Source organism: Pholcus phalangioides, unplaced genomic scaffold (genome assembly GCF_987345545.1).
Source record: "Pholcus phalangioides strain wild (caught in Gottingen) unplaced genomic scaffold, Ppha-v1.0 ptg000014l_1, whole genome shotgun sequence".
Classification (NCBI taxonomy): Eukaryota; Metazoa; Arthropoda; class Arachnida; order Araneae; family Pholcidae; genus Pholcus; species Pholcus phalangioides.
In genome coordinates this window covers 857,030-1,145,387 of record NW_028301607.1, presented here as the reverse complement: position 1 = coordinate 1,145,387, position 288,358 = coordinate 857,030, and the positions used below count along the sequence as shown (strand labels likewise).

At 39.2% G+C, this 288,358-nt stretch overlaps 4 protein-coding genes and 1 non-coding gene across 8 annotated transcripts; 2 read left to right on the top strand and 3 right to left on the bottom strand.

Moving 5' to 3' along the window:
* Nucleotides 1–16,977: 16,977 nt before the first annotated feature.
* LOC149077891 (alkaline phosphatase, tissue-nonspecific isozyme-like) lies at nucleotides 16,978–56,234 on the bottom strand. Its single transcript, XM_089241495.1, has 8 exons — nucleotides 55,709–56,234; nucleotides 38,963–39,186; nucleotides 38,677–38,851; nucleotides 24,960–25,138; nucleotides 24,654–24,861; nucleotides 22,846–23,187; nucleotides 22,198–22,317; nucleotides 16,978–17,370 (listed from the first exon to the last, which is right to left on the bottom strand). The coding sequence occupies exons 1-8, from the start codon at nucleotides 55,776–55,778 to the stop codon at nucleotides 17,087–17,089; spliced, it is 1,602 nt and encodes a 533-aa protein (XP_089097621.1). The 5' UTR covers nucleotides 55,779–56,234; the 3' UTR covers nucleotides 16,978–17,086.
* A 27,782-nt stretch (nucleotides 56,235–84,016) lies between these two features.
* Nucleotides 84,017–94,274, bottom strand: LOC149077890 (transcription initiation factor TFIID subunit 10-like). The gene is made up of 5 exons (XM_089241494.1): nucleotides 94,145–94,274; nucleotides 91,381–91,577; nucleotides 89,596–89,660; nucleotides 87,632–87,740; nucleotides 84,017–84,287 (listed from the first exon to the last, which is right to left on the bottom strand). The coding sequence occupies exons 1-5, from the start codon at nucleotides 94,158–94,160 to the stop codon at nucleotides 84,198–84,200; spliced, it is 477 nt and encodes a 158-aa protein (XP_089097620.1). The 5' UTR covers nucleotides 94,161–94,274; the 3' UTR covers nucleotides 84,017–84,197.
* Nucleotides 94,275–100,551: 6,277 nt separating this feature from the next.
* LOC149077889 (uncharacterized) lies at nucleotides 100,552–168,080 on the top strand. Of its 4 annotated transcripts, none has more exons than XM_089241492.1 (4): nucleotides 100,552–100,766; nucleotides 114,207–114,261; nucleotides 116,844–116,968; nucleotides 122,979–123,408. In XM_089241492.1, the coding sequence occupies exons 2-4, from the start codon at nucleotides 114,212–114,214 to the stop codon at nucleotides 123,251–123,253; spliced, it is 450 nt and encodes a 149-aa protein (XP_089097618.1). In that variant the 5' UTR covers nucleotides 100,552–100,766; nucleotides 114,207–114,211; the 3' UTR covers nucleotides 123,254–123,408. The 4 variants fall into 4 exon arrangements, with proteins under 4 accessions (XP_089097618.1, XP_089097616.1, XP_089097617.1 ...); XM_089241490.1 differs by lacking the exon at nucleotides 100,552–100,766 and adding an exon at nucleotides 106,030–106,271; XM_089241491.1 differs by lacking the exons at nucleotides 100,552–100,766; nucleotides 122,979–123,408 and adding exons at nucleotides 106,055–106,271; nucleotides 167,671–168,080.
* Nucleotides 168,081–177,312: 9,232 nt separating this feature from the next.
* LOC149077887 (uncharacterized) lies at nucleotides 177,313–262,499 on the top strand. The gene is made up of 7 exons (XM_089241489.1): nucleotides 177,313–177,679; nucleotides 247,982–248,500; nucleotides 251,333–251,443; nucleotides 253,539–253,687; nucleotides 259,110–259,236; nucleotides 259,341–259,537; nucleotides 260,291–262,499. Exons 2-7 carry the CDS (start codon nucleotides 248,254–248,256, stop codon nucleotides 262,388–262,390), a joined length of 2,931 nt encoding a protein of 976 aa, XP_089097615.1. The 5' UTR covers nucleotides 177,313–177,679; nucleotides 247,982–248,253; the 3' UTR covers nucleotides 262,391–262,499.
* Nucleotides 193,219–193,292, bottom strand: TRNAS-GGA (transfer RNA serine (anticodon GGA)). The gene has a single exon. It is a non-coding gene; the product is annotated as a tRNA-Ser (tRNA).
* Nucleotides 262,500–288,358: the final 25,859 nt, after the last annotated feature.

The following is a 288,358-nucleotide window of genomic DNA, read 5'->3' as shown; positions in this document are numbered from 1 at the left end:
ATACATGAGGAAAAATACCCGCGAAATTTAATTTTTAAAAACTACATTGCTGTATAACTTAAGCCTAAAATTACTGTTGTTTCAATCGTAAGTGTTCATGTGCCATTCCTTTCAATTTAACAGGAAGAACGTAATTTTAAACATATTTAAGACGGTCTTGACGTCATTTGGTTTGCTGATTGGTTTCTATAAGCAATCCAAGCAGATAATGTATTATGACTTCCTCTAAGATTGACACCACATCCATAAAGTTTTTTTAATCGATACTCTAATGCTCCTCCTATTAACTGGTCTACTAATTAAGCCCTGCTGCTGGCCTGCAACATCCCAAATAATTTCAATGCAATTTTCCTATCCTGCAAGAGCAATGTTGTGGACATTATAAAAAAAATTCTAAAAGGGCGTATGACCACATTTAAAGCAATTCAAATCCCTTCATTTGAGGCTCACTGCGTCTGCTGATTTCTCAGAAAAGTGCAATAAATTCTCAAGCAAGTCTTCATTTTGAAATGTCCACAACCGGCTCAATGCGTCTTTTTGTATCTGTCAACCTAAAATTTATGGTTTTTAGTGTTGATAATACACATGCAAAACCAATTCAGCGACGGGTTTTCACAATCTGCAAAGACTGCGTGGATTTGATAGTTGAAAATGATGTCTAAATGCCAAAGATTTAGAGTTCGAGTCAAAATGAAGATGTCAAATAACTGAAATTGTGCTTCGTATAAATGAAATATTTTAATATTGGAAGATAAAAGTAAAAAAGGACTGTTTTAAGATCAAATTGCCGAAGTTCAATTACGTTAGTGCAAAAATGTTAAATTTTTTTTTGGGGGGGGGGGGGAAAACAGTCAAACCCCATTATAATGAACTCCAAGAGACCGGAGAAATCACTTCGTAATAACGAATTTCGTTATAAAGGAATTACAGATTCTTATATCGTTCCTATGTAAACTTATCCGAGGGATTAGAAAAGTTTTTGTTAAAACAATATTTTTTCCCGTTATGACGACTGTATTTCGTCTCAAACTATTTTTTTATGTGTATATGCAGGCTGCATATGGGTAACAGGGCGTATGACACTTTTCCGGCTAGCAGTTAGTCTTTTAGAGACATACCCAACTAGAAAAAGTATCCAAATCACGTGTCCAACTCAGATATGTCATTCATGTTGTAAGGGGTTGCATAGCTATAAAATAAAATAAAAAAAACAACTCTTTATACCGTCCCCATGTGCCAAAGAACCCAATTAAGAAGTTGTTGCTCTGTCTTTTCCGATGCCAACTAAAATAATTTCACGTTTCCAAGTGCAATATTCACCGAGATATGCGAATTCGAAAAATTGAGGAAATTTGGGAAAAAACAGCATTCATTGCGGGTAAAATTGTTTCCCCACATTTAATGCTGTTTTTTTCTCAACTTTCTTTGAATATCTCACTTGGAAACGTTGATTTGTTTTTGTTGGAGACAGGGAAACAACTTTCCGATTGGGTTTTGGGGCACAGGGTGTCCGTATAAAAAGTTAACTTTTGTATTTTGATAATTATACTACCCCTGGCAACATGAATCAAATATCTGAGGTACTACACATTATTCGGGTGCTTTTTCCAACTGGAAGTATGCCTCTAGGACCAACGGTTCACCAGTAAAATGCCATATGCCCCGTTACCTTTGCGCCCTGTATATTAAATATAGTGCGGACTGTTATGTGAAATATTGTGCTGTGTTTAAACAACAAACATTGTGTTGCGTGCCAACTCGCACGTTGCTGCGTTCGCTTGCGGCCACATTATGAAACAAAAAGCCACTTGAAGGCATCTTGTCACATCCACCGAAATATCAGATTTTCACCGTATCAAAATTGAAGTCAACAAACTGATAATTTTTTTATTTGAAAATCTGATTATTTATATTTTCCTATGGGCTTGAAATCCTGATAATGAATCATTATATGTTCACATGCATAGGAGTACGCAGAATTTACTCGAGATGGGGGTTCAAGTTTTTCCTTCTGAGCAGGTTTTTTGTTTTTTTCCTGCAAAATAACACTATAATCTTGGCTCAATCCCCTTGGCACCCCCTTTACGTACGCCAATGTTCACATGAACAGTTTTGTCACTGCGTACATGATATCTCTGAAATGAATGGTTCAAACAAATATTTAAAAATTTTTCTCACATATTTTAGTTAATTTTTTTAAAATTCATATTAGGGCTACAACATGAACCTATATCCTTGATACGTGTATTATTGTTAAAAATGATGTGAAAGTTTCAACTTTTCAACTGTGATTCGTTTGTGTTACTACTTTTATCCGCATGAAGAGAAGAAAATTAACAAAACTGCTTGCTACCAGTTTTTGCTGTTTTATCATTCCAAGAATGCGTATTTTAGAAGTTACAACTGACATTTCTCAATGAAACCATAATCTTTTACACAAAAAAAAACTAATTTGGAAATAATACAAATTTCATCCAATACAGTAACTTGATGACGTTGTGCCGTCTTCAAGCAGAGTTTACATTGATTGAAAATAATGTATTCTATTTTTTACTGTATTCTATTATGTTTATTTTGTGCTTTTGTTATTTTCATAAATTAAAAGTTAATCGAATTAAATTCAAACATATTTATATACTTCAGACAATTTTTTAATAACTATCTTCTAATGGGAGGAGGGAGTAGAAAATTAGTCATGTTCGCAAGGGGGGCCACAGAAATGAGAAATGGTTGAAAGGGGGCCATGGCCAAAAAAAAGGTTGAGAACCTCTGGTCTAAAGCAGTGATTCCCAACGTGGGCGTTAACACCCCCTGGGGGACGGTAGAAACTAAGGGTATAGCATAGGATCCTATGGGTTGGATTGCGCTAGAAGAAAAAAAAACCCAAAGAAGGGGCGATGGGACAAAAAAAGTTGGGAAACTATGAAAGGTGTCTAGAACATATAAAATATAATTTAGTGGTTAATTTTATCTAAGCTACTGATTACTCGTGTTCAATATACTAAGTGGAATAGAGCTGCTTATTCAAAATATGTATTATAGGGGCATCATAGAGTGAGGTTTTAAACTTCAGAAACTATAAATCAGTAAAAAAACTTATTGCCAATGTTGTCAAACAGTTTTTTTTAACCTGATAGATAAGAAAATTAAAAAAATACTTACTTTTATGTAGATTAAAGGATTTTACATTCGGAATTATAATTACTGAGAATCTATTTTGATATTTTAAATTTTCTGACCTGCCCAAAATTTTATTTCCATGTAAAAATTCTTACATAGAATCTGTTAATGCACTAATTAAACTCATTTATTTTCATCTAAAAATTTCTTAGAGCTCAGGGCGTATAAACTCACAGTTTTGAAAAGTACTTTCAACCAAAACAGAGCCGACAGGACTTGGTACCCAAAGCATTTGTTTTGCACATTTAAAATTAAATACAGCTTCGATTGGAAAACCATTGCATTATAAATGCTAGTAAATATACCATATCATAATGCAGAAGTAAGAATAACTAAGTTTGATTAAGGATGAGGTTACAGGAGTTTCTTAAGCATCAAATACAAGCATTGCCAAATTAAATGACATTTTCGTTCTAGTTTAGTATTTTGATCGCTAGATATATTTCAATGTTATGCACAATAAGAGTATCTCAGTGATTATCTAGATAATTTAATAATAATAGAAATCAACATTACATAATATACGATGTAATAAACTTTTTTAAGCACTTCTGTCGTAAAAAGAGTACAGCAGATGGTTTATATCAATGCATGCATATCAGGGTTGGCAGTTTAAACTGGCACGTCAAAACCCTCTCTGTCAAAAACCTTGGTCAAAAACTTCAAATATTGCTTTTTGATATAAAAATTCCCATTGGAAATGCACACGTTAATTGCATGTAATGTTTAAAGTGACTATGTTATACAAAGAATAAATAGTTAATATGATTCTAAAATAATTTTCTACTCTCAACAGAATTATTTTGGACAATATATATGGTTTTTTTTTCCTTATAAAATTTGAATAAAGCATAACATGAACATTGAAGGGAAAACTGTGGAACGATTTGACATTCTTTGATTCAAGATGATTCTTGACCTTCCAAAATTTCTTCAACTGCTTATATATGTGTTTGCATTGATATAAACTATCTGCTGCACTCTTTTTACAACAGATAAGTGTTTAAAAAAGTTTATTACATCATGTATGTAATGTTGATTTCTGTTATTATTAAATTATCTAGATAACCACTCATACTTAAAACGATACTCTTATTGCGCATGGCATCGAAATATATCTAGCGATCAAAATACTAAATTGTAGGACTAAAATGTCATTTAATTTGGCAATGCTAGCTTGTATATGTCAAACTTAGTTATTCTTACTTTTGCACTATGATATGGTACATTTACTAGCATTTATAATGCAATGGTTTTCCAATTGAAGCTGTATTCAAACATGCAAAACAAATGCTTTGGGTATCAAGTCTTGTCAGCTCTGCTTTGGTTGAAAATACTCTTTAAAACTCTGTGAATTTATACACACTGATCTAAGAAATTTTTAGGGGAAAATAAATGAGTTTAATTAGTGCATTAATCGATGCTGCATGAAAATTTTAAATATGGTGTAAAATTTTGGGCAGATCAGAAAATTTAAAATATCGAAATAGATATTTTTCCTCAGTAATTATAATTCTGAATATTATTACTGAGTACACTTACTTTTATGTATAAAATCTACATAAAAGTAAGTGTTTTGTTATTTAACATACCTATCAAGTTAACAAAAACTATTTGACATCATTGACAGTAAGATTTTGATAGTTTTAATACCGAGTTAGTTTCTGGGGTCAAAAACCTAACCCTGTGATACCCTATCATACATATTTTGAATAAGCAGCTCTATTCCACTTAGCAAATTGAACACAGGTAATGAGTAGCTTAGATAAATAAACCATAAAATTATATTTTATATGTTCTAGGCTCTTATGTTGAAGAATTCAAAATTGCGAATTTTAATTAATATTTTGTTTTAATTATTGTAATAAATTAATGTTTAAAAATAAAACATTGTAATATGCAAAAAAGTAAGTTTTTCATCATGTTGTATACCTATTGTGTTCAAAACATTATCAAAAGGCATTCATTTAGATTTTTGACAATTTAAACAAGTTTTTGACGCTTGTCATGTCAAAAACCCAACCCTGACGCATATATAAGCAGTTGAAGAAATTTTGGGAGGTCAAGAATAATCTTGAATCAGACAATGTCAAATCATTCCATAGTTTTCCCTTCAGCGTTTATGCTATGCTTTATTCAAATTGTATATTTTATACGGACAAAAACCATATATATTTTGTCTAAAATAATTCAGCAGAGAGTAGAAAATTATTTTACAATCATATTAAACATTTATTATTTGCATAACATAGTCACTTTAAACATTACATGCAATTAATGTATTTCCAATGGGAATTTTTATATTGAAAAGCAATATTTGAGGTTTTTGACTTGGCAGTCAAAACAAAAGGCAGACAAACCATCAAAAACTTACCACAACCCTGAGTGTAACAAAGTGAGAAATCTAAATTTTTTACACGGTCCTCCTGTCCTCCAACTTCCGATTAGGAAGATGTTGCCCTGCCTCTCACGAGGCAATAAAAAACAATTCCAAGTGTTTGAGCACAGTATTTGGAGAGATATTTGAATTCACAAAAGTACCGAAAAGAGTTTGGGAAAAGAGTGTTGTCCGTTACCTTTTTTGAAGTTTTTTCATAACTTTTCTCCAATTTTTTTTTAATTCAAATATCTCAGTCAATATTGAAGTTGAAAACATGGAATTTTTTTTTGTTGGGCGCAGAAAAAAAATAGGACAATAATTGCCTAGTTGGAGGTTAAGAGGACGGGGAACTATGAAAATGTATTTTTTCATTTTGTGAAACACTACATTTTCATACGAAGGATTTTAACAGCCGGCTGATTCGAAGATGTATTTAAGAAAGAGATAGAAAATTCAACAGCCTCCCTGAGGAGAATCAAATCCACGTCCTTCCACTCTCCGGGTGAATGCTGTAGGCCATTAGACTACAAAGGCAACGAATATCTTAGTGGGTTTGATTCCCTGCAAAAGCAGTTGAATTTCTCTCCTTCCTAAATATATCTACGCATCATTCAGCTGTTAAAAACTTTTGTATGGATAGCAGAGAGTGACATCATCCTTGGACTGCATTTTCACTCTCAAAACTGGCGCAGGATAATTTTTGAATGAATTTTGACTATTTTTAAAGTGGAATCATACCTCTATGACAGACGATTGATGAGAGCATGGGCCTCCACATCCTGGAGTGGGCCCCTGGACAGACTTTTATGGGCCCCTTCTGTAGTTAATTTATAGCGTGAAAAAAACAAAAAATTATGAGAACTGTCCCGGCCCTGTCAGCCCCTCCTTTGTGGGGCCCATGGATGAGGGAATTGCCAAAACAATTCTTAAATATACAGTACAGTCAAACCTCGTTAGTGCGTCACCTAGTTAACACGTCACTCTGCTTAACGGGTCACTTTTTGGAAGTCCCAATTGTCCTCAGACAGGAATTGGCACAGCTATGGCTTACTCCGTTTTACGAGTCACTCAATTTATTAAATCATATTTTTTCTCTCCCAATAGTGACTTATTAACGAGGTTTGACTGTATATAGTGAAACCTGTCTCAGACAGACAGTATGAGACGAAAACCTGTTTTCAACAGAATCAAAATGTAGTCTGTTCAATGAATAGTGATTTTATTTGCACTTTTATAAAAAACCAGAATAATATTTTGATCTACTGTTTCGTTTCGTACAAGTTTCACTGCAACAGGCTTTTAGAGATCATAAAATAAATTAGGCGCCAGCTCAGGAGTAAAGAAATTTTTTTTTGAAAGAAAAAAGTCCAAAAATATTTATATTTTTGTACATTTTTCGGGACTTGGAAAGGGTCTCCACTTGACAGGCATGCTGATATAAATAACGAGAATCTCGCATTCTCTTCAGACTTCTATTCAATACCACACATTGGAAATTTATGCGACAATCCCAATTTGTGAGTCGCTACAGTGACCTAGCGATTGTCAAGCCTTGGCTTACAGGGGTTGGACAAAATAATATGAACACCTGTGAAAAAAAAACCACTTGAGGGAACCTGTCGTATACTCAAGCCCTCTAGTATGGAAGAGTGCCACCTAGCGGGCCAGAATGTGCCACATTAGTCTAGTCGTAGCAGTTATAGCATTCGGATGCGAAATAGTACATTGGGGGCGTTAAAACTTTGTTATGGCTTACCTTACAGATTTCGAAAGAGGCATAATTGGTGGAGCCCGTCTCGTCGGGGACCACAGTAACAAAAACGGCCATCCTTGTTGGTTCAGGAGAAGTACCGTGACGACGGTAATGACAGCCTATAGCAAACAGAGGAAGACATCATCCGCCAAGCATAAGAGTGGCTGAAAGTCAAAGATCACTGATAGTGACAGAAGGGTTTTGAAGCGGATTGTGGCTAGACAGCACAAGACACAACAGCATCCCAGATAACATCTGAGATGAACACACATCTACAGAAAGGTGTATCGACAAAAACTATCCGCCATGAACTGCATGCAGCAAACACACAAGGTAGAGCGACTATTCCAAAACCATTGGTGACACCATGAAATGCCTTGAAACGACGAACATGGTATCATAAACATAAGAGAATTGGACACAACAACAATGGGAGAATAGCATCTGGTCAGACAAATTGTAGTTCACATTATTCCAGGCTAACGGACGTGTTTACGTTTGAAGAATGCCCAGCACAAGCCTAATATGATACTGTCTTCTCCCTACTGTTAAGCAAGGGTGGGTTCAGCGATGCAGTTGCTGTGGGGCATGATGTCTCACCGTGGTCTTGGCCCACTTGTTGTCCTTTCTGGATGGGCGGGTTAAAGCATCGGTTTATGTCAGTATTCTGGCCGACCATCTTCATTCAATGGTGCAATATTAGTTCTCTTATTCTCAACCTGTGTTCCAAGATAATAATTTGCTCATTAACACTGCTGGAATTGTCAGAGACTGGCTTGATGAAGACAATGATGAACTGCAACGCCTAGTGTGGCCCGCTCAGTCCCCTCATCTTAATATAACTGAACCTTTGTGGGGTATTTTGGAGGCCAAACTCAGCAGTAGGTTTCCACCTCCAAAGACACACTCTGAATTAGTGACCTTTTTGCACCTGTGACTGTTGTGCATGACTTGTATTTGTCCATCCCACGACGGATAAAAGCTGTAATTAATGCAAAAGGAGGGCCAACAGCCTATTAATAAAGATTTTGTTTAATTTCACAGGTGTTCATATTATTTTTTCCAACCATTGTAATTTCCAATATAGCGTTTTGGAATAAAATGTGTAAAACTAAAAAAAAGTTGAAGAAAATTTTAAATGTGAAAGCTAGATTCATTACAAGCCAAGAATATAGACAGTGAATCCCGCTTATAACGTTTTTCAAAAAAACCATCATAAAAGTTGAAATACACTTTAAACAGAAAACATCAATGAGAATTAGTTATAATTTGGACTACAGAAATGTGTTGTACCAAGTGAGAATGTTATAAGCGAGATAATCTGTCCAGCCATTACTTGGTTAACTCTTTTTGTATTAATATAAATATGCTGATATATCTTCCAAAAACATACAGAGAAAAATTGCGGGGTATAAAATTGTAATTATTTATTGCCATGGCAACCCAACCAGGGTAGCTATATTAACGACTAAATAGGAAAAATAAGCAAATGAGCATGTTATGGTAAATGTGATAAACCCAGTTATTACGCACAATTGCCAAACATTTGAGTAAGTTTTGACACATTTCCCTAAATTAACTGCTTCAAACTGTCAATGAAATCTTGCATGATCCACTCCCTGGTGACACATTTTTTTTCGCTCACATGCATAAATATGCCCGAGGCAGTTAACGCATAGATTCTGTAAGGCATATAATATATATATGCCCATGGCAATCAAGGGGGGTGGGGGGTTAATCACTTACCAGCGATTAAGCACAGTATCCAAGCATTGATTGCATATTTGATAAATTTCCCAAAATTAATCATTTTTACTGGCGACTATGCATAGTACCAAAGCGACCCATTGTTGGTAAACATGATAAATCATACTATATGATATACTATGCTATGATAATTCATACATTTCTTGCATCATTACATCTGGGTTTGATTGTAAAATTTGTTATATCAGGGGTTCGACAATATTGATCACATACTGAACACTCTTAGATTTTTTTCATATTCATCAACTTTGCCAATTACACAAGGATATTATGCATCTTTGAGGCAGAACAGCCAGCTATGTTCTGGTTAAGAGGAGGGTGTTATGCATAATCACAAATAAAGGCAATAAATTTCAACTGCAGTCGAATCCCGTTATAACGAACTCCAAGAGACCGGAGAAATCGCTTCGCTATAACGAAATTTCGTTATACAAGAATTCCAGGTTTATGCATTATCTCTATGTAAGCTTATCTGGGGGATTAGAAAAGCGTTCGTTAAAACGAGATTTTTCACTATATTGGTATTCATTAAAACGGGATTCGACTGTATTTATCAAATTTACCAACACACTTGGTTACTATGCATAAGAACTGGTAAAAGTAATAACTTCAGTACTTATCAAATTTGCCAATGACGCTTCAGTACTATGCATAATCTCTGGAAGTAATAAATTTATTGAACTTACCAAGATGATTGGTAAGTATGCATAATAACTGGTTACTGTTTATCACATTTATCAAAACATATAAACTCATTGAAAAATTTACAAATTATTCCTTTCCAAAGATAACGAGACTATTAACACAGATCTGAAGTCAGTCAGCGAATTTTTCTAATCTCAACAAAGATGCATTATTCGGATTGCGCACCGCAACACCACATCGCAACAGGAACTCAATGTGAGGTCCCCACATGCACGCATCGATTTCTATGTAATTGTTGCTCGCTGGATCCAAATATGCATTTACAAGATCTTGAACGAGAGACGCCAGTGACCGCATTTGTTGTCCAGACGCATTCTCAGAGAACACATCCTCGCTGCTACTGTCAGCTTCATTATCAAACGAATCCGGAATGGGAAAATGCTCAGTTAGAAATCTACCTAACTGTTCTGTTCTTACCCTGTTCAACTTCTTCAGCTTCCTATACTTGTCTTCCAATGCTCTCGTTTCTTGGTCTTCGATGGTTCCCAATTCGTCTCCTCCAACCATCTCAGACAGCCCGTCACCAGGTTGCTCACCACTCGGACCAGGATCACTGCTCGCACCGGCGCTAGGACAGTCGATGCCCTCCCTGCGACACTGCTCACGGACGATCTTCGAGATACGTCTCTCTTCTTCGAGAGTCGCGTCCAGAGACTTGCTCCTCTCCTCTTCTTTCTTCAACTCCTCGAGCAACGAGTCCAAGACCTCCGAAGAACTCGAGACTTCATTGTGGAAGTTCTCTTGGGTCAGTTTGAATATCAGCTTCTCATCCGTGACAAGCGCGACCGTGGAAGATTTTTCCATGGCTTCCAGTTGGGCAGCTAGGCGGTATTTCTCGTGTTGGCGGATAATTTGGCGACATTCATCCCTGCTGTTACTATTATAAGGCGGCAGGACGGACACCGTGGAGACTCGTTGCAGTTCGGCCATCACCGTTCGCAGCTTGTACAACTCGCGCTCCATCCCACGGTTCAAATGGTCCATGAGGGAATTGTTATCCGCACTATTGGGGCGCTGTTCGTTGTCGTTGATCGCCATGGTTACGATAACATCAACAAAAAAAAACCCACTATACAAACAACTATATCCCTGAAGTATACTAGAACAACTATTCACACAATTTTGGTTCAAAATTGAACTGATCAATTCACAACATTGGGTCTGATTTTGGCGGGAAACAAGATTGTTTTTGGTTAGGTTCAAGTTCACGATGTCATCCACCTTATTTTCAAACTTTAAAAAAGACGGCGCTGCTATCAGATCGATGACGACGTCACATTAGATTGATCGGCCATCTTATGTCTATCTTGATTGTAATTCGCTCTGAATGGATACTTCGACCATATTTCACCCAGAAAAATGTAGATCGTAAGATCCTAAAAAGTGAATTTTTTCACACTCCACTTTATAGTAATGTGCTGCCATCTAATGTCAAATTTAAAAACGACTTATTTGGTGATCATGAAGTATAAAGTAAAAACTATATTCCTTATTCCGTTCAGTTCCTTATAAACAAAGCTTATAAACTGAACTGAAAATTCAAACTAAAAGTTCGGTTATTTCATTTGAGCATAAGGAGACATCCGAAACAAAGACCCTCTTGATGAGCAGACGACAGACAAGAAGTCGGTTTGTTCAGTTCCCTACAAACTAAGCTCACAAACAGAACTGGAAGTTCGAACTGTCAGTTCAGTAATGTTTTCAGAACACAAGGAGACGTCCAAAACAAATAGCGTGGAGAGAAGCAGACGACAGAGATTGTGAGGCTTGCATCGAGCTTATATTACTGGAGCATCCAGCCGCCGCGACGGCAGCGACATCAAATGCAAGGAAATCACGTGACTCGGTCAAAACAAAGTTCCCGCCCGGCAATTTGTCCATAGAAATGTACGGTTCGGTCTTTAAATATTGCGTTTTAAAGATTAAAAAAAGGATAGACAACTCATCTAATGATGAAAAAAGATGAAATTATTTATTTCATTAATAATGGAATCATTTTTTTCATTAATGCTGGAATAATTTCTTTCTCCAAGGTTGCTGAAAAATTTCTTTCATGAATGCTTGAATTTTCCAGCATTAATTCTGGATTATCCTTCATTAATTTTCTTTCATTAACTCTTGAATTTTCTTTCATTAATTCTCGAATTATTTGCTTTATTGATTATTATTTCTTTCATTATTTCTGGAATAATTGCTTTATTGATTATTATTTCTTTCATTATTTCTGGAATAATTGCTTTCATCAATTCTGGATTTCTTTCATTGATTCTGAAATTATTTCTTTCATCGATTCTGAAATTATTTCTTTCATTGATTCTGAAATTATATTTCATTAATTCTGGAATTATCTCTTTCATTAATTTTGGAATTATCTCTTTTCCTCAATTCTGGAAATATCTCTTTAATTCTAGAATTTTTCTTTCATTAATTTTTGAATTATCTCTTGCCTTCATTCTGGAATTATCTTTTATTAATTTTATCATTTTCTCTTTCATTAATTTTGGCATTATCACTTTTTTATCAACACTGAAATTATCTCTTACATTTATTCTAGAATATTTTCTTTCATTAATTCTAGAATATTTTCTTTCATTAATTCTAGAATATTTTCTTTCATTAATTCTAGAATATTTTCTTTCATTAATTCTAGAATATTTTCTTCCATTAATTCTGGAATTATCTCTTTCATTAGTTCTGGAACTATCTCTTCGATGTTGAAATTTCTTTCATTTATTGTTTTAAATTGTTGTGGATGTCATAAGAAAATAACGGGGGATTGTGTGTGTCTTCACTGAGTCACGTGATCTTCAGTCGAAAGATGTTGGGGAACACCGTTCTCAGCACTGCCAAGCCAGAGACTGCTGACGTCATATTCTCTCCAGTAATATAAGCTCGATGATCCTAATAGATAGATACATCTAATACAGAGGTCTTCAACCTTTTTCTAGTCGCGAGCACTGCCTGTATCCATCAGAAAAGAAGAGCACCCTCTTCGGCAAGTTCGACATACGAATGCATGCAATCAGGATGATTTCAATCCTAGAATGCAATTTGTCTAGGTTTTCAATTGGAACGTTGATCAAGTGCTCGCGAGCGCGAAATTGTACTCGAGCATCGAGCACTCAAGAAGCTTCAGGGAGCACCGTGGTGCTCGCGAGCAACGGGTTGAAGATGCCTGATCTAATAGATAGATATCCTAATAGAATCCTAGAAGATCCTTATAAAAAATTAATAGCAATTATAGATAATACTTACTACTTATAACACTTAAGCTGACCATATTTGCTCGAGAAAGATACGGAAAATTGATCTTCGAAATACGGCAAAATACGGGACATCACCAACTGGCGCCAAATTGAGGTGAAATTGCCAATTCTGGCATGAAACTAATAAAAGTTTTCTACAATATCACAAGTAGCTATTTTCAGTCTCCGAGTTTGACAAGATTTTCAGAATGAGTTCGTTTGACATGATTTCGACATAGAGAAATCTGGATAATTTCAGGAGTACTTCGAAAGAGGAGAATATATTCTCCTTCGAAACGAAATGCTGTAAAAATGAGAGTAAAACTATTTTAGAGAAAAAAAAGAAAGTATTTCGGAGTTTATTGAGAGAGTTTATCAAACACATAAAAATTCCCGACCTCTTTCCGACGTTCAGTACTCATCGACGTTCCGACCGGTATCAGTCCGATATCCTAACGATATCGTTGTGCTGCTGGGGATGTTTGAATTTGTGCTCTGAATGTATTTTCTCTGTAAAATATGTAATTAAAGAAAAGAAATTTTTAATGAAATTCACAAGCGATGTTCACGTTTTATTAAAAAAAAAATAAGTCAATGTTTCTGTTCACACGTAAGATGTTGAATAAAAAAATCCATTTACAGTATTAAATGAATTATCTTGTTCACAGCTACCTGTCAAATGTAAAAAAAGCAATGGGCTTCTGACGAAAAAAAAAAGAAAAGAAATGTTATTAAGCATATTACTCTGTATGGTTTATTTAAATCCAGAAGGATCGTGGTTCACCGTTTGTACAGCGTTTGACGAAATGCCTCTACCGATCACGATATTTTGACAGTACTCACCGGGTGTTATTTTGTAGAGACTTCCAAAAAGTATTGATTATACACATTTCTTCCTTTTGTTCAGTTTAGCTGATGCCAGTTATTTACTCGTTTTCTTTAATTTATTTTTTATCTTTGAAAAGTTATAACGTATTTGCGTTATTTGTAATTTAAAAAAAAAAAGAACAAAAAATACTTTAAAATTAATTTTTTTTTTGTTTAATGCACATCAAAGCTGTTTCAATGAGCTTTTTAATACAGCTTTGATGCACATGTGAAAGAATCTATTGCATCTTCTTCTATTGTTGACTGATTTCACAGATCCTCTGATCTTCGGTAAAAAACACATGATATGGATTCAATTATAATAATTTATGTACTGTGTTTATAAATTTCATATGAACATTAACTCATTAAAAAGTTTTACATTTCCATTCACACAAAATTGCAATAAAAGCACTTTCATTTTTCTTGTGACATTCAGTAACATAAAGACTAACGATTTTGAAACACTCTCAAGGTTCATCATAGCAAACATTTTTGATAATTTTTTATATCTTCATCCGTAACAGAACTTTCCAGTTCGAAAGAAATTCGTGATTTTCATGACGCAAAATCATTTGCACCAATTATTATCACATCATTTCATTAGGGTCATCAAGTATCTCTTTATTTCCTGACATTTATTGTTCATGGCCATTAAATGACTTTGAAATGACGTGATTCTTTTTGACTGACGTCATTTAAAGAAAATGATCAAACTTTCACGTCATATTTGACGTCAGGCGACTACTTGGGAATCTTGGCTTGAAGGGGAGGGGGTGTTTTAAGCCCTCCCATTCCTTTTTGCTTACGCCAATGGCTTCACTGAATATTTCAAAATCCTTCAATTCACTTTTAGCAACTCAAGTGTTGTCAATACGTTATTACATGTACTAATATTGACTACTACTACTAAACCAGACATGCACCTCGTCCATATTCCTCTGCGGAACTTCTAACGAATTGGTACATGTTGGAATATGTGTGTGCATATAGTGAACCTTCTGTGAAATTTGTATCTGTGTAATACTTGTTATATGTGTAGTGCTGCCATCTGCAATCAATTTTCTTAAACTATGGGGTTTTTTTCAACTCACACTGAGTGAAGTGTAATGAATGAATAATTCAATACTAATATTGACTGTTGTTACTAATATTGAGTTGTTTACTAATATGTAATATTGACATTATTTCTAGTGATATACAGGGTGAACGTGACATGTTCAGTCAAACGAGGGGGGGGGAGGGGTGTAATAGACGAGTCCAAGTGGAACCTGAAACACCTCACCATTTTCTTCCTGTCCTTTCTCGAATCGCTTTCGTGTTATGAGGATGTGGATAATCAATCATGGAAAAATAAGCTTCAAGTCGGGAGAAAAAACCAGAATTCGTAAAGTTCGAAAACATACACGCAAAAATAAACACATATTTGGAAAAAACAGGAAAAATCCTATAAAGTGACACCAATTTCATCGATATATTTGGATTTAATGGCGAGCTAAAAGCGATGAAAACCCACCATAACTCGGAAACGGTTCGAAATAGGACAGGGTTGCAAGGGTGTTTCATGTTCCACTTGGGCGCTTCTATAACCCCCTTTCGTTTGGCAGAACATCTCACGTTCACCCTGTATATCACTGGAAATAATGTTAACTCGTCAACTCATAGCTATGAAAACTGTGGCAGTTATGTTAACTATGTTATCTGTGGCAACATTTCTGATGAAAATAACAAAATCAAGTATTCACTGTGTTTTAAAAACGGGAAAAACCAGGACGCTTCCGGGAAATACGGGACGTTTGGTCATCCTACTAATACTGCTAAAAAATTCAGTTGTCATCAAAAAACGATGCGTTTTGCCAAAAGGCGAGCAAAGTTACTAATTATTACTCAGCCATATCGTTGGGCGTTTTGCCTGTGGTGGCGTTGTTTTTGTATTTGTATAAAATCGTTGAAAAATTACTGATGGTTGAAAATGGAACGCCATTGAAAATCGATTCTCGTTACTATGACTTGATCGTGCATGCCCCTAGTACGTATTCTTGATTTTAAATAATTCATTTACATTAATTCCCTTCCTCATTGCGGGGGGAGCGATGTATAAAGTACAAATTATACTAATTTCCGAAAAAACCTCTGGATCGCAAAGGGAAGGCCCCTGGATGCCAGCCACTGTTTTTTGTTTGTATATAGCTCATGAGAGAGAGTTCTGCTAAGAAGCCCAATTCATGGGGAGGGGGGGGCCTTCCTGCGATAACTGTTGTAAGGGGTCATTCAGGTATTACGTCAGCATCGATGGGGGGAGGGGTTTCCGATTTGCTGACTTTTGATGACAAGAGGGGGGGGGGAGGGGGTTTATAAATTCCTAGAGGAATGTACACGAGGTGCATGTCAAATGTATAGTCACAAGGGAAGTTAGATTTTATATGAAGCTGCTAGAATATATATAAATTTTTTTTTATTCCATTAATATAAATTGTGCAGCAGTATATATTGCAGTTTTGATTACAGTTTCTATCTGAAAAAAGACGGCTGTTTCCCCAAATTTTTACTTCCAACTAACATGCATTTACAAGGATGACGTCACTCTAGCTATAGTATTAATACCGACGTCACACTTCCACTCAAAGATGGCGGATGAGTCAGCTGGTGGGGGGGGGGGGGGGGGTTCAAGTAGCTCTGTGAATGGCTAAAGCGATAAGACTGACATCGCAGTTTCGTAGAAAGGTGACGGACGAGTCATCTGAAAATTTAAAAGAATTCTACGACTGGCTGGCTATATTGATAATACCGACGTCACACTTACACTACAAAATGGCAGATGAGGCATACTTCCACTCAAAGATACAGATATAAGTCAAATTTTCGAACAAATATGGCAGATGTGTTACACTTTTGCTCAACGATAACAAATGTGTCTGCCTGGGGGGGGGGGGGGGTTTGAAGGAGCTCTATGACTGGCTGTAGCGATAATACAGGCGTCACACTTCCACTCAAAGATGGCGTATGAATCAACCTGGGTTTCCAGTTCTCTCCACTCCCTCCCATCAACTGGAGGATTCAGGGAAGTAATATTCACAGAATGGAAGTTAAAAACCAATTTTATTACAATAAAAATAAACATAGAAAAAGTACTGTACAAAAAGACTGAATAAAACACATTTTACATTCCTATAGTCAAAATGCACGTTATCATCTGAACAAAGTAATAGACACAACCGCTAAACACCATGAAGTCACTAGAACTTTAACAGGATGGACCTGCGACGACGCCGAGACGCGTAATTCACTTTCGCAGTGTTCCCTATTGCTGCCGATGCACCCTGCATACGCCATCGCGTGAGCTATGTAGTGCTGGTCGTAGACGCCGTTGAAGATGTGCGCCATTGGGCCAGTTGCGTACACGGCTACGTCTTCTCCACCGTGGGTGACGGTGGATCTTGGCACAGCGGCTTGTTGGAGGTAATCCTTGTGAGCTGGAAGTGGAATAACAAAAAAAATAATTATCTTAATGATCCTCGGAAGGCAATTCAATAATTTACTGAAATTATTTTTGATTATTTGACAATATGAATGTCCATTTTTTTAATTTCAGAAACACAAGCCGCGATTTTCCTCAAGACCGTAAAAAGTGGAGTAATGGATCACGGGGTTCAGGCTGATCGGTTTCAACTAAACGCCATCGTACCCGAGTGATCAGTCTCGAGTGCCATGGGGCCGTTCAAGTATTACGTAAGCAAATTTTTAAACATTTTTCACCCCCTTCCCCCTTGTCAGCAGAAGTCAGCAAAACTCTGACAAAATTTCGTCATCAGCTCTGCCCCTCTGAATCCTAACGCATATTGGTGGCCCATGGCTAAAGCTCCGTCCCGTCCCGGGACGCCGGAGCCAAGAAAAGGGCCAAGGTCGATTGTCCCAACCCCCTGCTTTTTTTGTTTCCTCAATAAGGCATTTGTTTATGTGGCTTTTTCTATCACCTACACAGAAAGTCCATTCTAATATGTAAGTTCAGTTCCTTTTCATCCGCCATTTTTTTTTTTTTTTTAAATTTCTGCCACTTGATTGCAATTTTCTTTTCTGAATTTCTACTTCCTGTCCTTTTCTAAATTTCTGCACCACTCCCTTCCTTTTTCCTTTGAAATTTCTGCCTTTCTCACTTTTTTTTTCTGAATTTATGCTCCTTCTGCTGAACTTCTGCCCCCCCCCCTTGATTTTTCTTTTAAATTTAAATTTCTGCCTCTTTCACCTTTTTTCTAAATTTCTGCATCTTGCTTTTTTTTTAATTGTTGTTCTCTACTCTTTTTAAAATTTCTACCTTTCTCACGTTTTTTTTTCTAAATTTCTGCCCCTGATTTTTTTTTAGAAAATTTCTGCCCCTTTATTTTCTTTGAAATGTATGTGCCTCTCACACTTTTTTTTTCTAATCACTGTGCTCTCTACCTTTTTGAAATTTCTACCTTTCTAACCTTTTCCTGAATTTCTACATGTCACACTTTTTTCTGAATTTCTACTTTTCTCACTTTTTCTGAATTTCTACTTTTCTCACTTTTTTTCTGAATTTCTACTTTTCTCACCTTTTTTTTGAATTTCTACTTTTCTCACTTTTTTTCGAATTTCTACTTTTCTCACTTTTTCTGAATTTCTACTTTTCTCACCTTTTTTCTGAATTTCTTCTACTTTTCTCACCTTTTTTCTGAATTTCTACTTTTCTCACCTTTTTTCTGAATTTCTACTTTTCTCACTTTTTCTGTATTTCTACTTTTCTCACCTTTTATCTGAATTTCTACTTTTCTCACTTTTTTTTGAATTTCTGCTTTTCTCACCTTTTCTCTGAATTTCTACTTTTCTCACCTTTTTTCTGAATTTCTACTTTTCTCACCTTTTTTCTGAATTTCTACTTTTCTCACCTTTTTTCTGAATTTCTACTTTTCTCACCTTTTTTCTGAATTTCTACTTTTCTCACTTTTTCTGAATTTCTACTTTTCTCACTTTTTTTCGAATTTCTACTTTTCTCACTTTTTCTGAATTTCTACTTTTCTCACCTTTTTTCTGAATTTCTTCTACTTTTCTCACCTTTTTTCTGAATTTCTACTTTTCTCACCTTTTTTCTGAATTTCTACTTTTCTCACTTTTTCTGTATTTCTATTTCTCTCACCTTTTTTCTGAATTTCTACTTTTCTCACTTTTTTTTGAATTTCTACTTTTCTCACCTTTTCTCTGAATTTCTACTTTTCTCACCTTTTTTCTGAATTTCTTCTACTTTTCTCACCTTTTTTCTGAATTTCTACTTTTCTCACTTTTTTCAGAATTTCTACTTTTCTCACTTTTTCTGTATTTCTACTTTTCTCACCTTTTTTCTGTATTTCTACTTTTCTCACCTTTTTTCTGAATTCCTACTTTTCTCACTTTTTCTGAATTTCTACTTTTCTCACTTTTTTCTGAATTTCTACTTTTCTCACCTTTTTTCTGAATATCTGTCACCCCTTCCTTTTTATTTTCAAATTTCTGCCTCTTAAGCTTTTTAAAATTTCTTCCTTTCTGCCTCTTAAGCTTTTTAAAATTTCTTCCTTTCTGCCTCTTAAGCTTTTTAAAATTTCTTCCTTTCTGCCTTTTTTCCCCGAATTTCTGGCCCTGTTGTTTTCAGAATTTCTTCTTCCCTCAGCTTTTTTTACAGATTTCTGCTCCATGCACTTTTGCAATTTTTTAAAATTTCTACGTTTCTACATTTTATTCTTCTTCTTAATTTCTGTCCCTGAATGACAGGGCGAATGATATCTCTTTTTTAAAAAGTTTTCGCTTCCCTCACCTTCTTCTGAATTTCTGCTCTTTCCTTGCCCAGTGCCGTCTTTGCTTATGGGCTCATCCGCGCACGTCTCGGTTTCCTCAAATCACATCTGGTCAGACATTTTCAAGAGCAAGCACGCGAATTGGTAAGGGGTCGTTCAGGTATTACGTCAGCATCGATGGGGGGGGGGGGGAGGGGAATGGGGAGTTTCTAATGTGCTGACTTTTGATGACAAGGGGGGGGGTTTGGGTAATGCTTACGTCATCAACCACCCTTTATGAAAATATGAAATATTTTTAATGGATCTTACTCGGTGCGCCAAAAACGAGAAAAACCTTTCGATAGTTCGTGGGCACATGAAGTAACATCCCCCCCCCTCCCCCATTAATAAGTGCCCTACAGAGCCAATTTAGTGATCTCAAAAATGTTCGCGGATCCAAGTGATCTGGAAATGTGACCGAGCCGCTTAAGTGCTCTGGAACTGTGCTGCGGATCACTTGAATAATCTGAGAATGTTCCGCGGGTAACTTGACTTGATTTAGAACCATACTTGGGGACCACTTAACTGCTCTAAAACTACGCCACATGTCACTCAAGGGATCTCTAAATGTGTCACGGATCGCTTAAGTGTTCTGGAATTGTACAACGGGACACTTAAACGATCTGTAAATGTGGCGCTTAGTTCATTTTTACAAAATTAAGTTTGAGGAGGGCAGGCCACATAAGATAACCCCCAGGGCCATATTTAGTCCGCGGGTCAAGAGTCTTTATGCGATTTATCATTATATGGCTTAGAGGGTGGGTCGCAATGAATTTATTAAAGATAAATTTTGAGTTCATAGCCTTCAAATAACATTGAAATTAACAGAAATTGATTTATAATAACATATAAAAGGTAATTTCTTTGAAAATTTCAATTGCAAAAAATACTTTCATTAAAAAAATAGATTTTTGATTGTCGAACGAGACCCTCTATGCCCCCCCCCCCCAATGTAAGTCTCTGATCCCACCAATATGTGTTAGGATTCAGAAGTACAGAGCTGATGACCAAATTTTGCTGACGGGGGGGGGGGGGGGGAGAGGGAGCAGCGTTTTTCTGGCTTTTGCTGAGGGGGGGGGGGGTCAAAAATGGCAAAAAATTTGCTTACGTAATACTTGAACGGCCCCATAATGTATTTCAAGGGTGCTCAACCTTCACGAGAGTGTGGGCCACATCATTGGCTTGAAAACTCATCGTTTCAAGCGTATCAACTCATGAGTAAATTTGCCGCAGGCCACTGAAGCTCTGTAGTAATGCTGCGGGTCACATAAGTAATCTATAAATGCTCCGCGGGCCACGTGAGTGACGTGGACCTGTGCCACGGATCAATAAGTTATCTGTAAATGTACCGTGGGCCACGGAAGTGTTCTACAACTATGTCGTAGGTCACTAGAGATATCTTTAAATACACCGTGGGCCATTTAAATGATGACGAACTGCACCACGGGTCACTTTAGTGATATCGAACTGCAATATGGGTCACTTTAGTGATATCGAACTGCAATATGGGTCACTTAAGTGATCTGTAAATGCTCCGCGGACCACTCAAGTAATCTTTAAATCCACGGGTTACTTGAGTGATTTACCACTATACCACATACCAACTCCGATCATATATCGCCATACGGAAATTTCCAAGTAGCAGAGTTGGGTGGCTCGATAGGTTAAGAACTTGATTCGGATGTTCTGTGGTTGAATTCGAACCTTGACGGTAGCCTTCACAGTTGAAGACGAGCATCTTACCACTGCACCACTCGGGCACGACTTGAGTGACCTGGAAATGTGCCACGGGCCGCTTGACAAATGTGAAAATGTACCATGGGCTACTTGAGAGACCAGGAACTGTGCCGAGAGTAACTTGAGTGATGTGAAACTGCACTGCGCCCCCCCCCCCCTTTCAAGTGTTCTAGAACTATGTCAAGCGGTCTTTTAACACAACGGGAGCCACTTAAATTATATCGAACTGCACCGCGTGTCACTCGAATGATCTGAAAATATGCAGCGGGTCCTTTAAGTTATCTCAAAATTTGCCGCTTAAATCATTTTCGAAAATTAGGTTTTTCGAAATTAGGGTTGCCGGGCATATCACGACTCCGAGGGCCACATTTTTTTTTTATTGTATATAATAGAGCTTGTATATACAGAGCTGGGGGCAAGCAAGACGTAAACAAAACCAAAAAAAAACCCAAAAAACAACAGATGCAGTGTCACAGTTACGGAGGGGCATTCAGAGGGTGGGGGCGTGTTCCGCCCAAGGCGGAAAATCTAAGTAATGCGGTCAAAAAACACTGAATTATAAGTTGTTGGTATCCCAAGTATTACGGGAGAAGGATGGCAAAATCTGAATAACCTGCAAATCCGCCTCTGAGCAGATGAGCATGTATACAAACGGGTGTGGGAAGGTGGAAATCACCCACATTTGACCCACGGACCATGGGTTGAGTATGTGTATGGTGCATTTGTATCTAATATACCAACCCGTGTCGGTTCCTGTAATATTCTTTCTCCCAGTCTTTGGATCGAAGCTGTAACCAGGACCAGTAGAGTACAGGAGCGTGGTGTACGGCATGCCATCGACGTTGGATACTTCAGCAATACCTTGAAATCAGAAAGCGTCATGAAAATATGTGTATATTAAACATTTCTATTGAAGTGGAAGTAAATTTCCATCTATACCAAAATTGAAATACAATCCACTGATCCCTCAATATTTTAAAATAACTTACAACATCAAGATGCATGCATTCAACGTACAGCGTACGGTACCAACACTCTTGGTACCGTAGAACCAACCATAAACAAGAATGTAGGCCAACTCTTTCACATGAGGCCATTGCACGATTTGGTTCCCCCCCCCCCCCAATCCGTATCCCATTTTTAATATGATACGAACGGGAGGGGATGGAGTGAATGAAATTGAACTTTATCACCAGAGGATGAAACGGCATCATCTCAGGAAGAGGATGAAATAGGAGAGGATGAATCGGGACATCACCGGCTGCAGATCCCCTGGGTGAGATTGAGATAGAGGTCCCTGTGTTGATCGTTCTACATCTAAATCGGCCCACCTGGAGCACCCTATCGTTTCAAAATACCATCAAAGTTCAAAATAAAAACACATTTTACCGAAGATATCCTCCCCGACTGAAGCGTATCCCGTGAATATGAGTCCTTGCGAGTGGTCCGACGTCACCAGGATCAGCGTGTCGTTCTCCGACGTCGAGTTCAGGGCGACGTTGATTGCTTCTTCCATGTCCAAAGCTTCGGAAATCGCCCTGACAGCCCGTCCGCTGTGGTGACGCTTGTCGATGAGCCCGCTCTCCACCAGTAGGAAATATCCGTCTGGGTTGTTGGACAGCACCTGGATAGCCTTTTGTGTCATCTCCGCCAGAGATGGTTCGTCGAAATCGCTGAGTTCCGTCCGCCCTCGATCTGTGACGTCGTACATATTTCCAGGTTCGAACAGACCTACGAGAAGTTTCGATGATAAAGAAATAAGTCAACAGCTACGGATTCAACACCGCAAATATTTATCAACAAAAAATTACTTAAGAAACTACTTATAGCCCATGGTTCTTAATCTTATTTAGCGGCGACCAAAATTCAACAAAACGATGCGACCCATGCTGTAATTTAAACATTACTGATCCAAAATTAGAGACTTTGAACTCAGTGAAACTAGTGCTATCGTAAGGGGATTTATGCAACTTTATATGACTAGGGTTACCAGAATTCCTCCTTTAGGATCGCACGTCCACATTTTTTATGTGATTTCAAGGGTCCTCCTACGTATTACATAATTCACCCCTTTGTCCTCCTTTGCAGGTTTCCAGCAATATTTATGTTTTTTTCCTTTCGAATTTTGAAGCAGACTCTTTAAATACCGCAATTTGACTAGTTGATCTTTGGGCTTCATAGAATTTTTTTTTTACCCGCGATGTCTGAAAGGTCTAAGACCCCTGCCGCAAAAGAATACCCTCTGTCATGATGAACACCCAATTTTAGGACACCGTGAAGCCGGCTCCACATCAGCAGCGCTACGCCACTGCTAAACCACACATGCACCTCGTCCATTTTCCTGTGCGGAACGTCTAACGCATAGTTTTCCAGACTTTTTTGTTCCATCGCCCCCTTCTTCAGAAATTTGTTTTTCTCTCTCTCACCCCCCCCCAAATCAATCAAACCCCATAGGATCCTATGTTATACCAGTAGCTTCTATCACTCCCTGGAACATTCCATCGCCCACAAGGGGACGATATTGCCCAATTCGGGAGAAACACTGTTCTAACAAATTGGTGAAGGAATGTGCGTGTACGTGTTGTGAATCCAAAGTGAAGGTTGTTTCTGTGCAATGCTTGTTATGGGTGATGCTTTTTTTTTTTTCAAACCGAGCACAACTGAGGTCTATCGCCAGAGGCAATTTACTACCTAGTGAGTTGTGCCGGAAGTATGGGTGATGCTGCCATCTGCCATCAATTTTTCTAAATATGAGTGAAGTGTAATGATTTATTAATTGCATCCTTGGATAAGCCTGTAGCTGTCTGTGGCGAGACTCTCTCACGGAGAGAATCGGCTCACATTCGAGCCTCAAAGTTGGGAACCACAGAAAAACAGCTTCAACCGACCACCACTGCGGCGACGGCGGGGTTCGAACCCGGGTGCGCGCGATGCGAGTGTGTCACTATGACCACCACATCGGCAGCGCTACGCAACTGCGAGCCACTGAAAAAACAGAAAAGGTTTTTGAAGTCAAAATCACCTTAGAGACGTCTCAAAACCGGTGTTTGAGAGCAGCAGGCGTAGTGTTGCGGGTGTGGATCGGGCATTAAACAAATGCTGTGTTTCACGGGATTCGAAGTCAGCGCGACCAGTTATACCGTACAACACCTCAACATCACCAGACACTTGGGGATTTATAGTGAGCATTTAATCACCTAAAAGGAATTCCACTTTCGAAGTGTCGACCTTATCGAAGCCTTTCTTATCCCACACGTAGGCGTGACGTAACTTGTGGTAACGCTTGTGGTTGATCCAGTAGTCGATGAGCAGCTGTCGATCCGATCTCTTGCCTCGCCTCTCGGGATATTCCGAATCAAACGTAGTGTTGGGCATGAAAGCCTCCCTTCCGCCTCCTAATATAACCTGTTGACACAAGCAAACCCCAGAATATCAATTGGTTATTGTGATTCGAAATTACGAAACACGAATCCAAAATATAAATTCATCCAATTAAGTAAGACCTGGAAGTTCCTTCCTGGATAGTCTTCTATCAGCTGCTTGGCGATGTCTTTGCACAGGACTCGGTCTTTCATTGGCATGTTCGAGTCATATTCCCACCAACGATCCGGGGCATGAGCGTATAGAGGCGACACAGTCGCATGCGTCACACGCATGTTGGTCACGAATCCGACTGATTTCTCTGAAAAAAAAAAGCGTGAATGCTCTGTGTTAATTTATCATGAAATTGAATTGGTGAAATATTTTAAACATAACATGCTCAGCAGTGCTTAAAGCATGGGTCCAGCCGGGTGCGGTTCGGGGGGGGGGGGCTTAAGACCTTCATAACATTCGGATTTAAATCAGATTTAGAGAATAATTTATGGAAATTAAAAAGGAGGAATTTCTATTATATGTCGTTAGGTGGCTTCGGAAAAATCACTTGACTCGGGGGACCTATGATGCTCTTGAGACGGCCCTGGTGCACAGTTATTCCAAAAGTCACGTTTTTCAAAATGTGCCTCAGACAATGAAGGTGCCTTGATGAATATCAGGTGATTGCGTTTGACCAATAGGAGGAGTTTCCACCGACTTGGTCACTTGGTGTGAACACACACGAAGCTTTTCGGCAGAGAGTGATGGGGCGTAAGTCACGTGGTAAAATGGGAACGAACTCGCTCTCTCATCTTCGGGTAAATAAAGATGGTCCCCGACGAAGCCTATATACCAGCGTTTCGAATGATCGTCCAGGGCTGCGTAACTGGAAATGGGTGAGTGATCAACACAGGGCCGTCATTTCAACTTTTTCCAGGGTGGGGGGGGGGGCAAAGAGCATGTACTAAAGGTACACATGTATATATATATATATATATATATATAAATGTATATATATACCATTTGTAGTGTATTTTCAAAAGCCAATCTGGTAATTTAAAAAATGAAAGTGAAGTATCTTTATTATTTTCGCAATTGGGATTATTTATTTGCTGTGTGCCAGTCGGTGTAATGGTTGAAGTACAGGGTTAGTGTGTCGAAGTTTGTGGGTTCGAATTAAACTGTAAACCCACTCGAATTCTTTTAACCGCTGTGGTGGTCGAGTGGTTATAGTGCGGACTCGTGATGCGAGGATCCGGGTTCGAACCCCACAGTGGTGGTCGGCTGAAGTTGGTTTTCTGTGGTTCCCAACTTCAAGGCGCAAATGCGAGCCGATCTCCCCGTTAAAAAGTCTCGCCACAGAGAGCAACAGTCCTACAACGGTAAATCATTCAACCATAACACTTCACTCATAGTTAGAAAAACTGGGGACAGCACTACACATAACAAGCATTACACAGAAACAAAAAAAAAAAAAACTTTACGTCAGGTTGCACTACACGTACAAGCACATTCCCGCATGTACCGATTCGTTGGGGGGTTCCGCGGGGGAGGGGGTGCATTTGGGGTGTAGCAGTAGTAGGTAGGGCCTCCAAAAAATGGCTCGGGGATCCATGATGTTCTTAAGTCAGCCACCTCGTTGGGCAATTTGCCTGTTGTGGCGTCGTATTTGTATATTTGTATATAATTATACGACAAGAAACGTATAACACAGGGTCTGAAAGCGAGTTAATTGTAAATTACTTTTTGGAAGTGAGTTACTCAAAAATTATTGATTACTGCACGACACAAATCTTTACGCCTCGCCTGGGCCCGACAACACCGACATTGGACTGTTGAGGACTGGAAACACGTTGCATGGTCTGACGAGTCTCGGTTCCAATTGCTTCGAGCTGATGGACGTGTACGGGTATGGAGACAACCTCATGAATCCATGGACCCTACATGTCAACAGGGGACTGTTCAAGCTGGTGGAGGCTCTGTGATGGTATGGGGCGTGTGCAGTTGGCGTGATATGGGACCCCTGATACGTCTAGATACGACTCTGACAGGTACGTAAGCATCCTGTCTTATCACCTGCTCCCATTCATGACCATTGTGCATTCCGACGGACTTGGACAATTTCAGCAGGACAATGCGACACCCCACACGTCCAGAATTGCTACAAAGTGGCTCCAGGAACACTCTTCTGACTTTAGACACTTCCGCTGGCCACCTAAATCCCCAGACATGAACATATCTGGGATGCCTTGCAACGTGCTGTTCAGAAGAGATCTCCACCCCCTCTTACTTCTACGGATTTATGGACAGCCCTGCAGGATTCATGGTGTCAATTACCTCCAGCACTACTTCAGACATTAGTCGAGTCCATGCCACGTCGTGTTGCGGCACTTCGGCGTGCTCGCGGGGGCCCTACACGATATTAGGCAGGCGCACAGTTTTTTTTTTGCTCTTCAGTGTATATTGATGATAATTCATGCATTGTACGTGACAATTTGGTGTTATAGGCTGTATTCACCGACATGGTTCAAAGTTTGCACTATAGGAATTGGACCTAGGGACTGAAGCCATTTGAGAGCCTTCCCTCCTAATAAATTTTGTGGGGGGGGGGGTGTCGGATCCCGATAATTTCTGAAAAAAAACACAATGTAATGCATCTTTTCTTTCCTGTATATGCGCTTGAGTCCAGTAATATATACGGGACGACAAGCAAGTTTCAGCCCTCCCCATTGTTTTCTTCATGGTGGTGCCTCTGGTTTAAACTGCAGCCACAATTTTTGGATAGAAGATCGACATGGATTAGTTAAATTCAGGTTTTTAACCAATCTGTGTCGATCTCCTATCCGAAAATTGTGACTATAATTGACCCTGTCTGTGAATACCGACTTATATGAAGAAATGATGACGAAGTTACCATATGATGAGTAAGATGCTGAAGATGCATTGCGATTAATGCTGTATGATTACGATAATGAAGATATGTAAAAAAAATGGTCAATATTAAGATGAGTTAACTTTAACTTCAGATAAATAGGTATTATAGTCAATTCCCGTTTCAACGAATAACCATTATAGCGAAAATCTCGTTTTAACGAAAACTTTTCTAATGAACCAGATAAATTTACATAGGAACAATGCAAAAGTCTGGAATTCCTATACAACGAAATTTCGTTATATAGGAGGGAAGTGATAACGGGATCAACTTTAAAGGCCAATATGTGCAGTCATGAAGCGAGTATTTACAACTACATATGCATTATATCTGTTACGGTAAATGAGACATATGTGGTTATTATATGCATAGGCTACTTACCAAGCATTTTAGTAAGTTAAATAAATTTCCCTGAATTTAATCACTTTTACCGGCGTTTATGCGTAAAACTACAAGCGTCGTTGGTAAACATGATAAATCGAACTAACTTTATCCCTTTTGCCGGTTATACATAATCTCCATTGGTGAATATGATAATTTTCACTCAAATTATCTTGATATCATGCTACTATTTTATCATACGTTCTAGCTGGTTTTTAATGAATTTTTTTTTTGAAAATTTTTCAAAAATTGACTAGCACAGGTATGTAAAACTTGCTACTGCCATAGTGTAGCGCATGTAATCAGAAATATTTCTGATTATTATAGCATCTTCAGCATCTTACTCATCATATGATAACTTCGTCATCATTTCTGCATATAGGTCGGTATTCACAGACAGGGTCAATTATAGTCACAATTTTCGGATAGGAGATCGACACAGATTGGTTAAAAACCTGAATTTAACTAATCCATGTCGATCTTCTATCCAAAAATTGTGGCTGCAGTTTAAACCAGAGGCACCAACATGAAGAAAACATTACGGAGGGCTGAAAATTGCTTGTCGTCCCGTATATATTACTGGACTCAAGCGCGTATACAGGAAAGAGAAGATGCATTACATTGTGTTTTTTTTCAGAAATTATCGGGTGCCGACCCCCCCCCCCCCACAAAATTTATTAGGAGGGAAGGCTCTCAAATGGCTTCAGCCCCTAGGTAAAATTCCTATAGTTCAAACTTTGAACCATGTCGGTGAATACAGCTTATAATACCAAATTGTCACGTACAATGCATGAATTATCATCAATATACACTGAAGAGCAAAATTATATATATATATATATAGTATTTTTTTTCAATGATATTTCTATTAAAGCATATTTTTTCACAATGTTAAAAAGTATGAGTCTGTTTAACCCAGTTCACTTTGAATCCGTATTCATTACAGAAAAATCACAAAACAAGTCTGCAGTAGATTGGAATATGTCACCAACAGAAAAAAAATTGCATATAGTGTAAATTTCTCACATTATTGCAAAAAACAATTTTTATCAAAGGATGCACCGTGGCCAGCTGGGGTGCCATAGCAGTAAGGATTGGGGGGGGGGGTGGTCGCGTTATTCCATATTATACATAAGATTTTAACGGGGGAGGGGGGGGTTACGCTCAGAATAACGTCACTACAAACGAAACAAGATGTATCTGTTTATGAGTTTGGGGCGTCATCTAGGTTGGCGTTCAACTAAAATCTTCTTCTACTATACCATGCAAAGTTCTTAAAATATAGATTATATTGTCACATTCAAATATAAATTGAAAAATTCCCAGCAGTTTTAATAATGTAACTGTCAAAAAAACGATAGTTTCTTTATCTATTCATTTTTATTTTATGTAATATATTATGTTCAAAATTTTTAACTTACAATAATATTAATGAGGATAAATGCGATTATATGCGTTTATGTGAGTAAATATGATTAAATGTATTTACACACCTTCATCAACGTACAAGAAAACCAGGAACATCTATTCTAGGAAAGCCAAGTCACACGGATCAGGTTTTTTTTTTGGGACAAAAGGAGTCTCAACAGGGCCAATGGTGAGGAACTCACCAATAATAATAACATATATATATATATAGGCACTGGCATGCAGCATCATCTCGACCTCAAGAGGTTTGTGCCATCATTTTCAGTCTTTTTAACAGTTCATAAACACGGCAGAGCAGGTCTGGGCATATGCAGAAAGTTCTTTGGTCTTTTTAACCTTGCTCTTTGTCTGCTATCATAAGGGGAGATTGCCGAAATTCCGAGTCAGCTAACTTTTTTCTAACTCTTTCTTTGTTGCAATGTAGCATAAACCTAAGGTGTTCGGGTCAAAAATGACCCATGGTGTAATTTTCAATGTTATTGAATTACGGTCGCATTTTATCAATGTTGTCGACGTAACTGTTTATTTAGCTATCATTTATGTGCCTTTTTCTGTATTTGTATATCATTTAACGTTGTCTTACAGGTAAGTTTTCGTAACCATAAGGAAGTATGTATATGCATTTAGTGAACCATTTCTGTGTATTTGTGAAAATCACACTGTAAACTTTCAAATACAATACAATGCAAGATGTGTATTTTCCTTATATTTATTATATATATTTCCATTCAATGGATAGAACAATATTATCAAAAGAAAAATTACGAAATAGTGACAAAATATTTCTTACGTTTGGGTGTTTGACAGTCAATGAAAGGAAGTAATAGAAAATTTGTTCATTCTTTAGAGGCCTTTCACACGGAGCGGATGCGGACGCGGGTCCGGAAGAAGTTTTAACAATTGGAATATACTGAGCCTTTCAGACGAGCCGAAATTTCCCCGCACCTAGGAAATATTCATGCAGGTCCGGACGTCGTCCGCATGTGTCAAAACCTATCCGCACTTAGGTTAAAAAGTCTCGCCACAGACAGCAACAGGCCTACAAGGATACAATTAATAAATCATTACACTTCACTCATATTTATAAAAATTGATGGCAGCATCACCCATAACAAGCATTGCACAGAAACAACCTTGACGTTGGATTCACAACACGGTACACGCGCATTCCAGCATTCACAAATTCGTTAGAACAGTGTTTCCCGAAGTGGGCAATATCGTCCCCTTGTGAACGAATTCGTCCGCATCTTTGGCTACTTTTGAAAGATGATTTTGCACGGAATTTTTTTTAATTATTTGCCATAAATACCCTTAAAAACACCATATGAAGGTCCCTGTTCATCAAATATAATGTACCTACATACGTCTATCCCTTCGTTTCCTTCTGAGATGGAGATATGGCAACTTTAACTGCCTTCTGTCCATACTTTACAATTTTATACAATAAAACCTGCCAACAACGGCCACTGACGGGACCAAAATGATAAGCCGTTCTGTAATTCATTACGAATATTTAATTGACTAAATACTTTAATAACTTTTAAATTTAATTTAAAAATTTTAATTTTTTTCTTTTAAAATTTTTATTATTTAAAAAAATAAATATTTGAAATATTATTTTAAATTATAATTTTTTTTAATTTTTAATATTTTAATTTTTTTTAATTTTTAATATTTTAATTTTTTTAATATTTTAATTTTTTTTAATTTTTAATATTTCAATTTTTCTAAACTTAACATTGTTTAATAAAAGTATTTGTTTTTTATCACTCAGTTGTTGTTCACTCAGGGCCGGATTAAGACGTTTGAAGGCCCTAAGCACTTGAATATTTTTGGTGGTTCCCCGATACCTACAAGTATATTTTACTCAATATTCAGTCTATAAACTGAAAAAAAAATGAAATTTTATATTTCAGAAGTGATTAAACTAAGGATGGGATTTTACTTTAAAAGGTTTATGAAAGTTATTTTATAAAACTTGAAAAAAGCAATCAATAAATTTATCGATTGCATTCGAGCAAATGCAACCGATCAGCTTATTGGTTGCATTTTTTAAATAATTATAATAAAAATTTTATAGTGTAATTTTGATTTACACTATAAAACTTTGATTAAAAATTCTTTTATAAACTTGAAAAATGTAACCAACAAACACTGTTACAATCGAGTGAACTTAACTGATCCGCCTATTGGTTGCATTTTTCAAGTTTTATAAACGAACTTTTATCGAACTTTTATAGTGTAATCCCGGCCTAAGACAGAATTGTGATGTGAATATTTCTAAGCACGGACATTTTGAAAGTCTCCACCCCTCCCCTTTTTTTGTACTTGCAAATTCTTTGATATTTCCTGAATTTTTTATTTTTTTTGGAACATCGAATGTTTTGGATGTTTTTGGATTGGATTTTTCGAACATTGGATGTTTTTGGAATTTTTCTTTCATATTTTTCCGAAAAGACAGATTTTTTTTTCAAAATATTTTGAAAATATTTGAAGACATTTTCTCTCATCGACTACTTGTGAGGATCGGAATGAAGACATCTTTTTTAGACCCATATTTTATGGGGCTCTAGACTAAACCACCAAAGAATGCCTCTAGGCTGCCTATGGGCACTGAATCAGGAGTGAAGGAGAAAAATAATTACAAAAATTGCGAAAAAATAGTTTTTATGCACGAATTTCAAGAACTTTAGTGCTCGTGTGAAAGGGTATGAAAAACCCTGGGTATCAGTAAACGTGTTTACCCATTTTATTGTATATTAAATGTCATTTCGAAGCGCACTACTGCAACAGGAATTGGCAGAGTCTTGATGAAGAGGGTTTGATGGGTTATCACTACCCGTTTTGGAACCCCGTATCACCAATTATGGTTTTCGGGTAATGGTATAAATAAAATTAAAAATTGGACATGGTACTGACGGACTCGCATCGCGAGCCCGTGTTCAAACCCCACATCCCGAGAGAAAGCAGACATCTTCAGCTGCGAAGGTTGCGGTCGAGGTAGACCCATCGTAGTGTCTATATTTTCACAGAAAGTACTGAACCAAAGGTACTTATAATGCTACCGAAGAAGTATGCAAATATTTAGTACACGTGCGTGAGGGCGGAACTGTGACCACGGAGGGGATAATAAGGACACGAGGTGTTTTCCACGCTCGTACTTCTCGGCGACATTCGCTGTGTTTCTCACATGAGTTTGGTCAATTTTATAAGTTATCAGGTAAAATGAGTAGCCACAAACGTATGAATGACGAAATGAGATGGAGAATCGTCGGTAGATTGGAGGCAGGGCAATCACATGTGCAGGTGGCTACAGAGCTCGATGTTACGCCCAGTGTCCACTGCAGTTTGTGGAAACAGTTTCAGGACACTGGATCCATATCAAGAAGACCGGGATAAGGTCGTCGAAGAGCCACGACGACCAGCGAGGATCGTTATTTGGCACTTTCAGTGCGGCGCCACAGGACTGCTACAGAATCACAGCTCTCACGTGAGCTGCATGCTGCCACTGGAACTCGAGTTTCACGTTTTTGCGGTTGCCCGAAAGCTTCGTGAGGGAGGGTTTTATGTCAGAAGACTGTTTGCGTCCCGCTAACTGCAGCACACAAAAGAGAACGTTTAGTAGGGTGCAGAAGACAACATCAGCCTTGGACCAGACTTCAGTGGAGCACCTTGCTCTTCACAGATGAGTCGAGATTCAGCCTGGACACTGGTTCTCAACGTATACGCATCTGGAGAGAGCCTGATACCTGGTACTATCCCTCCCACAATAAGGAAATGGACCACTATGGTGGTGGTGGAGGTGTCATGGTCTGGGCAGGCATAATGTTGGACGGCCGCACAGCCCTCCATGTGTTTGGCAGATGGTCCGTTACTGCTAGGTGGTATAGAGAGGAGATCTTAGAGCCCTATGTTTGACTTTTCAGATGGTCTTCGGTTCGTGTTCATGGACGACAACGCTCCTCCACATCAGGCTCACCTGGCCAACGATTATCTGGAAAGTGAGGATATCTGGTCTAAGGATTGGCCAGCCATATCTCCTGACCTAAACCCTATAGAGCATGTCTGACACGCTCTTGGGAGGGCAATTGCATCTCGGCCACCCCCTCCGAGAACCATCCCGGAACTGAAAACTGCGTTGCTGGAGGAGTGGGACCGATTGCCACAGGGACTCCTCAACTGCATCGTGTCCAGTATACCGTCGCGCTGTGTGACCTGTCTGACTGTGAGTAGGGACCATACCCCATATTAGACTCATTTTTGGTTCGATCTCTCAACGTGGATTTTGGACATTCCTGCAATGACGAGCTTTACTGACAATCATGTGTGCGTACCAAGACTTTTGTATGATACATCTCTTTCTCTGTTATAACTGTGTATTCATACCAAATTTCATTAAAATCTGTCCAATATTTTTTCAGAAATTCGACATATATAATCTGCTAATTCTCTTAAATTTGCTCGCGAGTTATCTAATGAAATAGAGGAAGACATCTTCAGCTGCGAATAGAGCAGAGACAGACATCTTTAGCAGCGAATGGCGCGGGGTGATGTGTCGGAGAAGTGACTTACTCTATAGGTGCAGCTGATCATCTCGTATATTACGGCACAAATTTTCTTCACATTATTCGGCTTTTGGGAAGGACGATAGCCCCTATCACTTCCCCCAGATCCACGCTTTAGTTGGAACAGCCGTAAAAATGTAAAACATGTGAAAATATCCCTTAAAATGTGGGTAATATGGTCACCTTACGTAAATACAATACTAAACATTATATGTGAATAAAATAAAACTTCGCTAACGTCTGTGATTCTTGGATCATTCTCTTTACGCTTTTGTGTTCGACCAGCCGCCGACGTGAGAAAATTCGACTCACTGATATTTGAGAAGCTGCATGACATCAAATAATAAACAAAAACAGTATGTGCCTGACCTTTGTTGCGACCTGAACAATTAAATACTCGTACATACGACCCCTCCTCCTATCGTGAGAGAACTTGATACATGCTATCAAATTTACGATTATATCATTCGTTTAAATATCTTCCCACGTTATTGTTAAGATGGGAATCCCACACTTATGCTATTAATTGTTGGATACTTGCGTGTGTAATCAATCATAAATCCGTTTCGGTATGTATTACATTTTGTGCCATGCAATCTCAGCATGGGAATTTCCTTTGGAAATTTGAGAAGTCAGAGAAATTGATCTGTTGCGAGTTCAGTACATCATGGGCCCCCCCCCCCTCATTTTCCACAAGTAGAGGGGTGCACCCAAGGCCCCCCGAGACAAATAGGGACACCACAAAAAATGTACACTTATTTTTGCATGATGTTAACCCTTTCTAGGGGGCAAATAAAGACTATCCCGTGGCCGAGAGAAGGCACGCTAAGGCACTGGGTGCGCCAAAGACTTTTAGCCTGGCTATTGCATTGATTTTCCAGAAAATTCATTGTGAAAAAATTGTAAAAGAAAATTTGGGTTGTGCATTCAGGGTTCCCATGGTGGAGACTTGTCAGCGTCTACGTAGTTGGGTATACTCAATATCTGTGAAACCTCATGACGTAATATCTCTATTACTGACGGCTAGGGCTCCTTGGCACCCCAGGCTGGCTTACATAGCATCTTTGTATGAATCGCGACGTATTATTGCTATAGGCCGATCTTTGTTCCTTATTCAATTTTTTTAACGATTACACGTCACTTTGAAAAAAAAATTGGTGTTTCCGCTCTAAAGCTATGAATCACTATAAAAGTTTGATAAAAGATCTTTTACAAAACTTGAAAAATGTAACCTAAATATTTCCAGGTTGAAATGAATCCTAAATATCCTGAATATGACATAATGGCCTGTGGGTTCCGACTGAAATTGTCAAACAGTGTATAACCCTGAGTCATTTCTTAGCCATCCTGGACTAGTAGTGCGATTTTCGCCATGGTTGTATATGTTATTATTTTTAAACTACTTAGAGTTTAACATTACCCATATTGGGTTATTAATCTAGGGGGAAAAGAAAGCTTAAGTAGGCTGGAGGGGAAATAAAAAGCAGAAAGTGTCACTCAACAGGGCAGTGACAGAATGTCACTTCATCAGCCTGTTAGGACGTCATTAAGTTATAATTAATGCTATTCTTTTAACACTAATCATTCATCATAATGCATATATTACCTACTCTCACTTTTATATTTAGCGTCAACCATATATCATATATAAATGCGATTATATGTTATTAAATGCAGTTAATTATGATTATTTGATTAAATATATATTATCTACAAAATTTGATATTTTGCAGTTGGTATAATTATTTACACTATATATAGTTGCTTATATACATTTTTCACAATCCCGGTACCTCCGGTCTTTTCATAACCAGAAAGTTTTTGGGTCGGGAAAAAGCTGATATCTGATCTTTTGGGTAAGTGGATATTTCCCTAAGATGTTGGTATTCTGACTCTTCAAGAGTTTGGAAGAGATTATTAGCCAGCTTTTGTGCAAATGCGTGTATGTGGGCATTGCAGTATCCTTTCTTATACTTCTATTTCTGATGAATCGATTGGCTCCCAGCATAGCTCTTACTGTTTTGTTTTGATATTGTTCTAATTTAACCATGTGTTGATTGCTCGAGTAGAGCCACACTGGTGCAGCATATAAAAGTATGGATCTGATAGCCATTTTGTATACATTTAATTTGTTCTTGATATTAAATGTTGATCTGCTTGCAAGTATGCGTTTTAAAGTGTGTTTTGCTACGTCTGCTCTTTGTATTACATAATTGCGTTGTTGCACAAATGTCAATCGTTTGTCAATTATTATTCCCAAGTATTTAGTACTTAAAACAGGTTCAATGAATTTCCCCTCAACCACTATTCCGGCATCTGGGGGTAGATCTAATTTTCCTGTGATCCACATAAATACTGTCTTGTCTGCATTAAGTTTAACTCTGCTGTTTTCGCACCATGTTTCGAATTGGTCAATTAATTCTTGTAAATTACTTAATGCCTTCTGTGGTTTTCTATCTGTACAAATTATCATTGAATCGTCTGCGTACAGCGCAGTAATACCCTTAATGGCCACTGGAAAATCATTCATGTGATAATTGTGGAGGCAAGGTCCTAAAACACTGCTCTGCACTATAGATGACTTAATTTGTCTAGTTGTAGATATTGTGTCATTGATTTTTACATAAAAAGTTCTTGCTGCTAGATAATGACGTACAATTTTAATTATGCTAAAGGGTAGGGCCATTCTAATCATTTTATAGAGCAACCCCTCATGCCACACTTTGTCAAATGACTTACTTAAATCCAACAGCGCAACTGCATCATGATAAATTCTAGCTTCTTGGAGTGTTTCTATAACTCTTAATAATTGTGTGTTGAAATGAATAAAACAGGGTCCATACTTTTGTATCACGGTACTCAGTTGTTCGGTTACCTGGTAAAGACAATTTTTGTATCGTTTCAAATTCGCATGAATTTTATTAACAAAGTAATTTATTTTTATAACATTTCAACAGATATGTGATCATCGGAATCTTATTGCGGGCTAAAAAAAAAAAAAAATTCCATGCAGCCTGATGGCTAACAGTTCACCATGAAACGGTATCTAATAGATTAACATATTCAGAGGCGCATTAAGGTCAGTTGAGGCCCCGGGCGCAGAAGAAAATATTGCCCCTCCCCCCCATAAATAAGTAAAAGTGTAATGAGCGTGTTAGGGTTTTATTTGGGATCCTTCAAAAGAAGTCGGGCGCCGTTGAATCCGACTCTTCACACAACGGGACCCAAGGCCCCGGTGATGATCAATTGCAAACAGGGAATCCCTATATTATTTGACAATTTTATTTATTCTGGATTACTTTTTTTCATCAAATATTAATTTTCATTAAGTCTGAAAAAATATTGCTTTCAATATTTCTGGAAATAGTTTGCATTAAATTGGGAATATTTCCATGAATTACGAAATAGTTTTTCCCACTAACTCTGCAATTATTTCTTTCAATAATCATAAAAAAAAAACCTTTTCCCTTATATTGCGGGTGTAGACACACGTTGGGGATTTTTCTCGATTCTCACTTTTACGACGGTGATGATCTCTCGCAACGGTTCCCAGCAGGGTTGCCAGGAACCCAGCAGGGGTCCATGGACTTCTTACTGAGGGTCCACGGCTCAAATTAACGCGCAAAAGCATCACTGCAACGTTGGCAGACTGCAGTAATATTATTGTTATGAGATTTAACAACAATTGTACTTGTTTGATGGAAATCGATCGATAGGAGCAAAATGATTGCAAATTTAATATATTTTTTTTACGCATGCAGATATGATTGCATTTGTAATTGGGTTGCTGTATTTTTGAAATACAGTATATGACATCCATATTTGTTATGTGAATCTTTTTCTCAGCCACCTCGTTGGGCATTTTGCCTGCTTTGGCTTTGTATATTTGCATTTTGTTTTAGTTCTTTTGCAGTTCAGTAGATTGCATTGCTATCGCATGAAATTTACTAGTACAGGATAGAATGTCTTCCATTGTTCGAAAACATTCTCGCTGCAAGATGGGTGTAGCTTCTGCTGCAATACATGGGGGGGGGGGGGGTCCATGGCAGACATCAAGATTTCCGTGGGCGGGGGGGTCTGCGAGAAAAAGTGTTTGGGTACCGCTGATCTATTGCAATAGTTCGAAGAGTTTTCGAACCAAGCTGGAACTATGGCTAGAATCATATGTTACAGCCGGGATATTCATCGCCATCTATAGCTAGATATTGCCAGGGCAGCAACTAATAACAAAACGTTACTGTCATCCGGCAAGTATTCATTTTGGTGCTCCAAACTTGTAATTTTGAACGAACAAAGTATAAAATTATTGCCCTTCCCGGTTCAGCGCCTGGGGTAACAAGACCCCTGGCTATAGCTAAGTAGATATGGAGGGGTTGTAGTTGAGGAAGCACAATCACAATGTTCTAACACTTTCTGTAAAAGATTTTCACGGGCCCTTCATGTACCATGGACTGTGCTGTGCTGACTCCGGTGTGCCATCTAGCGTGGAAAAAATGATAAATTATCAAAATGCACATCAATAAAACTGCAATTTCGATCATAATATTCAGACTTACATACTTTCAGCGAGTGCCCATTCTCCTATACACCTGAGCTCTTTGCCGATCATGCTGGCGCAGTCGGATCGCTTGACGCCATCGCTGACAGCCACACCTTCGTAGATGGTCTTCTCGCCGCACAGTATCGCTGTTGCTGTGGAAGCTGAGTCGGCCACATACTTGTCGGTTGCGTACGTCTGTTTGAGAGGTACAAAAAAAAAACTCATCAACCATTTAAAAAAAACTATCTTGAAAAAAATCAATCGATTCATGTTGTACTCATCAATATTTATCGAATCGAAACGTACCCTCGCCAAACCAACGTTGGGGAACCTCTCGTAGATCATTCCTTCGCCAACACCGCTGCGTCCAGCTTTCTGTCCTTTTAGTACCCTCGCCGCTGCAGTCGTGGCCAAGCTCATGCCATCGCCAACTATCAGGATGATGTTCTTCGCCACTCCTGTGTTTTGTTCTCTGGATAACGTTTCTCGTAATGTAGTTTGTGCGTCTTTCTTCCATCGCGAGCCGATGCCTGTCGATGAACGAATTATGTTAGATTGAAAATTATTCGAAAGATCAGGCAATTTTTGAAAACAAAAAAAAGTTCTTGTGTGGTTACAACCTCGCAATGAACGAAAAAAGAAACAGCAAACGGGTCGTACAGGGCCTAAGTGATTCACTGGATATGAGCAAAATTCGGTGGGTCCAAGCGGGCATGAATCACAGTGGTGAACTGGTGGGCCTAGTGGTGAAACAATGATGCATCTTGTGGTTATGGATAATCGTGTGAATGGTCTTTCTTGAGTTGTGGTTATGAATGGTCGTTAATTGTGGCTCATCATTGTTCTGAATAATCATGAATTGCGGTTATGGATAGTCGTGAGTTGGATTTTTCCACCGTGGCCCCACGTCTCCTGAGACGAATCAGCTTATATGTCGTGTAAACAGAGATTATAAAATGATATCTCTAGTTTTCTCAGCGGAGAGACATTTGAGAGACCGGCCCACACTCGCTGACAGGACCAGACACTTATTCATGTTCCCCCATATCTATATACTTGATATGCCATTTTATGGACAATAAATGGGAGAAATGTATGGGGGCTGGGGGGTATTGTGGGAGGGGTCCTTCTGCTGGTTGGCTCGTGTGGCCTGGTGCGAGTGATTTGCCGGTCTTAGATATCGTTGGATTTTTCCACCGTGGCCCCACGTCTCCTGAGACGCGAATCAGTTTATATCCCCCTAGGGACACAGAGCGGGGGTCACGGTTGTTCTGGTGGTGGCTGATAGGACTGTACCTAGTGTGTGTGTGTGGGGGGGAATTGATGGCCGATGCACAGCACTACAAATATCAAGCATTACACAGAAACAATATTCACGACAGGTTCACAATACACGCACATTCCAACACGTACCAAGTTCCGCAGAGGAATATGGACGACCTACATGTGTGGTTTAGTAGTAGTGGGCGGGGGGTAATGATGATTCTTGTAATTTTTTTCGCACTGTATATTCACATATTTACTATAGAGAGGGGCCGTGAAAAATCTGGCTAGATGCCCACCGAAGATCTCAGTCTAGGGATCCTACCGCAGGATGCAGCGGTCACGATCTTAGTGGTAATAAATCAAAGTGGTGGACCTATTGTTCATGAATTAAAGTGCCTATTGGTCATGAATGAGAGTGCGTATTGTTCATCAATGAAAGTGCCTATTGGTCATGAAGGAAAGTGCCTATTTGTCATGAATGAGAGTGCCTATTGTTCATAAATGAAAGTGCCTGAATAATCACATCATAGAACATTTTCCAGCTCACCCTCAACATTTTTCTCTCACCCTCGTGCAACCCCTGCTTAAGAACCATTGATTCAGATGCTACTAATGGGAATCGATCCACGATTCCCATTAGATGCCAGTAAGTGCTTCAGTCATCCAAAGCAGTGCCGTCGTAAGGCATGGGCCCACTCGGGCATGGCCCGGGGGCTTCAAGCGAAGAGGGGCCTCACAAAAATGAGATCTGGTTGAAATTTTCGAGAATTTGTTTGATAGGGTCTCCGAAAAATCAATTGGCCCGGGGGCCCATGATACTCTTAAGACAGCCCTGATCAAAGGTCCCGGATAAGTCGGATGAACAAACAAACCCTGTTTCTCACGGGAATCCAGTAAACCTTCAATGCGTCAAACAAATCTCCTCGCGTAGCGTGAATTGTAGAGCTTCTTAAAACCGTAAATCATAGGCCCACGAGCAAAAAGCAGGCCAATTAGCTCTTTCACCATGACTTCAATCTCGGTTAGTGGAACTTGCTGAAGAAATACGAGGGAGGCTCTCGCGAGAAGGTAAAATTTTGGAGAAAACAGCAAAAAATAGGTTAATATAAATATTTTCGTTTGGCTTTCCGGCCTTGTACGCGATGGATGGATCTAGGTTTTTTTCTAGCATTCACGTAACTTTCCAAAAAACAGGCACACAGAGAGGCCGTTCAAGGTAAAAAAAAAAGCCTGTAGGGCAATATCTTACTTAAAGAAGATGCGCTATTGCATATAAAAAGAGCAGTAATGTTCCGTTGCCTAATAGAAGAAAAAAAATTCTTGCCAAACACCGATAACGGTAATTGAAATTCACCTAAAATTTCGTTTTCTGTGCGTCGTATAGGCATGCATGGATGTTTATTTCAAGCTATGGTGGGGAAATTAGGATTACGCAGAAGGAATGGCACCTTGAACTATCCGATTAGTTAATTAGATGCCTCGAGGCGACTTGTTTTTGAATGAGGCGAAGAATTGCTGCATGTTAATATGGTCAACATTCTAACCGCCGGCTATTTGGAGGTTTGAATCCGGGATATGCTGCATTTCTGCGGCCCGCGGGACAGAAAATTGTGTACGTTACGGTAAATTACAATAATCGGTTGTGATTACTCATAAAAACCGGTTATTATGCATACTTTCCAATCGTCTTGGCAAGTTTGGTGAATTTATCGCTTTTACCGGCGAATATGCATAATACCCAAGCATCATTAATGCATTTGATAAATACTAAAAAATTGTCAATTTTACCGAAGATTATGCATAATAACCAACTACCGTTAGTAAATTTGATAAATACTTGAAATTTATCTCGTGATTATGCATAATACACCCCAGTGTAATTGGTGAATTCGATAAATATGGAAAATGATTCCAATTGAGTCTAGCATGTGTGATGCATATATGAACCGGATATAATGATAACAAATTTTACGATCGTTTCCCGATAAATGATAAAATACATGTATGAATTATCACGTATAGTAAGTTATCATCATCGTCATCATCATCAACAACAACCATTTTCAATCCACTGCTGGATGAAGGTCTCTGAAGTTTTTCATTTTGCTCTGTCTGATGCTTTAGCCATCCAGTTGTCACTCCAGCCACTTTTCTGATCTCGTCAATCCATCTTGTGTGGGGACGCCGTCTGGGATGTTTCACACCACGGGGTTACCAATCTCGAATACTTGTGGTCCATCTGTTGTTCCGTCTTCTTGCAATATGTCCAGCCCATTTTCATTTTAGAAGTTTAATTCTTTCCATGATATAATATACCTTTATGTGGTTCCTTATCCAAGTGATTGGTTTTCCGTCTCTCCTTGTGATGCCTAGCATACATCTTTCCATGCTCCTTTGTGGTGTCTGTAGCCTTTGTATCGTCTTGCTTGTGAGTATTCATGTTTAAGCTCCATGTGTGCTGGTAGCACACACTGGTTGAAAACTTTTCTTTTCAGGCATAATGGCACGTGACTCTTCAGAATTACGCAGTTTTTTGCAAAAAGTGCTCCATCTAATCCTGATTCTTCTGTTTATTTCATTAATGATTCCGTTGTCCGTGGTTATTTTTCTTGCCACAGGTATGCATAGCTTTCTTATACTTCTTCTATCTCTGTGTTGTTGAGCAAGATTGTCCTCTTCAGCGTTTTTGGTCTTTAGCAGATTCATTTCCTAGCCCACCTGAATACTTGCCTTCGCCAGTTTTTGTATCATTTGAACGAATTATCAGTTCAATTTCTAACTCCTTGTGCGCATGGTAAAAATAGCATGTCATAGTGTAATTGGACGAAAATTGATTCAAAATAAAGGAAACTGTCAAGTTTGTAAAATTATGATGGAAATTGAGGCTTTTCGTTAACTCAATCTTACATAAAATTGAATTTTAAACTTCAAAGTTTAAAAAAATTGTTATTTTAATTATTTAGTATAACTCAAGTATTTATTAATGGACCAGAGAAAGATTATCACGGCAAGGGTTTCGCATGTTTCCAGGTATTTTTCTATCGTTCCGGAAAACTGTTTTGGGGCCATTAAAGTATTACGGATGTCAAGTATTTGCTGACTTTCGATGACGGGGGGGGGGGGGGGTTGGGTAATGCTTACGTCATCAACCACCCTTTATGAAAATATGAAATATTTTTAATGGCATCTTACTCTCGGTGTGCCAAAAACGAGAAAAACCTTTCGATAGTTCGTAGTCACTTGAAGTAACATTCCCCGCCCCCCATTGATAAGTGCCCTACAGAACCATGGACCCAAGTTATCTGGATATGTGTACGGGCCGCTTAAGTGCTCTGGTACTGTGCCACGCATCACTCAAGTGATCCATAAGTATATGCGGCGGATCACTTAAATAATCTGAGAATGTGCCGCGGGTAACTTGAGTAATGAAGAACCGCACTGGGGGCCAGTTAAGTGCTCTAAAATTACATCACATGTCACTCAAGGGCATGGGCGGAGATACGGGGGGGGGAATGCCCCCCCCCCGCAGTGTCAAAGATGAAGTTGACTGATATAATGCATATACATATATGAATTGACATCATCATCGTGCACCCCCCCAGACTTCCAAGTCTATCTCCGCCTATACTCAAGGGATCTCTAAATGTGTCACGGATCGCTTAGGTGTTCTGGAACTGTGTCCCGGGTCATTTAAGTGTATGAAAATGTACCACGGGACACTTAAGCGACCTGTAAATGTGCTACTTAGTTCATTTTTACAAAATTAGGTTTGAAGAGGGCAGGCCGCATCAGATAACTCCCAGGGCGATATTTGGTCCACGGTCAAAAGGCCTTTATGCGATTTATCATTATGTGGCTTAGAGTGTGGGACGCAATAAATTTATTAAAGATAAGTTTTGTGAGTGCCCACGTTTCGAGCCCTCAAATAACATTGAAATTAACAGAAATTGATTATAATAACATATAAAGGTATTTTCTTCCGAAATTTTAATTAATAATATTTTTTTGGATTAAAAAATAAATTTTTGAACGTCGGGGAGGGGGGGGGAGGAGCACCTCTATGCCCCTCCCCCTGTGTACGTCTGTGATCCCACCAATATGCGTTAAGATTCGTTAAGAACGGCCCCTTTGGCCCCGAAGTCTTTCCATCAATTTTCTGGGAAAGATGACGAAGGGGCAGTTTATTGGTATGTGATAAGAATAGAGCTCGGATTATACGCACTTAAAAAGTGGCAAAATACGCACTTAAAATCACTGAAATATGCACTTAAAATCACTGAAATATGCACTTAAAATCACTGAAATATGCACTTAAAATCACTGAAATATGCACTTAAAATCACTGAAATATGCACTTAAAATCACTGAAATATGCACTTAAAATCACTGAAATATGCACTTAAAATCACTGAAATATGCACTAAAATACTCTGGATTTGCCTTGAATACTACCGATATACCATGAAATCAAAAATATGTGCGAAAATGGAAACAAATGCATCTAATATCATATGGCGAAGTAAAGAGGAAAAGTAAAGAGGCGAAATCTAAAGAGGAAAAGAAAATGCATTTAAAACTAAAAAGAAAATGCATTTAAAACTAAAAAGGAATACACGCAAAACACGAAGAACACCTGCATTTAGAAGGGCAAATGTAGGCATTTAAAAAGGCCTAAAAGCAAGCCCTAAAACGAACAACACCCATTAGCGATTAATAGAAAAAATGCTAAAAATATGCACTCATATTCTAAAAGTTTTTTGTAATATAATGCATTTATATGCACTAACTATAAAAAAGCGCTGAAATACGCAATTGCGTATGCACTTATTCATTTGCATATAATCCGGTCTCTAATATAAAGATGCAATCTTTGAACAACAAAGATTTCGACACACGTGTAACTTCGCCATTTTTCTTATCGATGTTGACACACGTTTCATCACACCCAACAGCAACCATTCAGTTTCAAAAGCGTAATCCCTTTCTGTGTAACGAAGTTGGCAATGCTCCGTGCATCCACATTAAACCCAGAGTTTGGAGTCGCGGGTCTTATATAAACAGAAAACCAGGCTCAGAGGACCCGGGTTCGAACCCCACCGTCGCCACAGTAGTTGTCGGCTGAAATTGGTTTTCTGCGGTTCGCAACTCCGAGCCGATCTCCCCGTTAAAAAGTCTCGCCACGGGCCTAAAACGGTACAATCATTACATTTCAGTCATATTTAAAAAAAAAAATGATGACAGCAAACGGCATAAATACACAGAACAAGCATAAAACTGAAACAAACTTCACAAGGACTCAGGTTCACAATACGTACAAGCACATTCTAACACCCACCAATTCGTCGGAAGTTCCGCAGAGGAATATGGTCGAGGTGCATGTGGGGTTTAGTAGCCGGTGCTCCCCCATTGAGAAATGCATTTTAAAAAGGACCTACAATTTATTGCCGATTCCGAACGGTAGGCTTGTTTTTTATACTCATCGAGAGGTTGGTGCGCTAACCCCCTCAATGGGGGGAAGGGCTCCTTGTGGTAGCAATTTTTTCTGCGGTCATGCCACCGTTTTTTTTTGTTGTACCCCCGTATCAGGAAAGTTTTCCGACAAGGACGAACCGGGCATCGAACTTGCGACACCTCTAAACATCCTTTGGTACTTCAGGTGAGTATCAAAAAAGTCCGTAAGTCGAACGTTCGCAAGTCGGGGAGCGGCTGTACTTGTTTCTCGAAAGTGATTGCGAATCATAGTTTGAGGTTTCTCTCAGCGTCCTAGTTCATAGCAATATTGACATCGATCGCGCCCCAGGCTGGTAGGGAAGTCTCGGTGTGTTTTTCTGCTCGTGGACCCCGTTAAGTTCCACGAGAGTTTATTTTTAAGCAAACATAAACACACTGTCAATTTCGAAGATTGATAGCGGAACTTCTTAAATAAACAGCAAACACGATACTAAAGCCGGGTTTTCCTAGAAATAGGTGTTTCGCGCCGCGTGAACCGAATAACTGTATAATTTCGCGTCGGCAGCAATGTGTTACATAATTACGCTACGCGTCTGTGTTTTCCTAGCGTGGCGCATCAGATCAGGGTGGCTGTGTTATAGTATATGGGCTTGGCATCAGCTACTCTGTCGTCTGGATGCTCCGGTTTGAAGGGAAGGGAAAAGAAAACACACAAGAGTGAAGAGAACGTCGGCAAAACGCGCGGCGCACGACGCATTTGACTCCTCCAGAAGCAGTCGGCAAATCGGGCCCAACGTAAAGCGCTTTCGACAGGCGTATTGCGCTCTGTTGGGAAAACAGTCATGCTGCTTTTCTTATTGGTGAGTGGACGGCGTGTCGCGCTGGGCGAATCACGTTGCGCGCGGCACAGGAAACCTGCTCCTAGGAAAACCCGGCTTAAGAGGACATCGACACGAAAGTTGCCATGTCTTACAGTAAATATTGGACTCGAGAAAGAAAGTATGAAAGGCGAGTGTCAGATTTTTAATTCACAGCTCTTTGAGGCCTCCTTAGGAACCCATGATCCTCATTGGAAATCCCAGGGTTAGAGGCATAGACGTAACGATTCCACAATTGGAAATCCCAGGGTTGGAGGCATAGACGTAACGATTCCACAATTGGAAATCATCAATTAACGTTGACTGGCTGGCTCTCATGAAGCCCGCTGCAATAGTTACTGTTCTGGGATATAGAGAATATTCATTCAATTACTAGAATGCCAATGAATATAAATTATTATAACTTATTTATACAGTTAAAATAATTGAAAAACTAGGTTATGTCCCTGTTCAATTAAATTGATAAAAATCAAAAGAGATAAACCATCAGTAATCATTTCTTTTAGTTCAATAAACTCACACTATAGCAGCAAAGTAAGAAATACTTTTATGGTCTTTGAAATGTAGGTGGCGCTCTTCCGTAACTTCGTTCAGGCGAAGTCGGATATACAGTACACGCCGCTTAATGAGATCACATCGGGACTCGGGGTTTCTGACAATAAAACCCGATTGGTAACTGCGTTAGGAAAAATCCCTGTTATAAGTACGATGACCATTTGTCCCGTTTGCCCCCCCCCCGTTTTCTTCCCGCATAACTGCGAGACCAGACATGGGCCCAGGCTCTGTCCTTTGGGGGGGGGGATATACCAGGCGCTGCACCCCGAGGGGCTGGGCCACGCTGGAGAGTTCCCACGCTGCACGTTTCAAATTTTTGTTTTTCGTGTATTTTTAAATTTGTTTTTGAGCTTAAGAAATCATGAGGAGTTAGAATGAAACTGTCTAATGTGCATCACGAATTATGATACTTTTTTTTATAACGCACAGTACGTTCCAGTGACCACAGGCGCATTTATGGTTCCTTGCCCGTGGGCTATACGGATTTTGTTGCCCTTCTCCCATTCTACTCTAATTTTTTTGACTACTCTTTACTCGAATTCACTATCCTGTACTATAACCCGCTTGCCCCCCATCCTCCCTTCTGTAAGTACGTCTTTGTCTTTAAGTCACTCTCATGCTAACGCACTCCCCAAGTCACTCGTACATACATACTCACATACGCTCTAGGTAACTCTTTCGTTCTATCAATGACATGGTTACTAGCTGTATGGGCCACTCTTTTGATCATTTACGCGTTTAAACATGCTTTAGGTCACTCTTTTGTTCATTCACACGTTTGATCACGCTCCAAATCCCTCTTTTGCCCACTCACAAGTTTGCAATTTTTCCCAGGTCACTCTTTTGGTCGCTCACTGACCGAACTTTGTGCACTTTTTAAGCAGCAGGGCCACCTTAAGAGCATCAAGGGCCCCCGGGCAATATTTTTGAGGCCCTACCTGGCTAGAAATGCTTGTCCGTACCAATATACACGCTTGTTCTCGAAAATTCTAACCGGATCTCATTTTTATGAGCCCCCCCCCCCCCACCCTGGTCTTACGCAGGTAGGGTCGCATGCGTTAAGACGACACTGCTCGGCAGAGGCGGATTTATTTAGGTTTATACAAATTTTGCAGCCCTTCTCCCATTCCACTAATTTCCTTGGTCACTCATTTCTCAAATTTACTCTCCCTGTGTATGTGTGTGTGTGTGGGTTATACCCCCCCCCCTCCCACCCCGTAAATACGCCACTTCCAGTGACTCCCTTGTGAAAGTCTTCCGGCCGAGAAACATTAAATGTGGCCCTTTGCATGTTTTCTAAAAAATATTTTACACATGCCTTCACTACAGGGCGGCGTGTACTACGCTATACACAAAAGCAGCGCTACGCGTACATGGAATCATAGCGTCTATATTATGACATAGCGATCTGAGTACAGAAATTTTTGTCATGGGGAGTGGGCACCCTCTGACTTCCTACTTATTCTCGCAGGTGATAACGGCAACATGTTGTAAAAAAAAAAACAACTAAAAATGATCTTATCTTCAAAATATGTAAAAATAAAACTTCCGACGAAGAAAACTGAAAACACAAACCGACGCCCTAATACAGTAGAACCTCTCGATAATGGACACTCACGGGACCAAAAATTTTGTCGCTAATGGGGGAAGAGGTAGATAAACAGTGAAATCTCGTTTTTACGACTTTCACACGACGTTTGATTTCGGTCGCAATTGGTTCCTATACATTTTAATGTTAAATTGTGTATGTTACTGTGTGTGTGTAATTGATACACACACACACACAGACACCTAAAGAAAGTCTCATTAAATTTCACATCACTTATCACTTTTACCGGCGATTATGCATAATTCCTGAATGAAGTTGGAAAGGTTGATGAATACGGAAAAATTCATAACGTTTGTTCTCTTCATTAAACCAATTATTATTATTAATTATTTTTACCCACACATGATACGCAAATTTGCATTAACAATTAAATTAAATTAAAATAAGTGTGAAGAAGCTAAAAAAACATTCATAACAACATCACCAGACTTGGTATTCACATGTTTCAACAAACAAAGCAACACTACGATTCGAATTCACCATCCTGGACCGTATTCATGTTCGGTTAATTAATTAATTAATTACTCAATCGATGATGCATCGCATTTACCAAAACGAGCTTGTGATTAAATATAATCTTAGTTGAATCTAATAAATTATCGGTATATGACCACAAATTGATAAATTAGATTTTGCTTTTGATTTTAGTCTCGAGGGTGTCCGCTAACGGGGCGTGAAATACATTAAATCCCTGTCCGACAGAACCGGACATCAAAAAAGTGTCTGCTAACGGGAGTTGTCCGTTAACGGAGAGTGCCCATTAGGGGAGGTTCCACTTTTACTGAAAATTAATTTTTCCCCCCATGCTATGATATTAGTGCTTTCCGTACTTAGTAAAAGTGATAACAGTACCCGAATAATAACAGTAATTACAATAAGCGGCGTCTATTGTATTAAGAAAAAAAAAATTTTTTTTTTCATCGTCGATCTCCGTTAGGTTTGAACCGGAAATTTTTGCTTTGCGAGAATTCGCTTTCATCTGGCAATTATAGGTACAGGGTGAGCAAAAAGTCCGTACAAACTTCAAAAATGAATAAAAACCGGAAAAATTACCGAAATAAAAATTTGTTTGCAGTGTTAGCATCGCTAGGTCACGGCAATTTTTTTAAGACAGGAAACCCCCTAAAAAAACAGCTGATAGGTGGCGCTGGTACGAGCGACTTCGGTGGAAATATGCAAATGAGATGGTTATAAGAACTTGCGCTCCTAATCCACAACCAATTCACCGTTGTAAACCGTGTATGTAGACCTGCTGCACTCACTCTGCCGTTGCTGGATTTGTGACGCGCCTGTGGTGGTGGTGGAACACATACTGCTGTAATAAGCGATTTAGAGGCCTTCTGTTCGTTATTTGCGTATCTTTTCTTTGACTTGTGTACGTCAGCGTCACCTGTCGGCTGTTTATTTCCTGTCTTAAAAGAATTCCCGGGACCTAGCGATGCTAACCCTGCAAACCGTTCTTTGTTTTGGTTATTTTTCCAGTTTTTATGAATTTTTATAGTTTCCACAGACTTTTTGCCCACCCTGTATTTAACCAACCGTAGGGGGGGGGGAGGGTTAAGGTATTTGACAATCATTCTCGGAACTTTTCTACAAAATGGTATTGAAGGTACTTTAATATAATTTTTTCATAGAAATTGCTCCAAAACGGTGAAAACAACAGCAAATTTTGGAGTACCTGTGACTTTTTTTTTGGGGGGGGGGGGGAAGGCACTTTTACATACATTAAATTTTGAGCCAAATCCATGTAATATTCGGAACATGATTGCAAAAATCATGAATGAATGTTTTCTTTTTCCACAGTAGATTTAGCTAAAGATAATGCAGGTTTGACACAATAATTTAAAGGATTGATAATATATTTTCCCTAACGAACTCGAGGCGACCGCCGATAGACAGCGCCTTCACTTCCAACCCATCTCACTAATGGCAGTGAATTGCAATATAGCAATATGGCCAGAGTTGGTGTTTGGTGAAGTAGTACACTGGCACTGCTCTGACCAATGTAATACCCGTCGTTATACTGACACTACCTCAGACCTATGTAGCGCCCGTTCTGGTGGATGGTTCAAACTTGGTATATATAAAAGTATGACGTCGCTCTCCCCTATACATATGAAGGTTTTTAATAACTGGCTGTTGCGAAGGTGAGTTTTGCAAAGAGAGAAAACTCAACTGCCTTTGCGGATAATCGAACCCTCGTCCATTCATTTTGCGGGTGAACGCCATAGACCACCAGACTGCAAAGGCAACGAATCTCTCAATCTTTCCTTGGAGCTCGTGTGCACTGAAAGGGACCGTACATGGACGGCCTGTATATAGGCTATACCGACCTACTTGGTATATATAGGCTACCATGGGGGGGGGGGGAAATAAAATACAATAAAAAGCGCCACCTGGTGATCAAAAATTGAACCATTTTTCATTGCATAAATCTCTCTCCCATGGTCTCATTAAGATATCCTACTACTATTACTAAACCAGACATGCACCTCGTCCATATTCCTCTGCGGAACTTCTAACGAATTGGTACATGTTATAATGTGTGTGTGTGTACGTATGGTGAACCTTGCATGAAGTTTGTTTCTGTGTAATGCTTGTTACGTGTAGTTCTGCCATCTGCAATCAACTTTTTAAACCATGAGTTTTTTCTCATGGCGTAACGAATGAATAATTGTAACATTGTGTAGGCCTGTTGCTCTCGGCGGCGAGGCTTTTTAACGGGGATAACAGCTCGCATTCGCGCCTCGATGTTGGGAACCACAGAAAACCAGTTTCAGCCGATCGCCACTGAGGCGGCGGTGGGGGTTCAAGCCCGGATCCTCGCGGCGAGAGTGCGCCATTCTGACCACTCGACCACCACAGCGGCACTTCATATGCACTGTCAAGCATTCAACACGGAAGCAGATAATCAGCAGACAATGAGCTGCACCTGTCCGATATAAGAACCCTCAGGGTGCCAAATGTCCAAGATACAGAGGAGTTCGAGATATAGAGCAGGGGTTCTTAACCTTTTTCCAGCCGTTAATAAGCATCAAGATTAGTTTCACGCGACGCATGGGACTGTTTGTTTTTCGAAACTAGTGAAACCAGTTGCGCAATAAGTGCATTTTGGATCAGTTCTAATTTGAATTGGTACATCTGCGAATCAAGATGGGATCGCGACCCATAGCTCAAGAATCACTGGCTATGGGTGGATTCGTACGAACAATCTCGAAAGCCCCTGTGAATGCTGTTTGGATCACGACCCATTGCTCAAGAATTCCTAGTTGTAAGTGGGTTCGTAATAATCCTTCAAGGAGGCCCCAGTGACCCAAATTCGGGTCGCCACAAGGCTAAGAACCCCTGATATAGAGTATTGCGGGCATGCTTTGATATAGGATTGTAGCCAGTTCCCATCGAAACTGTACAATATGAGGAGGTGTCCATGAAGTAGAGCGTTTTAAACGTTGTCGGATACCTTAATTAACGTGGGGAGGGGGGTTCTCAGTATGAATGGTGATAGAAAAACGCCGCTCTACGATGTCTAATTTATATTTTGTTCATGGACTAGATATACAGTAATGTAATGTACAGTAGCACATATACGGGGGGGGGGGGGGGAGGTTAGTGGGCTGTAGCACAGGGCGGAAAACTTGAAGAATGAGTGGCCAAGAAAGCAACCAAACTTTGTACAACCCTAAATAAATCCAGGTTAGTGAGTGAGTGAGCAAAAGAGTGAGCTAGAGCATGTGCAGTGCCGTCTTAACGCATGGGACCCACCCTAGCAGGTCCCGGGAGTCTCAAGAAAAGAGGGGGGGGGGGTTGCTCACAAAAATGAGAACCGGTTCAAATTTTCGAGAATTCGCCGAGTAGGCCCTCAGAAAAATCACTTGGCTTGAATGTCCACGATGCTCTTAAGACGGCCCTGAGCATGTGTAAACGTGTAAATGATCAAAAGAGTTATCTAGAGCGTGCGCAAGCTTGTGATTGATGAAAATATTGACGTGTAGCGCATGCAAGCATGTGATGGACTAAAAGAATGGCCTAGAGCAGCGATTCTCAACTTTTCTGACTCGCGAGCCCTTTTTCAGGGTGTAATTTCTATGGCGGAGCCCTGTTTAACTCGAGGAGCCCTTTTTAATATTTTGTTTATATGGCGGTACCCTTTAGGCCTTTCTTTTTTCTTTTTTGCTTATCAAATTTATTGATTTATTATATTATTCTCGAGTGGCCGCGGAGCCCTTGGGGCCCGCGGGAGCACCGGTTGAGAACTGCTGGCCTAGAGCATTAGCAAACGCGTAAATGATCAAAAGCACTCTCAAAGCACTCTTATCAAAGCAAGGAACCATGTCAGTAAGTGACCAAAAGAGTGACCTAGAGTGCAAGTATGTGAGTAGTACCAAAACTATATGCAAGCATGTGAATAACTAAAAGACCGACTTAGAGAGGGTGTGAGCATGGGAGTGACAAAAAGGATTGACTTAGAGATACAAATATACTTGCAGGAGTGGGGGGGGGGGAGGGGAAGCTGGTTGGCTATAGCACAAGAGATGGCGAATTCGAGAAAAGAGTACTGAGGGAAATTAAACTATAATGGGAAGAGGGCGGCAAAACATCCACAGGCGGGAAAACCATAAATGCGCCCCTGTGCGTGTAATCTGTTGTATGACCAAATGTTATAATTTCGGTGTATCCACCCACCAAGTCTGATCCTTTTGAAACACCCGGTGCATAGCCGAGTTCGCGGATAGGTTTAAAACTTAAAGCTCGAAGCAACTAGTCAATGAGGCACCGAGAAAGTTTTTTTGGGGTAGAGGAGTGGTAGTTAATTGATTTGATGCCATTTGATACACCGGGATTAGATTACTGTAAGGCGAGACCGGCCACCACTGAAAGATAAAAAGAGGCTGATGGCTACATAGAGAAACCCCGAATCGAGGTTTGGTCAACCAGCGGTTTCAGCGACCACTGTAATCGTATCGAAATAAATTCTGCTGTAATTAAGTTCGCTATGAGTAGGGTTGCCAGATTTCAATTAAATAAAACCGTTAATCTAACCGATTCTCGACCGATATCATTTGTTTGCCAATATCGCATGAATGACAAAGTTATATTGCATACATCCTGGACCACTTACAAATCATCTGATAACCACGGATCTGGATCCCGAATCCATTTTGACCTTCACCGACTTACGGCCGTATTCACCAACACAGTTTCAACTGCAATCGCGAGTGAAAGGATTGAAGATCAAAACGGATTGGTTAAATGAAGGATTTTAACCAATCCGTGTCGATCGCTGATCGTTTAACCTGCGATTGCAGTTGGAACTGTGTTGGTGAATACGGCCGTTAGAACGATGTAATCTGTTGATTAACTTTCGAAACGTTTCCCATAGTGGGTAAATACTCGTATAGCACCCCGGGTGTGTGGTAGGGACGATGGAATTATCCAAACGAAATGCTCTAGAAATGGGTGGCGGGCCACGTATGTGCTGTAGAAATGTGTCGCGGGCAGCTTAAGTATTCTGGATTTGTGCCGCGCGTCACTCAAGTGGTCCGTAATTATGCCCCGAATCACTAAGTAATCTGGGAAAGTGCCACGGGCAACTTGAGCCACTGCGAGCCGATTAAGTGCTCTAAAATTGTGACACATGCCATTTAAGGGGATCGCTTAATATGCCACATACCGCCCAAGTGTTCTGGAACTGTGTCGCGGGTAACTCAAGGGATCTGTAAATGTGTCCCGGGTCACTTTTGTGATCTGTGAATGTACCACGGGCCTACTTGAGTGATCTAAAAATGTACAACGGTTCGTTTAAATGCTCTGGAATTGTGCAGCGGGCCACTTAAGCGATTTATAAATGCGTCGCTCCATTTATTTTTACAAAATCAGGTTTGAGGTAGCAAGCACATCAGATAACATCGAGGGGCCACATCTGTCCCGCGATTTTTTGCATGGATTCAGCATATACTGCTTATAGGACGGGTTGCAATAAATTTCTTAAAAAGAAATTTTGAGTTCTTGGCCTTTTCAAATAGCATTGAAATTAACAGAAATATATATACATATAAAGAGATATTTTCTTCCGAAATTGCAATTTAAAAAAATATATATATATGTTTTTTGCATTTAAAAAGAACAAATTTTTGATCGTCTTTGAGGGGGGCGTAGGGGGCACGAGTCCCCTCCCCTCCTTCTCTGATTCTTATATGCTTTATGAGGGGAGGGCGGTAATGAAATTTTACTGACGGGGAGGGGAGTGGGGGGGGGGGTCAGAGTATTGCTGACTTTTGTTGACAAAGAGGAGGAGGGGGCGGTCAAAAATGGCTAAAAATGTTCTGACGTAACACTTGAATGACCCCCCACAAGACACACAGACACGTATGTTTATGAACGCTCATTACAGTTACAGGATAATATTCATTTCCAGCGGCCACAATGAATTAATTCATCATGAAGACGGCGAGTCCTTGGCAATGATATCAAAGATAACGGGACGAAATGATGGTGATTAAATATTCTAACATTACAGGGGGATCAAGTTCCAATTCTCATTAAAAATATCCTCATTGATAATTATCTACTTTGCTAAGCACAATTAATATACAGTTGTATATTATTTTTAAACAATGTTTCATTCATTCAAAATGAGAGATCATTTTCCTACAACATTGTATTCATTTGTATAACACAATCGACAATTATTCCATGTCATTCATCTCCAGAGTGTATTAGGAACTATTTTAGACTACATATTATAACAATTTCCGAAGTCGGATCATTTTGCGTTCTGTGACTAATTTTTGGAACCCTTGATGTTTATGAACACTGACAGGAATCATTTGAATTTAGATATAACTGAATTTAGTAAATTCGGAAATTTACAACCAGTAAATTCTTGCCTCACCTGTACTGATGTGGTACAGCGCAAACAATCCCAAGATGGTCTCTCTGGACGGTCAGCGGTCATGTCTGTCTGTTTGTACCAATGTGGAGTAATCCTTGTTGATTCACTTGGCTGGGATACAAAGTGTATTTCCGTTTTTATTCAGATGTTCTGGGAAAGAGTATTGTGCAAGATTCTAGGGGGGGCATTGATTGTACCCTTTCTGTAACTTTGCCACCTGAATGCTTAAAAGAATTCTTAGAAATGCAAATTTCCATCTCATTGGGTAGTGGGAGGAATTGTATCAACGCTTTTTGAGCATTTGAAATTATACCTCTACGACGGATTGATGAAAGATAAAGGCAGCATTAGCACTTACAGGAAACCCTGTATATATCAATCATACTATACAGATAACTTACTTAGATGCGGGCACGCAAACAGCAAAATCACAGCAACGCACCAGAGTTTTCTTCTCCCTCGACAATCCATTGGGGACACCAAATCCTCGAAAAACAGTTCCACGAAACCCAGGCCGGAAAAGAATCCTCGGACGCAAGTCCCGTTATATTATTTTCAAACTATCCCCACACAATATCGTCACCCATTCCAGACCGACGGAATTCCAATTGCTGATTACACCGCAGGATGTCCTTGTTAATAAATATTCCATTTCTCTCCAAAGAATACATCCAAAACTTTCTCAGTTTTCCATACAAAGAAATAGGAAAAAGAAACTTTTTAAAGAAGTTGTTTTGTGGTCTGGTTCTTGTTCTTCTTCACATGGACCATGTGCTAAGAGAGAGAGAGTCAGTCTCAGCTCGTGAAGGCAACGATCTTAAATCACATCCACTCTCTCTCCATTGCACAAACTGTGAACTTTCTGTTCTCGTTCTTTTTTTAAAAAAGCAAAAGCAACTCGTTTACTGAATTAACAAACGCTTCTCTGTTTGATTTAATGCGAGAGAAAAAAGAAAGAAAGAAAGATGTCTGACCACGTGATCCTCACCCTCCCTCGTTTTCTTTTTCCATGAAAGAAAATGGCTGTGACGTAATGGGCAATGATGTATCTGTCTCAAAACTGTATTTATGTGAGAGAGAGAGAGAGAGAGAGAGTTTGGGGATGAGGTTACACACCCTCGTCGCCATCTTTCAGCCTTAGATTATGTTGATAGATAGCTTTGGTATTCTATGTGTGTGAATTAGATCCACGGACAATTGCCCATAAATAATTTTCCGTGTCTTGATAATGGAGTCGTGTTTTTTTTTAATGTATTTTGGAATGGTTTATTTATCTTTATTATTTTGAGTGATTAATGTGAATCAGAGAAATCTCTTAGGGCAGGGGGGGGGGGGTGCTTCAACACATTACCCGCGGGCCAAATGCGGCCTTCCTAGCTTTATGCTTAGCCCTCCGACCATTTGCATTTGGCACATTAAAAGGACCGTCATAACGAACTCAAATTACCCGGAGCCAAAATAGTTTCTGAAGCCCATGATTTCATGTAGGTTGCATATTTCGAGAGGCCGAATTCGGCATCTGAAAGAATTTATAGAAATTATCAGAATTTATAGAAATTATCAGAATTTATAGACATTATCAAATTAGACAGAGATTATCAAATTAGACAGAGATTATCAGAAATATTATCAGAATTTATAGAAATGCTAAAAAACACCTTAATGAAAGGAATAATTTTAGAATCGAGGTGAGAAGACCTATAATTGATGAAAAAAAAAATAGTCACAGAACCACAAGAATAATTTCAGAATTATTGAGAGCAATTTTTAGAATTGTTAAGAATAATAATTCATGAAAAAAAAAATCAAGAATTTTGGATAAAATAAAAAGTTTTAATGAAAGAATAATTTCAGAATCATCGGGCGAATTTAAAATTTAATTAAAAAGAATTAATTAATGAAAAGAAGTTTGAAAATAATAGTTTGAAATAAATAAATATTTTAAAAATAGTTTGAAAATTAATAAAAAATCAAATTTAATGAAGAAATAGATTCGGAGTAAGTCATATGCTCAATAATTTGGAGAACCCTGTTTAATAATCGAGAATACCGCAGTATGACAAGGTGGCTGGAGGGCTTTCGTGGATAATTTAATTTGGCCCGTAATGTTAGAAACGTTTAAGACTGTTGCCTTAGGGCAGTGATTCTCAACCGGTGCTAACTCCCGGGGGCTCCGCGGCGACTCGAGAAAAATAAAAGGAATCAGTAAATTTGATAGATAAGTAAATAAGAGAGGCCTACAAGATTCTGCCATAAAAATTATGTACAAAAAAGGCCTCCTCGAGTCAAACAGGGCTCCGCCATATAAATTATATACTGAAAAGGGCTCCGCAAGTCAAAAAAGGTTGAGAACCGCTGCCTTAGGGCCATCTTAGGCCTCTGTCATGTGATCGTATTTCCCCTGTTCTTTGTGGATGCGCCGCACTTACGGTAATAGAAATAAAAGAAATATGTTTCAAGTAAACAAGAGGTGTCTGAGCTTCACTGATTAGAAATGTGAACCAAAAGGACTCAAAGCCCCGAATCAAACAGGAGGGTCCAAATTATTGAAGACTTTCACCAATTCTCAACCTCCTTCTGTCATTGATTCTAAATGTTCATCAATTATGGAATTATTTCTTTTATTAATTATGAATTTTCACCGATTTTGGAATTATTTCTCTTTTCTTTCTTTCTAACAAAAAAAATGTATTTCCCGAAAAAACGAAGTTCATCATGACTAATGTGGCCATATTTCACTAAAAAAAAACAACAAAAACTGGAAATTGAGATCCTAAATACGGCAAAACATGGGACCAAAAATTGGTAAAATCACAAATTGTTGCTAAAATTACTGAAAAATTACGATTAGGTGGGGAAATGAAAGGATGAACGTGAAAAATATGAGATGAGAATTTATAGATGAGTAATTATGGCTATAATTATCATAATATAATTCATAAGTTATGAAAATTATCTTCATTCATGATATATCATTTAAGATTGTAAACTCAAATAAGCTTCATTGAAAAAACTGGGCAATTAGAAAAGAAAGTCGGAACGGATAGATAATCCCACGATAATACGTCAATACATGAACATCCCGTAAAATACGGGACACTACAAATTGTTACCACAGTACTCATAATGTAAATTAGTAGTCCGTCGAATCGTTTCAGATATTTTGCCGATCCTTGGATACGGAAAGGCTGCTCTAAATGATTTTGATGCCATCGGTTATCGTTGGAGGAAGGCAGGGGTTAGAAATTTTGCGGCCCTCCATGATATCAGTTATACGAGCTTCCCACAAGAATGAGTCCAACAGGACAGGCCTCTACTTCTCATAGTTTTAGTTTTTTACTATCTCATAGCCACAGATGTGAAGCCTTTAGGTAAAATACTTCGGGGGAAAGTGCGACCACTTTCAGAATGCAGTTCATAGACCCATAACAAACTTTTTCCTAAGAGAAGCCTAAAGTTGACAGTCATCCCATATATACAGGAAAGGCGAATTTGCCCCGCCCCCCCCCCCACAGATCTTTGAGGCCTTTCAATCACCAGCCATGGCTTCACTTTTACTAGATTTTTACCCACGTGCTGCCTCTTAGGAAATATTAACGCTACGAGGTCATACCATCGAATCCCAGTTGTGAGCCGAATTGATCCGAGATTAAAGACCGATCCTTGACGAACCAGACATAGAATTTCATATTTTGGGACATCGAGAATCGAATAAATATCATGTTTAGAAACAACCGTAACTTTATAGCTTATTCATAAAGTTATTGTTATAAAAGAAATCTATAGTAAACCAAAATAACCAAGTTCTAAATAATTCAGATAAAAATTATTTAAAAATGATGAAGATTTTATCGAATTACTTTTTTTTCAGTCAGTATATTAGCAGCAAAGTAAGTAAATTCTTATACTTACAGTTTTTAAAAAGTAGAGATGGCGCTTATAATAAACTTTGCCAAAGCGTCAAGTATTGAAAAAAAAAGTTCATCATTGAGCTCTATTATGCTTCTTATTTATACAAGGCTTTATGAAACGAGGCTATTCCCCTGTATAAAATGAAAACACGAAAATAATACTAGGACATGAAACACGATGAAATCAACAAACAGCTTACGATCCTTGACCACATAGCTTGAAACAACAGCTTGGGATAATAGACAAATCAACATACAATAAACAACAGAAACGCATGCAAAAAATGGTACCAATTGACACAGCATGTAACAATATATCGAACAGCCCCTAACAATTAACAAACTAGCAAGTAAGAATAACAGAACATCATGCAACCCCGACGAAACAGCTTGAAATCATTTACATAACATCACGCCCCCAATAACAAAGTATCATGCAACTTATGACAAAACAGTATTAGCATGCTTGCACACTGTTTTGGTCACTCACATGCTTGCACGCTGTTTTTGTCACTCAAATGCTCGTTCACTGTTTTGGTCACGCAAATGCTTGCACACTGTTTAGTCACCCTCACACTTGCATACGGTCTAGGTCACTCACTGACTTTTGCTGTCTGGGCAGAGATGGATTTATTGGGGGTTATAAAAATTTCATCGACCTTCTCCTATTCTACTAATTTTCTTGTCCACTCGTTCCTCAAATTTACCGCACGGGGCAATAGCCCTCTAACCCCCCCCCCCCTCCTTTAAAAAAATACGCCACTGTCTACAGTCTCTAATTTCTTTTCGTTCATGCAATGTTCACTTCATGGCAAAATGCGATTGTTTCAGTGTATCCAACCATTAAGTTTGACCCTTTCGAAACACCTCATTCGTGAATCGGTTCCAAACTGTACTCTAGACTTAACTTGCAACAATCTAACGAACAATGTTTATAGTAGGGGAATGGTAGATAATTGATTTAATGCCATTTGGTACACCCAGATTAGATGACTGTGAAATGAGACCGGCCTTCTAAGATTCAGGTTAAGAGTGTCGATGTCTACAAGAAGAAGACATGTACCAAAGCTGGAATCGTTCTCGTCTACATATAGATACGCGTTTTGGAAGCAGGGTCACAACTATAGGTACTTCATCAGCTATGGCGAGCACAGCATTTTGCACCGCTGTTCAATGTTCAGAGTACGCTCTAGTAGCGGAATATCACGAAATACCCACAGACTTTGCAATCAAATGTGGCGCTCTCAAGAAACTTAACCCCCCACAAAAAATGTCCATGATTGAGTGAGGTAACCAAAAATATCATGTGAAAGAGAATCCTCTTCCATACCAGAACATGGTCTGTCTGAACGAAGAGATAGAAGCATGTGGTCAAAGACCTATGTCATGCTGGAAATAACAGAGAATCCGGGATAAATCCTATCATTAACTGATACACACCGGGAGCAAACGCATATTCGTTAATAAAAACCGGAACATGTTGAGAAAATTTTTCTAACAGTGTCGAATTGCAGGGTGATTGTGAAAATTGCCTGTTCGCAATTAGTACAGTCTAAATTCTGTTATAACGAACTCTAAGGGACTGAAGAAATCGCTTCACTGTTACTAAATTTCGTTATAAAGGAATTTCCGATTTTACGAATTTTAATTATTTGTTGCGTGGTGGAATTTTTGATTCAAATGGAAAAAGTACTTACACAGGTTCTAGATCAGTGTTTCACAACCTTTTTTCTGATATACTCCACCTAAGTATCTTGTAAAATCCCGATGCCCCCTTACAAAAGACACACACCTGCGGGGGGGGGGGGGGTTCGGCATTCGGCGCAAGATGATCGGAAATTGAAAAAAAAATTAAAAAACTTAAAATATTGAACAAAATTCTTTAAATGCTATTTTAATCTATTTCTGTGAATTTGAAACTTTTTTGGAAGGTTAAAAACTCAAAATTTCTTTGGAGAGATTCTTTGTATGCTCTTCTGAAACTTTAAATTAGCCCATGTGTTCCTCCCCCCTCGCCCCCAAAAAAGATAACGTGGAAGAGGCCGCAAACTTGGAAAGCCCCATAACTTGAACCTCAAAGCCCTTTGGAATGAGTTGTCGACCTATAAGACAATAAGGTAAAAAAAAAAATTTCCATGTGGCCCAATGGACAATAAAGTCATCCAGTGGTGTCATAAGTCTCGCAACATTGTCTTAACGGGTGAGTTCAACGGGGCTCAAGGCTTCGAGGCAAATGGGGGGCCCCATCAGTAGGTCATCAAGAGCATCATGGGCCCCCGTGCCAAGTGGTTTTTCTGAGGCCCAGAAAATTTTACCAGATCTCATTTTTGTGAGGCCCCCTTTTCTCTTGAGGACACGGACGGTGCCCGGGTGGGCCCATGCAACACTGCACAATAATGGAGAATTTTACTCATTTCATGAGCTTTTCATGCATACTAGCACGTTCTCACGGTTTTTGCCAAAAATGCTCCACCAAATTCTGATATTGGATTGGGTATCTGCACCCTGTATAGGACCCAAAGTATGCAGGAAAGGTGAGTTGTATTTTTATGTATCACAGCTTTTTTTTTTAGGCCTTTCAATCACCTGCTATAACCTCACTTTTACTCGATTTTCGCCAGTGGCCCCTCTCAGGAGATCTTAAGGTTACTAGGTGACCGCCAAATTCTTGTCGTGAGCACCACATTTGCCCTTCCAAAATATTTAAACTTCTGAAATCGCATAGGTAGAATATTTCTCATTTTAAACAGAGAAACACACTTTTTTCACATCATCTCTTACTTACCACTTTTTAATGCACATTATTAAAACTGATGCAATATGACTTTTGTGTACTGATGATGCCCAGACACACACACACTTCCACGCTTCAATTAACGTAGAAGTAACTCTTTCACTTTCTTTGCGTGTTTAAGGGTTCGCGTATAAGAAGTTCCTTAGGGTGCTCATAATTCTTGAACAAAGGGGCCCCTTTAAAATATCGAAAATGTAGTATACAGACTTAAACAGTGCCTCATGGCCGTAGAGGAGTCAGTGGAGATGAGCAGTACCTTGGTAAGTCCAATTTACTTTTGTGTGTGTGGCATCGCAACAGTTCATATACCGATAATATATTCTTTTACATTTGTGAAATGTTTTGTTAATTAATTGATTAAATTTAACCTCTGGTCAAACGCAATCGAATATCTGTTTGTTTCTTTAATTATGTTGATTAATGATATTCAATGCATTATGAGGTACCAAAAACTTGATTAAAAGTAAAATTATTGCGGCACACAACACGTCAAAATTTTCCTTTTAATATCAATATGCTCGCGACACACTCTTAGTACTACACAAAATTGAATCTTGAAGACAGGCCTCAAATGAGCCAATCTGATCAATTATTAATTTGGGACCAAGAAAATTCTAACGTATTTAAAAATTAGAAAATATATAAGTTTTAATATCTTTTTTATTAATATATTAATTAGTCATGCTTTTTTTAATAACTAAATTTTGGGTAAAAACATAAAAAAATTATAGAAAAATCTTAATATATTTTATGAGAATTTATTCCTGTCAGTTAGTAAAATATATTTCACCAGCAGGAATATAAGTAACATTCATTCTTAGCGTCTTTAAAAATGTAGATGGCGCTTATCAGAAACATTGCCGATTCGTTAATAAACATTAAACACACACACACAATTGAGCTCTCAATAGGCTGCCAATTATATTTTAAAGATTATATTTGACCGCTTTTTTTTTTTTGCTTTGCGAGACCGTTTTGATCGTGGCAATTACAGCAACTCAACCTACTGTTAGGATTAATTAACAAGGGGTCTTGGAATAAATGCTGATTGAAAAACGCCGTTGTGCAACATTTAATTTCTTTTTCATTTATGCACTCCATGGCTAAATGCATTCATTCAATCATTCATTCATTCAAACCGAGCACAACTCCAGTCTATCGCCATAGACAATTCAATTTACTACCGATCGAGTTGTGTCTGAAGTAAGAATGGTTATCCCCTCAAATCCTCCGGGCCACGAAATCGATTGTACAAAGTGTATACAATCGCTCAACTGCCTGATATTGGACCAGTAGCGATCTCTCTCTCTTTCCCCACCCCCAGAAATGTGAGAAAATGACCGGGAAAAAGATGGCCAAATCCATTGTTTTGTCACTTTGGTCCCCCCCCCCCCGAACGAAATTTCTGGCTGGGACCTGGTCCAAGCCTCTTGATCGTTGTTTTCTTCCTCACTCCATTCTTCTTCTCCCGGTCGTGCTGACGTCTTCTGGTCTTCTCACTTCTTCTCCTGGTTGCAGGTGGGCTCGTCGCTCGATCTGCCGCTCCCGTCTGCTTATTATGGAGACACACCATGTTCTTCTCCAAAAAGCCGACCAGTTCCTTGATGTTTCTGAGTGCTTTCTCATCCTTGACCATTGTTTAAAACCACTCGTTCACTTAGGCCCCCTTTCACACGGAGCGGATGCGGACGCGAGTCCGCATGCCCTTTCACACGAGCACTAAAGGTGTCGCCCGCATCTTTAGTTTGAAATTCGTGCATAAAAACTACTCTTTTTTTTCGCAATTTTTGTAAAAATTTTTCTCCTTTATCCCTGATTCAGTGCCCATAGGCAGCCTAGAGCCATGGGTATAAAGATGCCTTCAGTTCGATCCTCACAAGTAGTCAATGGGAGAAAATACCTTAAAATATTTTCAAGATTTTGAAAAGACAAATCTGTCTTTTGGAAAATATGAAAGAAAAATTCCAAAAACATCCAATGATGTTCCAAAAAAATAAATAAAAAATCAAGATATATCAAAGACTTTGCAAGTAGGAAAAAAGGGGAGGGGTGGAGACTTTCGAAATGTCTGTGCTTAGAAATATTCACATCACAATTCCGTCTTAGGCCGGGATTACACTATAAAAACTCTAGAAACTGCCATGAATATTGTACATTGAGCAACAAGAAGAAGCTACAGGAATCGACATAGTGATGTGGCAAAGATGGCGAGACTTGGCAGCGAAGAAACGGCAGTCGTCAGGAAAGCAGACAAACATAAAAAATTTCTTTAAAATCATCAAAAAACAGGACTGAGCTTTTTAGACACTGTATTTAACTTCAGAATATTCCGTAACTTAAGATAATTTTTTCAGTCGTAAAACATGATTATCAGGTTCGTAATGTGTAAAATTATAACATAGTCTGACGTTTTTAATAGGCTTTATCTTAACATCTCCCTATTATCCGACGTTCTGCCGGTCCGCTCATGTCGGATAAGCGTGATTCTAGTGCATAGCTGCCAACTTTTGGAAATGAAAATTAGGGAGATTTTCGCGCGGATCCGTAATTTATTCTAAAACCACTCCCTAATAAATACAAAAGGGATTTTTCCACACATAAAAGTTAAAACGTAGGGAATAAAATTACCATTCAAAAATTGAAGTCAAATAAAATAGGGATTTTACACACATGGAAGTTAAACCATAGGGAATAAAATCCCTTTGCAAAAAACAAGTGAAATTGTAGGCCAAACAATGGTGATCTAAAAAAATATATAGTGTTCAATCAGAAACGATGTGAACAAACATTCTGCGCGAATGACCCCAAAATCACCGGAAGATGAAGGGAGAAAAAAATCGTCAATTTTTGAAGAACACTGACTTTTTGTGACACTTGCTTTATGTTTTTGATTTCACATGGGTGATGATGTCAGTCTTTCCACCGTGACCGATGTTCATGTCCGTAACACAACTTGTACAAAAAGACAAAGTCGGCCCTTTTCTGTTACGTTTGATGAAAGAAAATTTATCGGGGAATAAGTATCTTTAAAACTGATTAAATATTTTTTTGCTTATCAACATTCATGTTTCCTTATCGCACGTACAAAACTTCAACAAAAGAGGAAGTTTTGACCACATGCGCGTCACTATAATCTTCAATTATTATCCAGGACTATTGGCTGCTAAGCTATTTCCCTGCAGATAAACAACTTTTCTTGTTACCATCAGAGGGTTTGTAAAACTTCCTTAATAAAAAAAGGAATTTCCCACTGTTCCTACCCATGGAGGAAATTCCATGGTTCCTACCATTTACGAGGTGAGACGTCATTTCAAAAGGGGAAAAAGAAACAGAGGCAAAAGACCTTTTTGCCCCATAAGAAATTCCTTAGGGGATTCTTTCCAATTGTGTAGGGAATTTTTGTGCTTTTTCGTAAAAATTCGGGAGATTTAAGAACTTTTCGGGAGGTCGAGAGATGAAGCTAAAATTCGGGAGACTTGGCAGCTACGTTTGTGTACTCCGCAATGACTCGACTATTGCTACAAGACCAGCCACAGAATCTTAGGCTTAGTTTTAATGGGAAATAAGACATCATTTCTAAAAATTGGTATTGCTTAATAATAATGTTTGTAAATAAACAACTTTTTTAAACTTAATCATTCATTAACTGATAAAAAAATTGGCAATTTCTATGCTCTATGATAATTAAATTTCAAATAACGTAAATAATGAATACTCAAAAATAATCAATGAATTTTTTATGAATAAAATAGTGTTTTTTTTCAATTGACAAACTGTAATTTTCCAAGTAATATATTTTGCAATGTAGATGACGCTGTTCAGAAACTGAAGCCTAGCTTTGTTTATTTATTTTCACGTTATCACAACTGAGTTGGTGGTTTTTCACTTCCGTCCACGCACGTATCGTGGAATTTTGGGTAATATTCTCCCCCCCACAGTCTCCGGTCAGCGTGCCTCATTCAGAAAATGAACACCCGTGCGGGCGTGACTGTTTACGATACGAAACTGGATGTGGCATTGCAACCACGCGCTTGAAGTTTTTTTTTTTTTTAATTCGCTCTGCTTGTAGAAAGATGTGATGATTGCATTATTGAACGTAACATTGTACGTAGCTCGGGGCTCAGGGGTGGCCAACCCGTGCCTCAAGTAGCACTCCGTGTTATCAGGAGTGGCACGCGAGTGCTTTTGAAAAATTAAATAAATTCTATTCCCTGCAACTTCTAAACAATCCTTTTCTTATGAGTGATGGTCTTGTAGGTTACCGAACTTATATATTTAGGATGGTGGGCACTCTTAAACTGATAATTATGGGATGACTTCCTATTCAATACGTTTCTGTTTGGTTTTTCATCTTTGGGCATAGTTGCTGGATGCCCCATTCGTATATGTATGAAATTCAGGATTGTCCGCATTGGGGGAGGGTGGAGAGCACACATTGTATAATACAATTACATCATATATTTATGAATTCTTGCTGGGGGAAAAGGGCTAAACTCTCTCACACAGTATATTTAGGGGGGCAAGCACCCCGAGTCCTCAGGTTCCATTTTCTATGCCCAACATGGTGTAGATAAGATGAATCTCTATCGATTGCACGTGCATACACAATCTGTATTGCGACAATAGAATTCATGATTAAAAAATAAAAACAATTTTGAACTCAAAAGAGTGGCAAACTGAATATTTTCTCAATAAGAGGACAGGCGAACAATGTTTTGCAGGGACGGAGAGAATGTTCGTGTCACGTAAGAACGGGGCGTTTGGTCTGAGCGTTGAAATCCGTAGTGTGGCACTCGCATCGAAAATAATTTTGATTGTGGACACCCCTGGTCTAGTTCATCCACGTGAGCCAACTATTGTCGAAGCGATTGTTTTTCTTGTTGAGGAGTTGAACTTGGATGTGCTTTGCACGCAGCACCAAGAGTTTATAGACTGTACCTCGTCTGAGGAAGAGAGAGCTTAAGAGAAGTCCCACAAATATTCAACTTATTTAAAAAATTTCTGCATTCAGACATTTTATAGTCTACGACTATAAGAGATAGAAAGCCTGGGAAATGATTTTTTGGTCATGCTGTATAGATGCTAATTTAATATTATAGCAGTCCATTAATTTTTGTCTCACCACCCACGCGTAAGGGTAAAAAATTTATAATTATAAACTTTATTAAGGGTAGATTTGTGATTTTTAAAAATAAGTTTTATAAATTTAGCAGGTAGGAAGGTAATCAAAAATTAACTTCAGCCAAACCGCACGAAATCGCATTCCCTACACTAGTCTGATTATTTATCGAACTTTTCCAAACTTCTATTCTTTTCTTCCCTTTTGAAAAGGAAAAAAGTCCAGGAATATATATTCGGGGGATTCTTCAGCGTAACGTGTGCGTGTGTGTGTCATCCTAGAAAAGAAAAAGAGTTATTCAATTAAATAAATGCTGAGTGACTATAAACTATAGCGAGCAAAATTTTGAGGAATCGAAACATAGACGAGAATGTGAAGGCTATAGTCGATGGAATTATCGATACTGCCCCAAAGATAGTGTCAAACTTGACCTTTACTAGTTCGAAGTTCAACAGAAGCTTCAATTATTATCTTATTTCTGAATTTGACGCATATCGCTCGTCGGAAGAAGTTCATAAAGATCCACACCCTGATAATTAATCACACACGTTATTTCTACGCTATTTCAGATGTGTCATAAAAAGAGCTGGTTGCGATTTCCAACTTGATCAAAAACTTATCTTCTCACTCGTTCTTTGATAAAAGTCAGTGAAGATGGACGTAAATATTATTTCGTAATATGAGCCATATTGATATTTGCAAAAAATGGTGGTTGCAAATTATGAGGAGGTTGGGCGGGTTCCATCTAATATAAAGTGAAGACTTTTATTCTTGAGTATTTTACTTTGAATTTAGGTAACTAGGGTGGGCGATCATATGAACTGCAGTGAAACCTCGCTACAACGATATTTTTACTCGAATCTTGTTTGGAATTGCGTACAGTCGATTGTTAAACTCCTCTCGATACAATGACGATTTATTTGATAAATTTTTAACATTTTACTTCGATAAATCCCTCTATAACGATTCTTTTTTGAGGATATTTGGAAACAATTATATCCTTTACATTTTACTTGAAACCACCTTCAATATATTTTGGCATTCTTAACCAGTGTTTGTTCTTTCGAGGGTTCTTAATGAAGAAAGTATTTTACGCAACGAGTTCTCTATCAGTGCTAACGAAATTGCCTTGAAGCTACTTTCTGTGTGGTATTCAAAAAAACGTTTTGTGCGATAAACCACTTTACAGTGTGGAACAACCAACTTAATTTTGTTAATCAACTAATGAATTAGATTTTTTTTTTTTTTTTGCTGCGAATAAACGCTTATAAATGCATTTTATAGTGGCACTAGAAACATGAATTCAAAACATGCCAACAACAGCATAAATTTGGTAGTGCAACTGATGATAATGTGTACTCCTTGATGAAAATTGGAATTGTCATTTGATATATTGATGAATGAATGAATGATGATAATGTGCTACTTCTCTAAATAAACACTACTACTACTAAACCAGACATGCACCTCATCCGTATTCCTCTGTGGAACTTCTAATGAACTGGTACGAATGTTGGAATGTGTGTGTATGTATAGTGAACCTTCCGTGAAGTTTATTTCCGTGTAGTGTTTGTTATGTGTAGTGCTGCCATCTGCAATAAATTTTTTAAGCTATGAGTTTTTTCTCAACTCACATAGTGAGTGAAGTGCAATGAATGAATAACCGTAACGTTGTAGGCCTGTTGCTCTCTGCGGCGAGACTTTTTATCGGGGAGATCGGCTCGCATTCGCGCCTCGAAGTTGGAAACCGCAAAAAACTCTAAATAAACACCAAAAATCATCGACCAATAAACACAATATGGAATACTCTAGAGTAGTGGTTCTCAACCAGTGCTCTGGGGCCATGTGGACCACTTGCGCTCCTAAGGGGGGCCACGGGAGCAACACAGATGAAAATGGGAGCCACGGTAAGTGAAGAGACCGCAGAGAGCCGTGAAGAAATAACTACTTTCAGAATCCAGCAGAGCTGTCCATAGAACGAAGGTCATCATAACTCATGCCGTGGAGCCTTTTATGATGAGATCTCGTGCTATGATTTTCGAAGGTAATCATGCAAATATGTAAGCTGTTACTTCTAGTTAAGTATGGGGCTTCCGGAAGAAAATATTAATTTAAGGCTTCCCAAAGCTGTTAGTCGTCCCGTATATACAGGACTCACGGCCGTATTTACCGACACTGTTTAAACTACAATCGTAAGGAGGTGAGATCGAAACGGATTGGTAAAATTCAGGATTTTAACCAATCCACGTCGATCTCTAATCCTAAAATCTATAATGCTCAGATCGCCGAAGTCGGCCGAGTAGGTTAATGCCCATAACCGCCTCAAGTCGGCCCAGCTAGGGGGTATGGGTATGTTTTGGTGGGCTTTTGTCACCAACGGGGAAGAAGATGAAAGCTCTTGTCAGAGGCGGGAACGGAAAAGACAACTGCAACGCCCTATCAATGGGATTTTAAAAGCTGATGTACTAGAATGTTCCTTGAGGATGGACTAAAGGCGCGTTTACACACACCGTTTTATCGTACGTTCTGGGGTGGACCAAACCGGTCTGAAAATCGTGTCATTTTTTGGGGGTGTCTACACGCAACGATTTTTCAACCGTTTTATCTTGCGATCCAGCTTGTGACTGTTGATGGATGTCCACAATGGAAGACGCGCTCTTGCTATTCACTCTTTACCAATTATATCAGTTGCAGAAGAGCAGGAAGAAAAATAAAAGAAATCGCAGGTCAGAGACATAATTTAATATATTAAAGAATCCATGAAGTGGGGGGAACATAATATAAAATCAAAATACAAAAAAAAAACCGAACTATTCACAAAAAATGAAAATTACCCAACGAAAAAATGTTGGCGCACTGCCATGGGTGGGGAGATACGCCTGGGGGGGGGGGGTCAAAATGAAGTCGACAGATATAATGTATATGCGTATATATGAATTGACATTATCATCATGCCCCTTCCCCCCCAGACTTCAAAGTCTATCTCCGCCTATGCGCAGGGCAAGAAAAATACGTACAACTGAGGTCGGTAAAAGGCAAAAAGTGCCCTGAAATATGTCTTCTGATACGTGGATTTTATAGACTCCTTTGAATGGACGCAGACCATTTCAACTTTCGGGGGTCGCCGAGAGATGTGCAAACAGTTTGACCGTTTTCTTCGTAATTGTTTACTTAATCCGAGGTGGCCTCGGTCCGATCCTCCTCGAATTATCGAGAGACTACCGTAACTCTCTACTTGAGTTAAAATACCACTTTCAGAAGTTTCTCGATAAGCAAAATGGATTATGGCGTGCAAAACATTTCGTACTGCCCTCAGCCCGAAATTCAGGGTTGAGGATCATCAAGCAATTTACAAAGAGATAATACTGTGAGGAAAGGGGTGTTTTCAGTATATATATATATATATAGAAAAGTTATCTCCCGAAAATCCATTGAAATTAACCTTCTAAACGGTGAAGACTCATATATGAGTTCGAAGACAACTACCGTCATTTCGGCCTGAACTCATATATGAGTCCGAAGACAACTACCGTCATTTCGGCTCGAACTCATAAATGCGTTCGCCAGGAACCAGTTCCTTCCCCCATCTCATTGTACGGTTAGTGACAGGTACACAGTGTCGTCAAACTGCCCCTTCCTGCAACAATGTAGTCCTCTCCTCCCCAAACTTATCAATGTTTGAAAAGAAGAATAGCTTATTGAGAAAAGAAGGATTACTTGGTTTGAAAAGGGCGCAAATACCCACGTTGTAGTTGAAAAAAAGAAAGAAAGAAAAGGAAAGTTTTTACCAGTAAATTAGAGATTGTTAATTGATCTGACAAAAATATTTATTATTCGTATCTATGATTATATATTCAAACCTATGAAATTTAACCACTGTTCTGAGGTTTATTCCGAATCCAATAATTCATTCATCATCCACGCAGAAAACTACAGTTAGTAGCTTGGTTAGGGCAGCGGTTCTCAACTGGTGCTCCGTATGCATTTTCCAGGGCTCTGCGACCGGTCGAGGAAAATGAAATGAATAAACAAACTATGATAAATCAATTAAAATGCAAGGCCCACGGGCTCGGTGAGTGAAAAAAAATTTAAAAACCGCTGGGTTACGGTGTGTTCGTGTATATTTTTTAACGAATGTTCTATATATCATTTGTTTTATGTACTATGATTCTTGGGCAATTTAATGTTCTACTGAAATTGTCACCAAATTATTGAAGCATCTCATGGAAAAAAAATCTCCAGCGTGGCTTCGTTAACCTCTTGAGCAGGACCGTCATTTGGGGGGGTCTGGGGGGGGGCGTTGCCCCTCCCGGCTTTTGAAAATACACTAAAAATGGTATATATATATATATATATATATACATACCATACATTGTATAATATACATAAATCACCGGTGCTCCCAACATACGGGGTCTTGGTACCTTGGTACATTGCACATGTGCCTTCATGGGGAAGTTAAAAGGTTTAATTTCCAGAGGCCCTTGATGGACCTCATTGTTTTCTTGCTGCTTTAAAACTGAAAAATTTCCGATAGCGGAAGCTGAAGATATTTCCAGTCCGGAATTCGGTCCGGAGTGATTGCGTGGGGCGCTGGATTTTATTCGTTGGTAAAATGAATACAAATGAATATTTTCCATGGCCCTCACAGGGGTATACCCGATAAGCTTCCGAGTCGGGGACCCCGTTTCATTTTGGGGGCCCAGGATGAATCTTATTATCTTCTGGGTCCGACGTATTTTGTTGGGGGCGATGGGTTTTATTCGTTGGTAAAATTAATAGAAATGAAAATTTGTCGTGGCACTCGCAGCTGTGGACGTCGGAAAAGCTTCGAGGTCGGTGACCAGGGCTGTCATTTCAACTTTTTCCAGGGGGGGGCAAAGGACATGTACTGAATATATATATATATATATAACCCCCCAATGACGAGCCTGTCGGGGGCCGATGTGGAAATTGATAGGTTTCATTTTGGGGGCCCTGGATGAATCTCATTGTTGTCTTTTGTTTAACATTGTGGAGCTTGCAACAGCTGAAGCTTGAGATAAATGTATTTTGTAAACGTATTTTGTTGGGAGCGATGGGTTTTATTCGTTGGTAAAATGAGTACAAATGAAAATATTTCATAGCACTCGCAGCGGGGGATGACCGACAAGCTTCCAGGTCGGGGGCCCCATGTGGAAATTGACAGGATTAATTTTGGGGGCCATGGATGAATATAATTATTTTCCGTGGAATTTTGCAACAGCGGAAGCCCGAGATGAATCCAGTCTGGGTCCCTCACTAAAATTCAGCGAATTGGAGTCTGGGGACCCTCGTGGAGAAGTTTTTCGGGGTTACTTGATGAATCACATTTGTTTTTTGTTGCTTTATTATCTTAAAATTCAGTAAGCTGATGCTTTCACGTGTCCCTTTCCATAGCACGCTGATGAAGTGGGACGACATAAACAAGATATGTTGGGAAGGGGGGGGGGAGGATTGGCCGCCAAAGCGGCAGGGGGGGGGCAGAGCCCCCCTAGTATTAAGATATTCTTATACAGGGTGCATGTCATTTTACTTGCGAACCAGTAAATCCAGACTCGTAAATACAGCAAAATAACAGGTGCTTGAGTTTTAAAAAAATCTCATCTCTGTTGTACTTTCAATTGTCTATTGTGTGCCAATACAACAGCTGTTTTATCGGACTTCTTAAAACTGGCTATTCTTCTAGTACCCACAGTAGGTACAACAGATAAGTGTGCACAAAATGACCATGGTGCAACAAAAATAAATCCAAAATGAAAGAGAGAGAGAGAGAGAACTAGTGAACGCTTTTTCTCAGAAAAGGAACTTGTATCAAATAAATGCCGAGCCAAGTTGGCAAACCCCTTTTTTTTTGTCAAAATGGTAGATGCAAAGATGAAATGTCCTGTTTTTTCTCCTTTGTGATGTTACTAATAGTTTTCTTTGTAAAGATTCGCGATCCCCAAAAAAAGTTGAGGAATGTAAACTTCCTGGAAAATGTGCAGAAATCTCTCTTGTGATAAGATTATCTGCCTTCGGCGGAGATAAACTTGGAAGTCTGGGGGGCGTGGTCAGTATTGCTGTGGGAGCAAGGTGATGATGATATCTATACACATATACATTAGACTAGTCGACTTAACTTTTGACGTTGCGGGGGGGGGGGGGGGCGCAGTGCACCCCATGCCACCTCCCCGTATCTCCGCCCATGTGATCTGCTATTTTTTAAATTCGAATTCAGTCATTTCCTTGGATTCCATGCCATTTTTCACAAAAATAAAAAATACTAAACTATTACTCGATTCTCGAGTAAAATAACTTCCCCTCATTCAGTTTTTCGCTCGATATAATCAGATAACTCTATTTCTTTTTAAATAAAGTATTTCACCATTGACTATTGTTCATTTTGAGGCATATTTCTGGAAATTTTTAAATACATATTTTTGCACTATAAATGCGTTTTCTTTTTTTAGCATATTTTTCATTTCTGACTTATTTCTGAATTCCGAAATGGACGATTTTTTCTTTTTTTTTCCTGGGTGTATTTTCTCTAAGGGAAATTTCCGCACTTTAAATACATATATAAATAAATAAATAAATATATTTTAATTATACGTATATTTTTCAATACCCCTCCCCCCCCCACATATTCTGAGCCTTTAGGGCAGGCATATTAACGCATTTTTAAGGCACATATTTTTATATTTTATGCATATTTCGGCATTATAATATGAGTGTTTTTGCTTCTTTTTTTGATTTGTTGGAACATTCCAATTCATTTTTTATCTCTTTCAAATGCATATATAATTTTTTTTTTCAATTTTGCGTGCATTTTTCATTTTTGATGCCATAATTCGGGATTATTCGACGATGGTTTCAATTTTTCGCATATATACATCCTTTCCAAAAAAATTAGAATACCCAGAAATTTACGAGTTTCCTTTTCTATCATGATCATATCATATGAGCTTTCGTATCTTGAGCATATCGGTGGCAAAAATTTTTCATAAAGTAGATTAAATGCGTCGTAAAATACCAAATTAATTTTTTCCTCTTTGTTTCAAAAAATTGGAACATTCCGAAAGCTGTTTGAGAAAATTAGAACATTTGGCTTAAAACCTATTACTGTATTACATGAATATTTTCATGCAAATTTACATCAACTCGATCGAATAAGTGTTTCATATCTTTCCTCATTATGTATGCAAACCTACAATCATTCAATGTTCGCAATACGGGTAGAAAAACGGGAAATTTCTGAAAAACGCATAATTACGCATGTATTTGCTAGGACTGTGTGGGGGGGGGGGGGACGCGTGCTGATATCGTACGAATACATTGTATTTGTACTGTGGCCATCTTTGGTCTTGGCCATGGATTTTATGCATCAAGACATTCAATTTATGAGTGTCCGGCACAGACCCGAATCGGGCCTCAGCTATAAATCCCATCTTCGCTATCGGCTCTCCGATAGCGGTTTGTAATTGATCAGTTTTTATTAATTAATTTATTTTATCCTGAGTCCGCAATCTCTTGATAAGATTAGTATCAGGTACAATCATCAGATATCACGAAACCATCGAAATATCGATGAGGATTGATACACATTGGCGAATTCTTGATACTATCTGCGTTTTTCATCTTCAAACGAAGTCTTTAGTGGAAACAAAAAATAGAGGCCAATGGATTAGAAGACATCTCTGGATGGAGGTGTGAACGTTAGGCTCTCTACCTTTTGATTCCAGTTGAAGACGTATGGTATGGAGAAAGAAATTGCATTTTCTATCATGATTTTGACTCTTTCTAAGCTATTACTTAATTGCTGCAGCAAGTCACATAGGTGGAAAGATGAAAATGTAAATTACAACCATACCCTTAATTTGAGCTTTCCAACTTGAGCTCTTTATGAACTGCTCTCGTAAATTTCTAGGGTGTTCTAATTTTTTGAAAAAGATCGGGTATTTTTATTTCATGGTGTAATTCGACATTTTTAAAAATGCAGATTCAACTTTATTTTTAGTGCATGTTTCATCCGGGCTCTAGTTACAACTTTCTTTCACGTTTTGAATTCCAGAGACTTTATATACTTCGAGTATTTGTGTATTTAAACTTTTTCTCAGTATGTCACTGTGTGTTTTCATGTATTATTTTTTTTGTAAGATGATTTAATGCACCAAATTTATATATTTCAGAGAAAATTCTTTTATTATATTCCGATGCAAATGACTGTATATCTAATATGCGTATTCAATCTCACTAAACCTACGCTCATTTTTGAAATTAATTCCACGATCATAAGATATCATGGAAAAAAAGAAATGAATATTCAAAAAGAATGTGAGTAAAGCATTGAGAAGCAGTTTTATACCCGAAAGTTTTGATAAATTAATTATTTAATGATGTTCCAAGGTTGGGAAGTAGCTGTAGTTTTGCTCGAATAGATTTGTATCAACTAACAAATATCAGTTGTTACAATGCCTTGCCTCGAATAGTAGTAATTCCAACAACACTGATTTAATCAACGCACATTATTTACGAAAAAGCTTTTCGATTTTCAAAAATAATTCACATTTTAGGTGAACCTCAAAATCGCGAGAACATACTTCAACACTTGCAAATTTAAAAAATACAATTAAAATATTAAGGGGCATATATATAGAATGCTTCTCGAGATTCAGAATATTTATAGTGTTCAACTTGAAAATATTGGGACATTTTCAAATACCAAGTGGATGGATTAGTAATTTCTTTTTAGTACGCTGTGACATTTCGTTACTAAGTTAATTATATCAATATTTCACAAGCGAAAGCAAGTAAATTTTTTTGCCTGTTAAAGCTAATCTATATTGATAGAGTTATTTACCATAGAATGCTGAGCATCTATAAACACGCTACAATAATTTCGTTCAAAATTTTGAGTATATCCCGCCTTTATGTGTTTTTTATTTAGTTCGGAAAATAGAAAAACTTTGGAGAAAGAAAGGAGAAAGTACATTTCTGGGAAGAAAGGGTCAATCACCGGGCGTTACCAGCCTGTCACTTCGGTTCAGCCCCCTCTCGACGGCTTATCATACATGCCAATTACCCATTGTCACATACTGGGGGGAAAGCATTCTAGAATCACGTGACCCTGTGGTCATTTTGAAAAGATTTTGTGAAAATAAGTAGCTTTTTTTGAAGAGGTTTTGTGTTCGACCCTGAGCCGTCGATAGGGTTTTAAAGGGTGAACGTCAATGCAAAGGGTGGCATGAATATAAACTCATGGAGAAAGGGTGGGGAGAGGGAAAGTGGCGGAAATTTGGACGAGTCCACTTCGAACACAAAAAACTTGGTATTTTCACGACCCTCCCAGGGTCCCCTCCTTGGCGGTGTACCACCTATTGATTCTTATTGATTCTTCCCTTTCTATCTGGGCGTTAAAGAGTTGTAAACTGTGTCGGTGAAAGGCCGTCAAAGAAGTTACAAACAAAAAAGTCGAGTTTTTTCTTTTTTTCACAGATTCCGTGATCCAACATTATTTTTACCCGTGGCCTGCTCCGAAAAATGACAGAAATAACACCCATATACCGCCGCCCCCACCCCCTTCCAAAAGCAAAAAACTACCGAAAAAGAATTACGCAGAACGACTAGATCCGCTTAAGCACTTAGTTCAACGTGGTTAATAGAAAGGGAGGGTACAGAAGTGTGTGAAATGATAAATTTCTAAAACTTAATTATTGATTAACTGATAAAAAAAAATTGATGATACGATTTTTGCATTTTATGATGATTAAATTTTCGGTAGCATCGAAAATAATTTTTGAATTTCTCATAAACGAAATAATTTCTTTCAATTAACACTCTTGCTCCAGAGAAGTGGATTTCAGAAGAATATGGACCCTGACAAACACGAAGTCACGTTATTTCTACGCTATTTCAGATGTGTCATAAAAAGAGCAGGTTGCGATTTCCAACTTGATCAAAAACTTATTTTCTCACTCGTTCTTTGATAAAAGTCAGTGAAGATCAGTGGCGTCGGAGCCGGGGGTGCTGTGGGTGCTTCAGCACCCACGGTAATTTGTGACATGGATCCGAGCACCCCCAGAATTGATCCAAAAATTAAAATTTCCGATATAAAACTAAAAACGAGCACCCACAGTTTCGAAACACTTCCGACGCCCCTGGTGAAGATGGGCGTAAATGTTATTTCGTAATATGAGCCATATTGATATTTGCAAAAAATGGTGGTTGCAAATTATGAGGGGGGTGGGTTCCATCAAGGACAAAGTGAAGACTTTTATTCTTGAGTATTTTACTTTGAATTTGGGTAACTAGGGTGGGTGATCATATGAACTAGTGAAACCTCGTTACAACGATAACACTGTTCAACAATTTTTCATTTTTTACCAAAATGAAAGTAGCCACTTTTTATAAATTTTGCGTCGTTGAACACGAAAATCACCCTTAAAATTCTCTCCTAGCTCTGTGTTTTGAAAAATTTCACTGTTTACATTTCACGTGTAACGCTATGGGATGTTATAATTACGATATGGAAATGAAAAAAAAAAAAATAATAATATCGGAAAAGCCATAAAATAAACACTGCTGTTCTTGAAAAAGCCGCTATCGACTCGCCTGTTTCTTTCAGCCTCCGTCTCATGAATCACATGATCGAGCGGTTAAAGCCAGTTCCATCCAACGGCCTGTCTTGTACGTGGCAGTGCGTGGTGAAGTTCATATTGCACTGGTGTTTGTTTCTGAATTTTTTTTTACTGATTTGTTTAATTGGTGACTTACTGCAATATAGTGACTTTGTACACTGCTGGCCACCCAAATTGCAACACCAAGAAAGACAAGAGATATCGCAACAATATTTATTTTGTAGATAACATGTTGACCAAGCATCAAATGATTAAATTTATAGACTTCTGTGAAGTGTGGTTCCTGCCAAAATCAGTAGCCAGAGTAGCCGCCATTGTTGGAGATCACCGCTGCCACACGTCTCGGCATTGATTCAAAGAGACTTTGGATGTGTTCTTGGGGTACAGCAGACCAAGCAGCTTCCACGCGTTGCCAAAGTTGATCTGGTGTGGCAGCTGGGGATGTAATGTGGGTCAATCGTTGAGCAACCATGGACCACATGTTTTCTATCGGCGAAAGATCCGGAGAGCGAGCTGGCCAGGGAAGCAATTCAATCTGGCGATTGACGAAGAACATTTGGACAATGCGTGCCACGTGTGGTCGCGCATTATCCTGTTGAAATATGGCTGTGGGCAAGCCCTGAAGGTAAGGAAGGACAACTGGCTCCAACACCTCGGAGATGTAGCGCTGGCTTTTTAAAGTACCGGCAATGCGTACTAGAGGAGTGCGAGAGTGATATCCAATACCGCCCCATACCATAATACCCGGTGCAGGACCAGTGTGGCGGTGCATAACGCAGCTGTTCAGCATCCTCTCTCCACGGTGTCTCCAGACTCGAATCCGACCATCGTGGTGTTGCAGATAGAAGCGTGACTCGTCAGTAAAGACAATTTCATTCCATTGTGCCGTCCACATCCTTCTTTCATCGCACCATTGGCGGCGGAGACGTCTGTGGTTCTGCGTCAAGGGTAGACGAAGCAATGGACGTCTTGCGGACAGACCACTCTGCTGTAAACGGCGTCGAATGGTACGCGCAGACACTGGATGATGCGGTACAGACTGAATGTACTGTGCTATGGTTCGTAATGTGGCTGAGCGATCCGTCACTGCCATACGCACAATACGCCTGTCATCACGTGAAGTGGTGCACTGAGGTGGATGCGGTCGAACACGTCGGTCCGTCGTACCCTCCTGCATCCAACGATCACATATCCACATTACAGTTGTTTGGTTTCGTCCAACACGACTACCGATTTCCCTGAAAGATAATCCACAATCTCGGTAGGCCACTATCCTTCCTCTGTCGAACTCGGATACTTGATCAAAAGATGATCGCTGTTTTCTACGAGGCATAATCGATCGTTTTTTGGAAAAAACCACAAGAAAAACACAATTGCCGTACTTCAAATCGTCGAAATCTCCAAGCCTTAAATAGCGCTTTGAAGTGGCGCCACAGGCGCGCGTGATGTGCGTCTGCGCTGAAATTCTAATCATTTGCATATCTCACCTCCGCTAATGCATGTTGTAAATTTCATATTATTTGCATGCTTCCTTCAGGGTGTTGCATTTACGGTGGCCAGCAGTGTACATTTTTACATATTTTACATAAATTTTGTGGTCTACTGAATATATACAGCAATGCCCCGTTCCTGTATAAATTCGCCGGAAAACATTTACTATAAATGCGCTGACGTGATTTGTAGTTTTAGGAAATGGCCATTGACTTCTGCAGTGAAAAAGACATATGTACTGTACTTTGGGTGTCACGTCGGAGCCCAGGATAAATCATGGGCTCTCCCACGTTTGTTGTACGACTTGTTCATCCACCCCGAATACTTGGGGCAAAAGTTTACATGCGTTTTGATGTGCCTGCCGTTTGGCGTGAACCAACAAACCATAACACCGATTGTTATTTCTGTATGGTACTGTGTGCTTGAAAAAAGGAATTAATACGAAGAATATCGAATACCTTGTTAGATCCCACTGCGATTCCATCTGCCATTCACACAGCGGTCCAAGGGAACTTGATGTGTTAGAAAGTGTTCCAGACATCAGTGATGCAGATCCAACATTTCAACTGACAAGTACCCCCTGTATCGTACACCGAATCACACAATGTGAACTCCATGACCTCATGGAACCTCTTGCTGCATCTCCGTGATCGTCAAAAAGAACTGTCAACATTTTTCAGCAGTGACGATGACTTAGTATTTTGCAATGATGGTTGAATTTGGTTGAACTACATAAAGCAAACAATTGGGGACTGTTTATAGATGCCTCAAAAACAAGCCTGAAGGCTGTGCTATGCTATTGCATACTAGCAATGAAATATCACCATCAATCCCATGTATCAACGTCTTCTGGATCTTATAAATTACAATCAACATAAGTGATTAATACGTGATTTGCAAATGAATATAAATGTGCTCGGTCTACAAGGCGGGTACACAAAGTGCTGTTGCCTATAAATGTCAGTAGGATAACCGCGCGAGGCATACCTATTATAAACAGAAGGAATGTCCTCTACGAACAGCTTTGTTGCCTGGCACTAAAAACGTTTCATACGAACCTCTAGTGAACCCTAACAGCATTGTCCTACCACAGTTGCACATAAAAATGGGATTTATGAAAGCCGTTAATAAAAACGAACGTTCATTTGATCATTTTTGTCGCAGCACGGACATTTTCTGCACACGAGGGCTAATTAGACCGGGACCTACAATTTATTGCCGATTCCGAACGGCAGGCTTGTTTTTTATACTCGTCGAGGGGTTGGTGCGCTAACCCCTCGATGGGGGACTCCCTGCGGTAACAATTTTTTGTTGCGGTCAAGTCGCCGTTTTTTTGTTGTACCCCTGTGTCAGGAAAGTTTTCTGATAAGGACGAACCGGGTATCGAACTCGCGACACCTCTAAACATCCTTTGGTACTTCAGGCGAGTATCTTATCGACCGGGCTACCGCGCCCGAACGTTCATTTGAATACTCATGCCAAACGTTTCCACGTCTAAGTACGGAAAAGGTAAAATAGAGGGTATTCGAGAGGTCATAGGTCCCCAGATACGCAAGCTTTTGCAAGACAAACTCTTTGAACCCAATTTCAATCCTGATGAACTACATGCCTGGCATTGTTTCCGGAATGTTAGTACACAATTTTTGGGCAACTTTCGTGCTGAAAATTACAAAGACCTAGTGGAAGAACGTATGTGTCTTTGAGAAAATTGGGTGCAACATGTCACTAAAAATGCACTTCCTGCATTCACATATTGATGTCTTCCCAGCGAATTGTGGCGTTTTCAGTGACGAGAAAGGAGAGCGATTCCATCAAGAGATTTCTGCAATGGAGCAGCATTACAAAGGAAAGTGGTCAGTTTCCATGTTAATAGATTTCTGCTGGATGATCCAGAGAGATGCTCCGGACGTTTCCCCACAAGCGACAGGCAAAAAGACAGCATGTATAAATAAAGTTTAACTGTTATTCATACTATTGTATTCTCATAGCATTATATGTAAAAATTTAAACAGTGAAATTACTCAAACCTGAGCCAGGAGGTAATTTTAAGCGTGATTTTTGTGTTCAGCAACCCGAGATCTATAAAAGACGGATATTTTCATCTCTGCAAAATTTTCACTGTTGAACAGTGCAATCGATATAAGATTAAATTCCTGTACGATATTTTTTCGAACGTTGTTTGGAATTAGTCTAATGTTAAAAACTCTTGATACAACGATATCCTTTATTACAGTAAATCCCTCCCCCCCCATAACGATATTTTCTTTACGGATATTTCGAAACGCCAATCCAAAAAGATGCCAACAGCAAGCATACATTTTGGTGGCGCGACTGACGATAATGCTACCTCTTGATATAACGATAACTCCTCTACAACGGTATTCTCTTGGTCCGTAGAATATCGTTATATCGAGGTGTCACTATATTGTTTACAAGACATTTCCATAGTTTCTCATAACATCGGCCGTCCTGACTTTTTTTTTTCAACAAAACTGTCTTGGATTTTTATTCTTTCTGAAATCGAGTTAAGGTTATATTTTCCTAACAAATTTATATATACAGTATTATATAATGGTAATTTTGATTGCAAATAGGGTGTTGATAGGACTCTTGCATTTCCCAGAACATTCCCATATTTTCCTAATTTTGGCTGTCCCGACTCTTGCATAGAAATAGCCTCTTTTTCCTCACTTTTTCAACGAAGCCCAATAGAATTTTTATTTGTCACTGGCATCAAGGATTACAATTCTTTTTTTTTTTCAACTTGTAAATTATATCATAATTATCAGGATAAATATGAACATTCATATCACACATTTGTCACGTTTTTTGAACTTTTCTTGTTGAATTAATTTAAATCCATTGCGATTTGCAGTAGTGCTTCATTTCCAACTATTAGCGATTTTTGCAATTGACTAGCGACATAGCTTAAACTTCAGTATAATTTTTGATGAAAACTGGTGATTTTCATTCTTTTCTTAAAGTAATATGGCCAGTCTATAATTTGAATATTTTGATTCATCTCACATGTTTATCATATTGGCATTTTCTTTGAGAAATACAATTTAACCCATGTGATTTTTAGTCGCATCTAATTTCCCACCATTTGCAATTTTGCTCATCTTTTTGTGTAACTTTTTTATATAGTAGCACTGTCCTGTATTTTTTATGAGGAAAAATATGGTGGATATAGTTATTAATTGTCAAACATTAATAGAAGCATACACTCTGTCTGTAAAGAATTGAAATACTTCATGGAAGGCACTCATATCCTGGAACCAATTTTTCATGGGCCTCTCTCTGTGGAATTCATAGTATGAAAAATGGAAATGTTTATTTCGGGCTGGGGCTATGACTACATTAAGGTCACTGTATCTAGGAAATTATAAGTGGTACCTAGGTAATTTGTTCCAGGCCCTTCTGTGAATAAAGACATTTTGTGACCTCAATTCCCTGGCATACAGAGAGCGTGGATGGACAAAATCTGGCATGTAGGCAAATCTGAACACCTCCAAAAATGTCACCAGGCTCTTGCAAAAGAATTTCTAAAAAATTTTCTCATTTAAATCAGTGTTTTGTAACATTTTTTCACCTATGGGCACCCCCTCCCTTTTTGGACCATATTATCCTTTCGAGCCCATCCTGTCTTAAGTAGCTCCCTCATCCAGAAGTGAAACATGTTCAACTTATTGGGTTGATTTTTAAGAGTAAATTCATAATGAATAAAAAAAAAGGTTCATAAATGATTGATCTTCTGCTCACTACTCCCAACAATTGTGTTATTACAAGATATACAGAAGACTGGATGTTGTGAAGATATTTAGTATTTGAGATGTTCATTTTTTAAGGAAGGAAAAAACTCATCTCTGCCTCTACCGGGAGTCGAACCCGGGTCCCTCGATAATCCGATTTGGCATATATACGCTCTAGCGAAGGAAAATCTCTATCTCCTCTGTAGCTTAGTGGTCAGAGCACTCGTCCGGCAATCGAGGGACCCGGGTTCGACTCCCGGTAGAGGCAGCGGTGAGTTTTTTCCTTCCTTAAAAAATTAACATCTCAAATACTAAATATCTTCACAACATCCAGTCTTCTGTATATCTTGTATTAACAAGTGGAGAGCAACATTCATGTCATATATATAGCCCTCTGGTGGCTCGTCGTCCATGAGCTATTAGCTGATCGGTTTCACCGTCCATTGCACGGTTCCGTTCGGCATATATACGCTCTAGCGAAGGAAAATCTCTATCTCCTCTGTAGCTTAGTGGTCAGAGCACTCGTCCGGCAATCGAGGGACCCGGGTTCGACTCCCGGTAGAGGCAGAGATGAGTTTTTTCCTTCCTTAAAAAATGAACATCTCAAATACTAAATATCTTCACAACATCCAGTCTTCTGTATATCTTGTATTAACAAGTGGAGAGCGACATTCATGTCATAATTGTGTTATTTCTAAACTGTTGCTGGATAACAAAACTGGCAGCTGTCTTTTTCAAGATAGCAGCACCCTTACCATGCCACAGAAGCGCAGCTGTTATACAGTGGCACAAAAATTTATGTATGATTGTTGTAAACAATCTCAACCTAATTACACGGTCATAGAAGCTCAGACAGCATCTATGGTTAACATGTAATTGACACATGATTCTGAACATTTTACCTGGCCCCAATGAACTTCAGTTGACATAGCAACCCCCTCAAGTATTCAATACATTGTATAATGTGACTGATCAAACGTAATGAGTTGAAACACACAAATTGAATTTACATACATAAAAAGAGCTGATTTAATGTACACATATACTTTGTACAAAATAAAAGAGGAGAAAAAAAAACAACTGAAGTAGTTCTCTCAGAACAATCACATTATATTCCAAAATCAAGAACGCTAATGTATGTACAGTTAACAAATGGTTGCTGCATGAATAGATGAATACCCATTCATCAAGCAAAATAATGTGGCTTCTTGACATTGATACCATATTCACTGAGGGCAGGAGTCAAGTCTTCCATTGTCAAGGTATAACGCTTATCCTATGAAACGCAAATATACATAAGTTAAAAATTAAACAACGAATTATTGACACGTAGATACATACAGCTAAACCTGACTACAACAATCACTTAATATAACAATAAAGCCCCCCCCCCTCTACAAAGATTATTTTTCAAGTCTTATTTGGCGATGCAATAGCCCTAGCTTAATGTTGAACCACTAACTCTCAATATATCAATAATTCCTCTACAATGAATTTGTTTTCTTGGTCTACAGAATATATATGAACGAGTTACAGTGGTGTAAATCACATTTTCAACAATTCTTACTAGGTCCAGAAATGCAATATATAGATGTGCTAAACTTTTGAAAGAAAAAAATGAACCAAATCAAAGCTTTAATATTTCACTTCTAAATTGTGAAATCACAAAATTTTTAACATGGGGAAATGTACGGTAATAATTCTAGTGAAACCTTCTTTTTCTCAAAATGAGGATTATTGACTTTTACACCACTTTTTTTTTTTCCTTCTTTGAAACTGAGCACAACTCAGATCTGTCGTCATGGGCAGACCTGAGTGAGTTATGCTGGAAGTGTAAGTATGTGTACCAAATAGTCTGAGTGCGTGTGTGTCTCAGTGTTGTCTGATTTTTCAGTGCTGTCATCTATTTCAGAAGTGAAGTTTAATGAAAAATAATGAATTTGTACTGTTTGTAGGCCTGTTGCTCTCTGTGGTGAGACTTTTTAACAGGGAAATCAACTCGTATTTGCACCTCGAAGTTGAGAACCACCACCATGGCGATGGTTGGGTTCAACCCTGGTCCCTGCGATGCGAGTTCGTCACTATGACCACTCGACCACCACAGCAGCAACTTATATCACTGTAATATCAGAAAAAAAGATTCTTACTTCATATGGCTGGCCTTATTGTGCCCATACATCAAGAATGGTTAAAATTATAAGTGGTACCTAGGTAATTTGTTCCAGGCCCTTCTGTGGGTAATGACATTTTGTGACCTCAATTCCCTGGTATACAGAGAGCGTCATGTGTTTACATTGAAATAGAAAAGATTCTAGGTAATCACTAGTTTTAAACAGAAAATGTTAGAATTAAAAGCTAAATCCAAATTTCACCTTCAAATTATCTAGCAGTATTACTTCAGTACGAGAAGAATAAAAATAAATAAGTTTAATTTTGCTATATCCTCGTAAATAGACTTTCAGAATTTGTTATAAAGAAAAGTAGATTTGACACTGTACCAGGAGATTTAAAAAAATTTACAATATCACTCAACGCTTACCATGGTTGATTCTGTGTTCTACTATGAATTTGATACTGGGTTTGACAAATAAAAATGTATTTAAATGTATTTGTTTTTTTTCCTTCTAGAGAAATGGTCTGAAACAATATGCAGCTGGGCTAGACAAATCCCAGATGCCAGATCGCTATGGTGACTAGGAAATTGGTATTCACTCTCAAAATTGTAAATGCATAAGTGCTAAACTGAAGTGTAAGTGTGACACAACATTTTTTGATTTCATAATAATGTGTCTGCGCACATGGGAAGGAGCCATAAAGTCCTGAAAAAGTATTAAAAAACACATTAGTTAGGACCCTTTTTTGTGCATGCTTGGCTTTTAAGAAAATTGGCTGGCGCCTAAATTTTTTTTATTTGTCCAGCCTTTTCTTTCTTTCAAATCAATTTGTCCAGCCGATATACAGTGATACTTTGGCTTATGAATTTTTTGGCTAGCGAAGATGTTTTTCTTCTGGGTATGGATGTATGTGCTAACATAAAACAACTGCTTGGTGAAATGAATTTTAATGGAAATAATCATCAAAATTACTGTCACTTGAGCCCGATTAACTTATGTTCACCTAGAAATCCTTTAAGTGAAAGACTCAACATTAAACTGAACAGTCTGGACATTCTAGGAGCTTATTTTTTTTGTTTGCGCCTATCAGACACAGAAGTGAACTGACCAAATCACAAATAAATGGGGACACCTACGATTCCACTGTATTGTGCCAACACCAGATTTAACAGATTAAAGTTGGCATTGGTTCTGTACATATTATAAAATGAAAAGATCTTCTGTATCTCATCTTCCTGGAATTTTCATTCATCTAATTTTGAAGCTGTTCAAGTCAGCCTTCAGTAGGTCTTTGTCTGTTTTACCATGCTTTTTTGAGTGTCTTCATAAAACTGATATTTTAATTTTAGGAAGTACCTGGAACAAATTAAATGATTTTCCATAGAAACCTATGGGAAATCAAGTTTCAGCTAACAGATTTCAGTTAGCGAACATGATTCTGGAGAAAATTATCTTTGTCAGCTGAGGTATCAATTTATATAAAAGTTTCTGGACTGAGGGGGTCCCTTCACATGCTGGCAGACCCCTGACATAAGATTGGAAAATTTTGTGTTAACACAAAATTAAATCTAAATTCGTTCATTATATCAATAGAACGGTGACAACATATTTGTTTTACAAAACAAACTGCTAAATACAATAACTAGAGTTTCCAACATTAAGGGACATACAATACTCAGTCAGATTTTGATAGAGATCACTGAGAAGAGGAATTTGATGCATAATATTGAGAGCAGTGCCATCTTAACGCATGGGCCCATTCGTGTACGGCCCAGGGGTTCTCAGGTGCATAGAAGGGTCCTGTGATGAGATCTATTTCTATTATTTTTAAGAGTAAGTATGCAAACTGGCAGACTGATAAGGGCTTTCCTCCCTCAAGCATTAGCTGCAGGAGGCCCCATGATGTTTTCTAGGGCGTAGGATCTCAATATATAATTGCCATAATTTAAAAATGCAACTAACCTTACATGAGCTTAATGTTTCTAAAATATTCAGAAACCCACACTATATTACTTATCAAAAGATCTATCTTTATTTGAATCTAGAAAAACGTGAAACTGTCTACCCATTAAGAATCAATATCCTGCCTCCACAGAAAGCAAACAAATTTTTCTTCTGCTCAAACCCAGTTCAAACATCACAAATACTGTACATCTGATCATTTTTGTTGCGTCACGGTGTCATTTTCAGCACACGAGGGCCAATTAGACCGGGACCTACAATTTACTGTTGATTCTGAACGGAAGCCTTTTTTTTTCTATACTCACCAAGAAGTACTGCACGTTTGAGTTGTTCAAGCACGGTAAATAATGAACATAAAATTTAGGAGTCAATATAAATTTTTTAGTCACCACAATGATCTGGAATCTGGTATTTTCAAAGCATTGTTTGTACAGCCTATTTCTTGAGATGAAAAAGTCTTATACTAATGGGAGAGGGGAAACGGGATTGTAATAATGAAATTCCCATCAAAATCACAAGTAAACAACCATAAAAGTAAGGATACCTTGGCAGCTTTCTTGCTCTGACCAGCTCCTCTCATCTTACAATGCTGCAATGCATCATTGGCAATATCAGAGATGAATTTCTGTGCTGCAATCGATACCACACGAATTCTGAAATAAAGATCAACGTTCTCATTCAAATGATTATACGTTCACAAAGCATTAGAAAAATAATTATTATTCAAAGCAATGCTCCAAGAAAGAAATTATGAAAAAATAATTGTTACATGAAATAGGCCCAACTATTTATTAATTACGGTAGATCGATCCTCGATCATCTGGGAAAAGAGGATCAACCACAGTACAAAAATTTCACAACCTCATGAAAGCTGAAGGACAGCCGAGCATGAAATCATTGCAGAGGCAATGTAAGGTTGAAGAAAGAGTGATATAGCATCCCATCATTCTAAAACAAACGTTATATATAGAGGATGGATGAATGTAAACTAGAAAATGCTGATTTGTGAAGTATGAAAATGCAGGGTAACGTGACCTATTTTGCCAAACAAACGGGGTGATGGACGAGCTGAAGTGGAACATATAACACCCTACCAACCCTGTCCTATGCTGGACCATTTTCGAGTTATGGAGGATATTTGATTATGAAAGAAAAATGTGTGAAATCTGAAAAAAAAAACCAGAATTTGTGAAGTTTCTGCAAAACCTACAAGCAAACTAAGCACATATTTGGAAAGAGCAAAAACAAAAAAAAATCCTATAAGGTATTCACCAATTTCACGAAATATCTGGATTTAATGGCAAGCTATAAGCACTAAAAATATTACATAGGTTTAAAATATAGCTCCAAAATTTTTAATCCCTAATTCCGCAAACACCCTTCTAGTACGACTGGTTAAATTTATGAAAAACTTGTCCATTGCAACAGCTTTCGAAAGGGTTCACAATAAACTATATCTATGGTCTGGTTCAGGAGAAATTTAGCTTTTTGTTTGCAATACATCACCAAAATCTGCATTAGTCAAGTAGATATTTGACGGAAATTCAGAATTGATGGTTGCAGATTTTGACATTTCGCAGAGAAAATCCCATAAGGTCCCATAAGGTGAATTTTATTGCATGGTGCTGCTGCTGCATATTCTGCTCACAGTTGCGTTTCAGCACAGATTCCCCCCCCCCCTATTTTTTTATGGTGTTAAACTGCTTCTGTTAGGGCGATGATTCACAACTATTTCAAACCCAGCAGAATTTATTCCTCTGGGTAAATTTTATTTTGCATTTTCATTATTATTTTTTTTAATTGGTTAGCACAGAGCACAGTCCATTCAATTCCCTTGTTTTTGAGAATGTGTGGATGCCTGTTGGATTATTCCTACATATAGCCTGGATTATTAAAACAGTCGAAGAAGGAGCATGAAAAAAGAAAGAACAGGTGAGTGGAAAAAAACAGAGCACCGAACATGGGGGGGGGGGGGAACCTATGTTAATCAATATGGATAACTAAACTCTGCTTTGATCAAAAAATTTCTTATATTATCTGAAGTCCTCATAACTGTAAAGGATTTTCCCCATGTTATAATATTGGACTGTTTCCTACTTAACAAGAGTGATAATAATACCAGAATGAAAACATTATCTGCTGTTTTAATACATTGTGTCTACTGCATTAAGATATAGTGTATAAAAACAAGGCCTTAATTTCTCTGTTAACATAGTTTGCTGCTGCGTTATGAGATCGAGAGTGTATACAGATATTTGACACTGCTAAAGGATTATCAATTTTGCTGTCACTTTGATGTGTATTAAACTTCAACCTATAAGTGAATTATGTGTTGATATTTTATAAGGTAACAGCGAAATAGGTCTGGTTTCTTAAGATTGAAAGAAACAAAAATTATCCATTAACAGATCTACATGTTTGCCTGTATAGGCACATTCGGAACAACTTCTCTCCAAAGGATCACAAAATGATCCAGATAGCAAAACAAAAAAAATAAAATAAACTTACATTCGTGGATCTGATGCCTCGAATCCCGCAGAATTGAGATAATATGCAGTCACAGAGTCAGGAATCTGTAGCATATGGAATATTTGGATGTTAGAAAACAAAGTAAAGACATTATTCAGCGATATTTAATGCAACAAGTTTCTTTTTTCTGTCTAAATTTTAAACTTCTCTCATCAATATCATTTGTCACAATAACTCCCTCGATACTGATACTTTTCCAAGAGCTGCAATAATTTCTGAATATTTGTTTGGTAGCAAGTCCCGAATAAAACAAGTGTCTTCTAGTCATTTGTATTTCATAGATATAGTCAAAGTCTGCATACCTCTTTGGGTATGGCTTCTAAAGCTGTGCGCATAGTGCAGCAGCCAAGAGGTATCAGAGTAGATAATAGACACTAGAGACGAAAACAACTGTATTGTTTTGTTCTATACTGCACATACTCGAGACCCGAGACAAATGAGAGAAAGAGGCCACTCAGATGGTGCGCGATTTGAACAAATCTGTTTGTTTTCACCTCAGTCTGCTGATTGGTCCGTTTCTCCATTTTTTCCTTCCCTCTTCTGTAGGGGGATCATCATCACTCTTACATTTCAGAGCCCCTCTGGCCCTTTTCTCTATCCTCTTCTACCATATGCCAACATCTCTTCCTCCACTCCCATGCATTTTTTTCTCCCTAGTTGCAATTGTTGTAACTCTTACCTCTTCACCCCCCCCCCCCCCTACGAGCGCAGCCTATAAAAACTGCACATTAAATCAGGATGAACTACAGTCGAACCCCAATTTAACACAACATCCTGGTTTCACATGTGTAAGGCCTAGAAACGGAAGATTTGTCTGCTGAAAATTTCTGGTGCAAAGCAGATTTAGTGCAACATAGGCACCTTTTACCTATGAAAAAAGACCAGACACACCACAATTCCCATCTTAGAGAGATATCAAAGTATTTTCCCAAAAGATGGGTGTATATGGAAAATTTTATTATCAACAACAAAACATTGTCGTCTCAGACGAAGGCAATGAAAAATAAAATATATAAAATAAAATAAAAAAAATAACAAAAATGATTATCAATCTGAAATCATATGATAGATAATTAAAATCTAAACAACAAATGGCAATGGGTAATAAAAATCATAAATAGGGTTATAAGACGATGATGTATAGATCACAACATAGGGACCGCTATAACAGAGTTCAACTGTAATTTGTAGAAACAAGCATTGTACTGTACATTATGTGACAATGAAACAATTTAATTTTAAAATGCTAACAAAAATACAAATCACTTTATCGCAAACAGTAAACAAATACAAGATGAGAAGCATAATACAGTTTTGGCGCTCGTTATAGCAATGTTTTCATATTATGACTGTCTTATGTGTTTTGGTTGGTTTTGACATGTCTGATTTAGATAATTATTTTGCACCGCAAACCTTCCGAAATATTGCATAAAGAAATTATTTTTACAAAATCGGGCTGCAAGCCTGATGTCCAGACTGGATGAGGCATCAAAACCAAAGTGGTATTATTCAATTTGTCTCAAAAAATGCTTATCAGATAACACTATTGGCTTCTATTTGTGGCATCAACCTTTTGAGATACAGTGTAAAACATTTTCACTATGAAAAGTGATGAGGTATTCTCAATACTTCCTGAAATATGAGCGTTTAAATTATTTTGCTACACAAATTTTTGCAAATACACCCAGTATCATAAGATGATTTAAAAGACACATTCACGTAAAAAAAACCATGCATTGCGAGGAATTATTGCACCATACTTACTGTTGGAGTGTAGTCTTCCATGTGAACTAAGAAATCGGAGAGAGCCTGGCCAGCAGATTTAGTAAACATCGTCGGGGAAGGCGTAGCGGATTCGCTTGGGGAAGATGACACTGTGGTTGTGTGGGTATTAAGCACCACTTGTTCTTGAGTGCTGGCGACCTCCATCGATTCGACTGACGAATTATCATCGGAAGGACCTGCAAATGTAGCATAAAGTATGAGTTTAATGCAAAAGAAATAAAGCCTATCACCCCACAGTCTGAAAAAATTAGAATACTTTCTCTCGCTGAAATACTAAAGCAAATGCATAGGGCTATAATACAATGAAGAATGTCTCTTATATAATACAAAAAGGTGCTGATCTCCCCATTTCACATTCACACATCTTGCATTGCATCTTTAACATTATTAAAAAGCATCTGGCATATGTACGAAAATCTTTCGAGTTTTTGAATGTCGAAGAATATATATATTTAACATGCACAAGATATGATTCAAGTTGTGTCTGGTGACAGGGGGATTAAGCCGGTTCCGTAAAGCCTAAATGTTACGTTTTAGCAGTTGAAATATCCGCAATAATTCATTGCAGCTTTAATTTTTTTGCTGATGTCATTGGTCTCTCTCCTTTTTTATCTTGAACTTACGAATGGACACCTTATGGTGATACTCAAATGTCCACAAGGCAAGGACATGTTGGGAAATAAAAGTCTTTCTCTCTCTCTATTTTCCAAAATGATATAGTTTGTTCATAGTCTATTGATCATCCAGAAATATTTTTTGAAGAAGTTGTGAATCTTGTATAATCATCCAGCACTTAAAGTAGCGAAGAAATCAAGAATCTGGTACAGACAAATCTGGAATATTATCTAACGCCATCTGTCGGATCTTAGGATACCCAGTAGACCTAGAGCAAAGGTGCTCAACCTATAGGCACTTTAACAGTTTGAAAACTTGTTGCAGGACACCTAAATGATAGGCAAATGTGTTGCGGATCACTTAAGTTAGGGTAATTAGATATCCTCCTTTTTTATGTCATTTCAAGCATTTTCCTACGTGTCCAAAAATTCACCCTTGTGTCCTCCTTTTCAGGTTTCTGGAATTATTATTTTTTTTCCTACTTACAAAAGTTTTTTTCCACTTTGAAAAACGCATCTCTTCATTGACGTGTGTTTTTGTGGTTTTCCATTGACCAATAGCTGTTGAAATCACCAGAATTTTTCTTTGTTTTTGCTTTCCTTTTTTGTGGTTGTGTTTCAGTTGGGAACAATTACTGGTGTGGTCGGATTCACTGGTCAGAACAGTAATGCCATCTGTTGTGAAAATTTAGAAACATATCAGTGTGTGTGTGTGCGCGTACAGGCATCCTTCTTTCTGTTTTTGAATGCATTGTGAGTTGCTTGAGTGATTTGTGAATGTGTTGTGGGCCACTTGAGAGCAGGGGTGATTTTTTTTTTCTACATTGTTGTGGATGGGGGTGACTATACGTCCCACATTTTCTGGTGGTATCATAGTTTTCTTTCATGTCTCGTTCAGACTTTTTTTGAGAAAAATATGCCCCAGTTTTTTAGTCGATGTTTTCTTGAATTTGTTATTTAATCAAAACTATTGATACAAGTAATTGTCAATGGATTTATTGAACACAATATGGTTATATTCACATTTCGCTTTGGGTGGAGAGTGATCACCCCGATCGCAATAGATCCATGACTGCTTGAGTGATATGTAAATGTGCCCACGGGTCACTTGAATGATTTGCAAACAATGGTGCATACATTTGAGTGATCTGGAACACTGTCTCATGTTACTGTATACCATGGCTTGACGAATCGGTAAATTTTTAGGCACCAGCAAAATTTCATAGGTGCAAAGCATTTCTCCCCCCCCCCCTTTCCCCCAGACAAATAGATCCAAAATAGTCCATTCAACAGCACTTGGGAACTACTAACTTCACATAATTTCAGAAAATTTTGTGGTTCAGAGACTTCAGTTATCAAAAAAGAAGGAAAGAAAATTATGCGCTAATGTCAATGCTTTAGTCACCATAGCCACCTGGGATTTGTCCAGCCCTCATGTGCACGTCTCACGAGCATCAAGCAGCTGGTTAGTGAGATCTAAACAATCAGTCACGGGTTACTCAGCGATTTATTTCACCAAACACCAACTCCGGCCATATCAAATTATTGCACTTTGCTGCCATTAATGAGACATGTTGGAAATGAAGGCGCTTTTTTTGTCGATGGTCAATCTATATTTTCTCTTGGGTTTGAACCTGGGACTGTGACAGCAACTTTCGTGGTGGGAGACGAGCATCTTACCACCATGCCACTGGGGCGCTCTACTCAGTGATGTGGAAATGTATCGCGGTTCACTTAATAAATCTGCAACTGTATCACAGGTCAAATAAGTGGTGATCTAAAACTGCACCACGGGTCAAATAAGTGGTGATCTGAAGCTGTGCCACAGGTCACTGAAATGATCTGCAAATATGTCGCGGGTACTTTAAATCATCTGGAAATGTGCCACTTGGTTCATTCATTATACGGGGGCTAAACATAGTGACAAATATTGTGAGGAGGGGGGGGGGGGGCTTGGGCCAGATACAAGTTTAAGCTTGCGGTTTTTATCACAAATGAAATAACAAGTGCGTGGATAATAAAGTGAGCAATTTCGGGCTTGAATTAAAGATCAACAAATTATAATGATCAAGAGAGAAATTCATGAAGTAATAATTATCATCACATAATTACGATTGGAATTATTATACCTGGTGCTGTCTCCATTGCTAAGCGATATTTTCCAATACTTTTGTATACGAATTATCAATTACAACACACACAAATATTATCAATCGCGAAGAGTGCGTGCATACACAAAAAATTCATTCAACTCAAGCTTTTTGTTTCTTAGAGATAGAGGAGCAGACGGCAATATAATAATCTGACTTGTTGATTGTTTAGGTAAAAATCACTACAGATGTCGTTAGTACACTGAGGAGATTATTTCCTAGAGCTTTCATGCAAACATGAGCTGACCATACCTTTCTTAGGAAAAAACAGTTCTTTGAAATTTGAATTAAGGGATCTCAAGAATAGGCTGGCTATATTTACTCGAGAGAGATACGAGAAATTGGGATCACACATACGGGACATCGCTAATTACCGCCAAGAAAAACGGCAAAAATGCATAAAGTTGCCAAATATTGCTGAAATTACGGCAAAATCGCATTTCGGGAAACGGAGCGTTACTGCAAATTGCAGTGCATTAAAATGAATTCGACGAAATTAAACGTTCAACATGACAAATGTGGGAGATTAATGTTCTTATTTATAGTTGTAATTATCGTAATATAATTTACGAGTTGAAAAATAATTTCAATCTTTGACTTCAATGAAGAATTCAAGTAGGTTTCGTGTAAAATACCGGAAAAACCAGAACACTCTTGGCAAAATGTCGGGATGGCAAGAAAAAAACCCCCAAAAATACGGGACTGTCCCGGGAGTTACGGGACGTATGGTCACGCTACTCATGAAGCTTTTGGATCACGTGATATTTCCTTCTTTCTTTGAGGGACATACAAACCGTATCCAAGGCAACCAACATGACTTTCTACCAGGATTACTCAAAAGTAATCCCAGAATTACTCAAAAGTATAATCCTGGTCAATTATTTTATATTTAATTTTCTGGGTTTTGTATTTATAAGGAACTCAATATTTCGAAAATAAGGAATTCAGTTTTTGAAAATATAAGCGTGGCGGAAATTCCCACTAAAATTTCGCATTTCCACAATAAAATAGGCAATTTTAACATTGATTCTTATGCGGACTATTCTGTGCCTCTCTCTCTCTCTCTCTCTCTTTGTTTCGGAGGAGAAATAGATTATTCTTATTTTTCTCCTCGATGGTGCCTGTCCCTCGAAGTGATGCTGATGATGATTATGAAGTCTATTCAAAAAGCCTCATCAATTATCGACAAAAATGATTGTTGGAATCTACTACTACTAAACCACACATGCAGCTCGTAAATATTACTCTGCGGAACTTATGAATTGGGGCATGTTGTAATAAGCATGTTGCGAACTTAACGTGAAGTTTGTTTCTGTGTAATGCTTGTCATGCTTAGTGCTGCCATCTGCCATCTAATTTTCTAACTACGAATGAAGTGGGATGATTGAATAATTGTATCGTTTGTAGGTTTTTTGTGCTCTGTGGCAAGACTTTTTAAAACCCGGAAAACACATGAAAATCACAGAATGTACTATGTGTTAGAAACCATTGTTAAAAGTTTCAATTTACAGTTGTGCACAACCGTGGGGGCAGCAATGGAAATTTAAAAATATGAAATGAACTAATTAAAAAAATATGAAATAAATATTGTTTCTAAAATTGTAAAGTGTATGATCATTATGTGAATTCAATTTCTACAAAAAAATTAGTCGGAAAATGTACGCAAAGTTAAGCTATTTGAGTACGTGTTAAAGAAATACGCATAATGCTTTGAAACACCCTGTATGCAATAGAAAAAACCCAAAAAAAAAAAAAAAACATTAAACAAAACTTATCTCCCAGTGACGGTTTGCTGAAACCTCTTCAGGCTGTGCCCCCGCACACGCACCGTGGCACATAAATGTTAAATATTGAACGTTTAACAATGATATTTTTTTGGTGAAACGATGCGCCATACGTGTCATGTGTTAACAAGTAGGATCAATATGGGATCCTCCGATTTAATTGACATGCAAAAAGAGAACTCTCATCGAATAAATGATAAATTAACATATCATTTATCAAATTCGAAGTTCTCAAAAAAATCGCAATCAAAGAAACGCATACAATTTTCTGAAACTCTAAAGAAAAATTGAAATCTGGAATATGTTTACGAAGAAGAAGAATATATCTCGATGGAGAAATGCGGAAAAAGGTTGAGAAAAAAAAATCAAGGACGAAATCTAAAATAAACGAAGGCAGTGTAAAGCGAATTTAATTCTAGATCTGGTTCCTCTTAAAACTGTCCACATGAAGTTTCTTGTATTGACGGCTACCATTTGTTCTTGGATTTTTCTTTCATTTATTCCATATGCATTGCCACCCTGGTATGAAGAACACCATTATTCTTTTTGTCTTTAAAATATTTATGGCGATCTATATAAATTCTTCTCTGAAATGTATTCTCCTGAATATAAAATAAATATAAGGCCGTTATTACATTATAAAAGTTTGATAAAATCCCTTTTATAAAACTTGAAAAATCTAACCAATAAGGTTATTGGCTACATTCCAGAAAATGCAACCTGTGACCTTATTGGCTGCATTTTTCAAGTTTTATAAAAGGATTTTTATCAAACTGTTATAGTGTAATACCGGATTTAGAAATAAGTTTCTCAAGAAACCAGTGGGGACCGAAAAGAAAGCAATAGAAGATAGACGTTTCATTTTTCGTTTCAATTAAATTATCTTTGCGATTTTTTTATCTATATATACACGGCAATACACGGTTCGCATCAAAACTTAAAAAAGGAATTCGTATTTCCTTTGGTGATGAAAAAATTATTTCACAGAGTTTCGTCGATTTTCTCTCCCATGAAAATAGACCTAGTTCGTGAATTCCTAAACTTTGAAACTTCGCGTTATTTTTTCATACACCTAATGGAAATTATAAATTCAAAATATATCGAAAACGAAAGTCAAATTTAATGATTGTGTTTTTATCTTTCGCGATTGACCGAATTCCGAACGATTTCCGCTCTGACGGTCACGATCGACGAGTTGCCGATCGCTTCTCCTAATCTCGAATATTAAGAGAAAACTCTGGAAGGAGTGACCGGTATGCCTGCCGTACACTCAGCTCACTCAGAAGAAAACCAAGAAATGAATCCAGCCATCTTCTAAGGGCAAGCCCAATACCTCCGAACACTGTCAAGCTAACGATCCCGATAGTCTGACACGAACCTAATTTGTAACAGGCCTTTCGTGGAAGAAGGAGTCCTTCTCACCCAGACATCGCATACAAAGTATTCGCACCAAAACATTCTTCTTTTATAATGTTTGTATCATTCTTCAACAATGGATGCGATGGGTTCAGAGTGCTTATTGTTGACAGTTTAGGAATGTATTTCAACAATGTAGATAGAATTTCCCCGGCATTGTTGAAATTCTCACCCATTCTTAAAAGTGAAACTTTTGTTGATAATTCAATTCCGTTTCATTCCAGACAGGTGAGTTGCATCGGAATATTTCATTGTGAGATAGGGTTACCAGTTGTATTCATTTCTGATGCCGATTCAAAAATCCTCAATTTTTTTAAATTTCTCTTTTTTCTCCTGTATTATCAGGGTTCCGGAATAGGTTTTAATTTATTCTCTCCAGAAAAAATATACCGAATCATAGAAACAAAATCTCTGTAATTATTTGGTTTGTTTTAGCACATGTTAACACGCTTTAACCAATAACCGGCCAAATTCACAGAAAACAACGATCTAAGTTGCTCTCATATTGGACACCTTATGCACTACCTCATGATTGCCTAATTGCGCAAATATTGGAAGGAGAAAATTACAACATCCCTATTCAGAAGATTACTGAGCTGGTTCAGCAGCATCATGGTGTTCCGGGGAAAATTATATTCCCGCGCATCTTGTATCAGGTTGGAAACACAATAGCGACTTACTAGTTCACAATAGTTTCAAAAATTATAGCGTTAGATTTCATTATGATGGAATCCACGAAAATTATTTGTTCGTATAGGGATGCCATCTGTTGCGAATACAAGTGACCGACGTTACTAAGCATTAGCGTGCATGCGTTCTTATTTGTCATTTACAAAATCTGGAAAGCCAATTGATGGGGAGGAGGTTGGAGGAGGATACTTTGCAATGGGCATGTATCCCGAAAAGATAAATGCTTATTTCGTGCTGCATTCTGTGTGTGCCTGTCGATATATATTATTTTATTTTCTTGTGATTGGTTTCCAACTCCGTTTCTGATACATAAAAATCATTTCCTTTCCATACAAAAAAATTGTATGAAAATTGATTGGAAAAAAAAAAATGAAACAAATGTTGTGCAATTGCAACGTCAGTCAAAAATGGGTCGAGATGTCGACAAAAACATTATCTGATACTATTCACTATCCTTGGAATTGAATATAGAATGAAGATACAGTAGAGTCTCGCTTATCCGGCATAAACGTACAGGCAGAATGTCGGATAATAGGGAGGTGTTAAGAAAAAGCCTATTAAACGTCAAATTGTTATAATTTCACACATTACAAACCTAATAATCATGTTTTACAACAAAACAACAGAAAAAAATTAACTGAAACAATGAACTTACAGTTTTCAAAATATTCTGCAGTTAATATAGCATTTAAAAAGTTCAGTCCGGTGATGATTTAAGTAAGGTATCCGACTACGTTGAAAACGTCATTTTGGAAGAAAATCTCGATTATTTTTATTTTTTATGCCCTATTTTTTGTGACTCCAAAAAAGACCTTGTTCATATGACGCTCATAACCGAAGTTACATCCACCTCAGTGTTGCGTTTGTACATTCAACTAACCCGTGAATGAAAAATTTAAACGTTTTTTACGAAGAATGATATTTCTCTCTCACATATTACTTGAGTTTATGACATAATTTCTAAAAATCTATTCATTGCATCATTACGAAATTTTAATACGATATTTTACTATATATTGTTGAGGCAATGAACCAAAAATCTAAGGTCTATCACATTGGATTTTTGAAAATTGCAGTGTTTTATAGACGAAATGTAGGATGGAATTTCAAAAATTTCACACGTACATTAACGTTTTTGGGTGTAACTTAGAGAATATCTGTAGTCCTCTTAAATTTTTTTCTTCATAACCTGCAACATCACTGGCTAAACAAACTGTGAAAATCACAAAACATTTCATAAACGAAATTTTTTGCAATCATGTTTCGAATATTACTTGAATTTTGCCTAAAATTTGACATAAAAATTGACTTTTTCATAGAAAATGACACACGCAGACCAAAATTTTTACCGTTTTCACCATTTCCGAGCACTTTCTATCAAAAAAAAAAAAAAAAAAAATGCTGTTAAAGTACACTCCATCCATTATCATCAATCCACTTGGTTTTTTATTTTATAGAAAAGTTGCTCTCGCACGTAATCTGATACCTTAAAAGAAATTTTCAATTGTAGGTTGCTTTCCTGACGGGTGCCGTTTCTTCGCTGCCAAGTCTCGCCATCTTTGCAGTATCGTTAAGTGGATTACTGTAGCTTCTTCTTGTTGCTTAATATTTAATTGCAGTTTCTAGAGCCATTGTTATGTGAAATTCTGAGAGACTTGATTAACAGTTGGTGCTTGATCTTGATCTTCGATTTTGTTCTCATCTCGCGACGATTTCTTCATTAGTTATTTCATACTGATCATCATAGTGATTGTATAGACGGGAGCGCCACTGTACAGTCGCGGTAGTCTCGGGAGCAACAAAAATAGACTAAGATCACTCACGCTACTTGATGTAATGTTTTTTTTTTTTTTTTTTTTTGCGATGGGACGTCGGATAAGCGAAGGTTGGATAAACGAGACTCTGCTGTATATTATTTCCCGTAAACAAAAAAAAAAAAACGGAAATTTTAACTACAAAAATCGGAATAGAAAAATAATTAACGAACAAATTCTAATGTGGTGCGTTTTAAAATATTTCAGGCAAATTTTGTCATTTTTGTTATGTAAAGAAAAAAAAACGAAGCCGTTATTTTAAGATTTGAACGTTCCGTATACCCTTAAGTCACGATGAGTTTGCTTTTTTCACATTTTAAAATTTTCAGAGCGACTTACGTCCGTTTATCCGTAACTTAAAATTTTCAGTATTCTTTCTACGACCAGTAGTGACGCACGACAGCCCGTAAAATTGTAATGGAATTATATTTTCAAGGACGAATGCAATACATATTTATGAAAATAATGCCTGCCAGATAAAGGAAACTGCTCTCGTATCTTTGGTTTTTTTAGCTGAATGGCACAGATGGCCAGAACAAAGGGCGAGCCTAAAACTTAGAAAGTTACACTCTGTTTTCTTTTCCCTTCAGAAACTCCCTAAAATACACAAAGCTGACTTAATATTGTGATTCTCTGAACATGAAAAACTCCACCTCATCATCCATCTTTTTCTTTATTTTCTGTCTTATCAGTCGTATCCCCCTCTCACTGATAAACGTTCACGTTTTAGTATGTGAGTGTCTCTCTCTGCATGTTTCTTCATTGTTTATCACCTTATTACTTGCTTATCTTCGAGAAGAAAAGACTGTAATAGGTAAAAGAAAAAAACGGAATTGTAAGAAATGATATTTTTCGCCATTTGGTGCCCACGGTGCTGAGAAGGAGCGATAAGTAATGGTAACGTTGATAATTACTATTAATCAAACTTCGAAATTGAAATTTAATGTTGCTTGTGGTTTATGATAGTCTGAATGAATTGCCAATTATATTTTTCATCCGAGGTTTGTTTCTGGATAGAAATTAGATGTTAAATCGCTGAAAACATGCAATAATATCCAGAACTAATCTTAAATGCCACTCGTTATGGAGCTGTTAGAGTTGCATAGACGCCATTTTGAAACTTTCAAAAACAGCAAATTGAGGGCGCGGTAGCCCAGGTCGATAAGATACTCGCCTAAAGAACCAAAGGATGTTTAGAGGTGTCGCGAGTTCAATACCCGGTTAGTCCTTGTCAGAAAACTTTCCTGACACAGGGGTACAACAGAAACGGCGACACGACCGCAGAAAAAATTGCTACCGCAAGGAGTCCCCCCATCGTGGGGTTAGCGCACCAACCTCTCGATGAGTATAAAAGCAAGCCTGCCGTTCGGAATCGGCAATAAATTGTAGGTTCCGGTCTAAAATTAGCCCTCGTGTGCAGAAAATGACCGTGGTGCGACAAAAATGATCAAACAGTAAATTGATATGAAAATGGTTTTTAATTTGAAAAATTCTTATAAATTGGAGATGAATGAATATAGGATTTATGTGACAACTGATGCGTTAAAAATCAGTTTGAGCTGATCACAACACCCTTTCAACCAGAGAGCTCTTGGACCGTGCGACCCATGCGGCTGCACGGGGTGCCGCTCTAGGAGGGCATCAATCCGAATTTTAAAGGGGGAAAAAGCTTCGTCGACCAAATAAACATGGTCGGGGGCCGCAAAAAACAGATCGCGAACGGGTAGAGATTTTTTTTTTCTCGAGCCGGCCCTGCTCACACGGTGTTTCTCAGACGCCACAAACACTAATTTAATTAATTGTTCTATCAGTATTTAAACGTTTAAAGTTACCAACTACCTTTCCTAGCACTTTCCCATAAAATATTACCGCAGAGATAAAACTGCAGTTTTTTAAAAAACAATCACCCGGTTTTTAGCAGTATTGCTATTACTGCTTTCGTAGGTGAATAAACAGGGTGCATGGCTAACAAACGGCACCGCAAATTACTAGTGAAACGTTGATCGTAGCGGCACGCTTCCGATTAGGAAAAAAAAGTATCCCAATAATGTGTAGAACTCATATACGGCATTTATATCGCAAGAGGTAGGCATTAAAATAAAAATAATCAACTTTCTATTCGGGCACACTGTGCTCAACAACCCAGTTAGAAAGTTGTTGCCCTGTCTCTCATTAAAACTCTCAACAACAAGAAAACTTTCCACGTTTCCAAGTGCAATATTCGCAGAGATATTTGAATTCGAAAATCGGAGGAAAATCGGGAAAGACCAGCATATAAATAAAGAAAAGAAATGCTGTCCTTGCTGTCCTTTATATAGGCTTTTATCCCCCCCCCCTTTCCTTCGATTGTGGAATTTGAATGTCTCTGCGAATATTGCGCTTGGAAACGTGGAAATTTTTTTTGTTGCCCTGAGAAGAGACAGGGCAACAACTTTTTAAGGGTTTTTGAGCACAGGGTGTCCGTATAAAAAAGTTATTTTTTTATTTTAATAACTATACATGTGTGTGCAACCCCCCTTGCAATAGGAATGATGTATGTTAGGTCCACTCGTTGTTTGGACACTTTCTAGAATTGGAAGTATGCCCCTCTCTCTCTCTCTCTAGGATCAACGCCTCATCAGTAATTTAAGGCGCCAATTGTTAGCTATGCACCCTGTATAAAGACAGGGCCTGCTTTTGACAAGAAATGGGGGGGGGGGATTTCCATAAAATAAGAAAAAAAAGGATCATATTAATCGAAATTGCTCCGATGTTTTCTTCCAAAACCACGTTTTAAATGTAGTCCAATGACATATGGCTCTTAATGCCAGTGCTGCCATGTACCCTTCGTTCTATATTTTATGATGTAGATCAGCGGCTCTCAACGTTTTTTGACTCGCGGAGCTCTTTTCAGTACATAATTTCTATAGAGGAGCCCTATTTGACTTGAGCCCTTTTTTTGTACATAATTTCTATGGCAGAACCTTGTAGGTCTCTTATTTATTTATCTACCAAATTCACTGGTTTATTTTATTTTCCTCGAGTCGCCACGTAGCCCTTGGGGCTCCGCGGGGAGAACCACTGGTGTGGGGTCCCACTGTTGAGATCGACTGAATGTGGATCGTTGAGAACCACTGATGTAGATCAGTAAGTGTGAGAGAGAGAGCTGCATTTGTTTTCACAAGCTAACAATTGTACGATTAAGCGGCGCCCGTCAGACACCACGAGACTCTCCATGAAATGGGAATCGTAGAACGTAACGTAAAATTAACGTACATCTTTTCTACGAGAATCAACAAATATTGACATTTCGAAGCTGGTCAAACGCAGTGTTCACTTGTTTCATCGGGAACTTCGAGAGGTCCTGGTTGGGGGGCACTGCAAAATAGATGGAAAAAGACTAGAGATATTTCATAGGAACTGTCTTATTGGGAAAATACATTCCTAGAGCAAACTTCGAATAAATGTTAGAAAGCGGTATCGGGAAGTTTTCATACAATAATGTAATAGATACAATAAGAGCCTCTCGATGACGGACAGCCTCGAGGCCGAAAAGTTTGTCCACTAACTTAGTGTCCGTTGATGGGTTTATAAAGTACATTCTTTCTTTCAAGCCGAGCACAACTCAGGTCTACCACCATCTATGGGCGATTTACTACCTAGCGAGTTGTGCCGGAAGTGCAACTGCGTGTGTAACAGTCTGAGTGCGTATGTAGTGTTGTTTTTGATTTTTCAGCGCTGCCATCTGTATGTCAGAAGTGAAGTGAGTGTTGTGTTATGATTGAATTACATTTGTGTACTGTTTGTAGGTCTGTTGCTCTCTGTGGCGAGACTTTTTAAAGGACTTTATAGAGCGCACTTTTTTTTTTCATACCGAGCATAACTCAGGTCTATCGCCACGGGCAATTTACTACCTAGCGAGTTGTGCCGGAAGTGTAAGTGTGTGCGTACCTAACAGTCGGAGTGCGTATCTAGTGTTGTGTATGATTTTTCAGTGCTGCCATCTATGTTTCAGAAGTAAAGTGAGTGAAGTGTAGTGACTGAATATTTGTACTGCTTGTAGGCCTGTTGCTCTCTGTGGCGAGACTTTTTAACGGGGAGATCGGCTCGAATTTGCACTTCGAAGTTGGGAACCACAGAAAACCAACTTCTGACGGTGGGGTTCGAACCCGGATCGCCGCCATGCGAGTCCGTCACTATGACCACTCGACCACCACAGCGGCTATAAAGTACAGTGGAGTCCATTGACATAATTTAAAAAAAGTGTCCTTTGTGAGAGATTCAACAGTATGTGATTTAAACTATAAATGCTCAACCCGTGGCCCTCGGAGTCATCTGATGTGGCCCCTTGACCTGAAACCTAATTTTGAAAAAATGAACTGAGCGGTACATTTCCACATCGCTTAAGTTATTCGCGGTGCAATTTCCCATCACTCAAGAGACCAGCGGCATAGTTTCAGTTTACTTTAGGGATCAGTGACATAGTTCCGGAGCAATGAACTGGCCCACGCAACAGTTCTAGATCACTCAAGTGATCCGCGGCAAGTTTACAAATAACTCAAGTGACGTGCGGCGCAATTTTATATGACTAAAGTTGCTCGCGGTACATTTATATATCACATAAGTGACATGTGGCATATTTCCAGACCACTTAAGTGACCCACGGCACAGTGAAAGATCGCTCAAGTTGACCGTGGCACATCCCTCCCGTCACATTTCTAGATCACTTAAGTGGCCCGTGACTCCTTTTCAAACCAATAAAGCGGCCAGCATTCTCTAAAACGTTGAACACCCTTGGTTTAAAAGGGTATTCATTCTAGCAAAATTCGTAAGAAAAAATGTGGTATGGATGTCTTCCCTCTCGCCAAAAGGGCTGGCAGGGCAATTCTACAGCTCGGTAGAACTATTAATGTATGAATCCGCTATAGAAGAGCCTACGAAAAATCTGACTGAGGCCTGTCGAAGAACTTAGCCTAGCCTAGAGGCCCTGCTGCAGGATGTGGGAACCATAGTGGCTTAACACAGACAACCCGCGAGCCTCGAAGTATTGTCTAGCTGCGCAGTCCAGGGTGAAAAGAAATGATCCTGGAACATTTACTCTGTATGGCTAATTAACATATTTCCCTCTCCCCCCACCCTCCTGCAGCCTTTTGGAATTCTATAAGGGAGGACCTGTGGTTCCGAACTCCGAGGCACAAATGCGAGCCCGTTAAAAAGTATCACCACAGAGAAAAACAGGCCTCTACAACTGTAAAATTATTCAATCCACTTCACTCGTAGATAAAAAAATAATTGATGGCAGATGGCAGCACTGCATATAACAAGAATCACACAGAAACAAACTTCATGTTATGCTCACAATACGTGCACACACATTTCAACATGTTCCAATTTGTTGGAAGTTCCGCAGAAGAATATCGACGAGGTGCATTGTATGGCTTAGTATAAGGGAGGACCGCGGGTAAAAATCAGGTGAAATGAGAGGCATGCCAGGTAATCGGGGGGGGGGGTGGCGTAATAGAGATCTGTAAAAAATGTCACAAATATGAATAAATAGAGCATTCTTCTAGTGGAGAAATTCATTAAAAGCTGTCCAAAACGTAGAGCTATCGCCCCCCCCCCCCATAAGAAGGACTCTAAGCTCTGGGTTCAATAAAAATGGATCTTTTCATAAATTTTTTTAACAATATAAATTTACTTTTAATCCATGAATCTGGATGTGTGCTTGGGGTGAACAAAAAATTAGAATTTTCAGGATGCTCTAGTAATGTGTAGAAATATAGGTGTAGGGAGTCCCATGAATTCATAAACTTTTTAAAAGCTCATAGAAAGTGAAGGAATCGGTAAATGTGGATGCGGTTTTTGCGAAAAGGTCGTTCTCATCACGATAGGGGGATTTTTTTTTTTGGTGAATTTCCGTAAATTTTTTCTTGATAGATGTGTGGCGCTGCTTGTCTTGCGCAATTTTTATATTTTTATTATATTTTTTTATGCCACTCACTAGCTAGGCATTATCTAGTGTCTTCTTGTATTGGAGTTCCGTCTGGCTCCATCTGTCGACCGAACATGTTGTAAAAATCTCTCTCTCTCTCTTCTATTAAATAACTTAAAAAAGAAAAGGAGTCATGACTCAGTATGTTTTCCAAAATAACGAGACATCCACCAGCACTAGCATCACCACAGTACTGGTGACCCTCACGAGAGAACGAGCAGACGAAAACTTCTCTTTTTCGCTTCGTAATATGACTTGCTGCCAAGGTTTCTAGAATATATAGTACTGCTGCCTTCATATGACTTGCTGCCTTCTTTTTTTTCCTGTGTGTGGTGCGTTTGCTGACTGATTGAGGGGGCATCTCCTCAATTCTCTTCCTGGATTGTACTGTACTTCTTTTTTGGATATGCTGAACGCTACAGAAGAAACAGGTATGCCTTCTGAATTAGAACTTTCGCATGTTTCTTTTCGAGCGCCTTCGATTTCGAAATCCGATGTCGATCTTTGGTTCCTTCAGATTGAATCGAACTTTAAAATAACCGGAATTACTGATCCTAAAACGCAATTTCACTGTGTTGTGACAGCTTTCGATGTCGAAGTGTTGTCATATGTTAGCGATTTGATCAGAGCTCCTGTTACGGATGATTCTTACAACCAGTTAAAAACACGCATTTGTCAACAGTTTTCACTGTCGGAAACTTCCCGCTTACGAGTTTTACTCCAAGAGTGAGCTCTTGGAGACCTATAAAATGCAAGTTTTAGAATCAGCAGTTCATTTCTGAATTTTTCTGTTATCGGCACTAACATAAGGTTTCCATTGTGATGTTGATATTGGTCGGCAAAGCATTGTTGGAAAAGTTATTTCACCTCAACTACGAATCTGGAGCTGAAGCTTTACAAACGTTTTGGGCACAGAAGAGATTGAGGGAAAGTTTTGGTCTAACCACTACTGCCGGACATCCGTGCAGTACCCTCTATCGTTAGGGGAAAATTGGAACTACTTTTTATTTCTATACCCAAAAAAAAAATTCCCTTTTGTGTGAGAATAATTTGTTTTTTCGCAAATACACTGAAACATACCAATTCAATCAATTTTTTTAAATGGATTTTCAAATTACTTGTGAATTTATGGGACACCCTGTATGTGCACTTTGAGCATATCAAACAATTTTTATCCGGATCAAGAATGTGTAACAAGCCTTCAAAAGAGGTAAACACATCGAATAAAAGCGAATAATATGTTATTATCGCCTTTCCCCCCCATCTGAATGGTGCCAATAAAGGTATTTCACCATCATCCGATGACATTCAGGTTCGGTAACGTGTGCGATGCAGCCAGCAACATGCACGAGAAATATGTATGCATTTATTTTAGATAAGATAATGAGCACCGTAGATACAAAACTTAGCGATTGACAAAGACATGCGTGATCTTTTCTTCCCCTCGTAGAAAGCAGTGAGATAAACTGGGTTTTAGTATGTTTTCTTGAGAATCACTTGTAGCGTGTAAGATGCTGAATCACATGGCATGACAGAAACTAAATATTGAATTACTAAATAAAATGGCTTATACAAACAACAGGCAAATTGCCCGACGGGGTGACTAGAAAATGATGCACATAAAAAATATGGATGTCAAATATAACTAGGGTTACCAGGCGTCCTCCTTTAAGAGGACATGTTCCCCCTTTTTGATGCCGTTTCCAGCGTCCTCCTAAATCTTAGAAAATTCAACCTTCTGTCCTCCTTTTTCGGGTTTCCGGAATATAACCTTTCTTTCTTATTTTTCCTGGGGAAATTTTTTTTTTCACTCCTATACATATATCTGTTGTTGTTTTTCACATATTTTTACACGGTTTGATCAGTTGCCGTCGGAATTCCCAGAATACAAGAACCCAAATTGCCTCCAAGCAGGGCAGATGCTATTTTTTAACAGTCTGAAAAAAAGCTCTGGAAGAACAAAAACCGCATCATCGATTTTGAGAACACCAATGTTTACTCATCAAAAGTTAATTCCGTGTGCACTGAAGTCGAGGAGGGGTCGATACCAATTCCATAAAGAAATGAAGGAAGTGGGATGCAAACAACACTCAATGCTGATTACTAGAGAGAAGCAACGCTTCCCGAAAGAAATTGAAAAACCTTCTGAGGGTAAGGAAAGAAAACCTCTCTCGCCTTGCGCTAGGCAATGTTAAAAAACTCAACACACTGAACAATTCATTAAAAGCGAGAGGGGAGAGGACCAGGTATTCGTTTTTCTTTCTTTTTTTAGTGATTCTGGTTGAAAAAAATTATTGTGGTGGCGTGTGTGTGTTTGTAAGTATAGTGGCGCCATCTTTTTGAGAAACTGGGAAAGTGACGTTATCTATAGCGTGTGCGCAAGCGTCCTTCTTTCTCAGTTATCAAATCTGGTAACAATAAATATAACCAAAACACAGCAATCTGATCGTTGGTTTTAGTTTGCTGCATAGCTTCCCAAACTGTTTGTTACATCGCTCCCCTTTTCAGAATTCTTTTTTCTCTCATCGCCCCCAACTCAAGTGAACCCATAGGATCCTATGTTATACCCGTAGCCCCTATCGCCCTCCTGGTCCCATTCCATCGCCCACCAGGGGGTGATATTGCTAACTTTGGGAAACATTGGTTTACTACATTAGCATGGTTTAAGGAAAGAGGGTCATCGCTAGTTGAAAGGGTCATCGATGTATCAGATATGGATGTAGAATGGATTCAAGTTGTAACGCAAGGTTAATTCCAATCAACATGATGAATAAATATAATTACGAGTTCTTTGTGTACACAAGCTGATGGCCCCCACACCTTGCATCTCGGTCACTAGGCTGGGACCTTTGCCGGGCCAGTCTTAATACCAGTTATAATAAAAATTGAAATTTGATGAAATATTAATTTACAATTTCATAAAAATTCATGTTTTATGAAAAAAGTTATGAATGAAAAAAAATGTTTCACTAAAAAAATAAAATTTTCCAATAATATAACGGTCCACTTGCTCGACTCAGAGCGCTGGTGCTCCATTGATCCCACTCGTTAAGACGCCACTGTGTGAATCTTGATACCGCAATATGACTTACTGATCTACTGGCTGCATGAAATATTTCTTTGGACCGCCGGGTCTGAAAAGTCGTAAACTCCTAGCTTAAAAGTCTGGCTTATGAGATCCTATGAAGGAACTGATCAGTTTTTTTTTATTGATTTCAGTAATGCGAAAAGACGCCTATATCAAGTTCAAATTTGGGAACCTCAAGCAAGGCCGTCTTAAGAGTATCATGGGCCCCCGGGCCAAGTGGTTTTTCGGAGGCCCTGCCTGGTATATCCTGGAAAATTTTAACCGGATCTCATTTTTGTGAGGCCCGGGTGGGCCCATGCCTTAAGACGGCACTGACCTCAAGTGAATAACCCGTAAGCGGGCTAAAAGCTCGAACTTTATACAATGTTAGAGAACTAGAACATAAATTAGTAATTTTAAAACATTTTACTATCTATAAATTTGTTTTATCAAACATAATTGACAACTTATTTTAAAACCTAAAAATCAATTGCCTGACAAATTTATTAAAAGAAATACAAAAGCAATTCATATTAAAACATTAAAATTAAAATAAGAAAAACTTTATAGAACATCAATTGAAGTTACAAGAACCTTACCTAGATGGCGCTAATAAGAAAAGCAAGTAGCATCTAGGTTTATGTAAATTAAAAATATATGCAATATAATATTATGCAGAGTCAGAGGCGTCGGGAGTGTTTTAGACCGGTGGGTGCTCGAATTGGCCTTTACACAGGAAATTTTGATTTCTGAATTAATTCTGAGTCAATCCGGTGCTGCAAAATACTGTGGGTGCATCCACCGCACTCCCGACTCCGACGCCTTTGAGTGTTAATGCACATCAACCAGTGGCGACGGACGTGTTTCGAACCTGTGGTTGCTGGTCTTGAGCTTTATACGCAGAAAGTTTTGATTTCTGGGGTTGCTAATACTCATGTCACAAATTATCGTGTTTGCTCGAACACCCACAGCAACCCCGGTTCCGACGCCACTAACAACACGCACATCAAATTACTGGCGAACCGTTGATCCTGGAGGCATACTTCCAAGCAATTAGGAAAATGTTTCCAAATAACGTTTAGACTTCAGATAAGTCTCTCATATTGCGAGGGGTTTTATAGTTATTAAAATAAGAAAGAAAATTTTTCATACGGGCGCCCTGCAATCAATAAAAGGTGGCTACGTCCTCCCACTTACATGGTGAGCGTGGTAGACCACTATGCTGCAAAGGCCACGGAACCTCTTTCCGTAGAGCTCGTATGTACTGATCATAGCAAAGACAGACATTATCTTCGGATTAGTCGCACTTCTGGTGACAGTGTCAGCAATTGTTGTTATCCGATCTCCCCGTTAGAAAGTCTCGCCACAGAGAACAACAGGTCTCTACAATGATACAGTTATTCAATCAGTAAGAGAAACTGATGGTAGATGGCGGCACCACACACAACAAATATTACACATAAACAGACTTCACGTCAGGTTCATAACACGTACATGCACATTCCAGCATGTATCTATTCGTTAGATGTTCCGCAGAAAAATATGGTCGAGGTGCATGTGGGGTTCAGTAGCAGTGACAGTAATTGTAAGCATGGGCTTGAGTTAGGTTCGTCTGGGTCCATGTATGGTCCCGTGAGTGCACACGAGCTCTAAGGAAAGTAGTCCATGACCTTTATAGCGTAGTGGTCTATCACGCTCACCCGGCAAATGAGAGGACGTAGGTTCAATCCCCCACAGAGGCAAATGAATTTTTCTTATCTTGAATTCATCTTCGCCATCAGCCAGCTGTTAAAACCTTCATATAGGCTGGGATATTTTATCTTATGTAATGTATTGACCAGATATTTCACCATCCATTAGTTTTGCCCATGAAAAAAATTTTCATTTAGGGATATCATTCTCTAGCGCGGATGTTGTCTCAAGAAACTTATAGATGGTGTTTTCTTTGCCAAGAAACCAGCTGAATGAATGAACGCCAGAACTTTGCCACTGGACTTATCCCGTTGCCGAGATCTCTTCCAGCCCAGCTTTGTGGCAAAGTTTGGAACAAACCCAGAAACCAGCTAAAAAAATTTCTACAAAGACGGAAATTTTGAAAACTGCCGAAAAATTGGTTGAAGTTTTGAAGAAAAAATGAAGAAATCGGGAAATAGAAATAAAGAATATTTTTAAACCCTTTCAGTGTGGCATTGACGAAATATCTCGCCTCCTTAAACGCCTCTTATTTTAGCATTGACAAGCCCAGATATTTTGTAAAAAGTTTAGTTGTCAATTTTACACTTTTCCCATTCCCCTTAGTTTGCATACGCTGAAAACTGGAAGAAAGCCTTGTTCACCCTTTCATTTTGAAGGCGGTTTAATGATTTCTGTTGTGCCGTTTCAAGGGTTAAATGGCACAGCGAAAAATCACTAAACCGTCTTCAAAATGCCATATTCTTTTTAATGGAGTAGGCCTTTTTCCGATTTTCAGAAGGTGCAAACTAAGGGGGTGAAGGGAAACGTGTTTCATTGAAAAATAAACTTTACAAAATATCTGGGTTTGTCAATAGTAAAATGAGAGCCTTTTAACGAGGCGAGATATCTCGTCAATGCCGCTTAAAGGTTAAAAATGATATTTCACTCGATAATTTTTGAAAAAAATTTGAGTTTTTGGTTTTTGTGCAATAATCACAAAAACGTCGAAACAGGTCGATACTTTAATTGAAAACTTAAAGCTATAATATAGTAAATAGAGATAATTGTGGGTGATGGGAACTCGTATGCGTCAAAATTGAGTACAGTAGGCACCGTTAGTTACAATCACGGATAATATCAGCATTCGGTATTGCTATCACTTTCGCCAAGTGCGGAACGGACCAACATCATAACATGGGAAAAAATTCGTTGAATGTTATCAGGACTCTTCTTTTGATGTTAACAATTTTTTTTTCATCGAAAGTTTTTTTTCCTTTGCATATTTTGAAAAAATAAGGTTATAAAATTAATTAATTTTTTCCCTATAAGTTATCGTTATCAATCTACAAGACTATTTAAGAGGTCAGAAAGTGTCCCTTATTGAAAAAAATTCTGTACACTTAGTTCACAACGTTCTAATCGGGTTAGTTAAGAAAAAGTCTCCTTTTCTTCAGTTTCTACATTCCTTCAGTCCTTTTCCACATTCACAGTTCCTCGGCCAGAAGATTTTCACATGGAAAGCTATGGAACATGCCGTAAATTAAAACGTTTTTCAATGTACCATACATTCAAAAAGAGTATCTTAATTCTTAATACACATTAGACACTTCTACATTATAATTCCTCACAAAATTTCTGAATAAAAAATAATAATTCCAGAGAGAAAGGGCAACCTCCTGTTTTAAAAGAAATTGAAAAAAAAAAGTCGGATTTAACATTTTGAAACCAGCTATATGGGGAAAGAAAAACGGAGTTGCCCCGTTTCCGTACGTCCCGTTCGACCAAATGGGGCACATGGTCATTCTATTTAAAATCGGTTGTTTTCGGATATACACTGCTCAAAACAATTAGGGGAGCACATGGTTTTAACAAAATTACGCAAAGATGTATACCGATAAGTAACATAAAATGAATCATCCATAATTTAAAGCCTAGCAGGAAACGGAAGAAGAAAACTTCATATGCAAATCAAAGTTCGTGACGTCAAAAACCAGAAAAAGGAGATAAGGGCAGAAATCGGGATGTTGCAGAAACGTCTGTTTTACTGCCGTAACTGTGAAATTCGATTGCGCAGTATTTTTTTTTTTGAGACAAGGTGACTTGAGGATGTTTCAACAACGTGATTTACCGGAATCCATGGCATGGCGTGTTATAGGCAGACTGGAATCCGGGCAAACACAACGTAGTGTCGCGGACGCTGTTGGAGTCGCCAGAAGTGTTGTTGCAAGGCTGTGGAATCGATTCCAAGAAACAGGAAATGTTAGAAGTCGACCAGGGCAAGGTCAGCCACGCGCCACTACAGCAACTGATGACCGGTATATACGGTTAACAGCCCGTCGAAACGGAACAGAGAATGCTACGCAGCTGCAAAGACGGTTGCTCTTGGCAACAGGACGAAGGGTGTCCAGCCAAACAGTACGTAATCGGCTTCATGAGGGAGGGCTCTATGCACGTAGGCCAATGGTCTGCATTCCGTTGACCCCACGCCACCGTGCGGCCCGAAGAAGATGGGCTGCTGAACATCGAGATTGGGAGCAACATGATTGGAGTCAAGTGCTGTTTACAGACGAGTCCCGATTCAGTCTGGAGTGTGACACCCGACGTGTTCTGGTATGGAGGGACAGGGGCACTCGAAATAACCCCGCATTCGTTCGTGAAAGGTCACAATACAGACGAGCTGGTTGGATGGTGTGGGGTGGAATCAGCATAGGAGGACGTACGGACCTGCATATCATTCGGAATGGCACTTTGACGGCCCAAAGGTATGCAGACGAGATACTGCGACCTCATGTCATCCCTTACGCTGGAGCCATTGGAGATTCCTTTGTTTTCCGGGATGATAATGCCCGACCGCATAGAGCTCGTCTGGTGGAGAACATGCTTGAAGCTGAAACAATACAGCGTATGGAATGGCCAGCGTGCTCTCCTGACCTGAATCCAATCGAGCATGTTTGGGGCATGCTCGGACGACGCATTGCTGCGCGACCAAGGCCGCCTGTTACTGTCCGAGACTTGCAGATTGCACTTCTTGAGGAGTGGAACAGTATTCCCCAAAGTCTGATCGATAACCTCATCGCATCCATGGCAAACAGGTTTTGCAGCAGTCTTAGCTGTTCGAGGAGACCACACGCCCTATTAAAACTCATGCATCATGTCTAAGCAGTACTTTTTTTTTATCGTTTACATGTAACCAAATTGTTGCCCTAAATCATCTTTTCATGTTTTTTCCATATTTTCAAAGAATTAAAGCTTAATTCCAAATTTTTTTACGTCTTTTTTCTGTATTGCGCATTGATACGCGTTTACTATCCATTGTATGTCAATACGTGGCTGTCTCGCACGGTTTTCTTCACTTTTTTGCTTGCTCCCCTAATTGTTTTGAGCAGTGTAGTTATCAATCGATTTTTTTTATCAGAAAACCCCCAGTCTCGATATGATCGCATTAATCGACGTATAATTGTATTACATTTCAACGTACAGTATTCAAAATATTCATGAAAATATTGATGATATTTTTCTTATTTATTTCGTGTGAGAGAATTATCTTGCCATATAAACTTTAGTGCCAAGTAAAAACATGATGTTCATGATTTCAAATTAATATTTATGTACTATTTCAATCTAGGTGTGATGTCTATGCACCTCAAGAATTCAAGAGAAATGCTGACTTCAAACGATTCGTAAGTCGTTCGGTCTGATGATAGAAACCCAACCGGATGTTACTCCAGCATTTAATTACGTTTTGACATAACACCATTTATTTCTTCAAAAAAAAATTAAAAATTGGCAAAAAAAAAATTGGAAAAAATATTTATAAATTTAAAATTATTCATAAATTATTATTTATAGTTTTTTTTTTTATTTAAAAGTGTGAATTGAATTTGAACGAATTTGTGATATTGATATGTTATGAAATATTGCCGCATAGATGACGCTAAATAATCATCACAAAATCGTGAAAATGGTGATAAGAATGAAGTTCTCATAAGGGAATTTGAACCTCGGTTGGAGTGAATCACTTTTTTTGTGGGGGGATGGGGAGTACCTTAAAATAATCAAGAACAGATGAGCTGCACCATTATGGGTTTTAGGGCAAAGTGATTTTTCATACACCCCCATAACTGGCTGGACATGCCTTCCTACCAATTTAGATGCTTACTCTCGAAAATTTCAACCCCGGATCTCAATAGGGGGAAGAAGGGGTCATGTCAGGATGGTACTGTGTTCGAGAGGTGCTGTCCTCTACCTTAAAATCAGTGGGAAAGTGAGTAATTGAGTGATTTTTTTTAAAAGCGTAATTTTTTGGTGTTGCAACATTTGTTCGTTTTAGGTCTTTCAACTTCTAAATCGTTGATAAATGATCATAGGGACATACTTCCAAGTAGAAAATATATTCAAACAATGTTTTGTTTGATACAATTTAAAGATTTTACTCGGATAGAAATGATATTTTTATTTAACTTTGCTCATCTCATAGCTGGTCCCTTAAAGTGGGAATTCTCCCACCGAAATATGTGTGTGATGTTAAAAATAATGATTTTTTTTAAAAATTAAATATCTTAATGCATGGAACGGGCTTAAATATTTTCGGCCTGGTGCAAAAATAGCTCTGTGTTCCTCTAAAACCTGTTTTCCTTTTCCATCAGTGTCCGTGGGCACCCTAGAATACATTGGCCCCAAGATTGTGACTATCAAATAACCGTTTTATGTTATTATTATTAATTTTATATTATTATATTATATTATTTTTTTTAGAGCAGTGATCCTGCAATTTTTTTCGCTGGGCATTATCGTCCAAATTCGACAACAAATTTGGACGATAATGCCCAGCGAAAAAAATTGCAGGACCACTGCTCTACAATATCTTGTATTCAGGAAACATGTTGGACCATCTGTCAAGGTCAGCTTCTTGGCAGAGTCGCTGTCAAGGCCAGAGAACCGATTATCTACCCAGGGCCGCAACTAGATATTTTCTATCGGAGCAAGCATGTATTTTGCCTCACCCGTGTAATTTAGAATTAATTGATTATAGGAAGAATATAGCGTCCCGTTTAGACCATTGCCCAGAACACCAGATCCACTCGCACTCCTCCTTCCAGTTCAATGTCTGAATATTAGGGGTTCCCTTGTTTTGGACAGATTTATACAAATACAATGCCAAAACATGCAAAATACCCAACGAGGTGGCTGAGAAAAGGTATTGGTTTTTTAAGAAGTTAAAGTCAAAGTGTAATCAAAGCATTTTTTTTAAATCTTGTTTTGCAGCCCCTAAAATTTAGCGACCCAGTGCACCCTTCGCACCTGCTTAAGTCCGGCGCTGTCTCAACGGTTATTTCGGTTACAGGCGTAAAACGTTTATGGAAGTACGTTTCTGTAATCAACGGTTTAAAAACTGAATGGTGTTTAACAGGAATGCACAACCTTCCGCCCGCCCGCCGACCAAATGCGGCCAACCAAGGGGTTCCATTCGGACCGCGAAAGTTGTTTCCTGTGAAGTATCAACACACACATCACGATTAATACTTTGACTGACTGCATTTCTTTCATAAAAGTACGGGATATCGCCGAAAAATGTATCAAGGCTAGTGAAGTTGCCATTTACATCCGTAAAATTTCCCAAGGACAAGTAAAGTCGTCATTTCCAGCCGAAGAAATTGTCAAGAAAATTTGCCAACTGTCGTTGAAAGAACTAAAAAATTTTCAACCGGGGGGGGGGGGGGGGGGTACCGCAAGTCAAAATGTTATTCGCCAAAAAAAAAACGTATATGCTTGAAAAATATGTGAGACATATACAGTATTTATATGAATTTTATTGATTATGATAATTAGAGTCATAATTATCATAATATAATTTACGTCACGAAAATAATCCTAACTGTTGATTTCGAAGATTCATCTAAGCCTTGTTGAAAATAGCAGTGAAACGGGGGACGAAATCGGGGACATTTAATGAAAGAAATTAGGACGGCCAAAATTACTAAATATCTTTTATAATGCAGGTCATATGGCCAACCTTTGTATATAAGTTTCTGGCCCTCGAGCACTAGAAATACCTCAAATCTCGCCCGCGAATTGAAAAGGTTGTGCACCCCCTGGTGTATAAGACCGTCCTATCCCCCTCATCCGGGCAATGGCTAAAACTGACAGTGGTCGATAGAGCCTGGGCGACGCGTGGTATGAAATGACATGGTGTTCAAGAATTCAATAATATGTGGTTAATGATGATAATAATACGGTATTTATTGCATTTATTCCATCGTAGAAGTTGGTGGTTGACTCGCACGAGCTTGGAGAAGAAACTGACTATAGTGACAACATTGCTGCTCATTCTGAGTTTTTGTCTCATCATTTCTGTGGCAGTCATCAACGGCAAGAAAAAAGATTGCCGTGAGTATGCATAGACATTTTTTTCGATCTCATGGAACTTTCTACATTTAAGTTTCTCAGGCCAAAAGTGCCATAGTGGTAGGGATTTATTTTCTCTTCAACGTTTCCCTAAAACTGCTGGTTGTCATCATGAAAAAGTGCCTCGATTGTGTTACTTGGATGCGTTTCTAGCTACTTTTTTGTCTAATTTTCAACCGCTGACTGAGAAGTCATCGCAGCGTGTAATTATGCTTCGCCAATCTGTCAAGCTTTGCCTTGACTGTTCTGATTGTGGACTTGGATTGGTGCCCACACGATTGTCATCCGTTCGTCCAGAACAAGACAAGAAATCGAATTGCTCAGGGTCTCTTGTTTAACCATATCCGTCCAGACGCACGGGCGACACTCATGTGTGGCATGTAGCTCACTTTCATTAATAAGAACAAAGCAGCACCTGACAAGCTGAACTGAAACTGGTGGCAGATGGCAGCACTACACATAACAAGCATTACAGAGAAACACAAAAAACTTCACGTCAGGTTTCACTACACGTACACGCACATTCCCGCATGTACCGATTCGTTGGGGGTTCCACGGGGGGGGGTGTGCATGTGTGGTGGAGCAGTAATAGGTAGGGCCTCCAAAAAATGGCTCGGGGATCCATGATGTTCTTAAGTCAGCCACCTCGTTGGGCAATTTGCCTGTTGTGGCGTGGTATTTGTCTGTCCAGCCCTTTAATGTTGAAAAGTCTCAGACTAGTAGCTGAAAATAATCTACAAACTCAGCATCCAATTTCAAAGATTGGATACTTCCTGTGATTATGCCAATTCGTACCAACGAGAACTCTTGCCTCTGGATCCCCGTTACTTTGTCCTTAGAAACAATCCAAGATCTAAGGCCCCCCCCCCCCCACACACAGAGGAGAACCCAGCCATCTCCACAGTACCCATAATTTATTCATGTATCAATTTTTGTAAAGACTGCACCGCGCGTACATCAGAGAGATCAAATAATTTGTAACGAAATATATAAAAACAACAGGTAATAATCGGAATGCATACACACAACGGACACTTATAGCAAATCAGTGTTTAACGATGTATAGAACCAACGCGCATAAGGAACGATCGAGTCAAAATATGTCAGTTCTGTAACCCTTCCAGATCTAAGTATTCATTTTTTTTTTTAATTTTCAAAATGTTTTTCGCATTCCTGATGCTCAAAGAACACATTAAAAACATGAATGACATCAATTCTTTACTTTTTAAAATTTTCAATTTATATATATATATATATATATATATATATATATATATTTGTGAAGAAATAAATTGCTTAACCCGCCAAAATGATGCAGGGTATGCAGGGCCGTAGCTAGCCATTCCGGTGCCCTGTGCAAAAATTTGAATTTAGGCCCCTTCTGGTCCCCACACATTTCCAAGTGGGAACCCAACCCACTTCCAACAGGGCACCCCGTGCGGTTGCACCTGTTGCATCTGCCTAGTTACGGCCCTGAGGGTATGCATCATTTGGCTGAAATGTGCTGCAATTTGATGAAATGTGCGTTTATGAAGATGCATCAACAGGGCCGTAACTAGGCAGGTGCAAGAGGTGCACCCTCATACGGTGCAAAAGTTGTGAAAAGATGCATCATCTTCACAAATTTTTTTCCAGAATTTTATTGCTAAATTTTATGTAATAAACTACACTTTTTCCGGAGGCACTTTTTCTCCTGGAAGCCATCTTAAAAAACCCCCTTGAAAGTTCAACTTTAGGTACTGCCCTTTCTAATGAAAGACCTCAAAGGTCATATTCACCATATTTCTTACTCAAAACTTTCGCACTCGTTTAAGCCAGGGCTTAACTCACTGAGGTCAAAGGAAATGAAGTCTACAGTGAGAAAAAGTCAACCCACACATTGTGTCTGAAAGAATTAAGCTAGAGCTATATTTGTTAGTTGAGATTAGGAATTTCGAGAAAAGTCGGTGAACCGAATTCCAACGATACGTACCGACGAAAACAGTTGTTCTCAAATTGTATACCGTGGCTACTTTGGGTGGCTCACAAGAAATGCAATGGTCCTACACGTCCCCAAGGTTATATGCCCGGTTTGTTATCGGTGTCCCACGTTACTATCTTTTATTTCACTAATAAACATGATATTGTTTGAATTTATTATAACGTCCTTTGCTGGTGAAACTCTTTTATTGAAACCATAATTTCGCACCGTAAGCTTTTTGAAGATTTTCCGTCTTTAGAGAGGGGAGCTTCCAAAAGTCTCTCTCATTCATTAGGACGTTTCCGAAGCATTATAACTTTAAGAACCTGCATTTAAGACAAAATATAGAAGTGTTAATTTAAGTGATGAGGCGGAGGTGCATTTAACTGCGAGCGTGTTCCTGGGGCCCCGATATAAACTAACGGCTAATTTTTTTTATACATAAGACTTACTTTAACGTGGTTAAAGCGAAGTTACGCTTGAAATCTCACACAACAACTGCATATCTCCCTATATAATGATCCATTTTCGCAATCCACACATCGGCATTAGAGCTCCTTGACTCAAAGACCATCTTCGAGAAAAAGTGTCTAGTCAGTGTTATCGCTGTTCCCTATCTTGCTTTCTTTTCATAGGCTACTTGCTTTGACTTTTACTCACCGTATTTTTGCTTTCCTTTTCTCACTCCCCCCCCCCCCCTCCTATTCACAACCCCGTTCCGACCGCAGTACCACTCAGCCTTGGCTATATAAAGTCAGCGATGATTCCATCATCGGCGAGAACTCTCAAGTTTCCCGTTTGTTTTATGCGCGCTGTTTGTCTTGCGATGAAATATTACATGGTAGCCGTACACATGGATGTGCAATCTCAGCAAACCACTCAGGAGTAGCGCATAGCGAAGACGCATGTAGACACGTCTTAACGACTAGACGTCACTTGAAGCGGCAAAACACGTTTTTTTGTTCAAAGGTGGAAGACGACCAGCCCGCTCTTTTTTATAGTCGTCTCAACCGTTTAAAGGCCAATGTTCCATAAATGGAACATAGTTTTTATTTGCAAAAATATCAGATAAAAATTGATTCAAATATTTCCGGTTTTTTTATCGTAAATAGAGAAAAGTTCAAAGTATTTTTTGAAATAAATTCGGAAACTTCATGTTGATTTAATATTTTTTGACAGAATTTGAAATTTGACATTTTTGGGGAGTTTTTTCCTCATTTCGATTAAAATTCGCCAGAATTTCAATTTTGAAGTAAATACAAAATTATTTTGTGTGTTTCTACCACTTAATACATCGATCAAAGTAAATCAATTAGTTTCTTTGTACTGTTAAACATTGAAGAGCTACGCGCGATATCTAATGTGCAGTACGCTGCTTCGATTTTCCCGTTCGAACCCCAGGGTGGTGTCATCATTCGACATGTGTATGGGGGTGAATTCTGGGTAATATGAAACAGAGGAATGTGCTTTCTGGAGGGTGAATTGTTTCATTTATATTGGTTGAGTACTTTTTATTCTTGCATTCTTGGAAATACGTGTTGTTTGTGAACCACAGACCAATCAAACCGTGATCGGTAATCGTAGATAGTATTTTTATGTTCAGCTGTATGTGACCGTGTCCGGAAGATATCTCGCATTAGGAGAAGCTGTAGGATATTTAGAAATATTTGGATGTATACATAATTAGTAGGATATTTATAACTCGCATATATATGCCAATTACACTGAAGAGCCAAAAAAACCGGTTCACTTGCCTAATATCGTGTAGGGCCCCCCGCGAGCACGCAGAAGTGCCGCAACACGACGCGGCATGGACTCGACTAATGTCTGAAGTAGTGCTGGAGGTAATTGACACCATGAATCCTGCAGGGCTGTCCATAAATCCGTAGGAGTAAGAGGGGGGTGGAGATCTCTTCTGAACAGCACGTTGCAAGGCATCCCCGATATGTTCAATAATGTTCATGTCTGGGGATTTTGGTGGCCAGCGGAAGTGTCTAAAGTCAGAAGAGTGTTCCTGGAGACACTTTTTAGCAATTCTGGACGTGTGGGGTGTCACATTGTCCTGCTGAAATTGTCCAAGTCCGTCGGAATGCACAATGCACATGAATGGGTGCAGGTGATCAGACAGGATGCTTACGTACCTGTCACCTGTCAGAGTCGTATCTAGACGTATCAGGGGTCCCATATCACGCCAACTGTACACGCCCCATACCATCACAGAGCCTCCACCAGCTCGAACAGTCCCCTGTTGACATGTAGGGTCCATGGATTCATGAGGTTGTCTCCATACCCGTACACGTCCATCAGCTCGAAGCAATTGGAACCGAGACTCGTCAGGCCAGGCAACGTGTTTCCAGTCCTCAACAGTCCAATGTCGGTGTTGTCGGGCCCAGGCGAGGCGTAAAGCTTTGTGTCGTGCAGTCATCAAGGGTACACGAGTGGGCCTTCGGCTCCGAAAGCCCATATCGATGATGTTTCGTTGAATGGTTCGCACGCTGACACTTGTTGATGGCCCAGCATTGAAATCTGCAGCAATTTGCGGAAGGGTTGCACGTCTGTCACGTTTAATGATTCTCGTCAGTCGTCGTTCTTGCATGATCTTTTTCCGGCCGCCGCGATGTCGTAGATTTAATTTTTTACCGGATTCCCGATATTCACGGTACACTCGTGAAATGGTCGTACGTGAAAATCCAAATTTCATCGCTACCTCGGATGGTAGCTCATGGGATGCTATGTCCCATCTCTCGTGCGCCGACTATAACACCACGTTCAAACTCATTTAAATCTCCTGCCATTATAGCAGCAGTAACCGATCTAACAACTATGCCAGACACTTGTTGTGTTCTATAGGCGTTGCCGACCGCAGCGCCGTACTCTGATCGGTTCCATATCTCTTTATTTGCATACGCATGCCTGTAACAGTTTTTTTTGGCTCTTCAGTTTACTTGCTAATGAAAATGGGAACGTCACGGATGATGATGTTATTGTTGAAAATAATCTAGTGACAACAGTTCCAACTGATGTATGTGGAAGGCTAGATATATATATATATTTTGCAGCGTCGAGGATGAGGTATTAGAAATTCCCGTAACGCGTTTTTAAAAAATGTAGGGCAAAAAAAAGTGCAACACTCCTGTAAGGTTTCAAGAAAAGGAAGTTTTAAGCAATCCGAAAAAAAAACCAAAAAAAAACAATGCATGGGATAAAAAAAAATTCTTTCTAGAGAATCCGATCAAAAACCTCAGCTCTGGATTTCACTTGAAAATATTTGCCATATAACCATTATAGTACGTTGGGATAATTCATTCAGAGTTGCGAGAAGCAGATCTCATTTTGCATTTTGAATTCCGAAGAGGAGTGACAACGAACCTTCTACGAAAGAAGGAGGGGTCAATTATTCATCCAGGTCCACGTTGTCAACTGAAAAAAGATGTCAGGTCATCTGATGGCCATTATATTGTGTCTGCGACGCAAGGACGGTGTGCGGTTTGCCAAAAAACACTATATATAAATGCTACCTCTGACAAACGGTCCATCAAAGATGTTTGCCTTCTTTTATCACGGACATTATAGAAAAATGTGAATTGTCTTCACTCATTTTTATGCTAAAAAAATCGGTATGTGTTGCGAATTTGAAATTGCAGTCCAAAATAGAAAATTTCGTGAGAGATAACTGTACTAGGGAAATAAAAAATCGCGCGAATATAGGCGATACCAGTTTCGGCTTTCACCTCTCCCCAAGTGCCAATGTTCCATAAATGGAATATCGTGAAAAACAAAGAAAAAAAATTTTTTCTTCAAATTTCAAAGTTGACCAAAGTTCATAGGCATGCAAAAGGACCTCAAATTCCAAATTTCAAAACAATGAGTGATTTTGTTCATAGTTCCGCCTTTAAACGGTTAATCGATATCAGTTCAACCTAACGCGGCCACTTCCTTCCTTACGCATTTGTGACTTCATCCACTATGTTACCATTACTTTATAGACAAACCTCACATTTGAAGCTTAACGACATATCTTTCGAATTATAGCGACTCCTACTCCAGCGCCCACGCCTCAGACAACGGCTGAAAGTCCTACGGTGACCAGTAGTTCTTCAAATTCACCGGAGACCACTCCTTCTCCACCGGAGACCACTCCTTCTCCACCGGAGACCACTCCTCCTCCTCCACCGGAGACCACTCCTTCTCCACCGCAGACGACTACGTCATTAGATACCTCTACTTCTATGAGTTCACCGGTGAGCCCCAGTACTGAATCTTCTCCAAAGCCACCTTCTGGACCCATATCCACCGGAAACCAGTAAAGACAGAAATTACACCTCACACGCCCTGTTTCTCTAGCCACTACTGGATCCATGGTACGACTGGTTCATCTGTTAATGCTGTTAAGAGTGCTCCCACCACAATTGTTTCAACCGATTAAACTCTGTACGCCGGTCGGTTCAAAAAAAAAAAGAAAGGAAAGGAAGTCATTTTTATCAAACATTCAAATAATAGTTCTAAATTATTATTACTTTGTATGTAAAAATTGAGAACGTCTTATCTGATATAATGAAAAGGAAATAAAACGACTTGATGTCGCACAAAAGTAAGTTGTTGATTTTTATTTCAAGTTGCCGGCGTTGCAGTCACGTGGACGTGAAAACATCATACGAAAAGTGTGTGATTCTCTTTCGCGCTCGACCTCTTACCACTATTGCTACAAGTCCATATCCTAAAGCAGCGGTTCTCAACCGGTGCTCCGTGTACACCTCCCAGGGGCTCCGCGGCGACTCGAGGAAAATAAAATGAATCAGTAAGTTTGATAGATAAGTAAATAAGAGAGGCCTACAAAAAGGTTCTGCCATAGAAATTATGTACAAAAAAGGGCTCCTCGAGTCAAATAGGGCTCCGCCATAGAAATTATATACTGAAAAGGGGGGCTCCGCGTGTCAAAAAAGGTTGAGAACCGCTGTCCTAAAATGTTCTATAAGACGTATTGATTCTTGATGTTTCTGATTGAACCCTTCTTTAGTGACGTCAAGAGCTTCCCGCAGGGGCCTTCTGCTATAAATGGTGTTGCCTATAGCCATTGAATATAGCAGGCTGATATATGTGTCATCATCTTTACCCTTTCTTGTAGGCTATAGGTGAGATAGCCTTCTTCTATAGGTGGTGTTGGATGTAAGCGCTGCACCCTAAAGGATCCGCCCACGCTGGAGAGAACTGAGCGTACTGGACCAGAGGCCCAGTGAGCCCCCCTGGCCCAGCACTCACGGTCCTTTCTTTAACCCATTAAAGATGACTTTGATTTTTAGAAAGAAAAACACCGAGTGGAACCACTCTCTCCCCCCCCCCCCCCCCATTTATTGGCAACGAAAAAGAATTGAAATTCGGAATGGCAAATTTTCTTGCCAACCGGCGTCAGTCGGTTAAAGCGCACGAGTGGCGTGGTGGTAAGATACTCGTCTACCACCGTGAAGGTTGCTGTCACAGTCCCAGGTTCGAATCCGCTAGGAGGATATACAGTGGAATCCCGCGTTATAACGAACTCCAAGAGACCGGAGAAATCGCTTCGTAATAACGAAATTTCGTTGTAAAGGAATTCCAGATCATATTACATTGTTTCTATACTTATTTCGGGAATTTTAGAGTTTTTGTTAAACGAGATTTTTTCGCTATAACGGTAGTCGTTAAAACGAGAATCGACTGTACATAATATATGTTCTTTAACGAGCTTAAGGCGACCACCGACAGACAGCGACTCCATTGCATTAATGGCAGTAAATTGCAATATAGCGGTATGACCAGAGTTGGTGTGTGGTGAGTAGTATCAGTATTCAAAGTGATAAGATTCGTGATGGATGTCAAATTAATAGATATATCCAAACTCGGTTATAACGCGACATTGAATATTCCACGAAATTTTGTCGTCATAACTGAGATATTTCTACATCCAAAGGTGACGTTTTCGAGACATTTTTTCTGACAAAAAAGTATAATCGGTGGCAATCAAATACTTTTAGCATGACGTTTTCATTTCTTTACGATTAGGGTGATCACTTCCTCACCATATCATGGCCCGCTGTCTCTGACTCTATGAAGAGATATAAGCAGGTGGTCGAAGTGATTAAGAGGTGACCAATTTGATCGTGAAATTTGGGATAATCAATATTTGGCGTCTCATGTTCTGGTTAAGGGGAGGATAATCGATATGATTCAGTTGATGCCAGTTCTCTTCAAGCATGTTAATAAATACATATCGACCAAATTACCAAATATTGTTTATAAATAACCCTTGGCGAGGGGGGGATAATGCTACAGCAAGTTTGCTAAAATGTATATCACAGGGAAAAAAATGAACTCGGAAAATATGTGAGATGAATATTTGTAGTCATTATCGAGCTTATATTGCTACTACTACTAAACCACACATGTACCTCGTCCATATTCCTCTGCAGGAATCTCTAACGAATTGGTAGATGTTGGAATGTGCGTGTACGTGTAGTGAAACCTGACGTGAAGTTTGTTTCTGTGTAATGCTTGTTGTGTGTAGTGCTACCATCTACCCCCCCCCCCCCCCCACCAGTTTTTTTTTCTAAATATGAGTGAAGTGTAATGATTGAATAATTGTATCGTTGTAGGCCTGTTGCTTTCTGTGGCGATAAAATAGCTTATATTACTGGAGGGAGTATGACGTCAGCGGTCTCCGTCTTGGCAGTGCTGAGAACGGTGTCACCCCAACATCTTTCGTCGGAAGAACCGTTCTGGCGAACCGTTGATCGTAGAGGTATACTTCCAGTTAGAAGTTTCCAAATCACGTGTAGGGGCACAGATATGTCATTCATGTTTCAAGGGGTTGTATGGTTATTAAAATAGAAAATAATAATAATAACTTTTTATACAGTCCTCGTGTGCCCCAAAAACCCAATTATAAAGTTCTTGCCCCATCTCTGCTGATGCCAACAAAAACATTCCACGCTTCTATAAGCGCAATATACATTGAGGTATTCGAATTCCAAAAACGGGGTTGGGCGTTAAAGACGGGTGACACGGTTTTCCCACATTTTAGAGCTATTTTTTCAGAACTTTCCTTCGTTTTTAGAATTCGAATATTTCAGTGAATATTGCAATTAGAAACATGGAATTTCTTTCTTTGTCATCAGGAGCAATAGGGCAACAACTTTCTAATTGGGTTTTGGGGCACTCGGGGACTGTATAAAATTTTTATTTTTATTGGAATAAATGTGCAACCTCTGGAAACATGAATGACATATGAGTACTACACGTTATTTGGATACTATTCTAATTGGAAGCCTGCCTCTACGGTCAACGGTTTGCCTTAAAAATGCTATAAGCCCTGTTATATTTCCGTTCCTTCGTATCACTTTTTCTGATGTGGATCTGAAATTCGCACAGTCCCTAAAGAAGTTCCACTTCAAAGAAAGAAAGGAGAGGAAAAAAAACTAGAAAATAAAGGTGATAAAAAAAAATGAATGCTTTTCTTCATTCGCCCATTAACATGCGTTTCCAAATTTGTGAAATTTCTGATTTCCAAAAAAGCAGGGGGGGGCGAGTTGAGATTTGTAATAAATCCATTATTAATAATAAATCCATTAATCCATTAGAGGAAAAAACCAATTTCCTCTGGATATCCTCGAAAAGACCTCCTTCGATCAAAATTAGAGAACATTTCATCAAGAAAAAAAGCCAAGTCAAGATACTTGGGGTCATCTTTGATGAACGCTTGAGCTGGCAAAACCACATCGCGGAAATCTCCGACAAAATCAACATTCTCCTTCCAAAACTCTGGTGTTCTACAGGGAAAAAGTGGGGAATTAATGCATCCATGAGACGCACTCTCTACCTCACAGTAGCACAGAGAATAATCGTATACGGAGCCGTGGTTTGGGGAAGTCACCTCACAGAGGCGCAAGGACGTAAACTGGACTCAATTCAAAGGGGTTGTCTTCTATACATCTTAAAGGCATATTCAACTTCACCAACTAACGCTCTGCAGACTATCGCAGGCCTCCCTCCTCTCAGATTTTTCGTTGAATACGAAGCAAAGAAGGGTCTTCTTCTTAGAAATGGGAAAAACATCCTTCTCTCTGATGACAACAGCTTAGGGCATCTGCAATTCCAGAAAAAATTAACCGGCTGGACACAACACCCTGCTGTAAGTCCAGCAGACCACCAAATAACTACATCAACATCGGGCATCGAGACATATGGGGACACCAACGAACTGCTAGCGTTCACAGATGGCTCTAAGTCAGAACATAATGTGGCAGCAGCATTTCTTATCTGCAGAAATGAAGTAATAATTTGCCAGTGGTCATGCAAACTCAATGAACATAATTCAGTATTTCAATCAGAACTCTTTGCCATTCATATGGCATGTAAGAAAGCGACAGAACTAAGGGAAAAAACAGTGATATTCACCGACTCCCTCTCCTCTCCTCTCCACATGCAATTAAAAACCCTCTCTCGGGACACTTGTTGGCAAGACAGATTAGATCAGAGCTTTGTAAAAACCCAATGCTCAGGCTAGCATGGGTTAAAGCCCATGCAGGCGTTGTGGGTAATGAACAAGCTGACGCATTAGCTAAAGCTGCAACAACGAGAGAATCATCAGACTTTTCCATCTTCCTACCAAGATCCTGGGCTAATAAAATTCTGCTGGGAGAGATGCACACTAGATGGCAACATAGATGGACAAATGAAAGAAAAACAAGTAGAAAAATCTTCGCCCTCTTACCTACGGTCAAAAGTAAGATGAGGAGATGGACCAGAGAGATGATCCTTTTCTTTTCAGAACATGGTCCATTTCCAACATACTTAGCAAGATTCCACCGGCGGACTGACAGGTGCAAGAGCGGAGGAGAGGGCACACCCTTTCACTACGCTACAGTCTGTCCACTTACAGCAAACTTCCATGTATCAGACCCATCTAATGATATGCAGACTTGGAAAAAGAATACGTACAAAAATCCAAACACACACAACAAGATTAAGAGACTTATTAACTATATAGAAGAACATGAGGATGAACTGATTTTCCCAAGACCCGTGGTACAACAGACAGAAGGTGGAGCTGGCTATTTATCAGATTCTTTTTCAGACTCTGATTTCGAGCCATAAAACCACAAAAGCCATTCATAACTGGACTAAACCCATACAAACGAACAATGAAGTCCTGGCGTTTCCATTGTTGTTTTATAATTTTTTTTTTTTTTAACTGGCATGAAGTTTCTTCAGAATTTCCATTGCCAAGTCCAATATAAGCGTCTGTGTGTGTGTATGTGTGTTTTTTTTTTATCACATTTTTTTCTTTTTATCCTTTTTTTTTCTTTTTTTTGTATTCAAAAAGCTAAATATGTCTATTCATTTTTTTTTCACATTTTTTCTTTTCAATTTTCTATTTTGTACAAATATAAGTTATATCATGACATGTATCGTATAACATTCAGTGACCAACTCTCTTCAGAATTCCCGTTGCCGAACCAAATTTACCATTCTAATTGGGACTTTGATGTTTGAGGAGAAAGAATATTCTCAAAACAACTGAACATGAACAATATTCTACAATTGCTTTTGTACCATCCACCCTCCCGTAACTGTGATGTTTGCCATTGATTGCCCTGCGTGGTAACTCAATGGCAATCTTCCACTTGTAACTCCGGTCTTATTTCCATATACTGTGTTTTGTTGCGTATATATATATATATATATATATGTGTGTATGTATATGCGCATAAAATGATCTCTTTCCAGAATGATAGACACCGGCGGCCGGAGGGACTGGGACAGGGGACTTGATCCCCGTACCCATCAACCGATGGGTGTTAAGGGACAAGGTGCGGTGATGGGAATGGATGGACGTGTGTCGCAGGATGAGGACAGCCACATGGTCCCAGACCAGACCAGAATTAAACTTTTCCTCCCGGGCCTGGCTCAATGGAGCCAACTGCGGGCTTACAAATTGTAGCCACGGGGGCTACGTGTGAAGAAAAAGACAAGAGAGTATGTGTAAAAAAGTGCATGTGTAGTAAGAAAGTTTGTCAAGATTGGGATTTGGTCATAAAAATTAACGACTGGTCTGGTAACACGCCTGCAGGTAGAATGCGCCACAACCTTCTGCTAGTATTGTTAACAAGTAGAAGAAGACAGAGAAGTGAGCTGTGAAGACGAGGAGACCATTTTTGTAGATTTTTTTTTTTTTTTTTGAATTTTTCTGAAGATACGTCAACTTCTGCTTTTCCAGTGGTGTAGTAAATTTCCGTCAAAACAATGCGACAAGTTGTGGTGACCTAGAGTGAAGAAGAGAGAGTACAAGAGAAGGAGGGGGGGACAGGAGAAAAATTAGTACTTGTTAGGGGGGGGAAGAGAGGTGACAAAGGAGAGGAGGGAAGACATGAATTTGATATACACAAACAAGCAACAACAAACAGTAATATTCTCTTGCTCTTGATGCCGATTTGGAATTATGGATACCATGGTATGAAAAGTTTCCACCCCCATAGGGGTAAATTTGTGAGTATTATTTTATTTATACAAGTTGGCTATAGAAAATTCCTGGAGTAATAAATGTTCCTTGGTTAAATATTTCCACCCCCGTTGGGGTAAATTTATGCGTATCATTTTATTTATATAGATTTGCTATATAAAATATTTCTGGAGTAATAGATATTCCCTGATTAAATATGGTTAAATAAAATATGTACAGTGTAGCTAGAGCTGGGATCCCCTTCAGCGCGGTTCAATTTCGCTCAACTGTGAGCCGTGTCGGGCGAGCGGTCGCTCCAATGTTTACATGCTGTCACGGGAGGCCGACTTTACTCCCTAAGCCTTTTTCACTAGGCCTTTTTTGGCGTATGTGAGGGAAGCCCTCCGCTACTATAATAGTAATAAAAGTTTCTCTTTTTTTTTTTTTTTTTCCTCCTTCAGCGCCCTCTGACGAGAGAGAGGCAAGTTGGGAGAGCAGTTTTGGCTCCGTGCCAAGCTCTTTTTCGCTTTTCTTTCCCTTCTTTTTCTCGCTCCGTGACCTTGAAGGGGCTGTCAGTGACGTCAGAAGAGAGGAGCGAAAGAGCATTTCTCTTTTTTCTGCTGCTTGGTATTTCTTTTCCTCATCCATCGGTCAGTTCATGTTGTCTGTTTACAAGAAGGGAGTGGGGACGCCCCCTTGTGAAAGTGATGTGTTAATCGGCTCGTGCTGTGGAGATTATGATACTGGGTGTTCGAAAAGTATGTTAGACACAAGGAGCTAGAGCTCGTGCCATTGAAGTTGCCCAATTTGTTTGGGCCTTCTATATTTCCATTGTTCATTAACGTCGTAATCTACAATTATTCGAATATGCGGGTACGTTGACTCGCTCATTCGGTCGAATTGACTCTGATTTAGGCGGAGAATATATGGCCAGAGATGTGAGATTTGTAAATCTGTTCTGATGTTAATGTTTCGGAGATACCAAGGTGCTTGCAGAAGTTGCCTTAGTATTTTATTTTGTCTTGTTTGTAGCCCTTTGATATTTAGTTTGCGGGCATGGGCCCATACCGGGGAGGCATATAGCATTGTGGGGCGAAGAATGGATTTGTAAAGGATTATTTTATTGTGTGTTGTTAGTTTCGCTTGAGGAAAGGTGATACGATTGAGCATGCCCATGATTCCAACAGTTTTGTTCCGGGCCATTTGTACATGCTCTCTGAAGAGAAGTTTTTTGTCAAGTATACATCCGAGGTATTTAATGTGCGTGACTGGGTTAAGTCTGTGTCCCCCAAAAGCAAGTGCGTATCTAGGTAGTTTAGTTCTACGTGCGAACCACATGAATTTGCATTTGTCGTAGTTCATTCGCACATCAGAATTTACGCACCATTGTTCTATGTCGTGGGCAGCATCTTGGAGATTCCAAAGGGCATATGCAGGGTTTCTACTGCTGCAAAGAATCGCTGCGTCATCTGCAAATAGCGCAAGTATACCATTTCTGGGCGTAGGGAAATCATTGATATATAGTAGAAAAAGCTGTGGGCCCAGGACGCTGCCCTGTGGGACGGAGGCCCGTACGGGTCTGGTGGTTGAGAGTTCTTGGTCTATTTTGACCTGAAAGGTGCGGCCCATCAGGTAATTGAAGAAGAAGAGTACGTAATATGGTGGAAACCTTAGGGCGATGAGCTTCGATAGTAGAGTGGCTATTTCGCACTTGTCAAAGGCTTTGGCTATATCGCAAAAGAGGGCGGCCACCGTGTCTGTGTAATTGAATGCGTTTGTAATGTACTCCGTGACTCTTAGGAGCTGTGTTACGCATGAGTGTTCGGGACGGAATCCGTGCTGCTCCGGTCTGATTATATTGTTAGTTTCTATGTGTTGCGAGAGCCTTGCAGCTACAACTCTTTCGTAAAGTTTGGAGAAATTTTTTAAGAGCGATATTGGGCGATACGATGTCGCTTCTTCTGGGTTTGTGCCGGGTTTGTGTATCGCCTTGATTATGGCGTGTTTCCAGGGGGTTGGGAAAAAGTTTGTTTTGAGTGACGCATTGAATATGTGCAAAAGTGAGGAAAGATGGGCCGGGGCCATTAGCTTGAGGGCTTTATTGCTTATGTGGTCCGCCCCCGGTGCTTTTTTCGCATCCAGCTTTTTAATTAGGTTTTTTATTTCGTCTTCAGTGGTGAGGTCCATGTGGTCTGTGCCTTGTGCCCTGTGTGAGAGTATGTACGCAGTTACTCTTTGGCAGGTAGCTATTGTTTCTTGTCTTGTTTGTACTCTGTTAGGGGTAAATTGTTGCTCGTACACGTCTGCAAATGTTTCTGCTATTTCTTGGGGGGTGAAAACAAAGTGGTTTCCTTTTTTAATTTTTGTAAGTCGTGAGGGGGGGGGGGGGGTCTGCAGATTCGCCAGGCCTTCCATAAGTTGCCGTTCTCGGCGGTGGCATTTCCGACGAAATCTGTGAAGCGGTCATTGGTGAAATTTGCAACATCTCTTTTAATTTCGCTTTGGAGTTTGTTTAAGAGAATTTTATCAATGCGTCTGCGGTATCTCTGCCAGTTTTTCCTAATTCTGTTTTTGAATTTTATTTTTTGCAAAATATCATTTGGCAGCCCGTATCTGTGATCCGAGAAGTGAATTTCCTCCGAAGCCTGTTCTATCGCTTCTTGGAAGCGAGTGGTGATTTGGGTGACCGCTTCATTAATTTGTGTTGGTGTTTCCTCTTCGATGGTGATTATGTCGTCTTCTTCAGTAAGCTCCTGGAATTTAGTCCAGTTAACCCTTTTTAGCACCCTTTTAGTTCTGGGTATTTGATGGTCTATTTCAAAATAGACAGGGTTATGCGGTGAATTAAGTATGGTTTTAGTATGGGTGTGTATGTCATGTAAGAAATTTTTTGATATCCCGAAGTCAATTATGTCTGGTTCGTATCTTGGGCAGCTTGGGATATGTGTTGGAATGGGTGTTGAGTGTACTTGAAGAAATTTATTCATGCAATAGCGCCTAAGGGCTACTCCATGTTTGTTTCGTTTTTTGCTGTGGAAAAGTGGGTCCTTAGAGTTCCAGTCGCCCCCAATGAAGACTGGTTTGGTTGTGCTGAATATTGCATTTAGGAGATTTGTATCAATCTTATTTCTGGGCGGCTTGTATATTGCACAAAATATGAATTGTCTATTGTTTATGTGCACTTCGACTGCTACTGCCTCCATTTCTGTTGACGGGGGGAGAGTGATGTTCAGAAAGGGAAAAGAGTTTCTCACGAGTACTGCGACTCCGCCCCCTCGATTGTGCAGTCGGTCTTTGCGGGCTATTGAGAAGCCCGGAAGCTTCGGGTTATTACTTGGGAGCAACCAGGTTTCAGATAAAAGGACTATATCAACCTGGGTTCTATGAACTTCATCCTGGAGCTCTTTCAGGTTGTCCCTGAGTCCGTTACAGTTCCAGGCCATTGCCCTTAAGGGCCTGGGGGGGGGGGCGTTAATTATTTGCGCTATTGTTGAGGAGTGTGTGTAACAAAGTAATTAGAGTTTGGATGTTTTCCTTGTTGAGGTTCTGTAATTGTTTTAGAAGCTCATCTGGTATGTTGTTTGTTTTGGTTTCGGTTTCCTGTATGGGCAGTTGGACTAATTGTTGTTCGGGTTGGCTGTTTGTTTGGGTATTATTCCCTTGTACGGGCTCAGGTTGTTTTTCCTGGGCCGAATTTGTCTTGGGTAAGGGCTCCATTGATTTGGGGCTCACTGGGGGTGTTAATTCCTCGTGGGCATCCTCAAAAATTTCCTCATCAGAGTCAATCTCCTCGGTTCCTATGACATAGTAATGATATGCCGCTTTAGCGGCTTGTTTGCTAGTGTTCATTTTCCCAAGCTGTTCTTTCATTGTGTGTAATTGCTGTATTTCTTTTCCTTCAGCCATGGGTGGGGCACCAGGAAAAATTCGTGCATGTAGCTCAGATTGTTTGGCCTTAAGGTCATTTATGCATTCATTTGTGTTTCTTGGTAATTGCGGTGTGTGCGGCTCATCAACTGGCCCTTTTGGCCGGGATGTGCGAATTGTAATCGTTTGAGTGCCCATTTCGAAGTTGTCGTCTCCATCTATTTGGGGTTGAACAGTTACGGGCAAGTGGTCCCCTGTCGGTGGTTGGCATCCTGGGAGAGGGGGGAAATCCTCTTCGCAGGGGGGGCGAAGGTGTAGGGGGAGAAGTGGGGTAAAAATTCGCCCCTTTTCCTGTTTACGGGCATTGGGATGTCTAGGGCAGCCTGGGAACGTAGCAGTGTGCGGGCCACCACAGAACGCACACCGTATTTTTCTTCTGTCGCCCTTGTCCTTGCATTTTTTGGTCTCGTGTGGCCCTGAACAAAAGGCACATATTGCCCGGCCCTTACAAAACAGGGCCGTGTGGTTGAATGCCATACAGCGACGGCATTGTATGGGCGCAGCATTCCCTCGATATCTTTCAATATCTATTGGTATGCCCGCAATTTCCTTGATGTTAGCGAAATGTTTATTTGCTACTGTTATTTCTGTTAGAAAGAGTGGCATGGGTCTGTTCGCTGCCCTTGTGGTCATATTTGCAATTTTAACTGTTTCGACATTTTGCTTTAAAAGTTCCGCCTTTATTTCTTCGGGTCGGACGTTGGCCGGAAGCCCGCGGATAACGAATTTTAATGTTTTTTCCGTGAATCTCTGATATGTATGATATTCGAATTTCCTTTCATCAAAGAACTTTGTTGCAGTTCTGTGATCGTTTTCTGTGTACACTTCTACAATAAGTGAGTTTTGTGCTGGGGTGGAAAGGGGCGGAACTTCGCACAGTGCCCTGAGGGCGCCAAAGTCCGTGAGCCAGGTGTTCCCCCATTTCCTGAGAATAATTTGAGGAATATTCTTTTTCCTTCGTGGACGACGTGATACAGGCTGGAAGCCTTCATTGTCTATATTACTTTCATCAATTTCGCCCTCCTCGTTCAGTGGAATCGTGGGGGGAATATTTATGTTTACGTTTTGCGCTGCTGTCAGCGAGTGGGCGTTTCCTGTTGTTGTGTTTGGGATCGGGTGGGCGTTGTCCGCCAGATCAATGGGGGCGTCTCCCGCTGGTATGTTATTGCTTGGATGGGCGTTCCCCATCGAATTTGTGGAAACGTCAGTGTTTGTTGATGTTCCGGCCCCTGTGTTGATAGGGGGGCAAATTGGTGTCTTGGGGGTCACATTTGTTTCGTCCGCCGCTAATGTATTTTGATTGTCGTTTTCATTCGTTGCATTTGGATGCTCCGCGTCATTTATGGCGAAATTCTGTTCTCGTTGCGGGCTGTTTGCCGAAGTAATACTATGAGCTGATGAGCTGTTAGGATCCGAAGAGCCGGAATTTGAGCTTGAGCTATTTTGGCTCATAGAGGTGCTTTTTGACGATGATTCCGCCGAGGTGTTATGCGATTTATCCTCGGAAATAGTAGTTCGTTGTGTTTCAGAAGATTTGTCATCTTCTTCATTTAATATGGGCGTATTTTCAGTTAAATTTAGTCGAAGGTTTATCCCACTGTTCGTGGACATTTCGGACCCTTGGGTCAAATTTTTGGTGCTTTCGCTTAGGTTAACAGATCTCTGAGAGTCTGAAGAGCTACCAGGTGCTGTTGAGCTTCCCGAATTTTGTGTTTCCCTCTTCTTTTTACCCTTCTTTTTTAGTTTCTTTTTCCTTTTTTCGTTCCCCGAGGGAGGGGGGTCCGAGTCACCTTGTGCGAGGGGGGTGGATGTAAGTTTCCTTTTAAAAAGGAGAGCCCGCTTGTGGCTGCATGAGTTCGTCTCCAGATATTCCAGAAAGTTTCTGGCATCACAGAACAGCCCCTCGAGGCCCGTAAGGGCCACTTCACCTTTCCCTTCCTGTTCCAGCCGATAGTATTCAATTACTAGGCACTCTAGTTTTTCCTCAAATTTGCAGCTGTTATGCGCGATGTTTTTACCCATTACGAGGGTTTTCAGCTTCTCAATCCATGGGAGGAACAGCTTCCCAAATTCGGCCCGTGGCCCGGACTCGTCGAGGTCCGTCGTAAGTGTGCGCATTTTAGTAATGGCATCGGCGCCATTCTGATCGGCATATGGGCATATTAGTCCCATTTTTACACAAGAGCACATGCAAGAGAATATCACTCACCTTGCTGTTACTTACCTAGTGGAAGTTCATGTCACAGAAGTTCCATGCTAGATGTACGGTGATGGTGTGATGGGGGGAAGAAAACACAATGGGGGAAAAAACGTGGATTCTATGGCTAGCGCGCCGCTATCTAGCAGGCCACGCCAGCCTTGGCTCTAGCTGTAGTATGTTCACTTTTTTGGCTATTGTCAAAAATATGTTCTGAGAGCATTAAAAGCTCTGACCCGTCCAGCCTGTGCCTAGGGTCCGAAAATGTCCCCTCGGGGGGGCGGAATTCCTCCTGCCCTCACCGCCTACGGGAGAACTGCACTGCACGTCGTTATGTCTGAAGGTTTTTCGCACGTCCGTTCGCAACCAGATCTCGTTCAGGTGTGTGTGTGTTGTTTTGAAAGCGCCACATGGTTCTGTCTTGTTGGTTCAATGGACTGGAGAGAGTGCTCTGTGTGCTTCCACGAACGTGCTTATCGCTGTCTTTGAACGGCGGGTGCTCTGGGGGTTGGCTCTTGCATCGAAATGCCTGCTGGGCGTGGATACCGGGAATGTTTTTCCAGCATGGCCCAGCCGCAAGGTAATCTGCTTATATCCCGCAAAGGACAGAGCAGGGGCCATGTTTGGTTTGGAGAGAGGGTCTCCCTTCGCGGGGAATGTTGGGGCGTTGTGGGCCGCGTCGGCGGGGCTGAGGGAGAATTGCGCCCGCGGTGCTGTCCTGGCTTGTCGAGCGGTGATGTGCCCTGGGATTGGGGGTTTGGGTGTGGGGGTGTGGTTGTGCTTCTTGGGGGTTGGCGGGATGTTGGTCCCGGCCGGCTTGAGTTTTTTTACCGGCACGCCCACGATCTCACGATCAATGAGCTTATATCGCAAAAGCGACAGAGCCTGGGCGTGCTCGGTTCTATACTATACTATAGTTATCAAAATAAGAAAATTTACTTTTTATTTGGCCACCCTGTACTGAAGTAACCCAATTAGAAAGTTAAAGTTATTGTTCTGTCTCTCTGCAGAGGCCAACAAAAAATTCCATGTTTTTGAATGCATTATTCACTGAGATATTAGAATTTTAAAAATAGTTGGAAGCGAGGGAAAGAACCCCATGAACTAACGGAAAAGCTATTTCTGCGCTTTATGTTTTGTTTTTTCCCCTTTATTTTCATCAATTCTCAAACTCAAATACCTCAGCAAATATTGCACTCACAAATGGGGACTTTTGTTGGGCTCATGAGAGAGGGAGGGCAACAACTTTGTAATTGGGTTTTTTTTGGACAAGGTCAAATAAGAAGTTGATTTTTATTTTATTTTGGTAACTATACAACCCCTTGCAATATGAATGACACATCTTGAATCTACACATTATTAGGATACTTTCTGTAACTAGAAGTATGCCTCTAATATCAACGGTTCGGCAGTGATTTGCGGTTAGTTACGCCAGCATGCAAATATGCTAGTGTACACCCTGCATATTTGTCTCGTTTTCCATTTTCACGTTTCAGCCATGTTTTACCGCTGATCAAATCACAAATGGATGGGGACACCCACGAACTCGGCTCGGCTGTGTGTCAACATCAGCTTTAGTTGTGTACAATAGTGTAAATTAAAAAGATCTTCAGTATCTGCCATCTTTTGTAGATTCTCACTTATTCAGTTTTGAAGCTGTTCATTTTAGCCTTCAATCAGTTTTTGCACATTTTTATACCGTTTCTTCGGTGGTTTAAAAAAATAACCTTCAACTCTTAGAATACCGATGCGGTTCATTGGACCCTTGTCAAGTATTAGAACTTGATTTGTGAGTAAACTGCGCGTCTCTGAGAGCCGAGATTCACTGACTTTTTCTATTTTTCGTTCTTTTTTAATGGACATTCATCCTTTTTTCAATTTTTTTCAATTAAGCCTAACTTATTCAAACTTGTAGCTTGATTTTGAAGAAAAAAAAAAACAACGAAAGATCAGATTTTTCACCAGTAATAGCACAGTTTTTCGTCTTCCTGTCCTTCAAAGCCTTATTTCCACTCTTGCATAGCAAAAATGTAAGTGGAGCCATCGGGCTGAGTCGAATAATCAAACGAACAATGCTACATTTGGTGCTTATTCAAAGTCAGGTTCTTTAAAAATAGTTGCGAGTAGCAGGGCCGCGTAACTAGAGGGAAGCGGAGGTTGGCAAATGCCCCGGGCTGCGAAATTTAGGGGGGTGGCAGTTTTAGGTGTGAACAAAGAACACTGTTATAGAATTATTGAATTTTAAAGTTGTGAAGGAGGCAAAAATCCTAGTTTCAGCCCTGGCGAGTGGGAACTAGACTTTGTTTTGCAGATAACGACACGTGGTTGTCTTTCCAATGAAAAAATCCGAGAAATTCCAACTGTAACGGAACGGTGAATAAGCAGTTGGTTACATTCAAAGAGCGTTGTCCTTTTAGGCACTACATACCCAGTAGACCAGGAAAATGTGGTATAAAATTCCGTGTAACTTGCTGCAGCACAACAAGCAATGTGTGCAATATGTAGGTATACACTGGAAAGATAAAACAAGGGAGCTGGTGGAAATATTACTGCCGATAATTTATCCACAACCCTGTTTCTAGCTTGTAAATTGAAGCAACTGCAACTCAGATACGTCGGAATCATCAAAAAAAAGTCTGGAACTTCCAATTGTTTTCTGTAAAAGTACATCAATGCACACAGGACAGTAAACGGCAATCTTTTTGGATTCCTGTTCCCGAAAGATTCAATGGTAGTTGGTCCGAATTGAACTGTCCGAAGAAAAATAAAACGGTCACTCGTCTCAGCACAATGCAGTCAACCCGAGATGGACAATTGAACACCAGAGGAAGAGCCACATACAATCCTGCATTATAACTAAACAAAATCTGGTGTCGGTAACCGTGGATCAAACGACTCGATGCTATAGAAAGACAAAAATGTGGTGCTTTTCACAACGTAGTCGATGCGAGTACGCTGTGAAATACATACATTGTTTCACTATTATTTCAAGAAGGTAGCGCAAATGAATGTCAGAAACGAGGGAAATTTCTGATTTCCACTTCGAAGCAATTGTCAGTTTTCAAAGACGATCCACATCAGGCTGCCATGATGATGATGATGAGCCGCCTAAGAAGAAAGCTCGACGTGGAACGTGCTCATCAAAACGAGCCGCTAGACAAGAAGAACCTGTTGCAAGAAATGCAATGCTCACATAATGTACTGAGCATATTGCAATGTATATTGCTTAAAAAAAGTAATTGAAATGGACTTCAGAACTTGTTTCAAACGGTATAAACCTGTTTCTTTCCAGAAAAACCGAGGTTATGTATGAAGTGAGGGATCGTATAAAGAGTATGTAATGCAAATTGCAATTTTATTTTAAAAAAAACCCCCGATTGTATTAATAAATGTATTTCATCAACAGCTATTCGATTTATTATACTTTTTAAATATAATTTTAATATATCTTTGCTGTGTATTAAACTGAGGAAAATACATAGATATTCAGTGTGGGTCCATTGGGTCCCATCGGTACCGAAAGGTATAGAAATTTGCCGGTAGTCTTCAGTGTAACATTTTTGGCAGAAACTGGAACGAATCAAACTATTTTACATAGAAACCTATGGGAAATCCCGTTTCGGCTAACGAACATGATTCCAGACCGAATCATTTTCATTAGCAGAGAGGTATCACTGTAATTAAAGTTCGCAGTTTTAGGTTCGAATCTTGGTGATGGACTTCAAGCATAGTTATACAGTCGACGCCGTTTAATAAAAAATCGTGGATAATGTTATCATTTGGGTAGTGTTATCGCTTTCGCCAGGAACGGAACGGACCAACACCATACCGGGGAAAAAATGCGATAAAGTTATCAGGATTTTCGGTTTAAGTTGTCAACCCTGCCCACAAGTTTTTGTTTTCTTTTTCCCCCTGGAGTTTTTATTTTTTTTAATTTTGCGCTTTTTGAAGCTGAGGTTGAATCACACTTTTTTTTTCACCACAAATTATAATTAGCCTGCAAACTGTGCAAGAGGTAAGAGGGTGCAATCGCCCCCCCCCCTCCTCCTCCTCCTTCTAACCGTGGTTGAAAAACATTTGCGTGCTCCCTTATCGGCCCATACTTACTGTTGCAGCAGCAATGTGTGTGATACATTTCCTTCCTGCGTTCGCGAGGAGGCAAATGAAAGTTTAAGTAAAACTAAAAACCTTCGATTCTTCGTCAGTTGAATAGAATCGAGCGCCTCATGCAAGACTTCTTCAAGGGACCTATGGTATGTACGTATATCTAAAAATATAATTAACGTATATATCATTTTAAACAGTTCTAATTATAACTCCTCGATATGGCTCAACTAGAAAAAGTCATGATCTTAGCCTAAAAGAAAAAAAAATATATATACAGGGTGGTCCAGAATTCCTGACATGATTTTTTGAGAAGTATTTAAAACAACCTGTTAACTCTTAGATGCACGGTGATGCCTAGATGCAATTAAAGCATAAACTGGGTCATCCATAACCAGGAACGGGCCGAAATATTTTTCGGTCCGGTGCACAAAAAAAATTGCGGCCCTTCTGAACAGGGGCTTTCAGGTGTCTATGGGTACTCTGGTGCTCGCCAGGCTCTCACTGGTGCCCGAGAAAGACTGTAAAACTACTACTTCGTGGTCATTTGGCAATAAATATAGACGAAAATGTTCGCTTCCCAGTGAAAAAATTGCGAGTGCGCCCCTAAGCACTTAGGCTTGAAGGCTTAGGTCTGTCAGGGCTAGAAAACGGATTATCAACCCATGCCCTCAACCTCAGAGTTTCTCTATCTGGGAGCGTGTGTGTGTGTGTGTGTGTGTGAATTTTAAGCTATTGCTTTGTTAAGTCAAAATGTAATCAAAATATTTTTTAACCCCCTTTTGCGGCCGCACCTGCCTAATTCCAGCCCTGCCCGCGACCCATATTGAAATAGCATTGGTTTTATTGATTTGAACGATTGGAGTTGTGTTATAAAGTTATGGAGGGCAGGCCGTACACTGAAAAATTATATAATTATATTTGTTTTTAAACTTGACGTTAGAATGTATTTTTGGACATTTAATATATGATTACATATAATGACAGTCGAGAGACAGACAGCTTTTTCTCAATACAACATATCGATCGAGGAAACAGATATTTTATGGATATTATGCGATGGTGAACTCGGAAAGAAATGTCATCTGGTCTTCACCGGTACTAGAACACAAGCCTTTCTGCGAACCGGGAAAACACCTATGGTGTATATGCTACCATATACACCACTGGAGAATAAGGAAGACAGGGTCTCATGTCTCCACAGTGGTGTAGATCAGTGGTTCTCAACCTGGAGCCACATGCCCCCCCCCCTTCAGGGTTCTGGGATATTCTAGGGGGCCACGGATGAAAACCATATGAAAGGGGGAAGCCAAGAGAAGTTTTGAAGGGAAAGGGTACAGAAAGCTGCGAGAAATAAGGCTTCCAAGTGAAATAAGTTGAGAAAAATATGACTATATATATATATATATACACTTTCACAATTCAGTAAAGCTGTCCATACAATCAGGGTCATCTCAACCCATGGGCCCATGTAGGCATGACCCGGAGCGAGCCTACACGATGAGAGATCTGGGGTACTATGATTTTTGGATGTAAGTATGTAAATATGTAAGCTGTTACTTTCAGCTAAGTATAGGGGCCCCAGTGAATTTGCTCTGAAACCAATGATGTTTAGACAGCAATGCATAAAATCTCCCACAAGGAGTAATTTCACTGAACTCTCTAGCTTAAGCGGGGGGGGGGGGGTGCATACCCACAGTAATGCGTCGGGAAGGGCAATTTTTGTTATGTACGTTCGTTGGATCATCCTGTATTTTACGAGACCTGTCTTTCCCACATAATTCAGCTGTTGAAAGAAGTGGTCACCCAGATCTCTCATCTGGGTTCGCGCCGGGAGTTCCAGAGATCGATCATATTTATAAAAATTTTGTTCATTATAAATTTAGATTTGACTAAATTTAATTGAATAAGTAGAAAAATGTCGCTCCGTTATGAGGGTGGCGTATCCTAGATACGATGAGGGAGGACTCGAGATGAAAATATGGTCAAAAGGGTTCCACGGGCGGAAAAAGGTTGAGAACAACTGGTGTAGATGCTTGCTTGGTTTGCAAGGCCTTTGTTCGAGTCCCGGAGAAGACTGAAGACTTTTCTTTCCGAGTTCAGCTCGGCATAATATCGAGAAAATATACATATATACATAGGCCTACTTGTATTCCTTGATTAATGACTGTCGTTACAAAAACTTTTGCCACAGTTTGCTGGCGTGTTCTGTTAGATTTCCTTTTTGCATTCTCATCAGTAGTTGCTAGCTTTTCTATAATTTCAACTTGGGAAATTTTTTATTTTCTTTATATTTTATTCAGTTCGAGGGCCCAGAACTGTCACACCAAACGTACTACAGCTTTCCTCACGGAAGCCAGATGAGTTGTAGCACTTCATTATGTTGTGTGTGGTCTCTTCAATTGTTTTGCGAGCTTTTTCTTTTTAGAAAGAAGCGCCTTATATCAGTGTAGTTGCTTTTGAAGTTTGCGTTCTGCTCTCCGTAAATAATAAAACCGTTAAAGGCTGCAATGTCGACTCAGTGATGAAACCCGGACCAACGGTCAACGATAATGTTGGCGCTTGCGGGTATAATTCCGTGCTATTTGATCCATTGTATTGAAACCGCCTTCGGTCAGATTGTAATAACTTACAATTTCAGCTTTCTTCTTTCTGGATTTCATATTACTGAAAAGAACTGAATTTTATTAAACTTTGGAACATACCTAACCGAAGCGTCTTTTATGAAATTCAAAGGTGCTGGAAAAAAACAGCTCGACTTTTGCGCATTGAGACACTTCAAGTATGTTTAGGCCGGATTGTGCCAACCGTAGTATATTTCGCAGAAGGTTTTCAGAAAGAGGGATACTTGTGGACAAAATTATCCATTGTGATGTTCCTCCCACTTTGCTCGAACGATGCAGTCAAGTCAGTGGCAAAAAAATAACCCAGGTTCTTGTGAATGTCTTCACCTGTTAGACATTCAAAATACGTCGTTCCATCGATGCATAAGTCAACTTGGAATAACACATCCAAAAAAATTCGTGTCGTTCTTTCCGGGTTTGTTTGGAATGTATTGTGCAAACAGGCGCCGCCAGCCTCTAAATGAAACGAGCTGTTCGTCAATTGTAACATTTGAGGTTGTGATGTAGTTCGGTCCGTAAATATTTATGAACATCTGCAAGACAACAGCTGAACATGACCAACTTAACTGGTGCTAGAGGTGCCACTCTTGCCATCAAAATTCAAGAACCGCCAAATTGCCTTGAATCTTTTGTAGAAAATAATGGCACGATAGTGTGGATTTAATTCTTTGCATGAAAAAGTAGTTCTCGAATAGGAACATCCCAATTTTTCTCAACACCAGCCTGTAGGAGGATGCCGAAATGCTTCAAGTTCCTCTGTTTCGAGATCCTTTCGATCAATTCGTGTTCAACACACCGCCTTCACGATTAGTGCAATTGGGAATTTCTTGCAGAATATCTGGAGAGATAAAATATGGGATAGCAGCCTTTTTTGTTGTTGCTCTAACTGAATTTGCGGGGCCGGGGTTGGTAATAAATTATATATTGGCTTATTTATTATGATTAATCTCATTATAATCAGCCTAATTATTTTCGTTTCTTTAAATATTGTAAATTTTTTAATACGTTTAATTTAATTTAATCATTAATACGTTTGTTATACGCAACCGTTTCATCAACAACTAAAGGATTGGTGAGCAGTGATAATTTCATGCGTTTTGTATATGGGTCGCATGTGACCCAGTGTTCGCGTTGACGTGTTACCGACGAAAAATTCTCAATATCTCAGAACAAATCCATTGCACTTTACCGTTCAGTGGCAGAAAATGTTAAGGAAGGATCGATAGAAGATGATATGAAGGTAGGGCCTATCACGAAAGTTACAGCTCAAAAGTTGACGCCCCGGTCAAAAATGACCCGGTTTATGCATCTAAGGGTTAAAGATAGAGACAAACGGAAGCAGTCACATATAAACTGAAGAGCCAAAAAAACTGGTGAAGGCATGCGTATGCAAATAAAGAGATACGAAACCAATCAGAGTACGGCGCTGCGGTCGGCAATGCCTATATAACACAACAAGTGTCTGGCATAGTTGTTAGATCGGTTACTCCTGCTACAATGGCAGGTTATCGAGATTTAAGTGAGTTTGAACGTGGTGTTATAGTCGGTGCACGAGAGATGGGACATAGCAACTCCAAGGTAGCGATGAAATTTGGATTTTCACGTACGACCATTTCACGAGCGTACCGTGAATATCGGGAATCCAGTAAAAAATTAAATCTACGACATCGCTGCGGCCGGAAAAAGATCATGCAAGAACGAGACTGACGAGAATCATTAAACGTGACAGACGTGCAACCCTTCCGCAAATTGCTGCAGATTTCAATGCTGGGCCATCAACAAGTGTCAGCGTGCGAACCATTCAACGAAACATCATCGATATGGGCTTTCGATGGTGAGCCGAAGGCCCACTTGTGTACCCTTGATGACTGCACGGCACAAAGCTTTACGACTCGCCTTGGCCCGACAACACCGACATTGGACTGTTGAGGACTGGAAACACGTTGCCTGGTCTGACGAGTCTCGGTTCCAATTGCTTCGAGCTGATGGACGTGTACGGGTATGGAGACAACCTCATGAATCCATGGACCCTACATGTAAATAGGGGACTGTTCAAGCTGGTGGAGGCTCTGTGATGGTATGGGGCGTGTGCAGTTGGCGTGATATGGGACCCCTGACACGTCTAGATACGACTCTGACAGGTACGTAAGCATCCTGTCTGATCACCTGCACCCATTCATGTCCATTGTGTATTCCGATGGACTTGGACAATTTCAGCAGGACAATGCGACACCCCACACTTCCAGAATTGCTACAAAGTGGCTCCAGGAACACTCTTCTGACTTTAGACACTTCCGCTGGCCACCTAAATCCCCAGACATGATGAACATTATTGAACATATCTGGGATGCCTTGCAACGTGCTGTTCAAAAGAGATCTCCACCCCCTCTTACTCCTACGGATTCATGGTGTCAATTACCTCCAGCATTACTTCAGACATTAGTCGAGTCCATGCCACGTCGTGTTGCGGCACTTCTGCGTGCTCGCGGGGGCCCCTACACGATATTAGTCAGGTGTACCAGTTTTTTTGTTTCTTCAGTGTATATATACCTCTTAACATGGGGGTAAAATATCACTAAAAATACTATATATATATATATATAACCATTGATTTATTAGAAATTTTTTCACATATTTTTGATTAAATATGCTATCCTATGCTGGTATAAAATTTTACATATCGCTAATATTTAATTTTCTTTTTAAATTTCAAAAACATACATTAAAAACAGCATGCGCGCATGATAAAATGACATGACATCGATGTAACCCTGCAATGTTGAAATTAAAATGAAGGAAACGGTTCGTTTACGAAATGATTTAAAAGATTGAAATTGCACACATTGACTCATTCTCATTTAAAATTTAATTTAAAATTTAAATTTGGAAAAATTCAAAAAATTGAAACTAAATCAATAAACCCCAGTATTACAGTGAGATAGCGTTTAATAAAATCCAGACCATTTGGATGACTAACCCAGAGAATGTGGATTGACCAAAACAGTGTGCAAGTATGTGAGTGACCAAAAGAATGACCTGGTGAGCGAGGGACGAAAACAGTGACCTGGTGAGCGAGGGACGAAAGCAGTGACCTAGAGGATGTGAAAGCACGTGAACAACCGAAAGACCGAAAGATAGCGACACACACACATATATTTACGGTACGAGAGGTTGGGGTTAATTAAGCAGGCTGCAGTCCGGGACGACTGTTTTGGAGAAATGAATAGTCAAGAACAAGACTAGAATGGATTGCGGTAAAATTTGTATAGCCCACAGGCCACAAAACAATGAATCCTCATCCGGAAGGAGGGCCTAAAATTATATGGTTTTAGTAAATTGCTCGAATTTTGTGGGGAAATATGACTGAAAATGAGGAAAAAAACCCTGCTGAGCTGAATAATTTTTTTTTTATTTTGGTGGTACCAAGGGTCCTTTTTATTCTCCAGATAATGGGCACATTCTCTGTAATTTCACCTGCACAGACTTTTTTTCTACGTACACGTCAGTCAGAGACTAAATGTATATGTTTTGTCTTATTAACCATGAAAGAATGTCTTAGTTACATCATTAACAACATAATATAACATTTCTTAGTCCATAACCAACAAATGGGTAAAAACAAAATTTAATCAGCCAAAATATGGCTTTAGAAAATAATACAAGCACACTCAGTACAGTATTATATTGAGAAACATCCCCCCCCCCCCACTTAATCAAGACTCTCTTCTGCCATCTATCAAATAAAATTACAACCATTAATGATCCTTTAAAAAAGAATTAGTAAATAATGAAGTAAGCATAAAAAAACAACATAATACGATATTAAAAAATATTTTTAAGCAATAATATAAATTAAGTTAACAAATTTTCTGAAAATTTTTAACAGTTGATATTTTTGTACAGTAAAATAATATAAATAAATAACGCAAAGCATAATTATAATCGAAAAACAGGCCATGTGGGTCTTATATGTTTTTCGATTATAATTATAAGAAACTAAGGGTGGTCAGACATTTTGAAATTACTGATATTTCATTACTTTCTGCAAATATTAACTGTTAAAATTATAAAGCAAAATTAAGTTTTTTTTAAATATTATTGCTTAAAAAATTATATATTATCATTATATTATATTTCTTTTATACACATTTTATTTTTCATTAATTCTATTTCGAAGGAACATTAGCCATTGTGTGTTTTATTTGAGAGATGGCAGAAAAGATTCCAGTTTAATCATGTTCCTCAATATAATACGAGGTAGCCATATAAACTTTAAAAATTCATAAAAATCGGACAAATAACCGAAATAAAAAAACGGTTTGTGCAGGATTGGCATCGCTAGATCACGAAGTTTTTTTGACAGGAAAAAAATTGCTAAAAAATCGGCCGATAGGTAGCGCTGACGTACACAAACCAAAGTAAATATACGCAAATAATGAACAGAATGCCTCCAAATCGTTTATTACAATAGTATGTGCTCCACATGACCACCACATTGCAGGCGAGTCACAAATCTAGCAACGGCAGAGTGCAGCAGGTCCGAATGTACACACACAGTAGTATATTTATAGGAGAGCTAAGCGGGGTTATAACCCAGGGCGGCAAATTCTTAGGGGCGGCGAATTTTGGAGCATAGAGAGGGGGAAAGAAAAACATTTTTTTTAAATTCACGTTTCGTAAACGCGTGGAAGTGTCACATGCGTCATGTCTATCGTAAATAATATATAATTATTAAACCATATTGTTTATTTCTTGTGTTTCTTCCACACATACTGCCGTCGAACTACAAAAATATATGATTGATGACCACCTTCAAATATAGATATGACGATGACCTTCCTATTTACCGCGTGCGATCTTCCCAAATAGTATTGTGACAATTAGAGTTGGGTGGGAGGGTGGGTAAGCGTCCAGTGAAGCAAAGCAGCACTCATTTCAGATTACTGAAGTTGTTGGAAAAAAGACAAAGAGTTCATCCGACATCCCCTAAAGAAGGGGGGGGGGGGTATCTTCTTCGGAGAGCAATCGATGGAGAGTGTTGGTACCGTGGTCAGGAGAAAAAAAAAGGGGGTTCTTTCCGTGACTAGAGGCTGCTAAGCCAGCCAGCTGACCACACAGAACGTTTCAATAGCTCAATTATACAGAACATTCCATACTTTTTTTTTTTTTTTTCAAACCGAGCACAACTCAGGTCTATCGCCATAGGCAATTTACTACCTAGTGAGTTGTGCCGGAAGTGTAAGTGCGTGTACCTAACAGTCTGAGTCCGTATCTAGTGTTGTGTATGATTTTTCAGTGCTGCCATCTATATCTCAGAAGTGAAGTGAGTGATGTGTAGTGACTGAATATTTGTACTGTTTGTAGGACTGTTGCTCTCTGTGGCGAGACTTTTTAACGGGGAGATCGGCTCGCATTTGCGCCTTGAAGTTGGGAACCACAGAAAACCAACTTCAGCCGACCACCACTGTGGTGAGGCTCGAACCCGGGTCCCCGCGATGCGAGTCCGTCATTATGACCACTCGACCACCACAGCAGCAACATTCCATACTGTGTGTGTGTGTGGGATTTTAACGATGCCCGCCATATGAGAAAGAATCTTCTGCGACAAAAATTATTTTATTGGCTCCGGTCGCGGCTTTGGTGAGAGTCTTTAAGAGTGGGCTATGGTTGACCGTCTCGCGGGATGGAAGCAGTGCTATAAATAGGATGGATGAATTCTATTACAATATGATTTTTTTTAACTTGTTTGAGAATCGAAATGAGATGAAGCTGGTCAATCCAAAACAACATCTGTTTGCGGTCACTAATTGGAATATAAAGAAATCGTGGTACAGAATGGTAGGCCGGGTCACGCGACTGACTGTCCAGCTGCTCCATTACTGAACAGCTCTCTTCATGTGACGTTTTCCAGAAAAAAAGGAGAGGGGGAAGACAAATGTGGAGCTTGGCAGAACCCACATTTTTATTAATTTTATACAGTATTGCAAAACTACGTTTGGTTATAAACGCGGGATTACCAACAAAACGGAAAAAAGCTCCCCTTAATTTTGCACTTTCTGGACGAAAACAAATTAAGTACACATATGAAATATAGCTATTGATTTCTGATCAATAGCTAGTTCATAGGTTTTGTATTTTGTGAGAGTTTTCTTTAATGATAATTTATGAACAATCACCGCAATTCAATTTTAGGTAATTTGGAATCCTCTGTAAGGGTGTGGACATAGTGCATCCGTATTTCCGATTCTGGAAATCCGATGTTCAATCTCGTTTCGAAAAGCAATTTCCAAGAGATTGGCCTATTGAATCACACATGATATTCAACTGCCAATAAACCGAGTATCATTTTTAAAATTCGCCAGCATTTGACAAGCATTGCTGAGCATTTAGCAAGTATTTCCGAAATAAAAAATAAGCATTTAATAATTTTACATCAGAAATGTGCGGCGGATGCGGGGCATTATGTCAAGTTCATAAACAAAAATTATATATTGATTGTTCTTTTTCTTTCCGATACAGCGACACATACGTTCATTTGGTGATTATTCCAAGAAACGTGGTACTGTATTAAACTACATGTACCGCAATAAAAAAAATACACGCAATGAAATATAGAAACAAAAGACCACAATGAAATATATATTAGTTATATTGCTCATTTCGTTTTTAATTCTAATAAAAAAAATTAATTACCACTCGGTAAATCCCATATTAATTCGTATTTAGAACCAATTTAATATAATAAATTTGATTATTTGAAATTTTGGAAAATTGTCTGGAAACTGACGAGCACATGCCAAGTTTCGGAAACGTTTCGTGAAGCATTTTTGGTCACTGATTTGAAACGTGGCTCATTTTTGAATATCACTAAAATTGATTTCGGTATAACAGGGGGAAACTATAAAGTATGTGTTATTCTAACCTTTTAAATACTAAATTAACTTTTCAAAAGAATTTTTTACATAATCTATACTATTATTATATGTTTTTATTATGTAGCTTTCAATATAAAAGTATCATGGGGTAAAGAACAAAAATGGAAGGAACAAAAGCAGTTTAATTAATAAGAATTTCCTTGTTTCTAAGTATTTAACTGAGACATCCGAATTCGAAAAACGGTAGAAAAGCGGCAACAACTAACGGACAACGCGTCTTTTTCCAACTTTTCTCCGATATTTGAATTCAGATACATCTGCGAATATTGCACTTAGAAACGTGGAAATTTTTAATTTTAATTTTAATAACTATACAATCCCTTGAAACATGAATGACGTAGCTGAGATTCCTGATTCCACACATTTACATTCCGCAAGAATGACTTTAATACCAGTCACCGTTTTCTTGCTAGTCCCATTTTGAAAACCGTCAGGTGATTGTGGGACACTGTGCATTCAAGTAATGCAAGCATTTAAATCACACGAGTGCGCAAGACCACTCGCAGGCCCCGTCTAGAATTTTAATCGGTCCACGAAACAATTTTTAAAAAGTATTTCACTATTTCAAAATACACTTTAGGACCTGCGTTTAAACATAATATGTATAGATGTTATGTAATGCATTGCTGATTTTGTTGCTAGTGTATAAAAAAGTACGCAGAAAGTATTTCGGCACCATTAGTGCTGAGATACTTCCATATTCGAATGTATGCATCATACATCCGAATTAAATTTATCAGTGCTTTTCATCGATGTGTAGACTCATGTGGGCCGGAGGTTGAGTAACCTAAAGTAGGGGGTTGGACCCCCTACTTTTTTGAGTTGGATATTCATGCAATAACATTGATTTCAACTTTTTATTTATATCTTCTCATGCATGAAAATTAATGTCTCCGTATTGTCTTTTGATATTCAACTGCATAAATTCATCTGGGTGAGGATGTTTTAAAATGAATTATGGGCCCGTAAAAAGTACATGGAAAAAATTCCACAGCTTTAATTAAGCATTTTTGGAAGCTGAAACAGGCATGAAATAGATAACTTGAAGTCCAGGGGGGGGGGGGGGGATCGAAATACCTAGTGCCCCTTAAAAAAGGAAAAAAGTATTCATTTCTATGTTTCTTTAAATCTAGATTTGTTTATTTCATGAGTCTCGCAGGAAGTCGCCATATTGGTTAACTTAGACACGGTTTGCATGTCCCTCAAAGAAAGAGGGAGATATCACGTGATCCAAACAGCCTCATTGAAGAAAACCCGGGCAGCGCCGGGTATTATAGCTTGTACGATGATCATTATGGATCAGAATAGGATACGAATACAGGACAGAAAAGTAAAATTTAGGCGCAACTATATACATTATCATTTTTTTTGTCTTTTGTTTGTTTATGATTTATTAGTAGTGGTATGGGGGGGGGGGGTAAAAAATTTAGACTGAAATAGGAGAGGGCAACAAAAGCGTAAATACGGCCCTGTGTATATCTGACACCTCTCGGTGGATCGCATCTTTCAGTTCCGACAGATTGGATGTACCGGATCGATACACCCGAGATCTCACCAGCGCCAACTATCATCTGTTTTTTTTAGCTTTTTATTTTTTTCCTGTGAAAAAAATTCCCATGACCTAGCGTTGCTAACCCTGCAAACCGGACCGCCGTGAGACAGGTTAGTTTTACCCTACTGTTGAAAGCCGGTGTTCTCCGGATTGATACAGTGGGAGAGGCTTTAGCTTGGTGCACGTTTTGCACTAGGCCCTGGAGTCAGCGGCTTTACCTTTGTAACTATAGCCAAAAACCACACGACGGACATTAAGGGGAGCGGCACCTCCCACTCGAATCACTCTCCACCGGCACTCGACTCGGAATTTATTTCCGTTTCGCCCTGCCAGAGCATGTGCTGAGCAGGATGGTGGCGTCCGATTTACGAAAGTTTACCTGTGTACCTAATAGGGTGGGACAGGGGTGTATCTAGAGATAACCCCGCAAACCGTTTTCTATTTCCGTTATTTTTCAGGTTTTTATGAATTTTTAAAGTTTCTACGGACTTTTTGCCCACCCTGTACATCCTGTACTGTATAGTTGTTTACTGAAAGGAATATTTTGGATGATAAAATTTCAGTTTTACCCGGTTAAGGACGAAAGTAACTAAGACTGGCATCATTTTTTCATGGGTAATAAGTTTACAAAATATGGACGTTCATAGTCTGGGAATGACTATGAATGAGAATACTTCCGTGTAACATACGCAGCGATGTAGAAAGAAATGCCCTATGTTGTATAAATGGTAAACATGTTATTTTGAAATTCTATGCGCAGAGAAACAGGTAAGTGCAGGTGAAATAAAAGACAATGTGCCCCCCCATCAGGAAGAAAACAAAATTAGAGGGCACATTTCATGTGGGAATAAAATTTTTCCTTTTTTTCTACGTGAGTAACATGTGTGCACATCATGCCCCCCCCCCCCCACCTCCAACTTCATAGAGCCAGTCAGCCAGCCCCCGTAAACTCAGATCTTTGGTGGGTACTCCTCAATATTGAGTTTATACAGTAGTGTGAAAAAACCGACAACTCAGATAAACACCCTATGATTCATGATGCAATGATGCATCATGATTATTTCAAGCACAGGCCAGAGTTCCTTCACGGGAGATCTGATGATGGTTATAATAAAAGCTTTTTATTCGTGAATATGCATCCAATAGAATGACGGGGCTCCAACCTCTTGAGTCCCAACCCGATGTTCCCGATCGGGCACGGCACGGAGACCCATGGTGCGAATGCAAGGCGGCAAAAGTCAAATGCAATTTGAAAAAGTCTCACCGCAGATAGCAGGCAGACCAACAACACGGTACTGACATAACATTAAAATTCAAGTATTTCCATGTTTACTTCAGAAAATGGAAGACAGATGGCAGCACGAACACAAAATAAGCGCAACTCGACAACATAAATACGTTAGGGTCCGCACATACACTCAGAACACGCATTCCGGCGTGTGCCGATTCGTTAGAAATTCCGTAAAGGAATTCGTACGAGGTGCGCGTAGTAGTATGGCCCATAAGCCGATATCTTTGGTGGGATCCCAGGTAAGACTCTTAGCGGGCTCTCTCTCTTATGAACTTTTAGTGTGAAAAACAAAAATTATGATGAGGATGACCCTGGGCGCCGGACTGGAGCTCTGCCAGCCCCATCCTCCTCGTAGGGGCCATGCTGGGCCCTCAGTTGAATAAGGGTTCCGCGATAAGATCTGGCACAATGATTTATGTCAATAAATATGTATATTAAGAGCAGAGACCCTCTGAACATGGGGGATATAGGGGACGGACCGTGGCTCCTCCTAAGCCGACCCAAAACTATAAGAAAGTTCAATATTTCGGTTTAAAAAATTTAAATATCGGAAGGAAATACCTTTTATATGCTATTTTAACCAATTTACGCTAATTTAAATGCTTTCTGGAAGGTGATAACTCAAAATTGCTCTTAAAGACAATTTTTGTACACTCCCCAAGCCAAAGGTCGATCTTGCGTACGGCCGTGATTAAGAGGTGGTGCCGAGGCCCTCTTTCATTTTGCCCTGGGGCTATTACGCTGTTGAGACGGCAGTAGGGACAATTTTTCTTTTTGCTGAATATTATAAAATTTGTTCAACTTCCGTGAAACAACCTGATTATCATCAAGGGTGCCGCTGAACAGCAGTATAACCACCAAGGGTTCCGCTGAACAGCAGTATAACCACCAAGGGTTCCGCTGAACAGCAGTATAGCCACCAAGGGTTCCGCGAGAAACTCTACCCCCGATCTAAAAAACTGTCGCTCTTCCGAAACGCAATATCGAATAAACTCCTGCCGTCAGACAAAAAAAAGGCTTACGCAAGTGATGACCCCACGGTAACTTTGATCAATGATATAGAGCAGTGTTTCCCAAAGTGGAAAATATCACCTCCTGGGACGATGGAAGCGTCCGGGAAGAGGTGGCAGAAGCTTTGGATTTAATATAGGATCCTATGGGTTGACTTGAATTTTAGGGCGATCTCAAGAATTCAAGAGGAATGCCGTCTTCAAACGATTCGTAAGTCGTTTTTTTGTCTGCTGCCAACTAAACATGACGTAAACAGATAAAAAGCCACCCTCTGACGTCTTAACGCAGAGGTCTCTAACCTATTTCTAGTCGCGAGCACTGCCTGTACCCGTCATCAAAAAGAAGAGCACCCCCTTCGTACGGCAAGTTACGAATGCACGAATTCAATCCTTGAATGCAATTTTTACAAGGTGTTGCCATTGGAACGTTGATCGAGCGCTCGCTCACGAAATAGAATACTCTGGGCACTGATATCATCGAGCACTCTGGGCACTTCAGGGAGCACCGTGGTGCTCGCGAGCAACGGGTTGAAGATGCCTATCTCAGCAGCTGGGACTCCCCAATTTATATAAGGTCTCACAGAATTAAAGATTCTGGTAGTGTGTGTGTGTGTGTCTTCGGTTGCACATTTTAACAACAAATTAAAGAGTATAAGTAAGTAAAACTAATTAAATAGTATAAATATATAACTAAGTTTATTTTTTTTTTTAAATAGCTAATATTTTTCTGTATGGCAAAATATTAGCTAATATTTTTTTAATGCTAAAAATTTACTTACGTAATACTTGAACGGCCCCTAACCATCGAAATTTCCAATTTTTCCTGTTTCTGTTTTTTTTTTTTTTTTTTTTTTTTTTTTGCAGCAGGGTCGTCTTAAGAGCATCATGGGCCCCCGGGCCAAGTTATTTCACTGAGGCCCTACCTGTTAAGTTATCGAAAAATTCAACTACTTCTAATCATAGGCGGAGATAGACTTGGAAGTCTGGGGGGGGGGGGCACGATGATGATGATGTCAATTCATATATTCATTAGATCAGTCGATTCCATTTTTGACACTGGGGGGTCTTCCCACGCCCCCTCCCCCCCATCTCCGCCCATACTTCTAATTTTTCTGAGGCTCCTCTTCTCTATAGGCCCATGCGTTAAGACGGCACTAGCTTGAACTCTTAAAATGGGTATTTCCCACCGTTTGATTTAAATTGTTGGTGCTTCCATCTAGTATCAAAATTAGAGATGACTAGAGCCCGGAAGTTAAGGCACTAAAAATGCCTAAAATAGGCACTAGCTGAAAAATCGGCTGCACTTAATCCGTCTGTAAATAACTGCATTGCAATCCAAATTTAAATTGATTTCAAGTCCGAAATAGAATTTTACTAGACTCTCAAGAGAATAGGCCAATTCCAGGGCCGCCATTACCAAACGCGGAGACAGAAAATGATTTGTTGGGGGGGGGGGGGCTCTTCTCGATTTACGAATAATTCTCGTTTATATATTTGTTCTATTATTAGGAATATAATCATTATAATTTCTATACTTGAAACATGGCTGTGTTGTTTTACTTTTGTAAAAATATATATCTACTCTATAATATAAAATCACAAACAAACTCGAAAAGGGCCTGTTGCTAAGCAACCGAGTGACGGAAGTGGGTGAAATTTTTGAGTGACGGAAATCTGTTACGGAAGTGGGTTCGATTCATATATCGATATTCACATTCATATATCGTACATTCATATTCATATATTCATATATCGATATGATATCATATATTGGGTCGATATTCACATATCGGGACCCATTTGACCCATCGGGACCATATTATGTGCATGTACCAAGAGGCTCCTACATCCTACAGCAGAGCCCTTAGGCTGGAATTTAGATTTCGAGCCCCCAAACCAGCTTTTCAGGGGCCCCTCTGTGATTAATTTATAGTGTGAAAAATCAAAAAGTGATAAGAATCGTTGTGGCCCCTGTCAGCCCTTCCTTTGTGGGGGGGGGGGGGGGAGGTCCATGCCGAGAGGTATATATATGTATAATATACACACACAACAGCAGTGCTCCCAACACAGGGTCGGGGTACCCGGGGAAGATTTCACGTATAAGTAAAAAGTTTTCATTTCCAGGGGCCCTTGATGGATCTCATTGTTTTCTTGCTGCTTTAACGTTGAAAAATTTCGATAGCGGAAGCAAAAGATATATCCAGTCTGGGGCCCCACCAAAAGTATGCGAATTGGTGTCCCGGGTAATTGGTTGGGGGGTCCTGGATTTTATTCGTTGGTAAAACGAATACAAATGAAAATTTTTCATGGTACTCGCTCCGTGGGATGGCCGACAAGCTTCCAAGTCGGGGCCCATGTTTACAGGTTTCATTTTGGGTGCCCTGGATTTTATTTGTTGGTAAAACGAATACAAATGAAAATTTTTCATAGCACTCGCACCGGGGGATGACCGACAAGCTTCCAAGTCGGGGGCCCTATGTTTACAGGTTTCATTTTGGGGGCCCTGGATGAATCTCATTCTTTTCTGTTTTAGAATTTGCAACAGCCGAAGCCCAAGATAAAGCCAGTCTGGGGGCCCACCAAAAGTATGCGAATTGGTGTCCAGGGTAATTGGTTGGGGGCCCTGGATTTTATTCGTTGGTAAAACGAATACAAATGAAAATTTTTCATGGCACTCGCTCCGGGGGATGACCGACAAGCTTCCAAGTCGGGGGGCCCCATGTTTACAGGTTTGATTTTGGGGGCCCTGGATGAATCTCATTCTTTTCTGTTGTAGAATTTGCCACAGCCGAAACCCGAGATATAGCCAGTCTGGGGCCCCACTAAAAATCTGTGTATTGTGTCCCCGCTACTGGATGTAGGGCCCTGGATTTTATTCGTTGTAAAATTGATAAAAATGAAAAATTCTCACAGGGGGGTGTCCGACAAGCTTGCAGGTCAGGGCTTCATGGAAATGTTGGCAGGTTGTAATTCGGTGCCCGTGAATGTATCTCATTGATTTTTGTGGTTTAACATTGTAAAATTTGCAACACATCGGTAGCCCATGATATATCCAGTGTGGGCCCCACTGAAATTCAGCGAATTGAATCTGGGAACCCCATGGGGAAGTTTTCTGGGGATACTTGATGAATCTCATTTGTTTTTTGTTGCTTTATCATTATTTTCATTAAAATTCGCTTCTTCAGTAGGCTGGTGCTTTCACACGTCCCTTTCCCCTTTTCCATAGCACGCTGATGAAGTGGGACGAAATAAACAAGATATGTTGGGGAGAGAAGTGGGGGGGGGGGGTGGCCGCCAATGGCGGCAGGGGGGCAGAGCCTCCCTAGTATATATATATATTTCATATTACCACGTATGCGGGACTCCTTCGAGCGCGGGGCCTTGTGTGGCCGCATCTGTCACACACACCCCTGAGGGCGATTGTTATCAATTTAATTGAATACTAAATATGCATGTTTAAATAAATAGCCACGATTGTTTTCAGAGCATTTATGGTGCAAAAAATAAAATCAAAACAACATGGGATCCCAGAGCCCCTGTCTGCTCCTACCCCGCCTTGTGTGAGTTATTGCATCGATTCAAGACACTCTTGGGGCTATCATCGGTCCGCTATACACATACAACGCAGTCCAGTGCCTGCGCGAGGCCAGGGTCATCTTAAGATCATCGTGGGCCCCCGGGCCAAATGAGTTTTCTGAGGCCCTACCAGGCAAATTCTTGAAAATCTCAAACAGGTCTCATTTTTGTGAGGCCCCCGGGCCGTGCCCGATGCGTTCATCCGAGACAAAATCACTCTCGTCTAACACCATCCGGCCAAGGCAAAGTTAATTCATGCCAACCAATCTCTCAGATCACTTGGTTGCGTCTAAATGGGGCTGGAGGGGGGGGGGATTGATTGATAATTAATACTGAGTGTTCGAAAATTTTAAAAAAGCAATTCTTTTGGCGTTCTCGATGCCCAAAATATCCAAGTTTTACAGATTATGGCCTCTGAAATTTACTAATAAACTTTAAACTATGTTGAAACAGGCATTTCTGGCACAAAAAAGAAATCATTTTTATCAAAAAAAAGTTTAAAATAGGGGGAAAAAAGGCATTTTTATATGGCATTTTGCGTGAACTTCCGGGCTCTAGAGGTGATTAATACAGAACCAGGGAAGAAGCAGACTAGAAATAAAGTGAATTTCCACTGTTCTAATACACTGTTTTTGCTGCCATCTACTGTCAAAAAGGAAGATGACTCAAATCGTGCTAATGAGTTTCGGATCAAGAAGCAGCAATTTTCATTCAGTGTAGTTCCCTACGAGAAAAGCCCACAAGCTGAACTGGATTGCAAGTTCAGTTCTTTCTCAAGAGCATAAGGAACCATGAAAATTAGAGTACCTATAGAAGCAGACGACAGGTGAATTCCGTGCGATGCAATGTAGAAAAAAATCACGTGCGCCCCTCCCCGCCTGTCGCATTTTAACCTTCTAAACGGTGAAGACTCATATATGAGTTCGAAGACAACTACCGTCATTTCGGCCTGAACTCATATATGAGTCCGAAGACAACTACCGTCATTTCGGCTCGAACTCATAAATGCGTTCGCCAAGAACCAGTTCCTTCCCCCGTCTCATTGTACGGTAAGTGACAGGTACACAGTGTCGTCAAACTGCCCCTTCCTGCAACAATACAGTCCTCTGCTCCCCAAACTTATCAATGTTTGAAAAGAAGAATAGCTTATTGAGAAAAGAAGGATTACTTGGTTTGAAAAGGGCGCAAATACCCACGTTGTAGTTGAAAAAAAGAAAGAAAGAAAAGGAAAGTTTTTACCAGTAAATTAGAGATTGTTAATTTATTTGACAAAAATATTTATTATTCGTATCTGAATATTCGTTTGAATATATATTCAAACCTATGAAATTTAACCACTGTTCTGAGGTTTATTCCAAATCCAATAATTCATTCATCATCCACGCAGAAAGCTACAGCTTGTGCTAAGAGAACTAGTTATTAGTTCTTTCTCCAGTTATTACTAATTATATTTGAGCTAATTCACTCGTTAGTAGCTTGGTTAGGGCAGCGGTTCTCAACCGGTGCTCCGTATGCATTTACGGTTACAATTTTGGTTCAAGTTTTCATTTAACTCTTGCATATTGGGACCAACTCTTTCATGTCCCCCATCGGGACTAAGTTATGTGTAAGTACCGAGAGGCTCCTACTTCCTACAGTAGGGGCCCCTAGGATGGGAGAGATAGCGGGCCCCAAACCAGCTTTTTCACGGGCCGCTCTGTGGTTAATTTATAGTGTGAAAAATCAAAAAGTGATAAGAATCGTTCCAGCCCCTGTCAGCCCTGCCCTTGTGGGGGTCATGCCGACATTGTATAATATACATAAATCACCGGTGCTCCCAACACACGGGATCTTGGTACCTGGGGGTGGCATTGCACATATATCTTCATGGGGAAGTTAAAAAGCTTAATTTCCAGAGGCCCTCGATGGACCTCATTGTTTTCTTGCTGCTTTAAAACTGAAAAATTTCCGATAGCGGAAGCCCAAGATATTTCCAGTCCAGCCCCCCCCCCCCCACCTCATAAAAATCTGCGAATTCGGTCCAGAGTGATTGCGTGGGGCGCTGGATTTTATTCGTTGGTAAAATGAATACAAATGAAAATTTGCCATGGCCCTCACAGGGGTATACCCGATAAGCTTCCAAGTCGGGGACCCCGTTTCATTTTGGGGGCCCTGGATGAATCTTATTCTTTTCTGGGTCCGGCGTATTTTGTTGGGGGCGATGGGTTTTATTCGTTGGTAAAATGAATACAAATGAAAAATTTTCGTGGCACTCGCAGCTGTGGAAGTCGGTAAAGCTTCGAGGTCGGGGACCAGGGCCGTCATTTAGCTTTTTCCGGGGGGGGGGGGCAAAGAACATGTACTCAATGTATGTGTATATATATATAACCCCCCCCCCCCCCCCCAATGACGAGCCTGTCGGGGACCGATGTGGAAATTGATAGGTTTCATTTTGGGGGCCCTGGATTAATCTCATTGTTGTCTTTTGTTTAACATTGTGGAACTTGCAACAGCTGAAGTCCGAAATAAATGTATTTTGTAAACGTATTTTGTTGGGGGCTATGGGTTTTATTCGTTGGTAAAATGAATACAAATGAAAATATTTCATAGCACTCGCAGCGGGGGATGACCGACAAGCTTCCAGGTCGGGGGCCCCATATGGAAATTGACAGGATTAATTTTGGCGGGCCATGGATGAATATCATTTTTTTCCGTGGAATTTTGCAACAGCAGAAGCCCGAGATGAATCCAGTCTGGGTCCCTCACTAAAATTCAGCGAATTGGAGTCTGGGGACCCTCGTGGAGAAGTTTTGTGGGGTTACTTGATGAATCACATTTGTTTTTTTGTTGCTTTATTATTGTAAAATTCGCTTCTTCAGTAAGCTGGTGCTTTCACGTGTCCCTTTCTATAGCACTCTGATGAAGTGGGACTAGATAAACAAAATATGTTGTGAAGAGAAGGGAAGGGGGGATTGGCCGCCAAAAGCGGCAGGGGGGGGGGCAGAGCCCCCCCTAGTATTAAGATATTCTTATACAGAATGCATGTCATTTTACTTGCGAACCAGTAAATCCAGACTTGTAAATACAGCAAAATAACAGGTGCTTGAGTTAAAAAAAATCACATCTCTGTTGCACTTTCAATTGTCTATTGTGTGCCAATACAACAGCTGTTTTATCGGACTTCTTAAAACTGGCTATTCTTCTAGTACCCACAGTAGGTACAACAGATAAGTGTGCCCAAAATGACCATGGTGCAACAAAAATAAATCGAAAATGAAAGAGAGAGAGAGAGAGAGAGAGAACTAGTGAACGCATTTTCTCAGAAAAGGAACCTGTATTGTATCAAATAAACGCCGAGGCAAGTTGGCAAACCCTTTTTTTTTTGTCAAAATGGTTGATGCAAAGATGGAATGTCCTGTTTTTTCTCCTTTATTGTGATGTTACTAATAGTTTTCTTTGTAAAGATTCGCGATCCCCAAAAAAAGTTGAGGAATGTAAACTTCCTGGAAAAGGTGCAGAAATCTCTCTTGTGATAAGATTATCCGCCTTAGGCGGTGATAAACTTGGAAGTCTGGGGGGCACGGCCAGTATTGCTGTGGGAGCAAGGTGATGATGATATCTATACACATATACATTAGACTAGTCGACTTAACCTTTGACGTTGGTGGGGAAGGGGGGGGGGGCGCAGTGCACCTCATGCCACCTCCCCGTATCTCCGCCCATGTGATCTGCTACTTTTTGAATTCGAATTCAGTCATTCCCTTGGATTCCATGCCATTTTTCACAAAAATAAAAAATACCAAACTATTACTCGATTCTCGAGTAAAATGACTTCCCCTCATTCAGTTTTTCGCTCGATATAATCAGATAACTCAATTTTTTTTTAAATAAAGTATTCCAACATTGACTATTGTTCATTTTGAGGCATATTTCTGGAAATTTTTAAATGCATATTTTTGCACTATAAATGCGTTTTCTTTTTTTTTAGCATATTTTTCATTTCTGACTTATTTCTGAATTCCGAAATGGACGATTTTTCTTTTTTTCCTGGGTGTATTTCCTCTCAGGGAAATTTCCCCACTTTAAATACATATATATATAAATAAATAAATATATATATATATTTTAATTATACGTATATTTTTCAATACTCCCCCCCCCCTACATATTCTGAGCCTTTAGGGCAGGCATATTAACGCATTTTTAAGGCACATATTTTTATATTTTATGCATATTTCGGCATTATAATATGAGTGTTTTTGCTTCTTTTTTTGATTTGTTGGAACATTCCAATTCATTTTTTATCTCTTTCAAATGCATATATAACTTTTTTTTCAATTTTGCGTGCATTTTTTTTTCATTTTTGATGCCATAATTCGGGAATATTCAACGATGGTTTCAATTTTTCGCATATATACATCCTTTCCAAAAAAATTAGAACACCCAGAAATTTACGAGAGCAGTTCATGAAATATTCAAGTTGGAAAGCGCAGTTCAAGGTTGTAGCAGTACAGTTTAATTTGCATTTTCCTTTTCTACCATGATCATATCATATGAGCATTCATATCTTGAGCATATCGGTGTCAAAAAATTTGCATAAAGTAGATTAAACGCGTCGTAAAATACCAAATTAATTTTTTCCTCTTTGTTTCAAAAAATTGGAACACTCCGAATGCTGTTTGAGAAAATTAGAACATTTGTCTTAAAACCTATTACTGTATTACATGAATTTTTTCATGCAAATTTACATCAACTTGATCGAATAAGAGTTTCATGTCTTTCCTCGTTATGTATGCAAACCTACAAGCATTCAATGTTCGCAATACGGGTAGAAAAACGGGAAATTTCTGAAAAACGCAGAAAATTACGAATGTATTTGCTAGGACTGTGGGGGGGGGGGGGACGCGTGCTGATATCGTACGAATACATTGTGCTGTGGCCATCTTTGGTCTTGGTCATGGATTTTATGCATCAAGACATTCAATTTATGAGTGTCCGGCACGGCACAGACCCGAATCGGGCCTCAGCTATAAATTCCATCTTCGCTATCGGCTCCCCGATAGCGGTTTGCAATTGATCAGTTTTTATTAATTTATTTATTTTAGCTCGAGTCCGCAATCTCTTGATAAGACTAGTATCAGGTACAATCATCAGATATCACGAAACCATCGAAATATCGATGAGGTTTGATACACATTGGCGAATTCTTGATACTATCTGCGTTTTTCATCTTCAAACGAAGTCTTCAGAGGAAACAAAAAATAGAGGCCAATGGATTAGAAGACATTTCCAGATAGAGGTGTGAACGTTAGGCTCTCTACCTTTTGATTCCAGAAGTTGAAGACGTATGCTATGGAGAAAGAAATTGCATTTTCTATCGTGATTTTGACTCTTTCTAAGCTATTACTTAATTGCTGCAGCAAGTCACATAGGTGGAAAGATGAAAATGTAAATTACAACCATACCCTTAATTTGAGCTTTCCAACTTGAGCTCTTTATGAACTGCTCTGGTAAATTTCTAGGGTGTTCTAATTTTTTGAAAAAGATCGGATGTTTTTATTTCATGGTATATTTCGACATTTTTAAAAATGCAGATTAAACTTTATTTTTAATGCATGTTTTAGCGTCTAATCCGGGCTCTAGTTACAACTTTCTTTCCCGTTTTGAATTCCAGAGACTTTATTTACTTCTAGTATTTGCGTATTTAAACATTTTCTCAGTATGTTACTTGTTTTCATGTATTTTTTTTTTTTTTTTGTAACATGATTTAATGCACCAAATTTATATATTTCAGAGAGAATTCTTTCATTATAATCCGATGCAAATGACTGTATATCTAATATGCGTATTCAATCTCACTAAACCTACGCTCATTATTGAAATTAACTCCACGATCATAAGATATCATGAAAAAAATAAATGAATATTCAAAAAGAATGTGAGTAAAGCATTGAGAAGCAGTTTTATACCCGAAAGTTTTGATAAATTAATTATTTAATGATGTTCCAAGGTTGGGAAGTAGCTGTAGTTTTGCTCGAATAGATTTGGTGTTACAACATTTTGGTTACAATGCCTTGCCTCGAATAGTAGTAATTCCAACAACACTGATTTAATCAACGCACATTATTTACGAAAAAGCTTTGCGATTTTCAAAAAAAATTTACATTTTAGGTGAACCTCAAAATCGCGAGAACATACTGCAACACTTGCAAATTTAAAAAATACAATTAAAATATTAAGGGGCATATATATAGAATGCTTCTCGAGATTCAGAATACTTAGAGTGTTCAACTTGAACATATTGGGACATTTTTAAATACCTAGTGGATGGGTTAGTAATTTCTTCTTAGTACGTTCTGACATTCCGTTACTAAGTTAATCATATCAATATTTCACAAGCGAAAGCATGTAAATTTTATTGCCTGTTAAATCTAATCTATATTGATAGAGTTATTTACCATAGAATGCTGAGCATCTATAAACACGCTACAATAATTTCGTTCAAAATTTTGCGTATATCCCGCCTTTATGTGTTTTTTATTTAGTTCGGAAAATAGAAAAACTTTGGAGAATGAAAGGAGAAAGTACATTTCTGGGAAGAAAGGGTCAATCACCGGGCGTTACCAGCCTGTCACTTCGGTTCAGCCCCCTCTCGACGGCTTATCATGCATGCCAATTACCCATTGTCACATATTGGGGGGAAAGCATTCTAGAATCACGTGACCCTGTGGTCATTTTGAAAAGATTTCGTGAAAATAAGTAGCTTTTTTTGAAGAGGTTTTGTGTTCGACCCTGAGCCGTCGATAGGGTTAATATATTTTTATAATCTATGGACCTAGAAACTCGGAGCCAAGGGGTTCCTCCTACAATTGGACCCGGACCAAACGAATGCCACCAAAATTATTCAATTAATTAAACACAAGATATTTTTTCATCTTCTTTTAGTTGCGCCCTCAAGAAAGTTTTGGAACCCCCGCTCCGGTTCACCACCTATAGTGTTTGCAAAGTATAACATATATAAAATTTCAAATTTCGTCCCTGTTCAGGGTCGTTTAGTTTGGGAACGAGAAAAAAATTTTGGGACTCCTTTCCCCTTCTCCTTCCTTGCATTAAATATCTTTCACACGCATAATTTATGTCTACGATAATTTGCTTGAAGGACTACTATAGGGGCACTCGCTTCCACACTTTTCTGGTCATTCACTGACCTGGTCCCCCCACCCCGTCTAAAAATTCCCTATATTGCATAATGTAGCGTGTTAATTTGTCGTTCAGCACAGATAGCGAAATTCTGTGCGCAGAGAAACAACAGGTCTGCGCAGGTGTAAAAATTACAATGTCTACCCCCTCTTCCCATCTGGGGGGAAAAGTCAGAATTAACATTTCATGTTAGAATAAAATTTTTCCTTTCTCTCGGCTCGATGCTCACCCATGGCGCCCCACCCCCCACATCCTGGAGCCAGGCCACCCTAGAATGAGTACTTTGGTGGGCGAATTTATAATGTTAAAAAAACAATAATAATAATATTTGTTTTTACTGTTTTTTCGAACCTGGTAACCCTACTTAAGAATCAAATTCAAATAACTTTCTTATTGAGTTTAATCAATTGCATCAGAGATGGCGCTACAACGAAGTGATAAACTGTTAAAAAAACCTTTGTCATTACTTGTTATGGGTAGGCTGACCATATTTCTTTGAGAGAAATACGGGACATTGGGATTCCAAATACTGGAAAATACGGGACATCGCTAATTATCGCCAAAAACTACGCCAAAACTAAACATTGTTGCCAAATATTGTTGAAATTACAACTCCATAGCATTTAAGCGGCCCGTGGCAAATTTTCATATTACTCAAGTAGGCGCATGACACATTCACATATCACTTGAGTGACTTGCGGCACAGTTCCAGAATACTTGAGCAGATCGTGGCACATTTAGAGATCCCTTAACTGACAGGCACAGTTTTAAAGCACTTCAGCGGCCCGCTGTGTGGTTCTGCATTACCAAGTTACCTGCGGCACATTCAAGATTGCTTAAGTCATCCACGGCATATTTACGGATCATTTGAGTGCCACGCGACGCAGTTCCAGAGCACTTACGTGGCCTGCGACACATTTCTAGAGCACTTGAGTGAGCCGCAACACATTTCTAGAGCAGTAGAGTAGGCCGCAACACATTTCTAGAGCACTAGAGTAGGCTGCAACACATTTCTAGAGCACTTAAGTGGGCCAAACACATTTCCGGATCACCTAAAAGATCCTCGGAACATATAGAGATCACTGAAGTAGCTCTACAGAGGGCAAATAGGAAGATTGTTACTTCAAGTGCCCACAAACTAGGGAAAAGTCTTCTCTCTATATATGGTCAATATAAAAAGATGTCTATTTCATTTATTCCCCTCGTAGAAGTTGCTGGTTGACTCGCACGAGCTTGGAGAAGAAACTGATTATAGTGACGACGTTGCTGCTCATTCTGAGTTTTTGCCTCGTCATTTCAGTGGTGGTCATCAACGGCAACAGGAAAGATTGCCGTGAGTAGGGATTCGTATGAACATTTCCTTTTAATCTTGGGTCATTTGAATATGAATCCAGAATTAGATCTAATTTATACAATGGGAAGATATCTTTTGATGCGTTTTCAAGCTCAAAAGTTTCTTGTATTTGAGTTAGGTTCGTTATTTCGAGACATCTCTGTGAGCTAAATTTCGACGATCCATGCCGACTATGACAAACACTTTACACAGCGGATATTCTTTATGGCGTCTGGGGAATATACGGTGGTACTAGATTCACGTAATTTGTTACTTTTACCCGTCCTTCCTGTTTTTTAACCGAGTAATCAACTAATGCCCTACACGAGGGAGCGTAACCCTTACTACTTTCTAAAATGGATTTCTGAATAGAACTTTATTTTCTTGTAAAAACATTTACAAATCAGGTTGATCTCGTAACCACTGGATTATCCCCTAACGAGGTATTACACGCAAGACCCGTGGCATATGTGTGGTCCTTGAGCGTTCTGACGTGTCCCACCGATTATTTTTAAAAAGTTGCTAGAGAAACATCGGAAAACGATTAAATGGAACCCCCCCCCCCCCCGTGCGTTATACACTCGACGCTCGTTGTAACGAACCCACGTCATAGCGAGTGCCGACTGTACTACGATATTTAGAATAGTAAGTTGCTTTCCAGATTCGTCACTAACGTTATGTATTTGGTACCTTACCATGGTCATCTTAACAAGTTGGAGTCCCTGCCGCCTCTTTTGGGTCCCCTGATTTCATATTCTCGTGAATATACAAGTCGCCATCTAAAAAATACATATACACCTTCATTACAGAATCTACAGAAATTCTGAAAAAAAAAACTTAGGGAAAGAAATAATTTCAGAACTTTTGTGAAATAAATGATTTCAGAGTTTTTGAAGGAAATGATTTCAAGAATTATTGAAAAAATAATACTAGGACTTGCCAAAAAAAACATTCAGAATCATAGCAATTAATTTTCAAATTAATACAATCCGCTCCGTGTAATATGATTACATCGAGACTCAAAGTTTCTGATAATAATAACCAAATCACAACTATATCCAAAAAATGTCCCGTTTGCACGTACGGTGAGCATACACTCCGTTTGGCCGACGGGATGTATGGTAAACGGGTATTGGTGAAGCGCGACAAGACTCTTACTTTCCCACATAACTGATTGCAAAATATTCATTCGTTTCCATTTTCTAATACCCCATTCTAAAAAAGGACCTCTTATATATATCCAATTCTTGCAATACCCGAAAGATATCATTATCAACGATTCTAATAAGCGGCGTCGACTGTATAAGAAATACTGTAACTAATCAAAAACACATTCAGAATTAAGGGAAAGAAACCGATTCCAAAATAAGCAAAAGTCTTAAATTATTTGAGGGGCCCCGAGTTCATTTCGGGGCTTTGTCAGCCCATCTGCTACGATGTCAGTTTCCGTGCGTGCACATTGCATTGATTCTTATGAATTGGAATTCCATCTCAGAATTTCAAATATCGCGGTGTAAGTTGGTGTCCCGTGGGCTTTGTGAAAAGTTTCGATTCGGCCCGCAATATCAGAAAGGTTGAAAACACCTGTCATAAAGCTCCACGGCGAAAATCTTCACCGAAAAGTGTTTGCCCCCTCATTTCTTTAATGATTGATATAACATTGAACTCATGCGAATACGTGCTTTGCTGTTGAAGCTCTTTTACAGGGAAACGATAATTTCACATCAGAAGGTTTTTAGGGTTTCCCGGTATATGGAAAGGGGTTTCTGTCTTATATTATTTCTTCATTGACTAAGACGTTCCAGATGTTTCGCAGAATTCTGATCAATTATTAATGCTATGGGAAATTCATAAGAGGGATATAGACTCTCGTGACTGCGGTTATGAGAAATTATTATGTTCAAAAAGGTAAAGCGAGATAAAATAAGTCACACGTAACAAATAGTAATTTCGATTTTAAACTTTGAAATTTGTTTTACAATCGTGTTTTACTTTTGTATAATCGTCACATGGCCGTACGACCCACTATGTGGGGGGGGGGGGAACTATATATATATTTGAATATATTGTGATTATATGAAATAATCGCCGCATCGATATGCATGTAATGCATGCATGTCGATGCGGCGATAGTCAGCGATAGTCAGCCATGAGGTGAAATTTCTGTAATTACTGTTTTCATGTATTCTACTCGTAAATACTGTAACTGATACAATATAAAATACATATTTATAATTCTGTATATATGGTCTACATATTTTACATATCTAACATCACAAATATTTGTTAGAAATGCTTGCTAATAGCTAAGCACCTCTTCCGAGAGTTAGCTGAAATGTAATTCACTTAGAGAGGTTGCTCATATTTCATTATTATACGAGAATATCCGCAGTCCGTTTCTGGAAGATGTTCTATCTTTTGAAACTGAAATTAATGTCGGCATCGCATTTGCTGATGCTACGCTCTGCAAGCCGTCTTGATAAGACGAATATTTAATGATCAATGTTGTATGTTTTTAATTGTAGTGACTACCACAGCGCCTACGGCTAGGGAAAAAACTGCCAGTCCTCATACAGATACAACAGTGACCGGTAGTGATACAGAACCATCAGAGACTACTGGTGCACCTCCTTGGATATCAACTGCGACGGATGTCAGTACATGGCCCGCAGAAACTGCGACGGATGTCAGTACATGGCGCACAGAATCCATAACGGATGGCAATGCAAGGCGCACAGAAACTATGATAGATAAATGGCACAACAGACACTGAAACTTCTGCTAGTCCTACCCCCTCTCTACTACTTCCAGCAGTTTAACTTCGTATAACAAGATAAATGAATCATCAAATAACAGTAATAAACTTTTATTTTACATGTACAATTCGAGAATATTTCGTCCGTTAGTGTCAAAAAGAAATAAAGGATTCTTGATGATGTCAAAGTACGTTGTTGATTTTTATCAATGCTGCTGGCATTTTAATTATAGTGGCTGTAAATATACAGAAGTATATCGCCCGATAATATCCTAACATGTTCTACAAGATCTTGATTCTTAATATTTTTTGACTAAAAGTGATAACTTTCTTGATGAATGTCATATATTTACATATTTTGAAAGATGCAAAAATGGTCAGAAGTGGCCAAAAGAAAAGAAAAAATCAACCTCTTCCCCAAGTTACTAAACATGCCTGCCTCACTCTCGAACATTCTTTTAAATAGGCCTCTATCATGTGAGTCTTCTCATCAAGATGGAAACTGATATTTTCCCTTCGTGTATCGTTTACGAATGATTGCGATTATAAGTATCATTCACAAAACCATACCCATGGCAAACCAAGTTATATGATTCATGACGGAACAGATAACACGCATAACGCTCCACACACACGATACTGTCGACAAGTATTACAGTAGTAAGCAGTATTATATCAACACGATTTTTCGAGAACCGATATTCAAAGTCAACACAAGCGATACGATCAAGTCCGTATACATTTTTAATTTTAAAAATACTGACCCTCCATGAAATTGTTGATCACTCTGATATGATTCTAACTTGTCCTTCACAAATTATTCAGCAGGCCGGCATAGAGCCCGAGTGGCGTGGTGATAAGATGCTCGTCGACCACCGTGAAGGTTACGGTCCCAGGTTCAAACCCGAGAAGGATATAAACTGAAGAGCCAAAAAAGCTGGTACAGGCATGCGTACGCAAATAAAGAGATATGGAACCAATCAGAGTACGGTGCTGCAGTCGGCAACGCCTATATAACACAACAAGTGTCTAGCATAGTTGTTAGATCGGTTACTGCTGCTACAATGGCAGGTTATCGAGATTTAAGTGAGTTTGAACGTGGTGTTATAGTCGGCGCACGAGAGATGGGACATAGCATCTCCGAGGTAGCGATGAAATTTGGATTTTCACGTACGACCATTTCACGAGTGTACCGTGAATATCGGGAATCCGGTGAAAAATTAAATCTACGGCATCGCTGCTGCCGGAAAAAGATCATGCAAGAACGGGACTGACGAGAATCATCAACCCTTCCGCAAATTGCTGCAGATTTCAATGCTGGGCCATCAACAAGGCCGCTGTGGTGGTCGAGTGGTTATAGTGACGGACTCGCGATGCGAGGATCCGGGTTCGAACTCCACAGTGGTGGTCGGCTGAAGTTGGTTTTCTGTGGTTCCCAACTTCAAGGCGCAAATGCGAGCCGATATCCCCGTTAAAAAGTCTCGCCACAGAGAGAAACAGTCCTACAACGATAAATCATTCAATCATAACACTTCACTCATAGTTAGAAAAACTGGTGGCAGATGGCAGCACTACACATAACAAGCATTACAGAGAAACAAGAAAAACTTCACGTCAGGTTTCACTACACGTACACGCACATTCCCACATGTACCGATTCGTTGGGGGTTCCTCGGGGGGGGGGGGTGCATGTGTGGGGTAGCAGTAGTAGGTAGGGCCTCCAAAAAATGGCTCGGGGATGTCCATGCCGTGTCGTGTTGCAGCACTTCTGCGGGCTCGCGGGGGCCCTACACGATATTAGGCAGGTGAACCAGTTTTTTTGGCTCTTCGGTGTATATAAGATGTTTTCCCCAACGAGATTAAGGCGATCACCGACAGACAGCGCCTTCATTTCCAACCCATCTCATTAATGGCAGTAAAGTACAATATATATAGCAATATGGCAAGAGTTGGTGTTTGGTATAGTAGCTGGCTGGCGTAATAAACTTAATAATTGATGGAAATGAAATATTGCGAAGGTTGGTGCACGCAAATTTTGCAAAAAACATATTTTCCAATTTTTTAATTTTGAAATACTATGAAATTTTCTGCGCTTTACTGTGTTGAAGTGTTTGTTCTACCTGTATTAAAAATATATTTTTAAAGTATTTTTATGTAAACTGCTGGCACAGGAATGACACATGCTAATATTTTCTCCCTAAATGCTTTTTTCTCAAAACTATGTTTTTTTGTTATAGATAAGGAACAGTTTTTCGAACACCACTCATTCAAATGTCTTGAAACCTTGTGTGTCTCTCAACACTATGCTGTTACATACTTTAACGCGGGGATTTTTTTTAAAATTAAAATTGTTTAACAAATTTTTATGGTACAAAATATGGGCAAATTTTGATGATTTTTGAAAAAGTTGCACGTTGTTGGAGTTAAATTTCGATAAAAAAAAAATAACCAACAATTAAAATCCTAAAAGCTCGTGTTAAATAATGTAACAGCATAGTGTTGAGAGACCCACAAAGTTTCAAGACATTTGAATGAGTGGTGTTCGAAAAACTGTTCCTTATCTAACAAAAAAAACCATAATTTTGCGAAAAAAAGTATTTTAGTGAAAAATATTAGCATGTGTAATGCCTGTGCCAGCAGTTTACATAAAAATACTTTAAAAAATATATTTTTAATACAGGGAGAGAAAAAAACTTCAACACAGTTAGACGCAGAAAATTTCATAGTATTTAAAAATTGAAAAATGTTGTTTTTAGAAAATTTGCGTGCTCCAACCCCCCTTAAAACACGGTATGTTCACCTATTTAGGGAATTTCAAAATATTTTCTGTTGTCAAAAATCTTTTTTCCCCTCCCATGATCTGAAACTCAGAAAAGTCTGATCCCTACAACGTTCTCCAGAGGCCTCTAATTAAGAAAAAGACTCATTTTGTAACCATCCTGTAAGTCCGAAAGCGAGCACGAACAGCGAAGCGTGTTGTTACAACGACGCAGACCGGATTTAGTCTCTTTCGGATTCGCTGCCGGCACAAAATCATTGACACAAATAAAGGCGATATTGTCGTTTTTCTTTCTTCTATTTTTCATTTTTTTTACCCCAAAAAAGAATCCACAAAACAACAACAAGAGACTGCGACACGAAAGCGGATTTACGTTCAAGGTGCATATCATTAATATCATTTTTCTTTTTTTAAATATCTCTTTATTAACCCTTTCCCTCACTTAACGTTGAAACGAAGTTTACGGTCGTATATTTAACAAACTATTAAATTTTAGTGCAAGCGCCCCCTTCAAGTGACATCTCCAGCTTCCCACGATAAGGAAAATAAATAAAATGACTCTATTATTTCTGTAATAAGATTATAACAGATAGGGAAAGGATAAACCGTTCGCTTATCCTTTTCGTAGTAACGGTACATTGTATTCAGATTTGATTTCTATTCAATAAATAAGTGAAATTGAGTTTCCTTTTATGGAATATGGATACGTAAATTGGTTACGTTTTCCCATAACATGCATGTTATCTGTTTTTTAGAGATTATTTAAATCGATATCTGTTCGAGTCAGATTTTATGATAACCTTCAATTATGTTGTTAGAATGACTTGTTTTGATCTGATCTTGGAATTACACATAAAAAGGCAAAACCCAACCACAAATACACAGGGTTAGCGAAAAATTAATTTCCTACTTAGACAATAATAATGGCTTTGATATTTATTGAATAAAATGTTTAATTACCTGCGCGAATTCTACAATAGATAACCATTTTATAGCACTGCAATAAAATGGCGATCCATTCAGAAATCAATTTTACAAAACATCTGGGCTTGCCAATGCTAAAATAAGAGACTTTTAAGAAGGAGAGATATCTCGTCAATGCCGCTTAGAGCGTTAAGGTAAGACTAATGGTGGGAACAGATGATTGATTGATGACCGCTCACACCCAGAGCTGTTGTGCAAGACAACTTCCTCTCTTCACCTCCTAGGAGGCTGGGTCGTGTTGGAGACCATCTTCTATTTATTCGACAAATGAAAAAAAAATTATATACATTCTATGGAAACAATCCATCAGAAGACATTAGGATGCATACAATCAGGATTAACTAAGAAAACACAGATGAGATAATAACCACATATGCGTATCTATGGGAGTGAACGACTGCTGGAAATGCGTAGACGGCGTGCGTACTCCTCGAAATGCATAGCAAGGTTGTGTATCCGCTCGTATAGATAGATAGAACCACTCACAACCCCGGACTGATGCAAAGCAACTTACTTCCGTTACCTCAAAAGAGGCAGGGTTGTATATCCACTCCTATATTATGCTATAACTAATGTTTCTGAATTTTTTTTTTACTCATTTTCCGGTAATTGCCAATTAACTTTCACGTACGTCCGAATGACAGTCATTTACTCTAAGAATACATGCACCGCAGGTTGGGAACTTGAAGAGAAGAGAGCTTCCATTTCTTATTTGTTTTAAAGGCAACTGAGGAATCGACTGCGAGTGCTTGAGGAGTAATCTACAATCTATCTTGGTGGCGTATAAATAAGCCTTACATTCCTAGACACATCATAAAGAATTTAGTCGCAACGTGATTGGTTGGAATGAGTGATGAACCATTACGCCACTCATAGTGAAATACTTCGAGAAATTTGTATTTGGCGAAGTTGGTTTTCTCCTCTTAGGGGCCGTTCAAGTATTACGTGATCATCGATAGGGGGAGGGGGTTTCGGATTTGCTGACTTTTGATGACGGGGGGGGGGGGTTTGATAATGCTTACGTCATCAACCACCCCTTTTAGAAGAAATGAAATATTCTAAGCTGCTGACGAAATTTTGCTGACGGGGGGGGGGGGGGCTTAGTGTTTTGCTGACGAGGGGGGGGGGGAGGAAAGGGGTCAAAAATGGCTGAAAATCTGCTTACGTAATACTTGAATGGCCCCTTATTGTTTTATTTTCTCACGTGGTTACAGGCGATGTTTTCGATTATTGTTTTAAATTTCATCGTTTTATTTCATTAATTTCAAAAAAGCCCTTTTTAGGGCAAATTAATTTTTTAAATGGAATTGCTATCATCTTGTGTGAATAAGATCATAGAAGAGAAGGATAAGGCAATGAATTTCGCAATTCAACTAAAAAGAGTCTAAAAAGCGCCAAGCGAGTTATTTGGCGAAATTCAGTTATGCCAAAAGCTCCGCCCCTCGTGACGTTGTGCTATCTTTCTTTTTCGTAGTAATGAATCGCTGAGTGCTAATGCCTCTTGTGTTGCTAAGAATGTAAGGATTGTAATAACGCATCCTGGTGTAGTGATGTGAGGGGTGAGTTGATGCACACATATATAATATACAATAAAAATATTGAAAGCAAATAATTTTAGTTGTTTTTGTAGTGATGACAAATTTTATGTATCAACTATTTTGTGTCCCATAAGACCCCAAGCTTGTTTGTTGTCTAATGGGGCAAGAAAAATATACCCATGAAAAAATGGATAAACACTATGAGATATTATTGTCGTTGCTCCGGGAGTCGCATCGTTCTTCCACCATGGCCAAAAACTTAACGAGCTTAACTTAAGTAACGAGCTTATGTCCGCTACGAGGACCAAACGGATGTCATGGCCGGTTTCGGCTCCTCGCGAGTCCGTCACAATGACCACACGACCGCACAGCGGCGTTTTCAGCAGCTGGAAGAGTCATTAAGAATGGGAAAGACTACTTTATTTTGGGATGACATCCCCAAACACGATGACGAACTGACACTCATGTTCAACATGGCGGTAGAGTTGAGACCCAAGACCGCTTACCTCTCGCATGTTATTTATGCACTCAAACGACATGTGATGTGGAATAAGCAAATATTTTGATAAAATATTTTTCATATCTATATCAAATCGTATTATATTTCTAGAATTATATGAATAATTTTGATAATACAGCAAATAAATATATATTTTTTTTCAAAAACGTTTTATTGACATCATTTGTGAAAGTCATTCTAAAAACTGGTATATAAAATATTTCTCTTTTTCTATATTTATATAGTTCTATAATGATCGTCAGTAGATGGCGATAGATTATACTCGTGATCAGATATCGGTTGATAGACAATCTCACGTTGATTTAGGGCGGTGGTTCTTAATTGTGGGTGGGGAATTTGAAGGGTGAGAGACAAAAAACTATAACGAGTTAAGTGATAATTATAACGTCCGTTATCGAGAACCTCCCTACTTCAATAGCACAAACACCGGCCATATCGCTATACTGCGATTCACTGCCATTACCTGGTCTGGCTGGAAATGAAACGAAACCTCTATGGAACGGATACCCACGGAACAGAAAATTTTGTCCTCTAACGAGGGGTTTCCGTTAATGGATAGAGAAATTCAAATTCATTGAGTGCCATTGGCGTAATTCAACAAAAAAGTGTCCGTTAACGGAAAGTTCCCGCTGAAGGAGAGTGTCTGGTTGTAGGCTCAACTATTTAATGCGATTTTCAGATGTTTCTTTGCAAAAGTTTCTGTTCCGGTTAGAAATTTTACTTGTTTTCCAATTCGATTGGTTGGTTTTCATTTCAATTACTAATCAGTACTCAAAATAATATACTGTTTGGTTGATGGCATGCTGCTTTTTCTGACGCCGCATGCGGTATCGGGAGAAACGGCAGCTATGATGAAGATCATAGGGGGCCATTCAAGTATTACATCAGCATCGATGGGGGGGAGGGGTTCCGATTAGCTGACGATAGCGGGGGAGGGGTGATGATGCTTACGTCATCAACCACCCTTCATAAATATATGAAATATTCTTAATGTAACTTAGTCGGTTCACTAAAAACGGGAGTAACCTTTCACTAGTTTGTGGGCACCTGAACTAGCATTCCCCCTATTGATAAGTGCCCTACAGAGTCACTGTACTGATCTCTAAATGTTTCACGAATCCCCAAACGATATGAAAATGCGTCTGGGCAACTCAAGTGCTTTGGAATTATAACACGCATCACTCAAGTGATCTTTAATTACGCCACGGATCACTCACCCAGTAATCTGGGAATGTCCTGCGGGTAACTTGAGTGATGTAGAACAGCACTGGGGAGGGGCACTCAAAAAAAAGTGCTCTAAAACTGTGCCGCTTATCATTCAAGGGATCGTTAAATGTGCCACGGATAACTTAAGTGTTCTGAAATTGTGCGAGCCAGCTCACGTTTCCAAATTCAATTTCAAAAAATTCTGAATTCCAAATGATTCTAATGAGCTCAGTTGAAACTATTTTCAAAATTGGCGAAGGCAACTTGGCCAACTCTTCTACCATTCGCTACCACCTCCACCGGAGAATGAGGGTCTGCATTACTTCCGCCGATGAAAACGAACAACCAGAAATCGTTTGCATGTAAATGGTGATATGTGAGTAGCCCATTCAAAGAAAGGCCCTTGAAATCAAAACATTATTATGGAAAAACAATAAAAATCTAGTCACTAGAAACCTACACGCAGTTCCAATTTTTTTGGGTCAATATAATACAGAGTATCCCATAAGTTCGTGAATGGTTCAAAAATTCATAAGGATTGAAGGAAAATTTGAATTCGATTTGTGAAAAAGTCATTCACGCACACATAAAAGGGGATTTTCTTTTGGTACATTAAAAAAATAGCTCAGATTTTTGTTGAGAGAGGGCGCTACACAAAAACAAAGCACAGAATTTTGATCCTAACCTTTCTTCGATCTCTCCTGTATCCGAAACCATCGTAATGTTTCAGCCGACGATTCGTGATTGATTTTAAACAACTTCACCAATAATGCTACATCCACCAATTTCAACATCACAATGAAAACTTTATGTAAGTTCCGGTAAAGAAAAATTGCGCAGGGGCCATGCTAATCTTCTCTTGAAAAATTGAACGTTAGAAGCAAGTTATTTACCAACCGAGCCTGGGGCGACCACCGATGGATGGAACCTTCATTTCCCACCCAACTCCTCTGGTTGGAAATTGCCGAATGGCGATATATGATCGGAGTTGGTGTGCGGTAAAGTAGTAAAGGAAAATTGGCGGAATGGAGAAAGCCCGAGGGGCATGGTGGTGAGATGCTCGTCTACCACCGTGAAGGTTGCTGTTACGGTCCCAGGTTCAAACCCCATATGTTCTATTTACCCCATAGATATATTTGCAAGTTTGTACAGCCATGGAACTGAGCAGCGATAAATTGCAACTTTTAATTGCAATCGCTTCAATAATACCAAATTCTATGCAAAAAAACTTCTTAGAGCTGCTGTGAAACAAAAATTTCAATTCCGTGCATAATTGCCTAGAGTTCTTTTTGTTCATTCATAGATTATTGTTATATTTTGTTCAGCAATTGTAGATATTTTTTTCAGCAATTGTAGATATTTTGTTCAGCAATAGATTGTTTTCATAACATAGATCCCTCTATTTTACGTTCTTCACACGTAGAAAAATTAGTAGAGAAAGCCTTGTCAACACATGCTGCAACATACTTGATGATAAGGAGAATAAACGACAAACAGAAACCACAATGTTCTTTCAGAAACCATCGCCAACAATCGTTGCACACGTTTTTACATTCCCTTCTACCTCTGCGTCACCCTGCTCTTTCTCATGATGTTCAATAAACGAGATATACAATAAAAAAACCTATGGTTTCTGTTATTCGCTGATTTCCGTATTCGCGGTCACTCCCGGAACGTAACCCTCGTGAATACGGGGGGGGGCGACTGTATAGCAAAATATCGTATACAAATTTCGTAATGATACAATGAATAAATGTTTGGAAATCATGCTTCAAACTCAAGTAAAGTGCCAAAAATATCATTCTCCGTAAAACGCGTTTAAAAGTTTTCATTCACTGATTACTTGTTTGCAACTTCAGTTCTAAGCGTCATGAAAACTAAACAAGGCCTGTTTTGGAATCACCAAAAATGCGACTTCCATAAAAGAATGAAAAAAAAATGGACATGTTCTCCGAAAATGACGTTTCCAACGTATACATTAACATTAAAACGAAACGATCTAAAAGACATTTTGAAGCAGATAAAATAGCTGTTTCCTACAATTTTACGACCTGACAGAGCTAAATATGAAAATTCGCCTGTAAAGAGAAGTCCGTTATAACGACAAATTTCCCCTCGTGATTCGGAACTGTCGTTGTAAGGGAAATTTTAATATGCACCATTGAAGACATGCTGTGTTTTCAAAATTCTATGACAGCAGTGATAATTATTCCAATTATAATTATGGAATTAGGATTCTCTACATCGACGGAGGGAGAGGAAAAACATTCAAGACCACGTGAATCCAATTATGTATATTTATCAGAAGGGCAACCAGTTTGTGAAAAATAATGAATGGGAGGGGAAAAAAAAAAAGATGGCGCGATGCGTTTGGTGATGGTTAAAAAGAATAAAATTGGTTCGCCAAGCGTGACTTTGGTGCTCTAGTTTGTATATCTTTTCAATCAGATCAAAAGCAGATTCGGTTCGAATCGCTGATGCGTTGTTCCAAAAGCCCAACGTCGTATTTACTATTATACCATACGCATACGCACTATATATAACATATTGCGTACTCTTTTTCCTCTTGCTATTCGTCCATCCGTAATTTTTTTTTACGGGTAGCGAAAAAAAAACTGTGAAAAAACAGGATCGAGTTGGTCGTAGAAATTACAAATTACGCACACATCTGTTGTTTTCGGATTATTATTATTTCCCATGTTCGGATACAGTGTGACATCAGTGAGGATCTATGAACATGTCTTCTAACATGGTATGTAATATGATTTTTTTCGAAATGTTTCCTAGAGTTAGTGAGTAAAAGTAACATTTTACAAGTGAAAGACGGATTTTTCTGCAATATAATCATACTTAATGTTCATTTATATACTTCGGATTTTACATGTACGGATACTTTTGTCAGCATGAAAACTTTCTCTCAAGTAAATTTTTAATATTCACTTCAATGACGTTACACCATAGTTTCAACCAAACGCTTGTAATGAAATGTGTTCATTGCGAATTCGGTCGTATCTGAATTCGATTTTATGGGGGAGCTTTCGGCACAGCAAATTAACAGGGGGCTGCCACGATTAAGATCCAAATTATTTGGTTCGTCAGTGAATGTTTGTTGAAATCAGGACTATATGAGGAAGCGAGAAGAATGTCCTAATTGTTCGTGTGAAAATCCGACCGTGGATTTTATGTGAGAACTTTTGACTATTATGAAGCGTAAGCAATGGGTTGCGAAAGGGGCTTCCTAGATGGATCGTTCGAATCCCATTATAGTCAAGGATTTTTGGGCTGTATATGGGTTCACGACCAAACTTGATTCGCAGGAGCTTTTGAGGTGATTCGTACGAATCCACTTCCGTCAGGAATAGCCTCGCTACTGGGGTTCAAATTGCTTGATTAGTCAGTGAATATTTGTTGGAAATTCCGACTGTGAGGGAGCGATTTGTTCATATGAAAATCCAGCTTAGGATGTTATCTGTGAACTTTCAACTATGTTCTTTTGAAGCGTTATACTATACACCAGGGGTTCTTAACTTATGGGTCGCGACACAAACTGGGTGGTTCAAACCTACAAACGACCAGGGGAATTTTGAGAAATGATATTAGTCCATGAGACAAACCAAGAAATGAGCTCAATTGGTACCACCTGGAATGACAAAATTGAATATGTTTCCCTGGTATAGTTTTACCCCCCCCCCCCCAACGTATACTGGGATCAGAGACGTATGCAGGGGGGCACAAACACCATATGCCCCTCAGATGATCAAAAATGTATTTTTGGTGCAAATATATATATATATCTGAAGAAAATATGATTATATGATATTATGATAATTTTTTCTAATTTCAACGCTGTCTCAAGGCTAAGAACTCAAAAATTCTTTTCAAGAGATTCATTGCAAACAACCCCCTAAGCCTTTCCTGCCCCTTCAATCCTGCGTACGCCTCTGATTAGGATTCCTCTTCCAGAATATACATAGAGGGCGCCCGGACGAAAGTGGACAATCCCTCTCCCGATCACCATGCACACCCGTGGTGGCATGGAACACCTCCCCTCTCGTTCTAAGAGCACGTATCCGCTTATGTATGCGAATCCAGAGAATCACTCAAGGACAACGCATGTGACGCAATGAGTAGACACAAAACCGTTTAGCCGACCCCTCGTCGTCCCCCAACCCTTATAAGTGAGACATGAATGAATGAATGAACGCCAGAACTTTGCCACCGGACTTATGCAGCACCTCTTAGAGATAGGCCTCTGCACGGGTTGCCATAAACATCATTCAGACTACCTAGCAAGGTTGCTACATTTTGAAACACCGCATCCTATTTCGTTGCTTCTTATTTTGGCGTAGAATCTTCCTGATTGGATCACAAATACCGCATAGTTATTGGATGTGGAGGCACAGAAATCGCCAATTCTGAGCCGGATCATTTCTTTTCCTCACAATGATGGTACTAGCACGAGCAGGGAATTTATTTTCCCTGAATATTCTGAGGGAAAATGGACTACTTACTGATGTTACAAGCAGCGTGCGGAGGCCTTCGATCTCTAAGAGGTGCTGACTTATCCCGTTGCCGAGATGTTTTTTCCGTCCAGCTTCGTGGCAGAGTCTGGAACATTATAAGTGAGACATGGGGGATCTTAGCAGAAGGGGCTCTAAGGGCTCCCTCCTATTAAGATGTGACTGTAAGTTACAGAGAAGCTGTTGTAAATCTGCATTCAGTCTTTCAATTATACAGGGTGTCCTGTAGGTGCTAATGCGGCCTTTATTTCACCAAGCGCCCGTCGTAGACGTATGATTCCAATTTAAAAAATGCTCAAGAGTCGTTCAAAAATTACCCTGCATCAGTTTTGAGTGTGGAAATACAGCGTGTAAAAAAAAATAATCTAAATGTTTATACGGTCCCCCTCCTATCCTTTAACTTCCAATTAGAAAATTGTTGCCCTGTATCTCCTGAGGCCAACAGGAAAAACAAAATTAATGTTTCTAAGTGCAATATTCGCTAAGATATTTGAATTCAAAAGTCGAAGGAAACTTATGAAACAACAGCAAAAACTAACGGACACACACAACGCTCCTTTCCCCTCTTATGCTGTCAACTTTTCTTCGATTTTTGAATGCGAATGTCTCAGCGAATATTGCACTTAGAAACTTTTTTTGTTGGCATCAGGAGACACAGGGCAACAACATTCCTAATTGGAAGTTAGAGGACGGGAGGGAGACCGTATAAAAATTTACCAACATTTTTTCATTTTGTTACACACACTGTATTTTCACTCTCAAAACTGGAGAACGGAGTAATTTTTTGAACGCCTTTTGATCATTTTTTCAAATTGGTAACAAACCTCTACGACGTACGGCTGATGAGATAAAGACCGCATTTTTGCACTTACAGGACACTCTGTACAAATACCTCAGTATTACTTGGAGACCCGTGGCCGACGCGGGACGTTACAATCTCGCCCACGTTGTCTGAGGTTGAAGACCCCCTGTTTTTTTTGACAATGCCACCAATTAGAAGCTAGAAAATCTGGCAATTTGATTATCCCGAGTGAAATATGATTTATAATGATTAGTCGCAGGGCTGTCTTAAGAGCATCTTGGGCCCCGGGGCCAAGTGATTTTTCTGAGGCCGTGCCTCGCAAATTCTCGAAAAATCAACTACTTCTCATTTTTTTCTGAGGCCCCCTCTTTCCTTGAGTCCCCCGGGCCGCGCCCGGGTAGGCCCATGCGTCAAGACGGCACTGGTTAGTTAGTCACTATGGCGAAGGGAGAAACAACCTCGGGGCATTTGCGATTTGAGGTCGGGAAATCCCTGAAGAAACAACTCGAGCCTAATCGTCACCACCTAGAGATAGAATGCCTCTGCAGTGTTTGCCATAAACGCCATTCAGACTACCCAGCAAGTTTGCCACATTTTGAAACACAGCATCCTATTTCGTTTCTTCTTATTTTGGCGTAGAATATACCTGATTGACTCACAAATACCGCATGGTGATTGGATGTGGGGCATAGAAATCGCCAATTATGAGCCCGATCATTTCTTTTCCTCGCAACGATGATACTGGCACGAGTTTTTTTCCTTGAATATTCTGAGGGAAAATGGACTACTTACTTGACGTCACAAGCAGAGTGCGAAGGCCTTCTATCTCTAGGTGGTGATGGCCTAATGCCATTTGTGTCTGTTGGACGTGAGGTTCGAACCATTTTTCTTTCCCCACGGCGACGTCTAGAAAAGTTGTACGCGTTTATTGTGCAGGGATTTTTCCAGTCTTTCCTCGAAAATAAGACCTAATGGAGGAAAAAAATAAGGTGGATTTTTGAGGATTCACCTTCCAGGTCACTCATCAGAATCATGAATAATGTTATATCATTTGGGCATTGCTATCACTTTTGCAAATAACGAAACGAGCCAGTATCATAACATTCTCTCCAGCGTGGCCCAACCCCCAAGGGGTAAGGTGCTTATATCCCCCCATGGGACAACAGAGCCTGGGTCACGTCTGGCACAACAGTATCATAACATGGGGAAAAATGCGTTTATAGTTACCCAGATTTTCGTCGAATTTTGAAGCATTTTAAGCATTTTTGAAGCATTTGGTGCATTTTGAATAGCTAAGGTTTAACTAAAGATATTTTTTCCCTCGTCCGTTATTGTTATCAGCCTGCAAGACTATGTAGGAGGCTAAAAAAAATGTTCTCTTCCCCCCCCCCCCATTGTTCCGTTCACAAACATTTCCGTACTTTAAATCGTAATCAGTCAGTAATACTCGCTATGAACCAATATACGTGTGGCGCTACTCTTACAATGGAAGGAACATGCACGATGGAAGAAGAAAAGCCCTTTTCTTTAGTTCTTGATCAGTTTCTTTCAGTTGACTAGATTTTAAAAAAAAGACTAAAAGAGTTGACTAGCTTCGAATTTCTTTTTTTCCCGAGAAGCTTTAGCAAAGAAATCTATGAAACGCATTGCACATTAAAAAATACATCGTAATTCATGATACGCATTAGGCAGTTCTATTTTGACGCCTCATAATGGCTGAGTAAAGAAAATGCAGGATTTAAACTTGAAGGGCGGGGGGGGGGGAAGAGTCCCGATTCAGGAAAAAATAAAAAAGTGGGCAAAGAGGAATACCATCGAGCTTATATTACTGCAGGGAGTATGACGCCAACGGTCTCCACTTTACAGTGTTGAGTCAGCACCTCCACCAGAGATAGAAGGCCTCCACACGCTACTCATGACGTCAGCAAGTAGTGCATTTTCCCTCTGAATAAGGGAAAAATTTCCAGAATTAATGAGAGATAATTCCAGAATAAATAAAAAGTAATTCCAGAAAAATTAAAGGTAATTCCAGAAAAATTAAAGGTAATTCCAGAAAAATTAAAGGTAATTCCAGAATAAATGAAGAGAGATAATTCCAGAATTAATAAAAGTGATATTTCCAAAATTGATGAAAACGATAAGATAACTCAAGAAGAAATAATTCCAAAATCAATAAAAAAAATAATTTCAGCATTAATAAAAGAAACAAATCCAGAATTGATGAAATAAATTGTTCCAGCATTAATGAAAGAAATAATTTAATCTTTTTTCTCATCTTCAGAAGAGTTCAATGAGTTGTGTGGGAAAGTAAAACAGTTGGACCGTTTTACCAATATCCGTTTGCCATAATACGTCCCATTCGACCAAACGGGATTTATGAACACCGTACTTACAAACGGGATTTTGCCGGATATAGTTATCATTCTGTTATTGACAGAAACCACCAGGTCCCGATGTGATTACATTGAGAGGCATGAACTGCATGAGCACGGATTAGCCCTAGTTAAAGCTCTCAGCCAGACGGACTCATTTTCTACATTTGTTGCTATATGCACGATATTGAATTTTATCATTATTTGGCTACCAGCCCTGCTTATGCCTTATACTTTCATTAACCACCTTTTGTGTTATCGAGGGCAGTCACGTATGTTAATGATGTGATTGACATTTTAATTGAAAGTGACAATATTGAAATTTTCATTAATTAATTGTTTGCTAATACCTAAGTGGGTGCATTTAGACGAGAGGTAAACGCCTTCACAAAATGAGAATTACGGATCGCACTTTTGTTATTGTAAGCTTTATGAATAGAGTCCGGATTACATTCACTGAAATAGTGGCGAAATATGCATTTAAAATGCCAAAATATGCATTTAAAATGCCAAAATATGCACTTAAAAATTCCAAAATATGCCTTAAAATCCCTAGAATATGCAATAAAAATCCTGAAGAAGTTAAAAATTCCGAAATATGTAACAAAAATGAGAAAATATGCATTAAAAAAAGCCACCATGAAAAAAAACGTCGATATATTTTTAAAAAATGCATCTTTTCTATTTGTTAGTGCGCTATATTTACCAAACAAATATACCCACATATGTATATACTTGCATATATGCAAATAACTTCTACATACTGTTTATTCCGGCATTTTTAATTTCCAGCTTATTGTAGCTGCTCAGTTACGAAAAAATTCCAGGAACAAAAGAAATTTGATAGTATTTCTAAGAAAATGTTTAACGCTTTGACATATTTCCAGAAATAGCCTTACAATAAGACGGTTAATATTCGTAAAATACTTTACAGGGTGTTTCAAAAAAGAATCACCCGATTGGAAATGCGTATATTACGAAAAACATTGAACGTAGACACTTGAGATTAATTTTATATTACATGGCTAATTAAAGTTTTTTTACAAACTTAATTAAAGGTGCTCAATATTGAGCACCTTTAATTGAGATGCACGGCATATGTCTATACGGTAGTCAAATTCGTTCCAAACAGTTGTGAGCATGTTTTCATCTACTGCTGCTGCTGTTATGCGTATCTTCAGTTCGGCTAATGTAGCTGGAAGGAGAGTCATATAAACCCCCCACAAGAAGAAATCGCACACTGCGAGGTCCAGCGATCTCAGAGGCCAGTGAGGTTTAACTGAAACGTCAAGTCCCATACATACGGCCGTTTAGGAATACGATTGTTCAAAAATTCTGGTGGTGCCCATTCCTACTGGAAAATGAAGTCATCCGAATCTGTTTCTTTTCGCGCCGCGTGAACCGAATTAGACCATTTCGCGCCGGCAGAAACATGTTACATAATCACGCTACGCGTTTGTGTTTTCCTAGCGTGGCGCATCAGATGAGGGCGGCTATATTATAGTGTATATGGCCTAGCATCAGCTACTCTGTCGTCTGTATGCTTCGGTTTGAAGGGAAGGGAAAGACGACAACACAAGAGTGAAGAGAACATCGGCAAAAATGCGCGGCGCACGACGCATTTGACTCCTCCAGAAGCAGTCGACCAATGAGGCCCGACGTAAAGCGCCGTCGTGAGGCGTATTGCGCTCTGTCGGAAAACAGTCATACTGCTTTTCTTATTGGTGAGTGGATGGCGTGTCGCACTGGGCGATTCACGTTGCACGCGGCACAGGAAACCTGCTCCTAGGAAAACCTGGATTAACTGTGGGAAAAGTCAAATCTGGGCAAACACTGAAAATTGAGTGATAAATATATAAACCGTAAAAAATATGCACTTATTCTAAAAATTCTTTGATTTTGTGCAATAATGCTAAAAAAAAGGCCGAAATCCGGGCTCTACTTATGAAGAAGCTGATGAAGCCAGGGGAATCTTAACGCATGCCCCCCCCCCCACTTTCAGGCATGGCCCTGGTGCTTCAAGTGCAAAGGATGTCGTGATAATGATATTTCGCACTATAATAAAGAAAAGCATGTGAAGCAGGACTTGTTTGACGATTCAACATCACCTTGCTGGAGAGCTCCATCATGTTGCTGTTGAGACGACCCTGATTTTTAGATAGTTTGAGTATGAGAATGAGTGACTGCAGTGGAAATGGAATGGTCAGAAATCCACGTGGAGAGTTCGTCAAGTCTACCTTGCAGATGAATGAACCCCTAAATATATAATGTAGATTTTTTTTTTTTTTTGCATAAACAAATATATATCCGTTAAAAATAACCAAAATATATATTTTGCAGCAAAAATTAATACAAGAGTGGGTCTTATTTTTAGTGAAACACAGAAAATATTTTGGATTGACAGTATACAGTCAAACCTCGTTAATGAGTCACTCTTGGGAGAGCAAAAATATGACTTAGTAGGCGGAGTGACTCGTTAAACGGAGTAAGCCATAACTGTGTCAATTCCTGCCTGAGGACAATTGGGACTTCCAAAAAGTGACCCGGTAAGCGGAGTGACGTGTTAACCGGGTGACGCACTAACGAGGGTTGACTGTATATCCCTGTTTTTTCAATGAGCACTAACCCGAAGCCCCATCCCCCTTGGTATATCCTAAAGCTAGGAGCCACAATCGTGTCCAGACGGGCCCAATTCGTTCCAACGTTAGTCATGGCCGTTCTACCATCGGCAATGCTCGTAAAAAGTTGGAGGCTGGAAGGTATTGAGAACACTGGTCGATAGAAGACAACGACCACAACCTTGCAGCTTCTAAGTCAAAGGAGCCGCCTTCCAATTAATCTAACTGCGCATTGGTTAAGAACGCAATAGTCACACACCTTGGAGAGTGCTATGGAAGCAATTAACATCGGTCCAGTCTGAGCTAATGTGTAGCCGGCCTATGCCGATAGTGTTTCATTGCAGCAGGGTAGGCAAACATTTGCGGATGACAATTGGGCTATGCTGGACACGAGTGTGGGCCCTAACTTTGAAGCAACGTGTGCTGTAGTCACTCACCACGACGTTGGCGGTAATAAACTTGTCCGGTTTTCTTCTTAGACACACCCTCTTGCTTGGAGAGCTCACATTTCATGTCAGAAATCGTAAACCCGATACAAATTATAAGAAAGACAGTTATGTATGTAACAAAATATTCACTGTACACGTAGACCGTTTTACAAATAAATGAAAATTAATATTTTTCATCATGAACTTATTTATTAATTAAATAATAATAGATTTCGGATGTGCAGTGTGATCGAAACCTAACTGCAATTTGCTTTTTGAAACGTAGTTCCATAGTGATTTTGATCTGTCGGTAGATGACGCTTATTCGATATCCACATGGTGATTCTGAACTCATGGCACCAACGTCAAAGGGGGTAATGGAACGCGATACTGAATTGCGTAAAAACTATGGCGTGCCTGATATGAGTATACGGTCGGCATCTATTGTGGGTACTGAGAGCAAAATAGAAAGAAAAAGACCATCCATTAATATCTCATTAACTTCTTTACACTCATGTGCTTTGCAAAATAAAAAATATCAGGTTCATCAACATGACAATGAATACAGGAGGAGAATTCTGATGGCAAAAGTAATACTTAAACTTGGAAAGACATTGACATGGATTACCGACCATGAACCACGTTACAAGTTCCTACGTGGAAACTATATCGCGTCAGAAATTGAATCCTTCAACGGCCAATGCCAGGGCTGTTTAATCACAGTCGTCCCTCCGTATTCACGGGTGTTACATTCCAGGGGTGACAACGGATACGGAAAATCAGTGAATAACCTAAACCCTAAAATTTTGTTCTTTAGAGATTGCCTGTTAGTCGTTTCTTCTAAATTCCAGTTGATTTGTAAGAGTATATAGTAACAAGGCTTCCTTTACCAATATTTCTACCTATGAAAAACGTAGCACAGATGAGTCTGCTTCATAGAAACAATCTATTGCCGATTCAAACTTAAGAAGACTTTGCCATGTTGCTCATAATGAACTTGTCTTCTGATTCTCAAGATTTTCAAATTAAATAATGACGGCTATAGTGTGCAAGTACATAAATCGCATACCTTCTTTGTCGCAACCACAGAAAAACAGCACTTTCTATACTTTCAGGTGGATTCAGAGCTATATAATAAGAGGCGAAGCTACAGATAACGACTGATCGAATCTTACGTTCTTATTTCTTGATATATTTGATTCTAGGTTCATTGATGCCATAATAACGGGAAATTACGTCAATGATAAAACCTTCGTCAATGTTTCGAATTTTCCTTGCAAGTTTTTCACTTTTAGAATCATTTAAAAAACTGACTTTTATAAATATTTTCTGAAGCACCAGGAAAAACTTTCAAGGGGAATTTCTTGGACGTTTATTTAACACGTACAACTCATATTTTGTTCCATTACGAGAATTACCACCTCAGCAGTGTTTTCCAAAAACACTGGAAGAGAGACCGCGAATACCAAGGGTCGACTGTATATCATTTTAAAATTGCATAAAAGTCACACTCGTAAAATCTCTCTCGGAAAGAAAACCAAATAATTCTGGTTTATGTACCTTTCTACTTAGTGCTGTTTCATAACTTGGCGTTTTCTCCGATGAAGCCGCTATTTGTACAACGGTACAAATATTCAATCATTACACTTCACTCATAGTTTAAAAAATACATCATCATCATCATCATCAATGGCACATCAGTCCTAAGGCCAGTATTACACTATAAAAGTTTGATAAAAGTCCTTTTATAAAACTTGAAAAATCTAACCAATAAGGTTATTGATTACATTCTGGAAAATGTAACTGTTGACTTTATTGGCTGCATTTTGCAAGTTTTATATTAGGTCTTTTATCAAACTTTTATAGTGTAATACCGGCCTAAGACTGGTTCGCTCCCATGTTGAGCAGCCGCCACTCATCTCTGTCTTGGGCTTTGGTCTTTCATTGGTTGTAGCTGGTACAATCTGCGTCATTTAGGGCGGTATTCACCGACATGGTTTAAACTATAGTCACAATTTTTCGATAAGAGATCGACACGGATTGGTTTGTTAGTTGTTAATTTGTTAATTAAATTGCTACCGCAGGGAGTCTCCCATTGAGGGGTTAGCGCACCAACCTCTCGATGAGTATAAAAAACAAGCCTACCGTTCGGAATCGGCAATAAATTGTAGGTCCCGGTCTAATTAGCCCTCGTGTGCAGAAAATGACCGTGGTGCGACAAAAATGATCAAATGACACGGATTGGTCAAATTCAGGTTTTTAACCGATGCATGTTGATCTCTTAACCAAAAATTGTGACTACAGTTTAAACCATGTCGGTGAATACGGCCCTTGGTAGAGTTGGGATCCAGGTGATCCTGGGCCTTTTTCTCCTCAATCCTGCCTTCCATCACATCTCGTAGCAATCCACCGTGACGGAGAACATGTCCGAATCAGTGTAGGCGCCTGTATTTAATCCTTTTCGGGATTAAATACAATGCGTTGGGTATATATATATACACATGCACACACACTTCCGGCATAACTCACTCAGTAGTAAATTGCCCACGGCGATAGACCAGAATTTAGCTTGGTTTCAAATGAAAGAAAGTGTTCACGGATCCTCTCTGCTAATAAACGCAAAAAAAAGGCCAATATTTCACAAAATACTACTTTGTATACAGCAGAGCTTGAAAAATCGCAAAAAAAAAAAATCTATGTGCCAAAAAATTTTTTACCCACAGTGTCTCTTTTGCATGTTAGCACACATGCTGCTAAAAATTTCAAAATATTTTGTGTTTCCCTCAACCTGTAATTTGATAACTACCGAAAGAAAATTTTAGGAGCCAATACCAATTTTTTTAGTTGCCATGGCGACCTGGTTTGGAATTTGTCCAGCCTTTGTATACGGAAATGTAAAAAACGATGCGTTAACTAAACCAAGATACTTTCTGGATGTTCACAAACATCTATCTTAAATGTGTTGTTTACCTATTCAAAAACCCACTGATTCCTCTAAAATCTATCCAAGTACTCCAAAAGAGTTCGTGGACCCCTGGTTTAGGAGTCAAGAGCATCACCACCAAACAATTTGGATTCGATCTCGGACTATTCATCAATAAAATGAAATCTGTTACGATATTTCAATTTACAATACCGGGCTAAAAGCTAGGGCGACACTAAGGGCCCAGCTTGGTGTAATGGTCATTCGGAAATATTTGCTCTCATGTTTGCTCTCCCCCCCCCCCCAGCTTCATTGCTGCTGTAATGAAGCACCAGCGGCGTAAGCTGGTTACACACCGGCCCAGACCGACATAATGTTCCTTGGCGAATATGTTCCCCCTGAGCATTTCCCATGTTGTGATTGTTAGCGATCTTCAACCAATTAAAATTTTAAATATGTGACCCAGATGGATTGGAACATCGGGAAGGAAGGCGGCTCTTTTTATATAGGGTGGCGGCTGGAAAGTCCTGGTCGTTCTCTTCGACCAACCTTCCTATACAGCCAGCCTCCAACATTTGACTATCATTGCCAATAGTGGATCTGCCACATTACTCGCCGATGACTAGCCTTGGAACGTATTGGGCCAGGCTGGACGCGAGTGGGGCCTCGGCTGCGACAAATATGCCTGTAACAGTTTTTGATTGGTCGAGGGATGCCACAATGAAACATTACGTCAGTCACACATACAGTAGAACTTAGTTAGTTCGAATTTTTGATAATTCGAACTTTAGCGATATTCCCTTGAGTTTTCTATCTAATTTTTTGGATAATTCGGAGTTGGAGGAAGAAAACCGTGATTTTTGTATAAGCAGATTTCGTTTGGAAAATCCTACAAGAAAAGTCAGACTTTGCTAATCTCGACCAAGTTGTTAAGAAACAAATCTTTAAGGACAAGTAAAAGTTTGATATTCTGCTTTTCTCTACACTTTCTTTGATAAATTAATTCCCATCTCTTAAACTTTGTTTAGCTCGATTGCACATCGAGACTGTGCACCACTTGATACCGATTATGTTTTTCAACCATTATGGACCACTTCATTTTTTGCAATTATAATTCCAGAACTAATGAAAAAAAAAGAGACAATTCCAGAATTGATGAATGATTATTTTTCTGAACTAATGATAGAGATAATTCTAGAATTATAAGAAAGCCATAATTCCAGAATCAATGAATATGGTTTACTGTAGGCTCTTTAGATCGCTGCTGCAATGGAGAAGTACTGTAGTTTTGGTAAATTTGACCGATTGTGGCTGGCTAGAAGTGTGTTTGCGTAATTGACGATTAAAATTTTTTACGATAATTCGATTTTGAACCTTAATAATTGCTGATGGGTTGGAAATGAAGCTCTGCAGTGAACTTAAATGCATTTCCGATAAATGATTCGAATTTGGCGATTACAAATTGGAGAAAAGCGCTTTATAACATTCAAAAAAATCTGAATCTCTTTTTATCGTCATTACGAGTATGGAAAGTATCGGAAAGCTCAGATTGTGCGTAATACGTTAATGAAAGTATATTACTCTTGGTAGCAAGCATGAGAATGATAAGCAAAATTTGGAAAACAGTTTCGAAACGAATGATCATGAATTGTTTCCGTGGATCAGGCTTTGAGCATGGTTTCAAGAAATTCTGCTGCGATTAGTGGCACGATGTAGAACAGGCATCTTCAACCCGTTGCTCGCGAACATCCAGAGTGCTCGATGCTCGTGTCCGATTTCGTGGCTCGCGAGCACTTAGTCAAAGTTAAAATGCAAAACAACCTTGTAAAAATTTCATTTAACGGTTGAAATCAATCCTGATTTCATCCATTAGTACGTCGAACTTCCCGTAAAGGTGCTCTTCTTTTGATGATGGATACAGGTAAAGTACTCGCGACTAGAAAAAGGTTGAACACCTCTGATGTAGAAGCACGAAGATCGATTATTATACTAATAAGTTATTAAAATTTGAGAAATAGTTTCTCGAACTGATGACAAAATTTTAATAATTGATAATTATTATCCTATATGTGAATGTTGATGATTAAGTTGCACACAATTTATAGTCATTACGGATAATATTTTAATTCAATAATTCGAATTTGGACACAATTCCATATATTTCCGAGTAACTGTTTCGAATTGAGCAATTTCTGACTATACTTAACGGGTTGTTTGCATTTGTACAACGTGTTATTAGTATACTATTCTTATAGATTTTATACACTGGTGAGCACGACTCAGGGAAAGCGTCACCAAATTTATCAAGTGATGTTGTTCCGACTAATATGAATAAGCAAAGAACACAATTTATTGAATCTTTTCCCTCAAATTTCGAAAAAATGTCAAAAAGTAATGATATATATGAATATGTTTGTTTTTTTGTTTATCTTTTAATTAATTAAAACAAAGAAAGACCAAAACTGAGAATGGCCAAAACTACGACATCCATATTTGTTATGGGCATCTTTTTTTTCAGCATCTTCGTTGGGCATTTTGCCTGTTACGGCCTTGTATTTGTATTTTAATATCAACAACAGTCCAAAAATAGAATCAAAAATATACGTAAAGATTGGGCGCTAATTATTGCAATTAACCGCAGAAAATGGAATTTTAGAGCACAATTAAGGAAACGCCGGGGGTGCCTTCGAGTGACTTCGGACTTAGAATTTATCAAATTTGACTGCATTATGCTCTAAGGCAGAGGTCTCCAACCTCTTTCTAGTCGTGAGCACTGCCTGTATCCATCATAACAAAAGAAGAGCACCCTTACGGCATGCTTGACACACACAAACGCATAAAATTAGGATGGTTTCAATCCTTGAATGCAATTTGTACAAGGTGTTTGATTGGAACGTGATCAAGTGCTCGCGAGCACCAAATCGAGCACGAGCATCGATCGCTCTGGGGGGGAATCAGAGAGCAGTACCAGGGTGCTCGCGAGTAACGGGTTGAAGATGACTACTCTAAGGTTTTGGAGATCGAATGCCATTTTCTTTCAGACTTCTCCCATTGCTGGCCCCTAATCGGAACTCAAACCACAATGAAAATTCTATGGATCACTACAAAATCACTCGAATACATTTTGTGTTAGTTACATTATTCAAGATATTCGACAATTTTTATATAATGTCGCTCTTTTTACGACGGAAATCAGTGACCCAATAAGAAGCACCGCGGCGCTCGCATGAGAGACAAATTACAGAGAATTTTCTGAATGTTCTCACAAAATCAGAGGATACCGAAGTGTTTACGGGACGTATAGAAAACACATGCTGATCAAAAGTGGATGTGCCTCCGGTTACCTAAACTTATTACTTAACATTCAATGACTCTTGAAAATGCCTTTTCATTTTTATGTTCAAATTATCTCTCGTCAAAGAAGAAGCTTTTACCTTCCGCGCTCTTTTTTCTCTTATAAGTAACGATCGAGAGAAAAGAAATCGTTCATGGTTTGATGAGTTTTTTCACTCATCACATATAAGGCGAGAAAAGAAATTTTTCATCAGGTGTCAAGGTCGACGGATGCTTTCATTTTATAATGAGAGACGAGATTTTTCCTTTCATGAAAGGTCAGCTCTTATGGGCAACTTCCTGATTCCGCACAAGGTCGTTGTACTCCTTAAAAAAAAAAAAAACTCTGATTTTTCTTGAATTACCTAATAATAAAAAATTCTCTTGTGTTTGAAAAAAATAGCCTCGAAGTATCCACACGCGCACAATGTGCGATTGGAATCAATGGACGTAATTTCTTGAAATAACATCGATTGGTCTCTGTAATTATTCTCTAATCTCTCGAAATGCGTTCGTTGACTTTTATGGAAGTTTTAATCTGTAGCTATATACAGAGAGAGAGTTTTTGATCCGCATTTTTTTACATATTTGTGGAATTTAAGCTCTAATTTGCATTCGTAGCCGTTTACGCGTTCAACGCAGTCTTAGAATTTTTCAACCGGAATATGTATTTTATATCCTCTGAAAGAATTTCAACCTGACTGAACTGGCTTTATTTCCGAAATATATTTAGAGGACATACATAAAGAATAACGCTCGAACTCGGTTATAACGACATTGAAGATTCCACGGGATTTTTCCCTTATATCCGTGGTTGGCATTTTTAAGATGAAAAAAATACAGCCAGATGCAACAATATGATATGTATGAAGCCACCATACTATGCAATATGCTTGACATTAATGATTGTGATTAATAAAAAAAATGAACGGAGCTTTGCTTTGATGAAATGATAAAGACATATGTGTGTAATGTACAATTGGAAGAAAATATTCGATTTTATGTAGTCCTTATTAACAAAAAACTGCTCAAACTCTCGATTGATATTAAATTTATAGATTAATTAATTCCATTGATGATGTTAAATTTATCGTCCACACATAGTGAGAATCTTTCTCTTCCATTATCTATTTTCCATTGTTTCTAGTTGAACTGCAAGTGCACAGATAACTTCACAACATGTATGATTTTTAATTTTGATATATTTATACAACTCTTTGCAACATGAATTACTTACGAAGGTTTTAACAACTGGATGTTGCGAAGATATATTTTGGAAAGAGAGAAAATTCAACTGCCCCTGCGGGGAATCGAACCCACGTCCTTTCACTTTCCGGGTGAACGCCCTAGACCACTAGACTACAGAGGCACCGAATTTCTCAATCTTTCCTTGGAGCTCGTGTACACTGAAAGGCAAGGGCGTAGCGAGGGGGGGGGGACTTGGGGGTCTGGTCCCCCCCCCCCCCGAAATGTGAGAAAATGACCCAAAAAAGGGGAAAAGATGGCCAAATCCACTGTTCTGTCACTTTGGTCCTCCCCCCCCCCCCGAAATGAGAGTGGTCCCCCCCCCCCCCCGAACGAAATTTCTGGCTACGTCCCTGCTGAAAGGGACCGTACATGGACGGCCGTACCAGACTCAGGCCAAGCTCACAACTACTGACGTTGCCACCAGATGGCGACTTACACAATGATGACGGTCTTTCAGTGTACACGAGCTCCAAGGAAAGATTGAGGAATTCGGTGCCTCTGTAGTCTAGTGGTCTAGGGCGTTCACCCGGAAGGTGAAAGGACGTCGGTTCGATTCCCCGCAGGGGCAATTGAATTTTCTCTCTTTCCAAAATATATCTTCGCAACATCCAGTTGTTAAAACCTTCGTATGATAGCGGAGAGTGACGTCATCATTATGAATTACTTAGCTGAAATTCCTGACTTCGCACATTAATATTCCGCAAGAATAACTTTAATATCTGTCACCGTTTTCGCGATATATAACACATTTTGAAAACTGCCAGTCGATTGTGAGACACTCTGTATGTAAGCTGTTACTTCCAATTAAATAGAGGGCCCGCAAAATATATAACTGTGTCCTGGAGGGCTATAATGTTTAGACTGCTCTGTTCAGATCCCCTAAAAGAGAGGGAAAAAACGCATTGGAATTCAGCCCCAGGATACGTTGAGACCTACCTTATTTATGAAATCTTTTTTTACTATAAATTTACCTAAAAAATCAATTGAACAAGTTGAAGGGGTTTCGTTTCTGGACAAGGCCCCCATTTGGATGAGGTGGGGGAAGGGGGTACAAGTTAAGAAAATATAGTCCAAAGGGAGTTACGGTCAATAAAAGATTAAGAAACAGTGATTCAAACCCATATTTGGCCATCGTCATTTTTATAGGACAGCAATTCAAAACGGTCATAGTACATTATAAGTACTTATTCCGCTTACTACTTTGGTGTTTAAAAGTTTATACCAAAGAGAGAGAGAAAGATACCCATACTAGTATATCCGTATCACTTGAGAATTTCATGAAAACATCTCAATTTCTTAAATGCTTGGTCAAATATGGGATAAATAACGTATTCATGTTTCTGCTTCGCGTTGTCGAGATGACACAATTGTCCTAATCGCTATTTGTATTCTCGAACATTTGATATTTCCTCATGTATTCATTTTATTTCCCAGTATATTTGTTTCTCACATACTTATTTTGCATATTTGATATTAAAAAGGCGGGGGATTTGATTTATTCCATTCGATATCTCTCTCTGGAACCGTCGACGACTGTGGGATTGATTGCTTCCATAGCACTCATAGCTCTGACTGAGTAAATTTATAAATAAATGTAGGAAAATATGCAATCTCTCTCATTAATGGTAATTAGCTGTATTTTAGATTCATAATTTTTTTCATAGTGTTCGTTGCGCACCCGAAAGTTAATGGAACCGGAGAGAGCCGGTTCCCGAACGACAATTCTGCAGTGAGTTTTTAGCAAGAGTGCTCAAAACAATGAAGATTTGGCCACTTTATTGGTTTGATAACGTGTCGCGGGCCACTTGAGTGACCTGAAACAATGACGTAGGCCAACTGAATGATCTGTAATTGTGCCACTGATCATTTAAGTGATCTGTATAAATGTGCTATGTTTTTATTAATTATTACAAAAAATGTAAATTCATTGCCGATTCCGAACGGTGGGCTTGTTTCTTATACCAACCTCTCGATGAGTATAAAAAACAAGCCTACCGTTCGGAATCGGCAATAAATTGTAGGTCCCGGTCTAATTAGCCCTCGTGTGCAGAAAATGACCGTGGTGCGACAAAAATGATGAAAATGTGCCGCGGGTAACTTAAGCGATGTGCAACTGCACTGTTGGTGGCTCAAGTGCTCCGGAATTGTGTCGCATGTTACGGTAAAAAGTGTAACAGGGGTCACCCAAGTCATCTGTGAACATGCCGTGGGTCCCTTAAGTGATCTAGAAATTATAAAAAATTCTTTTTGTACAAAATGGGCCACATCAGAAGACCCGCGGACCATGGGTTGAGTATGTATGGTCTAATGCCAAGTAAGCTTGCATGTACTTCTTACAATTCAGAGACTGAGAAAATTTAGATATTCAATAAACAGAACAGAATTTAATTTATTTCGTCGTTTCCCAGACTAATGAGGCAGTCTGACGACTTACAAATAGCGTTTCTGAGGCGTTGTGAAGGAGAGAGAGACAAGTTTGTACATGTATGTGTAGAGCATGAGTGTATGTGTAAACAAAATTCCAGTCCAACGTCATGTCCAAAGTACAAATGTAGCATGGGTTCTAAAAGGTCACAATAAGGGGGAAAAATTAAAATATTCAATATTTAAACAAATTAAGAAAAAACCATTGGTAGACAAAACCACGTAACACACAAATACATATAAGATACATAGATAACACAAGTGGATACAAGAATGTGTACAATATACCAGTGGCAAAGTGGGATATAATAGGATGACTTATAAAGAACTAATAAGAATAGAAATGCACAATATAAATATCTCATGGAGATGGCCATATTCAGAGTTCTGTAGTTTGTCATAGGGGGTTGTAGATAGCTCCTTGGTGAAGTCCAGTATAAGGGTATAACCAGGTCTTTCCTGGTGCCCTCACAAGAGACCTTACTACAAATAGATGTTGAAATATAATATATACTTTATTCGATTAAATTAATATATTTTAAAAAATACTTTAAAATAAAAACCACAGTTGAAAATAAAGACTCATACAATTCTATTGGAAATTCAATTATATTATAAATTTATTTTGATTGAAAAAGTATCTTTCTTTTGTTATTGCACATAAAATATATACACAATATCCTATTGCACACAATTAGGCTACTTCTCATAGATGGCTCTTACGAAGCAAGCTAAATTTTTTTTTAGTATGGTATGATATCTATATTTTGTCGGGACGAGAACTCGATTGGCTAAAACGGGACATTGTCAATAATCATTTACTGTTAAAAAAAATCACTGAAAAAAAAATTTCCGATTTATCAGATAAGAAAATGAAAGACTAAACTCTCACTTAATACATTAATTTGATCTAATTTTTTTTAAATTCATAATTTTAAATTCGTCATGTTCAGCTGCATTTTCACCAAAATATTTTCTGCGCAAAATTTTAAATTTACTGTCAGTTTCTACGGACACAAGGGAGTGATTAACATTATTTACTGATGTTAATGAAATAGAACGATTTCTCTTTTGATCATCGATCGGTTGTAGCTTATAAGTTGTACGATGCATAGAAAAGGTTAAAATCAGGGATCTTTGACGCATGGCCCATGAGCCTTATGTGGCCCGCTGACGAAAATTCTTACATAGTTACAGAATTTATAGAAATGCTGACTCAAAAAAACTTCTAGAATTGGTAAAAGAAGTAAAATTTCAAATTTACTTCTAGAAAAAACATTTCAGACATAATGAGAGAATTAATTTTAGAAAAAATTAGAAATAATTCCGGAATTAGTGAGAAACAATTTAATAATTTTTTCAAGAAACAATTTTATATTTGCTGAGAGAAAGGGAGGGATTTCAGAGAATTAAGGGAACAAAGTTATGCCGCAATTTCATGAAAAATAATATTCAATGAAAAATATGTCCATAATTACTGAAAGAAATTTTTTTCAGAAATTTGACTATTTGTATTAATTAAATGACAAAATTAATCTATAACAATAAATATAAAATTCTCGAATATGGACTGTTTGACTCTGAACCCCCGGTGAGTTGTTAGGCCCATCCGTTTACACACCACTGTGTGAATCGTTACGTTTACTACAGTATGACTTTTTGGCCCTCGGGCTTCACAGAAACTTTCTCTTGACCAGCAGTGTCTGAGAAGTTGAAAATTCCTGGGTGGAATCCCCGAGTAAATCAGCATTGTGCGTAGGTGTGAGGTAAAAAAATAATTTGAATCAGACAAATATGTGAATTTAAATAATTTTGAAATTTATGAAAACAATTTGTATTCACGATTTCAGAGAAAACAAGGAATTGAAGGGTAAAAGTGACGAACATTGTAAGTGCCAAAAAGGGAAAATGTTGGGAAATCGCTAAAAAACTGTTTTTGCAGCCTGTAGGAACGTTCACACATTTTGGCTTCTCTTCTTCACACGCTCTTTTGAAACACTTAGAGGTCTATCGGGCACTTCTCTCCATAAACCGCATTATAAAGCTTTGATCATTTGAGACTTTAACGTGAAAAACTGTATTTGCTTTGAAAATACGGGACCATGCGAGAAATGTTTTATTCAAGATTGAGATGCATCAAAAATGTGAAATATGCGGGACGTTATGGTCGTCCTAACGGAGTAATCGAAAATGTATAATTATTAGACGACCGTTTCCATTGACAAGCGCTAATCCCATTCCTCAGAAGACACGGGTGATACAATGCCGTGATTTTGCAATAAAACCCCCTAGGAATGATTTTGTGAGAATTTTTAGGTGTATGACGTTATTAAACTAGCCATCTGAATCGGATGAATCCAGCAAAGTCGTAAATTCACCACAATATAAACCGAAACTATTCCGACACTGACAGATAAGAACTCTAAGGAACTCCCTGCCTAGAAAAGTTCACTTTATACCTTGATGGCCTCCGTCATTCGCTCTCCATTTTCTGACAGAACGCTGTCTTAAATCTTTCATATAAGGGAAGTTTCTCATTTGACAGATCCTCTGATAACGTCTTCACATGGGAAATGATACAATTATTATAGGAACCAGAGACCAATCTCTCTGTGGGACGACAGAGGTTTCCGAGTACGTCTCCGTCGTCCATAAAGATAGGGACTCATCCTCCAGCGATCATTACGCGAGCAATTATCGCAGAATTACGTGGAATACCTCCTAAGAGAAGACCAAACAAAAGGTGGAAAAAAGGATTAAGATATGAACAGGAAAAAGAACAAGCGAACAAAACTCGCTTGTTCTACATTGTTTGATCTCTTAAACGGTCGTAAAGACTCTCCAAGCGAATCGTGATATAAAGACATAACTTCCTGTTTACCCAAACGAGAAAATGGTTTCCTTCGCCATCTTTACTCTCAAATTATATGGATGGAAACTTCTTCCAAAGGAATGATAATTGTTTTTCTATATCCTCACCTTTTTTTCCTCTAGATCTCCCACAGGTTGCCCTCAAAGTAACTGGGAGAAGTGATTCGTGGACTATGACTATCATCCAGAATCCGAATTCTATGAGCCAACTGATCCCTGAAAAACTTAATTTAAGGATGGAGTCACGTAAAAACTGTTGTTGGCGATTCTGAGAAATGCAGCCAGCCCTTTTTAAAGGCGTATTCAACGGTCTCCGCTCACGATATCCGATTAAGCAGGGATATTCGATTATGCGGGGAATCAATTCAATTGCTTTTTTTACCATCGTTAGTATCGTTTGTATATTGGGAACCGATGAAAGATCAATATTAATGAAGCTTCTGGAATAAATCGGACATAAAATTAAATGAAAATTAATATTGAAGCAGCTATTACCCGCAGCTTCGATCGTGTGGAATTGGCAATCTGAAATTTCCCCCTAAGACCCCACCATAGGGGATGTATTTCGAAAAAGTCCTTCTTAGTGAGTCTCTACGTTATTAGATAAAACTACTAACCGAATTTCATGTTTATAGCTCCTGTTTCGGCTCAACGATGATGAATCAGTAAGTCGGGACGTTATTTTATATACAGGGTATCCTGTAAGTCTTAAAGCGGACTTTATCTCATCCATCGTCCGTCGTAGAGGCCGGGAGAGGGGGGGGGTTATGGTTCTAATTTTAAAAAAATACTGAAAATGTGTTCAGGCATCACTCAGTACCAGTTTCTAGAGTGATGACAGGATGTGTCATTAAATAAAAAAATCCAGATTTTCTCATACGGTACTGTCTTCCAACTTTCAATCAGAAAGTTGTTGCTCTGCATTTCCTAAGGCCAACAAAAAAAACCCATGCTTTTAACTGCAATATTCGCTGAGATATTTGAATTCGCAATTCTGGGAAAAAGTTGGGAAAGAACAGCAATGAGGGAAAGAACACTGTCCGTTAGTTTATGCTGTTCTTTCCCAACTTTTCTCTGGTTTTTGAATTCCCAAACACACTTTAGCATTTTTTTTAAATTGAAACCATAGCTCTATGGCAAACTGTTGATGAGATAAAGGCCGAATTAGGCCTTACAGGTCACCTGGTATCAGGGGAGGCTGAAGCATAATTGCCTCCCGGGTGCAAAGCCTCATGTGCAGCCCATAAAGGTAATTTTCGCAGGGGCTAACAGAGCTTGACAAACAGCCCACGTGACACTGGTATAAACCTGCTTTTTCTTTGTACAAAGCCACACATTTTAACTGTACATAGTTGCAGTGACCATACGTCCCGCTTTTAAAGAAGCTGCTCTGTATTTTTGTGCGGAATCATTATACTGTTCCAATTTATTCCAGACAACTTAACTCCCATTACAGCTCTTACACTTATGCTGCAAAGAGTAAGTGTGAGCCGAATTTTTTTAAAGATATTTATTTCAAATTCGTATCTCGTGCTCCAGAAAAGACAGGTGAGATGACGAGTTTTTCCCTTGACTTTATTTGACCGTTCCAGAAAAATTACTGAGTGGGGGCACTAAACGGCGCACTTGCCCTCATGACCTCCACAAGGAGAGGGGAGACCTCCAGCCCTGGGGCCTGGGACCATTACTATCATTTCACTATAGAAGAGCCTGTGAAAAGTTTGGGAACCCGCTAAATATTTCAGCCCAGGGCCCTGCTCAAGAATCTGAAGGCCATACCGGCTCCTCGTGAAAGAACACATTCTTGTTTCTGGTATTACGATCACACTACTGTCCGTCCCTTCAAGCTCTGTCAACATCTTCGTCGTCAAAGTATGGCTGAGAAGCGTGATGCCACTTACGTGTTTACCATTGGAAATTTTTAAAAAATTTAGATGTTTAACCAAAGCTTATCTAAGCTGCCGCCCCAAACAACCTGCCCCCCCCCCCCGGGTTGCAGTGCATCCTCGCTTAAGCCGACCTTGCCTGGTGTATAATGATCACAATAAAAGTTAGCCCCTTCTATGGAAGCGACAGAAAACCAAATACATAATTAAATGTGTTAAAGACAGCTTAGATACTTCTAGGCCAGTACTCAGTCTCTCAAGTCTAGGTTTCTTCCAAGTCTAAACTTGGCAACATATTTGCCATTGATTTCGAATGTTTTACCATGAAAATATTACAACCATAGTGGTTTATGTGTATTAATGGTTCTTGTGTGAATCGTAATATTTGATAAAGTGGAGAAAAGTTGCTGAACTTATCCGATTAAGAGGGGAAGGTTAACATAGTCTCTATAGGAGAAATTTAGGTTCCAGAGGATTTTATTTGAATAAGCGAGGAATACACGTTTTTCCCATTACCCTATTAAGTGAGGCCGACTGTACATCCCTATTTTTGTTCGGTTGAAAATTTTAAGGACCAAAAATGCATTGCTGACTACTACTTCGTTCAGGAACTTTGAAGAAGTTTCCAGAAAATTTGCAATAGGACTGGGATGGCCCAACTTCTGACATTCGTGGCACCGTTTGGAATTAGATTAGAATTTGTACCAATTCGAGGCACCCTGAAATGATCATACTAGTGGTCATCACGGTCTTATCACTGTCAATGTAATATCTTCCCAAAAAAAAAATATCTATGAGCACCAGTGATTGACCTCATCAAAATGTACCGCGGCACACTTCAGAAATCACCGTTTTTAAAGAGATTTGATATTTCTGGTAGGTATATTTGCAATTTCTACTTTTGTAGGTATAACCGAGGACGTCAGCAGGACCGACCTTTGAAATTGCACACCAAGTTTGAGGGGGCGGAGCGTCGGGGTACAACGAAATTCTTCCAGATAACTTTTATTTAATTACCTTCAAAAAAATTTTAAATGAACAGAAATTGTGATTGAGATGGTATATATGAGTATTTTTCTTCCATATTTTAGTTATTTTACTAAGGTATTTAAAAATATTTTCAATTTTTGATCGTTTTGATGGGGGGGGGGGAGAAGTGTGGCAAGACCCCCCCCCCCGTGCCCCTATCTGCTAACGCCTGTGGGTACAGTTTAAAACTGGGTAGGTCTACAGACGTGTTAGTGTTTTGTTAGGCGCCCACAAAGGACAACGGACTCGTCCTCCATTTTTGACATAAAACTGGTATTCCTCTCGAAGCGACGTCATTTGGTTAAGAAAGGCGAAGGATAGGGAACAGCGAATGACTATAGCGATAATACTGATGTCATCTTGGAGATGGCGGATGAGTGAAACTAAAATTTCAGGGAGATATAGGTATTCAGTATCTACCAACTTTGTTAATTTGATACCAAACGGGGGGGGGGGAAGCCGTAATTTTGCCACACTCCTTCACTGTAAAAGTAAATGATTCTATGACGGTGTTTTCAGTTTCCTTAAAATTAGCTGTTCCCTAAATATTATATCCCCTGCCTTAGACAGGGGTGTAGCGGACTCTCTATCTGAAGTCAGAATTCTCCAATATCATCCTTTCCCATGCAGTTGGCCATGGCGACATGGAGAAATAAATTGCAAAAATACACCTGTGATGGAAATACCCTTCGATACATGGTGTCGCATACATTCGTGAATAGTTGAAATTTCATAAAAAATTGATGGAGAATTCGTGTATTTCAATACGGCGTTGGAGAAGTTATTCTCACATTTTGGTGCGGAAAAAAAAATTTGGTTCAAATTTTTGTCGATAGAGGATGCTGCAGGAAGGCAGATCAGGAGTGATTGGACCTGAGCATTTCTTCAATTCCGTCTGTGTCCGAAACGTTCGGAGAGCCTCATTAAAAACATTCGTAAAGTGATTCGAGGATGAGGTAAAAAAGGTCAGCATAACAATGAAAACTTTATATAAGCGCTAGAAACAGGAACATTCAGAAATAAGCTATTAATCATGCACAATGCATTATATAGGACTATGATTTGCACTATTTGCAGTGATTTATATTCGTGCATTATCGACAAAAACTTTAAAGTTTTTTTTGTACCAAAAAAATGTCCCTTTGTGAAAACAACTGTCGCAAACCACATGCAAATTCCAATTCCTGCAATTTTATAATTTTTTCAACTATTTACGAATTCATGAGACATACAGAAGTGATGCCGCAACAAGGTTTATTGTTTAGAATACATCGTGCGTTGCCTCAACCATTAGATTTTCTTCCCCCTTCCTCTCTTTTAGCATTAAAATCCAATTTTTTAGACATAATCAAATCTTTAAATGTGCAATACTCAAAAGTAATTTTTGGCACTTTCGTGGCTTTGGCGTGGTGCCGACGACATAATTTTGGTGCTCCCCCTTTGTTGTTAAAGTCAATGGTTTTATAACGATTCCTTCTAAAAAATGCTGAAAATTTCAAAACTTACTACTGGGGCATTTACCCTTCTCCCCGGTTATGTCCCCAATAATCGGTAAGGTAAGTGGGCTGGGGGGGTAATATAGCCATTCAAAAAGCTATAGAGATTTTTGCTGACGACTTCATAGTAAATTCTGGAAAACAAATAATGTTAAAAAAATACTTTGAAAAGTTGTTGAAAGAGAAAAGAAATAATAATCCGTGGTAATCCCAAAACGGAGAAAATGTAGAAAAATAGTTTTTTTACCCTCGAAAAGTCTACCTTTTGGCTATATTTGCAACAAATGAAGGTAATACAAATACCACAGCAGAGACAAAATGCCCAACTAGGTGGCTGAAAAAAAGATGCCCACAAGAAATTATGGATGTGAAATTCATATCGAAACTATATCAAAAAATACAGCAATCCAATAAGAGCAATAAAAGACCAATAAGTATCATGAAATATAAATATACTGCCCATAAAAATTATAGTTGTCATACCTATGTATTGATAGCTTCTCGATTTGTTCCAATATTTTTATAGTATTTCTATTTAAACGTGTTTAGAGTTAACGGAGGTAAGAAATTCCATTTATCCACAGCCCTATTAGAAAAAAACTCCCTGCGACACCACAGCCTTGAATTGTCCCACACTAAACGACACTGGTGTCCCCCTTGTCGAAGCAGTTGCAGTTGATTGACGGTGTATTAATAATTCATGGTCCATTTTATCCTTCCCGTTGAAAATCTTAAACACTTCAATCATTCTTCCCGACATCTGCGCTCTTTCATTGTAAACATCTTTCAACAAAATCAAGTCTCTCTTCATAGCTTAAGCCCCCGTGTGCCATCGAGAGCGAGAGCGGCTCTTCTCTGCACTCCCCGACCAAGTGGGGTCTTCAAAACCCGACGGCATACTCCAATCCAGGACGAAATAAGCCCCGGAAAAGTGGAAGGATCGGTCTAGAACAGCGGTTCTCAATCTTTTTTTGACTCGCGGAGCCCTTTCTGGTATATAATTTCTGTGGTGGAGCCCCGTTATATAGGCCTATTTTTCATTCATTCATCAAAGAGTTACTGATTTAATATTATTATTCAAATATACTTATAATTATTTTTTCCGAATTTACTGTTCCTTGTAGTTTTTTCGAGCTGCCGCGGAGCCCCTTGGGAGTAACGCGGAGCACCGGTTGAGAACCGCTGGTCTAGAAGAAGAGTTCCCTTAAAACTTCTCGCCTTTGTCGAATAGAAACTATAAATGCGGGAAAATTCAAAATATACACCTGCTTCATCCGTCGTTTCTCATTAAAGTCAATTTACGACATTATTTATTACAAATGGAGAACTTATCCATGGCTTTCTACGATGATGCGTAGTTATGATGCTTCCGGAGAAACACTGGAAGTAGCTACGATAAGGCCGCAGCAATACGCTTGTCCACGTACACAAGTCAAAGAAAAGATGCGCAAATAACGAACAGAAAATGCCTCCAAATCGTTTATTGCAGCAGTATGTGTTGTTCCACATGACCACTATCACCATAGGGGATAGCAAATTGCAAGCGAGTCACAATTCCAGCAACGGCAGAGTGCAGCAAGTCCACATAAACGGTTTATAACGGTGAACTGGTTATGGATTCGGAGAGCAAGTTCTTATAACCATCTCATTTGCACATTTCCACCGAAGTAGCTCGTACCAGCGCCACGTATCGGCTGTTTTTTGAGTTTTTTCCCCCCTGTCTTAACTCATTGACGCCGGTTGGTAAGAAAATTTGCCATCCCGATTTTTAATATTTTTCTTCGCCAATAAATGAGGGGAGGGGTTCACTCAGTGTTTTTTTTTTAATTTAAAAAAAATCAAAGTCGTCTTTAATGGGTTAAAAAAATTCCCGTGAACTAGTGATGCTAACCCTGCAAACCGTTTTTTATTTCGGTTGTTTTTCCCTGTTTCTATGAATTTTCAACGTTTCTACGGACTTTTTGCCCACCCTGTATGACTAGAGACCTGGTCGTATGAAATTTTTGACAAAAATTCTGACAAAATTTTGATTAGTTGATAAGGTTTTTTCAATACGTTTTTTAAGTGGCTGTTTTCAATACGCTGCCAACCATGGAATCAACTGGCCAATCGCAAAACAATAGTGTGGGTCAAGCCACTCATGTACATAAATACAACCTAAGACTCCAGAAAACCGGTTTATCTATTCTCCTGATGATGCCAACCACTAGTGTTAGGGAAACGTTGAGAACTAACTCAAACGGACGACGTTCTTCGAACCCGAAAAATCAATTTTGATACTCGCACATGCGCAGTGAATATAGCGTACCTGGCCATAAAACCAATCTTTCAAATATTGGAAAAGAAAACCTACCGTACAAAATCAAAGAAACCTACACGAGACAAAATTTTATGCAAATTGAAATTATATATATATATATATACAATAAATGCAGTTAAAAGGGCGTTAAAAACTGCACATGCTATTATTAACGAACCATAGCTGTTGAGTAATAGAACCTGAGAAGAAATGCAAATCTATCGCACGAAATGCAAAACAACGTGATTTTCCGAGGGACACATCCACCAATATGTATTATACAAAATTTATATCGATGAGCTCTTATGATGTCTTTGTAGCTCTCTGTGGCCAGGCGTCAGGTTTTGCACCGCGTCTTCCCTCGTTGGCTTGGTCAGACAAATAGCTTCAGAAAATAAGAATATCAAATTTTGGATTCCCTTAGAAATAAAATAAAAAAAATCCAGGAAATTGGTCACATTACCAACATGACCATAAAACCATCAGACACCTTATCAAAACACTTAAACAAATTTCTCACCTAAATCATTTTCATTGCCATAAATAATGAACTTCCTTTACTTGCACGCGCAACCTCCTACTTTCACCAGTGAAATCGGCAATAAAGGCTCTCGACCAGCTGTCATTTCGAAAGAAAGTGTTAGGAAATGCAATAATTGCCGCTCGAAAAGATGCACGCAATTTACCATCTTACTAATGTACTGCAATCGCGGGCGTTACGATTGAGGTTCTTCTTAAACGAGTTAAATTACCAAAACACAGCGTTTTCAATGTGTCAAGTGGTAACATTTTCCTTTTTTCTTTTTATAGGGGTAGTAATAATAATAATAACAACGATAATAAGGGGAAATAATAACATTAAAATAGCTCCGTTTCCCTCACTGGAGATAACTTCTTATGACTTGAGGAAGACTCGCATCGCTGCTTGATGCTCTCTATAATGCCGCCAATTATATTGAACCCGAGCTTGACGAGTCTTCCTGCTTTGTATTGAAGGTCATTTCTTATGCAGTAAAAGCTTTTGAATTCATTTTTATATTTCCTAGTACGAGTCACCTCCTGTTCGTGTCTGTGGACATCGTGAATCCACTCTGAAAGCGGATCGAAACGGCATTCCTCAAGAAATTGGCTATTCGGAAAAGTGTTTTTTTTTATATAGAGGAAAGTATTTTGGATCAGAAAGTACTAAACTTGACCCTTCAGAGAGGTTTTATTAATGTGAGTTCACATCTGAGTTCGTATCATCACTAAGAGTATCTGACGATGCAGAGCATCCCTTAGGGGGTGTGAGATATCACGATTATTTGAGAAAAGGCACATCTCCTGGATACGTGCCCTTTCTACAGTAAACTGACTGTACCCGACATCGGCGCATCGGTTTGCCAGACCACAGAAAGAGGTTTGCGGTACACGTGAAGAGCTAAATGTCAAAATTAAGAATAACTCACCAAATGAAAATGCAAAGCGAGTTTCTGCGGCAGATAATATGCCCACTTGAGGCGTTAAAATTTTTTTTATTCTGCTAAAAAGACGTTACAAAGAGGTGTGTAGAGCGTCCAGACACTTATGGTATTTGTGTAGACTACAAGAAGCAGAACCTCCCATTACCAAACATTCCTGTACATGAAATTGTTTTTTTTTTTTAAATTTATTGCCGCCAACTCTCGGTCAACTGCTTTTGTGCGTATGATATGAAGATAAAAAAACTACTATCTTTATCATGAGGGGATGCTATTACTACTACTAAACCATACATGAACCTCGTCCACATTCCAACTTCCAACGAATTGGTACATGTGGGAATGCACGCGTCCGTGTTGTGAATCTAACTGGAAGCTTGTTTCCGTGTAATGCTTGTTATAGTGCTGCCATCTACCACATAGCAGGATAGCAAAGATAATACAAAAGATATCCCTCATGGAGGGGATAGCAAAAAAAGGGGTAAAGAGGTATCATCTTTTATTTACCAATACATAAACAATCACATTACTCAAACAGCAAAATATATGCATGTCTTTTCAGATGCTTGCACTGGCCATAATAAGAATCACACTGTGTTGAGGGCCTTCAGGGACGTCTCAAGAGCATCATGCGCCCTCGGGACCAGTGATTTTTCTGAGGCCCTCTACCTGGCAAATTCTCAAAATTTTCAACGAGATCACATTTTTGTGAAGGTCCCCTCTTCTCATGGGGTGCCCTGGGCCGTGTCCGGGTGGACCCATGAGTTAAGACGGCACTGAGAGCTTTACTAGCTATATCTCACGCAAGAAAAATTCCTGTAACACAATATTTTCCTGTAAAGGGTCACAGCTTCTTGCCATGTGACAGAAAGTTTGGGGTCCATCCAGGGCCGGACTTGAGGAGGTGCGAAAGGTGCGGTCGCACCGGGCCGCGAAATTTCTAAGCGCGGCCTTGGGGTCATCAAAAGAGCTATTGAAAACAAAGATAAAGTGTATACACTAGAAGAGCATGAAACCACTAATACATAAAAGAGGGGCAGGGTTAGCATCGCTAAAAGAGGTCACGAGAAATTTTTAAGACAGGAAAAAAAAATAATTGAAAAAACAGCCGATGGGTGGCGCTAACTCTCCCTTCCCGTTATTTTGCATCTGCTGAAAATTTTGAAGAGGGTTTAGAAATTAGTCTGCCAGACAGTTTTTTAACGCTGTGTTGAACAATGTCGTGAAATATTACACTGCGCAAGTGCGTAAAGGGTGCGGTAGAAAGGGTCTATAAGATACTCGCCTGAAGTACCAAAGCATGTTTAGAGGTGTCGCGAGTTCGATACCCGGTTCGTCCTTGTCAGAAAACTTTCCTGACATAGGGGTACAACAGAAACGACATAACCACAGAAAAAATTGCTACCGCAGGGAGTCCCCCATCGAGGGGTTAGCGCACCAACCTCTCGATGAGTATGAAAACAAGGCCTGCCGTTCGGAATCGGCAATAAATTGTAGGTTTCGGTCTAAAATTAGCCCTCGTGTACAGAAAATGACCGTGGTGCGACAAAAATGATCAATGATCAAGAGCGTAAGAAACTTCGCATATTTGTCTTCGTTCCAGGATACAGCTTAATATTCGGCCAGTTGCATATGGCGATGGGCTGGTGTAGGCGGAGGAAAACTCCCGCATTTAAGGACGTCATTGACTAGAAAAAAACATTGTAGGTCGAAAAAAATTATCGTTCTAAAGTCCACCAAATGGCGTCCAACGTTTTATTAGTTCGAAACTGGCTGAGGATATTTCCTGACCAAGTGGTGATGATCCCATCTAAGAAAGAGAAATGACGACAAAAGGCCATCTCATAAGCTTATGATTACCTGAAGTCCCCGATATTGAGCAGTTAGTGAATGGCCCGCAAATCCCGCAGCAGGGTTCATAGGCTGAACGAACGTTTTCAACTTTCAGCTTAGATACGAAAGCAAACGACAAGTACCGACAACATCATCTGTCACCGAAGTGGCACAATGTCGCGAGGCAGAAGATGAACTATACACAGGAAACACTGCGCCCCGAGGAGGCGAATGCTCGCGAAGCAGTTTCTGACATTTTGGTAAATAATTGTTGAATATGATATTTGATGATGAAGAAATTCTGGAGAGGTAGGGCTTCGCTGGGTGGTGCGCATGTGCAACATCGGGAGCCATAGCTTGGTAAGGAGCCAGATGGCAGAATTGCATCAAATCAGGTCGGAACGAGCGGCCCACAGGGACACCACTAATGCTGCTTGATGGGAGGGGGGGGAACTGGATAGTGCCCTCATCATGGATAAAAAAGAGGAAAGAGGGCTGGATGTGCCGGACCGGGTGGCCTTCGAATGTATCTCGAGGGCTTCCCGGTCGGACACCTTCAGCACTCTCCAGCACGGACCAACTCAGCCGAGTAAATGGCTAATATCCCTAGCGGGACAGAGCCAGGTCCCTGCGTGGTAAGAAGAAGAAGTCTGGGATCTTTGGCGGGCCCACAATTACAGTGTGAAAAAAACACAAACAAAAAAAAAAGTGATAGGAATTATCCCCTAGGTCACTGGGCTGGAGCCCTGTCACCCTCAGTGCACTGTCTGTCTATATTCTTCATGATATTCATTTCGAAGGTTATCAGAAAATATAATTTTTAAGAGTAATGTCAGTCTTCCCCTAAATTTTAAGAGTAATTTCTGTCCTCCCCTAAATTTAAGGGTATTTTCGTGAAACGAAAATTTTTTCGGTCAAAATCTTTAGATTTTGAAGGAGTATTTTCACTCCTCAACGAGGTTTAGGAGTAAAATTGAATTTTGATGTCGAATCACGTATCTAGATACGTTTTGGTGAACGCTACTGCTACCTACACCGAAGTGCCAAAAGTCATGGAATACCTAGTAACATTGCTGCACTTAGCCGGGGAGGGCCCACACGATATTAAGAGGTATCCCATGACTTATGGCACTTCAGCACTGAAGACGTGGGATACCTCTTAATATCGTGTGCGAACTCCTTTTACCCGGCGAAGTGCAGCAATATTAAGAGGTAGCCCATGACTTTTGGCACTTCATATCCATGTTATGGAGGACATGGATAGTGCTGCTATCTTTCAGAAACGAGTGTTTATGATGATGAGTGCTCATATGATTATAATTTGCGTTTAACACATTAAACGCATGTTTAGAAATCGAAATATGAGGGCATCAAAGCATTATTTTGTATAAAAACATTAGTTTTTCAATTGTTTGAAATATTTTAACGGCATATTTTAATATATTTTGAATTCATTTACATTTTATTCGATAATTTTGTTCATTGCGGCGTTATGTGAATGGTTGGTTGGAATCAATAACCTACCGCTAAGTCTTATCAAGGTTGAAGAACGTCTCCACTCTATTTGTGAGGTTTGGTGGCAGATACGCGCAACGTCATTTCCGAACAAGTGTAATGTGGGGACACATTTACTTACAACCAAAAGCTACTTCTTAAATTTATTTTTCTCTATACCCTTGCTTTCTTTTATTCCCTTCATTGATTGGATAGAAGTTGTACAGGGGTGCTGTATTATTTCACATCACGTTAAAGGTCAGTTACATTTTTATCACTGGCATGCCGACTGTTTTTGGAACATTTCATACCAAACAATTTTTTACCCGTTAAAGTTACGGGAGAAGTGGCGTAAATCAGTAATCATGCATAACCACCAATCGGCCAAGTAAAGCGGATCTTCCTCTCAGTGAGAAACATGGGGTATAAAATATCATACGTGCTAGTAACTGCCTCCTGTGCCCGACTGGCATGGTGGTAAGATGCTCGCCTACCATCGTGAAGGTTGTTGTCAGGGTCCCGAGTTCGAACCCAAGGGAGGATGTAGATAAGATATTTTCCCTAATGAACTCGAGGCGACCACCGGTAGACAGCGCCTTCACTTCCAACCCATCTCACTAATGGCATTAAATTGCAATATAGCGATACGGCCAGAGTTGGTGTTTGGTGAAGTAGTAGTAACTGCCTCCTTATACGGGGATACTAAAGTTTGGCAACTGATGGGAGACTCGGTATATTGCGATGGTGCTCCTCACATGAAGATATTGGCAACGAATACGCATTACTATTCTAGTCGCAATATTCCAGCGACGGAGATACTAGTAACTTTGCGTGCTAGTCGAACATTTGTAGCGCGACTCCATAGGGGTCATTCAAGTATTACGTCAGCATCGGAGGGGTTTGCTGACTTTTGATGACAAGGGGGGAGGGGGATTTGAAGGTTGCTTACGTCATCAACCACCCCCTTTTTGAAGATATGAAATATTCTAAGCTGCGCTGACGAAATTTTGCTGACAGAGGGGGTTTATATTCCATGCCCCACCAAAGTATCTCTGAAATCCTGATGTCCCCGTACTTTTTTCCCCGTTGTAACCCCCCCCCCCCCGGTGAGACTTTCATAGCCCGATATATAACAAAAAAAATTTTTTTTTCTTTTCTTTTTTTTCCTTCAAGTAAAAAAAAAAATTACTTTTTCTTTGCCTCTTTTTTTAAATTTTCAGACCAGGAATCTTTGCCCCACCCTCATTTCTGTCTACTTTTGGTTGGTCGAAAGCAGGGAGACTTCAAGAGGGCCCGTGAGCTTGAGCGAGAAAACAACTAACTCATTGTTTTTACATTGCTACTACTACCTATATCCATAATATGGAGGGCATGGATAGTCCTGCTTGAGTGTTCATATGGTTATAATTTGCACATTTTCTACTGCACAGGAATTGGCAGAGTCATGATGAAGGGGGGTTTGATGGATTATAACTATCCATTGGAACCCCGTTCCACCAATTACGGTTTTGTTTATGAACAGGTATGCAAGTTTTGCTTGCGTTATATAAATAACTAGCTATAATACCCGGCGCTGCCCGGGTTTTCTTCAATGAGGCTTTTTTGCATCACGTGATATCTCCCTCCCTTTTTCTTGAGGGACATACAAACCGTGTCCAAGTTAACCAATATGGCGACCTGCGCGATTCATGAAATAAACAAATCTAGATTTACACAGAAACGTAGAAATGAATATATATTTTTCTTTTTTTAAGGGGCGCTAGGTATTTCGATCCCCCCCCCCCCTGAACTTCAAGTTATCCATCTGTCTGTTCCAGCTTCCAAAAATCCTTAGTTAAAGCTGTGGAATTTTTTCGATGCACTTTTCACGGGCTCATAACTAATTTTAAAATATCCTAACCCACATGAATTTATGCAAATAAATATCAAAAGAGACAATATGGAGACATTAATTTTCATACTTGAGAAGATATAAATGAAACTAATAGTATTGCTCGAATATCCAACTCAAAAGTATAGGTTTGGCTAATTACTTCATATTTAATCTCCTGGGCTTCGTATATCTCTCAAAGCGAACTCAATATTTCAAAAATCGAGTATTTAATACAATTTTTAAAACTATTGATGTGACAGAAAACCCCACCAAATTTCCGCATTTCTACAGTAAAATCGACAATTTTAGCACTGATTTCTATGAGGATCACCCTTTTCCTGACTTTCAAAGCGATGCTGATGATGATTATGACGTCTATTCAAAAAGCCTCATTACTGAGAGTATATTGAAAATATGGCAAACCATTATAAAGGCATAAAACTATTATACATATACTAACAGGATTAAAGAAGGACAAACCGTTGTAAAGGCATATACACGTCTGAAACGCATTGCTAGGGAACCACGGTAACCAAAGTAAACGTTCGGAAAGTGATTGTTGAGGCCCAAAAACCATTGTTGCCGGACAGTTTTTTGCCCATTTGGGGCATTTGCCCTGGTCTGACGAAATTTTAAAGTAGCATATCGTTCAAGTCGGGTCCCATTTGGTATATATGCAAAATTTGGCGACGATCGATTTAAAATTGTAGATTTGTATAGAGAACATACACACACACACACACAGAAAATCAATTTTATATATATAGATAGATGATAGGATTTTTCTTTACCCGCATAAAGAAAAATGGCGCTATAAGGATTAGACCAGAGGTTTCTACCGTTTTTGTATGCACGAAGACCTTGTTTGTTTAAAAAATTGTCCAATAGGAGCAAACATTAATGTTCCTCAAATATACTTTATTAAGATCCCCCCCCCCCATATTGAAAAAATAAAAAAAAAACTTCAATTTTGCTGAAAACTCCACAAGAGAGCTCTACTGGGAACTTGAGGATCGGCGGAACAACAATTCGAAAACCTTATCAAGGACCACTTCTTCATCTACAGGGTGCATAGTAGGGTTTCCAAATTCCCGACATTTTGAAGCCCTCGGGAATTGAGAACGGGAAATCGAATTTCCCGAAAACACTTACTTACAGTGAAACCCTATTTACACGACTCCTTCCGTTTATACGACGTTATTTTCATCCTCAATTACTCTATACTTTTAAACTTAAAATATTTCATTTATACGCTACATAACTTCAATTACACGACGATTTCCCAACACGAATCCCAAATTTTATAATTGATCGATAATATGTTATCATTATATTTATATTATTGTAACATTAATAATCCATGCAGAAGGTAGTACAAATCCCTACGTTAAAGCGTGAACTGGCACTCGTGCTTGTGTACTCGACTCTCCTGGAGGAGACCCTGGAGGTTGGCAAAGGAAAAAAAGAAAGTAAAGAATGCCTTACTTTTGTATAGTTTGAATTACAACTTGCCGATGCCGCACTAAGATGGCTTCATTCCAATTATGCTGATCACATGCTTACACATCACTCGTAATCATTATTGATAAATATAATAATTTATACGCACTAACACATAATAAGCATTCGAGAATTCTGCGTTTTAAACTGCGTCTAAACGTTTGAGATTTGCAGCGTCAACTGCATAAAGTGATTTTTCCCCTTCTTGTACATCACAGTTTTTGTTTGTTCGCAAAAAATTCCCGAGAACGAGGATAGCGGGAATTCTCGAGCGGAAACCCTAGTACATAGCTAACAGCACGAACCGCAAATTGCTGGTGAACCTGATCCTAGATACATTCTTCTAATTGGAAAAATATCCAAATAACGTGTAGAACTCGGATATGCCATTCATGTTACAAGAGGTTGAAAAGAAAATTGTTGAAAAATTTTATACGGACACCCTGCCCCCGAATATTACAATTAGGAAGTTATTGCCCTGTCTCTCCTGAGGTGAGACCTACACAAAAGAAATTCCACGTTCAAGTGGAATATTTTCCGATATATTTGAATTCCAAAAACGGGGGGAAGTTGAGAAAAACAGGATAAATGGGGGGTAAAACGCATCTTGGCCACATCTGACGCATCTAAATTCTACACTTTTTAATTGGATACTTTTTCCACTCTAATTTCCACTTTCTAATTGGAAGTATACATCTAGGAGCCGCCGTGGTGGTCGAATGTTCATAATGACAGAATCGCGAGGATCCGAGTTCAAACCCCACCGTCGCCTCAGTGGTGATCGGCTAGTTTTCTGCGGTTCCCAACTTCGAGGAACGAAACTGCGAGCCGATCTCCCCGTTAAAAAGTCTCGCCACAGAGAGTAACAGGCGGTACAATTCGTTCACAACGGTACAATTATTCACTCATTACACTTCACTCACTGTGAGTTGAGAAAAACTCGTAGTTTAAAAAATTCATTGCAGATGGCAGCACTACACATAACAAGCATTACACAGAAACAAACTTCACGGAAGGTTCACTATTCGTACATACATATTCCAACGTGCACAAATTCGGTAGAAGATACGCAGAGGAATATGAACGAGGTGCATTGTGTGGGGTAGTAGTAGTAGTATACCTCTAGGATCAACGGTTCACCAGTAATTTGCGGTTCGTGCTATTAGCTATGCGCTCTGTATAAGTCTCTAAGAAACAAAGAAAATACTGTATTAGTAGGCTGATATCGTATTTCATCGGAAAATAAACACAGAAACAAGGGACATGTCAAAAGACAATGTATATATAGGATATCGTCAATTCTCACCAAAAAAGTTGCCAAACACGAGAATAATTGGCAATTAAAAGGAAAGCTATTTAAGTGTTGCCTAGAAATAGCAGGCTATTAGAGTAGCTTGAAATGTATGTTGTGGGAAAAAAAAAACCCTGTTGATTAAAATCAAAACGTTATTTATGGATGATAATTAATTATCTCTCAATATAATTAACCCTTTAAACGGCGTAAGAGAAACCAATTAAGTCCAGAAAAATGCTATATCTTTTTTTTATGGAGTAGGCTTTCTTTTGATATTTTGGTTGGTGCTAGAGTTAAGGGGGGATATTGCGAAAGTTGAGAAATCAACTTTACAAAATATCTGGGCTTGTCAATGCCAAAATGAGAGGCGTTTATGGAGGCGAGTTATCTCGTCAATGCCGCCGAAAGAGTTATTAAAAAATAGTCATCGGATGCAGATAAGGAATTAAAATTTAGTTAAGTTCTATTAAAAACGGTAAATGTTTATGAAATACGTGCGTGTATGTGTGTGAAAATACCGGAATGTCCCGTAAAATACGAGTCGCATAATCACGCTATGCATTAAATTTGTTTTTCATAGAGTGACCATATACGGCCTTTCTTCCATTCTAGTCTAATTTTTATGATCAATCCTCTAATTCGCCACCATGTTATAATCCGCCTGCAACTCCCCCCCCCCCCCCCGACTCCTGCAAGTACATCTGTGTCTCTAAAGTCACTCTTGTAGTCATTCACATACTTGCACACTGTTTTGGTCTCTCACATAGTTGAATACGTTCTAGGTCACTCCTTGGTGTTTGGCCAGAGGCGGATTTATTGAGGGTTATACAAATTTCCCATATTTCATTATGTTCCTTCACCACTAATTCCTCTAATTTTTCACCCCCTCTGAACTTGCCACCTGAGCTATAGCTCACTAAGCATCCCTTTCCCGTAATTCCTCACTGGAGCCCCCAAATCTTTAAGGAAGAGGGGTGCCGATACGAAAGATATCCTGGAGATATAGAAGACTGAAATTTCAAGGACCTTCTACACTGACCGCAGCAAGTATAATTCAGTTTTCGTGCCTGAAAATAAATGACAAAAATAAAGCACTTTTAACATTGAATATTTACAACTACAGTCGGTCCAGCTTAATGGCATATCAAAGATTACAGTAAAAATACACGATTAGCAGTGTACACGATTATGCGGGGAACAATTCAATTGCTATTCTTCAACATTCGTATAGTTCGTATATTGAAAACTCATGAGGGATCAATGTTAATAAAGATTTTCGATTTACTCAGACATCAAATATGAAATGGGAATTATATTTAATTGCAGCGATCAGAATATACATTTGATCATTTTTTTATCGTCGCACCATGGTCATTTTCTGCACACGAGGGCTAATTAGACCGGGACCTACAATTTACTGCCGATTCCGAACGGCAGCCTTGTTTTTTATACTCATCGATAGGTTGATGCGTTAACCCCTCGATGGGGGACTCCCTGCGGTAGCAATTTTTTGCTGCGGTCAAGTCGCCGTTTTTTGTTGCACCCCTGTGTCAGGAAAGTTTTCTGACAAGGACGAACCGGGTATCGAATCCGCGACACCTCTAAACATCCTTTGGTACTTTAGGCGAGTATCTTATCGACCGGGCTACTGCACCCCGATCAGAATATACAGTCGATACCAGTTATAACGTTTCCCCGCTTAGTACCACTTATTTTTTTTTGGGGGGGTTCTCAACTGTAAGTATAATTCTCAATAAGATTTCCCGTTTAAAGCGTTTTCCCGCTTGCAACGTTCCTCCATGGCAGTTTTTTGAAAAAACGTTATAAGTCCTCTATTTGCTCAACAGAGAACGAAAAATGAAGTAAATGAACGTGCGTATTGAAGACAACTTGAATGCTCGGAGGCCAGTACCTACTCTCAAATGGAACTTTTTATTATAACATATTATTTTTCCATTAACTTTAAATGTTTCATTCAATAAAAACATTATGTGTACAGTAGTGGTTGACGTGTGTTAACAGTTCACAATATATTGAACGGGGAACTCTCACAATGTTTCTATGAGAGACTTAGCTATAGCAAGGGCAGTTTGTAAGCCGCCAGTCAGCCTCTCCGGGCTGGGCAGCGACAAGAAAAATTAAATTCTGTCTGTGTCTCTATGAGAGAACTTCCAGTGCCATAGAAAGTTATCCGTTTCCGATTGAGCGGGGACGACTGTATTTATTGATACCATTAGCGTAATAATCATGATAACATGAATCTCCTAACTAAAAAATAGAAATTGTTTGTGCCCATCGGTCGTAATCCGTTGAAATCCGACTCGAACATGGTCCTGAATTCCCCCTAAAGGAAGTTATTCCATCATAGAGGAGAGTAGCCATACCATTCGCGGGCGTACATTCCGTTACTTGGTTTAAAGGACACGCATATTTTTTTGTTGTTGATGAGAGAAATAAATCCAAAAAATAAAAGGAAATATGACACAATATGTCACCCAGTTTCCTGTGTGTCAACGCGATCACCGATGCGAGTAAGCGCGTGGCTTCGAGCGATCGTATAAGTAAGCCCTCCCCCAGCTGCGTATTGTTGTACGTCAAATGCGTATACGGTTCATCGCATCCCTCGGCAATTTGACCCTTCCGTGAAAGATGGAATCGCTATAAGACGACGACAAGTATATATAAAAGAGGGGGCGGGGGGGAGAAGATTCATAATCAGGCCATACCGAGTCGAATTTAAACTTTCAAACCAGCGTGGGAACTCACGGCCGTTGAGCACGCGATCGAACATTTAGTAAGTAAGGGGTGGAAAAATGGCTTCTCTCGGATGTACGTACGCTGTTTCTGAACATCTCCAGGCTCGTATCCAGTTCACAAAAAATGTTGCGTAACATTCATTTTACAGTCTGTTACACTCGTTTAACCGACAGCAACGCTTCTAGACAGGAAAATTGGCATCATTGATAACCTATCGATCCTTTTTTTCTTCATTCTTATAGATCAGTGGTGGTTCCACATCTTTAGAGCTACAAGCATGGCCCCCCCCCCCAGCGTCAAAGCTGGAACCGACTGATATAATGTACAGTATATGTGTGCAGAGCGTCCATGATTAAAAGACCTTATATTAAAGTAGCCTACAGGCGAAACAAGTCATCAAAGAAGAGTGCGAAATTTTGTGGACGACTTCATGAAGTGAGGGATGGGAATTTGTTTCCGCGGAGGGGGGGGGGGGGTAGTTGCACATGTCGCCACCAGAGGGCGTTTCACTTTGAATAATGGTAGTAAATATGTAAATTTATGTAATGTCACACAGTAACTGTTATAAAACCTAGAAACATTTTCGTGTGTTTGCTGGTCACAATCACGATAAGTTTACGAGATCCTTGGCCAAATTGTTTTACCCAGAAAGCAATTCCGCAGTAACTGCTCTACGGAAATATCGGACTTGGAAAAGGATTCGAACAGGTCCAATGAACGTTAAAAAAAACCCGGAGTATGATAATGAAATCTGAAACCACAAAATCGTTGGTTGTTCGTCCTGGAAGAGGAAGAAAACCCGTTTGCGCTGTAGATGCAGTACCGGATATTTCGCTTCAGGTGGAAGAGGACAGAGCTTCAAATTCTCGTGGTAGCGCTAGTGTCAGGCGTGTAGCACAGGCGTTGGATAGGCCACGTTCAACTGTCCATAAGATCATGAGGAATATCCTCCGATATTATCCGTACAAACTTTCAGTTGTTTGCAGCGGTTGATTCCACATGGTTATGACGCTCGACTTCGGTTCTCACTGCAGTTTCCAGCTCCCGTTGAGGTCGATTCAGAATGGCTTCGGGATATCCTCTGCATAGGCGAAGCGCTTTTTCACTTTAAATGGTGCAATCAATACTCACAACTGCCAAATTTGGGAACCAAAAAATCCGCACGCTATCTTAGAGGTTCCGTTACACTCACCAAAAGTGACGGTATGATGTGGATTTACTGCATCATTTAATCTCGGTCCCTACTTCTACGAGGAGTTGCGTTCTCCAGGTCCAGTGTCATGTCCGATCACCGGGAAGCGATATGCATTGCTGTTAAAGAACGAAATTGTTCCGGCTCCACAAGCACGTCATTGCTTTGCAGACACAATCTTTATACAAGACGGAGATCCTTCACACATTGCAGTGTGTGTGTTAAGAATGTTCTTAACACATTTTGCAGAAGAAACATGTCATCCGCCGCACTTCCCTAATCTATGGCCTCCCCGGACCTTAATCCATGCGATTTTTGGCTTTTTGGGGCATTTGAAACGTCTGGTAAGTCGTAACAAACCAAAAATTTTACCTTACCTTAAAGGCAGCACTTCACGCCCCGTGCTGAACATTTCCCCGCACACACTTCGGTCAGTTGTGGAACATGCCATCTTGCGGTTTCACATGGTATCTGAAAATGATGACCATCATGTGGAACACGTTTTGTTGCAGTAACAATTGTTAAAATTGTAAACGTTTGCCTAAATGTGTCACTTCCTAATAAAACGCATTCTGGTAGTGACACACACATGTGCAACTGTTTTTTCTGCTTAAAAAAATTCCCCGCACTTCATGAAGTCCTCTACAAAATTTCACAATTTTCTGATGACTGGTTTCGCTTGTAGGCTACTTTAAAATAAGGGTCTTTTAATAATGGATGCCCTGTATATAATGAATTGACATCATCATCATCGTGACCCCCAACACCCCAGACTTTCAAGTCTATCTCCGCTCATGTCTTCAAGGAATTATTTTGAAATGCGTAGAACGCTTGCGTACCTCCCCCCTAGGTATTAGTTAAGACACTCCACCCATCAATTGAAATGCGAAGGTGTGCATATATCGTGGGAAAGGTGTAAGGTAGGGGCCTTCAACCTTCCAGACACGGAGGACCAAATCGGAACTTCCCACGGAGCTAGCAAGCCATCAACTCATAATTTAATGACACCTTAGTTGAAGAGCACGAGTTAAACAGAAAAAAAAACCCCATAATAATTGAAGACATTTATTCTGAAAAATTACTTGTGTTTTTATTAATAATAAAATTGTTAATTTTGATCCTATATCTGAAATACTTGTTCCACCAATTCTGAAAAAAAGTCTATGATATTCATTAAATTATTAATTCCGAGATTAATTTTTTGTTAGGTGTACGCATCATGTGGAATGTATAGTATGCGTGCACCCCTCAAAATGTGTAAGTGTGCATAATGATGGTGTGGAGTGTTCAGTTATGAGTAACCCTTGAAATGCGTAGCTGTGCGTGCTCCTTGAAATGAGTGAATGTACTGCAAGCATGAATGTTCTCTGTAGAAGACATTTTGACGACCCCTAGACACGTGCGCAAGGTTTTAAATGAGCAGGAGGTTTGCATATCCCTAGAAATTCGTAGGAGGTTTGGTTACTCCTCTAAAAAATGCGCACGAGTACCGCATACCACTTGAAATGCAAAGGAAGCTTGCCTATCCCTGAAATGAGTAACTTTCTAGGGTAGAATGCTTGCTGATTCGATTTTTATGTTTTTTTCGTTTTTACAGTCATTGCTGATCATTCTTGGCGTTTTTTGAGTGGCACGTCACGTACCCCTACAACGGGATTCGCATACCATTGATATTTGGGACATTGATGTTTCCTATGTCGTAGCTGACAAAATAAATGGTTCTGAAACAATTGAGGGCTTTCGCTTTTCAACAAGGCCAGGGTTCAAATCCCCCCTGAGGCTTTTGCGATTTTGCCCCCGCTGTTTCGAATCAGCTCTAAACCGAAGGATCTAGTATCGTTCAATAATTCATAATTTCAGACCGATGATTATTCACAACATCTGCTAAATCTGAATAATTTATCGACGAAGTGGAAGGCCTACGAATGTCTCACATTCACTGTTCTGAAGGATGATATAGAGCCCCGTTAACCAGAATCAATCGGGACCGGGACTTATTCGAATAAGACATTCTCATTAATGGGGCCTCATCTTTTAAACATTTTTTTCAAACATAAATACTTAATCAGGATGACGTCACTCTCCGTTATCCATACGAATGTTTTTTTCACAGCTGGCTGATGCGAAGCTGAAATTCGCTTTGCATCATCGCTTCCAAGTCATTTTCGCATCGGCAAGTTGTTAAAAACCTTCGTAAACGCTCAATGACAAGAGTTATAGGCATAATACGTGATTTTTCGTTTTTCCACGGCCAGCTTATCGGAATCGGAGACCCAAGAGCAAGAATACTTGGGAGGCTTTTCGGACTCACTTTCAATTTCCATAAGAAATGCCTTTGGCGGTTACACAGTGAATGGAATTGCTGTAACAAATTTATAGGAAGTACATTCCATGCTGTTTAATGTGATCATATCGGGACGCAGGGTTACTGATAACAATAGTCGAATGAATACTATCGGGGAAGAAGTCCTGTTCGCAAGTATGGTGACCATACATCCCGCTTGGTAAAACAAAGTTTTTTTTTCTTTCTCGAATTTCATTGAATACCGTGTGGTATTCAGTTCGCTATTATGGGGAGCTGTAGATTTCCATTCAATGTAATTTCCCCGTTCTTTTTCCAGTATTTCCTAATAATAACCACTTTCAGTGAATAACTACAGCGTATATTTATGTGAAATAGGTTCGTTTGCGGTATATTATATAATTACAGTATACTATATTAAGTGAACGGTATATTATGATATTGATATTTAAATTGTGATTTCTAACACGAACAATAAATAGGTATGCCCTGGGTATTCATTCGAACCAATTGAAATGTATGGAAGCATTTGTTTTGAAACTATTATGAGCTCGAGTTTCTCCGGATCCAGGACGATGTGACGGGAGGGGCGAATTGTGTAATTTCGTTCGATCGTCCCGTGTTTTAAAGGATAGACAAACTATCCCACATTATTAGGCTCTTTGGAAAGGCAGTCGTTCCCATCGCCTTCCTTCTGGATCCCCGCCTGAGCGAAGGTAGACATCTCCAGCTACGAATGGAGTGGGGATAGATATCTTCAGCTGGAGTGGAGACAAGCACATCCACGGCGATGTGTCATAGAAGCGGCTTATTATGCCGATGCATCGAAATATCCCGTGTTTTACTGGACACACAAATTTCCCCCATATTATTCGGCTCTCTGGAGCGACGATCGCCCACATCGCAACCCCCCCCCCTCCCTACACGATAGTAGTGGTGTTTTGGGTCGTTCTGGCTGCACCGCACCAAAAATTGTCCCGTTCTGGCTGCACCCTCACAAAAATTGTCCCGTTCTGGCTTCAAATAAAACACGAAAACCCCCACACCCAAAAATCGCAAGTCCGATTACTTAAAATCTCTCCCTCTCAAGGTTGTTTTTCCGTATCTCATTATAATATACCTGCTTTTGTTGTTAACCTGAATAAAAAGAAAACTTTTCTTTAAGATAACGCAATTGTAAGCTTGTCACGCGGCATTCAAGGTTGCTATTTAAAACGATGCTCTCTTTTCAAAACCGGCATACAAGATTTATTTCTTTTTATGTAATAAGCATTATTTGCCTGCTATTTTTTTTCCTCTTGATATTGTTTACCACTAATCATGATAAAGAAGCTTTAACGCCCAATCTCACTAATTCATCTTGTTTTGAATCGGTTTATCTTGGAAGAAGTTACTTTTTTCATGTTTGCTTAAAGGATAATAAAAGTGTTTTTGATATCAGACATTTCTTTAAAAACAATCAAGGGAAGCTAGCTCCATATTTTGTCGGTGTGCAGTTGAATAGAGATGAATTCTCAAAACTTTGCCAGTCAAGATGTAGTGATGAATGATCTTTATCATTTTCGTTTCCCATCCACTACACTAGTTGTTGGACCCACATTAAGTGGCAAAACAACTTTAGTCAGAAAGTTATTAAAGTGTAATCTTTATGGGAGAGATATTAACAATATCTTATGGTGTTATTCAATGTTCCAGCCATGGTTTATAGAAGAATCAAAAATAGATTTTTACCAAGGCATACCTGAAGCATTTGATGATTTTTATGATGTCGTGGTTCTTGATGATTTATTAGAATCTTTAAATGATGAAGTATCACGTTTATTTACAGTAACATCTCATCACGGCAATAAAAGTGTTATACTTTTAACTCAAAATCTGTTTCCTAAAAATAAAATTTTTCGAAATATTTCCCTTAATACTCATTATCTTATTTTATTTGGGAACAACAGGGATTGCAGTCAAATTCAGTGTTTGGCTCGTCAGATGTTCCCGGGTCAGTCGAAATACTTCATCGATGCTTATAAAAAAAGCACTGAGAAACCGTATGCTTATTTGCTGGTTGATTGTCATCCGTTAAGCAACAAAGCGCTTCGTTTGAGAGATTCGTGTTTCTCGGACGCAGAAGGTGTCTACTGTGTTTTTGTTCCAACAAAATGAAGTCAATACGTAAAAATTACCATATGCTTGCTTTCTTACAAAAAGCAACCCCACTTCAACGTCGTGCTGTTCTGAAAAATGTTAGTCCATCCCAATTGCATTCTATATGTGAAGTATGCTATAATGCCCTACATAACAAGGACCTGAACTGTAATGTTTCTAAACTTAAGAAATATAAGACAGTGATTAGAAAGCTTGCTGACAAGAAGGTCTCAAACCACGTCAAGAAACGGATATTATCTAATCAAACAGGTGGAGCGTTTCTACCATATCTTATTCCTTCTGTGATCAGCGCAATAGGCAGTCTTTTCCAGCGTTAAAAATGGCTAAAAAAATGGCCTTAGTTCCAGAAGAATATTTGTTACCTCGGCGAATGAGAATATCTGAGGAGTCACAAACCGAAAATGAGATCGGAAATCTTTTGAATACCAACAACATGTCTGATGACGTCAAAGTGAAAATACTTAATAATCTCGTTTCTAAATACAAAAAACTGGTTCATACTCCGTACGACCCTGTCAGAGTTTCAATCCAAAAACCTGAGGAATCGATTGATGTAACTGAAACAGTTATCGAATCACCTAAAAAAGTGGACGAAGATCCGATAATTAAGCAGATATATCTTTCAATTCCACAAACAACAAGGAAGTATGTTCTTCCACTTATAGATAAAATGATGCAAGCTAACCTATCCTGGAATGAACAAGGACAATTATTAATAGACGGGAAATCTTTGCCAGGTACGCATATCATCGATATATTCAGTTTTATACTCAGAAATAGAAGATCAGCTGAAATCCCCAGTGCTTTTCCATTGTTTTTTATGAAATTGATTAAAACTGGAATACCATTCGAATGGATACAAAATGATATGGTTAAAAGAACTTTTGCACAAGACTCTCCTTCACTGGCCCAGGAAAGTCTGCTAACACCAAAGAAGAAAAGTTCTCCGGATGAACGCAATATAAGTTCGGTGAATTTACCTGAAGGCTACTTCACTCCAGTGCGAGTACCATTTAAAAAAAAAGAACCTAAGAGAAGTGCACGTAAACGAAGTAGAACGCACGAACCTGGTGCTCAATGGCTGAATTATTAGGGGATATTTACTACGATTTGGAAAATCCTGCTTCTTTTGGTGGTGTGAAGAAGTTAGCAAAAAAAGCGAATATTTCTGAGCGGTTAGCGAAAGATTGGCTAATGCGTCAGGACACTTATACGCTTCATAAACCTGTCAGATACAAATTTCCAACTCGACCCACAATAGCTTTAGGGCCTAATGAGTTGTGGCAAGCCGATTTGATGGACATGAAGAAATATTCACGATACAATAAAGGGGTAAAATATTTGTTAGTTGTTGTTGATGTGTTTCGAAGGAAACTTTTCGTTCACCCCCTCAAAAACAAATCACAGGACCAAGTTTTGCATGCTTTCAAAGCGCTTTTCAAACAAGAAAAGTGTAAAAAACTCCATACCGATCGCGGTTCCGAGTTTTTCAACAGAAAACTACAGACTTTCTTTCGGGATAATAATATCGAACATTACTCAACACAATCAGTTTTTAAAGCTGCGCTAGCTGAACGAAAAATCCGTCAAATTAAAGACAAGATATATAGGCTATTCACTCACACCTCGAAATATAAATACATTCACTTTTTACCTGCGCTAGTTAGATCAATCAACGATTCGGTTAACCGTAGTACTGGTTTTGCCCCATCAAAAATTAAGAAAATTCACCATTCAGAAATTTTTGAAAGACTATACGGCTCTAGCCACAATGTTAGATTCAAGTTCAAAATAAACGACCAAGTAAGAATTTCAAAAACCAGGAAAGTCTTCCATAAATCTTATCTACCTAATTGGACACAAGAAATTTTTCTCATCAAAGCACGGTATAAAACTCAACCACCAACTTATGATTTGATTGATTTGAAAAAAGAACCGCTTATTGGACGCTTTAACGAATTCGAATTACAAAAGGTTATAAAACCGCTTGATAGTGCATATTGGAAGATTGAAAAGATATTGAAAACCCGTAAAGTTGGTAAAAACAAAGAATTCTACGTGAAATTTTTAGGGTACAGCTCGAAATTTAATGAATGGATACGGGAACCGGATTTAAAAACATGAAGAATCAGTTTTTCGTAACGCTCGCGAGTAACGCTAATAATGATTTGTTTCCAGAAAATACGCAGAGTCATTTCATCACAAAATTATTCAATCCGTTGCTTCTTGAGGGAAATTGGAAATGCGCATTAACAGACATTATAATTCCTAAAACATGGTATAACATTACTGATGATAACTCCAAATATCAAGTAACATTTTTTGAACAGATTGATGATACAGGCATTAGAGAATATAAAATATTTTTATCCGGAGATGACACTGCTACACTTAGTGAGAATATTAATAAAAATATATTACACACCGCTAATACTAATATGATATCATTTAATGTGAAAAAGAAAAAAAAAGAAGTAACAATTACTATTCCTACTGAATACGAAATTAAATTTGATAGAAACGCATCTGAGTTGATGGCTATTTTGGGTTTACCTCAGGAGGATAAAGTTCTAACTTCGACAACACACAATACGTTTTCATGGTCACCTAGTAAAAGGGACTTAAGTAAACAATACTTTACACTAGTAGATAAACGAAGTTTTGATATCCCGAACTATATGATTCCAGTTAAACCAGTCAAAGATGAGTTTTCTCATTTATCATTTTTTTCGGGTTTAAATGAGAATATCAAGTTGATTACAGGTACAAATGCAGTTGAATTTTCACTCGATAAAACTGAGAAATACGTTCAAATTAGAGTCTCTGAAGGTTTTGAATTGATTATCAATAAAAAGGATGCTGCATCTTTTTCAGCTATGATGAATCTGAAAAGAGAAGTTACAAAATTTTCTCACGGTGTCACAGCAAGTGTTTATGATAAAAACTCTGTAAATGTCAATGATTCAGATTTTTTTGAAATAGCTGAAGTGGCATTCAAACGTAAAATAGATGTTCAAAAAACCGAAAATTTTTCTCTGCCTCCTGGTTTGTATGCGAAAGGTGAACAACTAACACCTCATTTTGAAAAAATTAATTTTCAAATGCTAAAAAAAGGTATGTCGAGAATAATTGTACCACAGAACCATGAGTTAAATCTTTCTAAGGAACTAGCAGATATTCTGGGGTATGAAAAACTAAACTATCCACATGGTATATATCATTCAAAACATGAAATTGAGTTGTTTGCTGGGGTTTCAGAAATATTTATCTATACAGACATCATTTCCAGTCAGTTAATTGGTAATACCATGGCCCCACTACTTAAAATTATACCTGTCTTAAAAGAAAAAGATAATGAACAGGTTATACTAAGCTTTCCAAGTCCATTATATTGCTCCGTATCGAGGAATTTTATCGAATCGATTGAGGTTGTTTTGCGTGATTCATCTGGTTCGAAAATTCATTTCCACTCAGGAAAAGTTTTTTTAGTCTTATCTTTCATGGAGATATAAAAGAGACTACCTTTTTCTTCAGATTCTTATTATAGTGACAAGCATCTAGTATTGTCACTATGTTGTGCGCGCGAGCGTGTTGCAATTACTATATCAATCAGCAAACAGGAGGAGGCTTACCATATTTTCAAGGCAGGTTAATTCAACGAGGAAATGGTTTTTTTTCTAATATATTTAGATATGTTACTCCATTTCTAGCCAAAGGTGGTCGATATTTGGGTCGACAGATTTTGAAAACATCTGCTAACGTTGCAAATGATGTAATAAGTGGTCAGGATTTTAAAACAGCTGCTAAATCCAGATTGACGCAAATGCGTGATTCAATAACCAGTGATGTTATTGATAAGATCCAAAAAGGTTCAGGTCGAAAACGACGCAGAATCACAAAAAAAAAATTAACCAAGAAAAAGCGAAAAGATTTATTTTCTTAAGTTATAAAAATAGATGATTAAAACAAAATATCATCACATTTATTTCCAATATGGAACAAAAAGGTTGTCCGTGTTTGAAATCAGAATTAGATATTTTTGAAAAACCCTTCATTCAAGTGGCTGTGGATGATTCTACTTTTGTAGAAGTAAAACCAATCGCAAGTATCTCACAAAAAGGTCCAATCGAGTTTTTAGTTAGTGGGAGTAACACTGAGAAATACATAGACCCTTCGAATATTTATTTGCATTTGAAAGCTAAAATCGTGAAACAAGATGGGACAGATTTACCCGAAACTTCTAAATCTACACCAATAAATTATATTTTGAATACGTGTTTTTCTTCGTTGCAAGTATTTTTGAATGATAAACCAATAAGCAACTACGCTAATTATGCATACAAGGCATATATTGAATCACTTTTGTTCACCTCGAGTGCAGCACAAAAAACTCATTTGACTAGTTCGCTGTTTTACATTGACACTGCTGGCAAAATGGATGACCATGCCCCTCTGAACTCTTTAAACTCCGGTCTAAAACAACGTCATGAACGTTGCAAAGCCTCACGAGAGATGGATTTAATAGGTCCATTACATTTTGATTTAGCCAACCAATCAAAACTTTTATTGAATGGAGTTGACCTTACCATAAAGCTAGAACGCGCTAAAAATTCGTTTGTTCTAATGAGTGATGTAACAGACACACAGCTGCTAATCACAGAGGCTAGTTTGTACGTTCGAAAAGTACAAATAGCTCCATCTGTTCTTCTAGGACATGCTAAAGCATTGGAATTAGGGAATATACAGCTTCAGATTAAACACAGTGAGATTCGAAGCTTTACCCTTTCTGCAGGTTTGCAAAGCCATGTTATATCAAATGCTTTCTTGAGTGAAATTCCCAGTAGACTGATTCTCGGTCTAGTACCAAACAAAAATTTCAGTGGTGATGAAAGAAAAAATCCATTCAATTTCAGGCATTCGAACATAAATTATATATGTCTAAGAAAAGATGGCATGACGTATCCATCAAACCCATACACTCCTTCTGCAACATCCTACGTTAGAAATTATATGTCATTATTCACAGACCTGAACAAATTTTCCAGTTCTACTGATATCCCAATAAGCTACGAAGATTATCCTAACGGTTTTTACTTGATAGCATGGGATTTAACTCCAGACTTTTCAAGCGAAGGTGATTGGATTTCCACTCCTGAAACCTCCAATCTATCTATCGAAATTAAATTTTCAGAAGCTTTAACAGAGACGATGACATTGATTGTTTATTCTCAAGTCCCAAAAACGATACAAATCGATAAATCTAGAAGCATTTACACCGATTTCTAAATATGAATTCTAACGATCTATTTCAAATCGCTCACGGTGATAGTTTACTATCACCAGTGTTTGCAGGGGTTTTTGCTTGCGATCAACTTCCGCTAAAAAGGAAAAGGAAGCATAAAGCGTATATTGTAAATATAGACCCCAAAAATAAGCCCGGTTCTCATTGGATCGCTATTTTTTTTGATAAAGAAAAATGTTATTACTTTGATAGTTACGGAATGAAATGCAGAAACGTGTATATCTTACGATTTATTCGTAGAAATTCAAAAGTTACTGAATATAATGAAACTGTGTACCAATCACCGTTCTCAAAATCATGTGGCATTTTCTGTTTGTATTTCCTTACACATATCGTGCGAGGCAAGAGACTGAATGAATTGACGAACAATAAAGAAAAGAACGAGAAGTTAATGTGTTCTTTTGCTGCTAAACAAATGCTACAGTTTTCCCGTATCCCCCAAAATGATGTCATACAGTACTGCGTGAGCTTGCTTTAATACACCAATTAAAATTTTGTAAATGTGATTATATAAACGCTAGAACATCTCAATTTTCATCATTCTACGCTCTGAAGATGGACCAGAAATATGGTTACGTTTATGTTCGCTCGAACGAAAAACCATCTCACCCTACACCTTTATTATTCTCGGATATGATTCAAGCCATAAAAAGTGCGATGAGTGTATCCCTTGATTACCCCGATAGCTGTCCATTGGAACTAAAATATTTCAAAGTAATGAATAACAAGAAAATTCTGGCCAAACTTCACGATGAGTGCATTCCAACATCGTTGATGGATGATGAACTATATGGTTTTTGCATTTTAAAACTAGAAGCTGGACTATGGGTTCCACATATATTTTGCGATAATTTCTACAACAGCATTTCGGAATGCGTTAACTGTGTTTTAGAAACTGACTTTGATCTACCGTTGATAACTAATTCTGTTAAAATAGCATACTTTAAACTGTTATCGGTGGATTCCGTGGTGACAGAAATTCACAGTGTTTTTGTGAAAAAACAAAATCTTTTCATTAATTAAACAATCTGCTAGTATTCGTGTTTTACTACTCTCGAGTTTATCTTTGTTAAAAAAAAATTACATATTGTCATTATAACATTGATATGTAAGATTATATTGATTGTGTATGCAGTGTGTATATGTTACAATGATATTGTATCTAACTTGTAAGAATAATAAAAAAAATATTTTAATTTAAGAATAAATATCTCGAGTTTTTTGTTTGTTGGTTTTTTTTATTCATGGATATAAAAAATTCAAGGCTGTTAAACAAATTACACTGTAATTACCTTAACCTCGCGAAACGCTAAATAATAAATTAGAAACGTAAAAACCATCCCGGAAATAAAAAAAGTTTTACAAATGTTAATACATTATAATGGTCACTTTTCATTTCTTGAAGGTCAAATCGTGAATGAAAATCAGAAACAATATGATTGTTTCCGTAACACATATTCGGTAATCATCTTCCTTTTTTCTTGAAGGTTACGATCAAATTATAATTCTTGGCTTAGCTATGAATAATTGCTTCCTCTACTCCCTTATCTTAAAACCGAAGTTAAATTATGGGGAAAACCATAACATTCCACCACCCCCTCTCTTCAAGTCTTTCACGCATCACAATGTCATATAAACCATGTTTATTTTTGTGGTATGCTATATCGTGTTTTAACAGGAATGATTAATCGCGTGAGTTGACCTTGAATCTAAAATAAAAACCAGTGCATCGCTTACCATTTCACATTACACAAACGAAAAGCTCGGAAGACGAGATGGCTACTCCTGGTAAGTTTTTACAAAGAAATTTTTTTTACTCTCGTGTAAAGAACAACTTAGCTCTTATTTTATTCGCGCTATGATTTTAAATAATAAAATTCAAGAACATTGATTTCTTAATAAGATTTTTATATCGCGTTTTTTTATATATTCACAGGGGGCGATTTCTTTTTTTTGTTTTGTAGATAAAAAATTTAGAAATGAAGACTCATTAAAAACAAAAAAACGTAAAAGTGCAAACATTTCATCTGACGACGACGAGGACAATAATAGCCAATCAGAAACTGAACGTCGGATTAGCAAAACCAAAAAAAAATATGATCTCGTATTGGAGGATGATCAGATAAAGAAGAGCAAAAACAGGACTTATTCTATTTATGTAGGTAATGGCATAGTTATTGAAAACAAAATATATAGGAACAACACTTACATAAACATATCGAGATCAATAGATGGCGAGATAAAAAATAGATTTAATGTTCCTGTAACGCAATTAGACTCTTTGCGAAAGGCTCTTGATTGCATGGCTGAGCATTTAAAGTAAAAATAATCTTCCTGTGTTGTTAGCCAAGATTCATATTTTTTAAATGAAGCGTTTTTTAGCTTCTAGAATAAAAAGACAATAAAAATATATAAAAAAACTATGAAATATATATATGAAATGTTAAAAAAAATATAAACTATCTATATAAAAATGTTAAAAAATTATAAAATATATACAAAAAAAATGTTAAAAAATTATAAAATATATACAAAAAAATGTGAAAAAAAGGAAAAAAAAAGTATTTTATCGTATAAATATAAAAAAAGGGTGTATTAAATGTATATATAAGTATGTATGAAATAGGTTTTATCGTGGTGGTGGTGGTTTTTTAAAAAAGAAAGAATTAAAATTTTATATTGAATGATTGATTAGCAGATTTTACCCCCGTTGCCAAGAGATTAGATTTTTATACTTCTAAATAGTATTTTGGTATCAGAAATTATATCATTTTCTTTAGCTTTTATGTGTCCAAACTCATTATAAAAAAAAATAAAAGAATACTAAATTTTTATATTATTAAATAATATTTTGCGTATAATATAATACTAATATTTAAAAAAAAAATTATGTGGTCAAAATGTTTGCATTAAAACAAACAGCTTTCAATAACTTTATCAAAACATATCGAGCGGTAACAACCATACGTGATCCTTATAAATTATTATCAAAAACAAAGGGCCAGATTAAAAATTTGATTTTAAAATTTCATAAAACATATCTTAAGATCATAATTTGCTTGGAAATATCCTTTTTTAAATACGATGAATATCGTAATATATCAAGAACCAAATTTTACTTCGCATCAAAAGTTCTTAAAATAATATGTTCAAATAATTTAGATGATATTTTGAATGATGCCTTAGTTAATATTCTCGATAGAATAGATAATTTTGTTAGAAATGGTAGTGGGTGGGTTATAGAAAACATTAATTTTATAGATCTGAGTTTAGGTCGATATAAACCTCTGACGGGTGGATGTGAATTTGTATCGTTACCAAAATATTTAAAAAATAAAAAATGTTTACTTGAAATTAAAAATATTAATGACCAGAAATGTTTTCTGTTTGCTGTATTAGCAGCTCTCTTCCCCCTAAAAAAAAATGTAAGAAGTAAAAAAACTTCTTATTTTAAATTTTTCAAATACTTGAAATTTAATGAACAAGATTTCCCTATGGATATTAATAATATACACATTTTCGAAAAATCAAACAATCTAATAATTAATGTTTTTAAATATAAAAAAAAATCTGTAACACCTCTTTACATAGGAAAAACAACAAGGGAACAAAAAAAAATAAATTTACTTTTATTTAAGGGTCATTATTTTTTAATCACAAATATCAACAGACTCATAAACAGTAACGGTAAACATCACTATTGCAGTTCATGCCTACTTGGCTTCAAAAGAAGAGAATCTCTCATAAGACACGAACAACTTTGCTATGACATTGTCCCCGTGAGTTTGCCTAAAAATTTAATGACAAGTTTCGAAGATTATATAAAAACAGTCAAACACCCTATCTGTATGTATGCGGATTTTGAAGCTATAACAAGAAAAAAAACTATAATTATAAGTGACAATTCTGTTGTTATAGAAAAACATGTACCGATTAGTTATGCTATCGCTGTTGTTAAAAAGAAACAAATAATATTTTTAAATTATTATTGCGGGTTAGATGCTGTTGAGGTTTTTTTAAAAACAATTAAAACATTAAAAAAACAGCTCATTAACGAGCTTCATGAAATAGAACCACTTGATAAACATAGTATAAATAATATTAACAAAGAGTTCTGCCACATTTGCAGACAGTGTTTCGGTGATAATGATACAGTCGTCAAGGATCATTGTCATGCAACAGGTGAGTTCATGGGTTTTGCCCACAACTCCTGCAATTTAAACAGAAAAAAAAAATTCTTTTTACCTTTATTTATCCACAATTTCACAGGATATGATTCTAATTTAATAATCAATGCTCTAACCAAGGAGTTTTTTAAAAATATAAGAATTATACCCAGTAGTTCGGAGCGATTCACGTCCATTCAGTTAGATGAGATTCTGATACTGGATTCGTATAAATTTCTTCAGAGCTCATTAGAACAACTAGCTGATATCAATACTGAATTTCCTCTCTTCAATTCAATTTTCACATCCAAAAATAAATTTTTACTAAGAAAAAAAGGAGTTTTTCCCTATTCTTTCTTCGATGATGAAAAAAAATTAAAATACTCGCGTTTACCCGATAAAAAATTTTTTTTCAATTTACTAACAAACTCTGAAATAAGTGACGATGAATATAGTCATGCTAAATTAATTTGGAATAATTTTAAATGTTCGACATTCAGTGATTACCTTAAGCTCTATCAAATCACGGATGTGCTACTTTTGAGTGATGTATTTGAGCATTTTAGAACGATTATATATCGATTTTACGGTCTAGAAGTAACGAAGTTCTTATCAACACCTCACCTCACATGGGTAGCTGGACTGAAATACACGATGGCTCGTATTGAACTTTTACCAGAAATACAGATGTACACTTTCATAGAAGATGCCATGAGAGGTGGGATGTGTTTTAATAACCATCGCCATGTAAAAGCTAATAACCCAGAAATATATGGTTTTGACCCGAGTAAGAAACAGAGATACATACTTTCTCTAGACGTAAATAATCTCTATGGTTACTGTCAAACTCAATGTTTACCAATAGGTAATTTCCGTTGGTTGAGTGATGAAGAAATTAACAAATTCAATATTTTAAATGTACCTGATAATAGTGAAACTGGATATATTTTACAAGTAGATTTGAAATATAGTAGAAAATTACATGATAAACACAATTCGTTCCCCCTAGCTCCTGAACATCTAGTTATTAACGAGGAAATGTTATCACCTTACCAAAAAGACTTACTGGCTAATCTAAATATAAAATACAATTCCAACGTAAAAAAATTAATAAACACTTTATATGATAAGCATCTATATACCTGTCATTATAGACTACTAAAATTTTATCTCAAAATGGGGCTTCAACTGATAAAAATACATAAAATACTGAGTTTTCGTCAGGAACCTTTTTTAGAACCCTATGTGCTTTTTAATAATTCACAAAGAAAATCAGCAACAAATGATTTTGATCGATTATTCTATAAACTAATGAATAATGCATTCTTTGGCAAAACTTGCCAAAACGTACGAAATAAAACGGACATTAAATGTGCTCTAACTAAAAGTCAAACCCAAAAACATTTAGCGAACCCAACTATGGAATATTTTGAAATTCTCAACGAAAACTTAGTTTTATTTAAAAATAGAAAAAAAAAAGTTGTTTTAAATAAACCAATTTTCATAGGTTTCACTATACTAGAATTAGCTAAAGAAAAAATGTTTGATCTTTATTATAATTTTCAATCATATTTCGGGGAGAACAAATGCACGCTTATTTACACAGACACTGATAACCTAGTCTTAAATATCCAAGCGTCGAATGTTTATGAAAAATTAAAAAAAGATTTCAGTCATGTTCTCGATTTCAGTAATTATTCTTCTGATAGCCGTTTCTACAATATCGATAATAAAAACAGATTAGGGTATCTAAAAGATGAAACATGTGGGGAGCCTATTAAAGAATTTTGCTCATTGAAGCCAAAACTTTATGCTTACACATTTGGGATGTCTTCTAAACTAGCCGGGAAAGGAATTAAAAAAAGTGTTCTCAACACTTATGATTTAACTACGTATAAAGAAGTTTTATACGATGAAAAACTATTAAAACATACACAACACTTTATTAAATCCAAGAAACATATTTTATACACACTGAAAGAAAATAAGATAACATTAAACCCGTTTACTGATAAATCTTACTTTTTTAATAACTTAGAAAATTTTGCATTTGGACACATAAAAATAAAAAAATGAATTTTATTCTGTTTAGCGTGCTGATAACACTTCAAGCTAGTTTTTAGAGGAGGGTTTTTCTAGCTCCGTAGAGTGTTATCAAGTGAACCCCTCCTAAATCTTAAATTAATGACAACAAAATTTAAAAAAAAACTTAAAATTTTAGGTATATTTTACCTTGTTTTCAATAACCTGGTTGGTTAGGGTGCGGCTATTCGGGGAGGTTGGAGGCCGCAAAAAAAAAAAAAATATATATATATATAAATAGACAAAACACGAAAACCTAACGAAAATCAATTCAATGTGATTTTCACTGGATTGCTCAGCTACATATTATAAACATACTTGATAACTTGGAAAAAAGATGCTTAAACATTTAGGCGGTCCTTTAAACCAGTTAGGAAAGGAATTTAAAAAAAGTATTCTCAAAACTTATGATTTAAACACATATAAAAAAGTTTTATACAATGAATAATTATTTAAACGTACACAGCACTTTATTAAAACCAAGAAGCATATTTTATACACACTGAAAGAAAATAAGATAACATTATACCCGTTCACTGATAAATCTTACTTTTTTTTAATATCTTAGAAAATTTTGCATTTGGACACATAAAAAATAAAAAAAATGAATTTTATTCTGTTTAGCGTGCTAATAACACTTCAAGCTAGTTTTTAGAGGAGGGTTTTTCTAGCTCCGTAGAGTGTTATCAAGTGAACCCCTCCTAAATCTTAAATTAATGACAACAAAATTTAAAAAAAAACTTAAAATTTTAGGTATATTTTACCTTGTTTTCAAAAACCTGGTTGGTTAGGGTGCGGCTATTCGGGGAGGTTGGAGGCCGCAAAAAAAAACCAAAAAAAAACCAGATTTAAAAACGTAAGATCTAAAAACATGACAAAAATTTGTTAAAATGAATTAATCGGCGTTTTTAAATCTAACAAAGCATTTAATTTTTCGGACATTTTAGATTGAGCAATTAGGTTAAATAAAAATAATTTTTATGTAATCAACAGTTTGTGTTTTATAGCAACTTTTTCAGAACCTGGTATTTTTATTAGAAAAGCTAAAGAATAAATAAGGAAGATAAAATTATCACTTTTCATGTTAGTGCGCACATAAAAAAGACATTGAATATTTTTATGCTCGTACTAGCATACATAGTGATAAAAATAAAATCACCTGAAAAAAGAAAACAATGGATAACAGAAACAATGAACAGTAAGTTTTTTTTTTTTTTTTTTTTGTCTTTATACAATTTTTAGTCTTTAGAAATATTAAAATATTATTATCTAACAAATTTCATTATCTAATAATTTATAAAAAGGCAAGCCTACTCGTTTACATATATAAAAAATTCAATGTTTTCTATCTTTAAAACTTGTAAAGTTGTGTTTAGTTGTGGTTTTCGTGTTTTATTTGAAGCCAGAACGGGACAATTTTTGTGAGGGTGCAGCCAGAACGGGACAATTTTTGGTGCGGTGCAGCCAGAACGACCCAAAACACCACTACTCACGATGGACTCGCACATGTCCGAACCGTCGTACGTACGATATCATTTTCTTCTCAACGTTTCCCCAACTCTAAGGTCAGCATTATCGAGTTTCTCAGTTGTATTATTAGTGGGTGCCGGAATAAAGAAGTTTCCTTGCTAGCTGGAGGTAACTGACACCATGAATCCTGCAGGGCTGTCCATATGTCCGTAGGAGTAAGAGGGGGTGGAGATCTCTTCTGAACAGCACGTTGCAAGGCATCCCAGATATGTTCAATAATGTTCATGTCTGGGGATTTAGGTGGCCAGCGGAAGTGTCTAAAGTCAGAAGAGTGTTCCTATAGCCACTTTTTAGCTATTCTGGACGTGTGGGGTGTCGCATTGTTCTGCTGAAATTGTCCAAGTCCGTCGGAATGCATAATGGACATGAATGGGTGCAGGTGATCAGACAGGATGCTTACGTACCTGTCACCTGTCAGAGTCGTATCTAGACGTATCAGGGGTCCCATATCACCCCAACTGTGCCCGCCCCATACCATCACAGAGCCTCCACCAGCGTGAACAGTCCCCTGTTGACATGTAGGGTCCAAGGATTCATGAGGTTGTCTCCATACCCGTACATGTCCATCAGCTCGAAGCAATTAAAACCCAGACTCATCAGACCAGGCAACGTGTTTCCAGTCCTCAACAGTCTAATGTCGGTGTTGTCGGGCCCAGGCGAGGCGTAAAGCTTTGTGTCGTGCAGTCATCAAGGGTACACGAGTTTGGCTCCGAAAGCCCATATCGATGATGTTTCGTTGAAAGGTTCGCACGCTGACACTTGTTGATGGCCCAGCATTGAAATCTGCAGCAATTTGCGGAAGGGTTGCACGTCTGTCACGTTTAATGATTCTCGTCAGTCCCGTTCTTGCATGATCTTTTTTCCGGCCCCAGCGATGTCGTAGATATATAAAAAAATATGTCTTCAAAATATGAATTATATATGTACGCTCTATATCGTCTATATATATCCTCCCCTCGTATATCCTCCAGATGAAACTTGTTTTTTAGTACAAAATATTATTTTGATTCCTAAAAATTGGAATTTCCAAACATGCATATTATGTGTGTTGCGGGAAAATCCAGATCACATGAACACTCAATTCCGATAGATAGCAGCACTATCCATGTCCACATCAGAATACCTTTGAAGAAACAAAAAATTACTGTCGAAACATTCGACGTCCAATTTCAATCGAATGAATATCGTTGAAAAATATGTCACAGTTAAAAATTTAATCAACTAATTATTTTTTACTGGTTCAAAAACAAACGAAATTCAATTACTTATTCAATGAATTTCGAGAATCGATTTAATTTATATTTCATTCACCTTCTACATTGATCTCAAACCGTCTGAAGCGTTGCTCCCTGGTTTGATGAATGAGTTTACGAACCTTTTCCACTCGTAATGAAGCGCCTACTGAGAAGTGTTACGCTTCACGCGTGGTGTGTGTTGTTATTATTGTTTTTTCCCCCCAATATACATATTTTCACTTGCACTCTGTTTTTCATGCGTTGAAATCATTCCCATTCCTTGTCTTTTGATTCTTTTAAAGCTATTTTTGGTCCAATGATCAGAATTTTTGGTGTCTTTTTGCTAAGGCAGGTTCCTTCCGCACCTACTTAGCTCATGTTCAAGCCAGTATTTCTGAGAATACAGCTACTTTTACATTGAAAAGGGGTTAAATTAAAAACACTTTCGCGTTCAAGTCAAATGGCCACTGAGAACTGTACTGTAGTATATAGGCGTGTTCCAAACTCTGCCACGAAGCTTGGCTGGAAGAGATCTCGGCAACGGGATAAGTCCAGTGGCAAAGTTCTGGTGTTCATTCATTGTAGTATATAGGCTTACAGCGTGCATAAGAAGCAGTAACGCATTTTACTGGTGAACCGTTGATCTGAGAGGCATACTTCCAAATAATGTATCCAAATAACGCCTGGATCTTAGATACGACATTCATTCATGTATAGTTATTAAAATACAAAATTGGACTTTTCATTCGGACACCCTGTCTTCAAAACCCAGTTAAGAAAGTCTTTGCCCTGTCTCTCCTGAGGCAAAAAAAAAACAACAATACGTTTCATCGAGATATTTAAATTCAAAAATCTGAGAAATGTTGGGAAAGTACAATGGACAACGCTTCTTTTCCTTATTCTTTATGCTGTTTCCTTCCCAATTTTTCTTCAGTTTTTGAATTAAAAAAAATACCTTACGAATATTACACTTAAACATTATGTAGAATTCGTTCTGTTGGCATCAGGAGAGACAAGGAAACAACTTTCTAATTGGGATTTTCAGCGCAGGGTGTCCACGTGAAAAGGTCAATTTTTCTCTATTTCAGTTACTATACAAACCATTGTAATATGAATGACGTATCCGAAGTCCACACAATATTTTTCTAGTTGGAAGTATGCTTATATAAAGGATAAACGGTCGTCAGTAATTTGAATGGTGCGAGATGTTAGCTATGCACCCTGAGGCCCGAGTGGCGTGGTGGTAAGATGCTCGTCTACCATCGTGAAGGTTGTTGTCAGGGTCCCGGCTTCGAACTCAAGGGAGGATATCGATAAGATATTTTCCCTAACGAACTCGAGGCGACCACCGATAAACAGCGCCTTCACTTCCAACCCATCTCACTAATGGCAGTAAATTGCAATATAGCGATATGGCCAGAGTTGGTGTTTGGTGAAGTAATAGCTATGCACCCTGCATAATTGTCAAACGCCTTTGAGGTGTATTAACAGTGCAGTCTTAATAAATTCGGGGGGTGGCAAGCACCTTTGAGGACTCTTGATTTCCTACATTCTAGGAGGGAAAATGGCATACATGATTACAAAATTGCTGAAAATAACCTTAATGAAAGAAATAATTCTAGAATCACTGAAATAAATTACATCATAATTGATGGAAATTTATGATTGAAGAAATAAATAATTTATAATTACTGAAGTAAATAATTTATAATTACTGAAGTAAATAATTTGCAATTAATGATAGAAAAATCTTAGAACTAATGAGATGGACGATTTCGATTCGTGAAAGTAATTTTAGAATTACGTAATAGAAGAGAATAAATTCAAAAATAGTGAGTGGAAAATACTTTCAAAATGATTGAAAATTCATATTTAATGAAAAAAAAATTTCACATATATCAGTTTTTATTTTTTTCTCAATGGATATCACAGCTCAATAACACCCATGGAATTCCGTCATCTCTGGCTGAAAAAACAGTTTCAAACTTCTCTTCGTGTATACGTGCCAAGTTTATGGCAAATCGACGCCAAATGCACAAACAATATTTATGACCATCTCAAAAATGATGGACGTGTGATTCCGAAGCCGAATGATTTAAAGAAAATTCAATTCAGAACTCGTTATTTCCAGATGTCTGAAAATTTCCATCTCGTTATAGAAGTCAATTAGCCATAACGGCACGTGCCATTCTATGATATTCTAAGCCACCCATGTTGAAGATAATCAAGTCAGTGACTATAAATGTGCTCACGAATCCATGAATATGGATTGATAATCAAATTACGAAACAGTACTTGCAATACACACACGCAAAATCAAAAAAAAATGCCGACACGTCATTCAAAGAGTCTTATTTACACTAGTGATCAATCGATCGATCGATCGATCAATCATGAATTTCCCCCCCCCCCCCAAAATGCCTTTCACTTGAACAGAAAAAATACAACTAATTGGTACGGACGATGATTGAGCTAAATGAAAGTCCAATAAGGAAGGATGTTGCAAACAAAAAAACTCGTCATTCATTTCTATATTTCACGTGGAAAAAGTGTTTTTCTGAGGGTACGTGTTGGAATTGTTTACTTCATCATCATTATTTACTTGTTATTTCCCTTCAACTCGATTTCCGTCTGCCATCCGTGGCTTCCGCCTTCCGGTAGGAAACGAATTTCGATTTTTTTTTTTTTTTTTCTCTGACACACAATAGCCCTATCTTTCAGTTAAATGGTGCAGATCACTACTTCGAGGAGGTTTCGATCAACCCTCTCTCTCTCTCTCTGGCCAGTCATGGGATGGATGGCCTTCAACGGACGAACCGGCACGTCCCGTGTCAACACTTTCCTAAAAATCAAAAAACGATTTCTGCCCCGTGTTTTCTGGTTTTTTATGGTCACGTATGACCTATTATCTGCGTGCCTAACCTACACCAGGTGATTTTGTTTTTGAAGAGTTTCGAATCCGATGAGAGACTTCATCGGATGTGTTCGGGTTTATACAGGGATGGGCCTAAGTATTTTGCGGCCCCTAAACCGGAAATTTAGTGATCTGGAAATGGGCCGCGGGCCACTCAAGAGATCTCTAAATTTTCTACTTAGTTCTTTACAAAATTAGAAAATTAGGTTTGAGTCGTAGGCTACATCAAAAATGATTCCAAGGGCCTGTTGGGCCCGTGGGTCATGGGTTGAGTATTTATGGCCTAGGACATCATCCCTCTACATCCCCTCCCCCCCCCGCTTTGGAGAGGGAGTTTTTCATAAAAACTTCTGTGGCATAAGGCCTGGTATTACATCAGGGGGTTTCTTTTATCGGGCAGAGTTTTGAGTTATTATTTTGTAAAATAAGTTGCGATCAAAGTCAATGAGAATTGTAATGTCAAAAATGCGATAGAAGTTGTTTTTTTTTCCTTTTGTGGCTCCTAAAATTTAGCGGCCCGGTGTGGCCACACACTTCGCACCTGCTTCAGTCCGGCTTTGGGTTTATACCATCGAGCATATTACTGGAGGGAGCATCCAGCCGCAGCGACGTCGTCTACATCATCTAATGCAAGGATACCACGTGATTCGGTGCAGACAAACCCGATCTTCCATAGAGATCAATGTTAAAATTGCCGATTTTAACATAGAATTGCGGAAATTTAGTAAGGTTTTCCGCCGCATCAATAATTTTAAAAATTGAATTGAATTCTCGATTTTCGAAATATTGAGTTCGCTTAGAGATACGAGAAGCCCAGAAAATTAAATATAAATCAATTAGCCACACCCACTTTTGAGGTTGATATCCATGCAATAACGTTAATTTCAGCTTTTTATTTATATGTTCTCAAGCACGAAAATGAAAATTAATGTCTCCGTATTGTCTTATATTATCCAATTGCATCAATCCATCTAGTTTAGGATGTTTTGAAATTAATTCTGGAATTATTTCTTTATTAATTATTATTTCTTTCATTACTTCTGGTGTAATTGCTTTAATCAATTCTGGATTTGTTTCTTTCATTATTGCTGAAATTATTTTTCATTAACGCTGATATTATTTCTTTTGCTGGAATCATTTCTTTCATTGATTCTGAAATTATATCTCATTATAATTTTGGCATTATCTCTTTCATTAATTTTGGAATTATCCCTTTTTCTTCATTCTGGAATTATCCCTTTTTCTTCATTCTGGAATTATTTCTTTCATTATTAATGCTGAAATTATCGCTTTCATTTATTTTGGAACTGAAATTATCTGTTCCATTAAAACGAATTTTTCTTTCATTTATTCTGGAATCATCTTTCATTAATTCCGAATTATCTTTCATTAATGCTGGAATTATCACTTTCATTTATTTGGAGCTGAAATTATCTCTTTCATTAAGAACTGAAATTATCTCTTTTATTAAGAACTGAAATTATCTCTTTCATTAAGAACTGAAATTATCACTTTCATTAATTCTGGAATGATAACTTTCATTAATTCTGGAATGATAACTTTCATTAATTCTGGAAAATTATCTTTAATTACTCTCATGAAAGGAATGTCACATGCGACTCATGAAAGGAACAAATCTAAATGAAAGAAACATAGAAATGAATCCATCTGCCTGTTTTTGCTTCAAAAAATGCTTGATTAAAGCTGCGGAATTTAATTTATATGGGCCCATAATTAATTTCAAAACATTCTAAACTATATGGATTGAGAGATGCAATTGGATAATACTGTATAAGACAGTACGGAGACATTAATTTTCATTTTCGTGCTTGAGAAGATATAAATAAAAAGCTGAAATTAACGTTATTGCATGGATATCAACCTCAAAAGTGGGTCTGGCTAATTAATTTATATTTAATTTTCTGGGCTTCGTATCTCTAAGCGAACTCAATATTTCAAAAATCGAGAATTCAATTCAATTTTTGAAATTATTGATGTGGCGGAAAACTCCACTAAATTTCCGCATTTCTATGTTAAAATCGGCAATTTTAACATTGATCTCTATGGGAGACCGTGTTTGTTTGCACCGAATCACGTGGTCTTCCGACGAAAGATGTTGGGGGACACCTTCCTCAGCACTGCCAAGGCGGAGACCGCTGACGTCATGCTCCCTCCAGTAATATAAGCTCGATGGTTTATACATGTTGTCCCGCATTACTGCCGTTGAAATGAGAGTACAAACAATTCTTGCATGAAATCGAAAGGATCGCGAATGACTCTTTTTTTTTATATATATATCTGAGCCGCCCTTAGGGATGTGTGACAAGTGCGGTCGCGATCGGGGTCCCCCTTTCGTAGAGCGCAATATACATTTGTTAAATGTTATACATACAATCGTTGTGACAATATACATTCAATCGAGATTCAAAAATGCAATTCGCAGTGTGTAAATGCTAAATTACAAAAAGAACAATCGGGAGCCCTATCATGGGACCCAAAGGAGAGGAACCCAACTCATGTCGTTAGTGGCTCTGCGCAAGTTCCAGGTCCCCTTCTGCGTCCGACTGGATCTCTGTTGTCAGTGTGGCTGATCTCCAGGGGCGGGGGGGCCTATTGGAGTGTTCGAGTCCACCCTTTCTTCATCGTCATTCGGGTTCCCATCAGTTGGGGCTTCTCTGGGTGGTTGGTCATGAAGGCGGCGAGGTTTAATAGCCGTTTGGCTACTTCTGGTCTTCTAAGTACACATTTTATATAGGCGATCAGGAGAGACAGGGCAACTACTTTCTTATTGGCTGTTTGGGCACGGACGTCCACATAAAAAGTTAATTTCTTTTTTATTTTAATAACTGTACAACCCCTGGAAACGTGAATGACGTATCTGAAATTCCTCACTTCGCACATTTGTATTCCGCAAGAATGACTTCAATATCTGTCTCCGTTTCCTTGCTGTCAAATTGAATGACCGAAAACGGTCATTCGATTGTGGGGACACTTTGTACAAGCTGCTTCAGGCTTGAACGAATTTCGATAATGCATGATTGTTCAAGACCCGTGTTTGCGCAAGCATAATCATGCGGGTACCGGTATCAGCCTTTGCGCTTCAGTGAGCTCAGCTTGCGAGTGAGAGAATGATCAAGTGAGTGACCAAATGAGAGTCCAAGTGAACAAATGTATGAGTGACCAAGTGAGAGTCCGAGTGAACAAATATATGAGTGACCAAGTGAGAGTCCGAGTGAACAAATATATGAGTGACCAAGTGAGAGTCCGAGTGAACAAATATATGAGTGACCAAGTGAGAGTCCGAGTGAACAAATATATGAGTGACCAAGTGAGAGTCCAAGTGAACAATTTCCTGACAGGGGTACGACAAAAAACGGCGACTTGACCGCAGCAAAAAATTGCTACCGCAGGGAGTCCCCCATCGAGGGGTTAGCGTACCAACCTCTCGATGAGTATAAAAAACAAGCCTGCCGTTCCGAACCGGCAATAAGTTGTAGGTCCCGGTCTAATTAGCCCTCGTGTGCAGAAAATGACCGTGGTGCGACAAAAATGATCAAACCAAGTGAACAAATATATGAGTGACCAAGTGAGAGTCCAAGTGTACAAATATATGAGTGACCAAGTGAGAGTCCAAGTGTACAAATATATGAGTGACCAAGTGAGAGTCCAAGTGTACAAATATATGAGTGACCAAGTGAGAGTCCAAGTGAACAAATATTATTTTTTCATACCGAGCGCAATTTACTACCTATTCAGTTGTGCCGGAAGTGTGAGTGTGTGTGTCTACCAGTCTGATTGTGTATCTAGAGTTATGTATGATTTTTCAGTGCTGCCATCTATATTTCAGAAGTGAAGTGATTGAAGTGTGTAGTGTCTGAATACTTGTACTGTTTGTAGGACTGTTGCTCTCTGTGGTGAGACTTTTTAAAGGGAAGATCAGCTGGCATTTGCTCCTCAAAGTTGGGAAGCACAGGAAAGTGAACAAATGTGTGAGTGAATGAGCAAGTAAGTGTGAACAATTTGGTGAGTGAATGAGCTAGCCAGCTATGAGCAACGGCAGGGGTCTTCAGCACATGGCCCGTGGGTCAAAAACTGGTTGAAAACATTGCAAAGAAAAAAAAGAAATAAATTCTAGAACTAATAAAACAAATAATTCCAGAATTCATGAAAGAAGTAATTCCACAATTACTGATAATTCACGTGCCATAATTAAAAATTACTGAAGGTAATAATTCCAGATTTGCTGATCATTCAAAAAATCACTGATAGAAATTTCAATTTTAGAATTTTTAAAAAAAATAATTTCAGAATCAGTGAGAATAAAACTAAATTAATTAGAGAGGAATATAATTTCGTAATTTCTGATAGAAATTATTTCACAATCAATAAGAGAATAATTGCATAATATGACATGAATGTCGCTCTCCACTTGTTAATACAAGATATGCAGAAGACTGGATGTTGTGAAGATATTTTTTATTTCAGATGTTAATTTTTCAAGGAAGGAAAAAACTCATCTCTGCCTCTACCGGGAGTCGAACCCGGGTCCCTCGATTGCCGGACGAGTGCTCTGACCACTAAGCTACAGAGGAGATAGAGATTTTTTCCTTCGCTAGAGCGTATATATGCCGAACGGTTCCGTTCCTCTGTAGCTTAGTGGTCAGAGCACTCGTCCGGCAATCGAGGGACCCGGGTTCGACTCCCGGTAGAGGCAGAGATGAGTTTTTTCCTTCCTTGAAAAATTAACATCTGAAATAAAAAATATCTTCACAACATCCAGTCTTCTGCATATCTTGTATTAACAAGTGGAGAGCGACATTCATGTCATATATATAGCCCTCTGGTGGCTCGTCGTCCATGAGCTATTAGCTGATCGGTTTCACCGTCCATTGCACGGTTCCGTTCGGCATATATACGCTCTAGCGAAGGAAAATCTCTATCTCCTCTGTAGCTTAGTGGTCAGAGCACTCGTCCGGCAATCGAGGGACCCGGGTTCGACTCCCGGTAGAGGCAGAGATGAGTTTTTTCCTTCCTTGAAAAATTAACATCTGAAATAAAAAATATCTTCACAACATCCAGTCTTCTGCATATCTTGAATTGCATAATAATTGAAAGAAATTATTTCAAGACTTATTGAGAAAGAAAATAACTTCAGAATTGTTGAAATTTATAACTGCAGAATAATTTCAAGTGATTTCATGTGAAAATTATTCAAAATCTAAAAGTAAAACATGATTTCATAATAAATAAAATTATTCGATTGCTTTCGTGCTTGTTTAAGTTGAGGGGGCTTGTTGGCCTCCTATTGAGATAACACTTTACGTGAGCTGGAGCACGACCTCCTATATAACGAATATAGGAGGTCGTGGCTGGTGGCCCGCGGACTCCCTGGGTAGTTTCGATTTGACCCGCCGTGTCTGAAAGGTTGAAGACCCCTGGGCTAGGGTAATGGAGCCGCAAACATGCCATCACTAGGGCAAGGCAACTGAAAATTTGAGAGTGACTGCTTTATTCGGCTTAACTAGCTAGATGCGAAATCAAATAGGACTGCTAAACCGACTCGTAACCACAGCTAGTTAGCTCGCACTCAATGGGTCACTCTTTAACCAGTTCGCTCACTCTATCATTAGATCACTCTCACATACTTTCTAAATTATTCACTGACTTGCTCATTCGCTCACTCATTTGTTCACTTGGTCGTTCACTCGCTCACCTTCTGCCCGAACTATTCTTTAGAAAAAATTTTCGTACATTGCGTAAATGTAAAAAAACTGGCACCTGCGTAAACATGCTTATGTCACGTGGCGGCGAAAGGGAAGTTGCGCATGCTGGTGGAAAAGAATTGAACTTGCATGCCTGTCAAGCTGTCAGTTACGTGTGTCGCCGCCTTTACCGGTGAAAACAGTGTCGGTAAAGACAGTTAAACATACCTAACTGCAAGCCTGACAGGCATGCATATTCATTCTTCTTGTACAGGGTGGGCAAAAAGTCAGTAGAAACTTTAAAAGTTCCTAAAAACCAAAAAAATAACCGAAATAAAAAACGGTTTGCAGGGTTAGCATCGCTAGATCACGGGAATTTTTTTAAGATGCGAAAAAAAAAGCAACTAAAAAAACAGCCGATTGGTGGGGCTGGTACGATTGACTTCGGTGAAAATATGCGAATGAGACGTTATAAGAGCTTGTTCCCCTAATCCACAAGCAGTTCACCGTTGTAAACCGTGTATGTGGACCTGCTACACTCTGCCGTTGCTGGATTTGTGACTCGCCCGCAATGCGTTATTCTCTGTGGTATTGGTGGTCATGTGGAACACATACTGCTGTAATAAACGATTTGGAGATATTCTGTTCGTTATTTGCGCATCTTTTCTTTGACTGGTATACGTCAGCCCCACCAATTAGCTGTTTTTTGAGGTTTTTTTTTCCTTTCTCAAAAAAATTCCCGTGACCTAGCGATGCTAACCCTGCAAACCGTTTTTTATTTCGGTTATTTTTTCGGTTTTTATGAATTTGTAAAGTTTCTACGTATTTTTGTCCACCCTGTACAAGCATGCTCGCGCGTCCGCATGATAATTTTGAGCAGGAATTTTGATTGTACAAGCAGCTCGAGGCTGGAGCGAAATTTCGATAATACACAAGCATGGGTTGCAAAGGGTCAGGGGAACTTTGAGGAATATTTAAAAATATATTGAAGGTGATTTTGAGCTAAACATAAACAAATATCATTGCATCGATTCCAAAATCTATAAAAAATATTGTTATAGAGGGATTTATCGGAGTAAAGGATATCGTATATCGAGAGAAGGGAAACATTAGACTACAGACAATTCCAAACGAGATTTGAAAAAAAGAACACATCGTTGTAGAGGGATTTATCTTTATATCTAGTATCGTTATAATGAGGTTTTGCTGTACGTTGAAAATCTCCACCTCTGTTCTTTTTTGACAGCTTCTAACACACTAATAAATACTAAACTTCTGGGGTTGAAACACCACTTCTGCCTGAAAAATGCTAAATTTGGATTTAGCCTGCCTCGGTTTTAGCCTGCCAGGGCCTTCTTCAAGAAAGAAATCCCCAGTTTTGTGGTTAAGGCAACAGTCAAAATATTTCAAATAACAAAACCCTTTTTTATGCACATTGCTAGGATATCAGTACAGTATAAAAACCCATTTTGGCATTGAAACGGTACCTGTAGCATGGTAATCGCAGCCGCTAGACGCAGACTGAGAGGGGAAAAAAACCCCAATGTAGATCCCACATTGCTGCCGCAAGAAATCCTCCACAGAGAGAGGGGTTAGCGCACCAACCTTTTTGGTGAGGTCTTCTTGTTTTGCCTGTTTCCTGCGTTGTTCACGATGCTGTAAGTACCGTCCCAATGCTATTAATGGTCTCTCACTGCGCCTATCGCTTATCAATGCACAAAAGTGAGTGTTGCCTCTGGAATTTTTCGAAGTGTTGTTGCTCGAACCATAAGCCTCAATTAGCCCCGGCCCATCCCAGAGTTTTCAAAATTAGCATTTAATTCATAAAAAAAACTCATATCATTATACATGATAGTCTATCCCTATTTTCAGTTTATTTATCTCTCTTCGCAAAAGCAGGGGAAACCCTGCTTTTCCCTTTTTTCCTTGCAGGAATAGTGATTCACACATACTGACTTCTTGTAATGTTAGGGCTTGATCATTCATTGATATGTTTTGTTTTCTTGCAGAGTGTAATCACGAATACTATCCAAGATGAAGTGTAGCAAAGTCCGATCATCGTCTCATGAGGTACACAAGGATGAAATTCACCGCAGATGCTTTGCAGTGCAATCCTGACCACGAATGCCCAAATTTAGACAAAATGTGTTGATGGCGTTTAGGACGTATACAGCCAACCTCCGATGCTGACATCACGCGATTGTTTCTGGTCGGCGGTCACGTGACGGGTAGGTCAGATAGATAGGGTAAAGAGGGGCCCCGTTAGGTAATTTTCCCTGCAATGTCCGCATTGCTGATCGTCGCCGCCGCCTACCTATGTGCGGTCGGTACGTCGCGTGAAGTCACGAGGGACTACTTCGGCGACATTTTCCGGATGCCAAACTGCAACCCGAAGAACCTGACGAAGTGCGACAACTCGGGTGCCAGGCCGGCGATGGAAGTCCCTAGCCGGCCTTGTTACTGCCAGTGCGCGCCTTCGCATTTCACTTACCGAGATGACCGTAGGCAATGTGTCAAAGACATCAAAGGTATGAATATTTTCTTTCTTCGGCGCAAATGAATTGCTACATTACCTTCAATTCACCGCACATCAGTGTGCTGTTGAAATGTTATTGCACCCATACCTATCAACTTATTGCGTATATATGTAACTTAAATTTTATATATTTATATATACCTCCATAGCACAGTAACGTTAAACTGAATTAGGCAACGCATTATTATTATTATTATTATTATATTTAGCATCTTTATCAAATTTCACCGAAAAAATGAAAACTTCTTAGATTGCAACTTTTTATATGACCACGCCATCTCTAATGAGATTATCAATAAACTTCTACTCCAACTGTGTGTGCAACTCGCGAATATTCCTCAGAGGAATTACAAACGAATTGGTGCATGCTGTGCGTGCGTGCGTGTGAGTGAAAATTCCGCGTCCCAAGTGCGGCCAGGTCGTGAATTGGCCGAGAGTTTAGACTGAAGTCAGATTTTGCAGAAATGACTAGTGATTTTTCGGGTAATGGCCGGCCAATTAGCAAAGTGGCTGGAGATCTCTGGTCACAGGTACATGTGTGGTTTAGTAGTAGTAGCCATATTTTGGAGTGAAAAATGGCAAATAACTTAATTTCCATGTTATGTTTGTATCGTCTTCCTGCGGAGAGATTTTTCCAAATGGGAGCCCGGGGCTCGCGTTGCAACCTCGAAGATGAAAAAGCACAGAAAATCAAGTTACAGCTCAGCAACAAACTGCTAAACATATATGATTCACACACAGTCATTGTAATAGGGAAAACGTTTGCAAAATATGGAAGACAGATACCAACGCCAGGAAGAACACGAAACAAGCGCAACTCTGACCTCATAAATACGTTAGGACCATGCATATATAGTACCGTTCACATGCGTAAGATTGGGGGTCGCTTTGGTGGATAATTGCCGGCATGGCTACTTTTTTCCCCTCGTAGGGGGAAAAAACGGTGGGAGAGAAGCCCATCGAAAAAAGCCCATCTTTCTAGGGGTGAATTGGTGATCGAAACCGACCTTCTCTCCCATAATCCTTTGCGCCGTGAAAACTACAGTAAGCTGCTTCGTCAGTCATCTTGAATCAACCACTTCCGTTCACGTAATCAGTGACGACTTTCGGGGGGGGGGCGGGGGGGTTAACTAAACTGATGGTCAGAACTGTGTGAGGGGCGATATATAACTCGCCAAAACAAACAACTTTCAACACAAAATGCGGGGTCGGAAAGCAAACGGCAAGCCGCGAGAGGGTACCTACGTGGTGAAAATGAGGATCACAGTGTAATGACTAGTACACGGATTTCTTTGTCTTTGCATTTTTTTTTTTTTTTTTGCATATTTTCAATATTTTAAGACACATTTTGCATATTTCATAATTTTTGATAAAAAGTAAATTTTTTTGCTCGCTATTCCGATCCCGCTTCAAACTGGTTTCTGCTTCCGATGAGAGCTCTTAGGCCTAGGATTTTTATGTACTAAGAATGGAATGTCGTTGCTGATTGGTAAAAAGTCCCGAAATTCAGGTTTCTCAACCAATTAGTGACACTGATTTGTGGAGCATAATACTACCCCTTCAAGGACACTGGCGTGTGGCTGTAAATAGATTAATCATCTGAATCGGTGATGGTAACTCGTGGCGAAAACTAGGCTAAAATTGGTAAATGGGGGAAGTTTTTAGCGTTTATGGGAAATTTTGAGAGTTTTTATCAAATAAAAACAATTATTAAACAGTTTTCTTTTCTTTTGTTTAATTTGTGCAATTCTCTTCTAAAGCTAAATACAGTACTTGGCAAGGTATTTTTTTACTTATAGATGGCAGCACATTAATTCTGAATTTTCAGGGGAAAAACAGTCAAAAGTGAAATTTTTGGTTGGATGAGATTAGTTAGTAAAACGAAGAATTTTTGTTCATACAATAAGTTAATGGCTCAAAACAATTTAGACTGCATCAACACTTCTCATTATCGTATTATTTTGCTAAAACTAATGCTATTTCAGATAGGAATGAAAAATTTTTTAGGACATATTTAGTTTTTTTAAGAGCATAAATGCATTTTTTATAGAGCATATTTTAGAAGTTTTAGAACATAGTAATCCTAGCCCTAGTAATGACTAGTGATGAAGGAGAAATAATATTTATTATCGAAAAACTTTACAAGTGCTCAAATGAGGGAACACCAGCTGCAATACAGGCGTCACATCTGCCACGGAGTGAATCGCGTACGCGTTGGAAGAATTCTGGGATTTCACGAACGTGTCTGCAGGCTCGTGATTGGCTCGTATCCTCACCTCGAAGTTCAGAACCACAGAAAACCACCACTGCGGCGCCGGTGTTGTTTTGAAACCCGGTTTCTCGCGATGCGAGTTCGTCACTATGACCACTACAGCTGCCAGGCAGCACCTGCTGAAGGATGAATAGCAGCTGAATGACGGGCTCTGCAAAAGGTGACGTTTCATCCACTCGAAAGAAGAGTGCCCTATAGCGGCTCACCTCTTGCATTCCGACCTCACATTTGTTGAAAGTTGTTGGTTTTGACGAGTTCTATCGCCCTTTAAAGTTCTGAACACCAGTTTAGTTGCACCTTGCTTCTTGCGGCAGAGCCTGGGTGTCTCCAGTTTAGTTATACTCTGTACACACAACGCATTCCTGCATACATCGATTCGTTAGAAATTCCACAGAAGAATATGCACGAGGTGCATGTACGGTCGAGTGGTAGTTGTAAACATTTTCACAAGGTAAACGTTTTTGAATCCCGAGGGTTTTGCATAATGAGAAATATGACTGTAGATACACATCTCTAATTAAAGTTTGAATGAATGTATTTTTTTCTTTCCAGAATGCTACATGTCCGTGTTTTATAGGCCGTACGCTGTCGAGTCCATTCCATTAGTGTACTTACCGACGAGTGGCCAATTAGTGCACCCAGAAGCGCACCTATCATTGTCCGGTAAGGGTAAGCTGATGTGAAGGGGGGGTTTGGTTATTCAAAAGCATGTAAAATGTGCATATTTGTTCTCCCTCTTTTCCACAGAATAACATTATATCATATCATATAATGATGGCGGTATATTTTCCAGATATATTTGCATATAATATATTGCACAAATTTCTTGCAGACGTACGGTGCACTAAGCCAAATCAGAATCATAGGGAAATACAGGCTTCTTGTTAAATCACATGGCTATGGCTTCTCGTGTGAGATTGCATATGAATTGCCTCGTGACACACCCAAAGAGACGACTGATACTGTATTGTTTCCAGGGGTGTGCAATAAGAGTTGTGTATTGTTCCGGATAATGTCTCACACAAGTCCTTGAAATGAGCAGAGGAGATGAAATAATTTGCAGGACGTCACAAATTTATTTACAGAAACAACTACAATCAGTGACTTCAACAAAAAACGCTAACAAAAATTACCTGAAAATGAGTAACAGAGAGAGATCTCGTCTTCAGAATAAAATTTCACAGATCACTTCATAGTTGTAGAAAAGCTCGAAGTTTCTGGAAAGGTCTCTTACGGACATGGCATCGCCAACTTATTGGAGCCGTTGCCAAACGTTTCAGATTTGTCGTAATTTCGAAGGGTTTGCAACAAAATGCGTTATCGATTATTTGCAGGTGGAAGACGACATAATTTCCGTAACACTTCCCCCCACCGAAATTGTTCGTCCCGACAATTCAGTCTTCAAGTCGGCAGATCGCTCTGTGGCACTCACTATTGTAAGGAGCCAGTCTGTTGAGGTGGACCACCTTAAACATTGACGATGGAGTGCTTTATATTTGAACTATGTCATCGTTCAGTTTTTTCACGATTCTGTAGGGTCCTTCCCATAACGTCTGGAGTTTCGGGCAAAGCCTTTCCGGCGCTTCTTTATGCCAACAAAAAAAAAAACCTCACATTTCTAATTGTAATATTCACAGAGATACTTAAATTCAAAAATCGAGGAGAGTTGTGAAAGAACACAGCAAAAACTATCAGACAACTAACGCTTCTTTCCCACGATATATTTAGATTGAAATATCTCTGCATATATTGCACTTAGAAACGTATTTTCTTTCTTTTGGTTGGCATCAAGAGAGCAACAATTTTCTTATTGGGTTTTTAAAAACAGGGCGTCCACATAAAAAGGTTAATTTTTCTTTATAAACTGTACAACCACTTCAAACATGAATCCCATATCTGAAATTTTTGACTTAGCACATTTATATTCCGCAAGAATGACTTCAATATCTTTCACCGTTTTCTCGCTATCCCGTTTTGAAAACATTCATTCGATTGTGGAACACCCTGTACAATAACGATGCTTGCACAAAATTCTCATACACATGCTCAAGAATGCTGGTACAAAAAGATTGAACATGCATGAGGTTTTTTTTGTATGTGTATAGCTTCTTCAAGATGGCCGGGTTTAAAGAGATCCTGTTATCGATGGTACAGAAGACTCCGAAAATACTGTGACATGTTTTTCGTTTCTTCCAGCATGAGCTTTATCATAACTGTTTTCAAAATGAAGGGTCACTTTCTCTGAAGAAAGTTTATTTATAAGTGAAGATGCGAACGCACAAGCTACCATTTCGCCACGAAAATAATATCTATCATTTTCGTAACTCTTCGATATTTATAACAGCTTCGCTTTATGGCGTTTATGATGCGAATTTGCAAAACTACCCAATTACACATCATTCTGGTAATAAATGTATCGTCGGTTGTTTTGCATGCCAACATAGACAGATTCATTGGTAAGTTTTAATATTTCTCAATAGATGGAGGTGGAAAAATATTCTTCTGACGAGAGAATTATGTTAGGTGTGATTATGTGACGAGATCATTCGCGTGTGATTTCCGAACTTCGTAGAAATCCAAAGTAAGCGACACTTTCCCGGATCACTTATCAAAGATGCCGTTTGCGGCCCCACATTTCGTTTTGTCTTGGTGCATCTCTCCTGGAAGTCTCTTTCCCAGGGATTTGTGAAAAATATACTCTACACATGTATATTCAATTCGTTGTACTAAAGAAATTCAAATCATTTCCTATTCACAGGCCGAAAACGACCAGCTGCATCGGGTCTTCCAAAATGCAAAGCTACGGTATCGCAGTACATGTCACCTGACGGATGGAGAACTATAACGAGAGTCGGTGGCGGACCGATCTTCACTCTGTTCCAGGATGGGAATAAGACATTTCTGCAGGTAACATTGGAATTCGTTACAAGTTCGTGTGATATATTCGTTTGCCCTTCATAAGAGGTCATTATCGGATAGATGCACCTCCTTCCCAACCCACCCTCTTGGGTATATGGGAAAATTAATAAACCTGCCACGGTAGGTCCACAAATGTTCCTGACTATTCTGCTCAGCATAGTATCTGGTAGGGCTAGAATGGGACAGGAAATACATCCTTAGATCGAACACCAGCAGGGCTAGGATCGAGAGAGTTGCCACTCTCTTAATTTCTCTTCATCAGCTTTTGTATTATGTGGATACAGATCCGTAACACCTTATTAGACTAACCCGAGGGCCTCATAAGAAATCGCAACTTAGCTGATTTTGTTGGTATTTTAACTTTGATTTTAATAAATAAATAAGAGGGAAAATGGTACACGTGTACGCACATGATATTCGCTATTGAACACAGGATCGCCATTCACGTATTCAGTCACAAAAACAGTATGTTACATACGCCGATACACGGGTTCATAGTTTAACCTTACAGTGGCAATCCCGCGCGATATCTGGTCGTCTTAAAACCCTCTCATTTAAGGGGCCCCCCCATACACGTTCCGGAAATCCTATGAGGAAAAAGTGGTCACCCCCTCCTGTCGAGATTTCCGGATTCGGCGCGAATACCCCTCCGCCTTGCACGCTGCGGAATATCTTTCAGTTCACTGGTGAGCGATGTACGCGAGAAATTCCCGGCTCGTGTTGACTGAACCCCGACCTCAACCAAACAGAACTGACATAGCGCCACACACACTCCGGTCGGCCTGTACGGTTCGAGACTGCAGATTACATGCAGTTGCTCAGAATCAATTTTTGATCAGGTTATTTTCTCAACAGTCCACCAAATCTGCGCGGTTTTGCGCCAGACACGTTCTGGAACATCGCAGTTTTTCCTCAGATGATTTCCGGAATGTGTATGGCCCTCTTTATGCACAATCCCGAGCCCAGCTATTTCTATGCAGAGAGTTTTGCCTGCGAGAATAATGTATTGTCGGATAATCAGCATGGGTTCAGGAAGGGGAAGTCATGTGTAACTAACCTCCTTTGCTTCTATGATCACGTGACTAAGGCTTTGGGTAAGAGCAAAAATGTAGACGTTGTTTACCTTGATTTCCAGAAGGCATTCGATCGGATCCAACATGGTAAACTCTTGAAGCGTTTACACGAGATTGGAATTGAGGGCAACTTGCTGAATTGGGTAGAATCGTGGTTAAGAGATAGGTCGCAACGAGTTATGGTGAACGGGGAATTCTCTGGTTGGACAGACGTCACAAGTGGAGTTCCTCAAGGAAGTGTCCTTGGTCCCATACTTTTTTCACTTTTTTATCGATAAACTCGATCAGGGTATCGATGGGATTACTAGCAAATTCGCAGATGATGTGAAGCTAATGGGGGTAATCGGGAAGGAAAGCGGTAGGGAGTTGCTCCAGACCAACTTAAACAGGATTGCAGCATGGGCAAATAAATGGAGCATGACGTTTAGCGTTGATAAGTGCATGGTCGCTCATTTTGGTTCGAACAACCCACGGTTCTCTTACGAGTTGAACGGTGTCACTATCCCGGATGCAACTAGGGTCACCGATTTGGGAATTCTCATTGACGAGCGACTTAGGTTTTCTGAACATTGTTTAGCGGTGGTCAAAAAAAGCGAATAGAATGCTTGGTCTCATTTTCAAAAAGGTCTCTTCGCGTTCTCCTAAAGTCATTCTTCCGCTTTTTCGAGGATTAGTTCGTCCTGGACTGGAGTATGCTGTAAGGTTTTGGAGACCATACCTACAGAGGGACATAGAATTGGTTGAAAGGGTGCAGAGAAGAGCTACGCGTGTCCTTGTTGGCACACAGGGCTTGAGTTATGAAGAGAGACTTCATTTTTTGAATATGTTTACATTTGATGAACGTGGGTGTCGAGGAGATATGATCGAAGTGTTCAAAATTTTCAATGGGATGGATAGGATGGACCATGAACTTTTAGTACACCGCCAATCGACTGCTTTTACAAGGGGACACCAGTATCGATTGGTGAGGGACAATGCAAGGTTATGGTGTCGCAGGGAATTTTTCTCTAATAGGGTTGTTAATAAATGGAATAGCTTACCCCCAGAGGTAGTAAATTGTAACACAATTGACACGTTTAAAAAGAAATACGATAAACATGTTGGGGTAAATCGAGAAGCTATCCATACTTAGAATAAGACAACCATAAGTATTCTTTATGGGCATTGTATAATATTTTATCATGTGTATATATTGTTTATAATGTTTGTGATGGTGTCTTTAATTGTGTTGCTGTATTTTTGAAATATATGACATCCATATTTGTTATGGGCCTCTTTTTCTCAGCCACCTCGTTGGGCATTTTGTCTGTTGTGGCGTTGTATTTGTATTTGTATTTGATAACAGATTTGCCCCTTTTCCCCCTCCCATCCGGCTAATCGATTGTCAGTTGGCGAAGTCAGCTTTTATTAAAAGTTAGATAACAGGACGGTGTTGCTTACCCCATCTTTTTTTTCGGAGTTAAACACAGGGTGTTCTGTTAATCGACTGTCTAACTCAGAGTTGTTGTAAGTAGGCATCAAGAAGAACAAAAATTGCAATGAAACATGATGTCGCAAACCACGTTGAGAGGGTGAAAATCGTGAAAAACGCATGCAGTTTTCGACGACAAAAAATGATTTATTTGATTGATTATTACAAGAGTTGTTGGAAGTGATGACCGCTGACGTCATTACACAGTCTACAACGACGTAAAAACAATTCCCGGACGTGTGCTCGAAGATACCAGGTATGCTTTTTATACAGACGATACTCGTGTAGCAGTTAGTTTGTTAGTCTGTTTCAATGAGTATCGTCTGCATAAAAGCATACCTGTTATCTTCGAGTGCGTTCGGAAATCGTTTCTACGTTGTTGTGGACTACCACCTGCATGCGTTTTTCACGATTTTCACCCTTTCAACGTTATTCGCGACACCATGTTCCATTGCAATTTTTGTTCCTCCTGATGCCTACTAACAACCCTCTGAGTTTGTCGGTTCATTAACAGAATACCCTGTAGAAATATGCGAACAGAATAAATGGTAGAAAAGAGATAGAATAATAATAATAAAAAGAGGAAGATGAATACTCTAAGTTTCAGAGGAGGGAAGCATTTGCCACAACATGAGATCAGAAAAATAAATTCTTCTCGAAAATATGAGGCGATTTCTGGAAGGTTTAGTGATTTCCACTGTCTCGGCTATAATACGGATCAGGGAAATTTTAAAAACCACTTAAAGGGTTAAGAGGGAAAAGAACCTTAACAATTTATGAATCAATTACGTTAAACGAAGTTGTAGCTGCTCTAAATTCGGCATCCGAGGGTGTTGCCACACCCCTCCTTAGATTCCTGTAGTAATTTAATCTGGTGTGTAGCAACAAGGATTCTCCTGCTGAGATTCTCACAGGTTTGCCTACATATTGTTTTAAGGCGGCCTCGGAATAGGTCTAAAGGTATCAAGTTCGGATGGAGCGCAAGTCACAAAGATCAACCATGGATAAGTTCCATTGGCTGGGATAAGTTGAATTCAGTATAACAGGTGTTTTCTGTTCGGTTTTACCATTTTTCTGCCTGAATAAGTAAATTGTGACTAGTGGCGGTGGTACAGCCCCCTGTTCATGTTGGCATTTTGTAAATTATAGCAATTTGGGTAATCAGATGGAAAATATTTGAAGCTTATGGAAATACTTATGGAAACAGTTTATAATTAGCCAAATATGGAGATTATAGCATATTCTCTGGCTGACCATATTGCGAAGAAACAACGGGACATCGTCAGACAGTTGGATAAACTGTCTGCTATCGCTAAATCTCAGGGTATGTAAATGTCAGGGGAACTAAATTTCTGCTCGCGAAATGTTAATGGTGCTTCCTAGGGTCCTTCTTTTGCGTTTCATAATCAAGTCCATCAGGCTCTCCGGGACCGTCCATTCCTTTGAGAAAGTGCACAAAAATACCAAGATGGTCTCTCTGGGTGGTCGGTGGTCATATCTGTCCGCTATCGCTGTAATCAAATCAGAAACACGCCACGAAAACAAAATTACAAGCAAGACAGTGAAGAATTCACTTTATTGACATTCACTCCACCTTGCTGACATCATTCGTTGAGATGGCGAATGATCAGTACTTTCAAGGCTGATTCAGTCTTTTATTTACTTTTCAAAATGAAGCACATCGATCATTGTCGATCTTCAGCCAGAGACGCCTTCAGGGGTGTGCGACAGGTGGCGTCGCAGCGGGCCCCGCGTATTCGGGAACCCTGCACTTACGGTAATAACAACTTCCTTATTAAATTCTGAATTTTTTTCATCAGTTCCGGAAATCGGCATTTTCTTCGATTCTGGTATTGTTTCCTTATTAAATTCTGGAATTTCACCGATTCTTAAATTCTGAAAACTTTCATAATTTTTGGAATTTTCATCAATTCTGGAAATCTGAATTATAACACGATTTGTGCTATAATCATCTGTCACTTATTTTTGCTTATTTTCAATTCATCGATTCTGAATTTTTGTAAGTTTTCACTCAATTTCTTTCATTAGGTCCTAATTTTGACTGGTTTTGGAATAATTTTTTTCATAAATTTAAAAATTTTCTTCAGTTCAAAATTTTAATTTTTTTTTTTTCAGAAATAAAATGTCCACCCCCCATTTTCACGGTCCCGTTAGTGGCCGTTGTTGGGAGGTTTTACTGTATTTATTTGTATGGATATTTTTCAGAATTCTTGTATAATTCGTATGGATTTTATGTATGAATTTTTCGATGCCGATTCCCTCTCGTATAGAATATACAGAGCGGTGTCTTGAAGTGACAACAAACTCAGAGAGGTGGTATTAGGCATAAAGAGAAACTAAAATTGCCGTAGAACATCGAATCGTAAACCACGTTTGGTCCGTGAAAATCGCAAAAATAGACATGAAGAGTGTAAGTTGTATTGAAATCATGCTGTCAAGTAAAAGTGGTTGCTCTACTTATTCATTTTACTTTTTTGTACTCATTTCGTACTTACAACTCTGAGTTTGTTGCCACGTAAAGGATACACCCTGAATAAAATCAGGGCTAAGAGGCCCCGGAATTACCATGTCACCTCTGTCCCCAGCTGCTATTTCGCACCTGCCCCCGTGTCTGGTAAGGGTGGCCTTATCTTCAGCAATAAAAGCTAATGGGAACCCTGGGTTTCGCATAGAGAGAATTATTTGCCTAGACGTGTACTATTATCTGTCAAGACCTCATGGTAATAAATTTGGGGCATTTATTTTGGAAAAATTATTTTCCATTTCTGAATCACTGAATGATGCTTTCTGGGGGAAAAAAGAACTTTTACTGAGGGAGAATTAATTGTTTTTCTGTCTCTTAAAGTTCTTAGGAACTCCACAAGACCGCCAAACACTGCAGCAACACCTCGTGTTGATCAGAATGTTCTGCAAGATCCCCGAATACACACCTTTCGAGACGTGTGTTGCTATCCGCATAGGCTGGACGCCAGGTAAAAACTCAACCGAAAGTGTTATTGTCATATCGCTATGAAATTAGAGATGTCTGCCTCTTATTGAAAATATCAGTATACTTATTAGCGTATAACATCCACAGGATTGGATTCGCTCGTTCCGTCAGGGATTTCCAGCTCCAGGTCGAACATGATGGTCGTTGGTCTATCCCTAGGAGTCCTAGGCATGGTCTACGTCCTGGCGGTCTTGATATACCTGAAACTTCGCAGGAGAATTCTATTCAAATCCAACAGACATCGGTCACTACTTAACAAGTGCGACGGGGACGTAGAAGATCAGGTAATAAGGTCTCAATTACTTGTAAATATTGTTTTTGGGACCATTAAATTCGCCTCCGACATTTCGCCCCTGATATTTATCTTCCGGACATGACGCCCGCGCGACTGAGCGATTGAGTGAATGTCTGTATGAATGAGGAGTGACCAAGTGAGTTGGTGAGTGACCGTAAGAGCGACCCAGTGATCTTATGAATTACAAAGTCAATGGATGAGTAACTAACTCACTTTTTCACTCGCCCACGTACGAGGTTGCTCACCCAGTCACTTATAAGGTCGACATCACCCACTCAATTGGTCACTCATACGGTTACTCACCCACTCCATTAGTCACTCATACGGTTACTTACCCCCTCTTGCCGCGAACCAACTCCTTTCATATCGCCATACGGCAATTGGGTGGAATTACAGAAGAAATTACGGAAATGAAGACGCCATCTATCGCTGATCGCTCCAGGCTCGGTATGTAAAGAACTTGTTTTCGATGTTCTTCCCTGGATTCGTATCCGGGGAACTTGACGGTAACCTTCTTGGTGAAAGATGAGCATCTTACCACTGCACCACTCGGGCGCATTACTTACTTGGTCACTCACTCACCCACTCATAGTCATTCACTGAATTGCTCGCTCGATCGGGGCGAAATATAACGAGGAAGAAATGTCGGGGGGAGGAGGGAGGGGGAATTTCCACGAATCTTTATTTCTATGGCATATTACATGTATTTCTATTGATTTCAATTGCTCGAAATTCTCTGCAGAGACGAGACTCGAAGAGGTTGGAAATGTACCGCGGCCGATCTTCCAGAGCAGGTAAGAAGTCCTCCAGTAGCTCGAGCCTCCAGGAAGAGCAATGGAAGCAGGTCTCCGTCAATGAAATGCTCAACAGGAGCTGGACTGAGCGACCTGGAGAACTCGGCTGCGAGTTCAGCGTCAAGGAGTTCCAGCTGCGGCCGGAGCATTTCGAACCGGAGATCCTAGCGTCCCCACCTCAGCCGGTGATGGAGTACCTACAGAGGCTACAAGACTCTATGACGTACGCCAGACACAGACTCAGGGCTTGCTACAGGTACCAGCCTACACTGAACGGTATACCCGAAGACGACTACTATTACCAGGAGAAATCTTCCGATATCAAGAAGGAAATCAGAACGACGCCAGATGGCGTGTCCTCGTCGTCCAATACATCACTGATCATCGACAACGCTTCTCAGAAGGCACCGACGAGTGAAACGAAGCCGTTACCGAAACCACCTCCACCGAAACCCAAGAGACGTCCCAGGAATTCCCCGGACCTAAGCTCAAAGAGCGTCTCCCCTTCGTCGTTGGTGAACGACAGTCAAAACTCCAGCAACGCGTCTGAAGCCGAAGAGGAGAAAACTCAGATACAGTCGGCAATGGACGCCCTCAACGACACCTTGGAGGCCATAGAGTACGATATCTTCAAGCAGGATCTTCTTCGAGGTGAATCGAGGCAGCCGATAATCGGTCCCAGGGAGACCGGAACTGGAAGGTCAACGACATCCAACAATAACAACAAGGACACCAAACGCTCTCAGCAGAACGTCACCGACGAGGACTCGGACGGGAAAGACGTCGACAGCTCTTCCTGCAGCTCTCTATCAGTTGTGACCGTCCTCGGGAAAGAACCGAAAATGGCTGCCAAGAACAGGCTCACGTGGGACTTCCACAAGCCTAGCGTCGACAAGCAGAACGACCTCAGAGGCCTGGGCATGAGGTCGTTGCCGTCGTCACCCTCAGAACTCAACCCCGACGTGATTCAAAAAACCAGTGGTGTCTTCAAGCGTCAAGATCGCACTGACTGCGATTCTGTCAGTGACAACGCATCGATGGTCAGCGAGAAGGAAGTGACCGTAGAATTCATGGAAACGGGCGACAAGGACGTCATAAAAATAACTAGCGACGGGCATGTAATCCCCCGCGACGAACCAAAATCGCCAATCAGTGTAACGAAGGCCACTTCACGAATCAAACACATTTGCCACCGCCGAGATGAACCTTCCGGTACGAAATCGCCAATCAAAAGCAACTACGACACTGAAACGGCCGAAGAAAACGAGACCGAAAGCACGGACACGGAATGTTCCTGTTCTGTCCTTGACAAGATGTCCACCATAAAGTCTTCAGTTTCTTCCTCAACGAGTACGACGACGTCTTCCTCAGACATGACGGAAGACTCTCTGGACTCGCAGCCGGCTTCCTTGGACGGCACCGTCAACTCTTCGAACTTCGTGGACGTGTGGATGAACTGCATTGCGGGCAGCAGCCTCAAGCACTGCAAACACGGCAAAAAGTCCAAAAAGAAGTCTTCCACGGGACACTCGAAGCCCAACGAACCCTGGAATAACTTGAAACCCAAGAAGAGAGAACCCTGTCCCGTCCACGACTACTCCGAAAACACATCCCTCATAGACAAGCTGGCCGAACACGGCACCAGCAACGGCAACGACGTGTACTCCTATTTCCAGACTCTCAAGCAGGATGTGCTCCTGGAACACCTGAGGATGTGGCTGACCTCGCAGAGCTCGAAGAAGCCTCGTTCTCGGAAACGCACTCGCCACGTTGTACCGGAAGTGCTGCCGAACGGCGAACCGGTGCTGAGTCCTTCCTTAGTGTCCGGGCGACAGAACGACAATGGAGTCAGGTCCCCGAATCAGTTCCAGAATAAGATATTACAGGTCCCGAACTTGCTGTCTGACAAACGCGCGGATTCGAGTCGGAGTAACACTCCCGCCGATTCCAACTCAAGTAGTAGTAGTAGGTCGACGCCCGTCGACGCCATCAAGCCCCAGAGCCCGACCGACAAAGTCGGAAATGTCGAGGCAACGTCGGAGAAATGAAGAAGACATTTTATATTCTCTAATTTATATGGTTCGTATTTGCGTGTTATTTCATGTATTTGTGTGTAAATTTGAACGAAATTATTTACATTAAAAGACTTTTCTACAAAAATCTGAGCTCCGACGTCATTTGTGTAATAATTTGTACAGGGCGATTCCCGTCTTAACGAATGCCATTATGGCAAAAATCTCGTTTTAAAGAAAACGTTTCTAATCCTACAAATACCTTTACAAAGACAGCGTGAAAAAAATCTGGAATTCCCTTATAACGAAATTTCGTTATTACGAAATGATTTCTCCGGTCCGTTGGAGTTCGTTATAACGGGATTCGACTGTAATTAAATTTCCCGTACTCTTATTAGGTTTTTCTCAAAAACTGCTTATCCAAATACAGCCAAATTTGTAAGATATTTTTATGAGACAGACCATGGGAGAGACATTTATGAAATTAAACGAAAAGTTCGATTTTCGACCACCAAGTGAAAAAGTGGCACATATTTTTCCATGTTCCATTATAGCGTATATACCAAGTTTCAACGGAATACGTTTACCAGAACGGGCACAATATAGTTTCAGTATACTGACACTGTACAGTATACTGAAACTATACTGAATCATACTGACACAGTGTCAGTATGAGTTACGGGGTAAGTAACTCATACTGACACTGCTCAGACCAATGTAGCATCCGTCAGGACACTACTGACACTACTCCGACCCATATAGCGCTCGTCTCCTGGAGGACGTATTCCATTGAAACTTGGTACATATATACGGTCCATGGGAAAAAGGAAATACAGTCGAATCCCGTTATAACGAACTTCAAGAGACCAGAGAAATCACTTCGTTACAACGAAATTTCGTTATAAAGGAATTTCAGGTTTGCATTGTTCCTATGTGAACTTATTTGAGGTATTAGAAAGATTTCCGCTATAACGGTATTCGTTAAAACGGGATTTGTCTGTATCTCAGCGAACACATTGCACTTGTAAACATGGAATTTTTCTGTTGGCCTCATGAAAGACGGGGATACTTTCAAACTGGGTTTTTGAGGACAGGGTGTCAATATAAGTCGATTTTTTTATTGAATCTACAGCCCTTTGCAGCGCGAATGACGTATCTGAGGTCTACACGTAATTTGGATACTTTTTCCCTAATTGGAAGTATGCCTCTAGGAAGGATCTAGAGTTCACCAGTAAAATACGGCAAAGTAATCGCCACGTGTACGGTAGAAGACTTCGTGTACTGCCACTCTGTTTCCGAGTTACCTCATTTCGTCCTTTATCTGAAACAACCCTCCCCTCCCCCACATGGCTTATATGTTTGGTTCGGTACAATGAAAGCTCTCAATATAGTACGAAACCTGGAGGATGTCTATTGTACAGTCTCGTTCAGCCCAAAGGAACACAGTGTTCTTAGGAAAGCAAATGCCTATCCTCTGTAGTTTAATGGTAGAACACGCGCCCGGAAAGTGCGATGTTGATGGTTCGATTCCCCCACAGACGAGACGAATGTGACTTTTCTTTCCAATTATCTTCGCTTGGTATCCAATCGTCTGTACTTCGTCTCAATTGTGTTCATGTAGTAGTTAAAAATCCATTAGAGGATTATTATTAGCGCTCGAATTTCTATGTCTTATCATATTTTTTTGCATATTTCGCTATTTTTAAGTGATAGAGCATATTTTAAAATTTTTAAGGCATATTTTAAAATTTTTAAGGCATATTTTAAAATTTTTAAGGCATATTTTAAAATTTTTAAGGCATATTTTGCATATTTCATGATTTTCGACAAAAAAGTGAATTTTCTCCTCGCTATTCCGATCCCGCTTCAGGCTGGTTTTTCCGGTTCCCGCCTGTGACGAGAGCTCTTAGGGATAAGATTTTTATGCACTAAAATGGAACGTCGTTGCTGATTAGTAAAATAAAATCCTGAAATTCAGGTTTTTCAACCGATCGGCAATGGCATTGAATTGCTAGAGCGTAAAAATACTAGCCCTTCAACGACACTGGTGTGTGGCTGTAAGTAGAATAATCATGTGGATCCGTGTCGGTGATAGTAACTTGTGGGAAAGTTTTTATCAAATAAAAGTAATTTTTTTATAATTTAAATTTTGTGCTTTTTCAAAGTTAAATACACTACTTGAATAGGTATTTTCCACCTATAGATTGTAGCACATTCATTCTGAATTTGTAGGGGAAAAACTCAAAAGAGAAATTTTGGCTCGATGAGATTAGTTAGTAAAATGAAGAATTTCTGTTTATACAATAAGTAATGGTTCAAAATAATTTTGACTGCATCTCTCAACACTTCTCATTATCATATGTTTCTGCAAAAATCAAATGTTATTTGAGATAGGAATGAAAAAAAATTTTAGGCCATTTTTTTGTTTTATAGTGTATATTTACAGTTTTTTAAGAGCAATTTTATGGAGTATTTTTTAGATGTTTTAGCGCATAATAATCCTAGCCCTTAGTGATTATAATTAAAGTTTCCGTACTCTAAGCAAAACTGCTAATTCGAAAACAGCTAAGCATTTAGGATATCTTAATCAGACCAAGTGTGAGATTTATGAAAGAAAAATCTCTCAATTTTTGACCACCAGGTGAGAAAGGGGAGCTTTTCATTGACGTTTTGACTTTTGACACCCTGTCCTTAAAAACCTAATTGGAAAGTTTGTTTCCCCGTCTTTTCTGAGGCCAACAGAAAAAATCCCACTTTTCTAAGTGCAGTAATAGCTCAGATATTTCAATTAAAAAATCTCCGAAAAGCTATGAAAGAACAGCAAATACTAACTCTGATAACGTTCCTTTACCTCATTCATGCTGTCCTTTCCAAACATTTTACCGACTTTTGAATTCGAATATCTCAACGAATATTTCACTTAGAAACAGGGGTTTTGTTTCTGTTAGCCTCAAGAGAAACAGGGCAACAACGTTCTAAGTGGAAGTTAGAGCACGGGGGGGGGGGAAAGTATAAAAATTTAGATTTTTTTTACGTAGGACGTAATTTTTTAACGCCTTTTGGAGAATTTTTTAAATTGAAACTATGCTTCTATGACGGACGGTTGATGAGATAAAGGTTGTGCTAGCACTTAAAGGACACCCTGTATATTACATAAAAATATTTATACACTTCCTTGTTTTTTCGTATTTGGAATACATTTATTATTACATCATTTTACCTGAAATATGAGCTTAAAATAAATGTAATTAGTCGTACTATCTCGAACCATCCTAGGTTTGTTGAGGTACCACAATGCGGTGTTCGCATTGCATACCCTCTTCATCCAGCCTTCACCAGGTGCAAATTTGCTATTTAAGCCATGACTTGTGTAGATTCATTAGAATTTTGCTTTCATTTTAAAATGCCCAATGACCATGACAATGCGGGATCGTGATTTCTGTACTCAGGGCCGTTTTAAGAGCATCGTGGACCCCCGGGCCAAGTGATTTTTGTGGGGCCCATAGCAGGTGAATTTTTGAAAATTTGATCCGGTTCTCATTTTTTTTTAAGCCCGTCTCTTCTTGAGGCCTCCGGGCCATGCCCGGGTGGGTCCATGTATTAAGATGGCACTGGCTGTACTATTTCAAAATAAAAGTTCTGGATTGCCCATAACATCGTACTAAAGCAGAAACTCAATGATAAAAAATATAGAATGACATTTGTGTGTGAAACAAGCCTTATAATATGAAAAAACATAACTATGCCTCATTTGAGAAGCTTATTTTCAAAAGGGATTTTTCCCGAAATGCACTTTTCAACTGTTTTTGAATCTTTGGGATGAGCTCTGTTGGATTATCCATTAGGGTTTGTTTTCCAAAGTGAATATTTTTGGTAGGGATTGCAATGTAAAGGTTTTGTGTGTCGTTTCTACCAAAAAATGAACAAACCACCTTGTTCATTCACTTCGGTATTTTTCATTCAAAAGAGAACATAACAAAGTGGCTGCCGTACTGGCGTTAAGGGATTGCTTTTCCCAGAACGGCACATTTTTCAGACACGCTTTCAAAGCCGTATTTTAGAGAGTAGAAACTCTCGATGACGGACACCCATGGGATCGAAAATTTTGTCCGCTAACGAAGAGTGTCTGTTAATGGATTGTAAAATACATTTAGTCCCGTCGCCGTCGACGTAATTAAAAAAAATGTCTCTTAGTGGAGGTGTCCGCTAACGGGAGTGTTCTTTATGAGATGTTCCACTATAGAATTATTGTGCTTTTTCTTCCATGTTATTCACGAGAGAGAAGTAAGGGTGAGTTCCATGTCTCCATGTCTAGGGGAAACTTTCTAGAATCAAAAGTGGGCACAGAAATTTCAAAGTTTTCAGATTTAGTCAGCTCCACTAATTTTCTTTCAGAACAGAACATTTCTGATATGTGAATATAACTTATATATAACTATCTGAATATTTGATATTATAAATATATAACTTTCTTGAATGTTGTTCTAGAAACATAATATATTGTATATAAATGTTTTACAGCATTCATATGCTACAGTATGCATGCTACATTCATATTTACAGTTCACATAGGCCTACTATCTGTTTGGCCATTTTCTACTTTTGTAAAGGAGGCGATTCCGGAGAAAGAAAGGCTTTTTTTTTACTTCTAAACTGTAAATTTGGCAAACGTGGAAATGATGTCTTTTGAAAATAAGCTCCTCATATACAGCGTCTTGAAACCTTGTTAGGTGGTAGGAGGGTCCTTGCTGAGAGTTGGCTCAGCTGATACAGCTTTCATCATATCTATGCCGAATCGAATACATCAATGCACTAAGCAAATGATTTTAATTAGTATAAAATACATTCCTGTTGCTCTTTGTGGAGCTAAATATAATGCATCCAGTAAAAATGCGTTGGACGGTACGGAAAGGGCCATGCCCTTACCAGGTATAATATGATAGTTCATATAAAATATGTAACGAAAATGATGTTATACGATGATGAAGGTGGTCAATGATGGAAATATTGTGAAAATGAGATACAGATAGATTAGAAAAATACAAATAAACTACCAAATAAAATACTGTGATGTTGAATAATTTATAAATGGTGAAATTGTGAATAATGGTAAATGAATATATGAGCTATTTACATAATATAATTCTGGTATATGTCAAGTGTACTGAACGTAAGTAAATCAAAATCTTTGCGTGAAGGGATCTAGAGCAATTTTCCTCAAACGTGAGCTAACCTTGATTCATTCAACTACATTCGATACGCTAAACAATAACAATTGTGAAACTTTTAACATATTATACACTACATTAAAGGAAAAGTAAATGATGAGGAAAAATAATCATTAACACATAAAAAATCACGTGAGAAAAAGTAAAAATCAATCCCCAACTAAATCGTTTAACTAATCACAACCAGTTTCCAGCCTCGGAAACTGGGCTAATCACAACATCATAGAATGGTCGTTTTTCTTATGTTACTCACGAGATGACAGTAACGGTACCTTCCTTCGCTGGGTGAAACCTTCTGGAATCAACAGATGGCGTAGAAATTTCCAATTTTGAGACTTTGCCAGCTCAGATTTTAATCAAAAGTTAACATTTTTCCACTCATTTTTATTTTATTTTTTCAAAACGGAACATTTCCAAAATTTAAATGTGGATTAACTCCCTTGAATGTTGGTCAAGAAACATAGCACTTAAATATTCTTGTACCACTCTCAGGGCAGTATTCACCGACATGGTTTAAACTGTAGTTACCATTTTTGGATAAGAGATCAACATAGATTGGTTAAAAACCTGAGTTTAACCAATGCATGTCGATCTTTTATCAAAAAAATTGCGACTAGTTTAAACCATGTCGGTGAATACCGCCCTCACCTGTTGGCTATTTTCCACCTTTTGGAAAGCGGTCCATTCCGGAGGAATACATTTTTTATAGCTCTACTGTAAATTTAGTAATTTTGGAAATGTTCCCCTTTTTGAACATAAGCTCCTTATTCTACACTCATTTTTAAGTAACCACATCAATTAATATTGAAAAAAAAATTGCTTGACTGTATGTGGGTTGGGTCTCACAGACCCAGTACATATAAATCTCTCAACAGTTCCGGCAGAAAAATAGTCAGCTCTCCCAAATTTGGACAGTAGATAAACGCGTTTAAATAGGAAATTAGTGGGGAAAACCTCTCTGTAGAAAAACTTTCCTGCCACCTATCGCTGAATGAGAGGAAATACATATGCATGGGTCTCACAGACCCAACCCGTGTAATCGAGGAGTTAGAATTGGTAGTCGGCTTATACAGGGATCATTTTTTGAAGAAAAAAAATCAGCCTTAGTTTTACCGAACCTTCTATATAGACCATCTTAACAGTAAGCTGGGACCCCGGACCTCCGCCAGGGGCGAAATTTCTTAGGGGTTGGCTCATACGTAGGTTTTATAATTTTTGGCGTTCATTTGTTCTGAATTTGGCGGTGGGGAGGAGATTCACTTATATATCAAGTATGAGTGAACTTTTAATTATTCAATGATTTTTTTTTTTTTTAGTTTTCCCCTCATAAAAACTCGCCAACGCGAAGAATACATTGGGAGAGAAAGGAGTAGGAATTTGGCATAAGTCATGGACCCCAGTTGCATAGAAGGCCCTCATGATTGCGAAATCCCTGGCACTATGGTTGGTACCATCCAGAGTAGCCGGCAGGCTAGCGATTCCTGCCAGGTGGGGGAATATTCAAAATCACTCGCTCGTGGGCCCATGATGCTTTTGAGATGGCTTTAGGGGGCACCAGGTGTGCTGGATATCCTGAGATTCTTAAGAGATATTTTGTGAGAGACATCGCCAACAGCTCTGGGAGAAATAGCTATGGGAAAAAGTTGGATGAATGTTCTACAGTCTGCAAAACCATTTTCGGTGTTGAAGGGGTTTTCCGCTTCATGGGTATTATATAAAATTATTTTTCGAGCGTAGATGAGTTGGAAAGCCCTGAGATAGAGGGGCAGCAACCCTATGGTCCGCCAATAACGATACATTGGATCTGTGGATCAGCTTTCCCAAGCCTCATAAAAAGTCCGACGAAGAACAGATGGAGGATGGCCGAGGCGAAGGATATGACCGTTGATTGGTTTGTCTTTCTTTGATGCTCATTAAAGTGAAAACGATTTAGTTATACAGTCGAATCCCATTTTAACGAATACCGATTTTTAAATAAACTGGAATTCCTTTATAACGAAATGGTTTCTACGATCTCTTGGAGCTCGTTATAACGGGATTCGACTGTATAACCCTGGGGATCTAAGTTACCTGGTTTTCATCAGATGCAGGGGTTAAAACATTCTATTTTAGAGCAATATATAGAGAGAGAGATAAACATCAGTGTAGTAGCATAAAACCATTCAAATTTGGCCATTGGGTGGTCTCCAGATTCAAACAGAGTGGAGCGAAGAAATACAGTGGGGAGAAAGAACCCCGTTTATACTGCTTTCGACAGACGGAATCACAGCATAGTTTTTATTTAGCCCCGATTCTCGAATTCGAGAATTTAGCATTTAGCAGCGTAAATCCAACGTGGTTAACGCAACATAACTTAGAATCTAGCGATAGAATTTAAAAATTTGACAATAGAATTTAAAATTTAGCAATGAAATTTAAAATTTAGCAATGAAATTTAAAATTTAGCAATGAAATTTAAAATTTAGCAATGAAATTTAAAATTTAGCAATGAAATTTAAAATTTATCAATAGAATGCAGCATTTAGTAATTGAATTTAGCAATAGAATGCAGCATTTGGCAGCATAATTCTGAATTTAGCAACGTAACTGATAATTTATTGATATAATTTATAATGCTGTAACAAATGAAAAACAAAAACCCTTTTTCCCGCATTTAAAGCTGTCCCCCCCCCTCCAAATTTCCTCCGTTTCTTGGATATTTCAGTGAATGTTGCACTCAGAAACATGGATTTGTTCTTCTTTGTTGACATCAGGAGAGACACGGAAACATCTTCCTAATTGGGTTTTGGGAGAGCACGGTGACAGTATAAAAAGTTAATATTCTTCATTTGAATAACTATATATATTTTGATACTTTTTGTAATTGGAAGTATAACTCTAGGATCAACGGTTCGCCATATACGCCCTGCAAAACATGTTTATATGTATAACATATTAAAATCCTTTGACGATGAAATGCGTTGGGTTTGATGATGTAGCTGAGACAAATACGAGAGAAATTCTCAGATACAACAGAGCATCAACAGATCTGAGACAAATACGAGAGAAATTCTCAGGTACAACAGAGCATCAACAGATCTGAGACAAATACGAGAGAAATTCTCAGGTACAACAGAGCATCAACAGATCTGAGACAAATACGAGAGAAATTCTCAGGTACAACAGAGCATCAACAGATCTGAGACAAATACGAGAGAAATTCTCAGGTACAACAGAGCATCAACAGATCTGAGACAAATACGAGAGAAATTCTCAGGTACAACAGAGCATCAACAGATCTGAGACAAATACGAGAGAAATTCTCAGGTACAACAGAGCATCAACAGATCTGAGACAAATACGAGAGAAATTCTCAGGTACAACAGAGCATCAACAGATCTGAGACAAATACGAGAGAAATTCTCAGGTACAACAGAGCACCAACAGATCTGAGACAAATACGAGAGAAATTCTCAGGTACAACAGAGCACCAACAGATCTGAGACAAATACGAGAGAAATTCTCAGGTACAACAGAGCATCAACAGATCTGAGACAAATACGAGAGAAATTCTCAGGTACAACAGAGCACCAACAGATCTGAGACAAATACGAGAGAAATTCTCAGGTACAACAGAGCACCAACAGATCTCACTGTTGAAAAGCGTCTTTGGTAACATATTGTCAATGCCGTGAGGACTTCAATCGAAAAAAAAAAAGCAGTTACATTAAAACTAGAATTTTCATATTTACGAGAAATGGGCTCTATGTGGAAAAATTCTATGTAAAGAATTGTAGAATTAATTATATAAAGAATTTTAATGTAGAATATCATATTGAAAGACTATCGTTAATCCTGTGAAGAGTAAGTATAATTTCAAATCTGGAATTATTTCCTTGGTTTAATGCAGAATTTTTATCAGCTCTGAAATTATTTCCTCATTATCGGGAATATAATGATGTGTGCAATAAATCTGTAAATCGCAAAGCTGCTGCCATCTATACAAAAATCAGAGGGTGGCGAATTTTGAGTAATGGGTGACCAAGGAAGTTAGTGGAATGGGAGAAGGGTGACAAAATTTGTTTTTGTTTAAGGGCGGCAAAACTAAAAAACCGCCCGTAAGGAGGCCTATATGCCTGTGCTAGAGATATATAGGGATTATGTGTCAGGGAGTGAGTGACCTAAGGAGATACCTACAGTGTATTTGCGAGAATGAGAGAACAAACGACCGGGTCAGCGAGCAATCAATACACAGAGAAAATTATTGGAAACAGTGGAAGGGCTGAAAACATTTGGGGAAGGAGGGGGGGGAGGATTTCCTGAAACCTCTGTTATAGGCGTAGGAACTTATAGAGATGTCGGCAAATATAATGAAGGCGGGGGGGGGCCCTGTGGGATTATGAGTGCATACAAGCTATTGCCAATGGTGATCAAGAGTGACCCAAAGAAGTTTGCAAGCGTGTGAGTAACCAAGAGAGTTTGGGATTAGGTCTGTGAGTGATAGTAAGAGTTACCTAGAGTATGTGAGCGACCAAAAATAGTGAGCAGTAATATGATCGACGAAAAGAATATCGTAGAGAGCAATTGACCGGGTCGACGAATGACCAAAAGAGCGACCTAGAGATTTCACGGGAATGGGAGAGACCTAGAGATTGTTTAAGCATAGGAGTGACCAAAAGAGTAACCTTGAGAGTGTGTAAGTACATATAGGAGTGACCTAGAGAGCGTGGGACCAGGTCAGTGAACGACCAAAATATTGACCAAAAGAATGTGACCAAGGAAGTGTGAAACCACGGCGAGTGATGAAAAGAGTGGCATTAGAGGCTTTAGAGACAGATGCGTATTTTTAAGTGCAAGGAAGACATATAGGGATTATGTATCAGGGAGTGAGTGACCTAACGAGATAAATACCTACAGTCTGTGTAAATCCGGATGGTTAATTTGAGGGATGAGTGATCTAGAAAACTAATTAAGCAAATAAAACAAATAATAAGACTGATAACATTTTTACTGGTTAAACCAACAAACACTTCTGACATCATTTGCAGGGTCCCCAATTTCTGCTTTGCTCATGGTTCCCCCCTCCCCAGATCAAAGTCAGGCTCCGCTAGCGGTGTCTTGTCTTAATTGATACGTGCAGGGAGGGGACGAGCAGCGCATCAATCAAATTATCATAGATAGACACAAAATATTTGTGCAAAAGATATTTGCATAAGTCCAGGGGAGAGAAGAGGGTTCCCAAAAAATATATTCTCCTTCCCGAACTAAACGACACTGCACAGGGACGGGATGTGAAACTTTGATTAATTTAAAAAAAAAATTGCGAACACAGTATTTTGTAAACTCTAACTGGTGAATCAATACGCAATACAGCACTATACATCGCAATAAGCTCCACAATACACCATAACCACTGAAATACGATAAGAAAGCGATGCACTATAATCGGCGATGCACAACTATTTGCAGTGCGCCACAATAAGCAATACAGCCCAATACGCAATGCACCACAATAAGCAATACAGCCCAATACGCAATGCACCACAATAAGCAATACAGCCCAATACGCAATGCACCACAATACGCAATAAGCACTGCATTGCAATGAGAAATACAGCACGCGATACACTATAATGCATAACAATACGCATTCACCACAATCAGCAATGCACCGCAATAAGCGATACAGCACGAAACGCAATACGCACTGCATTATAATAAGCAATGCAGCACACGATGCACCACAATGCGCAATACGCGATGCATGATACACAATAAGCAATGCACCATAATAAGCAATGCATTAGAATAAGCAATACAGCACGCGATGCACTACAATACGCAATGCACCAAAAATAGCAGTGCACCAGTATTGTCCACCGCAATACAGCATAAAATGTAATTCACCGCAATACGCGATGTATCACAATAAGCGAAGCCCCATGATATACGCAAAAAGCAAAAGCACTGCATTACTGCAGTACAATAAGCAATACATCACGTAATGCACTACAATAAGAAATACGGCGCATAAAACAGGCAATGCACCACCATCGGTGATTCAGTACAATAAGCAATGCACCACCATCATAGGCAATGCAGTAGAATAAGTAGTGCACGCTATATATTCAGGGTACCGCAAAAAGCAATGCGCCACTATATTCAGGGCGCCACGTTAAGTAATACAGCACTCACTTAATGCACCCCCATCGGCAATACAGCACAATACTTATTGCACCACCGTCGACAAAACAGCACAATACTTATTGCACCATCATCGGCAATGCAACACAATAATTAGTGCACCACCATATTTAAAGCACTGCAATAAGCAACGCACCACTATATTCAATGCACCACATAGAGGTGTACCACCGTCACCAATACACCACCGTCGCGATAAGCAAAACAACACAATGCGTGTGTGGCCACCATCGGTAATACAGAACAATAAGAAATACGCCTCCACCATAGGCAATACAGGACAATAAGCAATGCACCACAATACGCAATGAACCCCAATACACCATAAGCACTGCATTAGAATAAGCAATATGGCACGTGATGCACTGAAATACGTAATTGATAACAATGAGCAATTGACTATAATATTGTATTTACAGTGCACCAAAATAGTCGTTAAGTTACCAGGTTTCCCACTCTGATTTCTATAAGTAATACACTGCCATCATAAATACAGCATAACACTCGATGCACCGCAGTTCATACGTTATACACAAGGATAGGCGATACACAATAAGTAACGCAGCACTTTATGCAGTGCATCACAATAAAGAATGCACCGCTATACACGCGATAAATTTCAATACACAAAGCACCATCATCGGCAATAAAAAATAATACAACCACCATGCTGTGCACCACAATGAGAAATACAGAACAAAACCCACTACACCTTCGGCAACAGAGCAAAATAAGTAGTGCAACATGGGTGCACAATACGCAATACAGCACAATAAGCGATGCATCTCAATAGGAAAAGCACCATATTATGCACTGGAGCACAATACATAATAATAAGCACTGCACTACGATAAGCAAAAGCACTAATACACTACACACACTAATCACAAAATAAGCAATGCAGCACCGAAATACAGTACAATACGCGATGTATCGCAATAAACAAAGCACCATAATACGCAATGAGCCATAATATACCATAATCACGGCATTACAATAAGTAATACAGCACGTAAAGCATCACAATCAGTGATGCGTGCAATCATAGTAGTATAGTGCACCACAATAAGCAAGCATAATACCCAATGCACACACAATACGCAAGCATAATACCCAATGCACACACAATACGCAAGCATAATACCCAATGCACACACAATACGCAATAACGCTGCATTACAGCAAGCAATACAGCACGCAATGCCCCGCAAAATCAGCAATGCACCGCAAAATCAGCAATGCACCGCAAAATCAGCAACGCACCGCAAAATCAGTAATGCACCGCACAATCAGCAATGCACCATTATTTGCAGTGCACCACAATAAGCAAATGCAGCACAATAAGCAAATGCAGCACAATAAGCAAATGCAGCACAATAAGCAAATGCAGCACAATAAGCAAATGCAGCACAATGCGCAATGAAAAGCAAGAAAACAATGAGATTCATCCTCGACTCGAAATGAAGCCTGTCAATTGACGATATATAATATTAATGCCGCGCCCGGGATACCCGGACCCTGTGAACACACTGTGATTGTATATACCTCTCCACATACCTCTGGGTACATGCACAAAACTTGGTCCCTACAGGTTAAGCAGTTCCCGGTGTGTCGATTTTCCTCGATTAGTGACTTTTCTGTGAGTTTAGTTCAAGTTGGCATCATTTTTTGGTGATTATCAGCAATGTCCCACATTTTCCCGGATTTCGAAGGAAAATTTCACGTAGTTTGCACAAGCACTCTAGCAAATATGGTCAGTTCACTTTTTAAGCATTGGTATCAGTTTGAGCTCGTTTACTTATATTTGTGACAGACAACAGACTATTTGCAGTGACATCTAACGAGTCTTTATATGCTAAGAAATCATCATAAGCTGAGAAAAGTGTATTGGGCTTATTCTACGTTCTAGGCACTGGTAGAAGGTCGATTTGTTTACTTATATTTGTTATAGACAACCACCTGTTCGCAGTGACATCTAACGAGTCTTTATATGCTAAGAAATCATCATAAGCTAAGAAAAGTGTATTGGGCTTATTCTACGTTCTAGGCACTGGTGAAAGGTCGATTTGTTTACTTATATTTGTTACAGACAACCAACTGTTCGCAGTGACATCTAACGAGTCTTTATATGCTAAGAATCATCATAAGCTGAGAAAAGTGTATTGGGCTCATTTTACGTTCTAGGCACTGGTGAAAGGTCGATTTGTTTACTTATATTTGTTACAGACAACCAACTGTTCGCAGTGACATCTAACGAGTCTTTATATGCTAAGAATCATCATAAGCTGAGAAAAGTGTATTGGGCTTATTTTACGTTCTAGGCACTGGTAAAAGGTCGATTTGTTTACTTATATTTGTTACAGACAACCAACTGTTCGCAGTGACATCTAACGAGTCTTTATATGCTAAGAATCATCATAAGCTGAGAAAAGTGTATTGGGCTTATTTTACGTTCTAGGCACTGGTAAAAGGTCGATTTGTTTATTATATTTGTTATAGACAACCAACTGTTCGCAGTGACATCTAACGAGTCTTTATATATGACATGAATGTCGCTCTCCACTTGTTAATACAAGATATACAGAAGACTGGATGTTGTGAAGATATTTAGTATTTGAGATGTTAATTTTTTAAGGAAGGAAAAAACTCATCTCTGCCTCTACCGGGAGTCGAACCCGGGTCCCTCTTTATATGCTAAGAAAAGTGTATTGGGCTTATTCTACGTTCTAGGCACTGGTAAAAGGTCGATTTGTTTACTTATATTTGTTACAGACAACCACCTGTCCGCAGTGACATCTAACGAGTCTTTATATGCTAAGAAATCATCATAAGCTGAGAAAATTGTATTGGGCTTATTCTATGTTTTAGGCACTGGAAAAAAGTCGTTTTGTTTACTTATATTTGTTACAGACAACCTGTCTACAACATGTAGCGGGACCCCAAACCAGCTTTTCCATGGGCCCCTCTGTGGTTAATTTATACTGTAAAAAATCAAAAAGTGATAAGAATCATTCCGGCCCCTGTCAGCCCTGCCCTTGGGGGGTCATACCGAGAAGTATGTATAATATACATATATCACTAGTGCTACCAACACACAGGGTCGGGGTACACGGGGTACCGCACGTATACCTTCAGGAGGAAGTTAAAAGGTTTCATTTCCAGGGGCCCCTGGTGGATCTCATTGTTTTCTTGCTGCTTTAACATTGAAACATTTGTAATTGCGAAGCTTAAGATATATCCAGTCTGGGCCCCATAAAATTTTCGAATCCGGTCACGGGTAATTGCGTCGGGGGTGGGGCCGGAGTTTATTCGTTGGTAAAAAGAATACCAATGAACATTTGCCGTGGCTCTCACGGGGGAATGCCCGATAAGCTTCCAAGTCAGGGCCCCGTTTCACTTTGGGCGCCCTGGATGAATCTCATTCTTTTCATTGTAGAATTTGCAACAGCTGAAGCCCGAGATAAATTCAGTCTGGGTCACCTACTAAAAATCTGCGTATTGGGTCCCCGCTACTGGATGTGGGACCCCCGATTTTATTCGTTGTGAAATTGATAAAAACGAAAAATCTTCGTGGCCTCTCACAGGGGGATATCCTACAAGCCTCCAGATCGGGGCCCCCATAGGAAAGTTGACAGATTCCATTTCGGGACCCCGGAAGTATCTTTGATTTTTTTTGTTTAACATTGTAGAATTGGCAACATCGGTAGCCCGAGACAAAGCCAGTCTGGGGCCCGACTGTTGAGTTGGCCCTAAAGTATGCGAATTGGTGTCCCGGTAGGGGGCCCTTGATTTTATTCGTTGGTAAAATGAAAACAAATGAAAGTTTTTCATAGCACTCGCAGCCGAGGATGACCGACAAGCTTACAAGCCGGGGGGTCCCATGTTTACAGGTTTCATTTTGGGGGCCCTACATGAATCTCATTCTTTTCTGTTTAACATTGTAGAATTTGCAGCAGTGGAAGCCCGAAATAAATCCTGTCCGAGTTCCCCACTAAAAATCTGCGTATTGGGTACCCGCTACTGGATGTGTGGCCCTGGATTTTATTCATTGTAAAATAAAATAAAAATGAAAAATTTCCGTGGTCACATAAATCCTGTCCAGGGCCCCACTAAAAGTATGCGAATTGGGTCCCGGGTAATTGGGGGCCCTGGATATTATTCGTTGGTAAAATGAATCTAACTGAAAATTTTTCGCGGCACTGGCAGCGGGGATGTCCGACAAGCCTTCAGGTTGGGGCCCCCGATTGAATCTCATTGATTTGTTTTGTTTAACATTGTAAAATTTGCAAAATCGGTTGCCCGAAATAAAGCCAGTCTGGGGCCCCACTAAAATTATGCGGATTGGTGTCCCGGGTAATTGGTTGGGAGCCCGGATTTTATTGGTTGGCAAAATGAATACAAATGATAATTTTCCATGGCACTCACAGCGGATGTTGCCGACAAGCTTCCAAGTCGGGGCCCCATTTTTAAAAGTTTTCATTTTGGGGGCCCTCAATAAATCTCATTCTTTTCCATTGTTTAGCGTTACAGAATTTGCAACAGTGGGAGCCCGAGGTAAATCCTGTCTGGGTCCCCCACTAAAAATCTGCGTATCGAGTCCCCGCTACTGAATGTGGGGGCGCTGGGTTTTATACGTTGTAAAATTAATAAAAACTAAAAATTTTCGTGGAATGATAAAGCTTGTACGGGACCCCACTAAAAGTATACGAGTAGGGTCCCGGGTAATTAACTGGGGCCCTGGATTTTATTCGTTGGGCGAATGAGTGGGCAAGCGGGCGCGTGGGTGAGTGAGGGAGTGAGTGAGACCAAGCGAGCTACTGAGTCCGTGAGCGATTGAAATAGTGAGTGGGTGAGCAGGCGAGTGAGCGTGTGTGTGTGTGTGTGTGGGCGAGTGAATGGGCGACAGGGTGAGTGCAGGATTCATAGAGCGAGCTACTGAGTCCATGAGTGAGTGAGCGGGTGAGTGTAATATTGCGGTGTATAAGAGGTATTAGAGGTGTAAATATTGCACACACCTCTTTTAATAGTTGTGTGTATTGAATTTGTTTCACCGTATGTTTTTTCCTTGCTTGCTTATTTATTTTATTCCTTTGTATGTTTATTTGCTTGTTTTTTCACCCTCTTAGTGATGTGAGCGCCACCCTGCCATTCGCAATAAAATAAATAAGAAGTGCTATTTTTTCGTTTTTTGAAGCTCTAGTTTCATGAGCCAGCTTTCGAAAATGTTTTCTGTCACCCAAGAGGTTTTAATGTGCAAGAATCGGATGTTTAAAACGAGATAATGTCACGCAGTTTTTGAACTCAAGCATGGCTTTAAACATTAAGAAACTGAGGCTATCTTTTACAAGTTTTGCTGATGGGAACCTATCTTTATTCCGTCAATTTTTTCCAGCATCAGTAGTTGCACATGGGTCTGGGTCATGGGTCGGCAGGTCAAAAATCCCAACAGGGTTGAAAATTTTTAGTTTCACTGTATACGCCGCACTTCCCAATTTCTGTCGAAATTTGCATTTTCTCGCGGTGAGGGGGCGTTGTGGGGCGCCGATCAAGTTAATTTTGAAATTTTAATTTTCACCGTACGAGCAGCACTTTGCCCTATCCGTCGGGATTTGCATTTGTCGCAGCATAATATTTTGTATGTCTGGAGGGGGGGGGGGGGGGATAAGTCGTTTTAAAAAAAAAATTCTCAGTTATTCGATACATTCATAATGCCAGGGCCGCAACTAGGTATTTTGTCACCTGAGGAAAGCCGGCATTTTGGCGCTCCTTGTAATGTAGAAGAAGCAGTTAAAGGGTGAATTCGGTGTCCCCTTCTGGTTCAACGCCCGGGGCACCAGTCCTGCCTGCTCCCCCCCCCCCTCTAGTTGTGGCCCTGCATATTGCCGATTTCCTCTGTGATTAGTTTAATATTTGCAAAAGGGAATGGAGAATATATCAATCTTTATCCTCAAATTGCATTATTACTATTTGTAAAAATAAATTACATATTTTTTTATATGAAAAGAAATTGCAGCTGCCCAATCCAGGGGTTTTCAAACCACAAACATTGCGGAAAAAATTAGAATTCTCCTCACGGGTCAACAACTCTGCATCCGGAAATTCACGACGGCTTAATTCAATGTACAATGGGCCAACGGGAACCCGGTTAAGTAGGGTGGTGTCCAAAATAATTGAAGACAGTTTTGAAGCAATTGCTTCTGGTAATTAGATCATCATAAAAATGAGGGAATTTTTATCATTTATAACTAATTTGCCAATTTTGTAACGTAAAAAATATATACATTCATGATGAGGTCCCAGGGCTGTTGCACCATCAGCCTTCCTATGTAAAGTCAGGGCCGTCTTAACGCATGGGTCCACCAGGGCATTTCCCGAGAATCTCGAGTTCAGGGTGGGCCTCACGACAATGAGATCTAGTCAAAAACTTCGACATTCAGAATATAAATATGTTAGCAGGTGTTTCCAGCCAAGTGGGGCCCAAAAAAAAAGCATAAAACCCCCGTCGCCCAGTGTAGGCCCGGAACTGGAGAAGTAGGGTAACTACTGCCCCACGGAAAAATTTAGGAGGCAGCAGTGTTCTAAGTGAGAACAAAGTATACCGTTATAAAATTACCGACAGAAACCGCGAAACGTGGCTTATACGTTGAAATCAAAATTTCAAAATTTATTTGATCGCAATTTATCATCTTCATTGGCGCCCCAGAACGGCCCTCGGCGGGAGTAAAATCTCGTTTCAAATAAAACCTCGTGGGTGACAAAAAAAACATTTTCGAAAATTGGCTCGTGAAACTAGAGCCTCAAAAAACGAAATAAAAAACAGCACTTGTTGTTGGGAAATGTTAGGGGTGATATAATTTTTGACAAACTTTCCATTATATTGTTTATTTGGTATATAAATTTCATTCAAAACATACAGTACTTAATTAATAATTTTGGACATAGTTTTCATTCCTCACATATTTATAATTGAAGCGTTTCCAGCTCGCTCACTCATTCGCCCACCGGTTCACTCACTCGCTCACGGACTCAGTAGCTCGCTCGATGAATCCCGAACTCATCCACTCACCCACATATATTCACTCGCTCCCTCACTCACCCGCTTGTTCACTCTCTCACGGATCGCTCGATCACGCTCCCTCATTCACTCGCTCCCTCCCTCACCCGCTCACGGACTCAGTAGCTCGCTCGGTCACTCCCTCACTCACCCACTCGCTGACTCACTCTTCCAGTCGCTCACTTACTCGCCAAACCAATCGCCCACTCACGCGGTCCATCACTCACTTCTCACTCACCCTCTCACTCGCCTCCCCAGTCGGTCACTCGCTCGCTCTTTTACCCACTCACCCACCCGCTCAATCATTCACTCGCTCACCCACATGCTCATTCACTCGCCTCTCCAGTCGGTAACTCACTCACTCGCTCGCTCACTTACCCTATTGCCCAATCATTCGCTCTCTCACCGGAGGCGCCGACGTGAAGAAGACATTAGAGGGGCTGAAAATTGCTGATCGTCTTGTATAAACGGGACTCAAGCGCGTACGCAGGAGGACGGTGCATTGCATTGTTTTTTCAGAAATTATTGGGGGGGGGGGGGGGGCTCAGCCCCTTTATAAAATTTATTGTGGGGACTCGAATGGCCTCATCCCCTAAGTTCCGGCGCCTAAGTCCCTTACTCACCCGCTCACTCATTCACTCGCCCACTCAGTGAAAATTTCTGCTGTCGTCTGCTTTATTCTAGGTTCTTTGTTTTGGACGTTTCCTTAAGCCCGTCGTCTTTAATTTCTAACCTAGATGGCAGCACTTCCACTATGAATCAAAGTGTGGAAATACTAGTTCAGGCAGCACAAGCAGAGATAATTAAAAAAAAAAAAAGAGCAGCCCCTCAGGGTTGGTCAATCATTGCTGTCACAAGGAAAGAGTGGACCCAAATACATTTGGATTTATTCGAGAATTTGCAACGCGTGGTCCTAGAAAAATGATTAGTCCAGGGACCCCCCCCCCCCCCCCCCCCATGATTGTCCCAAGACGGGCCTGTGATCGACATAAGCTTTTTTTTTACGTGTCAACTGGTGGGGATTTTGCTGCCCCACTAGCCTTTCTATTTCCCCCACCAGTGAAGATAAAAAATGATCACTGGTGGGGCAAGGCCCTTTTCTTGTTTTCCTGAGGCAGCTTCAACTTCAAACCCTACCAATATGAAGGGAGCCAAAGAAACAACTCACACAAAAGATTTCACCATTTGTGAGACTAATTTTTTATGACTGGTCTTTTTTTTTCAGAAGGACAAAGAAAGTTCAATTGAAAATATTAAGTTTTCCAGGGACTGAGAGACTTCTCCGGAATAAGTCTTTTGCTCTCATAAGAAGTCCTACGAAGAACAGATGGAGGATGGCCGAGGCGAAGGATTTGACCATTGATTGATTTCGTTTTCTTTGATGCTCATTAAAGTGAAAACGACTTAGTTATATAACCCTGGGAGTAGAAAGGATCTAAAGTTACCGGGTTTTCATCAGATTCAGGGGCTATTTTAGAGCAATATATAGAGAGATAAACATCAGTGTAGAATCACAAAACAATATTCAAATTTGGACACTGGGTGGTCTCCAGATCCGAACAGAGGAGAATGGAGAAAAAGAGAAATACAATGGGGAGAGAGAACCCCGTTTATACTGCTTTCGACAGACGGAATCACAGCATAGTTTTTATTTAGCCCCGATTCTCCCATAAATTTCGGATTATTCTTAAAAATTATCTGAATATGAAGAAAACAAAGAAAGGTCATGAGATTATGATTTGTTTATAAATTCAATCCAATGATGACTTTGCCCCTTTACCTGAAAATCTCTCTTCAGGTTTCTGACGATTATTTTACAAATGCCAAAAAAAAGAAGAAAAATAAAAACAAATTTGTAAGATTTTCTGCGAACAATACTGTTTATATTTACAGATTTATTATTAATATTATTATTATCATTTTGCAACCGTCTCCAAAAGTAACTCGGCATATTTTAATTTCTTCACAAGTTTCACTCTTTCATAGATCCAGGCTTTTTTGTCGAAATTTTCCTTTTTTGTTCAAAAGAAAAGGCTTTTCTTTTTTTCAAAAATCAAGAAAAGCTGATTTCCCGCAGCCAGCTAGAAAGCAAGATACCACAACCAAAGGAAAATCTACTAGAAATGAAAGAACGAAGTCATACAAATACAAATACAAATACAACGCCACAACAGGCAAAATGCCCAACGAGGTGGCTGATAAAAAGATGCCCATAAAAATATGGTTGTCATATGTTTCAAAAATACAGCAACCCAATTAAAAATGCAATTAACACAAATTACAAACAATATATACACATGATAAAATATTATACAATGCCCATAAAGAATACTTATGGTTGTCTTATTCTAAGAATGGATAGCTTCTCGATTTACCCCAACATGTTTATCGTATTTCTTTTTAAACGTGTCAATTGTGTTACAATTTACTACCTCCGGGGGTAAGCTATTCCATTTATTAACAACCCTATTGGAGAAAAATTCCCTGCGACACCATAACCTTGCATTGTCCCTCACCAATCGATACTGGTGTCCCCTTGTAAAAGCAGTCGATTGGCGGTGTACTAAAAGTTCATGGTCCATCCTATCCATCCCATTGAAAATTTTGAACACTTCGATCATATCTCCTCGACACCTGCGTTCATCCAATGTAAACATATTCAAAAAATGAAGTCTTTCTTCATAACTCAAGCCCTGTGTGCCAATAAGGACACGCGTAACTCTTCTCTGCACCCCTTCAACCAAGTCTATGTCCCTCTGTAGGTATGGTCTCCAAAACCTTACAGCATACTCCAGTCCAGGACGAACTAAGCCTCGAAAAAGCGGAAGAATGACTTTAGGAGAACGCGAAGAGACCTTTTTGAAAATGAGACCAAGCATTCTATTCGATTTTTTGACAACCGCTGAACAATGTTCAGAAAACTTAAGTCGCTCGTCAATGAGAATTCCCAAATCGGTGACTCTAGTTGCATCCGGGATAGTGGCACCATTCAACTCGTAAGAGAATCGTGGGTTGATCGAACCAAAATGAGCGACCATGCACTTATCTACGCTAAACGTCATGCTCCATTCATTTGCCCATGCTGCAATCTTGTTTAAGTTGGTCTGGAGCAACTCCCTATCGCTTTCATTCCCGATTACCCCCATTAGCTTCACATCATCTGCGAATTTGCTAGTAATTCCATCGATACCCTGATCGAGTTTATCGATAAAAAGTGAAAAAAGTATGGGGCCAATATTGTACTTGTTTCTCATCAGCAGTCCAGTTGCAAATGCTGTAGGAATAACACTAGGAAACGAAGCACTATCACAATGGAAAAAACTCGGAAGGAAAATGTAATATCCGAAGAAGAAGTATGGTCTGTACATCTAGTGTGGTTGCCTTTCGAAAGGCAAATGGCAAAATTATGTTTTTTATAAAAAAAACATAATTTTTCTGCATGTGCGAAGGAAGCAATGTCATATTGTTTCCTTTTGTAATAATAATAATTTTCTACCTCGCATATGTTTTTTACATCGTTTTTAATAAATTTCAGCACCACGCAACCCTCCCCGATCATGCTCACATACTCTTGCTTTTGTCTATTTAGTGCATTTTTGCGTACCTTCATGTATCTATTTTTGCAAATGTTATACACTCCTGTTCTGCATATACTATACAAATACAATACAAATACAAATACAACGCCACAACAGGCAAATTGCCCAACGAGGTGGCAGACTTAAGAACATCATAGATCCCCGAGCCATTTTTTGGAGGCCCTACCTACTACTGCTACACCACACATGTGATCTGAACCCATGTGATAGTGTGTGTGTGTGTGTGTCGCGCGGAAAGGGGATCCCCATTATCCTTTCAAATGTCGAACTGTAAAAAATTGTCTCATAATGTACGGGATGAACCAACGAACCTGCACAACATACTACTCCTTCTGGCACATTACGCCTCCCCCCCTCCCGGATCTGTTTGTACCCCGAGGTAGAGCTCAGTGAGCTGAGCTTCCTCCTTGTGGGAGTTCTATGCAGGGGCGTCTCAAGAAAGTGCTGTTCGGGGGAATAATATATTTTCCTACTTACCCGTGATGATAGAAATAGAGCACATCATGCTGGATTTCCATGGGCATGCCGGGCCATGAGGCCTCCGGGTCTTGCCCAGATAGGACCGTGCGTTAAGACAGTCCAGGTTTTGTGGGCATGTCTGCTGGATTTTGAAATTAAAAGTGGAATTTTTCCCCACCATACTTCACTTGAAGGGTTCATTCCTTCACAGTCGATAATTTTTTTATTCACATCACAGCTTTCTGAACAACCCCTCCCCCCCAGAATACACAGCATCATCTGGGTCATATGACCCGAGGTTGAGAGCTACTTCTGTAGATGATTAAGCGAAGAGTGACCCAGCATTGGCGAAGTAAATTTTTGACACTAATGTATGATTCTGTAAAATGCTGGTTATGTTACAAAAACACCTTTTTCAGGTCTTTAAATTTTTTTTCCAGTCGGGAGCACCGTCTATGCACGGCATTAGGACACAATAACACCCATTTGGCAATTCTTATGCAGTCGATCCCGTTTTTAACGTTCCCACTTAGAACGTTTTCCCGCTTAGTACGACTCATTTTCGTGGTCCCAACTATAACTAATCCTCATTAACCTTTCCCGTTTAAAAAATTTTCCCAGTGGAGTTGTTGGAGTATTTATTTTGGGATAATTATGGCCATTTATAGTTATTGTTAGCTATGGCAACCCTAACGATCAAAAGAATCGTAATATCGATATCTTAGGGCATGGATATCAATATTATAAGTGTCTCCACTCATTTTCGGTCAATGACCGAAATTAATTTCGGTCATTGACCCAGTTTACTGGCCGGTTAGTTCGCGAGCTAGCCAATTTCGTGATTTGGCCGTAACAGATACATCTTTTAGAAGGGGTGTCAATCAATACCTTCGAAATGGGACACAAGCAGCGAACACTCTTGGGTGCTCTAGTGAGCCTCATGGTGCTTGTGAGCAGGTTCAAGATAGATCTACTTTATTAGGGGAGGGGCTTTTCATATTCACAAACGTAGTGTTACGTGATAATGATTCCCGGAAAGCGGTACGTGAACCTAAGAGAACTAAAACTCTACAAGAGTCAAAGATCACTGAAATATTTGCCTTGGAAAACGATCTAGTTTTATTTCCCAATCACGACAACTGAACTGAACCGAAACATTGGAACGGAGTGTGATCATAATCGGCCGGAACAAAAATAGTTTCGTGGTACAATGATGGGCATATCCAGCGACTTAATAACCCCAGAGCAAACCCAGGAAATTGTCGAGGGTCCTCATCAGTTCATCGGCTCGAAAGAGTTTCTGGATCGGTCTCAGGGCAGATTTTCTCAACAGTGAAAACTCCGACTTGACAACCGGCTCCCCCTGACCCAGGGTTCCACGCTGAGCGGTGGCAAGGGCCCCAAAGGACGGCAACGATCCCGTCGACGAGGACGACGCCGTGGCCTTGGCGACTTTCATCACATCGTGTTTCGCACGTTTCAGAGCCTTGTTGACTGTGGAATCCGTCAACTTCGCGGGTTGTGGCTTCGGGTCCTCGTCGTAATAGATGCGATAAACTCTGAGGGGACCGTCGATGGACAAGGAGTCCATACCTCGATGCAGGTCGTAGTACCGACACGGGGCCTCGTCAGCCGATATCGAGGACTGGCTCCTGTCTAGCTTTTGGTCCACGAGCGGGAGGATGACGTCATCGCGAGACGACGGCGGAGTGTCGAAGTCGAGGACTCCCAATAAGTCGACGGTGTCCTTAAACTGGGTGTTTATGGGTATGGTGAATCGGACGCTGCTCTGCTTCCCGAATATCTGCATTCGACTGAGTGCCGAAGCCGAGAGATGACGGTGGGAGATCATTTCGATCTTTGCCGTGACCTCATCTTGGACCTTGAATTCGATGTCAAGCTTCACGAAATACCTCCAAAAGTTGTTTATGCTTATATGGTCCTCGATCCCCTGCAGCTTGTTCGGGACAGCGGAAAAACTGCTCTTGGCGACAAATAGTTCGAAAGACCTCGTCGATTTTGTTCTCTCGCAGACCATCGCCTTGCTGTTGGAGGTCGCCAAGCGATGGAGGGAATCGATGCCGTCACTCGCCCACAGTTCACTGGTGATGGGGACCACGACCGCGTTCGGCGACAACAGGTTATCGTCGAAGTCACCTTGGGCGGATCGATGGTCTTCGTGTTGACTACACAGCCATTCCGACACCTTGGTTTTGTCGTTTATTTCGGAACTCTGGTTGTGATCGCCGGGGGTCTGTGGTCGCCACATCACGGACGTCTCTTCGTCTTCGCCTTCTTTTCCTTCGCGCTGTGGAGGCTCATCGGAGTGGCGGCTGAATCTCTCGGTCCTCAGCTGTTTCCGAAGTCTCGCGTTCTCCTCCTTGACGGCGTCGAGCTCTTGTCTGGTTCGTTTCAGGAGTTCCTTGAGCACGTGTTTCTCGACGGCGCATTTCGTTGCCGCCGAGGTCAGGTTGTCGACGTGCTTCTGCATGTTCTCTTTAGTCTTGCACAGGAACTTTATCTGAGCCATGTATCCTATCATTTGGTTCTCCATGTCTATTATCTCGCTCTCCGTCTGTTCCTGTACCATCAAGCGCTCGTAGGCCAACTTCAATAGCTCCCGCTGGCCCTTCGAAATCTTCTGCTCATCGTCGAGCTTCTTCTCCGCGACGCGGAGCTTCCTCTCTAAGAACCTCAGTTCTTCTTTCAGACGTCTCACTTTCCTCGACCTGTTCACGGTGCAGTCTTCATCCAACCTCGCACTGCCTAAGCCTCTATATTTGTCCACGACCCGGACAGGATTCGATGTGACGACGTCGACGACGCCGCTGCCATCGCCGGAATTGTAACTTCCGAACAGTGGCGACGCCTCGATCTTGCTCAGGTTCGACCGACGTACGAAGATGCCATGTTGATCCAGGCTGTTGAAGTAACGGACCCCGTTGACAGTCCCGTCGTTCTTACCTTTGCGCTCATCCAAAACGACCCCGTACCAGAATCCACCAGCGAACTGAGTGCACCCTATGTAAGATACGAAGCCTTTGCTTTCAGCTGATTTGACGTATACTCTGTCTCCGACCTCTAGATCCATCAAAAAAACATGTCCCCCTTTTTTTCAGGAATTTTGCCAAGAATTTCTAAAGAAAAAATGGAATTTTGCGAGTCCTTAGTCTAGTTTCGGTAATGCGAGGCAACCAACTGACTACTCCGCTATCGCTGCTTCTGGTCCTCAAATTGATCCATTGTTAGATCAACAATAAAGTAAAACAAACGGCAGGAATCAATCAATTTAACAACATTACTGTATGTAACTTTTCCAACATGGGTACCAGATGAGGAGATATAACTTCATTTATGATTTTTCCTATGTTGAGTCACTCATGGAACTCTGGTGCGGAGGGGGGGGGGGACCTTGAATAAAGAAAGAAGGTACCTTCATGTCCTATTTTAATCGAATTCTGTCAGTTTAAATGCTTTTTGA

Bases quoted from the DNA above. Each gene is read 5' to 3' on its own strand.
- LOC149077891 (XM_089241495.1), bottom strand. From the start codon at position 55,778: ATGGATTGTCGAGGGAGAAGAAAACTCTGGTGCGTTGCTGTGATTTTG. The intron at 22,318-22,845 runs GTAAAATGTGTT...TCTGATTTCAAG, and splicing joins AGTCGGGGAGGATATCTTCG to GTATTGCTGAAGTATCCAAC. The intron at 17,371-22,197 runs GTTGGTATATTA...TTCCACTTCCAG, and splicing joins TATTACAGGAACCGACACGG to CTCACAAGGATTACCTCCAA.
- LOC149077890 (XM_089241494.1), bottom strand. The intron at 89,661-91,380 runs GTAAGTATGGTG...CATATGCTACAG, and splicing joins TGGAAGACTACACTCCAACA to ATTCCTGACTCTGTGACTGC. The intron at 87,741-89,595 runs GTAAGTTTATTT...TCTTTATTTCAG, and splicing joins GAGGCATCAGATCCACGAAT to AATTCGTGTGGTATCGATTG.
- LOC149077889 (XM_089241490.1), top strand. From the start codon at position 106,247: ATGCTGAACGCTACAGAAGAAACAG. The intron at 114,262-116,843 runs GTAAGTCGTTCG...ATTCCATCGTAG, and splicing joins ATGCTGACTTCAAACGATTC to AAGTTGGTGGTTGACTCGCA. The intron at 116,969-122,978 runs GTGAGTATGCAT...TTCGAATTATAG, and splicing joins CGGCAAGAAAAAAGATTGCC to CGACTCCTACTCCAGCGCCC.
- LOC149077887 (XM_089241489.1), top strand. From the start codon at position 248,254: ATGTCCGCATTGCTGATCGTCGCCGCCGCCTACCTATGTGCGGTCGGT. The intron at 251,444-253,538 runs GTAAGGGTAAGC...TCCTATTCACAG, and splicing joins AGCGCACCTATCATTGTCCG to GCCGAAAACGACCAGCTGCA. The intron at 259,237-259,340 runs GTAAAAACTCAA...TAACATCCACAG, and splicing joins CCGCATAGGCTGGACGCCAG to GATTGGATTCGCTCGTTCCG.